General features: G+C 42.7%; 2 protein-coding genes across 9 annotated transcripts; both read left to right on the top strand.

Annotated features, from left to right (window-relative positions):
* Positions 1-27,110: 27,110 nt before the first annotated feature.
* XPO4 (exportin 4) lies at positions 27,111-191,650 on the top strand. Of its 2 annotated transcripts, XM_005304383.4 has the most exons (23): positions 27,111-27,432; positions 73,041-73,146; positions 79,128-79,269; positions 79,553-79,691; positions 110,182-110,298; positions 111,111-111,264; positions 124,567-124,679; positions 127,158-127,315; positions 127,591-127,765; positions 135,369-135,545; positions 138,595-138,737; positions 138,885-139,030; positions 140,498-140,675; positions 142,949-143,108; positions 151,790-151,959; positions 155,768-155,942; positions 158,073-158,366; positions 159,691-159,871; positions 160,809-160,927; positions 161,964-162,094; positions 162,949-163,066; positions 165,060-165,152; positions 183,299-191,650. In XM_005304383.4, the coding sequence occupies exons 1-23, from the start codon at positions 27,355-27,357 to the stop codon at positions 183,494-183,496; spliced, it is 3,465 nt and encodes a 1,154-aa protein (XP_005304440.1). In that variant the 5' UTR covers positions 27,111-27,354; the 3' UTR covers positions 183,497-191,650. The 2 variants fall into 2 exon arrangements, with proteins under 2 accessions (XP_005304440.1, XP_042698834.1); XM_042842900.2 differs by lacking the exons at positions 79,128-79,269; positions 79,553-79,691 and having other exon boundaries at positions 27,407-27,432.
* A 4,331-nt stretch (positions 191,651-195,981) lies between these two features.
* Positions 195,982-221,754, top strand: EEF1AKMT1 (EEF1A lysine methyltransferase 1). Of its 7 annotated transcripts, XR_010601032.1 has the most exons (7): positions 195,993-196,152; positions 203,257-203,415; positions 204,629-204,711; positions 208,708-208,988; positions 210,979-211,225; positions 211,329-211,451; positions 216,308-221,754. XR_010601032.1 is itself a non-coding variant. In XM_005304384.4 (5 exons), the coding sequence occupies exons 2-5, from the start codon at positions 203,260-203,262 to the stop codon at positions 211,131-211,133; spliced, it is 675 nt and encodes a 224-aa protein (XP_005304441.2). In that variant the 5' UTR covers positions 195,982-196,152; positions 203,257-203,259; the 3' UTR covers positions 211,134-221,754. The 7 variants fall into 7 exon arrangements, 2 of the variants coding, with proteins under 2 accessions (XP_005304441.2, XP_005304442.2); XR_010601029.1 differs by having other exon boundaries at positions 210,979-211,451; XR_010601030.1 differs by having other exon boundaries at positions 211,329-221,754.
* The last annotated feature ends 241 nt before the right edge of the window (positions 221,755-221,995 follow it).

Below are 221,995 nucleotides of genomic sequence, written 5' to 3' on the forward strand. Positions count from 1 at the left end.
CCCATGGGGGGGAGCGCCCCCTCGACTCCTGGAGTGGCGCCTGCCTGGCGTGGTATAAGGGGAGCCGGGTGCTCCCCCCACCCTCAGTTCCTTCTTGCTGCCAGTGAAGGTGCATCAGAACTGCTCTGCTCCAGCTTCGCTGTTGCTTGTCCCCAGAACTGTTCGTTCATTTAGTACCTGTAGTTAGTTAGCTAAATAGTTGGTTTTAGTTAGTCAGCGAGCCCAGGCCGGGGCATGCCCTGAGCCCTGGGATTTAGGTTGTGCGGTTCTTGTCAGCGTTCTATGCCAAGAAGTGACCCGCACACAGACTGTTTGTGCTGTTTGGGAGAAACCCACATCAGCAAAAGGTGCAAAATTTGCAAATCGTTTAAGCCCCAGACTAAAAGGGAAAGAGACATTAGGCTCCGGGCCATTCTGATGGAATCAGCGCTGAACCCGGCATGCCGCTCCGAGCCGGTACCGGGCACCGCGGTGTCGGTACGCGGCGATCAGCCAGTGCCATCAACCAGTCGGCACCACTCCCCATCCATGGGACATGCCAAGAGGACTAAGACTTCCCCTCACAACAGCACCAAGGGATGTCTGGGAAAGAGGCTAGGCCCATGTCGGGCAGTCCTCAATCCCCATCAAGCCCCAGGCCTCCGACTCATGTAGAGCGGAGTAGCCCGGCCCCTTCGGAACAGGCCTCTCTGGATGTCCGGATGCCTTTCAAACCCAAAGCCCTCTAGGAGGCCCAGGACGTCATGTCCATGCCGGTGCCCGGAGCTCCGCCGATGTCAGCCCCGCACTCCAGAGGTAAGCCACCGTTGGGATCTCCGCAGTTGCCTCCGGCTCGGTACCGGTCTCGGTCAAGGGAACATTCCGGACACCAATCACTGCTCAGCGTCTGCTCAGGGCAGAGTCCACATGGATCGCCCCCAATGCCAACTAGACTGTCGGGCTGGGTTCCATCCAGCTGGGACTCGCGGCACCGGTCCTTCTCAGAGAGCGGATATCGATGGGACCGCGGCGGACATCGTCGTTGGTCCTCGTCCCGGAGGGGGTACCGCAGTCGGTCACGGCACGGTCATCGACGACATTCCTGCTCGGACTCCCACTCCGAGTCTCTGCCAAGACATCGCAGCCTCAGGCATCGATCGCCTGCATCTCGCCGTTGCGGGTCCACCTGTCAAGGCCGTTCGCGGAGCAGCTATTACCATTGGTACTGGTCCTTTACGTCAAGATCGCGGTCTCGTGACTGTCGCAGATCCCAGCACCACCACTCCTCTCGGTCGAGAGACAGCAATGGATCCTATGCCAGCCAGGTCTCCGTTTGTGGCCAACTGGCCAACACAAACAGCGGCCCTGCCAGTGCCACAGCAAGTGCAGTGGCACCGAGCATTGTGGCCGGCCCAGTGGTACCAGTGGGCACTGTGGCTTCCAGCACAGTCCCCGGTGGGAGCTCGCTCGGTGGCCGGAGTTTCGGAGGCTCCGTCTGTCTCTATCTCCAGGCCCCTGACGAAGGAGTCGGTGGGACACACGTCCTCGGCACCGTGCCCGGAGTGTGACCAGGTGGTGGATCCTCCAGTGCCAGCCGACATCCTGAGCACTGCGCCGGCCTCTTCACTCTGCCCGGCTGAGGAGATTGCAGCCCCGCCCCCTTCATCCCGCAGGAGGACATCAGGGCCCACCAAGTCCTCTTAAAGAGGGTGGCAGCAAACCTCCATCTCCAGGCAGAGGAGATGGAAGAGCCTGCGGACTCCCTGTTCAACTTGCAGTCCCCATCGGCACTGGGTAGGGTGGCCTTGCCACTCCATGAAGGGGTGACTAAGATTTCGAATGCCCTGTGGCAAATAACGGCCTCATTGACCCCTATATCAAAGAAGGCTGAGCGAAAGTACTTCGTACCCGCTAAGGGGCATGAGTACCTATATACCCACTTGGCGCTCAACTCCCTGGTAGTCGAGTCGGTCAACCACAGGGAACGACAAGGTCAGCCAGCCCTGACCCCAAAGAACAAAGACTCTTGGAGACTGGACTCTTTCGGTAGGAAAATGTATTCGTCTTCGAGCTTCCAGTTACGGGTGGCGAACCATCAGGCTCTCATGGGCCGGTACAAATTCAATCTGTGGGGCTTCCTGCCCAAGTTTGAGGACTCCCTTCAGGAGTGTGATAAGAAGGGGTTCAGGGTGCTCATGGAGAAAGGGACATCGGCAGCTCGAGCTTCCCTGCAGGCTGCCTCGGATGCTGTGGACACGGCCGCGCGATCAATGGCCTCAGCAGTGTCCATAAGACGGGCGACAAAGCTACTGCTCTCTGGGCTGTCCAGCGAGGCCCAGTCTTCCTTGCAGGACCTCCCGTTTGATTGGAAAGCTCTGTTTGCAGAGGAAACAGATACAAGGCTGCATGGCATGAAGGACTCCCACACGACCCTCCAGATGCTGGGTCTATATGTCCCGGCTCCGGCAAAACCTAAATGTAAGCCACAGCAGACGTCTGCCCCGGCTGCCCTCCTGAAATACAAGGCCACCCATAAGAAGCAGCGGGACTACAAGAGACGCCCTCATAGGCAGTCTCGACCTGCCCCCCAGCCTGGACCCTCTAAGGAAGGGGTCAACAAACATGTGGACAAGGGGGATCCAGTGGACATAGTGTACTTAGATTTCCAGAAAGCCTTTGACAAGGTCCCTCACCAAAGGCTCTTATGTAAATTAAGCTGCCATGGGATAAAAGGGAAGGTCCTTTCATGGATTGAGAACTGGTTAAAAGACAGGGAACAAAGGGTAGGAATAAATGGTAAATTCTCAGAATGGAGAGGGGTAACTAGTGGTGTTCCCCAAGGGTCAGTCCTCGGACCGATCCTATTCAACTTATTCATAAATGATCTGGAGAAAGGGGTAAACAGTGAGGTGGCAAAGTTTGCAGATGATACTAAACTGCTAAAGATAGTTAAGTCCAAAGCAGACTGTGAAGAACTTCAAAAAGATCTCACAAAACTAAGTGATTGGGCAACAAAATTAAGTCCATTAATGGCTATTAGCCAGGACGGGTAAGGAATGGTGTCCCTAGCCTCTCTCTGTCAGAGGATGGAGATGGATGGCAGGAGAGAGATCACTTGATCATTGCCTGTTAGGTTCACTCCCTCTGGGGCACCTGGCATTGGCCACTGTCGGTGGACAGGATACTGGGCTAGATGGACCTTTGGTCTGACCCGGTACGGCCTTTCTTATGTTATGTTCTTATGACAAACAGGCAGGGAAAAGGTGTTTTTGACGGGATGCTCAGGGGCATCCCACCAGTCCTCATCAGGGATCCAACGCCAATAAAGCTTCCCTTCTCCAACCGGTTGTGTGCTTTCCTCCCAGAATGGTCGCGGATCCTCGGACTAATGGGTCCTCAGCACTATCTCCCGGGGTTACTCCCTCCAGTTTACCTCCTCCCCACCCAGCCACCCCCCACCCCCATCCCTCCTGAGGCACCCCTTGCATGAAGCCCTGCTCGAGCAGGAGGTGGGACAGCTCCTAGAATTAGGAGCGATAGAGGCAGTGGCTGAGGAGTTCACGGGCAAGGGGTACTACTCCCGTTACTTCCTTATCCCGAAGGCCAAAGCGGGGCTCAGACCCATACTGGACCTACGGGGCCTAAACCAGCTCATGGTGAAGCTCAAATTCCACATGGTCTCCCTGGTCAGGCCTCCATCATTCCCTCCCTGGATCCTGGGGACTGGTACGCTGCCTTCGATCTACAGGATGCGTACTTCCACATCCACATATTCGAGGGGCACAGGCGCTTCTGTGGTGGGACACAATCATTACCAATTTACGGTCCTCCCATTTGGACTGTTCACTGCCCCCAGAATGTTTACAAAATGCATGTCAGTGGTAGCGGCCTACCTCAGATGGTGAGCAGTCCAGATCTTTCCTTGTCTGGACGATTGGCTAGCCAAGGGCACCTCCCAGTCGCAGGTGAGGAATCACGTGGCACTCCTCCTGTCCACGTGCATCGCCTTGGGCATGCTGGTAAACAACACCAAGTCCACGTTAGTCCCAGTCCAATGCATAGAGTTTATCGGGGCTCTCCTGGACTCAGTGTCGGCCAAGGCCTCACTCCTGCCAGACAGTTTTGAGACCCTGAAGGGTCTCATCGACTCGGTCACAAGGTTCCCGGTTACAACAGGGTTTGCCTGGAGCTCTTGGGTCATATGTCGGCATGCACGTACGTCATGCCAGACTCAGGATGAGACCCCTCCAGCTCTGGCTGGCCTCAAATTTTTCCCAGGCCACGGATGGATGGACAAGGTCCTCACAGTGCCACACTCGGTGATCACCTCCCTGAGGTGGTGATTCACCCCAAGCAGCATGTTCCAAGGGGTCCCATTCAGGGACGAGGCCCCATCGTTGGAGCTGGTGTCCAATGCATTAGACCTGGGTTGGGGTGCCCATGTGGGGAGCATTCAGACCCAAGGCCTGTGGTCGGCTCAAGACCTGACCTTACACATAAATGTCAAAGAACTCAGGGCGGTGCAGCTGGCGTGTATGGCCCTCCGCTCCCTCCTGGCAGGCAAGAAAGTCAAGGTCCTCACGGACAACACGGCCTCCATGTTCAATATCAACAGGCAAGGCGGGGCCCGATCCTCTGCCCTCTGCCAAGAAGCCCTCGGGCTGTGGGACTTCTGTGTAGCCCACAATATCCACCTGAAGGCCTTCCACTTACCAGGTGTCCGGAATGAGAAGGCGGGTCGCCTAAGCAGGGACTTCTCCTCGCAACACGAGTGGTCCCTCCACCAGGAAATGGCCAACCGGCTCTTCGGAAGGTGGGGAACTCCCCAGGTGGACCTGTTAGTGACTCGACAGAACCGGCGATGCCCCCAGTTCTGCTCCAGGGAGGGCCTGGGGAGGGGGTGCTATCTCTGATGCCTTTCTCCTGTCCTGGTCAAGCAGGCTTCTCTATGCCTTTCCCCCATTCCCTCTAATCAGCAGGGTCTTGGAAAAGATAAAGTTGGACAAGGCTCGGGTCCTCCTGATCACCCCGGCGTGGCCCAGGCAGTACTGGTACGGGACCCTCATGAGCCTGGCGGTAGCTCTGCCGTGGCTGTTACCACTCCGCTTGGACCTGCTCTCACAGGCAAGAAGTCACCCTTGGATTTCAATTTAAAAAAAGTACACCAGGTAAAATAGTCACTAAGTACATCAGGTAAAATAGTCACTAAGTTTCCAGTCTTTGTCCTGGAAGACCTAAATAATTTGGAAGGTAGTCTAGCACTGAACAGTGTATGTGATAGTGTGTTACTACAGAGTGGCAAATCTATAACACAGCAGTAACAGTATTGTAGGAACAAAAGGGGTCTTCATAACCTCCCTTTGTACCTATATTGCCTGATGTGGAGTTTTGCAATAAGAAGTAGCAATAATTTATTAGAGGCAATTTTATTCCTGGTTTCTCAGTGGAAAAGAATTACAGGTAGAATTTATAAAAGTGTATATAATTTGAACAACATTAAAGGTAAATGAGGAAGAAAAGCATTTGACTCTCAAATGACTGAGGAAGAATAGAATTAACTGCACAAGAAGTAGTGCTATTGCCTGTAATTTGATGGAAACTCTCTGTAATAACTTTACATAGATTCTGTTTTACTCCCTACAGATTGGGCTATGATACAATTGCTTCATATAGTGCTGGAGAAACTCAAGTGGAGAAGGGAGCTTAGAATATATAATTTGGTTCTGTCCCAACTACAGAAATATTGGCAGAAAATAGTAACAGCTACCAAAAATATTGTTGGAATTAGAAGTATTGAATTCTTCCTGCAGGAAATAATCTCAGGAATAGATAATGCAGGAATAGCAACTGCTAACACACAAAAACTTGTAAAAATGTTTTTCCTGGAAAAGAAATGTGCTATTGTAAGAACATGGAAGCAGTGCCTTCCTCTAGTGGCTTTTAAGCAGCGTATGGCATGTGGTGAAAATTGAAAGCTGAACTTGTTCATATCAAGATAAACCAAAGAACTTAAAAAATGTCTGGTCTCCTTTCTTAAATTATGCAGCAATAGCCTCAAGCCCTGCAGAACAAAAGAGAAAGTGGACAAATGAACAATTTAACTTGAAACTGGACTAATACTCTGCCTTGTAAATGCTTAATCTTTTAGGGTGCTTTTAAATCAGTTCAATAAAGGTGAAAAGGTACTTGTGTGCAGATAATGAGTTTTAGGTGTATTGGTCTGCCAACTATTTCAATTATTTGCTTTTTGGTTCAATGTTTCAGATACATGTTTTTGTTTTAGCTCTATTGTATGGTTAAGGAACAAATGTTAGGCTGTCAAATTTTTCTTAAGTCTGTTGATTATGATAATTCTAAAACTTTACAAAGTAAGGTTTTAATCTGATGTATTGATAAGACTGCAATAAAAAGCTACATTTTTTGTAAAGTTTGAGGTTAGTGGAGTAGAAAGCAGGGAGGCAATGGAGGAGGTTCAAAGAGCGCAGTTGACGACATGATAGAGCAATGGACAGGAAGGTGATTGTTGCATTTCCTTTGTTTCAGAAGGGAGTGACGTGCGTGTTGGGTCAGCTGAAGAGTAAGGAGTGACAATCATCAAGACATGACATTATGAGGGCCTGAATGAGAGGTTTAGCTATGTGGACAGTGCTGCTATTATTTATTTGTATTGGGATCTCACCCAAATGTCTCAATCAAGATCAGGAATTGTGCTAGGAACTGTACAAATACATAAGAAGACACACAGCCCCTACCCCGAGGGCTGTGAAAAAAGAAATACTGAATATTTTGTTGCATGATAGATATGAAGTTGCTGCGGTATCAGCCCACAGATCCATCTCTGATGCTTCTAATAGTGTGGCAATTTTCCAACATATCATTTTTGTTGGACAGATTGAGGATTGTGTTGGTAATTCATGATGTCCTCCATGTAAAACCCAGATTCTTAAATTAACTAAAGGCGGAAAAAGGATTATTTTTAGAACAGCAGTTGAATTCGCATCATCCGAGATAAATGGTCTATCTGTTTAATTGGGGTGATTGCCAAAGAACAGATTCTTTTAAATGCATGAAATGGATGGAAAATACTGAATTGATGGCATGCTAATAGCTCTGAAAAATCTGCTTCAGTGTTTGCATCCTATTCATAGTGTTTTACTGTTCAAGTAATGCTTTTTGCTAGATTCAACTTCTTGCTGTGTGGCTTGTCATGGCTGCTAAACAATTACATTCATGTGATTTATTGCTTTGCCTAAAGTGCTTATTATTAACATAATGTATTGAATAAAAGCAAATATCTCCCAGCAAAATTCACTCCTTCGGTCCCCTGGCTTAAAAACTAATTTTCCATTGGGAAGGTTGTGTGTGTATGTCCCAAATGAGAAAAAAACTGATGCATCCAGTTTGTTTTGATCTGAATTGCATCCCACCTTAACCAAATGCTGCTGCCCTGGGAGTAGGGGGATTTGCTTGGCCTTTCTTGCTGGACTGCACCTTGAATCCAGTGGTCTGAGGGACATGGTTTCATCGGTTGGGAGTCGTGGGACTGAGGAAGAGATGATAGTTGGAGCTGGTCAGAAATTTCCTGATGGAATAGTCTTCCATCAGAAAGTGTTGATTTGCCAAAAGTGAAACATTTCATGGGAATGCATTGATTTGTGTCAAAATTTTCCTTGAAAAAAATATCAAAATGTTTTAGTTTTGATAAGGGCAAAGTTCTTCACTTTGACAGTCATCTCAACTTTTATATTATATAATTATATACAATTTTATATGTTTTATTTCTTAATAAAATTATAGTTGAAGTGAACCACTTCGATAAGGTCATTTTGATATTTCTAAAATGATTTTTTTTCAACTTTTCATTCCAATCGATGACTAAAGGAAATTTTGAATGTCAGAATTTCCCACAAAACACAAATTCTGAGTTTTGACTCGCTCTAATGATGATGGAAGCAGCAGACAGCAAACTGACGTGAATAATATCTGAAATGTAACTGAATCTAATAGATCACATTCATCCCCAGTGTAATTCCATTGATAACAATCACCTGATGGTCTCTTTAGTCACATCATCTGCTCTCCATGTCTTGGCAATTCTGATTTCATATGATACTTAGTTGTGGAATTTTTAACACTGCCGTGTGCCCAATCTGCTTTATTTTACTGAAATTGTGCGGGTTGCTGATTTACATGACTACATTTTCTCTTATGACTATGCCTGGTTGATGGTGGCTACACAAATGGTATGTATGAAGTAATAGAATAACATTTTATTTTCTTCCTTGTTTTCCATGGAGACAGTAGCCCAAAACTGAGTGACAGGGTTTGACAATACAAGACAACAGGCTAGATTACAGGAAATAGTGATGTAAATATATTGTATGCTTGGTAAGTTTTAAGGCCGGGGGCAGGGTGCAGGGGGGAAACAGTGAGCGTAATGCAAGGGAGTAAGGCCTCCACCTGGGAAAAGCAGGAAGAGATTTCAGGGAGGGAACTAGGCCCTGAACTAACTACATGCAAAGGTGCAGATGGGGAAGACAGAGCCTTTCAGACCTTACAAAACCTAGAGGTACTTGACCCACAATCTTCACCCCTCTTATTCCGCAGCTTGGGTGAACTTTCGCAAGCTACAACCAGCATCATCACCTAACGCTGAAAGTTGGATTCAAGACTTTTCTCTTTTGCCGTATTACCATTAGGGGAGCTGGTGGGGCTGAAGTGCCAGCAACACAAGGATGTAACTCAGCTCTACGTCTCCCGAATACCACAGGCAAACAATACAATGCCTAGCTGAGATCAGCAGATTCATTAAAGCTAACTGGCTGAAGCTGAACCCAAGCAAGTCTAGTGATGCTGGTAGGAAATGAAACGCTTTGAGGAACTCACCTCCTTCATAACACCCCATAGATTGCTGTCTGTTCACAGTGTTGGGTCCTATTGGACTCTCCATTGCAACTGGATGCCAAGTAGCCACAGCAGCCAAAATCACCCACTTCCACATATAGACAGACAGAAAACTATGCCCTGGCTTTTCAGGCTTGAACCTGACACTTGTGACTCACGCACTCATGACCTCAAGCCTGAATTACTGCAACTCATAACATCTAGGAATGAAACCAGACAGCCTGGAATCGCTCCAGCTGGTGCAGTCTGCAGCAGCCAGTCAGACCATGTAGTTCCAGTGCGCCACTTTCTGCACTGGCTCTCCATCAAACAGAGTCTAATTCAAGGCCTCTGTCCTGATGTGCAAAGTTCATCATGGGCTTAGCCCTAGCTACCTGAGAGAGCAGTTTTCTTCTCATGATCAGAACTTCCCACAACCACTTTACACTGGAATTAGGCAACTATTGTCCTGTAGGAGAAAATCATGGATGTAAGAGACAGAACCTGGACTAAGGCTTGGTCTACACTTAAAAGTTAGGTTGACATAGCTATGTTGGTCAGAGGTATGAAAAAAAGCCCATCCCGACTGACATAGCTCTGCCGACATAACCCCCAGTGTAGACACAACTATGTGGATGGACTAATGCTTCCATTGATGTATCTACCATCTGTCGGGGAGGTGATGTTCCTACACCAATGGAAAAACCGCTTCTGTTGCTGTTGGCTATGTCTACACTCTGGGGTTATGCCAGCACTGATACAATGACCTAGCTATGCTGGTATAGTCTCTATATTGTACTGTAGATATACCCCAAGGCTATGGAACTGACTACATGAAGAGTAGTGAAGAAGAGTGAAAAATGACCACCAACCTCAGTGGATTCAGAAATAAAAGCAAAACTGATTTATTTCAGGTTGACTTTGTCAATAAGAATGTTTCTCTTCCCTTTCCCCCCAATGCATTATAGGCAAAATCTCTATGATTAACTCAGGCTTTTATTCCTAGAATTGGAAAAGAAAAAGTGAGAGAGTCTGCGTTTATTGTTATTTTTTAATACTTGGGGGGTACACAGGTGCTGCCAGGACCAAGGTCATTTAAGTGGAAACATAAATTAAGATTTTAGCAGACATGAAGTCAAAGAGATGCAAATGAGAGAAATGTTTTAAAAATAGTAATACACAGATTTACAGAGCTTTGAGAGGAGAAGAAAAGCTAAAGGATTCAAAAGAACACTAAAATTATCAAGAGGAGAGGCGGCTAGGTGGACTGAGCTGCGGAATGAGATGGAATTATGTTTGAGGATTAACTTCTTGCCCCAGAAATGCTCTTCTGCCTTCAAGACATTTAGCAAAAGGAAGCTGAGAGAGAGCCACAAGTCTACTTCGTCAGGTCAGGCACTGTGAGCAGGGAAGAGCCATTAAAGATGTCAAATGATATGTACAAATTAGAATCACCAGTGTGCATATTAGTCTAAGACAGAGGGAGGATCCCTGTTCCAGGGTGCCCCTTAAGAGAAGTTGAAATCCCAGGAAGTGGTGAGACTGAAGTGGACTACTGGAGGCCTGAGTGGATGGCTGCCTCGCACTGTTTAGGGCCTTGGGATTGCCTTGATCGGAGGAGGAGGCCATGGGCTACCCTACACCTCATTTGTGAGCTACTTGATGCAATGAACTTGTTCCTCCTGTGCCCAAGGGCTTAAAAGGGCTGTTGTAAGCCACTGAGACTGTAGGATGAAAGTCACACAGACCTAAAGAGGGATTTGTGGCCTGCAGAAGATGAAAAACAATTTGTCTGGACTCTGGAGAGCTAAACTAAAGCTGAGCGATGGATGGCTAACAGGGAAAATGAGACATAGCTGCAACCTGACAGCAGGAGATATGTGACTTTTGCTCAACCACCAAGAGGGTGAAAATAGACAAGATCAGAGGACTAAGAACATAACCGTGTAGGTCCTGATTGAGGCAGATTCTTGGCACAAAGAAGGAGCCATCACCAGAGCGTGAGTGCATAGAGACTGCAGCACAGGAGAGTGCAAGAGGCAGGCAGGAGCCTTTCTAAGAACATTTCTTTAGAACTTTTTTATTGATGAAAGTTAACTGTATGATTTAAATTATTTAAAAACATTTACTTAAAGAAACTCTGAAAGGCTCCTTTACCGTGCTTATGAATTTAGCTGCCGAGCTGCATTTTCTGTGTCTCGCACTACATAATGAGAGTTGGTTTCCTGTTGAGCATTACCAGTAAAATACCAGTTTGCATTGTCAGACACTGGCTATAGTTGTCATAGTTATTGAGCTAGTGCACTAATGGTGGCCATTTCTAACAGTTGTTTTGTAAAATATGGTAATGAAATGGGTAGTGTGTGTTTAATTGTTGCCCTCTGCTGGATAGAATCAGCACTGCTCAACTGTGTGTCATGGACTCCATACTGCTAATAGCATTCTTTAGCTCAAGTTGCAGGGGCCTGTACTTATGAAACAGGGGAATCTTGCTCTGTCCACACTGTTGCAATGAAGTGAATGTCCATGATACGCAGCATAGTGACAACTATAGTGTCTTAAATTGCCAGTGCTTTCTTAAAATCTTTAGCAAAGTTAAAATAACTCATCATTAAGATCTTTAAGCAACTGAAAATTTCCATCAGTCACTTGTGCTAGTTTAAATGTTTACAGGGAAGAGGAGAGAATAGCATGTTCTCATTCTGTTTCCGTAGTTTGAGTTTCCCCTGCAATGAGAAGAACAGATTATATTGTACTTTAATCTTTTTTTCCTAATCTTTGTGTTTGCTTTTCAAGCAAACAATAACAGTTTATAGGTCACAAAAGGGATACCAGCAAGTGACAAACAGCATATCTTGATAAATATTTATTGTCAAAACTCGAACACTTCCAAGTTCTACAGCCTCCAAGACATGCAGTACAAATAGACAGTAATGGTAGGAACGTTCAAAGTCATAGGGAGTTAGTCACTTAACTGTCATTTGTGCCATTGAAAATCAGCCCCAGGAGTTTATTTTAAATACCAGGTTATGAGTAGAACAGGGCAAAAATTTTCCGCCAAAACTTTTTTCACTGAAAAATGCACATTCGGGTTGTCTGAAACATTTTGGGGGTTTCTGTCTAATTTGCCAAATTGTTTTAGGCAAAAAAAAAAAAAAAAAAAAAAAAAGTGAAAAAAATGAAAATGTTTCATTTCAACAAGGTCAAACCGCAACATTTCAATATCTTTATTCAAAATTGCTTTGTTTTGAAAGTTTCTTCCATTTTATTAGAGTTAAATATGTTAAAGCTCAACTGAAGAAAAACATCTCATTTCAGAGCAAACAAGATATTTTGTTTGACCTGAAACAATTCTTTTTTCCAATTTTTTGGAAAGAGCCAGTGAACTGAAAAAGCAGGTATTTGCACAGCTTTAGCTAGATATGAGCCCACACCACTCCTGACCCTATACAAGGGATGCCTAGTTAACCTGACCCACTTAGCAGCCTTCACGAAGAAGCCAAGAGAAGGGCAATATAGTTCTGTGGAGGTATGTTTGGAGTGCTCGAGATACTGGTTTGGAAACTTTGTTTTCTTCTCTCTCTTCATGGGTGGACTCCCCTGGAGACTGGAAAGCAATAACTCCATAATTAGAAGAACGGAAGGAACCCTGATTTAAATTGAGAGCAAAAGCATACATTAGTATTTTGCTAAGGTTACACATAGAGGGAACATTCCACTCCCACCTCCTCAGGTGGATATAGAAGGGCACAGTCTACCCCGCCTCTTCAGGTGTGGAATGCCCCTGTTAGCAACACCTGCTTGTTTTGCAAAGGAGAGGTTGAATTGGGGTGGTGATGCCATGGTTCTCTAGTCTCACTTGGCTTGGACTCCAAATAAACTGGGCTGCATGCTGTGGGGTAGAAGTAATTTGAGGGGAGTGGTGCGAGTGCTATCACTTCAGCAGTGTGGAAGGAATGAAGTTCTGGAAGTTTGATTTGTTTTCCTAGAGTACTGTCTGTACACTCCACTGCATCTTCCAAACTCCTCCTACAAAGTTCTGCTGGATTCTGCCTCCTAACTGAATAGCTCATCTGTCCTCTTTTTCTTTTCTTTTATATACATACACACACACACATTCACAATTTATCTTAGAGCTGATTTTTTAAAGTAATCTATTCCTCACATACTTTAAACATTTTATTTGGTGGTGGTTATGTTCAAAATGCGTATGTCACATCACCTCATACATTTTTTAGACAGCTAGCAGAGTTAGGAATAAATCATTCTGAGAACCCAAGGATTTAACACACAGGTTTGCTTTGTTAGAATGTTTCAACAGAGAGATGCAGTAAATTATTGTACTTTATATTTGCTATGAAATGAATAGAGCCATGATACAAAGAGCAGAGCAATTTAAGTGTCAACATCCACATATATCAGCTATGGTTGGTAGGGGCCATCTTGTGGTAATATTGTTGAATACTTCTTTAAAAAAGGCTGCTTTAAATGGATACTGTTACATTTAAAATCTTAACTGAAAAAAATATCATTATCTTGTGTTGCTGCTAATACCTTAGATTGTTAAAAGAGAAAATGTACTACTTGACCCCCCCTTTTAATTCAGATCAGAATGAGTCTGTGGGTTGAAAATGCTGCATGGTAATGTTTAAATTCCATCAAAACTACTTTCATTGAGCTGAAAAAGAAAAAGAAAACAAGACATTTCTATTCATATAAGTTTTATAAAACTTATATTTTTAATATTTCAAATTTGGGATCTAATTTGCCTAACCATGTCCTTTTAAGAATGGCATGCATGATTAACGTATTTTATAAAAGATACGGTTATCTATAAGAATTCCATGGAAATGAGAAACTAATATCTGATTACTTACCAAACGTTTTGATTGTTTGTTTGGACCATGGTCCACACATTGGATGATATCCCAGCTCTGTTGGAAGTAATGCCACTAACTTCATTTGGGGCCAGAATTTGTTTGTTATTGTAGTGTGGCCATTTGAAGGAATGAAAATGGAGGCCTTAAATCTGAATGAATCATTGATGTGATGATGGTAGTTCCAGTGTTGCTCCCTCTGGCAGAGCTAAGACATCTGCAGCTCAGCTTCCTTTGAATCAGAGTAAGTTAATTGTATTATAAGGTGTGTTTGGAGAAAGGACAGGAACCCAAGCAAGTATTCTCATACTCTCTCTCGCTGGACCTATGAATATTTAGTTTTACAACATGGAACAGTTTCAACAGGAGAGATTGAGAGAGTTCCATAGCCCAGTGGTTAAAGCACTCACTTGGGCTATGGGACAGACTATCTCAGGTCCCAACTCTGCCTGATTCACTGCAGGGAACTTGGGTCTCATCCTAGGGCTATAGGGTATAAAGAGAGTGGTGGTGGTTTGCAGCACTGCTACCAGTGGTGTCTTGTGAATGACATTTCTAAATATCATTTGCTTTTAGTGAAAAAGCAATTAAATGCCTGAAATCAAAATGAAATGAAAAAAAAAACTGGGTTTGCCAAGAAAACTAAAAAATGTTTGCCTTGGGTTGATCTGAAACAATATTTGAAGAAAAAATATTGGTTTGGACAGAGTAATTAAAAGTCGATTATTTGCACAGCTCTACCTGTAACTCATATCTACCATTCAAATATATTGTCCTCAGCCTTTTAAAGACTGGTTCGCTATTTGAAATCTGTCCAGCATTAGCAATTTAAAGATGATACTTTAAAAATATCAGATTTAATATCCAACTTTTTGGAAAGTATCCTTTTTCAGAGCAGATCTTCTAAGTAAAATTAATCCTCTACCTAAAATAACTGAGCAATAAAATGTTTCAAGAGTGGCTCGAAAAACAAGCCAAGAAATAAGGAAAAGCTACTTATGAAGAACATCTTACCCTCATGCTAAGAAAAATGATTAGGAAAGTCAATGGATGACTTTGGAGACTGGTAATGGGAGACAGATGTCCACACAATTAAAAAGTTTGAGAAGCCCCAGCATAAGAAAGATTGTTTTGTAGCCACTCCCCTTCTGTTCATGATTGTACAGTGGTTAAAGTAGATTGAAACAGGAGGAGCAACTCTCATTGCAGTGGGGAGGAGGAGTTTATAAGGGAGCACTTCGCAACCAAGACTGAGAGAGGAAGAGGAGCTCTCCCTTTGCTTTTAGCAGATGAAGAGCTGTGCTCCCCTCCCGCACCCTATTCCCCCCTTGGTGTAATAGCTGCAATCACATAACATCCCTTTGTGGTGATGTCATGTTTATAGACTCATAGACTTTAAGGTCAGAAGGGACTATTATGATAATCTAGTCTGACCTCCTGCACAACGCAAGCCACAGAATCTCACCCACCCACTCCTGTAACAATCCCCTAACCTATGCGTGAGTTATTGAAGTCCTCAAATCGTGGTTTAAAGACCTCAAGGTGCAGAGAATCCTCCAGCAAGTGACCCGTGCCCCACGCTGCAAAGGAAGGTGAAAAACCTCCAGAGCCTCTGCCAATCTGCCCTGGAGGACAATTCCTTCCCAACCCCAAATATGGCGATCAGTTAAACCCTGAGCACGTGGGCAAGACTCACCAGCCAGCACCCAGGAAAGAAATCTCTGTAGTAACTCAGATCCCACCCCATCTAACATCCCATCACAGACCATTGAGCATATTTACCTGCTAATAATCAAAGATCAATTAATTGCCAAAATTAGGCTATCCCATCATACCATCCCCTCCATAACTTATCAAGCTTAGTCTTGAAGCCAGATATGTCTTTTGCCCCCACTACTCCCCTTGGAAGGCTGTTCCAGAACTTCACTCCTCTAATGGTTAGAAACCTTTATCTAATTTCAAGTCTAAACTTCCTAATGTCCAGTTTAGATCCATTTGTTCTTGTGTCCACATTGGTACTAAGCTTAAATAATTCTCCCTGATATTTATCCCTCTGATATATTTATAAAGAGCAATCATATCTCCCCTCAGCCTTCTCTTGGTTAGGCTAAACAAGCCAAGCTCTTTGAGTCTCCTTTCATAAGACAGGTTTTCCATTCCTCGGATCATCCTAGTAGCCCTTCTCTGTACCTGTTCCAGTTTGAATTCATCCTTCTTAAACATGGGAGACCAGAACTGCACACAATATTCCAGATGAGGTCTCACCAGTGCTTTGTATAAGGGTACTAACACCTCCTTATCTTTACTGGAAATACGTCGCCTGATGCATCCCAAGACCGCATTAGCCTTTTTAACGGCCATATGACATTGGCAGCTCATAGTCATCCTGTGATCAACCAATACTCTGAGGTCCTTCTCCTCCTCCTCTGTTACTTCCAACTGATGTGTCCCCAATTTATAACTAAAATTCTTATTATTAATCCCTAAATGCATGACCTTGCACTTTTCATTATTAAATTTCATCCTATTACTATTACTCCAGTTTACAAGGTCATCCAGATCTTCCTGTATGATATCCCGATCCTTCTCTGTATTAGCAATACCTCCCAGCTTTGTGTCATCTGCAAACTTTATTAGCACATTCCCACTTTTTGTGCCAAGGTCAGTAATAAAAAGATTAAATAAGATTGGTCCCAAAACTGATCCCTGAGGAACTCCACTAGTAACCTCCTTCCAGAGTGACCGTTCACCTTTCAGTATGACCCATTGTAGTCTCCCCTTTAACCAGTTCCTTATCCACCTTTAAATTTTCATATTGATCCCCATCTTTTCCAATTTAGCTAATAATTCCCCATGTGGAACCGTATCAAATGCCTTATTGAAATCGAGGTAAATTAGATCCACTGCGTTTCCTTTGTCTAAAAAATCCGTTACCTTCTCAAAGAAGATCAGGTTGGTTTGGCACGATCTACCTTTTGTAAAACCATGTTGTATTTTGTCCCTATTACCATTGACCTCAATGTCCTTAACTACTTTCTCCTTCAAAAATTTTTCCAAGACCTTGCATACTACAGATGTCAAACTAACAGGCCTATAGTTACTTGTATCACTTTTTTTTCCTTTCTTAAAAATAGGAACTATGTTAGCAATTCTCCAGTCGTATGGTACAACCCCTGAGTTTACTGATTCATTAAAAATTCTTGCTAATGTGCTTGCAATTTCATGTGCCAGTTCCTTGAATATTCTTGGATGAAGATTATCTGGGCCCCCGATTTAGTCCCATTAAGCTGTTCGAGTTTGGCTTCTATCTCGGATGCGGTAATCTCTACCTCCATATCCTCATTTCCATTTGTCATCCTACCATTATCCCTAAGCTTCTCATTAGCCTCATTAAAGACTGAGGCAAAGTATTTGTTTAGATATTGGGCCATGCCTAGATCATCCTTAACCTTCACTCCATCCTCAGTGTTTAGCGGTCCCACTTTTTCTTTCTTTGTTTTCTTCTTATTTATATGGCTATAGAACATTTTACTATTGGTTTTAATTTCCTTTGCAAGGTCCAACTCTACATGGCTTTTGGCCTTTCTCACTTTATCCCTACATGTTCTGACCTCAATAAGGTAGCTTTCCTTGCTAATCCCTCCCATCTTCCACTCCTTGTAGGCTTTCTGCTTTTTCTTAATCACCTCTCTGAGATGCTTGCTCATCCAGCTTGGTCTATGACGCCTGCCTATGAATTTTTTCCCCTTTCTTGGGGTGCAGGCTTCTGATAGTTTCTGCAACTTTGACTTGAAGTAATTCCAGGCCTTCTCCGCCTTTAGATCCATGAGTTCTTCAGTCCAATCCACTTCCCTAACTAATTTCCTTAATTCTTTAAAGTTAGCCCTTTTAAAATAAAAAAACCCTAGTCCCAGATCTATTTTTGTTTATCCTTCCATCTAGTTTGAACTGAATTAGCTCATGATCACTCGAACCAAGGTTGTCCCCTACAACCATTTCTTCTATGAGGTCCTCACTACTCACCAAAACCAAATCTAAAATGGCATCCCCTCTTGTTGGTTCTTCAACTACTTGGTGAAGGAATCCATCAGCTATCGCATCCAGGAAAATCTGAGCCCTATTATTATTACTAGCACTTGTCCTCCAGTCTATATCTGGGAAGTTAAAGTCTCCCATGATCACACAATTCCCATTAGTGTTTAGTTCATTAAAAAGATGAAAGAGGTCGCTATCCATATCCAAATCGGATCCCGGCAGTCTGTAGCATACCCCAAGCACTATCTCAGGGGAGGCTCTAGTAGCTTTCTTTCCCAATGTGATTTTTGCCCAGACAGACTCTGTCTTATCCATTCCATCACTTCTTATTTCTTTACAGCCTACCTCATCATTGATATACAATGCTACTCCACCACCTTTGCCTTTATTTCCATCTTTCCTAAACAGCACATAGGAACTACAGCATTTACTTACATGGGAAAAATAATATTAGGAAAGTAAACATATTTTTACATCTCTTGATGCAATTTAGCAGCTGGAAACAAGAAGGGCTGGCACAATGTGACCAGCCTGCTCTCCATGGACCATCAGCAATTGCTCCAAGAAACCCCAGTGGTCCATGGACCAGAACTGCTAATACAGAACTTTTCTGTTCTAGGCTCAGGGCTGGCTCCAGACACCAGCGAAGGAAGCAGGTGCCTGGGGCGGCCAATAGAAAGGGGAGGCAGTCCGTCCACTGTTGGGGCGGCACGTCCGAGGCGACACGTCCGAGGTGGCGGTGGCGGTACTTCAGCGGCAGCTCAATCGGTCTGCTGCAGTCTTCGGCGGCAATTCGGCGGCGGGTCCTTCACTCCCTATCTTCCTCTTCAGCGGCACTTCGGCGGCAGCTCAATCGGGTTTTTCTTTTTCTTTTTTTTCCCCCGCCGCTTGGGGCAGCAAAAAAGCTGGAGCTGGCCCTGTCTAGACTGATAACTTGTATCCAGCACAGGTAAGAAGTAAACAAAACATATGTTAAGGGATTAACTGATTACAGTTTATAAGTACCTATATGGGGAACAAATATTTGATAATGGGCTCTTCAATCTAGCAGAGAAAAGAATATCATGGTCATGGCTGGAAGTTGAAGCTAGACAAATTTTTAACTGTAAGACTAATTAACCACTGAAACAGTTTACCATACGTTGTGGTGGATTCTCCATCACTGGCAATTTTTAAATCAAGACTGGATGTTTTTCTAAAAGATGAGGTAGGAATTATTTTGGGGAAGTTCTATGGCCTGTGTTATATAAAAGGTCAGCCTTGATGATCAAGTGGTCCTTTCCGGCCTTGGAATCTATGAATGTGATGTCTACTGGTCCATGTGAAATGAGATGGTGATCTCAGTCTAGTTCCCAGTGGATAGGTGTTTAAATCAAGAACAGCACTACAGCTAGCAATAAATTGCAAGTTTATTAACAGTGTCTGCAGAGGGTCAAGGATTAAATGGACCATGGAGACTGAACTGTCCTGTCACTCCTAGAAGGGTCCTGTCAAGTCAGGGTTAGAGCTGATTAACTTGGAAGCTTGTATTGTTGCTATCAGTGAGAAGTTTTGGGATCTCCTTGTCAAAAACTCTCTGGGATTTTACCCCTCCCAATATTGCTAATTCATCCTTACCAGATATGATTTATCCCTGAGGCTTATTATATTTTTAGCCTTTAAACTGGACAATGTTACACCAAATAGCAAGTATTTAAAAATAAATTCTCAGGAAGAACACCCAGGATCACGCAGTCCATCACCTTTCCTTCTTGTGAGCACAGGTAACACTTATCCATGGGCCTTGTCACAGACTAAAGGGAAGTATTTATTAAGCTATTGCTAGCTTTTTGTGGCTGTTCTGCAAACGGATAGGCAACTTCAGACTCTAGAAGTGTAATTCCAACAACTTTTACCAGTGCTATATTGACAAACAATAATTAGAAAGGAAGCAAAGCAACTGAGTATATCCCCACCAAATAAGGGGGGGAAAATACTGCAGGATTAGCTGAAGGGGAAAAAAGTGACTGTTCACACATACACAAAATCTAAACACTTGGCACCAGTCCTCAAAGATGTCAATGCCACTGTGAAAATCACTGAGTGATCTATACAACTGTGAAGAGCGAGTCAGTACACCAGCCTTCAGTGTGCTTCCTACCCCTTTGGTGGTAATCACTGTAAGTGATAGATGGGAGATCTGGGAAGTAAGGAAACTTCAAAGACTATTATGTTGAGCTGTGACACATATTACAGACAAATGCAATATCTCTGAGAGTCTTGTATCTATTTTATAAATGTTATATGTATCTTTGTGAGCCAAGGGTTGTATTCTGGCTCCATGGGGGAGAGTTACAGAGCTTCTTGCAGGAACTAAAATCGCTGCAGGGTAATTATTGCAAAACCCTGTATAGGTAAACAGGTCTGGGAAGGACCACCCCCCTGGGGCGGGGATTTGCATATACTTGGTTTGACGAGGTTCAGGAGGCCCAGCAGACAATGAATGAAGAATTGGAAAGGGGCAGTCCAAACTAATTCAGGACAGACTCATGCTGGAACAAAGAATTGACAAACTTGTGTACAGCTCTACTGTGTCTAATGCAGTATAATAGCTTTGTGTGTGTGATATTACTCCCTCCCTTGTCCACCCCAGATGCGTGGGAATTCTTGAAAGCATAGCAAGCTTAATGTGCATGTAGACAGTTTATTGTTTTATTATATGTTTTCTCTGTAATGATTTTGTCCTAAATAAATATACTGTGATTTGTGAAGACTGGCTGGTCACTAGTAAACTGTGTCATTGTCTCTGGGAGATATAAGGGCTGCAAGTGCTCAGGTAACCTCAAATTTGCTAAGGTTATCACAGTGAAGCATAGAAGTAATTGCAGCCTAAATCCCCAGTCTGGGGGAAAAATGTGAATTCTCAACCCAAGAAAGGTCATGACTAGAGGCTTCAGATGTAGGTGGGGCTGCCTTCAAAGGGGCTGTGAAGGGGTGAGAGGTGCAGTTACCCCAGAACTGTGACAAACACATTCTGGCTAATAAACTCCTCAGCCTCAGAGCTCCTTTGCCTTAATAATTTCTGCTTTCTGCTCCAGAAATCAGTTAGCCCTGAGAATTATTTTGTAAAAAGAAAACACCCTCAAGTTAGAACTGCAGCAAGTAGAAGAAATTGAATCAAGACTATAAATGTATCACATTAGTGGATCTCACCAGATGGTGCTATTGCTAATAGCTGTGTTGAGTCTCAGAAGACGTGTGTACCTAAGCGACTCCTTGTCAGCTTGCTCACTTTTGTGAATCCCATTCTTAGATATCTAGCTCTCTCCATTCATTGTACAAGGAGTCTAGATGCTTAACACAGGCTTTGTGAATCACAGTGTGTTCCAGTGATTTTCTAGCAATCAGGCCCAAGATCACATAGGAAGACTGTGGCAGAGCAAGGACTTAAACCTGAGTCTCCCAAGTCTTAGGCTAGCACTGTAACCACTGGGAAAGCCTTCCTCTCTTACTAACCAATAACTGGGTGGTGGATCTCAGTTTTTCCTTTTTTCTCCTCTCCTCATCTGAATGGGATGATGGTATGGGAGATGAGAGATATCATACAGAACCAGGTGACCTACTATCCTGCTTTTCCTGGGCATCCCACAGCCTAGCAGATAAGCAGGCAATGAAGCAATCCAGAGATACCCTACAGTGTATCAAGCTGTCAGTGAGGGAACACCAGTGAGCAGCTGCTCAGAGTGCTCTTAGCTCACATCAGACCTACTCCTGGGGTTCTAACAAGACATGATCTTCCAATGCTTCACATCTCCTCCCTGTACCAACAGGGCTAATAAAAACATTATGTTTCATTCATACTTTTTCCTGGGTTGGTGAGAGAACCTTCCAGATTACAACCCTATCATTTTAGCTTTTGTGTTCTCCTGAAGGAAGTTTTTTGAAATTCTGAGTTGGCATTGTGCAAATTTGAGAGGAAAGTAAACTACTGTACAAAAGGGTTTTTAAAAATGTGTCATTCAAACTTGTCAGTGATAACTCACCAGCCTATTGTGTAGCATATTAGCAAAACTTTTTGGAATACCCCAGAATTCACTTTGCAGCCAATAGAAACGTTATGTGAAGCGAAAGCAAGAGCATGTTGTCCAAATACTTACTGAAAGGTATTGCTGATAAATTTCTCTATAAGCAGTCTGTACTAGTTAACCACATGCAAATCCTAAAGATAAGATTGAAGGTCAAAATGGCTAAGCCTAGTGATGATGATGTGCTTCCTTCAAGCTCCCTCTGCCAATACATACAAGCCCATGCTAGGTCAGAGCCCATTGGTAAAGCAGAGTGACAAGAGAATGAGCATATTTGAAATACAAGAATGAAGGTGGCAAACTTACCATAAAGTAACAAGGTAATGTGTTAAATAATCAACACAGCTGAATAAAAACATACAATAAGTATTTATTATTTATGGCCCAGTGAGAGAGCTGGGATTAGAAGTCTGTCATGAGATTCCAGAAGTCTGATTCTAGCCGCATTACTGCTATCCACCTCTGTCTTTGTGCTCTGTCCACCAGTGTTTTAAACTGACTTTTTTTCTTCTGGAGTAATCTACATCTACCCCTGCATCTACATCAGGATGCTCTTTGATGCTTTTCTCATACATGAGAAGAGAGCCACTGGATGGCCTAAGAGAAATCACCTGTGATTCAAGATCCTTAAGTTGAATATTACTGCAATAGACACTGCAATGTTGTTATGTCTGAAGACTCAGCCTGCCTTAGAAAACTGTGGGTGCTCAACACATTCTTGAACTCCCCCTTCCACAGAGTCTCTGAGAGAAAGATGGGTCTTAGCACATCCTCCCCCGCCTTCATCAAGAAACAGTTATGGCAGTTTAACTGCCACTCAGTGAGCATTCCCTGGTCCCTCTCAGCCAGCTCTGCTGTATAGTGCCACATTGACAGAGGTTCTTCTTCCTAGAGAAATAGAGGAGCTGGGCAGCCATCTCATGTGTTGGCCTGCACCCATCTCCTGTCAGGATGCCTGAAGGAATTGTGCTGTTCAATAAAGGGATCTGCTGCCGCCTCCTCCACTGACCTAGGAACTGCTGCTGCCGCTGTCAGTGGGAGCTGCTTCATGGGGTGACTGGTGCCAGGCTACTGGGACAGGATCAGCTACCACTGGAGCTGCCATCCTAAAGCCATTGCTACTGAAGGACTGACTGCAGGAGCAGACACTGCAGAGGGAGCAGCATGATGAGGCATTCAGGAAGAGAGGTACTGAGGAAGCCACCACTAGAAGGTATTTCAGGGAAAGTTAGGCTGGAGGAAGAAGGAGCTGGGAAGTGGCAGATGTGAGGGGGAAACAATAAGGCCAGAGCAGGAACCCTGCCTAGGAGAGGAGGCCAAAATGCTTGCCTGGGGACCGCAGCCCCCTATTTATATGAGGGGAGGCTCCTAAAAGAGCCCTAGAGTTGGGTAAAGGAGAAGCTAAGCAGAGGAGGGGAATTAGTGGGTACTCACCAGGAGCAGGGAAGGGAAATGACTATGCTTGGGATACTAATAGCAAGGCATCAGGGACTGGCTGGGTAGCTGTGGGAGGTGTGCGTGGAAGCAGTCTGGGATAGAAAGTTTACTTGAAGTGACCTGTCTTCACTGCCCTCCCATCCCTGCAGTTGCCTTTCTTACTCCCCCATCCCACTCCTTTTATCAGCTTCCTCAAGAGCACTTTTCCGAGCCCCTCTTTCTCCCTGCTGCTTCCTACTGCCTGTACAAATAGGAGGCCTCCAATTTGTAGCAGCTCATTCATGATTCTGTGTCTTATCATGAATTGTTGGTCACAGTCTGGCAGCTTGAGCCAAAGTGCCAAGGAGAAAGAACCAACCAAGACAGAGCCTAGTATTAGCTATGACAAGGTTGTGACAGACTGACAATATCCTGTAATATCCCAAACAAACCTTAGGGAATTAAGATAGACCTTATTGAATTAAATTAATCCATATTGACTTAGGGTTAATGGCTTTGGGGTAAATTGTATTAAAAATCCAATTGTGTGTGTGTTACTGTGGCACTGAACATCTTTAGTAGGAGGGGAATGTTATTGTACTTCTTTTATCATCTCTTTGAAGCCTCTCCCCTGGAGAGGTTCACATATACTAGTTCAAACTGGATTCTCCAGGGACCAACAGACAAAGAAAGTATTTTTGGATAAATGGCCTGATTTTAAACTGGCTAAGGGCCTCATTCCTGATCCAGCAAACAGACAGGACCCCTGGTCCATGGAAGGAAGGGTTGGAAAGACTGGACCTATTGAGGCCCCATAAGACTGGTATGCATTCGGAGCTGAAGCTGTGATGAATTTGCAACTATGAGGAATGCTCTTCAGTTGGGATTTGGACTGCTCCTGCAGTGCCAAAGCCCATGTTAGGGAATCCCAGTAAGCTTATTAGCAGGTTCCTTTGTTGATTTTAAGGTGTTTTTTTCTGTAATGTTTTCTCCTTAAGAATAAAATAGGCTAGTATAGAAAGAACTGTGTGGTAACATATAACTGTAGCAATTATACCTGTTAACCATCTCTGAAGAGAAAGCAAGCAGGTGTGCTTGGGTAGCCTGTCTGTGATGGAAATAATAGTGAAAGCAGAGAACTGTGCAGCCTGGAAATACCCTGGTCAGAAGGGAGCCAGATGTGGTGACAGCTGGAAGCCTGAGAGTGCCTTTGCTAGACCAATGAGGGGAAATACAGATGCAGTTGCCCTGAACTGTGACAGCAGTGTACTCAGTGTGGGAGGAAAAGGAACTAAGAGAAGGACTGTCAGAAAGTAGGACGGCAAATACATGGAAATGAGCCATATGTGGACTATATCTAGAGGAGTATCACACCAAAATTATTTGCTGTGAAGTGTTGGACACTGAAAACCTCACCCCAATCCCTCCAGTTAATTTGAGACCAAACATTCTTACTTGAAAAACAAGCATGTGATTTTTTTTTTCTGCACAAGTTTACAGAGCAACATAGCCAGAAAAAAAAGTGCATCCAGTGTCCACAAGCTTTGAAGACATCTCGTCTTGTGAGTCTTTACATCACAAAAGGAGGGAAATATCATTATAGGGAAGAGTTTCTTTTTTCTAGCAGCAGAAGCGGCATCATTGGTGTCTGATGTCAAGACAAGCAAACAGTTGGCCATATTAACATTGTTAGACAATACAGAATTAACAAGACTCTCCAGCATTGCTGAAAATATGAAAGAACGTGCTCTCTCAAGTTTGGAGTAGTCATTTAATTGTAATACAGCTTGACTAAACATTGATTTGCTTTCCAGTGAAAACCTTTCCACCTATGTGAGATATGCATCTGATGGCAAAGTGCATTATTTTCTTTTTTGTCAATCTTTTCCAATCTACACAACTAAAAAATAAATGTTTTCAAATATTGGATGAATATGTGAAGGAAAGTGAGCTTAAATAACAAAATAGTATCAGGATCTTCATGGATGAGGCACGAGCAGTCATTGGGAAGCATAGTGGTCTAGTTGCATGTACTATTCTGCTCCATAGTGGTCTAGTTGCATGCACTGGCCACTAGCCAGAGACAGGATACTGGGCTAGATGGGGCATTGGCCTGATCCAGAATGGCCATTCTTATGTTCTGCCTTGGTAAAAGGCACCACCTCAGGTAACCAGCACTGCCCCTGGTGGTGTGCGGAAAGATTGAATCTCCAGACTGGGGAGGGGGAGGGGGAGGGGGGGCAAACTACAGCCTGTGCACCACGTGGCTCGGCCCTGGGTCAGGTGTCGCACCAGCAGCTTGGTCCTGCTCTGGCTGATGTGCTGGGCCAGGGCCGCACCACGCGACTCCCGGAATCCGTGGCATGGCCCCGCTCTGGCTCCTATGCGCTCCAATGGGAGCTGCAGGGGCAGTGCCTGCAGATGGGGCAGCATGCAGAACTGCCTGGCTGCGCCGCTGTGTAGGAGCTGGAGAAGGGACACACCACTACTTGAGGAGCCGCTTGAGGTAAGCGCTGCCCCAGCCCCTGATCCCCCCCTGCTCTCCAAACCCCTCGATCCCAGCCCCACCCCAGAGCCTGCACTCCCAGCTGGAACCTGCATCCCTACCCCAACCTTGATTCCCCTCCCACCCTCTGAACCCCTTGGTCCCAGCCCAGAGCACCCTCCTGCACCCCAAACCTCTCATCCCCAGCCCCACTCCAGAACACGCACTCCCAGTTGGAACCTGCACCACTTCCAGCACCCATGATCCCCTCCACCCTCCAAACCCCTCAGTCTCAGTCCAGAGCATCCTCCTACACCCCAAACTCGTCATCCCTAGCCCCACCCCAGAGCCCGCACTCCAATTTTGTAAGCATTCATGGCCTGCCATACAATTTCTGTTTCCCGATGTGGCCCTTGGGCCAAAAAGTTTGTCCCACCCCCCCTATAAGGGATGAAGAAAGCTAAGGCCCTGCTGATGTAACTAGGCAGCTGCTGCCTCACTGTTGGAGGCATGGAAGAAAGCTGAACTCCAAGTTCCCTCTTGCAGAGGTTCTCACCCTTTTCCATTCCAGGGCCACCTTCTCTAGTTGGGACTTCCCCTACCCCATTTAGAAACAAGGGAGGGTGCTCACCCTCCTCCACTTGTTTGTGGGTCTCCTGTTGAGCACTCCTGGCCCGCTGGCCAACAGGAGGAGGAAGCCAGGCTGCTGGCTGGAGTGTGCGTGGGGAAGCTGAGTTTACTGGAGGAGGAGAGCGGTAGCTGAAAAGCGTGGAAAATCGAGCTCCACACCCCCATTGGGTGCGTCGAGGGAGCCGCAATAACTGCCCCCTCGGGCCGGACCAAGCTAGGGGTGCGCGTGCAGGGAGCCGAGTCTCCCCCCACCCCCCTGTTCCAGCAGACTGAGGGGTGCGCGTGCAGGGAGCCGAGTCTCCCCCCATCCCCCCGTTCCAGCAGACTGAGGGGTGCGCGTGCCGGGAGCCGAGTCTCCCCCCTGTTCCAGCAGACTGAGGGGTGCGCGTGCAGGGAGCCGAGTCTCCCCCCATCCCCCCGTTCCAGCAGACTGAGGGGTGCGCGTGCCGGGAGCCGAGTCTCCCCCCACGCCCCGTTCCAGCAGACTGAGGGGTGCGCGTGCAGGGAGCCGAGTCTCCCCCCACGCCCCGTTCCAGCAGACTGAGGGGTGCGCGTGCAGGGAGCCGAGTCTCTCCCCACCCCGTAAGCGCCCCTCCCCCCGGTGTAGCAAGTGTCAGAGGGGAGCTGCAGCCGGCCCCCAGCGAAGTTAAGCAGAAACCGCAACTGAGCCCCCGAGGCGATGCGACCCCTCTCACCCTGGGCGGTGCTGCAACAGGCGAACTCAGTATTGGGCCTGCATTAGTCCCGCCCCCCCGGTCTGTGGCCGCGTGCCCTGGGCCCGCCCCGGGGGAGAGCGCGGAGAGGTGGCTCTTGCTGCAGTCACGCCTGGTGCTTCCGCCTCTCCCCCTGCTGCTCTGGCCGGTCACGCTGCTGCAGGTCGGCGCCGATACTCTCGGTCCGGGCGCTTCCCCGCCGGGCCGGGGGATTGGCTCTGCGACCGCTTCGTCCCAGAATGCAGCGCATGGCGCGTCATTGAAGAGAGACCATGATGGCGGCGGCCGTGGCTGCGGGGGGGGCTCCTGAGGTGATCGCCCAGCTGGAGAACGCGGCCAAAGTGCTCATGGTGAGGGCGCCCCCCTGGGCCGGGGAGGTGGGGGGCAGGCAGCGCCGGGTCCGCGGGCCCATCTTGCCGCCTGCACCGACCCTCTCCCGTCTGCCGTCTTCAGAGCCACCCTAGATGCCCCCCGATGCTTCTGTGCCCCCCCCCCCCCCACGAGCTGTTTCCGTGCATAGTTCTCCGGGATACCTTCCCCTGCCTCCTTTATATTACCTTGGCTAGTCTGCCGCCGTCCCCTCAGTACCTTTTTCCTTTTAGGTAGTTGCCCCCTCTAACGCTCTTAGCTTCCCTAGGCTCCTTTTTCCCTTCTGACCCCTTCAAAGCACAACCCTCCCCATCCAGGAGCCTGCCACTCTCTAAAGTCTCACTGGGGGGGGGGCTTACATGCCTTTATCCCCATGTGCTCCAACCCATCTCCAGCAACCAACATTCTCCACTCTATTGGTCCCTTGTTGCCCTTTTCCCCCTGGGAGATCCTTCTTTGTTGGTCCCCTTTACTTGCTCCCCCCCCCCCACTGCCCTCCTGTCACCATCAGTGTTTCCACCACTCCACGGGAAACTAGCAGAGAAATCCCTGCTCCCCCACCTATCTCCTCCTCTCTCACTGCTTGCACAAACTAGTGTGTGTGGGTTACATAAAACATAGCTATAACTGCCTGTTTCAGCTTTCCCTCCTTTGCAGTAATGGGAACCGGGAAACCCCAGGGGTGAATTGCAAATATGTCATAAACAACAAGGAATGTCATATGAGCGGTGTCTGATTTTTAGTAGTGGGTGAAGTGGTCCCTGAACAGTTTGTAATGTGTTCTGTGGTTATAAAGGCTGCATAAAGGTATTGTGTGTGAGATGTATGGAACTAAGACCTTATGAGTGTGACTCTATCTGCCCTGTGTTGTGAAATACACTCAAGGAGTCAAGGGCTTTGTAATGAACAAACAAAAGTACTCCACTTAAAGTACCGGCAGCACTACAACAAAGCTAGTATTTAGTATTTTGATTTTTATATAGTGATGGACTGTATAAAAAATCTCTCAGCATAAAACGTTTTGTGAGCTATTGTCTGAGCAGTGGTGTGTTTTTTTGTTTTTTTTTTTCCAGAGGTGTTTTTGTTACTTCAATTAATGTGGAGTTCGTGAAGGGTAAAAATCCTAAAAGGATTATTAAATATTTATGAAACAAAGCTGGATTAGAACTATGCAGTTATTTAACTGACTTTATTTGTGGTGGTCTGACTTTTTTTCACCATCACTTAACTGAAAATTGCTTTGGTTTTTGGAATTGAATGCTGTGTAATATGGAGGAGAGAATTTCTGTATATGGAGAAACTTAACTATTTTTTCTAAAACAGAAATAAATACATACAACAATCTTTAGGTGTTAGACATTTAAACATCATGTAAAACTGATGAGTGCCTTTTGATTTTTTTCTTCTGTATGAAAAATTGTACATAAATAGTTTTAAACATAAACCTATTTTAATAATGCTTATCTGTGAAGATTTTCCTTCAGTGTTATTTTCTGATTACCATTAAAATTCTGACCTTATTGATAATTTGAATGACTTTGACAATTTGGTGGGAATTCAGTGGAGCTGAACACAATTTAATTAAGAGTCTGGCTGAAATATTTAATATTTATACTAAAGTAGTGCCCAGAGGCTGCATGGTATGAGGTATTGTGCTCATACTCAGACTGTCTCTACACCAATTACAGTAGTTAATCTAATCTCTTGTAAATTAAACTAACCTGAATTAAAACCACTTTAATTCTGAATAAAATAGTCCACACAGGGATTGAATGTGATGAAACAAATCTGTTTTAAATTCACACCTTTAGTTAATTTTGGATTAATTTTCCTGAGTGTTCCCTTTAAGTTAAACCCTGAGAACTTAATCCCATAAACTCACATCTTTATGCATGTGAGTAATCCCTTTGAATTACTCATCTGTATAACTGTTTGAAGCATCATGGACTAAAAAAGTTAAATGTGTATTCCCAGACAAAAAACTGCAAATTTAATTAAAATGGCCAAACAAAGCTCTTGTCTTTGGAAATGTATCAAAATAGCTATTCTGGAATAATTATTCCAGAATAACTCCTCATGTGGGCACTCTTAGGCCTGGTCTACACTGGGGGGGGGGGGCGGGGATCGATTTTAGTTGTGCAACTTTGGTTACGTGAATAATGTAGCTGAAGTTGACGTACTTAGATAGATTTACCATGGTGTCTTCACCGCGGTGAGTCAACTGCTGCCATTCCCCCGTCGACTCCGCCTGCGCCTCTCGCTGACCTGGAGTACAGGAATTGACGGGAGAGTGCTCGGGGGTCGATTTATTTCGTCTAGCCTAGACGTGATAAATCGACCACCGCTGGATTGATCGCTGCCCGCCGATCCGGCGGTAGTGAAGACATACCCTTAGTGTGGAGTAAGTGTGTCCACATGGACTTATTTTGGGACACTCTTATTCCAGACTGACTGTCCACATGGGGAAGTTCTTCAAGAATAACTCTTCTGGAGTAGTTATTTTGGTAAATTTCCAAGTGTAGACAAGTCCTTAATAGGAAACATTACAAAAAATAAATACCAAGAATTATAGATAAAATATAACAATTAGAAGTATGCAAATAGTAGTAAATTAAGGCAATGTATATTAAGATTTGAATTATGTTACATCTCATACACGTGCTTGTGAAACTCATGAGTAATATTAGACATTCAGCTACCAATCTTAGACTCCTTTTTTGAGCATATCTGATTATGGTGGTAGAAGGACTCAGTTGTATAAGGGCAGTTTAATAATAGAAGTGTATTGTTATTATGTTAGATGTTACAGGCAGGACTGGGGCAGGGGAGAGAGATGATTAGGAGGCTTTTTTTTAGGTGAGTACCATTAACTTTTGCAGCTTAAAAACAAGTCTCTAGTTGCATGTTGTAGAATATAACCTTCCAAATGTTTACCTGAATTTACACTAGCAAATGTAGTATCTGATTGTCAGTATCATGTAGTTTCCCTGTGCTAGTGGTAGTGTAAATGTTAGTGTAGACTGGCTGAGGCACTTTCATATGAAGCTTTCATTAAAGTGGTGGTAAAAATACGTGAGTCCTGTTTATGGTAGTGCTTACACAGATATAGAAAAATGGGCAATACATTCACTCTTGAATATACAGCTTTAGTACCTCTGCTGCTACTCAGCATTTTCAAGATGTAGTAGAATGAAAACTGATCAGACTTTTATCTGTTTTCACTTCTGTTACTGGAAACCTTGTGGAAAAGATTTAAACTGACAAGAATTAGGTCCATTTTATTCTGCTGCAGAAGGCTAGGGTAGGAGACACAGAGGCGCCCAGGCACTAAAGCTATTCATGGGGGATTTGGAGGTTGGAGGGAGGGGTAAATTAGCAGACACCACCATCACAGCAGCCAGGAGGCTCTCTAATGCTCCTTTCCCGCTCCAGTAACCAGAGGGTATTTTAGGTGATGGAGGGGAGAATTCAAATTGTTCAGACAACTCTGATTTGAAAGATAGGATCCCAAAGCTGGGCCCAGGGACAGCATGATGAAAGGAATCCCAGAAATTGTGGAAGCGCAGTTTGTATCTCTCCAGGAAATTACTCCTCGTCAGTGAGGTAAATTTTTCAAGTCATTTGCGTATAAAGGGCATGATGAATGAGGGCGGGAGTCTGTGTGAATGGATTGTCCACATCCACAGCTTCACACGCATGGAAGAAACAAGTGGAGAGCCATTGATGGAGGCGGGGTGGGGGGGAGTAGGAAGAAAAAGTATTGAAATGTTTGTATGAGAAGCTAATGAACAGGAGGTGAAACTGGCATTATTAGTGGAGATAAGCAGGTGGGACCCTGCAATAAGAGATGAATGGGCAAACAAGGAGGAGATGAGTTATGAACAACCTTGTAGGTGAGGGCAAGAAGGTTGAACTTATCTGCCTCGTAACTTGCGGGGGGGGGGGTGATTGGATAGGTAGCAATGGAGAGATTTAGAAGTGTTGTGATGTGTTCAGTGTGTCAGACAAGGAAGATGGTCTTAGCAGCTGTATTTTATATGGATTAGAAGGGGGCGAAATGGATGTCAAAGAGATTCAAGTATTCATAATGGGAGATTTATGTGCTGAAATTAGTATTTTAAATATCTTTTGACTTTATCCTTTAAAAAGTGGAAGTTAAATCCTGTTGAGGAAAATAGAAAGGAGCACAAACTTTGGCAAGCAAGTGTAAAAATATAATTAGGAAGGCCAAAAAAGAATTTAAAGAACAGCTAGCCAAAGGCTCAAAAAGTAATAGCAAAATTTTTTTTAAGTACATCAGAAGCAGGAAGCCTGCGAAACAACCAGTGGGCCCACTGGACAATCGAGATGCTAAAGGAGCACTCAAGGATGATAAGGCCCTTGCAAAGAATTCATTTAGTTTCTCTTCATCGGTCTTCACTGTTGAGGATGTGAGGGAGATTCCCAAACCTGAGCCATTCTTTTTAGGTGACAAATCTGAGGAACTGTCCCAGATTGAGATGGCGTTAGAGGAGGTTTTGGAACAAATTGATAAACTAAACAGTAATAAGTCAGCAGAACCAGATGGCATTCACCCATGAGTTCTGAAAGAACTCAAATGTGAAATTGCAGAACTACTAACTGTGGTATGTAATATCATTTAAACCAGCTTCTGTACCAGATGACTGGAGGATAGATAATGTGACACTAATTTTTAAAAAAGGCTCCAGAGGTGATCCTGGCAATTACAGCCCGGGAAGCCTGATTTCAGTACGAGGCAAACTGGTTGAAACTATAGTAAAGAACAGAATTATTAGACACATAGATGACCATGATTTACTAGAATTCTTTGAGGGGGTCAACGAGCATGTGGACAAGGGTGATCCAGTTGATATAGTGTAGTTAGATTTTCAAAAAGCTTTTGACAAAGTCCCTCGCCAAAGGCTCTTAAGCAAAGTAAGCTGTCATGGGATAAGAGGGAAGGTCCTCTAATGGATTGGTAACTGGTTAGAAGTTAGGAAACAAAGGGTAGGAATAAATGGTCAGTTTTGAGAATGGAGAGAGGTAAATAGTGGTGATCTGGAAAAAGGAATAAACAGTGAGGTGGCAAAATTTGCAGATGATACAAAACTACTCAAGATAGCGAAGTCCAAAGCAGACTGTGGAGAGTAACAAAGGGATCTCACTAAACTGGGTGAGTGGGCAACAAAATGGCAGATGAAATTCAATGTTGATAAATGCAAAGTAATGCACATTAGAAAACATAATCCCAACTATACAAATAAAATGATGGGCTAACTTAGCTGTTACCTCTCAAGAAAGAGATCTTGGAGTCATTGTGGATAGTTATCTGAAAACATCCACTCCATGTGTAGTGGCAGTCAAAAAAGCCAATCATTAAGAAAACGGATAGTCAAAAGACAGAAAATATCATATTGCCTCTATATAAATCAATGGTACGCCCACATCTTGAATACTGCGTGAAGATGTGGTCATCCGATCTCAAAAAAGATATATTGGAATTGGAAAAAATTCAGAAAAGGGCAATAAAAATGATCAAGGGTATGGAACAGCTTCCATGTGAGGAGAGATTAATCAGACTAGAACTTTTCAGCTTGGAAAAGATGACGACTAAGGAGGGGATGTGATAGATGTCTATAAAATCATGACTGGTGTGGAGAAAATAAATAAGGAAGTGTTATTAACTCCTTCTCATAACACAAGAATTAGGGGTCACCAAATGAAATTAATAAGCAGCAGGTTTAAAACAAATAAAAGGAAGTATTTCTTCACACAACTCAGTCAACCTGTGGAACTCCTTGCCAGAGAATGTTGTGAAGGCCAAAACTATAACAGGGTTCAAAAAAGAACTAGATACATTCATGGAGGATTGGTCCATCAATGGCTGTTATCCAGGATGGGCAGGGATGGTGTCCCTAGCCTCTGTTTGCCAGAAGCTGAGAATGGGCGACGGGGTGGATCACTTGATGATTACCTGTTCTGTTCATTCCCTCTGGGGCACCTGGCATTGGCCACAGTCGGAAGATAGGATACTGAGCTAAATGGACCTCTGATCTGACCCAGTATGGCTGTTCTTATGTTCATATTTAAATCTGCAGGGCAGAGTTTAGACATTCTGATAAGTTTATTAATTTTTATACTTGTAGATCTTTCTTGAGAGAATGTATAAACTGTAAAGAAATTCAAATAGTTTAGTAGATTACAGGAATCTCTCTACTTTTTAAATGTTTTTTTAAAAATTAGCATTCTTGATATTTATTGTTACTTTAAGTTAATGAAGTGTTTTTTTTTTGTGGGGATTTCCTTTTTTTCTTTGGTTTGTTTTAAATTAACATAAGGTATATTAAGAGTATTAATTAGGCATCTGCACTACTTAAAAACTCCCCATGAACTCCTGCAAACACTGCAGCCCATAAAAAATTGATGAGATTCCCGTCTTTTCTCTTGCTAAGTTCCTCTTTCTGTCCCTATATATTAAAATAAATCTGGCTGCTCTTATATCAATAAACTCTATTCTGGTGGTGCTTTTAAACCAGGAGTGGGCAAACTATGGCCCGCAGGCCGGATCTGGCCCCTCGGGGCTTTGGATCCAGCCCACGGGATTGCCCCCCGTGGCACTGCTGGCCTGGCGCTGCTCTCGGAAGCAGTCCCTGGGCTGGGGGGCAGAGGGCTGCGTGTGCGTTGCCCTTGCCTCCAGGCACTGCCCCCTCCTTCCCCCCCGCAGCTCCCATTGGCTGGGAATGGGGAACTGCGGCCAATGGGAGCTTCGGGGGAGGTACCTGGAGGCGCGGCAAGGGCAGTGCATGGAGAGCCCTCTGCCCCCTCATCCCCCAGGGGCCGCAGCGCTTCCTGGAGCGGCATGGGGCTGGGGACAGGGCAGGCAGGCAGGGAGCCTGCCCTGGCTCTGATGTGCGCCACTGCTATCCCGGAGCCACTTTAGGTAAGCGGCACCGGGCCGGAGCTTGAACCCCTCCTGCACCCTGCCCCTCAACTCCCTGCCCTGAGCCCCCTGCCACACCTCGCACTCCGCCTGCACCCCAACTCCCTGCCCTGAGCCCCCTCATATCCTGACCCCTCCTGCACCCAACCTCCTGCCCTGAGCTCCCTGCTGCACACCTGTGCACCCCAGCCTCTGCCCTGAGCCCCCTCCCGCAGTCCGCATCCCTCCTGCACCCTAACCCCCTGCCTGGAGCCCCCTCATACACTCCACACCCCTCTTCTGCCCCAATCCCTTGCCCTGAGCCCCTTCCTGCACACTGCACCCGCTCCCACACCCTCTCCCGCACCCCAACCCCCTGCCCCGGCCCTGCATGCAATTTCCCCACCCAGATGTGGCCCTCGGCCCAAAAAGTTTGTCCACCCCTGTTTTAAACAGTGTCTTTGTTCAAGGGATATAGCATAGAAACTCATCAGTCTATTGGTATAAGTTGCAGTATCAGTACTCAGACATGACTACAGCTTGAAAAGTCAGAAGGCTGAAGAGAATTTAGGATCAGTGTTCACTTTTGTGTCCAACAGTGCTCATACTTTTGTTTCCATTGTATGCATAAGCTATGTTCTAAAATATTTTCATCATATAAAGTATGTACAGTTTTTATTATTTATATTGTGGTAGTACCCAAAGACCCCATTGTGCTAGGTGCTGCATGAATACGTAGGAAGACATTCCCTGCTCCAAAGAGTTCAAAAGCTAAAATTCTATGATGCTTTTTAGGGTATAGTTTAAAGGTATGTAACAACTTATACGATTATACATAACTAGCATACACCAAAAGCTTGATGAACTGAATTAACCCTGATCTTCCTTCCCTTCCAGATGATACAGGCCTCCCCATGTAAATGTATATGTTGTTTTCTGGATCCACACTCTTCCCCCTCCAAGCCCATGTGCTTGAGTGCTGACCATTAATTGACATTGATCAAGCACTAACTTCATTAATTGGCTATGAGGATCTGAGAAGCAATACGTATTCTGGGTCACCTGGGATGGAATATAAACCTGATTATTGTGGGGGAGAGGTGTGTGGGAGAATGGGGACTGCTTGTAAGTGGCAGTTCATAACAGTGGAAGAGCAGCTTTGCTATAGTTAAGGTTCAGATTCACTGTTCAGTGAGTAGATGACTTTTCTAAATGGTCTAAAATCCAGATGCTGACTCAGGTTGCCTTGAAAATTGTTATGCCGTGTGGCGGTGGTGGTGGGGTCCTGGGTAGGATAAGTGAACCAAATTTGGGATTATTTGAGCAAGGTGTTCTCCAAATAAAGCCCTTCTAAAAATCCTATCAGATTCCTTTGGTAGTTATGATGCTTTTTTGCACACACATGGGGCTCAAACTATTCCTCTAATCCTCCTGAAATTTATATCACCTGCTCAGGATTTATCTCAGCTATGGCACGGCACCCACTATCCCTCTGGAGAAGCAATATTTCAAAAATTATTGAGGGTAAAGTTGGGAACTCCAGCATGGATTGACTCAAACTGATGCACCAAAGAGAATGAAATAATTATGTGCAGTAAAAGTAGGACTCTGTTGCAGGCCAGGAGGTTTGCAGGCAGCCTGACATTAAAGTAAACAGGTGGCTCAAAGTGACATGCTATAGTCATTGAACTTGAGCAGCATACATGCACTGTGAGTTTAAGGCCTTGGCTACACTCGCAGATTCACAGTGCTGCCGCGGCAGCGCTTTGAAGCGCAAGTGTAGTCGCGCTGCACAGAGCTCTCTTGCAGCGCTGCAAGTACTCCACCTCTCCGAGGGGAATAGCTTGCAGCGCTGCGAGCGAGCGCTGCAGGTGCCGATTACACTGGCGCTTTACAGCGCTGCACTCACTGCGCTCGGGGGGGGTGTTTTTTCACACCCCTGAGCGCAGCAAGTGCAGCGCTGTGAATTGCCAGCGTAGCCAAGGCCTGAGTTCTACCTTTGGCAGATTCTTGAGAATGTGTTGTGCACATTACTTGCTTTTTACTTGGATTCTCCAGCATCTCCTTTTGAAAGTTTTGCCCTGAGACAAAGATGTTTAAAACTGTTCTAAAATCCACATACATACTCCAGTTTTATGTAGAGGTATTGTAAAGAAAAAATAGCATTAATTAAATAGAGGGAAGATGGAAAAACTCTTGTGAGCTGTTAGGATAATGAAATCATGACTCCTGCTCCTCAACCTTTCCCTGAACAACGGTACTCTGTGATCGAAGAAAAGCAAGTTACTGAGTCATTTTGTCTAGTGGTTCCTGATATGTTCCCTACTTAGCGAGAGCTGTTTAAAACGTTTTCAGGTTCTTACTACTTACAGTATTTCTAGGGGAAATCTACGACTCTGTCCTTCAAGAAATTTATAGCATGGACTGCCATTGCGATCAGTTATTGGGTGGTACAGTTTAGAAATATTTCAAAAGCTATCGTGTTACAAAAGCTTCAGTACCTCTTCTTAGAGACAATAAGCATCTGTGTGCGCTATTGCTTCATCAAAAGCTGTTTGGAGTGACACACACTGAGCAATTTACTCGGTGGTTTAAGGGAACAATTGCTGTCCCTAGAACCCAAGCACAATGAGTTAAACTCTTTTGCTCAGGTCAGAGGCACTGACTTCCCGAGTTCCTGGGACGTGCTCGACCCCCGCTCTGCTCCAGGCCTCGACCCCACTCCACCCCTTCCCCCAAGAACCAACCCTGCCTCTTCCTGCCCTGCCCCGTTCCGCCCCCTCCCCTGCCCTCACTCTGCCTCTGCCCTGCCTCTTCCTGTTCCTTTCTGCCCTCACTCCTCTCCCTCCCATCCAGCACCTCCTGCACACAGCTGAACAGCTGATCACCGGTGGCTGGGAAGTGCTGGGAGGAGGGGGAGGAGCTGATCAGTGGGGCTGCTGGTAGGTGTTGAGCACCCACTATTTTTTTTTCCATGGGTGCTCCAGCCCCGGAGCACCCACTGAGTCAGCACCTATGGCTCAAGTGATTTGTTTGCTGTGCATATTAGTGTTCTCAGCCTGCCTTTCTGCTTGGTGTCTAGGACCACAATCAAGCTCCTTCAGCTTTCTACAAATGCACCCTCAGTGCAATCCACATGAGTCCCTCCTTGGGACAACTTGTTGGGCTGTACTGTGTCCAGGAGACAAAGCCAGCTGATGCCTCCCTTCCATGGGTTGGAGGGCTGGGGAGGAAGCATCGAGCTGATCTGGACAGACACAGACTAGAGACAAGGAGATAATGCAGGGGCAGGGAAGGAACCAACCTACAGTCACTATCTTTTGTGCCTGGGGTAATCATTGCCAAGGAGCCAGAAGCAGTGGATGCGGAGAACTGGGCTGTAGTTCGTAGGGATGCTGAGAGAATTTCTTTGTATTATATATTTTTAAATAATTTAACACCCTGTAAACTTAACACAGAGTTAAGATTGCTCAGTGCTGCCTATGCCCTTCCAGAATGTGAAGAATGACTAAACCTATGCCTCTGAAACCCAGAAATTACAAAGTTAAGGTAAAAGCTAACCATGCAATGCAACCTTAACTTTGCCCCCCAGAGATGGCAATAGCCACTTGAAATGGTTCAGTAAGGATGGTGCAAAGGTTGAACTACCTAAGGAAGTGGTGGACTCTCTGTTCCTTGAAGTCTTCAAATCAAGACTGGATGCCTTTCTGAAAAATATGCTTTTGTCAAACACATGTTGTTAGGCTCAGAAAAGAAGTAACTGGATTAAATTATTTGGCCTGTGTTGTGCAAGAGGTCAGATGAGATAATCTAATGATACCTTCTGGGGTCTTAAAAATCTATTAATCTATAATAAGTGGACTTAAGTAAGAACTAAAAATATGACACTGTTTTGAGTTCTACAGGATTGAATTCCAGTATTTGTCAGCATGCACTCCAGCATGCTCACAGTGTTAGGTGCAGCTGTATTGATTAGTCGAGGGTTAGCTGGAGCAGGTTGGCAGAATTATCCCTGTAATATGACAGTAGGTGCACATATACCTTGAGAGATCAAGTAAGAGCTCTCCCGTCGGCCTAAAAAACCCCAACTCTGCAAGCAGCATAAGCTACATTGTAAGGAGAAACTCTCCCGCCAACATAGCGCTGTGCAAACGAGCGCTTATGTCAGTGTAATTTATGTTGCTCGGAGGAGTGTGTGGAATATTCATACCCCCCACCCCCAAGTGACATAAGTTTTGCTGACATAGGCTGTAGTGTAAACATAGCCTTAGCCAAATCCCAGAGACTACTCCATTCTCATTCTCGATGTCTCGGTGCCTTTTCACGCTAGTGATGGTTCTTTGTCTTTAAAATCTGTTGGCTGTTGGCTTTTATGGCACTGTTTACTCATTGCTTTTTCCGTACCTCTTCAGTTACTTCTTCACTGTCTTATTTGGTGGGTCTTCCATTTTCCCTCTCTTTCAGTAGACATCCCCCAAAACTCTGCCCTTGGGCCCCCTACACTTCTTTCATCCACAAGCAGGGATTAAAATGCCATCTTTAAGCTGATGTTACTCTTTCTGCTCTTAAGGCCAGTCGTCATTTTGCTCTGTCCTATCTGTCAGATCTATTAATTACTGAGTCAATGCCTCCCACCTTTTGCTCTGCCAATGTCAGCCTTGATTGCCCCTTCTTTTCTTCTCCTTCAAGCTCTGTCACGTTCCCTTTTGATAGCTTCCTATATTACAAAATAGTTTTGCATCATTGTCAAGGAAATGTACCAGCCAAGTACAAAATCTGTTGGTTCAGCTTTTACTGTAATGACTGATAATAAACAACTAAAGATACATTGCTCAGTATGTCTACAAACAAACAAATTCTTCCCAAGGGAGATAGAGAGGCTTAATTCTAAAGCCTTTATTTTGCTAGGCTGTTTTAAGTGGGATTAATAACAGGTGTTCGGTAACTTGACTACAATGAATTGTACATCAGGGGAGAATGTGTTGAAATGAGAGGAGACAATAGTTGCTATTTTGGAGCTATCCTAATGCTCAAATTACAACCATTTTCTCTGGATACCAAAAAAAAAAAAAAGTCTGGTGAAGAAATGTAATATTAAACTGTGGCCAAGATTTTTTTTTTTTTTAAAGTGTCAAGTATCAGAGGGGTAGCCGTGTTAGTCTGAATCTGTAAAAAGCAACAGAGGGTCCTGTGGCACCTTTGAGACTAACAGAAGTATTGGGAGCATAAGCTTTCGTGGGCATCTGAAGAAGTGAGGTTCTTACCCACAAAAGCTTATGCTCCCAATACTTCTGTTAGTCTCAAAGGTGCCACAGGACCCTCTGTTGCTTTTTTTAAAGTGGGTGCCTAAATCCTAATTTCAGTACCTAAATAAGTGTTCCGATTTTCTACAATGCTGAACACCTGGAAACTTGCATCAGGGGAACTGTTGAGCGTTCAAAACTTCTGAGTCAAAAAAAGCTTTTTAAAAAGTGAACTTCAGGTGATTTTTCAAACTTTAAAACTCCTTTTCTGGCTTTTATCAAACTTCCTTAAATTCTATTGTGAGATGAAATGATGCCTGTGAAATTTCAGAAAGATTGGTGAGGGAAGGGTTGAAAAGTGGGATTATAATGGGAAGTTAGCTTCAGCCTTAACTGTGGAGCACCTATTGTTGCTCCATAATTTGGTAAACAAAAATACTTTCAGCTTCAGACACTGTATATCAAGCTTCCCTCTGGAGAGCATATTTAAAATTTTAGATTAAATATGCTGGCAGTTGTGGTCTAGCTGAAGTGAAAGGTAGGGTGACCAGACAGCAAGTGTGAAAAATTGGGATGGGGGTTGGGGGTAATAGGATCCTATATGAGAAAAAGACCCCAAAATTAGGACTGTCCCTATAAAATCGGGACATCTGGTCACCCTAGTGAAAGGCTCAGGTCTCTGCACCACCTGCACACTATGCGTGTGTCTGCACTGGCCCTACAAAGGTTGGTTTAGAGGATGTCAGGGGGGAGGTGCGTTGAATCCACAATGACATGAATCTAGTGGCCCTCAGTATTGAAATTAATGTTGCAGTAATACCCAGACCTAGATACTGCACAAACAGACATGTTGCTACCCTGTAGAGCTTAAAATTTAAGAAGATAAGTGACATACAGAGTGGTTTGGAGATGGATATAATTGTGTACATACAACTTTTGCATTTAAAACTTTGCTTTTTATAGCTCAACTGTCTCCTGCCCCTCAATCCTGACCATCATGAATTGGTTTTGCAAATGGTTCTGCAGAACTGTGGCTGCTATTCCAACCCTTAGACTCCTATACCCTCATGCCTTACCTTCAGGCTAAGGTGATGGATTTTCTCCCTGCAACCTCCCACTCACTTCACCTGCAAAAAGCTTGCTTTCTAAGACAGACTTCATAGGATGAAAATGTCACCTTTGCAGAATTTAGTCTGTTCTGCCTAAACTTAGTTTTTGTGTTAAGCTATGTTTGTACATTATGGTAATTGCACAACTGCTACCTTAAATATATATCGGTCCTAACTTTGTGTGATGATAACTTTATTTTAGACAGAAAAGCACCATTTAAAATAACTTCCATAACCTCTCAACAATTTACAGCAGGGGTTCCCAAACTAGCTTATGGGGCTGCTTGTGGTCCTTGCGGGTGAATGAAGTACCTAGACAGAAATTGGAAGTCTCCCGCTGATTCATCTGGGATGGATTACATTACTAGTACACAGGAGTAACTAATATGGAGGTCACAAATAACCTCAAGTCTAACCTATCAACCTCTATCTTCTACCTATCCACAAACTGACCACTACAGAGTGCATGTACACTAAGATTTCCACCCCCATGATTAGTCTAGTACCAATGCAGCTCTACTGATGGTAGCTTCCAGTGAATCAGCAATACAGACAGGATGAGAGGGAGCACAGGTGTTATTTAACTTTGTGTCTTCTAACCCCTGTGCCCTAACTATACTAGTGCTTTCACTGGTGGAGTTGTACAGGTGCTGGTAAAGCATATACAGAAAGAGAGTGAGGGCTTTACCCCACCTCACCCTCATTCCCAGATAAAATTGCTTACTAAGGGTATGTCTTCACTACCCGCCGAATCGGCGGGTAGTAATCGATCTATCGGGGATCGATATATTGTGTCTCGTCTAGATGCGAAATATCAATCCCCGAACACGCTCCCGTCGACTCCGGAGCTCCACCAGGGCGAGCGGCGGTAGCGGAGTTGACAGGGGAGCCGGGGCCGTCGATCCCGCGCCGTGAGGACCCGAGGTAAATTGAAATAAGATCTGTTGACTTCAGCTACGCTATTCCGGTAGCTGAAGTGGCGTATCTTACATCGACACCCTCCCCGCCCCCCCCCCCCCCCCAGTGTAGACCAACCCTTAGAAGGAATTGAATCTTGGTGCTGTTTATCTCAAAACCTGGAACCATTTTGGCATCCATTTTGTTAGAGGAACGCTTAGAACAGTGGTTCTCAAACTGGGGCTGCCGCTTGTGTAGGGAAAGCCCCTGGCGGGCCGGGCCAGTTTGTTTACCTGCCGGGTCCACAGGTTCGGCAGGTCGCGGCTCCTACTGGCCACGGTTCGCCGCTCTAGGCCAATGGGGGCTGCGGGAAGCGACAGCCAGCAAATCCCTTGTCCCGCGTCGCTTCCCGCAGCCCCCATTGGCCTGGAGCGGCGAACCTCGGCCAGTGGGAGCCGCGATTGGCCAAACCTGCGGACCTGGCAGGTAAACAAACTGGCCTGGCTCGCCAGCGCTTTCCCTACACAAGCGGCGGGCCCAGTTTGAGAACCACTGGCTTAGCAGGATAAGAATGTTGCCTCACACTCTAAAAGTTGCAATACGGAAGCTCTGCCTGTTCTGGGTCTTGCAGTTATTATTATTGCTTATTTGTATTGCTGTATATAGAGCAGGGGTCGGCAACCTTTCAGAAGTGGTGTGCCGAGTCTTCATTTATTCACTCTAATTTAAGGTTTCGCGTGCCAGTAATACATTTTAACGTTTTTAGAAGGTCTCTTTCTATAAGTCTATAATATATAACTAACCTATTGTTGTATGTAAAGTAAATAAGGTTTTTAAAATGTTTAAGAAGCTTCATTTAAAATTAAATTAAAATGCAGAACCCCCCCGGACCGGTGGCCAGGACCCGGGCAGTGTGAGTGCCACTGAAAATCAGCTTGTGTGCCGCCTTCGGCACGCGTGCTATAGGTTGCCTACCCCTGGTATAGAGGCTCCAGTTGGGGATCTTGGCTGGATTGTGCTAGACACTGAATGTGCACATAATGAAGAGGCTGTGCCTGCCCAAAAGAGTGTACAATTGGTGATTCTCAAACTGTGATCCATGAGCCACTGGTGACTTGCAGAGAACTTGCCCTGGAGAGGTAGCTGGTCACATGGTGTCATCTTGTTTCCAGTTGTTGAATCACATTAAGACAGCTAAAAGATGTTAAATATGTTTTCTAATATTGGTTTAACATGTAAGTAGTTGCAGGTCATGAATAGGAAGGAAGCTGGTCCCTGAGATTGCTTTTATTTGTGATGTGTGCAGTACAAAAATTGAAAACCCCTGCAGTAATGAATTTCACAGCTAAGGGCCCCTTACTGAAAATGCCCTACGTTGGGTGTGTTTGAATCTGGGTTCAGTCAGCTTTACCTTTCTTGTCTAATGCAGCTACCATGCTGGGTCTGGAGCAAGAGGTGGCCTTTCAGATACCTACGCTCTAGTGTTCAAAGATGTGGAACAGAATCTTGAAATACATCTGCGGAATAATATTGGGGACAAAAGTTTGGTGTGAATTTATCTAAGGGAGTGTCTACACATGGAGTTAGTAAATTCCTGAATAACTCTGTGTGGATAAGCCCTTATCATATAATTTACTTTTCACCATTTATGTTTTTTACTATTTCATTGTCCAAGTTGAGAGGAAATACAAAACTAACTAGTCAGCTTTACTTTCAGATTCTCATACTAGCAGTATACAGCAGTGTTTCAGTTGCAGGGGTTGTCAATTTGACTTTTTAAAGTTTCCATTGGAATCTCTAGAAATTATTGAAAAGTTTGTTGGCTGTAAGTTTATAAAAACATTTTTAATAAAAGTTCTAAACCTACACTGAATGTGTCACTTGAATCTTAGGCCCGCAACACTTTGTATTTTGACACAAAAACTGTAGCTATGTATATACATCTGCAATGGTGTACGCTGTGTGTGGGCTGTCTGAATCTGGTTCAGCATTGACAAGTTAAAGTAATGAATGTTGGAGGAGGATTTAATTCTTGTCGGAATACTGCATTTTTTCCAAATTCTCTTGGAGTAGTCTTCCGTGGAGTGGATGGAATCTGGACTGCTTGTGTTCTAATAGTACTTGCCAAGAGGCTGGCAAAAGAAGTATCTAAAGAAACTGGTGCAATTTTAGCTTGTTCTGCTCTGTGGACTCTTGCCCAGCAGTATTATGCACTGATGGTCTGGACCGAAAATCAGAGATTCATAAAATTGGGGAATGTGAGGAGACTGACAGTAAAGGTCAGAGTAGCTACACTGGTGATCTTGTGGCAGTATGAATTATTTTTGTAGCACTAAACTTGGTGTTCTTGACTTCTATGCTAATAAATATACTGTAGAACCTCAGAGTTACGAACACCAGAGTTACCAACTGACTGGTCAACCGCACACCTCATTTGAAACTGGAAGTACGCAATCAGGCAGCAGCAGAGACACAAAAAAGCAAATACAGTACAGTACTGTGTTAAATGTAAACTACCAAAAATAGGGAAAGTTTTTTTACAAAAAGATTTGACAAGGTAAAGAAACTGTTTCTGTGCTTGTTTCATTTAAAGTAAGATGGTTAAAAGCAGAATTTTTCTTCTGCATCTAATGAATGTAGAGTTGAATCAGGCAGAGCAGGGACATGAACCTGTGTGTCTCACATCCCAGGCCAGTGTCCTAACCAGGTAGGTAGACATGCAAACTCACCTGCCTATGTGCCTGAATCAGAAAGCTCAGGTTTCAGGCAAAAACCAGATATTTTGACACAATTCTGTTTTTGCAGAAACATTAGGAAGGTCTTGGTTTTGTTCCAGTGCAGAATGAAAACAAATTTTGAAAGCTCAAAAGTCGCTGCCTACCATGAAATGGAATTGATTTCTTCTGGTCAGCGCCAATGCTTAACCAAAGCAACAGTTTCTGCGATTTAGGGCTTTGAGGATGGGGCGTCCTGAAAACCCTCCTATCACTTTCTTTAAGGCAAAACCAAAAAAGGAGGTAGAGGTTGCAATGGATTTGGGAAGAGAGAAAACGTATAGGAATAAGAAGTGAGTGAATGTGGCAAAGGTGGTGAGAAGCACCTCAGTGCTAAAAAGTGGCATGGGAAGGAGGTGCAGGTTTATATTGCTTTTATATGTATTAAATGAAAATATTATATAGAAAGAATGAAAGCAACTGCTGTTCAGAATAAAATTTAGCACATACTTCAACTTGCAAAGGACTTAATTAAAAGACTACTCTAGTAAAAGCAGAAGGTGAAGAAGGCAAATTTTGTTTAAAGTTAAAAATCATCATGATGGCAAGAGATGAGATAGTAAATGTGTAGGAGGTAGTTCCTCTGACAGTCATGCGTGGGTTCCAAATATAAATTGAAAAATGCTTGGCAATGGGGAGCATTGGTTGTATAATAGGTTGTATCATAATTCATTTTGGAAAACTTTCAGAAAATGAAAGTCTTTTGTACTTTTAGAAAATCTTAGGTTCCCTTACATTGTCTTTTGCAGATCTAATGTATAGCCTTTGCTCAAATCTTAGACTTCAGCTCAAATCGAAATTCTTTTATGGACATGCTGATTCAGCTTGGCTAGCTTCGCCTTGTTTTTGCCTGTTACAGGCTTCCAGGCTCTTCTTCATAGCAGTGTCTAGATACCATTTTGAAATCTATGGAATTGAGGCAGACAGGCCCCTACCATGTGGTCAACTGTCTCTCTGCAAACCACTAGCGATCCACAGAACTCAGGGAATAACTGTGTTGTTTGACTTGACTGCGAGGAAAGGCAAGGCTTTTTACAGTATTTAAGCAGGATCAGTTTGGAGATTATGCAATGTAAATTTCATTAAATCACACTTTCATTAGAGATATGAAGGATTTTTTTATTACTACTCTTGACAAGTTTGCAATTCACTTCACTTTCAGGCATAAACATTGCCTTTGGCAAGACAGTTCCTCCTGGCTTGAATAGTAGCAAGTGGGAGAAATTTGATCAGTTTCTTTCAAGAAAGTCCTCTGGTAGGCATATTTGCCTTCCGTTAGTACTGTGTTTAGGCTACACTGTTCATATGAGACATTTTCTGTAGGTGGAAAGACTGAGTACTAGTCTAAAGCACTGCAATACACCATCCGTGTCATTCTTTTTAAAACTAGTAAGGAAGAATGCTTAATTATTCTGCTGTGTAGCCAACTAATTTTTAGAGTTCCCTCCTAGTAATTATAGAAAGAGACATTTCTTAAATAATTAAATACAGCCATGATTTGATGTATTCTTGCATTACATAAGGGGTGTGAAAATGCACAACCCTTAGAGCTAGTATAGTAAATCTTTCTACAAAGAATGAAAACATCCGGTGCCTGCTTACTGTTACGCCAGATATTTTTAACAAAAACTTGCAGCTTTGAGATAATGCTACAAACTGGTTAAATAAAACATGCTTTAATAGAAAACTTAGTCAAGTGATTATTAAAATATGTAATGGAATAATTTTGAGATACCTTGTATGTAACTGGTCAACAGGTGCTGGTAGCAATGAGCTGTAATTCATGTAAAAACACAAGAGGCGTGTATTGTTTTTGTTTAATATATATAGTCCAAAAGTGTGTTGGGCACTTCAGATATGGAAAGAAAACAAATTTCTGTCCCAGGGTTACTTGTTTGTTCGGACAGCAAACGGATGGGGTAGAAGATGTGCTTAGGTTATTTATTTGTGAGCATGTGGGCTACATATGCAGATTTGGGTGTTCAAAAAAATCTTTTCCTCCTTTTAAATACATTCTTTTTCTGCTCTCGAGTTCTCTGTGTTTGACCTATTGGCCTTTTTAGATTTTTACCATGTGCCCACTTGACTGCTGATTATCAGGTTATCCAGCCTTTGTCCATTTTTGTTTAACTCTTTCCCTGTTTTAAGTTTCAATCTTGTAGACTGATAGATAGGGCCCTACCAAATTCACAGCCATGAAAAATGCATCACGGACTGTGAAATCTGGTCTTTTGTGTGCTTTTACCCTGGCCTATACTATACAGATTTCATGGGGGGAGACCAGTGTTTCTCAAATTGGGGGTCCTGACCCAAAAGGGAGTTGCGGGGGTGGGGGTCACAGGGTTATTGTGTGGAGGGGTCGCGGTATTGCCACCCTTACTTCTGTGCTGACTTCAGAGCTGAGTGGCCGGAGAGCAGCCGCTGTTGGCTGGACGAGCAGCTCTGAAGGCAGTGCCCTGCCAGCAGCAGCGCAGAAGTGAGGGTGAAAGTGTACCATACCATGCCATCCTTACTTCTGCGCTGCTGCTTGCGGCAGCTCTGTCTTCAGAGCTGGGCTCCTGGCCAGCAGCCACCGCTCTCCAGTTTCCCAGCTCTGAAGGCAGTGCCACTGCCACCAGCAGCAGCGCAGAAGTAAGGGTAGCAGTACTGCAGTCCTCTCTCCACACCCCCCCCATACAATAACCTTGCAACCCTCCCACAACTCCTTTTTGGGTCAGGAGCCTTACAATTATAACACCATGAAATTTCAGATTTAAATAGCTGAAATCATGAAATTTACAAATTTTAAAATCCTATGACTGTGAAATTGACCAAAATGGACCGTGAATTTGGTAAGGCCCTACTCATAGACTTTAAGGCCAGAAGGAACCATTCTTGTCATCTAGTCTGACCTCCTGCACATTGCAGGCCACAGAACCTCACCCATCCACTCCTGTACTAGATCCATAATCTATGGCTGAATTATTGAAGTCCTCAAACCATGATGTAAAGATTTCAAATTACAGAGAATCCGCCATTTTATTCTAGTTCAAACCAGCGAGTGTTCTGTACCCCGTGCTGCAGTGGAAGAGGAAAAAAACCCAGGGTCTCTGCCAATCTGACCTTGGGGGAAATTCCTTCCTGACCCCAAATATGGCTGTCAGTTAGACTCTGAGCATGTGGGCAACACACACGAGCCAGACACTTGGGAAAGAATTCGCTGTATTAACTGAGAGCCCTCCTTATCTAGTGCCCCATCTTTAGCTGTTGGAGATATTTGGTAATAGCAGTCACAGATAGGCCACATTCCCTGGTAGGCATGCTCATCCCACCATCCCCTCTGTGAATTTACGAAGCTCAGACTTGAAACAAGTTAGGTTTTTTGCCTTCACTGCTTCTGTGGGGAGGCTGTTCCAGAACTTCACTCCTCTGATGACTAGAAATCTTCATCTAATTTCAAACCTAACTTGTTAATGGCCAGTTTATATCTGTTTGTTCTTGTGCCAACATTGGCTCTTAACTTAAATAACTCCTCTCTCTCCCTAGTGTTTAACCCTCTAATGTATTTATAGAGAGCAATCATATCTCCCCTCACCCTTCATTTGGTTAGGCTAAACAAGTATATAAGAATGGCCATACTGGGTCAGACCAAAGGTCCATCAAGCCCAGTATCCTGTCCTCTGACAGTGGCCAATGGCAGGTGCCCCAAAGGGAATGAACAGACAGGTTATCATCAAGTGATCTATGCCCTGTCACCCAATCCCAGCTTGTGGCAAACATTCCTGCCTATCCTGGCTAGTAGCCATTGATGGACCTATCTTCCATGAATCTATCTAGCTCCCTTTTGAACCCCGTTATAGTATTGGCCTTCACAACAAGGAAGGCCTCTGGCAAGGATTTCCAGAGGTTGACCGTGCATTGCATGAAAAAATACGTTCTTGTGTTTGTTTTAAACCTGCTACCTATTAATTTCATTTGGTGCTCCCTTGTTCTTGTATTATGAGAAGGAGTAAACAACACTTCCTTATTTACTTTCTCTATACCACTCTTGATTTTATAGACCTCTATCATATCCCCCCTTAGGTGCCTCTTTTCCAGCTGAAAAGTGCCAGTCTTATTAATCTCTCCTCATACGGAAGCCGTTCTATACCCCTAATAATTTTTGTTGCCCTTTTCTGAACCTTTTCCAATTCCAATGTATCTTTTTTGAGATGGGGTGACCACATCTGCACGCTGTATTCAAAGTGTGGGAGTACCATGGATTTATATAGAGGCAATATGATATTTTCTGTCTTATTATCTATCCCTTTCTTGATGATTCCCAGCATTCTGTTCACTTTTTTGACTGCTGTTGCACATTGAGTGGATGATTTCAGAGAACTATCCACAGTGACTCCAAGATCTCTTTCTTGAGTGGTAACAGCTAATTTAGACCCCATCACTGTATATGTATAGTTAGGATTATGTTTTCCAATGTGCATTACCTTGCATTTATCAACATTGAATTTCATCTGCCATTTTGTTTACCAGTCACCCAGTTTTGTGAGATCCTTTTGTAGCTCTGGGTCTGAACTATCTTGAGTAGTTTTGTATCATCTGCAAATTTTGCCACCTCACTGTTTACCCCTTTTTCCAGACCGTTTATGAATATGTTAAATAGGACTGGGACCAGTACAGATCCCTGGGGGACACCACTATTTACCTCTCTCCATTCTGAAAACTGACCATTTATTCCTACCCCTTGTTTCCTATCTTTTAACCAGTTACCAATCCATGAGAGAACCTTCCCTCTTATCCCATGACTGCTTATTTTGCTTAAGAGCCTTTGGTGAGGGACCTTGTCAAAGGCTTTCGGAAAATCTAAATACACTATATCCATTGGATCTCCATTGTCCACATGCTTGTTGACCCCCTCAAAGAATTCTAGTAGACTGGTGTGGCATGATTTCCCTTTACAAAAACCGTGTTGACTATTTCCCAACAAATTATGTTCATCTATGTGTCTGACAGTTTTGTTCTTTACGATAGTTTCAACCAATTTGCCCGGTACTGAAGTGAGGCTTACTGGCCTGTAGTTGCCAAGGGTTACCTCTGGCGCCCTTTTTAAGAATTGGCATCACATTAGCTATCTTCCAGTCATTTGGTACAGAAGCTGATTTAAATGATAGGTTACAGATGACAGTTAGTAGTCCTGCAATTTCACATTTGAGTTCCTTCAGAACTCTTGGGTGAATACCATCAGGTCCTGGAGACTTGTTACTGTTTAGTTTATCAATTTGTTCCAAACCCTCCTCTGACACCTCAATTTGGGACAGTTCCTCAGATCTGTCACCCAAAAAGAATGGCTCAGGTTTGGGAATCTCACTCACATCTTCAACAGTGAAGACCGATTCAAAGAATTCATTTAGTTTCTCCACAATGGCCTTATGGTCTTTGAGTGCTCCTTTAGCATCTCGATCATCCAGTGGCCCCTTTGGTTGTTTAGCAGGCTTTCTGCTTCTGATGTATTTAAAACATTTTTTGCTATTACTTTTGGAGTCTTTGGCTAGCTGTTCTTCAAATTCTTTTTGGTCTTTCTAATTATATTTTTACACTTCATTTGCCAGAGTTCATGCTCTTTTCTATTTTCTTTAAGTCTCCTCTTGTAAGGTAGCTTCTTTATTCTTCTGATCATCCTAGTAGCCCTTCTCTACACCTGTTCCAGTTGGAATTCATCTTTCTTAAACACAGGAGACAAAAATTGCACACCGTATTCCAGGTGAGGTCTCACTAGTGCCTTTTCGTAATGGTGCTAACATTTCCCTATCTCAGATTGCATTCACCTTTTACATGGCTTCATCACATGGGTGGCTCATAGTCATCCTGTGACTGACCAATATACCCAGGTCTTTCTCCTCCTCTGTCGCTTCCAACTGATACATCCCCAGCTTATAGCAACAGTTTTTGTTGTTAATCCCTAAGTGCATGACTTTGCACTATTAAACTTGATCACATTTCTATTACTCCAGTTTTCAAGGTCATCCAGATTTCTCTTTATTGGCAATACCTCCCAATTTTGTGTAATCTGCTAATTTTATTAGCACGCTCCCACTTTTTGTGCCAGGTTCATTAATGAAAATGTTAAATAAGATTGGTCCCAAGACTGATTCCTGAGGAACTTCCCTCCAGCCTGACAGTTCACCTTTCAGTATGACCTTTGTCTCCCTTTAAACAGTTTCTTACTGACCTTTTTGATTCTTCTTATAATCCCCAGGTTCTCCAATTTAACTAATTTTCCATGTGGAATTATATCAAATGCATTACTGAAATCCAGGTAGATGAGATCTACTGCATTTGCTTTGTCTAGAAAATTGGTTACCTTCTTAAAGAAAGAGATTGGGTTGGTCTTGTAGGATCTACCTTTGTAAAACCATGTTGTATTTTATCCCAATTACCATTTACCTCTGTATCCTTAACTACTTATTTGTTCCAAGACCTTGCATACAATTGAGGTCAAACTAAAGGACCTGTAGTTTCCTGGATCACTTTTTTTTCCTTTCTTAAAAATAGGTACTATATTAGCAATTCTCCAGTCATAGCGTCCGACCCCTGAGTTTACGGATTCTTTAAAAATCCCTGCTATTGGGCTTGCAATTTCGTGTGCCAGTTCCTTTAATATTCTTGGATGGAGATTATCCAGCCCCTATTATCCATTAAGCTGTTTGAGTTTGACTTCCATTTTGGATGTAGTAACTTCTGCTTGCATATCCTATTAGCCACCCTGCCACTACCCCTAAGTTTCTCGTTAACCTTATTAAAAACGGAGTCAAAGTATTTATTTAGGTGTTGGGCCATGCCTAGGTTGTCTTCAATCTCCACCCCATCCTCTGTGCTTAGTGGTCCTACTTCTTCTTTCCTTGTTTTCTTTTTATTTATATGGCTAAAGAACCCCTTTACTGTTGGTTTTAATTTCCTTTGCAAGTCCGACCCTGCTTGGTTTTTGGCAGTTCACTTTATACCTATAGTTTCTGACCTCCAAGAGGTAGCTTTCCTTTCTGATCTATGCCATCTTTCATTCCTTATTGACTTTCTGCTTTCTGTTAATGACCTGTCTGAGATATTTGTTCATCCAGTTTGGTCTGTAACCCTTCCCTATGAATTTTTCCCCTGTGCTTGGGATGCAGGCTTCAGATAGCTTTTGCAACTTTGACTTAAAATAATTCCAAGCCTCTTCCACGTTCATATCCTTGAGTTTTTCAGTATAGTTCCGTTCCTAACTACTTCCTTTAATTTTTTTAAAGTATGCCCTTTTGAAATCAAGGACTCTAATTGCAGACCTATTTTTGTGTATCCTTCCATTTAGTTTAAACTTAATTAGTTCATGGTCACTCAAACCAAGGATGTCCCCTACAGCCAGTTCTTCTATGAGGTCCTTGCTACTTATCAATATTAAATCTAAAATGGCATAATCTCTTGTTGGTTTAGTGACTATTTGGTGAAGAAATCTGTTAGCTATCATATCCAGGAATATCTGGGCCTTGCTGTTATTAGTTGCATTTGTGCTCCAGTCTATATCTGGGAAATTGAGGTCTCCCATAATCACTCAATTCTCAGTATTATTTATTTTGTTTAAAATACAGTATTAGAGGTATCTATCAATATCCAAATCGGATACAGGGGATCTGTAGCATACCCCTACACTATCCTAGTGGAGCCTCTGTTAGCTTTCTTCCCCAAAGTAATTTTGACCCAAACAGATTCCGTTTTATCCATTCCATCACTTCTAATTTATTTACAGTCTACCTCATCATTAATATACAATGCTGCTCCACTACCTTTACCTTTATTTCTGTCTTTCCTGGCCAGCACATACCCTTAAATACCTGTTCTCCAGTCATGACTACTATTCCACCATGTTTCTGTTATGGCTATAATATCTAGTTTCACTTCCTGCACCAGCAATTCTAGTTCTTCCATTTTGTGACTCAGGTTCCTTGGTGTAAACACATTTTAGTTGCTTCTACTTGGCTTTGCCCAGGTTCTTGCCCGATTAGTCATTCTACTGCCAACATCATCTACTGACTGTCAGTGTGATTAGTATTGGCAGTCTTTCCTCAGAATGTCCATTTTCCTGCCCTCTGTTGTTCCTTTCTCCATTGTTGTATACTCTTACTTGATTTTCCTCCTGCTCAATATTAGCATTGGGTGTAGAGATTACATGAGCATCTCCTAGCTGTCTCACCTGAATTCCTTGTTTAAAGCTCTTTTAATCAGTTGTACCAACCTCCATCACAGAAGTCTATTTCCCTCCCTACACAGCTGGAGTCTATTACATGAGACCAGTCCTCAGTCAAACATCCCAAATCCCTCTTTTTATAGCACTGCTGCCTAAGCCATCTGTTGATCATTGTAAACTTGTCTCATCTTCACTCTCCTCTAGGGACAGGTAGAATCCCATTGAAGATCACCTGAGCCTCATTTCTTCAAGTGTCTCCCTTATTGTGTTCCAATAAGAATCTTGCAGTATCATTTGTTCTCACATGAAGGACAATCAGTGAAGTCTGTTCTGATCCCATTAAAACCCTCTTCAGCCTCAGGTTCACACCCTGCTCCTGGCAGACTGCACACCCTTCTGGTTTCAGGATCAGGTCTGTCTATTCTTCTTAGTAGGGAGACCCCAATCACATAGATCTGCCTCTTCCTGGTATTAGTGCAATTACACTGCTCTACAGCCAAAATACTTCTGAAATAAATGTAGTCAAACTTTACTAATTCTGGGTCACTGAGAACGAAAATGATGCTTAAAATTGTTGTTTGGCTCTAGTTTTCAAGATATGCTATTGGGTCAGTATATACGACCCTTGACTTGGGAATGGCAGAGGATAAGTGAGTTATAAAGGGAAGGGATCTCAATTTAAACCAGAAATTACTAAAATACATCTATGACTGGGTTTGGACAGTACTTTCTTTTTAGGCAAAACAATGAATGATGCAATCTGAAGCTGGTATTGCGTCATACATGATATGAATTGCATCATGTTATTCCTAGAAGTCACGGATGATGCAATCATAACGAAGCTTACATCACTCTGCTGAACAAATTGCCCTATATCAGCTCTAGAAATCATACAGTGTCATGCTCTCTTATTTGTCAGGGTTTGATTTTGCAAAGGGACACATTTCTGTTTAGCCAAAGTGAGCAGAGATGCCTCGTACTTGTGTGAACAGTGCAGATAACTTCTGCTATGTTTGTGGTGAAGTGACTTTTGCATCACAAAAGCGCAGTATAACCACTGTGGTTAAGAAAGCCTATCACCTTTATTTTGGCTGCAAAATTGGAGATCAGGACAAGAGGTGGGCCCCACACATATGCTGCAACACTTGTGCAACAAATCTTCGCCAGTGGTTGAACAGGAAAAGGAAATCTATGCCTTTTGCAGTGCCAATGATTTGGAGAGAGCCAACAGATCATACCAGCAATTGTTATTTCTGCATGGTGTCTCCAATTGGGAAAGGTGTGTCAAAGAAGAAAAAGTGGACTGTGCATTATCCAAACATTCCATCAGCTATACGCCCAGTATCCCATGGAGAAGGACTGCCGGTTCCTGATGCACCAGAATCATTCTCACTTGAGTCAGACGAGGAAGAGGATGAAACTTCTGGTCCTGAACCATCAATGTCACAGGACCCACATTTTCTCCCATCCTCCTCCTCTGAACCACACCTCATAACACAAAGTGAACTGAATGACCTTGTCAGGGATTTGGAACTACCCAAGAGTAAGGCAGAGCTGTTGGGCTCCAGACTACAGCAGTGGAATCTCCTGGCAGGTGATGTTAGGGTTTCCATGTTCCGTGACTGTCAAAAGGATTTTGTCCCATTCTTCTTCATGGAAGGTGATCTTGTAGCCTGCAACAACCTCGATGGTGTGATGGCAGCCCTCAACATCGTTCACGATCCAGATGAGTGGAGACTGTTCATTGATTCATCGAAGACGAGTCTTAAAGCTGTTTTACTGCATAATGGCAATGTTTTGCCATCAATTCCAGTTAGTCATGCAGTCCATATGAAGGAAACCTATGACAACATGAAACAACTTTTTGAGGTGCATAAACGATGACCAACATCAGTGGCAGCTTTGTGGCAATTTGAAGGTTGTTGCTCTCTTGCTTGGTCTGCAGACTGGATACACAAAGTACTGCTGTTTTTCTCTGCGAATGGGATAGTCGTGCAAGAGATTCCCACTACATCAAGAAAGATTGGCCACTCCGACAGTCATTGGAGCCTGGGAGGAAAAGTGTTCAGCATCCACCACTTGTTGAATCAAGGAAGATTTTGTTACCACCCTTACACATCAAGCTGGGTCTGATGAAGAACTTTGTCAAGCCCATTGACAAAACACAAGCAGCTTTCAAGTACCTCCGTGGAAAATTTCCAAGGTTAAGTGAAGCTAAGATAAAGGAAGGTGTCTTTGTTGGTCCTCAGATTCGTGAACTTCTTTGAGATGATGCATTTGACCATGCACTGCGTGGCAAGGAAAAGACGGCATGGAAAGCCTTCCAGTTAGTGGCAATAAATTTTCTCGGAAACAACAAGGCAGACAACTACAGGTTGTTGGTGGAAAACCTCCTCAAGGCATACAAAAGCCTTGGTTGCAACATGTCACTAAAGATACATTTTTTGCACTCTCATCTAGATTTTTTTCCACCGAACTGCGGAGCAGTGAGCGACGAGCACAGCGAGCGATTTCATCAGGACATTGCAACAATGGAGAAACGTTATCAGGGCAAATGGAGCCCATCAATGCTTGCAGACTATTGCTGGACTGTGACAAGAGATGTTCCATTTAATGAATACAAGAGACAAGCCAAGAAGCGCTGAGTAGACACTGAATAGGACTAAACTATGTACATAATAGTTTTTTGCCTTTTGTTTCATAATAAATTTTATTTATATAACCCTTTTGCTGATTTATTTAAAGTGTTACATAAACAGGACAGGTGAAATATTATCATGTAAAGCAGCCATAAACACATGAAAAGACCTAGGTTTACAATTTACGATTCAAACTCTACTATCTACACAATATACATAGACATAAAATGTAAAAACTTAAATATCTTAGAAACAGTAGCCAATAAGTTGTTTTAATTGTCATATTTGAATTCAGCACATCAAAATACATAATAAATAGCACATTTTATCTCTGAAGCAGACGACCTCTCAAAAATTGTAGACCAGTGTTATTTGTCCTTTCCCCTTTCTGTTCTTTCTGGCTACAAGTTGTCTTGTCTTCTGTTTTCACTTGCATTCTGTTTATTTGTTTTAAAATACTTCCTATTTTAGTTTTTTGACTATAGCCTATGTAGCTAATCCTTGCTGAATTTATTGTCTTATTATTTTTCTCTGTTAGAGCTGTCCCTTTTTCTTATAATGATAGTACCGTATATACTCAATCATAAGCCGGTTCGTTTATAAGCTGACACCCCCTACCTCCCCCAAGATGGATAAGTAAAAATGGAAAATTTTTATGATCTGTTTGTAAGCCGACCCTATAATTCAGTGGTCAGCAAACTTTGGCTCCCGGGCCATCAGGATAAGCCGCTGGTGGGCCGAGATGGTTTGTTTACCTCACATCTGTAGGCACGGAGGTAAACCTAAGTAAATAAAGTGTCCCGGCGCGCCAGCTGCTTACCCTGACGGGCCGGGACAGCAACGGGTGGGGAAATTTTTGGCGGGGGGAGAAGCTGGGGGTCAGGGGAGTAACCCCTGTGACCACCCGCCATATGACCCCACCCCTAGCCTGGGACCCCCACACTCTCCCCATCCCATCCCATCCCTTCTCACCTTATCTGGGGAGGGCCAGGGGAGGATGTCTCTGGCCTGGCTGGAGCTGCTCTGGCAGGCTGGACAGCGCAGCCACAGCCTGCTCCACGGGCCAGACCGGGTGGCATGGCCGTAGTGTGCTCTGGCGGGCCAGGTGGCGTGGCCACAGCCCGCTCTGGGGGCGGGGCTGAGCGGCACAGCTGCAACCTGCCAGAGCTGCAGCTCCTTCGGAGGATAGGGGGAGAGCAGCATGGCCAGAAGCAGAGAGACTCTGGCCCCGCCTCTTCCCTTCTGGCTCTGCTGGCTGTGCTGCTTCTGTTGGCGGGAGGGGCTGTGTCCCACATCTCCCTCTCTATACCTGTTCATAAGCCGACCCACTTCTCTGGTGCTTCCATTTTTTACTAAAAAAATTCAGCTTATAAACGAGTATATACGGTATGTAAATTGTTGGTACACCTTCTCCTGGAAGTCCTGTGTTCAATGTTTCTCACACTCCATCTCTAAGAAGGTTATGTTAGAAACAGAAAGGGGTTCAGAGAAAGGTGAGTAAAATAAGTAGACATGGAAATTCTCTACTGTATGAGGAGAAAATGAAAAGATTAGGACTATTTATTTTAGAGAAAAACAAATAAGAGGGAACATGATAAAGATATACAAAATAATGAATCATATGGAGAAGTTAAATCAGGTACTTTTATTTGCCCTCCCTCAGTACAAAACGGGAGGGGCATAGTCAGTGAAATTAGAAAAATTAAAAACCTCAAAGGACTTGTTTTGTTTTTTTACATATGTAGTTAACCTATTGGACTCTCTACCCCTGTATTTGTCAGAACAAGAAATTGTTTTTGAAATCCTATTAATTAGACATTTTATATGAATAATGAAAACAACTAGAATTACTCTAGCTAGGGGAAATGTTTATAAGAAAAATATATATCCTTACATTTCAGGGCATAAGCTGCTACCTGTGGCTAGGAAGACACTTTCCTCATGAGCATGTTATTTTTACAACTGTCTTCTATAGGTCTTATTGATCTCCCCCTGGAGTATCTTGTACAGTAACTCCTCACTTAAAGTTGTCCCGGTTAACGTTGTTACGTTGCTGATCAATTAGAGAACATGCTCATTTAAAGTTGCGCAATGCTCCCTTATAATGTTGTTTGGCAGCCGCCTGCTTTGTCCACTGCTTGCAGAAAGAGCAGCCCATTGCAGCTAGTTGGTGGGGGCCTGGAACCAGGGTGGACGGGCAGCCCCCCATCAGCTCCCCGCTCCCCTAAGTTCTCTGTGTGGCAGCCGCCCAGCAGGCTATCAATTACCTGCAGTTTAGCTGTCCCTTCCCCCACTGCCATGTGCTGCTACTGCCCTCTACCTTGGAGTTGCTCCTGGGAGCCTCCTGCTTGCTGTGCCGGGGGTGGGGGGCTGGGGGCTAATGCCAATGTGTCCTCTTCCCCCCTGCTCCTGCCCCCCACTTACCCCATCTCTATAGAGCGGGGGGGGGGGACATGACAGGGCTCAAGATGGAGGGAGCTTGCTGGCAGCAGCTGCTCTCTCAACTTGCTGATCTACTTAGAAAGGCAATGTACTTACAGTGCAGTCAGCACACTTAAAGGGGCAATGCGCATCTCTCTCTCTCACACACGATGTGTGTCCCTGTTTCTGTCTGCCATGCTGTCTCCCTTCCCTCCATTTGTGCTGCCTTGTAGAATGTGAGGCTACATTAACAACCCTAACCTTCTAAAAACATTAAAATGTATTGTGGCACGCGAAACCTTAAATTAGAGTGATTAAACGAAGACTCAGCACACCACTTCTGAAAGGTTGCCAGCCCCTGTGCTAGTTCATCATTTAGCACTCAGGCATTCCCTGGGAAATATCCCACCCTCTGACTTCAGCACCTCAACCAAGCTTCACAATCATCGTTGCTGTGTACAGTATTAAATTGTTTGTTTAAAACTTGTACTGTGTGTATGTGTGTATATATGTGTGTGTATATATATATATATATATATATATATAGTCATATAGTCTCTTCTCTGGTGAAAAAATTTCCCTGGAACCTAACCCCCCCTATTTACATTAATTCTTATGGGGGCATCGTTTTGCTTAAAGGTGCATTTTCCAGGAACATAACTGCAGTGTTAAGCGAGGAGTTACTGTACTGACAACTGTGGGTGTGAGGACACCAGAATAGAATGACCATAGGTCTAATCTAGTATTGGAAGTCCGATGTTCTTATTAGGACCCAGTGTGACTTTGGCAACTTAAATGTCATTCCAGGGTCGTCTTTTTATTTCCTAAAAGAGAACTTCCCCTTCTCTTTGCACCACCTAGTCCCATAGCCAAGTGAAGATGTATAGCCCAAATCTGAAGTTCAATAAAGACTTGTCCTGATGATGTCATCTTGCTGCTGGTGCTATAAAGATCCACTCCATAGGCTACTTCCAGTGCTGGACTTATATTTTCCAAGAGAGCTGGGATCCTTTTTATGCCATTCTTGAGAGCTTGTCAATGGATCAGGTGCCCCATGTGGTGGTGCTGAGGGAATCATTGGGAGCACAATGCCCTGAAGCAGCTCTTTGTGCTGATCAGTATGCTAGTCGTGGGGAGAACAGGACTGTTGGGTTTTCTCTCTTCTCTGTTCCATGTGCTTCTGCATGATGCCTCTAAAGGGGTGATAAGGCCATTTATTGGAGATTGCTGATGGGACTACTACCCCATATGTTGGTGCTTGGGGATGGGGAGCTTCTGGGACTTGGACTGTAGCACAGTTCCTCTTACTAGTCCTGGTAAGAATGGGCAGAAGGGGAGAGATGCTGTAGCCATTACTGAATGGGGGTGATGTTAGTGGGATTCTGCAGGGGTGGGTTCTAGGCCTGTTCAATATTTTTTCAATCATCTTGAAGAAAATATTAAATTATTGCTGATGAACTTTGTGGTGAAACACAAAGATTGATAGTGTCAGTAATAATGGATGACAGGGCAGATATATGATCTGGATCACTTGGTATGCTGGGCCCATTCAAACAAAATGTGTTTTAATACACCCAAATGCAAGGTCATACGTCTAGCAACAAAGAATGCAGACCACACCTACAGAATGGAAGACTGGAGCCTGGAAAGCAGTGACTGATAAGAATGTGAGGGCCTAGTAAACAAAGAATTGAACAAGAACAGTTTGGCTTTAAGAAAGACCAAGGAACAGGTACCATGTTTGTACTTCAGCGAGGGATAGCGAAGCGGCTACAGTACTAATAGAATAGCTTCTGGGCTTTTATCGACATGGGAAAGGTATATGATAAAGTGGACAAAAGTATGCTCACACCAGTGCTGAGGAAACGTGGAGTGTCTTATTTATTAACTATGATGAATGTCCTATATAGATCACCTACCACAGTGATCCAAATATGTTTTGAAATATCAAGTCCCTTTGAAGTGAACGTTGGACTGCAACAGGGGTTGGCCCTAAATCCACTGCTGTTTATCATATTGATGGACTATGTCAGCAGGAAGATCCCAAGAGGAAAAGATGAGAAGCTGCTGTATGCAGATGACATAGCAATAAGAATAGCCTCAAAAGAAGACTAAGAGGAAATAGTAAACCAGTGGTATGACCAGCTAAGCTGCCATGGGATGAAAATGTGCATGACTAAGACCGAGGTCCTCTGGGTCAGTAGAGGTGCCACAGGGAAATTGGATGTAGAGATTAATGGAGTGAGACTAAACCAGTCTGACCAGTTCAAGTACCTTGACGTCTGGGTCATGGAAGACGGTGAGGTGGAACATGATACAGTATAGATAGGGGAGTGCTGCAAGAGTGTAGAATAATATTTCAGGGGTTGTGCATGACCAGTGTAAGCCACTGAGACTTAAAGCCCAACTGTATAGACCAGTGGGGAACCCTGTAATGCTGTACGGTGCAGAAACGTGGATGATAAAGAAATGGCAGGTTCAGTACCTACAGATATTTGAAATGAGATGTCTTCATGCTACAAGAGGAGTTACACAAAGAGGCACTTTCATTTCAGAATCTATTAGGATGGAAGTCAGTGTCTGATGTTGCTGACAAAAATCTATGAAGTGCGATTTTGCTGGTTTGGACACATGCAGAGGATGGATGAAGGGGACCTGGTGAAGATGACATGTCAGGAAAGGGTGGTAGAAAAGTGACCCCCAAGGAAAGCCAAGAAAGCAATGAATGGATTGCATCAAAGAAGCTGGTAAGCAGGTGGACCTTAGTGCCACCTCAGAAAGATGAAGATGGTGGATGCTTGCATGATGGCTCGACCCCATTTGATGGGCTAAGGGGAAGAGTAAGAGTAAGAGTAAGATTAATGTTAATATATGTTTGCTGCCAAGTTTTAAAGAAAATGAAGTCAATGGCTATGCATCTGGAACTAGTGTTTGATGAAGTGCTAAACCAGCTTTTGACAGGAGAAGCCTCTTCTGTGGGGGCAGAGAAAATATATTTCCTTCATTTCAATTCAGCTACTTAGTTCAGTTCAATTACTAGTTCATTCAAAGTTAAGAAACCAGTTGGGAGTTTGAAAAAGCAGGAAAGCTTGTTTTCCTCTTCCAATCTATGAATAAAAATCAGGTGTGAGAGGCTGAGATCTACTAGGTTTAAAATCTTGAAGGACGTCGTGACCAGAAAAAACTAGTTAAATTTACTAATTACATATATTTCCTTTGTTTAATAAATAAAATTTAAAAGCAAAATGTTTTTTAACTTTTTTATGTACCTAACATATCTAAGGTTATTTTATTTAATTACAATAATTAAAATGCTGTTTGTGCATTTGTAATTCTGAATTTTCATCCAAATAGAACTTGACACAAATCACAAGAAACAAATTAATCATCCAGTAAATAAGAAATGCACCATCCACCATTTTCTAACATCATAAAAATGTAAAAATTAAAAATCTGAATAAATGTAAATTAAACTATATAATTGCTTAAATAAATATATATAGAATCATAAAATATCAGGGTTGGAAGGGATGTTAGGAGGTCATCTAGTCCTACCCCCTGCTCAAAGCAGGACCAATCCTCAACTAAATCATCCCAACCAGGGTTTTGTCAAGCCTGACCTTAAAAACCTCTAAGGAAGGAGATTCCACCACCTCCCTAGGTAACCCATTCCAGTGCTTCACCAACCTCCTAGTGAAATTTTTTTCCCTAATATCCAACTTAAATCTCCCCCACTGCAACTTTAGACCATTACTCCTTGTTCTGTTATCTGGTATCACTGAGAACAGTCTAGATCCATCTTCTTTGGAACCCCCTTTCAGGTAGTTGAAAGCAGCTATCAAATCCCCCCTCATTCTTCTCTTCTGCAGACTAAACAATCCTAGTTCTCTCAGCGTCTCCTCATAAGTCATGTGCTCCAGCCCCCTAATCATTTTTGTTGGCCTCCGCTGGACTCTTTCCAATTTTTCCACATCCTTTTTGTAGTGTGGGGCCCAAAACTGGCACAGTACTCCACATGAGGCCTCACCATGTTGAATAGAGGGGAATGATCACGTCCCTCAATCTGCTGGCAATGCCCCTGCTTATACAGTCCATAATGCTGTTAGCCCTCTTGGCAACAAGGGCACACTGTTGACTCATATCCAGCTTCTCATTCACTGCAACCCCTAGGTCCTTTTCTGCAGAACTGCTGCCTTGCCACTCGGTCGCTATTATGTAGCAGTGCATGGGATTCTTCCGTCCTAAGTGCAGGACTCTGCACTTGTCCTTGTTGAACCTCATCAGCTTTCTTTTGGCCCAATCCTCTAATTTGTCTTGGTCCCTCTGTATCCTATCCCTACGCTCCAGCATATCTACCATGCCTCTCAGTTTAGTATCATCTGCAAACTTGCTGAGGGTGCAGACCACGCCATCCTCCAGATCATTAATGAAGATATTGAACAAAACTGGCCCCAGGACCGACCTTTGGGGCACTCCGCTTGATACTGGCTGCCTACTAGACATGGAGCCATTGATCACTACCCATTGAGCCCAACGAGCTAGCCAGCTTTCTATCCACCTTGTAGTCCATTCATCCAGCCCATACTTCTTTAACTTGCTGACAAGAATACGATGGGAGACCGTATCTAAAGCTTTGCTAAAGTCAAGGAATAACACGTCCACTGCTTTCCCCTCATCCACAGAGCCAGTTATCTCGTCATAGAAGGCAATTAGGTTAGTCAGGCATGACTTGCCCTTGGTGAATCCATGCTGACTGTTCCTGATCACTTTCCTCTCCTCTAAGTGCATCAAAATTGATTCCTGGAGGACCTGCTCCATGATTTTTCTGGGGACTGAGGTGAGGCTGACTGGCCTGTAGTTCCCCGGATCCTCCTCCTTCCCTTTTTTTAAAGAAGGGCACTACTTTAGCCTTTTTCCAGTCATCCGGGACCTCCCCCAATCGCCATGAGTTTTCAAAGATCATGGTCAATGGCTCTGCAATCACATCCGCTAACTCCTTTAGCACCCTCGGATGCAGAGCATCTGGCCCCATAGACTTGTGCTCGTCCAGCTTTTCTAAATAGTCCTGAACCACTTCTTTCTCCACAGAGGGCTGGTCACCTCCTCCCCATGCTGTGCTGCCCAGTTCAGTAGTCTGGGAGCTGACCTTGTTCGTGAAGACAGAGGCAAAAAAAGCATTGAGTACATGAGCTTTTTCCACATCCTCTGTCACTAGGCTGCCTCCCTCATTCAGTAAGGGGCCCACACTTTCCTTGACCACCTTTTTGTTGCTAGCATACCTGAAGAAACCCTTCTTGTTACTCTTAACATCTCTTGCTAACTGCAACGCCAAGTGTGATTTGGCCTTCCTGATTTCACTCCTGCATGCCTGAGCAATACTTTTATACTCCTCCCTGGTCATTTGTCAGATCTTCCACTTCTTGTAAGCTTCTTCTTTGTGTTTTAAGATCAGCAAGGATTTCACTGTTAAGCCAAGCTGGTCGCCTGCCATATTTACTATTCTTTCTACACATCGGGATGGTTTGTTCCTGCAACCTCAATGAGGATTCTTTAAAATACAGCCAGCTCTCCTGGACTCCTTTCCCCCTCATGTTATTCTCCCAGAGGATCCTGCCCATCAGTTCCCCGAGGGTGTCAAAGTCTGCTTTTCTGAAGTCCAGGGTCTGTATTTTGCTGCTCTCCTTTCTTCCTTGTGTCAGGGTCCTGAACTCAACCATCTCATGGTCATTGCCTCATATAGCTCAGTGGTTTGAGCATTGGCCTGCTAAACCCAAGGTTGTGAGTTCAATCCTTGAGGGGGCCACTGGGGAGTCTGGGGCAAAATCAGTACTTGGTCCTGCTAGTGAAGGCAGGGGGCTGGACTCGATGACCTTTCAAGGTCCCTTCCAGTTCTAGGAGATGGGATATCTCCATTAATTATTATAATTATAACTGAAGAATATTCTCTCTGATTAAAACTTTAGGAGAAATGTAGATAGGCACAATGCAGTTATTCAAATTGAAGTTTGCATATGACACCCAAGCTAGCAGCATTATTCCTGCAAATAAATAAATAAATTTCCTGACTGGAAACACTTCAAACAGCAGAGTGCCCTTAGTTCCATGTTGGGGCACAGACTAGGGGGAAAGTGCTATTTGTTGAACTGCTAACATCGCTTCCTGCAGAACTGTTTTTTGTTTGATCTTTTATACAAGAACTGACCTTGTTCAGTTTGAGGGGAGTACACAATAGCAGTCTGAGGTGACACATTTCCTATCTATTCATATATACTATAGATAAGTCTGACAATATATTTGTAAAGAAGCAGCAACATGGCAGGGTGTGTTAATGAGCATACACACAACCTGGATGTGATGAAGCACAATAGTAATCTTAAATCATAATACTTTTGTTAAAAATATGGAACTTAGCATTGCCTTTAAAATAGCTTTTTGGTTAGTTAGTAGGAGTTATTTCTGGTGTTAGGCCATGTACTAATTATGATTGAGTCATTAACTTTAGCTGTAGTGCTATCAGCAATTTGGAATCCATACCAAATCTATTTCAATATAAAAGTTACTATCTCTGTGCCTTTTGGGTGGTGGGTTTTTTAATCACATTTAAGTGCAGATGTGATAAAACATAGACTTTCTATGGAGCTACAACCAGTGACTCCATAATGTAATTTTTAAACTTGAGCTCATTGTTGTAACATTGTTATAGTCTTACATAGCCTACTTTTTGAGGAGATGCTTTACGTTATTTATTTGATTTTGGTTTTGTACAGAAGCTAAATGTCAAATGTAGGATAACATGAAAGTCTGTTAAATGGATCTAGTGGTAGGCTAATCAAGCAGATCTTCCATCTGAATAGGCCCCTCGCTTTTTCTTCTCACCTGATGGTCCTTCTTTTGAAATGTCTTTGGTGGTGTAGATGAGCATGAGGAACGTGTGCAGGTAATTAGCTTGAATATAAAAATTGACTTTGTGTCAAATGAAGTCATGTAGAGTAGCCACAGTACTCTATTGGTTAGCACCTGTAGTAATTTTCCATACATATTCAGGTTTCCTATGAAAATCTAAGCCAATTTGTACTGCCTAAAAATATATATGTGCTATACCTTGAGATGCCATGAGGGCAGGGGACTGGACCTAGATGACCACTTGAGGTCCCTTCCAGTCCTATGACTCTGATTATCAGAATTTCCTCTGGCTTTACCAGGCTGATCAACTGCTAAAAAACTCCAGTACTGTCCCTGTCCTAATGTGAAGAAGTTTTCTTGTTTTGAAGTTTGGTTTTTTTGATGGAGTAGGGGGACACAGGAGTTTCTGTCTGCACATATTCTGTGTCTTGTCACAAGATTCTTACGGTGTTTTTGTTGCTCTTCATAATCAGCATTTTTCATTATGCTGCCAGTTAAGCTCATCCATATGACATCTCCAGCAAAAGTACTTGTGATCTGTTAATGGAAGTTGGCAAATTGGAGAGGAAAGAAAAGACAGTTTCTTCCCTTTTCCTTCTTTTCTCACCCATTCAAATCCCTGAATAGTCCCAGCAGCCACCGCCAAGGATTGTCCCAGAAGAAGTGTGAAGATATTGCATTTCTACAAGCCTGTGTTGAATTTAAATCCTTCAACACATGCTACTCTGCTCTGCTGCTGTTTTCCCTCAAACGTTTGCACTCCATCTGTTCCTGCCCTCCATTCAGATTTTCCCCACCAGTGGTAGTTGGATATGACTGAGACGGAAGAATTAGTTTTTCTAGAAACTCTGGGATATAAAGGTGGGATGAAAGTGTTTTCTTTCTGATTACATGTCCAGGCTCATAGTTTAAAAAGTTAGTCTGTTAGTTACTAATCTGCCAAAGTGGCAGCTTTCACATGTCACCTCATTTATTTATTCATTGTTCTGTTGCTGTAAAACTTTTGAAAAGTTGAACAAATTGTAAAGAAAATTAATGGTCACTGTCCTGCAATCCTCATGTGAATAATCTTTATTCACGGGTGTAGTCCTATGTCATCAATCAGATTGTGATTCCTGTGCTGCTGTTGATGTCTTAAGCAGTTCCAGTTTCTCTGTCCAAAAAAAGTTAACAGCAGTCAAATAAAGTGGCAAAATCTCAGACATAAGACAGTCTATATTCTTTTTAATACTGATGGAATTTGCATACACTGATTTTCTTCTTAGATTTGACATATAACTGAAACTTAATATTTTTTTATTTGTGTACCAGAAACCCTGTTATTTTCATATAGTAGCTTTCAGTCTAGAGTTACTTATCTTTAAGCTCCCTCTCGTGGTGATGCGGTGCAGAGCATACAAAAATAATATTATGAGTGATCTAAAATTTCTCAGCCATACAGTGAGGATTTAAAATAAATTAAAAAAAAAAGCAGCACCTTTAAAGTAGGCCAGATTTGAGAGCCTAATGAGATTAATGCATGTAATTACACTGTGCATTATAATTAACTGAGTAAAAACTTTGTTAATGCAGAGATAAGGTTGCTCAGTGGTGCTGTATTGAAGGGTGGAGGGATTATTTGGAGTAGATTGGTAGAGTTGTCACTGTGCTATCAGAAGAGGTCCATATCTGCCTTGAGGGATTAAGCATGCCTCATTTCAGCACTGAGGTCTGTAGGTTGCATCAGTATTAGCAGACAGGCAAGTCTTGTCATGGTGATTGTCAGCAGTGTAGTGGAATACATGACTGGTCTCCGGGGCTTAGTGAGGGGCTAGTGAAGGCATTGTGTTAGAAGAAGTCCGCAAGGAAAGGGTGAAGGGGTGGTAACATTTTGCATATCTGGGACGGTGAGCGTGGAGGAGGCTTAGTATTAGAGTGTAGGTTGGGTGCAGGTAGCTCCTGTTTGCTATGCCTGACCTAAACCAGAGTTTTGCCTTGGCATAGAGAAGGTGCTCATGTGCTCAGTTCTCAGAGTGTTCTGTAGCATCTGTAAGGGTAGAATGCTAGTATTTGTGTTATAGGTAGGACTAAAATTTTGTCACGGAAGTGACTTTCCAGAGACCTCCATGACTTGAGCCGTCAGCGCCTGGGAGCTGCAGGGTCCCCCCATCACCCGTGGTGGCTGGGAACTGCGGGGCCCTGTACTCGCCGGTGGGTGGGGTGCTCCGAGAGCTCGGAGCCACCACGGGCAGCCGGGGTGCCCTGGGAGCACTCTGGGGCGGAGTGGGAACCCCACAGCTCCCCATTTTGTCATGCATATTTTTAGTAAAAGTCATGAATCTGTCCATGATTTTTACTAAAAATACTTGTGACAAAATCTTAGCTTTAGTTACAGGCATATTGGGCCATCTCTCAGAGGGAAGAGTTAAGGTTGCATTGCAAGGATGGTGTGTACCTTAATTCTGTATTTCTGGTTTTCAGAAGTTTGCCTTACTGTAATTTTTCATTTCCTGTTTTTCAGAGATTTGAGTATAAAAGAACTCAACGTTCTGGAAGGGCACAAGACATTACTGGACACAACCTTACCTCTGCATTAACAAAGTTTTTGGGCAGTTTAATTTTCTTGGTTGTTTTTGGTTTTGTTCTTTGGTTCTTTTTAAACTTCTCTCAGTACCTCCATGTTCCCCCTCTGCTACCTCTGGGTTCTTGGCCTGATTAAGGTGGCCAGAGAAGACCCTGGGTCCATGTTTGTCCCTTCATTGCCTGTCCAGCACAGACTGATCCTCCTCCCACAGAGAAACAGACATTGATGAGGACCCCACAGATTGAGGATATGGGAATAGAAAGCAGTTACAGTACAGTGATTGATATAGTCAGTGGGCATATGTTTTGAAGGGGGGACAGAAATGGGGGAGTCTGGGGTGGTTTTTGGGACAGAGCTGAAGCCCCCACACCTCACACTACACATCTGTCCCCTGCACTGTTCCAGCACTCCCAGCTTTTCTCTCTTACTGGTTTGAGGTTCCCCTCCCAACTTTGCTGATTTCCCACCACTTGTGTAACTCCTCGAACATTCCCTCCATCCATGTCCATTCCTTTGACCATTCCCCCACATTCCTCCCTGCTCCTCTGAGACCACCCTTCTCACACACACACACGAGCTCCACCCTCCTCCTGGCCTCATAAGCTTGGAGAGGCCATGGGGAGGTGAGGAAGGGGTTATACATATCCATGTGCAGCATAAACAGTTCAGAGAGGTGATCTCCGTGAGATGTGCTTAGCTGAATGAGAATACCCTATGAAGATGAATACAGCCTGAAACAATAGCTCTGAGAAATGTGAACTGCTCCATTAATCTCAATGCGGTGTTCTCATTCCCTTCCCCCCCCCCCCAAAAAAGGTTTCATCACCTGTGCCATTCTCTGAGCATGCCTGTCCTTAACTGTCCACCCCCTCTCAGCACTGGGTACCTATTTCATGCACAAAGCTCATTCCCAGCCCCCATCCTGGTTTTAGCACTTTGGGGCATGTTTTGAAGGGGAGACAAACTGGGTATGTGTGGCTATGGGGAGGTTGGTTTGTGGGTATAGCTGAAATTTTCTAGATTCGTCCACTGCACAGCTGTGACCACCTCATTTTTTTCCTCCCCATGCTCCCTTGAACTGCTCTGACCTCCCCTTTTTCTCTAGAAGCCATAGCATCTGAAGGGAAGTCCCTTCCTCACTGATGGAGGCAGGAGGGGAATTCTGTTATTCCTCCTCTGACTGGAGACCAGTGGCAGAAAGAAGAACTCTGGAGTCACTCCCTCAGCCTAGTGAAATAGACATGGAGGAATTGTTGGGTGATGTGCAGTATGCATAGGGACAAGCTCTCAGTATTTGTAGAAGAGGAGGAAGAGAGGGGGAAGGCATAGATTGCTCCACTTCCCCTTCTCCCTGTTTATAGTTCTGTCTTGTCAGCCCTTCTGAATTCCCAGAGCACAAAGGTCCATTTTTAGGGCGATCCCTTATTTGTCAAGGTGTCATAGAAGAAAAACTACTTTTCTGGAAACCAAGGTCTTCATCAAAGCTCTAGCCATCCCATTGGGTTTTTAAAAACGTAACATTTTGAGTGATCCCTGGTACTAATAAGGGTCAATATCTAAGGACGTGCTGGCCCCTCAGTAGCTGTGCCAGAGCAGCCCTAAGGGGCAAAGGTTGGCAAAGGGGCAGAGCCCTCATGCTGTACCCTCCCAAATCCCTGGTCTCAGAGCAAGACTTCCCAAAAAATTCCCTGTAGAATGCAGGCAGAGAGCGAAGAACATGTCTAGCTCATTATTTGAAAGCTGCCAAGGGTAGAGCTCAAACTCACAGTGCATGGGTGTAGCTCAGGTTTTTCGAGAGCTTGTCCCTATGTGTAGTGCACTTTGGGTGTGCTTGCACCTGAGACCAAAGACTTCTTACTAGCTGCATCCACTTGGTTTGCGCATGCGCCCTTGCTCTTCTTGTGCACCATACTGAGGATACAAGGGATTGTGCCGGACTGCAACCATCTAAGTTCTTTCTCACTGCTTGTGGTCCTAGATGGAGCCCCAGTATTTGCTGTGCTCTCCTGAAGTTTACCTGTAGATAGTTAGAGATAGCTATTTCTGTTCAGTTCAGTTAGGCTTGCTTTTCGTTGCTCTTAAGGGTGCTTCCTCCACTGAGCCCCCTCGCCCCCCCATTTTTGGTGTGCATTTCTTCATCTACCCACCCCATTTGTTTCGTCCAGTGGGGAAGGGACAGCATGACAAAGAGCCCCAGTATTAAGAACTGTGTAGTCTGTCTGCACTGCTTCATGGTAAATGATGACCATGACTCCTGTTTGTACTGCCTGGGAGAAACCCATATTCCATCCAGATGCAGTATTTGCAGTTTATTTCCTTGAAGGACAAAGAAATTGCCGGAGATCAGCCTTAACATGTTCCTCGTGGACAAGTCTTTGAGAACATAGTTGGATTCTGAATAGGAAGAACCCGCCTGTACATCAACCTGAGAATGGTAAGAGCACCCCTTTGCCGTCTTCCGCTACTGAGGGTCCTGTGGAAGATCAAGCAGGACAAGGTATAGATCATTCTCATAGCTCCATGATGGCTGTGACATTTTTGGTCCTCCGTGATGCTTCAGCTGTTGGCCTGACCTCCAGTCAGCCGCCTCCTTGTATGGATCCCCTGACCCAGGACAAGAGAAAAGACTACCCATCTTGACCCATCCTTATGACAGCATGGTATTTGGATGGGTGTTAGATCTAGAGAGCTGTTACTTGGCAAGCATGCAGGCCATATGGAGTAGCAGCAGGAAAAACTCCACCAGGAAGTGCTACATCTCAAAGTCTGGCATGACCAGTGGGGAGTTTCCCCGTTGCTGACCGAGACCCGCTGATGTGGTGGATTTCCTGCAATCCCTGAAGTCCACAGGATTATCCCTTAACTCCCTTAGGGTGCTCTTAGCTGTTGTCAGCACATTTCATTCCTTAGTGGACAGCCATACTATCTTTTCACAAAAGGTTATGTTCTGGTTTCTGAGGGGGAATAGTGAGGGTTTTCCACCAGTGATGACGCCTGCACTGGTTTGGGACTTCATCTTGTCTTACTGGCTCTTATGGGGTGCCATTTGAACTATTGTCATCATCCTCCCTTCTGCACCTTTCCGTGAAGGTGGAGTTTCTGGTCATGATCTCATTAGGGGGCGCTTATGGTGGACACCCCTCCTCGCCTCGATCTTCCACAAGGACAAGGTGTCTGAGGTTGCACTCAAAGTTCCTCCCTAAGGTGGTATTGGACATTCAGAGCATTAACTTACCTGTGTCCTAGCCTAAGCCATGTGTCCTACACCTTGAATGTGTGTAGGACCCTGGCCATTTACCTTCAGAGGACTAGGCTGCTTTGGAAGTCATCAAAGCTATCTCATTTGTGGAAAGAAAGGGGAGGTGATTTCTGCTCCGCGAAGGTCAAAATGGATCTCTGACTGCAAAATACTCTGTCATGAGGTGAACAAGGTCTCTCGAGGGCAGCATGAGAGCACGCTCAACGAGAACAAGAACCCAGGCAACCTTGATAGCATCTTGCAAGAATGTTCCAATCATTGACATCTGCAGGGGGTGACATTGGGCTCGGTCCATGTCTTCACAAAGTCCACTATGTTTTGGTACAGGCAGCTGCCTTAGATGCCTCCCTAGGCAGAGAGCAGTCCTTCAATCAGCACTTGGGCAATGCTCTGGGCACCCATCTCCATAAGCGGGATCACTGCCTCTGAATCACCTGAAGTTTGCTATGAATAGGGACAACCACTTGAAGAATGAGCGGTTACCTTGTAGTAACTGGAGTTTTTCGAGGTGTGTTGTCCCTATTTTTAGTGTGCTGACTATCCTCTTTCCCCCTGCCTCAGATCCCAGTCTCAGGACTTTTGGTGATGGAGCTGAGATGGCAGTGGTCCAGTGCAGCCCCCCGTACACTCAGTGTGGAGCACAAGGAGAGCAAGAACACTTCCACAGAGTAAGTGGACACTGCTAGGAAGAATTCTTGGATCTCAAGTGTATGCACAACTTGAAGTGAACTAGTGCATAGGTACAATGCATCTAGAAGAACTCCAGTTACAACAAGGTGAATAACCTCTCCTGCAGTGACCACAGCATGGTGCCTCAAGCCACCCAGCTTCTCGGACTTCATGCAAACCCTCTACCTTTAACAGAGCCCTAGTCTTGCTGCACATGTGCACTTCATTTTTAGATGCATCAGTGTAGTTCATGCCAACCTGGAGTTAAGAACTTTACCCGTAACTTTTTCAATAATGTTTTTCCCTAAAAGGGTGCCATGCGCTAGCTGAGATAAATCCCAAGTGGTTGAGATCAGTTTGAGAAGTAATTTTGATGATTTTGTAAACATCTAATTTTTTGGAGGGACTGTATTTTAGAAATCCATTGCTCAAATAGCCCCAAATTTGCTCACTAACCCTACCCATCAGCAAATTTCATGAAACAGCAAATTTCAAGGCAGACTAAGCATGTAGATTTTAGAGGCTTAGAATAGTCAACTTTTGAGCAAAGTGACGCTCAACTCTAGAAGATCTTTTGCTCCACTATAATGGATATAGGAGGAATAAATACACTTTTTACAGAGGATAATTATTGAGGTGGGTTTGAGTTTTCAGTTAGAACAGCTGATACCTACTCCAATAGATAGTTTAGTAAGCAGATTCTGATTTAATTTTAAGGTGCTATTCCTGCTTGTAACAAAAAAATAAATATTTAAGTACTAATATTTTTTCTACTGAGATTTTAAAAGGGAAAAAAATACCCTAGAAATTTCTGTCATTTCTACAAATATGGATGTAATAAAATGACAAGAAAATATTATAATGTAGGTATGAAAATATGCCATGGCATGTCATCCTAAAGGAATAGAACCTTGAATTGAAATATTTGATAGAAAATTCCTTTTGCTAGATTAATTGATTAGGATAGCTTTAATATTTGTTAGAACCAAGTAAGGCTATTGGTACCAGTAAATCTCCGTACGTGATCACATGCAAACAGCAAAGCATTTTGATCATGCTGTTTTGTGTAACTCGGTATGGGATGATTATAAGTGCTCAGCACCAATTTAGTCTCTTTGTAATATGCTGACTCTAAACACTAGAGGGTAGCATATCACTAATAATGATTTCATTTCCTAAAAGAATCAGGTTACACATTCTTCAACCTTTCAGGATTACTATACCATTTAAGTATCAGAGGGGTAGCCGTGTTAGTCTGAATCTGTAAAAAGCAACAGAGGGTCCTGTGGCACCTTTGAGACTAACAGAAGTACTGGGAGCATAAGCTTTCGTGGGTAAGAACCTCACTTCTTCAGATGCGAGAAGTGAGGTTCTTACCCACGAAAGCTTATGCTCCCAGTACTTCTGTTAGTCTCAAAGGTGCCACAGGACCCTCTATACCATTTAAAATCTCTAATCTAAATTTAAACCTTCAGAAAAATGTAGTAGCACGATTAAAACTTTTTTTTTGGTGAATTTAGCTGTAATTTATCCCCTTTCTCTTGGTTTACATTTCAGTAGTCCATTATGTTTTAGGTGATGTTGGTGGGGTTTTATCTGTACTAAAGTGTGTGCTATTATTTGGTTTGGGCTTCGTCAGTCCAGTGCAAAAAGGATTGAGTAGAACCTTAATCTTCCTTTCCTTTCACCTTACCTTAAATGTGTTTTGGTATTAGTATTATTAGCAATGTAGAAGCATTTAGAATGATTTATTGTCTGCATGCCGTTTGAATATGCACATAGAGATATTTACACCCTGCAGTAGATGTATTTGTGTATAAGAAAGGCTATGTCAGACAAATAAGAGGCACCTTGCCTTAGCAGACTTATATTCCTGTTGTTTGGATTATTCACCAAGGCAAATATTTATCAGCTTATAAAATTTCTCATAAAATGCATATGCAGTAGGAATGCTACTTTGCAGATTACCTAAATGCAAGTAAACTTTGTTTTCTTGTAGGCACCACCTTCCATGGTCAATAATGAACAACGCCAGCATGCCGAGCACATATTCTTATCATTTAGAAAATCAAAATCACCATTTGCTGTTTGCAAGCATATTTTGGGTAAGTCTTCTTTTTTGAGATTTAACATGTCATCAAATTCACAACTAATAGAAAATACTAGTCTTTTGCATCTGGGAATGTGAACATTAGGTTAGATATTCTTTCATTGTTATTGTACGGTATTAAATTTGTTGGTGAACTGCAAAGCATTTAAAAAGTAAGTTAAATTGAACTCTTTAAGATCATGGATTACACATCTTAAATCCTTGATTTTTAGCTATAATTTTTGTGGTGTTTGCAGAGCTACTAGTATGTTTTTTTTTTTTTTTTTTAAATGGTCTGCTAAGGGGAAAAAAAAGTTTAGTGCCCCCTCAAAATTTCTCAGCTTTAGCGAAGGCCTTGGTACAACTTTCTTCAGTTGAAGAATTTCTAAATTTGATTTAGAAACTGATTTAGTTACGAAGTGCAACTCCTTTGCCAGGACACTCTTTTATTTTAGTTTGAGAATACTTTGTATGTGGAGCTGGTAATGCCACCTGTAGTTAAGGTTGCTTGTCACTTTCCATTGTAAGACCCTGTTTTCTATTGCTTATGATTTTGCCAGACTTTAACCATACAGGTGGAAATTTTCTATGCCAGTTTCTTAAATAAGTTTCAGCTAAAATGATCATGCCATTTCAGGGAATGAGATTATGGGGAAATATGCTGTTTTATCTGTGATTAAAATCTCCCACTTCCATCCATTTTGTTAAAAAAACTCTAGGGCCTCTAAGCTTTGGAGCAGGGCCTTGGAATTTGGCAGAAAGGTTCATGTTGCCCTGGTGTCAGGGCTGTATTTTTTGTAATGCCTGTGGAAAACTGATCACATTTGGGCAGATTCGGTAGAGACTAGATAGCTTGGTAGCAAAATTACCTCTACTGAGCACAAAACATCCCATCCCCACTCAGCTCCTATGTGCTGATCAGAGGAAGGTAGGTGTGTGTGTGTGTGTGTGTGTGTGTGTGTGTGTGTGTACACGTACCGTCATCACAGAGTGAGTGGACACGCTTCAGCTCAGGATTGCAGGGGCTGAGCAGGACATTCCTTGCAGTTGCTTCCCCTGGGGCTGCTGTGATGTTGGGTACAGGAACTGATGATAAACTCTTTCCTGTGCTCTGTGATCCCTCTGTCACCCAGGCAGTGTGGAGGGAAGGAGAAAGCAGCTGATTTGAACGCAGAGGAGTGAGAAATGAGGGACAGTGAGATGGGGTTGGAGGAGCCAGAGCGGGGGCAGTACTTGGGACATGGTGGGGGGACATGCATGCAGCAGGATGGAGACAGGAACAAGGGGGTAGAAGGATAAGCTCAAAGGGGGAGGAAAGCAGCAGCCAGGAGATGGAGTTGGGGGGGGGTTGTGTCAGAGCAGAAGGGTAAGGGGTAGAAGACAGGGTGGATGGTGATGAATAGGAGGAGAGGGGGACAGGTTGGGACAACAGGATAAGAACAGTCTTTAAGCACAAGAGAGCACTCCTTTCCAAAACTTGGAATAAAACTTAGGTGTCCTGAATCTTTCCATTCCACTGCTGATAAGTTCGTGAAGGGCAGGTCCATTAATGGCCATTAGACAAGATGGTCAGGGATGCAGCCCCGTGCTCTGGGTGACCCTAGGCCTCTGACCGCCAGATGCTGCTACTGGACGATGGGATGGATCACTTGATGATTGCCCTGTTCTATTAATTCCCTTTGAAGTATCTGGCATTGGCTACTGTCAGAAGACAGGATACTGGGCTAAATGGTACATTGGTCTGACCAAGTATGGCCGTTCTTACGTCAGGAAAAAACTCTGAAACCCACTGGCAAAGTGCATTTCTTGTCTCTCTCTAGTGGCTGGTCCACATATAGAATAACAACCTACTATTCCCACTAGTTATTCGGTTAGCTCAAGTGGTCCCAACCCAGCTGACGAGGGTTAGCTTAGTTAGCTCAAGTAAGGATTCAATATGATTTGACATGATCAAATTTAATTTTTCAGGTTTTTTTTAAAATTAGGAAATTTCATTTAAAAAATGTTAAGGTTGCAAAGTCAAGCATTCAAATTAGGAAATACCAGTATTAAGGTAGCTGATGTCACCTTAATTCAGCCTCCCAGTATGTATGCGTTATGATATTTTTAATTACATGATCACATACTATTTTTCCAAACTAAGCTACATTGATATAAGCCAGGTTTAAACCTATTTAAGTATCCACTTAAGGTTTTCTGCCAGTTTTGAATCCATTTAATAACCGATTCTAGCTAAATTGGTGCAACTTTGAATATAGAGAAGGCCTTTGTCATATATAAAGGAAACATGAATATTGTGGGCTCTTTCAAAAATATTTGTAAGTCTCCTTTCATAGCCACCTGCATTCCCTTTCAACAAGTAAGTGGTGATGCTTAAGACAAGCCAGCATGTCCCATTCTGATGGGGGTGCAGTCTGGACAAGTGAGGGGTTGTGTCATTGTCTGTCCTGTATGCTTTACTGTTGTAGCTTCCAACTTAGGTCACTCACAGCCAGCCTGCAGGTAACACCCGGAGTGTCTCTGTGTGCTAGACAGCCCTGGTTTAGCATCTCTTACCCCAGCAGCCTGTCTACAGTCCCACTCTGGCTTCCACCAGCCTTGGTTACTACTTGGAGGGTGACCACAATACACTTCCAGTCCCGAATTTTCCCAAAACTGTGTGTTCTACAATGTCCAGCCCTCGCCTGGGCAGTTCAGAGAAATAATATGGTTCATTTGTTCCTGTACAAACTCAGGAACACATCACAGCTTATTAACTTAACTGGGGGTAATAAACCCTTCCGTTTAAATACAGAACTGAGTTAGTTTTATGGTAAAAAGAAATGTATTGACAAATTATACATAGAGGTAAATGAATTCAGGTATAAGGAATGAAGATATATATGAATTCAAGTATAAGGAATAAATCTGTCTGGGGATTGGTCCTGCTTTGAGCAGGGGGTTGGACTAGATGACCTCCTGAGGTCCCTTCCAATCCTGATATTCTATGATTCTATGAAGATACAAAGTTACAAGTAAAACGAAACATGCTTCTAAAAGTCTAAAACTTAAATCTAGCAAGATACAGACTTTGTTGGAGATGGTTTCTCTTCCCAGTCATGGCTGACTTTCTTCTCATTCAGGACCTTCCACAAAAGTACAAGGTGCTGGCTTCCCTTGTTGTCTTTGCCTAAGCACGTTTCTCGCCTATATTCAGTTTCAGAGACTTGAGCAGCACTCCCCCTTGGTGGAAGGACTCATCTTTCTTAGCTTGCAGGAACTCTGGCCTCTTGTGTCTGTCTAGTGATGGATGCCAAAGCTGGCTTCTGTCTTTACTTGTATCTTCCAAAGTTCAATGACCTTGTTTCAAAAGGCAGGATCATAGAATCATAGAATATCAGGGTTGGAAGGGACCTCAGGAGGTCATCTAGTCCTACTCCCTGCTCAAAGCAGGACCAATTCCCAACTAAATCATCCCAGCCAGGGCTTTGTCAAGCCTGACCTTAAAAACCTCTAAGGAAGGAGATTCCACCACCTCCCTAGGTAACCCATTCCAGTCCTTCACGATCCTCCTAGTGAAAAAGTTTTTCCTAATATCCAACCTAAACCTCCCCCACTGCAACTTGAGACCGTTACTCCTTGTTCTGTTATCTGGTACCACTGAGAACAGTCTAGATCCATCTTCTTTGGAACCCCCTTTCAGGTAGTTGAAAGCAGCTATCAAATCCCCCCTCATTCTTCTCTTCTGCAGACTAAACAATCCCAGTTCTCTCAGCGTCTCCTCATAAGTCATGTGCTCCAGCCCCCTAATCATTTTTGTTGCCCTCCGTTGGACTCTTTCCAATTTTTCCACATCCTTCTTGTAGTGTGGGGCCCAAAACTGGCACAATACTCCAGATGAGGCCTCACCAATGTTGAATAGAGGGGAATGATCACGTCCCTCAATCTGCTGGCAATGCCCCTACTTATACAGCCCAAAATGCCCTTAGCCTTCATGACTTCATGCTATTCTTCCTTTCCTGTGTGCTCCCCTCCCCCAGATGGGGCTTCCATTGTTTGATTTCACCATGCTTAATTTACATAGGAGACTGGTAGATAGCTGTGCCATTCCCTCCTGTCTGGGCAGACTGTACAGCAGGGGTGGGCAAACTTTTTCGCCTGAGGGCCACATTTGGGTATAGAAACTGTATGGCAGGCCATGAATACTCACGAAATTGGGGATTGGGGTGTGGGAGGGGATGAGGGCTCTGGGGTGGGGCCAGAAATGAGGAGTTCAGGGTGTTGGAGGTTCCCGACCAATGGGAGCTGTGGGGAACAGCACTTGGGGTGGGGGCTGCATGTGGCGTCCCTGGCCCTGGCTGCCCCTACGCATAGGAGCCAGAGCGGGGACATGCTGCTACTTCCGGGAGCTGCGCGGAAAGCCCCCAACCCCACTCCCTGGCTGGAGCACGGAGTGGGGCAAGCCCCTGACCCCGCTCCCTGGCGGGACGGGAGTTTGAGGGCCAAATTAAAAGGCCCGACGGGCCATAATTTGCACACCCCCCCCGCTGTACAGCCTAATATCATTGAGTATCCATAATTCCTTACATAGTGTTAATATCGTTGTGAAATAAATGTATTGATCACTAGCATGTCATTTATTTTCAGAGGAGATCTTACTCTCTACACTTTTATAATACAGTAATATTGTGTGCAATCAGTGGATTCAGTTGCTTATCACTTGAGGTTCAGCCTCCCCCGCCCCCCCCCAGTTTTTTTACAGACAAGTAAACCTTTGAAATGGATTCTTCTGAAAAGTGGAACCCAGACCAAGCTGCATGGTGTAGACACCTCATGTCTTCTCCACCCATTTGTTAGTATGAAGTTTGCCTCCACTCCTTGTTAGCTTGATGGGTCTGTTTACTGCTTATATGTAAATTGAGTAATCACACATTCCTTTGTTTAAGATAAACTTGTTCAAGTCCCCCAACATACCTGGTTTCTTTCTCTCTCTCTCTCTCTCTCTCACACACACACTAATTCCAGCATAAATTCATAACTATTAATACACATTGAATGCATACATACATCTCAAAGAATATTAATGGTCAGTGAGTGACTAGTTTTCAAATGATACTTCACAAGGCATATTTTGTACAAAGATTATTACAATAGTTTGTAGTGTGAGTACAGGGGTGCTTAGTGTCTCTCAACATTTCTTGCCCTGCCAGCTAGCCCACCACAACCAAATGCCAGGTACAGCTCTTTATCCTCTTACCCTGCCCACTTCTGCCCTTTCTGCTCTATAGCCAAGTCCCCTGCATACTGCTCCTTCTATGCTTTTTTCACAATGCCCCCCAAATAAATTAAAAAAAAAAAAAAGTAGAAATTCAGAAGTCAGGAGTTGATGCTTTCAAATCTTTTTTTAAAGTTATCTGCAAACACCTGAATAGGTTTAAGGAAGGGGATGCTTATAAACGTAGGTTATAAAATACTAAAAAACAATGACATATATATTTATTATGCACCCACAAATTACATTAAAATAACATTAAGGTTGCAAAATCAAGCATCCAAAAGTTAGAAGATGAAAGAATTAAGGCTGACTGTGTAACATTAATTCCTGTTCCTTGTGCATAGGCATTATGATACAATCTTTAATAACATGGGTACATGCTATGTGTTAGTCAGTGACCAGTCTTTTCGTCGTCTTCCTTTCCTCTCCCCCCCACCCACGGTTCCTCATCCCAATCCTGTTTTCTTTGCCTAGCCAGTCAGTCTCCACTCCTTAGGCTTCTCATCCCAGTCTCCATCTCCTCCCAACTCCTCCTGCCATTCATAATAATATATGGTAATGTGATAATTCTGGCATTTTATCTCCTTGTCACATGTGAGAGGAACTAACCCCTGAAATAGCAAAACCAGTTAACAAAACTGCAGCTGACTATATTTTTTGAACGAAAAATATTTTTTCATTTTAACCAGCATGGGCAGTGAAAACAGCAGGTGATAATTGAATAATGTCTTTGGTCTTAACAGAAACTAGTAAAGTGGACTATGTCCTTTTTCAAGCTGCCACAGCAATAATGGAAGCAGTTGTGCGAGAATGGATTCTCTTGGAAAAAAGTAGCATCGAGTCACTGCGAACATTCCTTTTAACCTATGTCTTACAAAGGCCTAAGTAAGTATGGATGGAAGTACTTCCAAAATATTTACATAAATTCCTACATAAACCATGATTTACCTTTGTTTAATCTTCCTAGGCTAATAGGTAGAAACATTTAATGGTAGTAACACTTCTAATTCCTGAATGGATGGCTCTTGACATCTCTAGAATTGTCAGTTTTCATTTAAGCTTTCATTGTGTTCTTGAAAAAATAACCCAGATTTAAAATTCTGTTTTACAGAAGCCTTGTGCTGTTCAGCTTAATGGCAAGAACTTAATATTTGTATTATGTTTACAGCCTTCAAAAGTATGTTCGGGAGCAGATTCTATTAGCAGTAGCAGTAATAGTGAAACGAGGATCATTAGACAAATCGATTGACTGCAAAAGCATTTTCCATGAAGTCAGCCAGTTGATAAGCAGTGGTAACCCCACTGTGGTAAGTTCTTGTTTAAAATATTATATAATCATTATAAATTGTATATTAAGTATACTAGTTTGCTGGATTATTTTTATATCCAGAATATGAAATTAGGAAGCCTAATCAAAGAAAATAGTAAATGGCTGCTTGAATATCTGAATCTGGGATTTTTTTTGTGAGAAATGAGTTTTGAGGCAGTTTGTAATGCATGTTGTATTTACAGTGCTTTACCCTGTTGCACTATGACAGATATCTGTGTCCTATGGAAAAGTGTAGATTTGCATTTGGCATTCTAGAGACAAATGTTAATGAGCATTTTAAACTTGTATTTAATACTAGCGTGTTTGATCCATTAGTCTCACTCATATAGTATGGGGTAATCTTTACTAGAATTAAACCAGTGTACTTGTTTCCATTCTGAGTTGCTTCAAGAGCCATGACACTTGATATAAAAAAGGATTTTCCATTAGCTGGCAGTGGTTCTGTAAGGACTCTGTTCCACTTACATCTGTCCATTGCTGCACCCTGTTTTGGTTCAGCTGTTGGAATTGTCTACTGAGCAAGAGACATAGACCTTCTTCATTCTCCGGGAGTTGGGCCAGGTGGGGAGAAAGGGTTGCGAGGAAGTAAAAACTGGAATGGAAATATAAAACTTGTTCACTCTAGATTTAGAATCAGACCCGAGTAAGTGTTCCCTTCCTTATTGTGTTAAAGTGGAAACAAGGTGTCAATGTCTATCTTTGCATTTAGTTAAATTCCATTTACTATGCCAGGAGATAAGATTAGAATAGTTCGTAATGGAGGCTTTAGTGATAAACTTGATATCTAAATATATCTAAAAACTAAACTAACTTAACTACAAATTAAAGAAACTTGATAATTTGCCTCCCAAATGTAGATGTACGATTATGCAAAAAATTAGCATAAACTAAAACTACCCACATCCCATAAAAAGGGGCTTGACTTTTAGAATTGCTGAGCACTTAGGACTCCATTTGAGGTAGATGGGAGCTGGAAATTCTCAGCACCGCTGAAAATCACATCAAAGAAGTGCAGTCAGAGTAATGCAACTCCTGTCATGATCCTAAAAAGTGTTCCACTTCTAACAGATTTCCCTAACTCATAGAAATGGAAGTTCTAAGATTGTTTTTAAACTCAGATTTCCTGTTTGGCAGCACAGTATTCTAATGTCTGTACAAAGAACAACATCCTCACCCAATTAGCTGCTTAAAATGCATATTAGCCTATAATAGGCAGTTGTGTGGAGATTGATAATTGTGTGGAAGGAGAACTATACATATTAATCTTTTAATCATTCAAAATATAGTTTCCCCCCTGAAAAATATACTTGAGGTTTCCAAAAGTTTTCTATACACTCATGTGTATATGTATAGGAAGTTATTTGATTTTAACTAATGATACAGGAGTGGGACAAGTAGAAAGCTGCATATCAGAGGAATAGTCACTGGACCAGCTCTTGCAGTCAAATACAATACACAGATGCTAGATTATATGTCATTTAAGTTTGCTCTCTATATAATATACCTAGTACAAAACCTAAAAAGTAAGGAAATAAGTTAAGTCTACCAACAGTAAATACCTCTGCTTCCCGTCCATAGGCTCACCTTGCCACCAACACAGTCACCATACATTATTGATAATGTATCACAACCGTATCTCTGCCTTGTAGTAATGCTCCGGTTTTCCAGCACCTCCTTCCTCAATTTCCACCCACTTCCAATATAAACAGACCAGACTTCACCATCTGTTCCTCTTCCTCCTTTCCACTACCCACAAACATATTACCCCCTCTGCACAAGTTTTTTGGAGCTACACACACACACACACACAGGCTTAACGAAGGGGGTAATTACAAACTTAGATTATAAAATCCTTGATTAGAAAATGTCACTTTCTACTCAAGGGATTTCCATTTCCAATCCACTATAACCTATGCTACACTTTGCTACCAAAAACTAACATTTGTTGGTACATCTCTACCCCGATATAACGCTGTCCTCGGGAGCCAAAAAATCTTTCTGCATTATAAGTGAAACCGTGTTATATCGAACTTGCTTTGATCTGCCAGAGCGCGCAGTCCCCCCTATTTCCCCCCCCCCCCCCCGAACGCTGCTTTACCGCGTTATATCAGAATTCGTGTTATATCGGGGTAGAGGTGTATTTAAATATTTTTATTATATTGTGTGATACAAACTTGCCAGGCCTAAATACATGTGTATAAACCTACTGCACCATGCAATTAATATGCTTTATAACATGAAATAGATCATTGATTCCAGTTCTAGTAATAAAAATATCTACTACTCTGCCAACATACTACACCGAGTGGACCTCTAGAACTACATAGTTTAATGAGCCCTGGAACTTGATTCCTTTTGAAATCTTTACTGCACATTAATCAACAATACATAAATTCAACAGTAGACACCCAACAGTGTGTTTCCATTACAGAACAAGTCAGGAAGACTAAGTTAATGTTTGATGTGTGATATTGAGTTGGCCAGGAATCATATTGGCTTGTGGTTGTACAGCACCCAGCACAACAGAGCCTGTTCCTGACTGGGCCCTCAAGGAGCTATTGTATTATAAAATTTAATAAGACTGAAGGATTGTATGGCAGTGAGGAACTGGCTGGAACCATTAACTGTAACTTTTTTAAAAGTATGGAATCTTTGTTGTTCCATTTAAAACGAATTAACAAAGACTCAACAGAACTTATGAGACCCATTAAAGTGGGCTTCCTTTGGGTGGGGAGGGAGATATACTTGGCTGGGGTATGGGGGAGAGATGGTCTCTGCTTCACTGGTCCCTTTCACTTCATTTCACACCTTTCATGTCTCCCCAGGCTCCTCTACATACTCTCATCCAAAGCCTCCCGCATTCTGAGACTGGAGAGCACGGTTCTATCATCCCTTGATGGCCCCTAGCTCTCTCCTCTATCTAGTCCTCCTCCCTCTCCTCCACCTCTGTGTCCCCCTCCAGACTCCTGCTGCAGAACATTTTTCTCTGGTCAAGTACCTACCCTTCTGTGTCCTCCCATCTCTGGCTCAGCTCAGCAACTGCAGCAGCACAGTCAGGGGTCAGCAACAACTCAGCTTATATTTATAAGTGTTTAAACATTGCTCTATATACATCTGAAAACAGCTTTGTACAAGCGTAGGCTGGGGTCATATCTCTTGGGTAACAGGAATGGAATAGGAAAAATAAAGATAAAAATAAATCAAATATTGCCACTATAAGGTAAAGGCATCTCTGTGCATATTATTCCTCAGTCTGGCCCAGAAAAAGGAATATAATGGAAAATAAATAAATAAAAGAAGCTTGCTCCAGCTAGTGGAACAGTATTTTACTTATAAAGTCACTTGTAAGCAATCTGGTCCTTCTGTGGAAGCAAACTGGTATCTTCACAGTTCCTGCTTTCTTCCTTTCCTGTAGCTGGACTCAAAGCTACCTGACCTTTTTTCCCTCCTTGGGCTGAGAGGATGGTGAGTGTGCTTCATCTTTCCCACCAGGCCCCTCCTCAGCCTTCCATGGCTACTTTTTTTTATATCAGCGCTCTTTAAAATCAGTGGGACTACTTATGTGAATGTTGTTCTTGAGCTTGCTTGCAGAATCCGGTGTGCAGCCAGGATGATGACAAAAGTTGAACATTAAGAATATGTGGTTGACCATGAAGAATACATTAGGTCTGCACACTTCTCAAAGGTTCCATATATTTAACTTTTTTACATATTAATTAAAATTATTGATAGAAATTGGGTTATTCTGAGGCTGGAGCCTGAAGAGTAGCATTGAGTAAAGGTTGTGACAGGGAGGGGCATGTGCAAAACCGTGAGAAATGAGACAGCGATGAGATGGAACGGAGAAAGAGGATAGTGAGAGGTTGGATGGGAGGTAGGGTGACCAGAGAGCAAATGTGAAAATCGGGACGGTGGTGGAGGGTAATAGGAGCCTATATAAGAAAAAAAACCCAAAATCGGGATTGTCCCTATAAAATCTGGACATCTGGTTACCCTAATGGGAGCGTACGGGAATGTCAAGTGTATGGATAGGAAAGAGGGACAAGAGGATGAAGGACAGAAGGATATGAGATTGGTAAGATGAATTGTGGGCAGGTGTGAGTGAGTCTGGGCAGTGGAAAAGAGCATTCAAGTTAGGGAAACAGTAAGATGTTAGAGAAGAGTTTTATCACTCATTATAGAAATTCCATCAATGGGACTAGATGTTATGAACTGTTGGTGGTAGGGAAGGTGGTATAGTGTGGGCCAAGATTAGGACCTGGAATGCTGAGTTCTTCCTTCTGGCTCTTTTTGTTGCTTCTGTGACATCTGTACCTTTTAGGACCCCCTGGAAGAGTCCTGGGCTTGGTAGGGAGAGCCTTGTGGGTAGTAGGGTGGCTATTTGTTCCCAAAGTAACTTTGTAGCAATCAAATGAGAGGCAAGAAGGGGTCTTAGTGTGCCTGCTTTTTTTCTTTCAGGTCTTCTCTCTGGCAGTCAAGAAAAAGCACTCCTACCAGTAACTTCAACATTTCTTGCTCTGTAGCCTGCATTTCTGAGGGATAGAGTTTCTGGTAGAAGTCTCAGAGCACTTGGCTAATTTTAGCATGTGTAATATATGTTTTCACCACTGTTTTCTAGATGTTAGGGCAGGGATAGTCAATTATTTTTTGTCCAGGTCCAGATTTCTTGGTCAAGGTCCAGACTCCAGAGAAAATTATAATAAGTAAATAAAAAGATTTCCGGGTCCCTTCAAAAGCATCTGGTGGTCCAGATTTGGCCCATGGTCCGCCTATTGACTACCCTGTCCTACAGCCTGCAAAAGCAGGGCTCCACTTCTGCACATCTTAACAGCTGCCAGAGGGAAGGGAATTGAGGAGACCAAGGGGCTTGAAGGGGCCAAAAAGAGGGCATTCCCCCCCATGATGTGTGCAAGAAACCCACAGAGTGAACAGCCTCTCATCCTGCCTGTCTCCTCCTGCTTTCCAACCCTATCTTTGGGGCTGCAAGCAAGGCAGAATTAGCTCAGCATCTTCCAGTATTACCTTTTAAAATGTTATAAACTTCTAAAATTAGGTTTTAATCAACTGAACTTGATCTTGTGCACTAGGTCTCCACTAAGTCTGTACTATATGAATCTAGTAAACTGGATTTGATCTTTTGTTTTTGCTATAGTTTAATTGTGTCATTTTTAAGCAGTTTGTCACCGTTTATTGGTTAGAATTAATTCAGTTTAGGTATGTGTGACGGGATCCCTGGAGTGCAGCCTGGGACCGCTGTGCCCCCTGAACTCTCTCCTCTCTGGGCTGTCTCTCACAATGCCTTCCTAGTGACCAGCAGCAAACCCCTCCAGGTGCTGTTATCACTCAGCACAACCACATGTGGAGCCCTACACTCAGCTAGATTGCATGTATGCTCCCAGAGCCACTCATGAATCACACAGAGAAAGGCAAAGCCAAATCCCCCCCAATTCCAGCACTGTACCTCAGGAATATACCATCTTGCACAGCTCAAGATGAGCAATGCAGATTTATTGATTGGTTCACCACTTCATCAATGGAAAGTGGATATACACCAGCCTTTGCAAAACCTGAGCAGATTTGCCACACGCTTCACATAAACTCTCTGGTAAAGATAAACAGTAAAAGAAGTTTATTGACTACAAAAGAGAGATTTTAAGTGATATTAACTGATAGGCAGAAAGTCAGAGTTAGTTACCAAAAGAAAAGAAAATATAACCACACAGTCTAAACTCTCAACCCTATTAGACTGGCAACATCTAGATTAAGCATTTTTTCTCACCCCACTGGATATTGCAGTCCGTAGTACACAGATTTCACCCTTGAAATCTCGGCCAGTCCCCTCGGTTGGAGTCTTCTCAAGTCTTCTCAGTGTCCTTGTTGCTTGCAGCATAGGTGGGGGTAGGAAAAGGCCAAGCATGGGCCCCCTGTGTTTAGTTTTATACCCTCAGTCCATGTGCCTGGAAAACACGTCTGGGTGCATTGCTGAGTCTCCAGGGAAGGTTGAGCAATTCCCCTGGTCTGGCTTCATGCAGGTGAGTCATTGCATTGTAGCTCCCTTGCTGGACAGTGGTTGTTGATAGGTCGATTAACAAGTTACTTTCCTTGCTGTTGCCTCTGGGGAGCTAATATCTCGCTGATTCCCCAATTTACAGCATGTTTTAGTGACCACCATACAACACAATTCTCATAACTTCATGTGCATTAATGATACACATAAATGGATAGAGAAATGACTTTCAGCAGATCATAACCTTTCCAGATATCTTACAAGGCATGCTTTAGATGTAAGATCACGATTATATAAAAATGAGGAATATGGGGGTTCCAGGATGCTCCCCTAAGGTATAGAATGTCACAGTATGTTGGCCTGTTCTTTGACCCATTACACCCCCATGCCCCAACATTTACAAAGAATTATTACTAGGGTGGGGGTGCCAGTCAAATGAGACCATCTCCTCACCCTGCTCCAGGAGACAGCCCTAGGTAAATGGATGTAGGAGATTAAACTCTCATAAAGAACAGGAGTGCATCTTTTGGGGGTCAAGAACCACAAATCCAGTTACTGGTCTGTTCAGTCACTAATGGCAGATTCATTTTGAGCAAGTTGAATGACCAGAAGTCCTACTCATCAACAGTTTCCCCTCTTCCCCACATCAGATAACTTCTACAATTCTACAGTCTCACACCAAGCCTACAGGAGTTTGGATCTTTTAAAAATCCTTTCCCACATTCTGGCAGAAATGCAGACACAGTACATTCCCTATGGCAGGGAATTGCCCATTCCAGGGACTCTGACAGGTAACCTGCCTGGAATTGGTGCCTAAAGTTCACCTTTCTTGCCAGAAAGACAAGTACCCTGGCTACTGTATGGGACATAAATACATTTTTTTTCAAAGTACTCTAAAAAAAATGAATCCCCTTCAGTTGTGCTTCAGTTGTGATCAAGAGATCAGAGCATAAAGCTTGCTCAGCATGTTTAAAAAAAATACCTGACCTCGCTGAACAGATAACACAGTAAAACATATACACATGTAAAAAAGCAGCAGTGTGAAAATCTGCTGCTATGCAGACAGTTGCAGGAGAAAAAGAAAATTAGTTCTGCTCAGAGAGAGATCCTTGAGGCATGCAAAATAGAAGTATTCTACACAAACGTACAAGACCAAGAAATCACAAGCATTTGCAGTTGAAAGAAGCTTGGTCCATGTGTTTCCCTAGCATGGGGGTAATCAATAGGCGGACTGTTGGCCAAATCCGGACAGCCAGATGCTTTTGAATGGATCCTGAGATCTTTTTATTTACTTATTATCATTTTTTAAATTTTCTCTGGAGTCTGGACCTTAACTATACTTTGACCAAGAAATCTGGACCTTGACAAAAAATAATTGACTATCCCTGCTGTAGAAGGTCTGGGGATGGGGAGATTGCAGGCACTTACTTCTGTACAATTTCAGTTGAATAGGAGTCAGGGATCCCTCCCAAGCCGAAGGAGGCTGTTTAAGAACACTTACCCACCCCTTTCACCACAAAGTTTATGCTCATGAGTCCTCGGCCAACATATTTAGGATTCTTGGGTGCTGATAAGCCTATCTAGGCTTGTTCAGTCCCTTACAAACACCTAAGGTTCACGGGGAAGGGGACTGATGCACTTGGCCAGGCAGAGACGCATTGCTGCATGTCTTTAGGTCCACAAGAGTGGGGCTACTCACATATAGACTTCCAAGGTCCTTAAGAAGGGAGAAGTAATGGCTACTGATGTGCTGCATCTTCAGTGCTGCAGATCTCTGTGGGTCACCAGGAAGGGATCCCCCTGTCCTCCTCTGCACTTCCTAGGGTTCTCAAGAGAGTGGTGCTTCTGTCCTGCATATCTCAGAAGGCTGGTGAAAATGCCCTTTGCTCTTCTCCCACTTCTTTCTCCAATACCATTTTAGGATTATATAAAAAACTAAAGAAACTTCCAGGTAAAAAACTTTAAGGTGAAATTAAAAGGACACTTTTTAAAAAAAAAGATTTTTTAAAAATCAAATTAAAATAAATTCTATTTTCTAACAGAGCATTCTTTCACTTGTATGTCTTATGATATAAAAAAGAAAACATCTTTTAAAGAAAATGTTTATAAAGGGTTTACTGCTCCACTACTCTTTTCTTAAATGAATACTCTTGCCATCCTTCAAAGTTCTGTCTTTTGCTTTCATATTCGTCTGTCAGTACAAGAAACTCTGCTGTTTACTTACAGAAGTGTATGCACTTTGCTCAGTCTGAGTCTGTATTTTAGAAAGGTAGTGGCCTCTCACCATCAACACATTGTAAAGTGTACATGAAAATAAACTTTTAAACTTTATTAATGGGGGGGCTTCATACCTTCTGTAGGCCAAGCACACTGCACACACTAGTGGCTCCTTGCATTCCACTATCACCCCCTGTGTCCCACCCTCCCATCACTGTGTATTTCAGGGAGTCCCTGTAACCTTCATTCCTCCCTCCTCCCATTCCAGGAGCTCTGTATCTCCCTTTCTTCATGCCAGAGGCTCTGTGTACCCCCATCCCCTGTGTCACAGCTCTGGTGAAGCTCCATCTGCTGGACAGTCACTGAGCTTGGATCCCAACCCTGGACCCATATGTTCTTGGCTTGCTGAGACTGAGAATAGTCCAATAACTGCTTCTGGGCTTTGGATCTCTAGGCACACTAATGAAGTACAGATTACGTGTCTAGCGCCTCCTGCTGAGAGGTGGGACTTCTTAGGACATGTCTTCGCTTTAACGTGGCTGCGTAGTCATGGCACCAGCGCTGGGAGAGAGCTCTCCCAGTGCTGTAAAAAACCCACCTCCATGAGGGGAATAGCTACCAGCACTGGGAGCATGGCTCCCAGCGCTGTCTACACTGGCACTTTACAGCGCTGAAACTTGCAGCGTTCAGGGGGTGTTTTTTCACTCCCCAGAGCAAGAAAGTTGCAGCGCTGTAAAGTGCCAGTGTAGACAAGCCCTTAGCCTTCTGAGCTTTTAAATGCTAACACTATCACCTGGTTTCTTTGTTCTCCTTCTGGAGAAATTCCACTGCTCCAAAACTTTCTCCCTGCAAACCACCTGGAATAATTGGATTCTGTCAGCTCAGGCTCTCACCTTAGCATATCCATTGTCCTACTGGAGCATAATTAATAAAATGTTAATGAATTACTTTGTTCTGTAGCTTCTTCCAGATGGGGTGTGATATGTGACAGGGTCCTTGTCAGCCCATGGCTGATTTAGTGTGCACTGGGACTGAGAATTCAGAACTCTCTGTATAACATCAGTCAGATTTGATGAGGTGTACATCGACAGAGCCTCCAAATCATCACACCAGGGTCCCCCATTCTCTCCCCACATGGCAGGGCCACTGTTTGCCAATTCTTCCTCCCATTTTCTCTTTCCCTCAGCCATTTATTTTTTTTATTTCTGTGTAGGAGGTAAGTCACTCAGGGTGTTATCTTTTGAAACTGTATTGGGATGATTGGCAGAGTTGATATGAAAGGGGGTATTGTTATGATGGAGGATGTTAATGGCTGCTTTCAACTGGTTCTTTGTATTATAGACAGTTACAATGATGGCCAAAGCAGCTGACTGCTAACCAGATGCATGGGGCTCTTTGTGCCTCATAAGAATGGCCATACTGGGTCAGACCAATGGTCCATTTAGCCCATTATCCTGTCTTCCAACTGTAGCTGGTGCTAGATGCTTCAGAGGGAGTGAACAGAACAGGGCATTTTATCGAGTGGTCCACACTCTCGTGTCTAATCCCAGCTTCTAACCGTCAGATTTAGGGACACCTAGAGCATGGGGTTGCATCCCTGCCCATCTTGGCTAATAGTCATTGATGGACCTATTCTCTGCCGACCCCTGTCCTAACCTTTCAGAAATGGTGTGCCGAGTCTTCATATATTCATTTTAATTTAAGATTTCGCGTGCCGGTAATACATTTTAACATTTTTTAGAAGGTCTCTCTCTATAAGTCTATATATAATATAACTAAACTACTGTTGTATGTAAAGTAAACAAGGTTTTCAAAATGTTTAAGAAGTTTAATTTAAAATTAAATTAAAATGCTGATCTTAAGCCGCCGACCTGCTCAGCCCACTGCCAGCCTGGGGTTCCGTTCACCTAGGCCGGCAGTGGGCTGAGCAGGGCCTGCGGCTGGGTCCCCAGCTGGCAAGGGGCCGGCAGCCAGAACCCCAGACCGGCGGCGGGCTGAGCGGAGCCTGGGGCCGGGACCCCAGACCGGTGGCAGGCTGAGCGGGGCTGGCATCCCAGACCAGCAGCGGGCTGAGTGGCTCAGCCCGCTGCCCGTCTGGGGTTCCGTCTGCTGGCTCCTACCAGCCAAGGTCCTGGCTGCCGGCTCTGCTCAGCCCGCTGCTGGTCTGGGGTTCTGGCTGCCAGCCCCTTGCCAGCTGGGGTCCCAGCCGCCAGCCCCGCTCAGGCCGCTGCCAACCTGGGGTCCCAGCCGCCGGCCCCACTCAGCCTGCTGCTGCCCTGGTGCTCAGGGTGGGGGTGGGGATGTGGGGGGTGCAAGAGTCAGGGCATGGGATGTGGGGGGGCTGGGTATGTGTGGGGAGTGCAGGAGTCGGCAGGGGCTGTGGGGGGGGGCTGGGTATGTGTGGAGGGTGCAGGAATCAGGGATAGGATCATGGGGAGGGATGCAGGAGGCTGGGGTGCAAAGAGGGTGCAGGGGTCAGGGCAGAGGGCTGGGGGGGTGGGCTGGGATCAGGGGAGTGCTCCCAGCCCCCAGCCCCCTGAGCAGCTCACGGCAGGGGGCTGGAGAGATACGCCCCGCTCCTACCCTCCTTCCCCCTGCCTCTTCTCCGCCTCCTTACTGGTCTGAGCAGCGAGGGCACTGGGGCTGCTCTTCTCCCCTCCCTCGCAAGGGCCGTTGACAGCAGGGAGGTTGATGAGGCGGGGCTCGATGCAGCACGCTTGGGGAAGAGGCGAGGGAGGGGGAAGCTTGGCTGCCGGCGGTGCCTGCCCTACAGCAGCAGCGGGCAGGACCAAGCTTGCTTCTGCTCCCTGCCCCTGCCAGAGAGAGCGGTAGGCGGGGGGCGGAGAAGAGCGGGCTGGGTCAGGCAGGATTTTTAATGGCACGCTGCTGCCTGCCTGCCGGGGTCCCGCTCAGCCCATTGCCGGGGTTCGGCAGCGGGCTGAGTGGGACCCCGGCAGGCAGCAGCGTGCCATTAAAAATCGGCTCACATGCTGTCTTTGGCACGTGTGCCATAGGTTGCCGACCCCTGTTCTAGGAACTTATCTAATTCTTTTTAGAACCCAGTTATACTTTTGGTCTTCATCTCCTGTCAACAGGTTCCACAGGTTGACTCTTTGTGTGGAGAAGTACAGGGAAACCCCGCTATAACGCGCCCCGTGATAATGCGAATTCGGATATAACGCGATCATAAGGTGTCTCCCGCCCCCCCAAGCGTGCAACAAAAAAAAAAAAAAAACCACCGGCCGGAGGGCCGCCGAAGCGCGCGCGCGCACACACACACACAGAGCGGCTGGAGTGCCGCCGAAGCACCAAACAAAAAACCCGGCCAGAGCGCTGCCGAAGAAGAACAAAACAAGGAACGTGCCTTCCCCGCCCTTCCCCCCCCCCCCCACTTCTCCTTTTGGCAGGAAGAGCCATTCTCCTCCCCAACTGCTCTTCCCTCTTCCTCTGCCCCTTGCACATCTCCCCTGCTCAGTGCAAACAAACAAACAAAAAAGTGGCCGGAGCGCCGCCGAAGAAAAACAAAAAAACAAAACAAGGAACGTGCCTTCCCCATTGCCTCTTCTCCCCCTTACTCCTGCTTCTCCTTTTGGCGGGAAGAGCCATTCTCCTCCCCAGCTGCTTCTCACTCTTCCTCTGCCCCTTGCACATCTCCCCTGCTCTCTGCCCAAGAGAAATTGACTGGCTTGAAACTGATCGGCCTTAAATGGTAAAATTTTCATAACCCCGCTATACCGCGACCCGCATTTATCGCGATCGAATTTTTTTTACCCCAATCATCGCGTTATAGCAGGGTTTCACTGTACTTCCTTTTGATTGTTTTAAACCTGCTACCCTGGTTTGTGAGTTACATGAAGGAGTAAGTACAGTTCTTCACTTTCTAAACACCATTCATTATTTTATAGACCTCTGTCATACTCCCCCACCCTCCCAAGTCATCTCTTTTCCAAGCTGAACAGTCTGTCTTTTGAATCACTCATATGGAAGCTGGGCGATAGTCCTAATAATTTTTGTTACCCTTTTTTGTACTTTTTCCAGTTCTAATATATTTTTTGAGATGGGGCGACCACACCTGCACTCAGTACTTAAGGTGTGGACATACCATTGGCTTGTATAGTGGCATGATATTTTCTGCCTTATTATCTATCCCTTTATTAATCGTTCCTAACATTATCTTTTTTTGACTGCCACTGCACATTGCGCAGATGTTTTCAGAGAATGATTCCAAGATCTATCTAAAGTGGTATAGTTGGGATTATGTTTTCCAGTGTTCATGACTTTGCATTTATCAATACTGAATTTCATATGCCATTTTGTTGCCCAGTCACCCAGATTTGTGAGATCCCTTTGTAACTCTTCAGTCAGCTTTTGACTTCACTATCTTGAGTTATTTTGTATCATCTGCATATTTTGCCACCTCACTGTTTACCCCTTTTTCCAGATCATTTATGAATATGTTGAATAGGACTGGTCCCACTACAGATCCCTTGGAGACACAGCTGTTTACATCTCTCTATTGTGAAAACTGACCATTTATTCCTAGCCTTTGTTTCCTATCTTTTAACCAGTTTACTGATCCATGAGAGGACCTTCCCTCTTATCCGATGACTGCTTACTTTGCTTAAGAGCCTTTGGTGAGGGACTTTATCAAAGGCTTTCTGAAAGTCCAAGTACTGTATCCATTGTATCACCTTTGTCCATGTGTTTGTTAATTGCCTCAAAGGATTGTAATAGAGTGGTGAGGTATGATTTCCCTTTACAAAAGTCGTGTGGACTCTTCCCCAACACAAATTGTGTTCACCTCTGTGTCTAATAATTCTGTTCTTTACTATAGTTTCAAGTAATTTGCCTGGTACTGAAGTTAGGCTAAGTTAATTGTCAGGATTGCCTCTGGAGCCTTTTAAAAATCAGCATTGTATTAGTTATCCCCCAGACATGTGGTACAGAGGCTGATTTAAGTGATAGGTTACATATCCTGTTTAGTAGTTCTGCAATCTCATATTTGAGTTCCTTCAGAACACTTGGGTGAATACCGTTTAGTCCTGGTGATTCATTACTGTTTAATTTGTTAGTTTCTTCCAAAACCACCTCTACTGACGCCTCAATCTGGGATAGTTCCTCAGATTTGTCACCTAAAAAGAGTGTGGGAATCTCCCTCACCTCCTCTGCAGTGAAGATGGATGCAAAGAATTCATTTAGCTTCTCTGCAGTGGCCTTGTCTTCCTTGAGTGCTCCTTTAGGACCTCAGTCATACAGTGACCTCACTGATTGTTTGGCAGTCTTCCTGCTTCTGACATCCTTTAAAAAAAATTTGCTGTTAGTTTTTATTTGCTAGTTGCTCTTCAAAAAAAAAAAGTCTTTGGCCTGCTTAATTATACTTTTATTCTTGATTTACCAGTGTTTAGGCTCCTTTCTATTTTCCTCAGTAGAATCTGATTTTGATTTTTAAAAGTTGTCTCTAACCGCCTCTTTTACTCTGATTAGCCATGGTGGCTTTTATTTTATTTACTTTTTTTTTGGTTTTCTTACTGTTCTTTTTATTTGAGGTTTACATAATTTGAGCCTCAATTATGGTGTTTTTTAAGAAGATTCCATACAGTTCGCAGGCATTTCACTCTTGTGACTGTTCTTTTTAATTTCCATGTAACTAGTCTCCTCATTTTTGTGTAGTTTCCCTTTTTGAAGTTAAATGTTACTATGGTGGGTTTCTTTGGTATTTTTCTTCCTTAGAAAGATGTTAAGTTTAATTATGTTGTCGTCGCTTTTACCAAGCAATTCACTATATTCACCTCTTGGACCATATCCTGTGCACCATTTAGGACTAAATCAAGAATTGCTTCTCCCCTTATGGGTTCCATGACTACCTCTCTAAGAAGCAGTCATTGATGGTGTCTAAAAATTTTATCTCTGCATCCCATCCCGAGGTCACATGTTCCCAATCAGTATGCAGATAATTGAAGTCCCTCATTATTACTGGGTTTTCTGTTTTTGTAGCCTAATCTCCCTGAGCCTTTCACAATCACTGTGACCACCTTGGTCAGGTGGTTGGCAGTATATTCCTGCTGCCATGCTCATATTAGTCAAGCATGGAATTTCTATCCATACAGATTCTGTGGTATTCTTTGATTCATTTAAGACTTTTACTTAATTTGACTCCATGCTTTCTTTCACATATAGTGCCACTCCCCATCAGCGTGACCTGCTCTGTTATACCTATATATTTTGTACCCTGGTAATACTGTGTCGTGTTGATTTATCATCATTCCACTGAGTTTCTGTGATGCCTATTATATCCGTATCCTCACTTAATATCAGGCACTCAAGTTCACCCATCTTCACATTTAGACTTCTTGCATTTGTATATTAGCACTTATAAAATTTGTCAATATTTACTTGTCTGCCTTTATGTGATGTAATTATTTCACTGTTCCTCTTTATTTCCTACCTGCACTTGGTCAACTTATAGCCGCTCCTCTTTACTAGGATATAGAATATCCCCTTTAATAAATCTTTCCCTAAGGGAGGTGTCTGTCCAAACCATGTGCTCCTCTGCACCTGTCAGCTTTCCCTCAGCCTTTAGTTTAAGAACTCTTCTATGACCTTTTTAATTTTACATAGCAGCAATCTGGTTCCGTTTTTGGTTCCATGAGACCATCGGAGTGACCATTTCTTACTATTCCATCCTGGGCTTCCTGGTGTAGTTGAATTGGATGGCTGCAGAATGTAATTCATGTAGTAAAATTTTCATTGCCCTCGGAGTAGGAAATTGTTTGAGCTGTGCCAAGTTCCTCAAGAGAAACTCCAGGTGGCTTTTTTATTTCTTGTAAGCGTTGGTGAGGATAAAATAATCATAAAAATTTACAAGGCTTGTATAATCACTGATTAAACTGAAGGTCCATTCAGTTTGGTGAGGCATTGTATAATATAGTGCACAGTTTATTTAATTTCATATTTTTCATTATGAGTATAGAGATACTTGACCTGAGTTTTCCACAAGGATAATAAGTGAAAATCAGCTAAAGGGAAGGCATTGCCTAAATAAATGAATGTGCTTTGCCTTTAATTCATGTAGTTTTAGCAGACTTATAATTAAACCATCTGAGCAGGAGCTATGAAAGGTCTCTAGGTAAGCAATCAGTTCATCTTCATTCAGACCCACAGAGTGATATGTGACTCACTGTTCATCAGACAACGCAATAATGAAACACTCTGAAGACAGATAAATAACAGTGACTGAAGAGTTTCTTGGTTCTCGGTATTCAGAGTTTGCAATTAGATGTTAGGTGCTTAGATAACTGCAGTGATAGGAGTGGTATTAAAAACTAAGAGGCATGGATGTATAACAGTGAAGTAGTATATTAGATAGAATGGATGTATCGGCTGCAGCATACGTCCTCTGGGATGAGGAAGCAGGTTTGAGAAGTTAACAAATTAAGCACACGTGCCATGAGCGTGACCTGCCAAAACTAGAATTTGAGTGTATACAGCTGTTGGCCTCAAATGAATATCTGATACCAGTGACAAGCTGTGTGGTTTTGTTTTGTTACTTTGTTCCCTGATATAACTGTAGGGCTTCATTTTGTTTGCATAACTATTGAACATCAGAAGGTCCAACTGTAAACAGAGCGCTTTGGACAGAAACTGTTGAAGAAAGTCAATTCTGTTATACGTAGATGATCTGAAAATGATGTTAGTAAATGTAGTAGTTTGTCCGAGGAACGCTGGGGAGGGAGCGGGAACATTGTCCCTTCTCATTGTAGAACTGGCTTGCAAGAGAAGTCTCACTTTTGAAAGACTTGGTCTAGAACAACCTTTTTACTTGGCGTATGGCTACACTTGCAGCTGTACAGCGCTGTGAGTTAAACCCACCTCCCTACAACTGAGTAGGGAAAGCGCTGCAGTCTATCCACACTGACAGCTGACAGCGCACTGGCGTGGCCACGTTTGCAGCTGCATTGGGAGTGGTGCATTATGGGCAGCTATCCCAGCATTCATGTGGCTGCAACGTGCTTTTTAAAAGGGGGTGGGGTGGAGTGTGATAGGGTGTGTAGGGGGAGAGAGAGTGGGTTTTGAGGTGCTGAGAGTGTGTCAGCACGCTGCCTTGCAAGTTCCGATCCCTCTGCCCCCCCTGCTTCTCATTCACTCACTCAAAGCAAACAGCAAAATGTTCGCTTTTTGTCTCTGGTACGGAGCTTTGAAACGGCACTTCCGCATTCCTGGAGCTGATCACAACAATGAAAAGAGTGGCCACTTGATAAGGGGATTATCACATTGCAGCAAGTTAACTCCTCATTCACACTGACACCCGGGAGTTGTAGCCACTACGCTGCATCTCTTATTCCTCTCGGGAAGGTGGAGTACCTGCAGCGCTATAGTCAGGGAGACACAGTGTTGTACGTGCCTTGCCAGTGTGGACGGGGAGTGAGGTACAGCGCTGTGGGCAGCTTTATTGCGCTGTAACTCGCAAGTGTAGCCAAGGCCTTATACTCATGAAAGTTTATTAGCCAGGAACTACACAACTATTTCTGCCCCAATGCCCCTTTTCTACTCTATCAACTGCTTGCTTCTATACTAGTTAATATCCCTGAAGAATTACTTTTATCTTAAAATAAAAAAATAAATTTAAATTAATGGAGATATCCTATCTCCTAGAACTGGAAGGGACCTTGAAAGGTCATCGAGTCCAGCCCCCTGCCTTCACTAGCAGGACCAAGTACTGATTTTGCCCCAGATCCCCAAGTGGCCCCCTCAAGGATTGAACTCTCAACCCTGGGTTTAGCAGGCCAATGCTCAAACCACTGAGCTATCCCCCCCCCCAATAATTAATGGAGATATCCCCCCCCCCAATAATTAATGGAGATATCCCATCTCCTAGAACTGGAAGGGACCTTATTGCATATTTCCCGTGGCCCTGAAACATTGGCTACATTGACAATAGAGATTCCATTGTGGGAGGGGGGAAGAAAACTGGAGCCCTGTAAATCACTAATAAGAGTAACTGAAAATTATTTAAGATAACAGGATTAGTTTCATGTTCTAACTGTGAAGGGAATAAGCCCCTTGTGCTGTTAAATTCATTGAAGTTCAATTATCTAGAATACAAAAGGAAAAATAATAAGATATTGAGATTTCCCAAATGGGATTTCTTCTTTAGTTTGATGATTTAGAATTTGCAGTGAGATGAATGTGACTAACTTGAACCAAGCGTCTTTCAACATGAATGTGTCCACACACTGAAGTTCAAGACTGGGATACAACAGTTTTGCTGTGCAATTAATTCTGCTTTGTCTGGGTCAGCTTCTGTGATTTAGACAGTTGTGTGCTAACTCCTATGTTTCCCTAATCCATAATTGAACTGTTCTTCCTTTCATACATTTTGTAACCTAATTATCCTCAAATAAATCAGTTCACTTACTCAGTGAGCTGCCTAGATGAAAGTGAGAAATCCCACAAATGTTCATTATGGGTTTAACATTCGGTATAAGTGACATTCCTTTGGAAGGAGTGAGTCACATTTTATAGAGCATGCATATATCATGAAGATTACTCCACAAAAGTTGTTTTGCAAAATAAGGTTCAAATTGTGCATATTTTTCATATAATGGCTCTGTTTTAGTGTTGTGTATAGATTTAAAAAAAATCTTATTGTCTAAAGCCATGCTTTAGGGTTGTTTGATTGCTAAATTAATCTCTTATCACAAGTCTCATTGATCTTCTGTTCGAGCAGCTGAGTGTTTTATGTATGTCAACCTTTCAAAAATTTATTACTGGTAATAAAGCTAACTGGGGTAAGTGCCAGGCTATTCTAAGAGACAATCCATGCTCTGAAGTATTTTATTTTGTCAGATGGGGTTATTGTTTGGGTATGTTCTTGTGACAGAACTAATGAAATTGCTGCTGAGTGAGACAAGCTAGGTTCATGAGGTATACTCTTACTGGTATGAAGTTAATGACTCTATTGGGAAATTAGAACATTGAGGTTTGACTTTTAATATGATCAGAATTACTCACATTTTCTAGCCATTAATATGTGGCATTCTTGAATCTGATTATCTGTATTTTGTGCGATGTTACTAAAAGTGAAAAACCAAAAAACCTAAAGTGTGGTTACTTTAAAAGAATCTTGTAACTCTGATGTACAACTTTTTTTTTTTTTTACCAAGCACAGTGTGCGCTACTGGTTGATCTTAAATAACTTTGTTTTTCAAATTTTTATGAGGTTTTTCTTAGACTTAGTAATGCAGCTAGTGTGCATGTTAAGATATGCTTTGTAGATCCCTCTGTACAAAATACACTTGTAAGCTTACAATACTTAACTTTCAAAAGATTCAGAGGGGTAGCCGTGTTAGTCTGGATCTGTAAAAAGCAACAGAGAGTCCTGAGGCACCTTTAAGACTAACAGATGTATTGGAGCATAAGCTTTCGTGGGTGAATGCCCACTTTGTCGGGCATTCACCCACAAAAGCTTATGCTCCAATACATTTGTTAGTCTTAAAGGTGCCACAGGACTCTCTGTTGCTTTTTTCAAAAGATTGTGTCATTGTCGCTGTATATCAAGTGAACTCCTTTGAAGGGTCTTATAAATGTGATTGTTCCTCTTTCAGTGAGCTAAAAAGGTGACTATATGTAGCTCCCTTTAAAATTGTTGGACTGATTTCTCTCCCCCCCCCCCCCCACACACATTTGTGTGAAAAGGTAATATATCATGCATGAATATATTTAGTCTTTTATAGCATTATTATGTTTTGGAAAATAACAGTATATTTAGGGTATGTCTACACTGGGGGGGGGGAAAAGTGTGTTCTTAACGCAGGTTGTCTAACCCAGGTTAAGAAGAAACCTGGGTTAAGAACACAACTTTAAAAAAAGAATAGCTTTGTAGCTGGGGTAGCATGGGCTGCTTAGCCATCTCAGGGCTTGTCTACACTGGCAAGTATTGTCGCCAAAAACTGCCTTTTGGCGACACATCAGCAAGAGCATACAGAACTGGCTTCCACCAGTATCCCACAATGCCTGCCCTGATTGCTCAGTGTTTTGATCTTTGCTGCCCTGCAGGCATGCGCCCCCTCCCCTTTCAAAGCTCCAGGAAGTATCTGTGTGCTGCTCCATTTGGGGAACAAACAAAGAGCAAATCATTGGAATGCTGCTGTTCTGTGCTGCACTAGGAACACAGCAGCCGGCAGACTGCTGCTGCAGAGAGAGGGGGACAGACTGCTGTGCTGCTTTGCCATTCCTCAGCACGGAGAGCTCCCAGAGCTACTCATGATGCTGCTCTCTGCAGCTGAAGGGGCTGTGGGAGAACTCGGAGAGAATCCCAAGATGCGCAGCGGTCAGCTCTGCTTTCCCACAACACTGCACTGTGGGATACATACCCACGGTGCATTGCTCACCCTGTCAATGATCGTATCCCCAGTTTGGACATGGTCTGTCGACAGAGGGAGCAAGTGTGAAGATCCTTTGGCGATGTTTGTTTTGTCGTTTTTTGGGTGTCGATGTAAGTTTTTTGTCAACTAAACTTGGTAGTGTAGACAAGCCCTCAGTATGAACCCAGGGGCTCTAGGCATGTACATATTTGCAGACACTAGTCTGAGTTGCTGCTGTGCTACCATGGGTACGCTCATAGGCGTGTGCTGGGTGTGCCTGGGCACACCCTAATGCCCTCTCAGAAGTGGCCAGCAGGGCACCATGTCCCTGGGGCCAGGGGGGGTTGCTCCAGGCACCGCCCCCCGCAGCTCCCATTGGCTGGGATGGGGAACTGCAGCCAATGGGAGCTTTGGGGGAGGTACCTGGAGGCGTGGCAAGGGTAGCTTGCAGAGCCCTATGCTGCCTCTCCCTCCCCTGGGGCTGCGCGGGGACGTGGTGCGCGGCGCGGCATCAGGGCAGGCAGGGAGCACACCGCTGCGGGTAAGCGGTGCCGGGGGAGCCCGAATCCTTCCTGCACCCTGCTCGCCCCCCCCCCCCCCCCGCCTGCACCCTGTTGAACCGGGCTCCTCTTCCCCAGGGCCGGGCCCAGCTGCTTTAACAGCCCCACGTGCGCTGGCAGCCTCCCACCCGGCAGCACCAACACAGCCGCTGAGCCTGCCTGCCGGGACGGGGGGAGCCCAGATCCCCAGCCCAGGTCCCGCCTGCAAACAGCCTACCCTCCTGCACCACAACTCCTTGCCCCCTGCCCTCCTGCCCTGAGCCCCCCTGTCCTCCAACCCCCTGCCCCGAGCCCTCTGCCTGCACCTCTCCTGCCCACCAACTCCCTACCCTGAGCCCCCTGCCTGCCCTGAGCCCCCTCCTGCCGCCAACCCCCAGCCCTGAGCCCCGTGCCTGCACCTTGCCCCCAACCCCCTGCCCTGAACCCCCTGCTACACCCTGCACCCCAACCCCCTTCCCGGAGCCCCCTTATACACCCCACACCCCTCCTTTGCCCCAATCCCTTGCCCTGAGCCCCTTCCTGCACACCGCACCCCCTCCCACAGCCCAACCTTTATGATGTTGGCCTTTAAAAAAAAAAAATTCCCTGGGTGCACACCCTAATGAAATGTGCTGCGCACGCCTATGGGTATGCTGCTGTTTGTAGCGCACTGACACAGGGACGTCTATGCAAACTATGAATCATCTTCCCAGCTCTAAGTATAGACGTCGCCTAAGGCTACGTCTACAGTGGTGCAGCTGCACCTCTGCAGCACTTCAGTGCAGATACCACACCAACAGGAGGGCTTCTTCACCAGATATGCTGTTTCCTTTTTTATTTCTAAAGGCTTATCTACAGTGCACATGGAGTTATTTAGGAATGGCTATTCCCAAATAGCTCTGGGACACTTTTATTTTGGAATAATGCTGCCTTGTTCCTGTTTAGTGTGGTTTTAGCTAAACAGGAACAAGGCCGCCTTACTCTGGAAAAAGTGTCCACGCATGGAGTTATTCAAGAACAGTTTTCCCTGAATAACTCCATGTGTAGGCAAGCCCTAATGCTATGAATGGCAGTCCATAGTGATAGGATCTATTCAAGTTACATCTTTTAAAAACTAGTTTGTTTAAAGGGACAAACTTGAATATCCTAAAACTAACTTAAAATGTTTTTCTGATAAAGCCCCCTTAATTAGTAAGTCCTGACATTTCTTTATTTTTTTTAAATCAATTTTGTTTTGAAATAATTCTCTCTTCTCTTTGTTGCTGCTGCTTTTAGAAAGGGACTTTTGAGGTGGGTCTGAGTGTAATGCCAAACCTGCTCAAGACAACCAGTCAGCTTCCCCACCCCCTCATGTTTGACTGCTGCCATATCAGCTTCAGACTTACTGTTGCTGTTACTGGTACACAAGCCCTTGCATGAGCTCTATCCCAGAGCAGTATAGGAGAGTAGTGAATCATCATGCTGATGCAGTGTTTCCCAAACTTTAGAAAGCTGACTTCCCCCCTTCAGGAAGAGGAAACCAATCTCTCACACCTTGGAGACTCATCCTGTCCTTTGGGGAAACAGCATGCTACTGCATGAGATCAGGCATGCAACTGACAAACAAAACAATGAAACTGACAGTGCACAAAGTACTGTCAAATGCACAAAGTAAAACTGGGAAAAAAAGGAAGGAGAAAATAACTTTACTCTTTCAGTTAGAGTAATCTTGGAAGTTTTTTATTACCACAGTAGGTACCAAATCTCTCCCCCTCCTCCTTTCCTATTTCTTTACTCCCATTATACACTGTTGTATTTTGGTTTTGTAAATGGTGCCAACTTGTATCATTGTTTTAGTTGTCCTAGGTTGTTTTGTGTAGTAAATCTGTTGGGAGGGTTATCAGATCTTTGTATGATGAAGCAGAGAGGACTTAATTTGTATGCTGTTGTATCACAAAAATGATATAGCATGCTCATCATATATGGAATTAAAGTAATTGCCATTAAAGCTGTCTTTGCATCACTGCTTCCTAGAGCCTACAAGTATTTATGGAAGTCTGGAATAGGCATTATCAGTTGTGATAGACCCAGACCAGTTGGGAACAGCAGAGTAGCAGAAGGGAGATATACTGGCCACTGGATAAGTAGTTTTCTGTTCCCTGAGTGACCAGAGCAGGGGCTGCTCCAGGCTAATAGACCACCTGACTCCAATTAACTTGCTAAGAGTCAGGTGAGACAGTTAAGCACCTGATGCTAATTAAGGCCCCTCTGATGCTATAAAAGGGCTCACTCCAGTCAAGCCAGGGGAGAGGAAGTGTGTGAGAAGATCTGGGAGCAAGAGGTGTGCAAGAAGCTGAGAGTGAGTAGGCATGCTGCTGGAGGACTGAGGAGTACAAGCATTATCAGACATCAGGAGGAAGGTCCGGTGGTGAGGAAAAGAAGGTGTTGGGAGGAGGCCATGGGGAAGTAGCCCAGGGAGTTGTAGGTGTTGTGCAACTATACCAGGAGGCACTCTAAACAGCTGCAGTCCACAGGGCCCTGGGCTGGAACCTGGAGTAGAGGGCGGGCCCGGTTTCTCCCCATACCTCCCAACTCCTGATCAAACACAGGAGGAATTGACCTGGACTATAGCTTCTACCAGAGGGGAAGGCCTCTGGACTGTTTCCTGACCTACAAGATGAATCTGTGAAGTGAGCAAATCCGCCAATAAGCACAGGACCCGCCAAGGTAGAGGAGGAACTTTGTCACAACTGGTGTGAGAAGTGGGATTTGGGGTGCACAGCGCGGCGGAAGAAGGAGGGTGATTTAAAAAAAAAAGGGGGGGGAGGGTTTATTTATTTTTTCACCACAATGGATGATGTAGTGCAGGCACTAATACACGCTATGGCGGCCCAGAAGGAGGCTACCCGTGTCCAGGCAGCCGCCCAACAGGAGGCAGTGCGGCTGCAGCAAGAGACTAATCGCCTGCTGATGGACCAGGCTGCTCAAGACCGAGCTATGTTGCGAGAACTGATAAGCCAGGTAAAGACCCTTACAGAGCTGAACCGTGGCCATGATGGGATGCGGCTCATACGGGCCATCCATTGGCTGCAGAAAATGATGCGGGAGGATGATGTAGAGGCATACCTTCTGGCCTTTGAGAGGACAGCCTTACGGGAGGCCTGGCCTCGAGATCAGTGGTCTGGCATCCTTGCCCCATTCCTGTGTGGGGAGGCCCAGAAGGCCTACTATGATCTGCCTGAAGAGGCTGCATCAGACTACCCCCAGCTGAAAGCAGAGATCCTGGCCAGATCTGTGGTAACGACAGCAGTGCGGGCCCAGCGGTATCACGAGTGGAGGTACCAGGAAAACAAAACCCCGCGGTCCCAATTGTATGACCTCATCCATCTCGCACGAAAGTGGTTGCGAACTGAGTCCCGGAATCCGGAAGAGATACTAGAGGTTCTGGTAATTGACCAACACATGAGGGGACTACCGCCAGACCTTCGCGCCTGGGTAAGCCAGAACGAACCCTGCACCTACGACGAGGTCGTCGCATTGGTAGAGAGGTGAAGGACGGTGAGGGAGCTGACCCGACCAGTTAAAGAGGCACCCCAGGTTAAATTAGCAGCACCAAGCCCCAAAGGTCAGGTGACTGGGCCACCAAGAGGGCCCAGGTGGAAAAAGAGAGGGGCTGAAGGCCCACTAGAGGCCACAAAGAGTCGGCGCACTGAGGGAGAAGAGGATCGGGAGGTTAAACTGCCCAAACCAAGAGACCTGGGAATACCTAGGGCTCCATACAGATGTTATGCCTGCCGGGAGTGGGGACACATAGCTGCTGAGGAGCCTATGCAGTGTAACCTGGGGAACTGGGCAGACCCATGCTCCCTAATTCACCTTGTGGGGGTCTCACTAACCCCACATATGTATACCAGACCAGTGAAACTAAATGGGGTAGAGGCCACAGCACTGGTTGATTCGGGGAGTGCTATCACGCTTGTCTCGGGGAAGCTCGTGAAGCATAGTCAGCTGCTGTGAGCTAAGCATACGGGGATAACCTGTGTCCATGGGACAGTTGGTTGTTACCCTACCATCCCAGTAAAAATCGAGATTCAGGGGAACACTACTGAGGTAGCAGCAGGTGTAGTCCCTAAACTTCCATACCCGGTGCTCATAGGGAGGGACTTCCTAGGGTTTGGAGACTTACTCCCGGTAAGGGGATTGGAGAAAGGGGGAAACCCTGAAGTTAGTGAGGCATCCACAGTAGACTGTCAACCCCCAGTCTTCTCTGAAATATCCCCAGATTTGTTCTCCACTCCCAGACAGGGTAGAAAGACAAAAAGGGAAAGGAGGGCAGCTAAGGCCTTGGGAACCCGAATACTGACCTAAAGCCAGAGGGTCGCTCTCGTAGGTAGGCGGATCCGAGCAGCTGAAAAGGAGGCCACCCAGGAGGGAGAAGCACCCGAGTCTGACCCCCACTCAAACACTTCTGAACCAGCAGAGGCAACAGAGACTGGCGCCCTAGATCTCTGGCAGATTAGCCCCGGGAGAGGAAATTTTGATGGGACCAGGCAGAAGACCCAAGGTACGACAACATTAGGAAGGAGGTGACTGAAATAGATGGGGTCCCCGTGGAAGGGAAAACCCAGGGACCAGGACCCTACTTCATAATGAAGAAGGATCTCTTATACCGGGTTGCACCGGGTTGCCCTCTTATACAGGGGCAGAAGGTACAGCAGATCCTAGTACCTCAAAAACACCAGAATGCTGTATTAAGTCTTGCCCATAGTCATCTTTTTGGGGGATATTTGGGGGTAGAGAAGACCCTGGCCAGGGTCCTACGACGGTTCTTCTGGCCCGGAGTACATGAAGAAGTGTGGAGGTACTGTGCGTCCTGCCCGGAGTGTCAGGTGCACAGTCGCCATCCTCACGTGAGGGCACCTTTAGTACCTCTTCCCATCATAGAGGTCCCCTTCGAGCAAATAGCCATGGACCTAGTGGGACCCCTGGAGAAGACAGCCCGGGGCCACCAATATATACTTGTCATTCTGGATTATGCTACTCGCTACCCAGAAGCCGTCCCCCTGCGAAACACAGCCTCTAAAACAATAGCTAAGGATTTGGTGGGGATCTTTGCCCGAGTGGGGCTACCAAAGGAGATATTAACAGACCAAGGAACCCCATTTATGTCGAAGCTAATGAAGGACCTCTGTACTCTGCTCCATATACATATCCTGAGAACGTCAGTCTATCATCCGCAGACTGATGGGTTGGTAGAAAGGTTTAACCGAACCCTCAAGGCTATGATAAGGAAGGTGGTAAGTCGGGACGGGAAGGACTCGGACACCCTACTACCTTACCTTATGTTCGCTATCTGGGAGGTACCTCAGGCCCCAACTGGATTCTCCCCCTTTGAGCTATTATATGGGCGCAACCCCCGAGGCATCCTGGACATAGCCAAGGAAATTTGGGAGAAGGAACCCAGTGAGGGGAAGAACATAATAGAGCATGTGCTACAGATGAGGGACCGGATAGCCCGGGTCACTCCCATAGTGAAGGAGCACCTAGAAAAGGCCCAAGAGGCCCAGCAAACCTACTACAATCGTCAAGCCAAGGTTCGTCAGTTTCAGCCCGGTGACCGAGTAATGGTACTGGTACCCACGGCCGAAAGTAAGCTGTTGGCCCAGTGGCAAGGGCCCTATGAAATAGTTGAACCCGTAGGGGAAGTAAATTACAAGGTGCGACAACGGGGATGTCGAAAACTAGAACAGATATATCATGTCAACCTTCTGAAACCCTGGCATACCTGAGAGGCGTGCACGGTGGTTCGGGAAGACCTACACCCAGGGAACAAAAACCCTGGACAGGTGAGGGTGTCTCCCGATCTAACGACAGCCCAGAAGAGGTAACTGAGATGATCACCCAATATCAAGATGTATTCTCGACAAAGCCGGGTTGCACAACTGGGACATATCACATGGTCACAAACCCTGGGGCCAGAGTAACAATGAGGCCCTACCGGGTGCCAGCAGCCAAAAGGGAGGAAATAAAAGCGGAAGTCAGGAAAATGCTGGAGATGGGGATCATTGAAGAATCTCCCAGTCAGTGGTCCAGCCCAATAGTGTTGGTGCCCAAACCCAATGGCACCACGAGGATCTGCAATGACTTCTGGCGACTAAATGAGATAGCCCAGTTTGATGCCTACCCTATACCCCGCATAGACAAATTAGTAGACCGTCTGGGGAATGCCCGGTACTTAACGACCCTAGACTTGACAAAGGGGTCCTGGCAGATTCCCCTAGCTGAAGATGCAAAGGAGAAGATGTCATTCTGTACACCAGAGGGTCTTTTCCAGTGTACGGTCCTTCCTTTTGGACTACATGGGGCCCCAGGTACCTTTCAGCGCCTCATGGACAAGTTATTACGCCCCCATGCCCGCTATGCTGCGGCCTACTTGGATGACGTGGTGAGTCATACCCCAGACTGGGAAACCCACTTGAAGAAGGTGGGGGCGATCCTTGATACCTTCAGGCGAGCTGGCCTTACGGCAAACCCTGTTAAGTGTGCTGTGGGGTTCACAGAGGCCAAATATCTTGGCTACGTGGTAGGAAAAGGTCTGGTGAAACCTCAACTGAACAAGTTAGAGGCCATCCAAAATTGGCTACGACCAAGTAGTAAGAAGCAGGTCCGAGCAGTCCTCGGGGTGGTGGGGTATTACCGTCGTTTCATTCCCCATTTTGCCCCAAGGGCAAGTCCCCTAACGGACTTAGTGAAGGCCTGTGGTCCGGATCCAGTCAGATGGTCCGACACAGCAGAGAGGGCATTTGCAGACCTACGGACTGCCCTCTGCAGTAACCCCATATTGATAGCCCCAGATTTCACCAAGGAATTCATTCTTCAAACAGATGCATCCGAGGTGGGGCTAGGGGCTGTCCTGTCGCAGATGGCTGGGGAAGAGGAACACCCAATTCTCTACCTCAGCAGGAAACTCCTTCTGAGGGAACAAAAATACGCAGTGGTAGAGAGAGAATGCCTCGCAGTAAAATGGGCCATGGAAACGCTGCGTTACTACCTGCTGGGGCGCAGATTTGTCCTCGTGACCGACCATGCCCCTCTTCAATGGATGCAACGGAACAAGGAAAAGAACACAAGGGTAACCTGGTGGTTCTTATCCCTCCAACCTTTCCAGTTCCGCATACAGCACAGAGCAGGGAGTTGCCATGGCAACGCCGATGGCTTATCATGTGTACACAGTCTGGAGTCCCAAGCTGCCCAACCCCTTGGTGTTGAGCAGGGGGGAGAGATATGTGATAGACCCATACCAATTGGGAACAGCAGAGTAGCAGAAGGGAGATCTACTGGCCACTGGATAAGTAGTTTTCTGTTCCCTGAGTGACCAGAGCAGGGGCTGCTCCAGGCTAATAGACCACCTGACCCCTATTAACCTGCTAAGAGTCAGGTGAGGCAGTTAAGCACCTGACGCTAATTAAGGCCCCTCTGATGCTATAAAAGGGCTCACTCCAGTCAAGCCAGGGGAGAGGAAGTGTGTGAGAGGAACTGGGAGCAAGAGGTGTGCAAGAAGCTGAGAGTGAGTAGGCGTATTGTTGGAGGACTGAGGAGTACAAGCATTATCAGACATCAGGAGGAAGGTCCGGTGGTGAGGAAAAGAAGGTGTTGGGAGGAGGCCATGGGGAAGTAGCCCAGGGAGTTGTAGGTGTTGTGCAACTGTACCAGGAGGCACTCTAAACAGCTGCAGTCCACAGGGCCCTGGGCTGGAACCCGGAGTAGAGGGCGGGCCCGGTTTCTCCCCATACCTCCCAACTCCTGATCAAACACAGGAAGAATTGACCTGGACTATAGCTTCTACCAGAGGGGAAGGCCTCTGGACTGTTTCCTGACCTACAAGATGAATCTGTGAAGCGAGCAAATCCGCCAATAAGCGCAGGACCCACCAAAGTAGAGAAGGAACTTTGTCACACAGTATAGCATCCTCTGGCAACTTTGAATTATTCTTTAAAAAATATATCTTGCAAAGGCATGAAAAATCCTTGACTGTAGAACAGTGGCTCAGTCAAACTTTTAAATTTATTTTTAACTTTTTCAGAGAACTAGTTTTTATATGGTGTTCTCATAGTTTTGATGTTTGATTCAAAAGGAAGTGCTTGCCTTGATTAATTCTCATATTGATTCAATTCTGAATTAAAAAAAAAACACAGCCCACAGTCCCAACAGTAACTACACAGAGCCTTGAGATTTTTAAAACTGCTGAATCATTTAGGTGACAGCTGACTTATTGTATAATATAGGGTTGACAAGTAGAGAGACTACACTGCTATTCTAGCAATTGAAGGTTTTGATTTTTTGTTTTACACTGGCGAAGATACATCCTTCACAATTTAACAATAGTAAAAAAGAAATAGTCAAGTAGAATTGAAATTAAAATAATTACTTTGAACTGAAATAGAAATATTTGAATTTAGCAATTAATTGGAGTAAGCGGACATAAAGTAAATGTTTAATGTACTGTAGGCAATTGTCTGCAAAGATGCATGAAACAACCATGTTTCCTTGATCTGGCTGGGATTTATTTAGCAAGTAAGAATTTTAATTTAATGTGTACTGGCTAAGATAACTAGTTGTCTGTAGGGTCAAGGTACTGACATCAGAGGCATTTCTGAACAAAGATGTTGCAGTTGGTGGGTGGATGGCACTGCTTTCAGCTGTTGTATGAGCTTGCATAAATAGTATCTCAACTTTAATCTTTCGGGTGTTCAGAGGTAGTGTGCATATTTCCATTTAACCCCTGGACACTTGCCGGCATGTATGACCCTTTAACAATTCCTGTCCCTCTGTCCATCCTTGGCACCTTGGCTCCAAACAGTCTAGGAGTAAAGCCAGTAACTTTTTGAAGTTGTAACTGTGTTGGGTACATCTATTAAGCAAAAATATTTTCATTTAATTAATACAAGGTGTCTGTTATGTTTCCTGTGTAATATGTTGAACATTTGTGAAATGTAATTTACCTCCCCAGTACAAGATGTTTTCTTTCCTTTTGTGTGTGGTGATCAATCATGGTAAAATATAGGGGAAATGAGAACTGAAAAAGATGATTAATGGACTTCGGTATCAAGAGTAAAGCTTGTTTTTTGTTTTTTTGGGTTTTTTTTGCAAAAATCAATTGTTTTTGCAGCATATTTCAGCAAAGAAGAGTGTGGCCTTGACTTGTATTTTAGGATAACACATCTCTTGTAAGTCGCTTATCTATTAAAAACTTTTGAAGTATTGACTCTTACCTTACATTTTGTGAGTGAGAAAAGAACAACCAGGGCCCAATCTGATTAGAGCCTTTGGGAGCTACCTCAATATAATGACTGATATGTTTTCTGCAGTCCTACAAGCTTTCTGTGTTTCATGAACTGTAGTTGGCAAGGTACTTTATTGTGGCTTGAATATCTACTTCTGTCAGTAGGGAATCATCTGTCAATCTTCAAGCAGTGATACTTTCTGCTAATTCTGTCCCAGTTCTGGACTTTTTTTAGAGATGAGGGAGGGAGTTTGGACTTTGGAGGTGCTTTTTTGACTAGCTATATCTCATTCTCTGTCTCTTGGTATAAATTTAATTTACACCAACAGACACCAACATGGGAAAGTAACAAACACAAAGGAGGGTCAAAGCAAACTGCAAAGTGACCTGGATAAATTAGACAAATAGAGGCAACAGGAAGCTGAACCTTTGCTAGTGGTAGGCTTAGTACGTACTTAAAAGCTATGTTGGCATAGCTTGGAAATAAAAAGCAAAACACCCCATGCCAACAGAAACCTCAACGTAGATGGGCCTATGTTGATGGAAGAGGGCTTTTGTCGACATAACTAACGTCATTCAGGGAGGTGGTGGTGTTAAACCAACAAACTCCTGTATGTGTAGGCTGAGTCTACACTAGGGCTGTGCTGTCATAGCTAAGCCAGCATAGGCACCATAGGGTAGACATACCCCTAATGAACGTAAAGCCTTAAGCACAGGGAAGGAACTAAACAGCATATATGGAAAATGGGTTGAGCTAACCAAGCAGAAACATGATTGTCTGAAAGCAAATTTGTTTTCATCCTGTGTTAATACTCTAATATTACTTTTCATGTTACCCAAGTACTAAAGTTCCCTCGGAGAAGGTGTGGAATTTGTACAGGGAGAGATGGCGCATCCAAGGAGCTTTACTTTAAGCGCTCCAGAATCTGAGGAAAGCTTGAGCTACTGCTCTAGTTTGTGTCATAAGATGGCTGAAGTAACTGAAGTCCATAGAAATATTCTAATAAGATAACTTAAACTGCATCTTAAGCAGTATTACCTTATTGAACAACTTTTAATTTATATTATTTCTTATATAGCAAACTTTGGCCTGTTCCATTTTAACGGCTTTGTTGAGCGAGTTCTCAAGTTCAAGTAAAACCAGCAACATTGGACTAAGCATGGAGTTCCATGGTAACTGCAAACGAATATTTCAGGTAAAAAAAAAAAAAAAAAACTAACGTATGCTAACTATATTTCTGATAAATAGAAATGTTAATAAAGGAAAACTTTCATGCACCAACAAATGCATTAACAATTTTGGTATGTGCAAAAGACTCCTATATATTATAAATTAATACTAAATACATACAAAGTATGTATTAATTCCTTGTTTAGTGAACATTTTAGTAATTTTAGGAATATTTGTTTCAGAAAGTGTAATGCATTTTTTGTCCATTTTATGAATGTAGATCTATGAATCTATACACAGTAGGAATCTTAACTCCCTGTCTACCAATAGCAAATAAAACTAATACTCTTTGGAACGATGATAGTCTTAAATATAGCTTTGGTTAAAAGCCAAGGAAAGCCATGCATTTAAAAATATTATTGCAGATGGTGCGGTCTGGTTGTCTCAGATGTATTGTTTGGCTATGGATAAACGTTTTTGTGAAGGCATAGCTTTAAGTTCTGTGACTGTTGTGGAACAGCTTATCAACTTCTTCCATGCCAAAGACCAAATCCCTCCTCCTCTACCAGTTGTTAGAAAAATGTATTACCAGTTTTTTCTCTTAATGACTAATATTTATAATTAATAAGATTTAAGCTTTTTTTTTTTAAGTGTTACATTGTGTAGGTAAAGGCCTTGTTTCTGTAAAAATGTTAGAAATGTTCCAAGTTAATGCAAGAATCCCAGATTTTGTAAATAAAATTTAATTTTATTATTTCTTACTATTTGCCTGATCAAGAACTTCTTACTTCATGAATGGGAGACTCCATTAATAGTATGTATTCTTCCTAACACTAGGAGGATGACCTTCGGCAGATCTTCATGCTAACAGTAGAGGTACTACAGGAATTCAGCAGACGTGAAAACCTCAATGCTCAGATGTCTTCAGTGTTTCAGCGTTATCTTGCACTAGCCAATCAGGTCTTAAGCTGGAACTTTCTTCCTCCAAATTATATCCTTTTAATGTTTGAACCTTTGCTTCAGCTAATTAACTTCACCTGTACTTGATAATTGGAGCCTTTGAAAAATGTAACATTTAGAGAATTTTTTTTTCAAGTGGGGGTAATTTAGACCTTGCTATGTACTCTATTGGTCACTCCCATACTTGCTTATATTTACTATATATTCAAGTTGTTACTGCTGTTTTCTCTTTAAAGTTGTGAGTGTTTGTCACAAGGTTAAAATTAGCTCATAGAAGCAGCAGCTAGTTATGGGCTGCTGGACTGTCTAGCAGATGTCGGGATGGTGCAGAGTGGGAACTTTCATCTATTGCTTTAATATGAGACTAGGCAGAACCAGGAGGGATAGATCAGAGCTCTTGTTTTTCTTATAAAGCTTCTCACTGTGGATCTATCACCTCCTTCTCTCCACCAAGAAAAGGGGAGGGTGATGTAGAATTAACACCCTCCAAGAATTACCCCCTCTCTGGCTTCTTTGGGAGCTAGAAGAGAAGTTCTGTACTACTTTTTCCATGAGCAGTAGAAAAGCGTTTTAGGATCCCACCAAGAAAAGCATTTGCCAGAAGGCAGGGAGAACAGACTGCACCTGGTACACTACCCCTTCCTCCTGACAACCTACAGGTTGCCTTAGTCCCTCATTCCTGTGTGTGACAGGTTGCTGATCTTGGGATCCCAAAGAAGTGGGAAGAGAGTAAAGAAGAAGAGGGACTATAATGCAGGGAAGAGGCATGGAAGGAGGGGGAAGGAATGAGAGAAGAGAGGAATAGAGATGCCTATATATATATATATATATATCTCACACACACACACTAGAAGAAAATCAGTGTAGATATGGTAAACTGCATTTTGCATTTATCCAACAAAGAGTTAAATGACAAAGCTTCACTGCCAGGGGTGACTTTTATCCCTGACTCACAAAGCTGTTTTAAATCCTTTCAAATCCATTTGCATCGAATGACACACACTACAAAAAAACTCAGATGTTATACCTGAATCCTCTGTAAGGACTTTATTTCACTCCCAGAAATATTGTTGGTTGTGGGTGATCAAAACATGTTGTCGGGGTTGTTTTTGCCCTGATTTCTGGGAAGTTTGTACCTATCATACAATAGAAAGTAAAAGTGAGATTTCCATGCTTGAAAGTGGACATTCTTAAAGTCTTGTCTGGAAGGCTGAGTTCATATTATGAATTCTAAAGTTATAGGGGAAGTACCATGATTTAAAAGAAAACACCCATTTGCAGTTCTGTTGAAAACCACTGAATTCAGGCTAGATTAATGGGCCATATTCAGCCCTGGTGTAACTCAGCTAAAGTCAGCGAAGTTAATCCAGAGATGAGGTTGGTCCAAGGGCTTTGAAGACTGATTTTGGAGGCCAACTGCTGAATGGGCTGAGGTTGTGTAAGGAAAATTTGGGATTTGCAGAATATTGGATATCTTTTGGGATCACCTGTTGTAATTTGACAGTGTCCACAGAAGAGGTACACCTCTATGCTGTCTTGTGTTGAAGGTTTTCCCACTGGTGTAGCGTTACCTTAGTACAAGACCCTAGTGGAGATGAATACCACAGTTGGAAACTGGGGTATGCTGTACCAGTGCAAGTCATAATTTACATGAGTGCTGTGCATCTACACTGGGTTTGAAATGATGCAGTTACATTGGTGCAACTACACTGATGCAAAGAAAATTGGAGAATTAAATTAGTGACCTAGCTTACATTTTTAGCTGTATGTAATCAGAAAATGGCTTGTTCTGTGCCAGTAAATAGGTGTTAATTGAAACAGATAATCAAGCCTTATCACTGCATTAGTACTAGCAATATTTTCAGTCACTTGGATACTTTCAAGATACAGTAGCTAGTAAACTGTATTTTTATAATCAAAGGGAAGAGAGAATTGTCTTTTTTTCCCCCTCCTCTGCTGGGCATTAAATTTTTATATGAAAAGCATATTTAGTATCAGAATGAATTAAATGTAATTAAGAAAACATTAAATAATTCCACCAGTGTAATTTCTTAATCTTTAATTTAAAAAAATGTGACAGTTGGCCATAGGTCTTGGACATTTGGTTCCCAGTTGTTAGACCTGAATGTGAGTGCACTTTTAATACATCAACATTTTTGTAGCAGATGTTCTCTTCGTTCTCAGACAGTTAGCAAACCTCAGAAATGGACTTGTACAATCATCAGTTGTGTGTGGATTTTGCCATAATGTTTTGTACTTCCCTCGGCAAAATACACGGTTGGTTATTCTTGTGTTTGTCAATGACAGAGTGAAGTTAATTTGCAGTAGATATCTGTTCTCTCTAGTTAAATGATTATTGTATCTTTAAAAGAAGTGGCAAAAATGTGATGAACTCAGTACTAATCAAAGAGAATTTTAATCTTCAAGAGTCATATAATTTAGTGTAATCTCTTAAGAATTGTATTAAGACAAGTTACTTTTAGTCACTGCCAAGAGTGTTCATACTGTAATAGGATGCGCACTATTTTGCTTAGCTAAATGCAGTTTCTCACATTAAGCATCTGTATGTCACAGATGGCACATGACAGCATCATATTTAAACTGTAGTACTAGAGATGGCAAGAGCTGGTTTGAGAGATGCTGCTTCTTTCATCTCACTTTATAACATGTAGACAATCTATCAATTGTTATTTTTATCCATAACCTCCATGAATACTGTATACGCAGTAGTTCACCTGGTGTTTATGAATGCTTGAGACATTTCTTGGCAGTGCTAATTGTAAATTATGATAACATAGAATTCCTATTTTGCGCTAAGAATGTATGGCAGTCTGCAGTGGTATGTTGGCTTCTGTAGCATTGCTTTTTTTGGTACTGATACAGCATTGTTTTGTTTACTTGGATCAAGCTAGTTCTGATCACTTTTTTTTTTTCCTTTATTTTTAAATTGACCTTTGGGGAGACTGGATAACTCAGGACTAGTATTGTGCTGTATATCCATATTTTTCATAAATTTGCCTCTGCTGATTCCCACTCTGGGAGCCACATATTGTATCTAAAACATCCCATTTCAGAGCTATATACCATTGGCCCATGTGTACCTTGACATATGCAACTAAGCTGTTCTTCATGGTTCCCTCGTAACCCATCTCTCTCATGAAATTGCCTCTGCAGATCTTCCTGATTTCTCTACAGTAAGTCACATGCTTTTAGTTGCAAGTTATGAAACCACTGACAACAGTAAAATCATTAGGGGCCTGACTTTGTGACTTTCCACAGATCCAAAATTTTTGAACAGAGAGCGTAAGATTTTTGTCATCCTGTCTCCCCCCAAAATTGTATTAATTTCTTTGTTAGCAAATTCAGCCATGGAACTTCATAGATTCATAGATTATAGGACTGGAAGGGACCTCGAGAGGTCATCGAGTCCAGTCCCCTGCCCGCATGGCAGGACCAAATACTGTCTAGACCATCCCTGATAGACATTTATCTAACCTACTCTTAAATATCTCCAGAGACGGAGATTCCACAACCTCCCTAGGCAATTTGTTCCAGTGTTTAACCACCCTGACAGTTAGGAACGTTTTCCTAATGTCCAACCTAGACCTCCCTTGCTGCAGTTTAAACCCATTGTTTCTGGTTCTATCCTTAGAGGCTAAGGTGAACAAGTTCTCTCCCTCCTCCTTATGACACCCTTTTAGATACCTGTAAACTGCTATCATGTCCCCTCTCAGTCTTCTCTTTTCCAAACTAAACAAACCCAATTCTTTCAGCCTTCCTTCATAGGTCATGTTCTCAAGACCTTTAATCATTCTTGTTGCTCTTCTTTGGACCCTTTCCAATTTCTCCACATCTTTTTTAAAATGCGGCGCCCAGAACTGGACACAATACTCCAGCTGAGGTCTAACCAGAGCAGAGTAGAGCGGAAGAATGACTTCTCGTGTCTTGCTCACAACACACCTGTTAATACATCCCAGAATCATGTTTGCTTTTTTTGCAACAGCATCACACTGTTGACTCATATTTAGCTTGTGGTCCACTATAACCCCTAGATCCCTTTCTGCCGTACTCCTACCTAGACAGTCTTTTCCCATTCTGTATGTGTGAAATTGATTTTTCCTTCCTAAGTGGAGCACTTTGCATTTGTCTTTGTTAAACTTCATCCTGTTTAACTCAGACCATTTCTCCAATTTGTCCAGATCATTTTGAATTATGACCCTGTCCTCCAAAGTAGTTGCAATCCCTCCCAGTTTGGTATCATCCGCAAACTTAATAAGCGTACTTTCTATGCCAATATCTAAGTCGTTGATGAAGATATTGAACAGAGCCGGTCCCAAAACAGACCCCTGCGGTACCCCACTCGTTACGCCTTTCCAGCAGGATTGGGAACCATTAATAACAACTCTCTGAGTACGGTTATCCAGCCAGTTATGCACCCACCTTATAGTAGCCCCATCTAAATTGTATTTGCCTAGTTTATCGATAAGAATATCATGCGAGACCGTATCAAATGCCTTACTAAAGTCTAGGTATACCACATCCACCGCTTCACCCTTATCCACAAGGCTCGTTATCCTATCAAAGAAAGCTATCAGACTCATTAAGGTATAGATTTTTATAAGTTTTGGTTAATAGGTTTAGTTTAAAGTTTCAACAATAGTTTAGGTAGTAGTTTTATGGTAATGATTGCTTTAGTGCTAGTTTTTTTGTTTTGTTTTAAGTTAAAGGTCTGCACCTCTGGAGGGCTTGGGTCTCTTCCATAGTGAATGTTGAGGTGGGATCTGGGTTAAGACATCTGCTGCTTTTTAGTAGCATAATGGTGCACCTATTTAGCTGATGCAGATTGTCATAGTTGCCTTCAATGGAGCTATGTCAGTTTACACCAGCTGAGAATCTGCCTTATGATTTTAATGGTTCAGCATGCCTATTGCCTTAAATACACAAGGGAGGGGAATTCTCCTTGAATCTATTCAGTGGTTTTTATTTCTTGAGCCACGGTAAGACCTTTAAAGGAGGCTTTAGCACCCAAACAACTTAACCCAAGTTGGAAACATCTATCACTAGAGCAGTCAGAGAACCAAATGGAATGCTCTAGAGAACATTGTCCAGAAGAAACCACCATAAGAGTCCCTGACTACCAGAGGAAGAGAAGAGGCCATATGTGAATATAGCAATTGTATGTGGGCAAGACAAGAACTGCTTTTTGAGGGGCTAAGTACTTTTGAGTAAGGCATGTGGTCTGTGGTCCTGTGTTCAACTTAAGTGTTAATCCTATTAATAATGTCTTAAGAGATACTGAGCAGAGTGTGAGAAAGAGGGTTTGGATTTCATGAATTTTAAAGTTAACTAAACAAAACTTAAACACCATATTGAAACTGAACTCAACCATAATTAGTGCTTCATCACTTGGGTTTTTCTAGACATTTTGTTGCAAACTATATAAGACCTAAGACATAAGAATGGCCATACTGGGTCAGACCAATGGTCCATCTAGCCTAGTATCCTGTCTTCTGACTGTGGCCAATGGCAGGTGCTTCAGAGGGAATGAACAGAAGAGATAACCATCAAGTGATCCATCCCCAGCTTCTTGCAAACAGAAGCTAGGGTCACTTCAGTGTATGGTTTTGCATCCCTGCCCATCGTGACTAATAGCCATTGATGGACCTGTCCTCCATGGATTTATCTAATTCTTTTTTTAACCTTGTTATAGTCTTGGCCTTCACAACATCCTCTGGCAAAGAGTTCCACAGGTTGACTGCATTGTGTGAAGAAATATTTCCTTTTGTTAGTTTTAAACCTGCTGCCAATTAATTTCATTTGGTGACCCTTAGTTCTTGTGTAATGAGAAGGAGTAAGTAACACTTCCTTATTTACTTTCTCCACACCAGTCATGATTCTATAAACCTCTATCATATCTTCCCTCCCCTTAGTCGTCTCTTTTCCAGGATGAAAAGTTCCAGTCTTATTAATTGCTTGTCATATGGAAGCTGTTCCATACCCCTAATTATTTTTGTTCCCCTTTTCTGAACCTTTTCCAATTCCAATATATCTTTTTTGAAATGTGGCGACCACATCTGCACGCAGTATTCAAGATATGGGCATACCATGGATTTATATAGAGGCAATATGATATTTTCTCCTGTCTTACCTATCCCTTTCCTAATGATTCCCAACATTCTGTTAGCTTTTTTTGATTGCCTCTGCAGATTGAGTGGATGTTTTCAGAGAACTCTCCACAATGACTGCAAGATCTTTCTTGAATGGTAACAGCTAATTTAGATCCGATTGTTTTATATGTAAAGTTGTGATTTTGTTTTCCAATGGGCATCTGCCATTTTGTTGCTCAGTCACCCAGTTTAGTGAGATCCCTTTGTAACTCTTCACAGTGTGCTTTGGACTTAACTATCTTGAGTAGTTTTGTATCATCTGCAAATTTTGCCACCTCACTGTTAACCCCTTTTTCCAGAACATTTATATTGAACAGTACTAGTCCCAGTACAGATCTCTGGAGGTTGCCACTATTTACCTCTCTCCATTCCGAAAACTGACCATTTATTCCTACCCCAGTTACTGATCCATGAGGACCTTCCCTCTTATCTCATGATAGCTTACTTTGCTTGAGAGCCTTTGGTAAGGGACCTTGTCAAAGGCTTTCTGAAAATCTAGTACAGTATATCCACTGGATCCCTCTTGTCCACATGCTTTTGACCCCCTCAGAGAATTCTAGTAGATTTGTGAGGCATGGTTTCCCTTTACAAAAACCATGTTCACTCTTTGCCAACAAATCATGTTCATCAATGTGTCTGATAATTCTGTTCTTTACTACAGTTTGAACCAATTTGCCTGGTACTGAAGTTAGGCTTACTTGCCTGTAATTGCCAGGATCACCTCTGGAGCCTTTTTAAGAAATTGGCGTTGCAGTAGCTATCCTCTAGTCATCTGGTACAGAAGCTGATTTGAAATGATAGGTTACATATCACAGTTAGTAGTTCTGATTTGTAGTGTAGTATCTGAGCAACTTGCAAACCTTAATAGATTTTGCAGTGCCTCTAAGGAAGTAGTTTTATCCCCATTTAAAAAAAGAGGAAGTGAGACTGAGAGATTAAAGGCCTGACTTTTCAAGGTGCTGAGTGCACACAACTCCAGTTTTGGCATCTCTGAAAACTAGGCTGTAAGTGACTGGCACACAAGAAGTCTGGCAAAACTGGGAACAGAACCTAGGGTATTCTGAGTCTTAGTCCAGTGCCCCAACTGCAAGGTAATTTAGCCTTCCTCTTAACTGTTAATTATGCTGCCCTGGACAAAAGTTTAGTATTTAGAAGTGTAGGCTGTTTTTTTTTTTTTTTTTTTTTTTTAAGCAGAAGATGCTAAGCATTCAAGCATGGGCTTTCCTCATTTTATTACCCAAACCTCACCTCCCCAAAAAAGTCAGACATGAAAGGCTTATCCTGTAGGGACTTATGAGGGTTTGTAAGATCCCTTATAGACTGAGAGTCCCTTTCCCATAGGGACCAATTCCAGTCCATCTGTGTATCAGTGTTAGCCAGGATCTGAGAACAACTCACTATGTACTTGGCATAGATGCAAACCAGAAACAACAGTCTTTAAACTCTAAATATAATCAGTATACTGGCAATACAACGTTGTACTGCAGACTTCCAGCTGTTATATTTTATTTAAAGTTTTTAATTATTTGTAAAACATATGTATAGGAGTACTTCTATTGTACTTGAAATACTTTTTCTCCAAACAAGTCCTAAAGCTTGATTAAAACGACCTTTGAAGCAAATATCTCATAATGCGCCAGATCATCCTCTGCAGCAGAAACACCAGTGGGAGAAGTCTGTCAGAGGAAATCAAAGCATTGATTATGAACTACTCTCCTATTGTTCTGTTGGGAAGAGGCAGGGTTTGCTTTCACCTGGAACAGGCTGTGGGGGCCAACCACCAAACCTGGTGGATCTGCAGAAGGCCCTGAGCTACAACACTTGCTCTAATACCCAATGGCTGCCCTCAGACCCATGGAGAGGTTTTGTGGAAAAGATAATATAGCCCCACCTCTTGAGGGTCAGAGGGGCAGCAGTGCATATCCTGTCCATTCACTACTCATGGGCTCTGGACCCACAGAGTGCCTTTCACAGGGGAGTCATGGAAGTTGGCTATGCTGCAGAGAAGGCTGACCTATGTGTAGATCTGGAGGTTAACGCCACCTATTGTATGTTGTGCAGATATTCATTAATATGAATTAGTATGTCAATAAAAATGTGCGTAATTGTAAGTAATACTTAGAGCATATATAATTTGAAAATCATTTTAATTTCCCAGTGATTGCCCATGTTTGAAAACATGGTTTTATTTCTATAATCTGTAAAACTAAGCCCATCGTGAAGTTGGTGGGTGCATACATAAATTGGGATGAGGGGAACCAATGTAAGCTAAGCTTCTCTTGCATCTGAAGAAGTGAGGTTCTTACCCACGAAAGCTTATGCTCCCAGTACTTCTGTTAGTCTCAAAGGTGCCACAGGACCCTCTGTTGCTTTTTACAGATTCAGACTAACACGGCTACCCCTCTGATACTTGAATGTAAGCTAAATGAACCCTTCCAAAACAATACTTCAGTATGATCTGCAATTGTTCTCTTCCAGCAAAAGCACCAGTGAATACATTTGCCTTACTGTATGTCATGGCATGAATGACATTTCTACATTATTATACTTCTCAGCACAATTTGAGACTGTTCATTGAATAACACTGCTCTACAGCCAAAATGCTTCTGAAATAAATGTAGTCAAACTTTACTAATTCTGGGTCACTGAGAACGAAAATGATGCTTAAAATTGTTGATTGGCTCTAGTTTTCAAGATATGCTATTGGGTCAGTATATACGACCCTTGACTTGGGAATGGCGGAGGATAAGTGAGTTATAAAGGGAAGGGATCTCAATTTAAACCAGAAATTACTAAAATACATCTTTGACTGGATCTATGAATAAATCTGTGACTGGTTTTGGACAGTACCTTTTGCAGTGCCAATGATTTGGAGAGAGCCAACAGATCATACCAGCAATTGTTACTTCTGCATGGTGCCTCCAGTTGGGAAAGGTGTGTCAAAGAAGAAAAAGTGGACTGTGCATTATCCAAACATTCCATCAGCTATATCCCCAGTACCCCACAGAAAAGGACTGCCGGTTCCTGATGCACCAGAATCATTCTCACTTGAGTCAGACGAGGAAGAGGATGAAACTTCTGGTCCTGAACCATCAGTGTCACAGGACCCACATTTTTCTCCCATCCTCCTCCTCTGAACCACACCTCATAACACAAGGTGAACTGAATGACCTTGTCAGGGATTTGGAACTACCCAAGAGTAAGGCAGAGCTGTTAGGCTCCAGACTACAGCAGTGGAATCTCCTGGCAGGTGATGTTAGGGTTTCCATGTTCCGTGACCGTCAAAAGGATCTTGTCCCATTCTTCTTCATGGAAGGTGATCTTGTAGCCTGCAACAACCTCGATGGTGTGATGGCAGCCCTCAACATCGTTCACGATCCAGATGAGTGGAGACTGTTCATTGATTCATCGAAGACGAGTTTTAAAGCATGTTTTGCCATGAATTCCAGTTGGTCATGCAGTCCATATGAAGGAAACCTATGACAACATGAAACAACTTTTGAGGTGCATAAACAACATCAGTGGCAGCTTTGTGGCGATTTGAAGGTTGTTGCTCTCTTGCTTGGTCTGCAGACTGGATACACAAAGTACTGCTGTTTTCTCTGCGAATGGGATAGTCGTGCAAGAGATTCCCACTACATCAAGAAAGATTGGCCACTCCGACAGTCATTGGAGCCTGGGAGGAAAAGTGTTCGGCATCCACCACTTGTTGAATCAAGGAAGATTTTGTTACCACCCTTACACATCAAGCTGGGTCTGATGAAGAACTTTGTCAAGGCCATTGACAAAACACAAGCAGCTTTCAAGTACCTCCGTGGAAAATTTCCAAGGTTAAGTGAAGCTAAGATAAAGGAAGGTGTCTTTGTTGGTCCTCAGATTCGTGAACTTCTTCGAGATGATGCATTTGACCATGCACTGCGTGGCAAGGAAAAGACGGCATGGAAAGCCTTCCAGTTAGTGGCAATAAATTTTCTCGGAAACAACAAGGCAGACAACTACAGGTTGTTGGTGGAAAACCTCCTCAAGGCATACAAAAGCCTTGGTTGCAACATGTCACTAAAGAGACATTTTTTGCACTCTCATCTAGATTTTTTTTCCACCGAACTGCGGAGCAGTGAGCGACGAGCATGGCGAGCGATTTCACCAGGACATTGCAACAATGGAGAAACGCTATCAGGGCAAATGGAGCCCATCAATGCTTGCAGACTATTGCTGGACAGTGACAAGAGATGTTCCATTTAATGAATACAAGAGACAAGCCAAGAAGCACCGAATAGACACTGAATAGGACGAAACTATGTACATAATAGTTTTTTGCCTTTTTGTTTCATAATAAATGTTATTTGTATAACCCTTTTGCTGATTTTTAAAGTGTTACATAAACAGGACAGGTGAAATATTATCATGTAAAGCAGCCATAAACACATGAAAAGACCTAGGTTTACAATTTATGATTAAAACTCTACTATCTACACAATATACATAGACATAAAATGTAAAAACTTAAATATCTTAGAAACAGTAGCCAATCAGTTGTTTTAATTGTCATATTTGAATTCAGCACATCAAAATACATAAGAAATAGCACATTTTATCTCTGAAGCAGATGACTTCTCAAAAATCATAGACCAGTGTAATCTTTTTTTTTATTTTAAAAGACTTTCAGCTTCTGTAAGAATCTCTGTATTTTACATTTTATCATCTCAGTACAAAGTTGAATTTCCTATTGGTTGTTTTTAATGTGCATTTGTGTGGTATCACCAGTGAGCTGTTTTAATGATTTGCTCTGGGGGAAAAAAGATTAATTTAAAAAAATTAATTTAGTTTTCCTGTGACATTACAGAGTGGTGCAGTGGCATTTTTATTTTTAAACTATATTGCTGTCTGAACTCCTGGAAAAAGTATTGCACAAATTAGTCATATTTCTATTGCTTTAAAAGCATTGACAGTCTTCAAATTCATTTTTGATAACAATAGGTTACAAAACCAGCATTTATCATGGGTAGCATCAGAAGCTGCATGTGCACTATCAAATTTAGTATCCATTTTTCAGCCCTTCTGGACCAATGCTAATAACAGTGTAAACCATAGCATAGACCAGGAATTTCACTGTAGTGTCCCTGAAGCAAGTTTTTATGCCAGTGTGATAAGCATGCCTGAGCCCTATCTACACTAGCAGTTATATACATTTACTAGCACCAGTGCAATGACATGTTCTGGAAAATGGGCTCTAGGTTCTCTGATGTAGCTGCAGTCTCATTTTGGATTGTTTAGTGAACATATACATTATTTCACCTACAAATCTTCTATTGTCAGATGTCATCAGGCCATTAGTATGAGATTCAGTTCTAAAAATAACAGGATATGACTACTAAATACTGAGGCTTGTTAAAATAGTGACAGTAAACCAGCCCTTCTTTCATTCCAAATTAGGTGTGCATATGTAACTGGTCCCATTTGTAAATTAAACCTACTAATGAATAAATTGAATCTCTAATCCTCTTCTGGTACTTCTATCTTTCATATTCATTCGGTACAGAATTAAGGAGAAGAGCACTTTCACTAGTAAAGAATAATTTATCCTGCTGTATTTTCTTCATCAGATTACCATGGGTGGAGAAAATCGTTTATAACTTACTGTACAATTTCAACTACTACTAAGTGCTTTGAAATGCACCTGAGAGTAACTATAAAGTTTTGGTGAAGGATGGTTACTTCCTATAATAACTTAAACTAATATATTATTTTCATCCAAAAAACTGAAATACTTTCATCAAGTCACTTTATAGATATCTTAAACTTTTATTTATATTCTCAAATATAAATGAGACTTAAAAACTCCATTATCTTGTATTTCTGTATGAAATAATCTATTGTGTATCTCGGAGTCCATATTGTTCACATATACATTTGTAAATTTGTATGTAATGAAATTCATTTTATATTGAAGTAATATAAAAGTCCTGAATTGTTTCAGTTCATTATGTGTCGATTGCAGTTCTGGTTATAGTGAACCTCCCACTTACAATGAAATTGCTCTATGGAAAAAATTACTTCACTATAGGAGGGTTCAACTGTGTATGATGGTGGTGGGGTTCTATTTTGGTTGCTGCCATATGGTTGGAGTCACTGTGGTACTATGATGTCTCCCCAAACAAGTGGCAGTAAAAATGCTGCACCCTGCTTTATGCTCACACTTTTGTTTATGCCACTTATATTTGGGGTTTTTGTCTTTTTTAAATCCCCACTTGCTTACTCTTTTAAATAATGTGGTCAGTATGGGTAGAGCTTATTGACATCTATTAGTGTAGTATAAACTCTGATGTCTAGAACTTTACATATTTTGAGAAATCTGGAGTATATATGATGCCTTTAACCGCATATAGTATTACATGTAGTGTATTCTCAATGGCTCTCTAAATATTTATATACTTTAGTATAGTCATAGACTCACAGAGTGCAGTGGATTTACATGCTTAAGTGGTTTCTCGCATCTTTGGTCATCCAACACTAGACCATTTGCAGAGTTCCATGCTTGTAATTTAATGTTGAGCAATTAGATGGTTCTCTGCAATGAATTCATAGATGCAATGTGTGTATGTTCCTTGGTTTCTCTTTTAAGAACATATGCTTAATAGAACAATGACTTGTGGTGCCTTATGCTTTTATTCTTCCTAGCATGATAAAAAAATTAGAGTAATACAGGGGGAACATATTTTCATTCTGTGAAGCATATTTGGCTATTTAGAAAAATAGGATATATGTTTCAAAGAGCTATCTTTAGCAATCATAAGGCCTTTATAAAAGCTGCCAGGAAAATTTTTTAGAAAATGACTTCCTATTTTGCATAAATTTTAACACCTGTTAATTGCGGTTGCTTTTTTCCCTCTCCCCCTGTCACATTAGATATCCTGGTTATCAAAGTGATCATATCACTATGGTATGTCTCATAATTATGATCAAACTGTTATCTAACATTCCTGGAGCATTCTTTTTTTCAATACTTAATACCTTTTATTCCTTGGCCTCATGCATGAATTATGCTGTGTATGTGGAGAGGCTTAAAGATTGTTTCCATTACATTCTTTCTGAATGGATCCTGTTGTATCTAGGATTTTTTTTAAAGGCAAGTAGGAATGTTATTGTTGACCTTGACACCAGATAACTGGGCAGACATTATATAGCTATGTTTGAATCCTCACAAAATGTGATGCTAAAGCCAACAGAGTTGTGGCGTGAAACCCTCCTGGACATCAGAGTTATGGAGCTTTTCTTTACAGTAAGTCTCATTCTTCTTCAACTTTCATAATACAGGTCACAGAGAAGCAACTCCTTCCTCTTTTAAAACATTATTGTTGGATTCTTCCTGTTGTACCAGGTAAGACTAATTCTGTTAACATCAATTTTTACCCTAGCAAGTTTCTAAGGTGGTGGTGGACTATTGATTTTTTTCCCCTATCAGGTGATCAAGACATACTTTGCATATAAAGTGTCTTAAATTATTTTTATTTTAAAAATTATTCATGTATTCATTTAATATCTTGGACATATCTATTCGCCAGATGAAATTCTGAGCATAATGCGTTAGCCGTGTTATCAGATACCTTTTTAGCTAAGGTATTGCCGCTCTACAAATATCAGCTGAACAATAGGCTTTCACTGCTGCTGGAACACTGCTCAACAGAACAGTTGAAAACTAGCAATATCTTTGCATTTCTCCATCCAAGTTTAGCATAAAACTCCATTCGTTATAAACTGGATATAAACCAAAAAGGTCAATGATAGATCTGCTGATTGGAAAAAACTGAGCAACACATGGTTATTTTGTATTTTTTTTTAAACTGCTATTAAAGCTGGGTAAAAGTAATTTCCTACCACTAATTTTTGTTAATATTTGCTTAATTTGCAGTCAGCCCAGCCACAGTATTCAGATTATTTATGTAAACTGCTATGCTAATCTTATTTTATATCATATCCCATCTCTTGGGATCTTGAAGCTCAACATTCTTCAGGCTAGGGTTCCTTTTGCAAAGCAGAGAAATAATATACTCAAAACTCTGTTGGGGTGGGCACTATGTAGCATATATAAATCTCTAGAACCAAAAGTGATATGTCTGACCTGTGAGTTTGACTACACATCTATATTCAGTGTTTTATTAAAGGAGATTCATTTGTTTGATTGAAAATTTATCTTGCTCCAGCAGTTCTTGAAAAGGTGAAAAACTTCCTGGCAGAACTCTTAACAGCCACACACAATCTGAACAGCTGTCTAGACGATCTAGACAGTTGCTACTGTCAGCTGTGAACCTCCTAATGCAAATAACTTTTGGGTTTACAGGTTAACCCTTTCTAGTTTAACTGTACTCAGAAGTCCCTGAGTTAAATGTCTGACTTCTGATTTGTTCTTCAGTGTTAAATTTTGAGTAACTGCCTTATCCATCACATTCAGAAGATGAATGCTTCTGAATACTAAACATTTATTTTATTTAATGGAAACTAAAGAATCCATCAGTTTGTTAAATCATTTGTGAATGCACAAAAATCAAAACAGCACACTGTTACTTTTGTTTTAAGTAGCACGGCTTAAGTCGTATAACATTAATTTTGCATTTGAAGTAATGCAGCCTTTGCTTCTCTAGATATCAAATTCTTGTTCAAATACAAAAATTAAATGAACAGTGATAATTTACACACTTATTTGAACTAACAAATTTGAATACTTCTAAGTTTTGTAAAACTGCCATTTTAAAGGAGAAAAATCCTAATTTCTACATGGGGAAGAATTGTTTTAAATTTCAAAATTGTGTTTTCACGTGATTTGATCTTTCAGAAGTTAAAATAGTTGTAACTTGTCTTTCTGTATCATTTAGAGGTTCGTGTTAGTTGCACAATTATCACTTGGATAACATTTGAGATGGGCTAAATAGAGAAATGGTTATAAAGATTTAACTTTGCTTTTATATATATCAATTTAACAAGACTGTTTTTTTTTTTTTGAGAGGCCGACTATACTAGTATTTATTATACCATTATATTATACTATTTGCTTTGTCCTGTAGAAATAAAATGCTTGTCCTAATAAAAGCCTTAAAGTATTGCAAATATGTATTGCAATACATAATTGCAATAAATATGTAAAAATATGTTTTAAATCTATTGATATGTTAGATTTATTTTAATCCAGAATTGGTAACCACATAAGTAGTGATGTAACACTCCATTTGCAGAAATGAGAAAAGATTACTAGTGGTCTCAGAGATGTTGCCAAGGGTGAGGTGCACTTGTTTTGTGTGCCTTCAGTGTTTACCTCTGCTAAAGAAGCATCTATATAATCTTGATTGAATTTATCAACTAACTTTAGCAAGACGCTGTAGCTTAGGCATAGTTAGCATAATACAGATGACTGTCATTATTGCTGTTTTTAGAAGGAGCAGTATGTCTGACTGGCTGGCATCTGTTTCTCTCTTTAAGACATAACATGCACTAAACAGTTCAATTTCTAAAATGTAGGTAGGACCCAATTAAGTGTTAGTTTTGGTGAGTTAAGTCATGGCTCATGACGCTAATAAACTGAGGAGCAATCTTGACGTTTACTCTCGTTTAGGGCAATGCTATAGAAGCCATGTCATTTCAGATTGACTAGAAATTAGGGTAAGATTTTTTTGGTATCTGCTTTTTTGGATTGAGAGCCATATGATTGTTGTAAGAACACACATGTGTTTTCCATGTATTATTAATTCATTTCACTTTGTAAAAGGTACATCGAAAAATCAGAGAGGATACAGATATGGCACAAGACTCTCTACAGTGCCTAGCACAGCTAGCTTCTCTGCATGGGCCAGTCTTTCCTGATGAAGGTTCACAAGTTGATTATCTGGCACATTTCATTGAAGGATTACTGAATACTATCAATGGGTATGTACACTTGCCTTTTAAATTTAGATGGCATCTTTTAATATTTACTTTGGAGTGGAGGGAGAGAGCCAGTATGGCTTATTTCTTTGCATAATTTGTGTTTGGAGTTGAACTATTAAAATGGAATAACATTTTTTCGAAAAGGTATTTCCTGAAAAGAGTATAAAGTATATATTGGTTTGTTAAATGCAGAAAATTCATCCATAAAATGAACAATTTTAAGCTTTTTTCCTAATTTCTAAAAAAACCCCAAACCCTGCTGTTTCTATCTATAGAGTTGAAATAGAGGACTCTGAAGCAATGGGAATCTCCAGTGTTTTCAGCAACCTGATAACTGTGTTTCCTCGCAATGTTTTAACTGCCATTCCAAATGAACTTTTCTCTTCATTTGTTAACTGCCTCACACACCTCACCTGTTCTTTTGGGAGAAGTGCTGCACTGGAAGAAGTGGTGAGTACTGTTCTTGAACTGCAATTGATTCTTGAAAGAGTTGAGTTCTTTTTATTGCATTTATGATGAACATGAAATTAACAAGAGACATAAGAACATAATAGATTTGTAATGACTTAGTAATGTTTGGATGTCTTAGCCCCATTCTGTAATATATGTTTTCTGAGATTCATTAGTTCTGTTTGAGAGAAAGTTGCTGTTAACTTTTAGTTTATTTTTACATTACTGTAATCAGATGTAGAAGAGATATGTGTAGACCAATATAATTAATAATGAAGAACAATAGAAATAATTATGCACCTTTAAATACTTGTCTAACAAATTTAAACTTGAATTAAAATTTTGATTAAAATACCTGTTAAACGTCTTCATTTTAAATTGACAGCTTCATTAGCAAGTATAGTAGGCATTAAATATTGCTTAAGTGTTCAGGTAGAACTTCTGAGAAGTGCTTATAAATGGTTAACAATTTACAGATTTGAAAGCCTGGAATGGCTATGTGCACATATGGGCAAATTGAAACTTACCTGAAGCTTGAACCTCTGTTTAAGTGAATGCATCTGCTATGATATTCCCTGTTACTGCCCCCATTCTATGTCTTAGTGGCTGTTTTAAGTATCCCTTGACTGTTGACTCAGTTCAGATGACATTTTTACAAATTTAGATGGCCAGGTAATTCAGTGTTTTGTTGTTGTTATATCAAAGCTGTTGGCTGTAACATACATGAGCAATTACTATCCCTTTATCTCTCTGCCCAGGAGAGTAATATTAAAAATGAAACAATCCCAAGAGGAGCTATTTGAAGAAGAGACATAGTCAATAAGGCAGATAAACTGTGCAGCTCCTGTGTATGATAATGAGAACTAACATCTGTAAATTTGCTACACAGTGATGTAAAAATAGAACGTAAGAATATAAAACTGTCCTTATTTATTAGCAATGTTTAATAATTTTTTCTCTTAGATTATATGTTTATAAAAAGGTGGCTTTCTACCTATTTGGGCTTTACCAACAAAAAACTCCAGAAAGATCCTATATTGAAAAGCTTTTAAAATGAATTATGTGGAGGTTTTCTCATTGCCAGAAGGGCCTGAGTTCTCCAATCTTTGCTGTTGACTGACCTTTACAATTAGCACTTACATTATAAAATACTTTCCCACGATAGTTATGAATGTGACGGGTTTGAGCACAGAAACCCCTTTGGAAGCTGCCACCCAACGTGCCAAGACTACTTCTGCCCCTGCTTTCCCTGCCAAGCTTGGGACTCCAGCACCCTGTCTTGCTGAGCCAGACACGCCTGTCTGCTCCAACTCAGATGCAGGGTCTGAATTACTTGCCCCAAAGCTGCAGACTTAACTGAAAGCAGCTTATAGAAGTGTTCTTGTCTTTAACACTCAGATGCCCAACACCCAACGGGGTCTAAACCCAAATAAATCCGTTTTACCCTGTGTAAAGCTTATACAGGGTAAACTCATAAATTGTTCGCCCTCTATAACACTGATAGAGAGAGATGCACAGCTGTTCCCCTCCCTCCCCCCCCCAGTTATTAATACATACTTTGGGCTAATTAATAAGTAAAAAAAAAAAATACAGAAAGTAGGATTTAAGTGGTTCCAAGTAGTAACAGACAGAACAAAGTGAATTACCAAGTAAAATAAAATAAAACATGCAAGTCTATGTCTAATACAGTAAGAAACTGAATACAGATAAGATCTCACCCTCAGAGATGTTTCAATACATTTCTTTCACAGACTGGATGCCTTCCTAGTCTGGGCACAATCCTTTCCCCTGGTACAGCCCTTGTTCCAGCTCAGATGGTAGCTAGGGGATTCCTCATGATGGCTCTCACTTTTCTCTGTTCCACCCACTTATATATCTTTCACATAAGGCAGGAATCCTTTGTCCCTCTGGGTTCCTACCCCCACCCCCAATGGAAAAGTACCAGGTTAAAGATGAATTCCAGTTCAGGTGACGTGATCACATATCACTGTAAGACTTCATTACCCACTTGCCAGCACAAACGTATACAGAAAGACTTACAGGTAAAATAGAGCCATCTGCAGTCAATTGTCCTGGTTAATGGGAGTTATCAAGATTCCAAACCACCATTAATGGCCCACACTTTGCATAATTACAATAGGCCCTTAGCCCTATGTTTCATATTTCTAGTTTCAGATACAAGAGTGGTACATTTATACAAATAGGATGATCGCACTCAGTCGATTATAAGCTTTGTAATGATACCTTACAAGAGACCTTTTGCATGAAGCATATTCCAGTTACATTAGCATATTTTCATAAAATCATATAGAGTGCAACGTCACAATGAAGTAGGCAAATACGTCTCTTTGCATTTTACAGTTTGGGCAACTGAGGCTCAGATGTTAACTTGCCCAAGGTCAGAGAGCTACTCAGTACATTAGAACCCTTGTCTTGACCATTGTTAGACAAATGCTTATTCAACTAGACCACAGTGCTCTCCAGGCAAGTCACTTAACCTTTCTGAGGTTCCATTTCCTAATCTGTAAAATGGGGATAACACTTACATACCTCTTCGTGTGAATCTTAAATGCTGTATATTTTCAAACTTCATCTATGGTTAAGTTGCCCCATTTTACAGATTTGTAACAGACAAGGACGTTTACTGCAGTTATTTCTGGGACTGATTCTCTTTGGTTACATTTATAAGGCTTTCATACAGAGGTTGAGCAGAAGCATGAAGATATTTCATATGATGAATTTTTTGGAGAAAAGATGAAGACCTAGCCTTTAAAGCTAAAGGGAGGAAAGCCACCCATTGACCCTCAGCCACCCGCCTGTTCCTGAGGGACTAAGAAAAAGAAACCAGTCTCAGAGCCAGCCTACACATCTTAAATATGGTATCAGAAGTGATTAGTATACTCAGAGTTGGGGCACCCCATCTCTCAGTAAAATCATAAGCAGCAAAAACCTACTGCAAATTGCCAAACTGTAGAAGTATCTGCGTGGGAGGATCAGTCTTTTTGGAGGGCGACTAGCAATCTCTTATCCCTAATGGCTTGTGGTTACCTAGAGCACATGAATCCTCAGCATTGTCTAATGCAGTGGTTCCCAAACTGGAATTCGTGAACCCCTGGGGGTTTGCAAAATGTTACAGGGGGTTATCAGGAAAAAATTCCCTAATGGCAGACAGAGTTGTGCCTAGGAACCCTGGGCAGCATGGGGCCAGCAGCCCAGAGCCCCTGGACTCCCAAGAGCTAAGCAGATCATTTTTTGCTGTTTTTAAAATTAAATAGGCAGCTAGTCTAATGTGTGTTGTTTGCCCGGACTGCTCAAGGCCTGAATGCTTGTGTAAGAGGAACTCTTTGAGTTGGCTTCTTAAATACCTTCCTGCTGTTTCACATCTGATGCTCCTTGATGAAACATAGGAGCCTTGTCTTATAACAGGCTTATTCAAAGAGATACAAGCTACGAAAGTGAGATCTCAGAAGAGTGTTGCCGTTTTCATAATGAAATACAAATACTCTAATGATAAATAATAATTAATAGTGTGTAATAAGCATGTCATAAAAACAAATTTTATATTTCCCAGATCACTGCTTTTATAATTTCTACTCTGGTAAAGGAGAAAATCCCTGGAAATACTCATTTTTAGGAGGGGGTTCGCAAAACTTGACATTTTAGTGAAAGGGGTTCACAGGTTGTTAAAGTTTGGGAACCACTGGTCTAATGGGATACAGAATTGCTTTAGAGAAATTATATCAAAGTATTGTTCTTAAATATTCTCAGATTCAACAGCACGAGGAAGAGAGATTGCAAGAAATTAAATTACTCTTAGAATAGCATGCTGCCAGTTGAAAGAACAAAGCGGGTTTATTCCAGGGGTTTGCTGATGTTGATAACAGCCGGGTTCAAACCCACTCTGGATCTTGGAAACATAGCTGTTTTTTTTCATCTGTCAAAAGTAACATTAATAATGGTGTCACTAGGAAAAATTATACCTCTTTTGTATGCCCTGGATTTTACCATGCATGTATGGATACATTTCAACCATCTGATGTATCTCAGATTTTCAGTAGGGAAACAGCTCTACCAGTTCTGAGTTAGTGTCTTTTGGGTTTGTGTTGACACTGCATGTTTATAAACATGTTACATTTGTGGCCATGTACCTGACCGGTCCATAGGTGTGTGTGTTCTACAGAAACAATCTGGGAAAGGCAGGATTGTAATTAGAGAACTCTACAGGTGTGGAAATGGATGGTATCACCCAGGACATTTCTAATGACCAATTAGCTAGTAGGAAAGGAAGAAAAAACTAGTACAGCCAGGCAAAAACCTACTGCAAATGGGCCCTCACAAAAACAACTATACCTGTGGGCTTAAATTTCTTAGAGATCGCTTTCCTGTTGGTAGTGACATATTCAGTGTGCTGAAGTGAACTTCAGGCCCTAGTGATCAATAGACCTTTATTATAAAATATTTGAAGACTGGTAAAGTGACTTTACCAGAACATTGATATAATATTCCAGGAACTTTTCAGAACACCTGACAGTGTCCTAGCTTTTCATTTAATCAAGTCAGATGTTTTTGTTTTAATTCAAGACTTATTCCTGTATAGTGTTAAATTTACACTGTGTTCACCATGAACAAGCAGTCCAGCAGAATGAGTGTTCAGTGTGATCAGTGTTTGGAGTGAAAATTCAAATTAGCATAGATGCTTTTTTTGTTCAAATTAATGTTAATGACACCCGGTTGTGTTTCATGACTCATTCAGAACACTAAGTTACTGGAAAAAATCCTTCAGTTCAAGAGATATGCATGTCACTGAGTCAGATGTTGGCAGTAGTCACACCAACACATTCAAAAATGTCCACTCCTCAAGAGTTCAGAGGAGAAGAGCACTAGAAGGGAGAGTTGGGGAGAAATTGGAAACTTGGAAGAATATCTAACATATTTGGGGGGGGGCGGGGAAGATAGAGGGCGAGAGAGAGAACAGTTATTATGCAATGTAGAAAAATGATATTGAATGGAAAATAAAGACTGGGAAAAGATATTTGTATGTTAGAGGGAAGGAGGAGAAGAGCCAAGAGTAAGGATATGTCTTCACTAGCAATGTTAAAGCGCTGCCGCGGCAGTGCTTTAACATGGCTGTGTAGTCACGGCACCAGCACTGGGAGAGAGCTCTCCCAGCGCTATTAAAAAAACCACCACCCCCATGAGGGGAGTAGCTACTAGTGCTGGGAGTGTGGCTACCAGCGCTGGTGCACTGTCTGCACTGCCACTTTACAGCGCTGAAACTTGCAGTGCTCAGGGGAGTGTTTTTTCACACACCCCAGCGAGAAAGTTGCAGCGTTGTAAAGTGGCAGTGTAGACAAGGCCTAAATAAAAAGAACTAATGCAAGGGAAACATAGTAAATTTTAACAAGTTTTTACATAATAGAAACGGTAAATGCACAATGATGCAATAAGTAACCAGGTTTTAAAAATTACTTTAAAAGGAAAGGATATAATGTGCGATGAGGATAGAAATTTGTCTTGGGCCAGCCCTGGTTTACTATGCTGTCTGTCTCCCAATTTTGTCTTTTTTATGTTGAATAAAATTCTTCTCTCCCCCCTCTTCTTCCCCCAACCCCCCCTTTTATGGTTGCATCTATGAATGTCCTGGTTTTTGATTTCGAAAATACGATCACCTTAAAGATAGTATGGTGCTGAAAAAGTGTCTTAAAATGTTTCCATCTTGATTTGTCATCCCAACCTTTTTTTCCCTTTCCCCACATGTCCATCACAGTGAGGACTTTCACTACAAGCCTGCTGTTAAAAGGTCACTAAGCTTTTATCTGGAGCAGACTTAAGGCCATAGTCACTCACTTTTTATTTTATGAAGACATCAATTCATTATGTTCTACTGTACCAAATTATTATACCATGGTAGGCCTCCTGTTCAAAGGTCATGATAAGGACCATTTATTAAAAGGCAGGTCTTGCAGTAGTACACTTACAATGTTTTTTCAACTGGACTTTAGCAAGAAAGCTATGTGACATTTGGATATATTTACTAAAAATTGTTTAAATTCTGCCTCAGGATAGTCACTAATTGGTCAAATAGTGTTAAACTTTTCGGACAAGGGCTCCTCATCTGTCCTGCTGTGTAGTAACTTCATTTTGAGGCCCTTTATTCCCCTTCCATTCTGTGGCATCTTATTCTTTTGTGTGTATAATTGTAAACAGTAACCTCCGCTCAAGTATTTTGAATGTTACTCTCAAATATATGTTCATATTACCTGCACTTTCAGTTGTCTATTGTGTGTGTGGTTTTGTGGAATGATCCCTGCCATTTTTAGTCTCCAAGATTGATGACCTGTTTTGAATTATCATAAAAAAAATTGTTTACCTGTAATTGTGTACTGTGAAGATTCAAATCCTAATAGTGCTTCTCCCCAGAATAGAGGATTCTTTCACCTTCTTGTCTCTTTCTTTTTTTTTTTAAAAAAGAGTGATTTTATAAATTTTATGTATATATAAGGCTAAGATTTAGTCATGGATATTTTTAGTAAAAGTCATGGACAGATCATGGGCAATAAACAAAAATTCACGGCCCGTGACCTGTCCATGACTTTTTTACTATAAATATCCATGGTAATTAAATCTCTGCTCATGGGGCTCCGCTGCTCTAGGGGACCCCCTGCTCCAAGGCCCCTGGGAACCACTCCTTCAGCGGCATCCAGGGTCGCCGCTCCGGCTGCCCCCGGGACAGCTGCTGCTCAGGGGGTCCTTGGGGCCAGTTGCCCAGGGCTGTCCGAGCAGCGGCCATTGTGGCTGGCCACTGAGTGCCCGAGCAGCTGGCCCTGGGGTCAGATGCACCAGCTGCTGCAGACTTTCCGCTAAGTTTGTGGAAGTCACAAACGTAGCGGAAAGTCATGGAATCCACGACTTCCACGAGCCTTAAGTATATGTGTGTGATTATATTATATTTTATGTATTATAATATAATATTGGTATCAAGAGGAGCTGTGAGTGCACAGCGCCTTTGAAAATCAGGTTACTTATTTATGTGCCTATCTTTAGGCACCCAGGTTTGAACATTTTGATCTAAATCATAAGTATTTTAAAGTTGTAATTTGGGAAGCGGATTTTGGTGTTAAACTTTTAGGTGCAGGGAAGAATCTTCTTAACTTTATTTTTGTTTTTTAGAGTGCCAGTTTTTTAAAAAGTTTAACCAGCATGAAAACTTGCTGGCCCTTGTTATGTGATATCATTTCAGGGAATCCATTTGAATTCTTATGTGTATCTTTTATAGTACACCTCTACCCCGATATAACGCTGTCCTCAGGAGCCAAAAAATCTTACTGCGTTATAGGTGAAACCACCTTATATCGAACTTGCTTTGATCTGCCGGAATGCGCAGCCCCCCCCCGAGCGCTGCTTTACCGCGTTATATCCGAATTCGTGTTATATCGGGTCACGTTATATCGGAGTAGAGGTGTAGTTGTAACTGAATTCAGCTCAGATCTTTATATTAATTGTTTATAAAAATGTGTAGAATATCTGTTAAAGATTTATGATTACTAATGCAATTTTGGTTTGTTTTGCTTTGTTTATTTCGGTAATAATCTTTTTCTTACAGCTTGACAAAGATGACATGGTATACATGGAGGCATATGATAAATTGCTGGAATCCTGGCTTACCTTGGTACAAGATGACAAACATTTCCACAAAGGCTTCTTTACCCAACATGCTGTTCAGGTTTTTAATTCTTATATTCAGTGCCACCTAGCTGCTCCTGATGGTACAAGGAATTTGGTAAGTTCTTAATTTGAGGTTCTTGGGGTAATAATAAAGACTCTGTTAGTGTATAGAGCAGGGGTAAGCACCCTGGCGGGCCGGGCCAGTTTGTTTACCTGCCGCGTCTGCAGGTTTGGCCAATTGCGGCTCCCGCTGCCGCCAATTGCGGTTTGCCACTCCAGGCCAATGGGGGCTGCGGGCAGGGCCGGCGCAACCCATTAGGTGACCTATGCAGTCGCCTAGGGCGCTACAATTTGGGGGATGGCGACTGCAATGGTATTTTGGCGGCGGGACCTTCCGCCGCCTCTGTGGGGGGCGGCATTTTGGGGCGGGACCTTCCACCGCCTAGGGTGGCAGAAAAGCTGGAGGCGCTCCTGGCTGCGGGAAGCAGTGCGGGCCGAGGGATGTGCTGGCTGCCACTTCCCGCCGTCCCTATTGGCCTGGAGTGGCGAACCATGGCCAGTGGGAGCTGCGATCGGCCCAACCTGTGGATGCGGCAGGTAAACAAACAGGTCCGGCCCGCCAGAGTGCTTACCTTGGTGGGTCGCGTGCCAAAGGTTGCCGATCCCTGGTATAAAGTAATTAAACATTTCTTAGATATACACTACTTAAGTAACTATTAAAGGAGGTAACAGAAATTTTTTTAGATGGTCTGCAGTAGTGATGAAAAAACATGTTTAGCAGTTACACTGTGCTGAGTTTGACACAGGAGAGGGTTCTTCAACAGTCTTTTTCTCTCCTCTTAAAGAGAAAATAAGGGGAGAGCAGTGTTGGAGAATGCTTTTAAAACCTTGGCTCTATTAAATATATAAAATAGCCCCATAATTGAAAAATTTGCTTGCCTCCTAGCCTTCCATCTTTGGGTCTAGTGACAAAACAAACTACCTTTTAGGGGGAATTACGATTTAAACCAAAAACACTTCAGTGGAATTATAAACCTGATAGTGTATTTGTTAATTCTCTCTGTACTTAACCGCCAAATTCTTATTCAGTTGTCCCCCTGTATTTTATATGTGTAAACTTATTAGATACATAGTAGGACTGTGGGCTCAGACTAGGAGAAACTGCATTTGTAGAGAGACGGTCCTTTTGGATAAAATGGTAAACCAGGGTCCATACAGCCTTTCTAGGGTAGCTGTCCAGGAGGAAATTTTAAACATTCCATGGCATTTTCACAGGAAAAAGAAAATAACTGTTATCCATCCCAACATTCTGTCTCTTAAAACAGGTTCTGATGTAGACTGTTGAATGTAAATCTTGAGTATATTAATGATTGCCCAATTTTTATTCAGTAATTTTATCAATGGTATCGAACTTAGTGGTATTTAAAGGGCTTTGAGATACCTCACTTCCGAAAAATACCATATAAACCTACTTCGGTTCTCTTGATACATAACAGATGGTGGTAAGAGTGTCAGTATAGAGAAGAATATTTTACAAGAGACCTTGAATTCATAACAGACAGTCTTGACATAACTTGTATACACAGGTTAATTCATGTCCTTCTGTGAGATAAGTCGTTTATCCCATGAATAACCTTTTAAAAGCCACAGCTGGCATTTCAGAATGCTGCTTGTTCAATATCAAAGCAGTGGCTGGAACTTTCAAATAGGAAAGCACTCTTCAGTAAGCAGCTGCAACTTTGAAGTGGCCAAAAGAGAATTATTTGCCAGTTTAGATAAAGAAAAGAGGCATTTAAAAGCACTTTGGGAGGACTTAAGATTTGGATTCAGTTTCCCAGCTCCTTTCTAGAATGACAGCAAAAAGATATTTTTCTCTGACACACAATCTTCTCTCTTTCTTATCAACTACTGCAATTTCATACTTAACTTTCCAGTTAATGCTGAAATCAATTTTTCCCAGAAATGTAGTGTATTTGTTCTTGGAAATAAGTCATGATGTTACTCAAGGGGTCTTTGCAATATTGCCAACCCAAGTTTTCAAAAATAGAGATTTACTAAAAATCATGAGATTTAAAAAAAAAAAAAGGTGGTTCTTATTTCCCTTCTGATTTTTTGAGCTTTTAGTGTTCACTTTTTCAACCTTTACTCTGTAAACAATGAGGGCTGGAAACTTTTCTTTTCCTTAATGAAAGCTCTGATTTTTATGTAATAACAAGATTCCAGGAGCTAGGATTTTAAAACACCAAACATGGTAGGACTCACAGTAAAATCTCTAGAACTGGCAACGTTGTCTGTCATTACTTGTGTATGAAGTTGGCAAACAAAATATCCAGCTTCAGTGTTTTCATAGCTTAAAATATTAGTTCCTGGTCTCTTCTGTGTGTGTGTGATTCAAATAGCAAACGTAGTAATTCAGTCTTGATTAGTGTCTAAACTAGTGTATCTGCAAGCCAGTAGTGATGTGTTTGAATTTTAGAATCTTTTTGCTCAGTTTGTCTATTGCAAATTTTATTGGTATGTTGGTGACATATTTCAAGCTTAAAGCTAGTCCTTGAGAACAAACTGTATATTTTGCCTCTGTCCTTGATTGGCTGAGCCTGTTCTGTGTGATCAGTAGGGTCAGCCAAATGCACCTAAAGCCATTTTCACTTGGCCTATCATAGGTTGCATTTTGTTTGAGCTCCTGATTCAGATACAAAAGTTGGGGAGACAGGGTGGGATTTTTTTCCTCCTATTTTTTTTCTCCTTCTGTTTCTCCTATCATGTTTTGTCTGTCACTGGCATCCAGTGGCCAGTCTGTAATTCCTCCCATTTATTAGAAATAGTCTCATTTAATATCTGGATTTATATTATTGCATTCCTGTTTTATAAGAGATTTGAGTTCAGAGTTTGGTGATTGTTTCAGAGGTAAGACGTAGTCCCACTCCTAATTCTAGAAAACCATGGGCATTAAGTTACCAACTCCTTTCTTAATTCTTCTACATATATTTTATTAAACTTAAACTTACATTTCTGACTTTCCATCTGGAACACCAAAAAATTGAATAGCATGTAGAAAACTGCAAAGAAGAAAAAAAAATCATAGTGTGATATTCTTAACACAGTAGATATCTTGTATAATATACATTGATTGATGACTTTTAACTTATTTAAAATCACATCAGACTGCCAATGGTGTAGCCTCTCGGGAGGAAGAAGAAATAAGTGAACTGCAGGAAGATGATCGAGACCAGTTCTCTGACCAGCTGGCCAGTGTAGGCATGCTAGGAAGAATTGCTGCAGAACACTGTATACCTCTTCTTACAAGGTACAAGATATAATTATAAAAGTGTACTGTACTTTAGTCAGATGATTAAAACAAAAGAATCTCATGTTAAGCAGAATTTAATTCTTGAATATAATCTTAATTTATGTAATGACTACATAAAGTTATTTGCTTATTGTTTTTCTTCAGTTTATTAGAAGACAGAGTGACAAGGCTCCATGGTCAGTTACAAAGACATCAGCAGCAGTTACTTGCCTCACCAGGATCAGGGTCAATTGACAATAAAGTGCTTGATGATCTGTATGAGGATATTCATTGGCTTATTTTAGTCACAGGTTAGTGGAAAGTATTAAACACATAAAATATTGGTATACTGCATCTGAAACTGGAGCTCCTCAGCCAAAACTGCAATGCGTCTATAAGCCCATATGTCTCATCCTTGTAATTGATTTGTATGCGCTCATTATCTTTCATTTCATATAGACAATTCACAAACTAGAGGCAAACGTATCATTTGCCCTTCAACAATACTGGGTTACTTTGTCATTCTTTTTCTTATTTCCTTATGTTAATTTTGATAGAAATAATTTGTTTCTTATAAAGATGCTTAGAAAAATGTTAACAGAAGACATCTTACTTTTTGTGCTTGTACTGATTTTTGTCATACACTTTGACCTGTTTGTTCTTAAGTATAGTCAGTCACCATATTCAGGTAGCTTGCTAACAATGAAAGATCATAAGTAGAGAATATCTGACGTATGTAATGGCATAAAGAACTTACTGGCATGAGTTTATGATGGCCATGTTACTAAGGAGTGACTTGACTGAGGTATGCAGATCATCCCAAATAGAGTGTCAATAAAATATTGATGCAACCACACAGCACCATACAAATTTTGCTACATTTTAGGGCAATTTATTTTTGAAACATTTTTAAGTTTCAAACTTTTTATTGGTACTATCTTTTATATTGATTCATAAAACCAAATTGCCTTAGTTACTATGCCCATGCCACAGTGGCAGAAATATTGGAATAAACATGTACATCTTTTAAGATGTTTAATAAAACAGGGCTTTACGATTTTTGAATGTCTGATGTCTTAGTGATTACCAGATCTTGATGCAAATATGGTATACAGTTTACTAGCCATACCATTATCTCCTATGGGATAAAGTTTTATTTCTAGTTCTGGTGAGTTATGATACATCGGATATTACAGTTGTTACTAGACCAGAAATGAATATTGCCTGTCCTGGACATCAGACTATTGTACTTTTAAATAAATACTTCTACCCGAGCTAGACTTGCTATGGAAAGAAGGAAACCTTTTTTTGTGGTAAGTTTGTTTGGCATTCTTTTGAAAGCTGCTAAGAGGCTTGATTGTTAGCAATCTCAATTTAGATTGGTGAGTCAGAACTGTAAAATGAAGACATTTTATCACATGGCTGCAGAAAGAAAGCTAGTAGAAATGTCGTGTAAAAATGTATTATTCTACAGAGGCATCAGTTCTGGTATCTGCAGGTGAAGCAAGCATGTGTTCTGTATTTTGTTTATTCAGGGATTACTTTTCATCTTTAGCTTCCTGTTACAATTTTAGGATCTCTTCTCTCATCTATACACACAGAACTGAAATACATAATTGATGAAGAGATATATTTAGTATTGTTAGTCAGGATTGATTCCAGTGCCATTTAACATCTGTTGTAAAGCCAATAGACTTAAAAAGCAAAGTCCTAAAGTGCAAAAACTTAATCTAGGGCAAAAAACTTGTGGTCACTTTCTCTCTCTCTCTTAACTTTAGGCTACCTCTTAGCTAATGATACTCAGGGAGAGACTCCATTAATACCTCCAGAAGTAATGGAATATTCCATTAAGCATTCAACTGAGGTTGACATCAATACAACACTTCAGATCCTGGGATCTCCAGGAGAAAAGGCCTCTTCCATCCCAGGGTACAACAGAACTGATTCTGTCATTAGGTAAGAATACAACACAGTCTATAGCAACTTCCATGCATAGTATCTCAAACAAATTTATATAGGTAGATAGAAGATAAAACTTGAATATTGATGGTCTCATGCATGTGGGAAAAAGGGAAACAATGCATGAATGTTGAATATGGGAAAGGAAAAGAGATCTTTTAAGTAGATGTTCTGTCAGATTGGTTATAGTACAGGGATAATAAGGTAATGCTATAAAGGTAGGAAAGAAAAAGTAGGAAGGATTAAATCAATTGTAGGTTAAAGTAACAGTCTTAAGATGAAATTTTAAGCTAAAGGTGACTTAGTGGCATGGGAAAAGGTAGGATTGGAAAGTATTGAAGATGGGGCAAGACAAATAAAAGTGATTACTCCTCTAACTCCGAAATGTGAGAGACTCAGAAGAGACCCAAGAGTAGAGAGCTAGAGTAAGCAGACAGGTAAGTAGGGAGTCATCAGGGGAAGGTGGAGCAAGTTCCTGGAGAGAAATGCAGAATTTGATTTGCAGTAGAGACAGAGAAACATCTTTGTAGAAACAAATGTCTTTTGCCAGTAAATATCAAGAATCAAAATAAATGGTGTTTCTTTTTTGAACATATGAGACTAAATGTTTGAAACATCATTGAATTAAAATCTCTAGATAAGATTATATAGATGAATTTCATACTGCCTTCTACAGTGTGCATAAACAAAATGACCATTTGCCAAGCGTTCCAAAGTATTAAATGGGTCTGTCTGCTTCTGTCATGAACTGTTGGTCCCAGGGATTGCTCCAGAAGCAGCTCTGTTGGCCTTCAGTGGGGAAAGAATGCTGTCGCTCAGACACTCAGTTACTGGCCTATTTTAAGGACCAGTGTGAGGGGTTCAGAAGGGACTTCCATCCTTTTTGGGAAGAAGAGTGATGTGTATGGTGCTCAGTGTTGGACAACAAAGAAGAAACTTGAGCAAATGATCCGTTGTACAGAAATGCAGATGTTAAGATGGATGAGTGGAGTCAGAAGAAAGACCACACGAGGAATGTGTATGTTAAAGATATGCTCAAAGTAAGACCCATAAACAAAAAAATGAGGGAGTGCAGACTCCGATGGTTTGGTCGTGTAAAGTACTGTCCTGATAGGTATGAGGATAAGAGAATCCCAACAGATCAAGACTGAAGGAAAAAAGACAGAGGCCGGCCCAAGAAGAAGTAGTGAAATTTCATAAAGGAAGACATGTTAACATGTGTTGTGATAGAGGATATGGCATTGAACAGAGCACTTTGGAGGGAGAGGACTCAGCACTGACCCCGTTTGATGGGATTAATGCAGAAAGAAGGAAGAAGAAAGAAAAATGATGGCTCAGAGCAGAGTCTCAGAGTTTGAGGGTTCAAATTAAGGGGATCGTGGCACACTAATGGATGTGGAAGTTACTTCACCCAGGGTTAAAATTACGTTTTTGTGTCTGTCTCATGCCAGCCTTAATCTACTCTAGGAGGCTAGAGATGGCTTTTCATTCCCATTCATTTGGTCCCTGGATTGACAGGTCTAGAAATGGTGTAGAAGCATTATACTTTGTCCTTGAAAGGTAAAGGAGTACTTTTATGTTGCTCTTTGATGACCCCTCCCTCTAGCTGGCAAAAAAAAGAAGCAATACTGTCCAATTGTGTGTGTCCAGTGGAGTAGGGAATAAAATCTGTTCTAAATTAAGAGAGTCTCTAGGGTCTATCAGGGATATGGTTGAGGGGGAGGAAGTATATACACTGTACAGTAACACAAATAGTGAGATAATTTACAGTTTCAGTATTTGATTTAGTCTGCACATGCTCCAAAAGGCACTCCTGAGACTGTCCAAAGTTTATAGGTAATAATGCAAGGGAGTGGGGAAATACCGATGTCTCAATAAAAGCTTTTTAAGTCCTCTAGGCAGTGTTCCAATTAGAATATTTCCCATTTCCCCTGATGTCAGAGCACTGGAGAGAATTCTTCCAGCTGCAGTGATTTCAGAGTCCAATTTCAAATGCATTCTCTTGGACTTGACTAGGATATTCTAGCATCTCTGTCCCATCCCACCATCCATGTGTAAAGAGAGAATATCCTGAGGGTGCTTACACTCCATCAGTAGAGAGAGGAAATACTTGCTGATGTATTGCTTCTTCCACCCCATTCCAAGAAGAATGGAAATCTTTGGTGTGGCCAGGCCACCCTGCTTGGGTAATTGACCCTGCTAAAACCCCAAAAGATAAAAATCCACCAAAACCCAAAGTCAAATATCTTAATTATACTTCATATCTGCAGGTTATTATCTGCTATTCTAAGAGTTTCAGAAGTAGAATCTCGAGCAATAAGGGCGGATCTAACACACCTTCTGAGTCCACAAATGGGAAAAGATATTGTATGGTTTCTTAAGCGTTGGGCAAAGACCTATCTCCTAGTGGATGAAAAACTGTATGACCAGGTAAGACTTTAACTGCAATTTTGATTGCATTAATGGACTGTAGAGAATATAACGCTAACTCCACTTTATGAAAGTGGATGTTAGAGTTTTTAAACCTCCAGTTGCCGACGTTTATAACATTAGCTGTGGTTTGTTTTCGAATTTAGTGTATATAGTCATAGCCTGAAAAATGAGTGTGTTCTATTGAATTATTTTGCTAAGCAGAAATAGCAACACTCATAACTTACAAATACCTTTTTGATTTTTAAATGCCATTTTGTAGGCTTTGATATAGCAGATATACATCCTCTATGCTGTCACTTGGTGGAATATCTTCTCTGAATAAGCTATCTGAGCCAATACCGTCTTCAAATCTCTTCTTGAGATTAATCTCCACTGTAATAGTCATGGGACATGGCCTAATGATAATGGCTAGGCAGGTGGCCTGGTAGAGATTAATTAATATTTCTTCTTTAAAGTTGGATATTTATAAAAAGCAGAGATGGGGAGGGACCCCCAGAACCTAAGAAGAGTCCAAATTGTGTGAACTTGTGTTCCTGTTAATCATTTTTTCGCCCTCCCCACTCCATTATGTTCCATGCCCATGTCCACGTTGTTAGTATTTCAGAATGCATTGTAGTTGTAGCTGTGTTGGTTCCAGGATATTAGAGACACAAGGTGGGTGAGGTAATATCTTTTATTGGACCAACTTTTGTTGGTGAGAAAGACAAGCTTTCGAGCTTACACGGAGCTCTTTTTCAGGTCTCTCTTACCAGCAGAAGTTGGTTCAATAAAAGATATTACCTCATCCATTATTTCATTGGCAGTCCTTGTGGCATGGACAGTCTTATATGTTGTTTGAACAGGACAAACACAATGGACCTCTAATGCTGATTGGAGCCTGCCGACACAATTGAACTACAGATCAATAGTAGAAGACTCGCTGGCCTGCATTGACTAAGGAGGACATAGTGACTGCATTTTTATAGTTTCTATTGCTGAAATAATCAGGGATATTAAAATACTCAGAGGATCATCCTTAGTGTAATTTGGGATACTGAAGGCTCCTTCTTAGTCTTTAATAGTTTGTATTTTTTAGTTATTTTTGTAAAGAAAGACTGATTCTTCCCTGATTGATGAAGTGCATACGTGCTATGTGCTGGAGCTGGAAGGTTTTCGGAGCAATGTCCATTGACCTGTACATGCGCAGTGCGCTTCCTCATGCTCCTAGCACAAGTTATGATAGGCTGTTTTGGTTGACACCTCTTCAGTTCCCTCTTACTGCCGCATGGCTGGAGTCGGAATCCCTGGTCCTCTGCGATCTTCGTCTTTACACTAACATAGCCTTTACTCTTCCTGTATATAGTATTACTTTGTTGTTTTTGTAGTGTAGATAGTTTCCCATCGTTTTATATAGTTGTGATAGTTCATTAGTGATAGTTTTCCTGGTTGGGGTCCTACAGGGTCCCTCCTGGGGACTATGCCCCATAATCTGCAGTTTAAGAACTGTGTTTCCTGCCCTTGCTTGTTCTTTGTGAATGATGAGCACCAATGCTATCTTTTCTGTTTCGGGGAAGTCTGTATCGCTGTGCCATCAGTAAGGCTTTCCTGACATGGACTCGAGAGGCGTGACAACTTTGCCTAAGAAAGCACTTCATGGAGGAGGCCATGAAGCTGCATGCCCACTTGGATCTGGGACCATCCGAACCGGCGGAGAGCACCCATGCCAGCACTTCCCTTGCCTCGGACCTGACAGTTCCAGGCATGAGATTAGGAAGCACTCTCCTAGGCACAGAAGCAAGTCCTTGTCGAAGGCTGCCTCTAAGCACAGCCTTTCCTCCCCAAGCTGAGCCAGGTTGGGTGAGAAGTCGCGTGCCGACCCGACTGCACCGGCACCAAAGCTTTCCTGCCTTGAGGATAAGGCAAAGAAGAAAACTGATCCGGCGACACCATTAGTGGCCCACTCTGTGCCGTCTCCTGCACACTCACTGCCCACCCCCCCCAGTCGCTTCTATGACCTTCGGTGCAACTAGCTCTGCGGACTCCACCGCAGTCTTCCGCTGCCACCAGGGATCCTGCATGGACCCCTGGCTGTCTGGAGCCCCTTCTCTACTCGGAAGAGCTGGAACTGCCCAATCCACCTTCATCGCTGCTCTCTGGCCCATCACTCGTCTGTGCGGTCCCCACTGTGGTGGATGAGCCAGTGCTGCGCCTGCTGGAGAGGGCCAGTGCTGCACCGTGCCCAGGCCACACAGTCTGCTCCCCCATTTCCAGAGGCATCTTCAGATTCTGAGGGCTTTTCTGAACCAGAGCCAATCTTTTCTCTGATATCTAGGCGCAGGTCTGACTCTCACTACCGCCTGCCCACCTTAACCTCCTGCTTACGAACTGGCCTTGGTGGTGTGGCACCAATATCCCTCCTGCCCGCTGCACACCCAGCTCTCTACTCTTTGGCCCCATTGGCTACCCTGGTACCCATACCCCCTCGGTACCCTCTCTCCCAGGCCTCGTACCAATCTGCCCCGGCTCCTTTGCTGGTACCGTCGGGCTCCAAGGCGGAGATTGAGTCAGTATTGTTGTTCCCCACAACTGCTTCCTCCTCTCCAGAGGAAGCTGTATGCACCCTACTTGTCGTACTACCAGTGGCACCAGGAACCCCCATGCCGGCACCACCGGTCGCACCACCTCTGCTGCAACCGCTTCCTCAGTTCTCACCCCAAAACAACCCAGGGTATAGTTTTGATGTGTCGGTCAAGATCTGCAAACTCTCCCCATTGCCACCCGCGTCCGCACACCTCATCTTTGGAGCCTGCCTTGCCCTATTTGTCCACAATTGGGGCAAGATCACCATGGATCATTGGGTATTGGAGATTATCCACTAAGAATACGCCATAGAATTTTTCATTCCCCCTGCAGAACCCTCCCTATCAATGCCTTCTACAACACGAGGTCGATTCCCTTCTCCTGAAGGGTGCCATAGAGCCCATGGCACCTCCTTACTAGGCAGAGTCTTATACTCCCCATACATCCTTATTCCAAAAAGGACAGAGCGCTGCCCCATTCTCGACCTTCACCTACTAAATACCTTTATCCAAAAATCCTAGTTCCATATGGTGATGCTGGCTTCTATTATCCCCTCCCTTCCCCCCCGAGGCCTGGTTTGCAGCCCTTGACCTGAGTGATGCATACTTCCACATCGACGTCCACCTGGGCCACTGGATATTCCTTTGTTTCTAGATGGGGCAACACCACTATCAATTCTGAGTCCTCCCCTTTGGATTCGTGACAGCTATGTGAGTCTTCATGAAGGTCTTCGTGGTTGTGGTGGCTCACGTGTGCTGCCTTGGCTACTCGGTATGCCCCTACTTTGATGACTGGCTCCTTGTCATGCTCTCCCGACAGGAGCTTAGCTCTGCCATCTCCACTCTTCACGCTCTCCTGGCCTCTCTAGGCGTCTGCATCAATGAGGAGGAGTCCGTGCTCTTCCCTACGCAGACTATCAACTTTATGGGCACGCAGCTCGACTCAATTGTGGTTCGTGCCTTCCTTCCACCAGACCTCTTCAATGCTGACAGCCCTAGTGACGACCCTCCGCTGCGCCCCTTGCATCATAGTATGCCATTGCCTCTCCATCCTCTGCCATATGGTGGCCTGCACTTATGTGACACCACATGCAGATCTACACATGTGTTGTCTACAATTCTTGCTCCTCTCCATGTACAGACCCCACGGAGATCATGTGACGGCCAGGGTTGTGGTTTCTCGGACAGTTCTGGCCTCCCTCACCTAGTGGACCGACCCATCTAATGTCATAGTCAGTAGCCCCTTCACCACCCCCACCCCACCGGCCACCATCGCGACAGATGCGTCCCTTGCGGGCTGGGGGGAGCACCTCCTCCAACACACAGCCCAGGGTATTTGGACACCGCAAGAGGCCAGGCTCTACATCAACGTTCTGGAGCTCTGAGCAGCTTGCCTAGCCTTCCAGGCATTTCTTTCTCTGATCCAATCACAGCATATGCAGCTCCTCTCAGACAATATAGCATCTAGCCACCTACATCAACAAACAAGGGAGTGCCTGGTCTCCATCCCTCTGTGCAGAGTCAATACAGCTGTGGAACTAGTGCATCAACCATCATATCATTCTCCAGGCTATGTACCTGCCAGGCACCCAAAATTCCATGGGAGCTGCACGACCCTGCTCTCCGTTACCTATTCTGAATCTGGGGCACCTCTCGCTGGGATTTTTTTCGCCACTTGCAAGAATTGCAAGTTGCCTGTCTATTGCTTCAGGGGAGACCTGGGTTAGGACTCCCAAAGTGACACACTTCTCCTGTCCTGAACTGGAGACCTCTGCTACGCCTTTCCCCCTATTCCCCTCCTACTACAAGTCCTCTGCAAGATTCAACGAGACCATGCTACTGTCATCTGCATAGCCCCATATTGGCCACGCCAGGTTTGGTTCCCAGACGACCTCAGATTTTCCACCTCTCTGCCACCAAACTCTCTCAGACCTCCTCACCCAACATCAGGGGCGAGTCCGGCATCCCAGTCCGAACCCAACTAGTTTTTGGATGGAGCTTGAGGCTAGACAAAGCATGCTCTACCACAGTATGCCACATCCTTACTCCAAGCAGGAGGGCATCCACCATGGCACGCTACCAGGCTAAATAGAAATGTTTCACTACTTGGTGTTACTGCCATCACCACCATCTTGGTGAGATTTCCATTCCCATCATCCTCAATTACCTACTCAAGATAAAGATGCTGAGCCTCACCATCAACTCTCTCCGAGTCCATCTGGCAGCTCTTAGTGCCTTCCTCCCTCCAGTGGATGGCGCCTCAGTATTTATCCATCCTACCACCATCCGTTTGATCCATGGGATCTTAATCTAGTCCTATCTGCTCTCACAAAGCCCTCTTTCAACTGCTGGAAACATGCTGCCTCTCTCATCTCTCTATGAAGGTAATCTTCTTGGTTACCATTACCTTCGCTTGACAAGTCAGCATACTGGCAACCATGATGGCTGACAATCCCCCCTCCCTCCCCCCCCCACACACACTGTGTTTCAGGGCATATCTACACTACAGTGCTGCATCGGCGCAGCTGCAGTGTGTCTGGTGAAGATGCGCTATGCTGACAGGAGAGTGCTCTCTCATTGGCATAAATACTCCACCTCCAGTGAGAAGTGTAAGCTGCATCAGCGGGAGAGCATCTCCCGCTGACATAGCGCTGGTATGGACAGCGCAAAACTTGCATTGCTTGGGGCAGGGGGCTTTTTCCCACCCCTGAGCGACGTAAGTTAGATGACTTAACCAGTAAAATAGAATTGCCCTCAGAAGGACAGAGTCTCCATGCGACTGCACCCTAACTTCCTCACGAAGGTGGCGTTGGAGTTCCACTTCAATCAGTTCATTCACCTCCCTGTCTTCTGTCCGAAGCCATACGGCTCCAATGCAGACACTACCCTTCACTCCCTCACTATCCGCCATGTCTTAGCCTTTTATCTCCAGAGGACCCGCGCCTTTCGGGCATCACCGAAGCTGTTTGTACCAATTGCAGACCAGTCCAAGGGCCAAGCTGTCTCCTCCCAGTGACTCTTGAAATGGGTCTCCGGGTGCATCTAGACATGCTACATACACTCCAACGTATAGCCACTGGATACAATTACAGCACACTCTATGCAAACACGGGTTACCACTTTGGCATACCTAGCAGCCATTTCCTGTCAGGACATCTGTCAAGCAGCGACATGGCGATTCGTTCACTTTTTTTACCTCCTGCTATGCCAGTTGTCCCCAAACTGTGGGGCTCTCCCCCCTAGGGGGCTCAAAGGAACATTCACAGCAGGGCTTGGGCCAGCCCCCATGGGGTGCCGGGAGGGAGCACCACCCCATCCTGTTCCAGCCCCAGCTCTGCCCCAGTCCCAGCCGCAGTCCTGCATCCCATCCCGTCCCCAGCCTCAGTCCAGGGCTCTGCTCCCAGCCCCAGCCTTGGCTCCCTTACCCTTTTCTGCATCCCATAGCCCCACTCCCAGCCCCGCCTTCCATGGTGGAGGGCATGTACAGGAGTAAGGAGGGGCGTGACTCTGAAAAGTTTCGGGACCACTGCGCTAGGCCATCGCTGAAGGAGCGGCTGCGAACATGCTGTTCTATAGACTGCATTTCCATCTCCATGCTGATTACTACTTGCTACTCACCCACAATTGGAATACATATAGGGACCATCACTGGATGTTCTTTGAGATATGTAGTCCCTATTCCAATACCCGCTCTCCATCCCCTTTGTTGTGGGCTGGCATACTCGGTGGTAAGAGGGTCATTGAAGAGGCATTGCTGGGAGAACAAGGAGATACGATGCACGATGCGGATCAATGGACACTGCTACGAAAACCTTCCAGCTCCAGAACCTGGCACGCATGCGCAGCCATGATTGGAATACAGATAGGACCACGCATCTGGGAGAACATGTAGTTATAGGTAAGTAACCTCCTCTTCTTCTTAGTTGGGAACCATTAGAACATGTTGATTTGCAACTAAATATAGCCTTTACTAAAAAAAAAAATAAAATAAAATTGTGAACCAGGAGGATATAATATATCTATACACATTTATTTAAGCAATTGTATAGCTTAACTTACATTTATTCAGAATCTTAATTTTTACATTGTTTTTGATTATAAGAATGGTGAATGATGTATTTCTTTTTGACTAGATGGTTAATTTGTTTCTTGTGATTTCTGTCAAGCTGTACTTGGATGAAGAACAAAAACAGCATTTTAATTTTTTAAAATTAAATAAAATAACCTTAAATGTGCTAAGTACATAAGAAAAGTTATCAGAACATGTTTTGCATTTAAAACTGATTTATGAAACAAAGGAAATATTATCTGTAGGTTAGAAGAAGAAAACAAGCTTTCCTGTTTTTTCAGTCACTTTCTTAACTTTCTGAACTAGTCATTGGACTGAACTAGTTGAATAAACGGAAATGAAGAAAGTATTCTCTCTGTATCCACAGAAGAGCTGGTTTAGCACTTCATCAGACTCTGATTCCAGGTGCTTAGCCAGTAACTTCCATCAGTTCAGTGGTTTCACTTTCTTTAAGCCTTGGCAGCAAATATATATTGCTTAATGTTATTTTTGTGTACAAGCTTAGCCCTTAACATAGTGTGTCAAATTCAAATTTAATTTGAATAAATCTATATTTAATTTAAATTACAAATACTGATTTTCTTCTTTTAAAAAAAAATTTGTATCCATCTTAATTTGTGTGTAATAATATTGGTCTCTGAAGGTGATGAGAAAATTCTTTTACTGAAAACTAGTGCTGAAACGTGAAAATAGATGGGAATTTGAAATTGAACATGCTCACAAGACCAAGGGGTCCAGAGCCCCTTTGCAAAATTATCAAATTCCTGAGATTCAATTTTCAGAAACTTAATTCTTGCAGAGAACAGGAAATTTGAATACTTGGAATTTCAAGGGGGTCAGACATTATTGCACCAGAACTTGAATATGGAATCAGAATCGTAGGACTGGAAGGGACCTCAAGAAGTCATATAGTCTAGTCCCCTGCACTCATAGCAGAATTAAGTATTATCTATTCTAGACTATCCCTGACAGGTGTTTGTCTAACCTACCATGGAGATTCCACAACCTCCGTGGGCAATTTATTCCAGACCCAGTGCTTAACCACCGTGACAGGAAGTTTTTCCTAATGTCCAACCTAAACTGCCCTTGCTGCAATTTAAGCCCATTGCTTCTTGTCCTATCCTCAGAGGTGAAGGAGAACAATTTTTCTCCCTCCTCCTTGTAACAACCTTTTATATACTTAAATCCTCTTCCCTGCGCTCCCCCCCCCCCCCGATAAAAAGAAGCAAATGGAACAAATTCAGGGAGCAATTGCAGCTGCATTGCTGTAGCATGTCTGGTGAAGACATGCTATGCTGACAGAAGAGTGCTCTCCCATTGGCATAATTACTCCACCTCCGCGAGAGAGGTGGAAGCTATGTCGGCGGGAGAGCGTCTCCCGCCAACACAGCGCCAATATGGATAGCGCTTGGATTGACGTAACTTACGTCATTCAGGGGTGTGTCTTTTTTACACCCCTGAGCAACATAAGTTACATCGACCTAAGAGGTAGAGTAGGCCAGCCCTCAGTATTAGAATCTTCAGTTCTGAAAAACTGCAGGAATTCCTTCATGGCCACCTTAAACTGTGCATGGGAAATGTTAAAGACACAAGGTAGGTGAGATAATATCTTTTATTGGACCAACTTCTATTGGTGAGAGAGACAAGCTTTTGAGCTTATACAGAGCTCTTCTTCAGGTAAGAAGAGTGAGCTCAAAAGCTTGTCGCTCACCAACAGAAGGTGGTCCCAACCTTGTCTCTAATTCATGGGACCCACACAGCTATAACAACACTGCATACATGGGAAATCTTTCTTTTAAAAGGTGGTGTTGAAGGTTAGATGGAAGGATACTTAAAATAAGGTTTTATAACAAAATTGATGTTGTTTCCAGTTTTTTGGCATAGAGTGAGAGGTAAGTTTGGTTTCCTACCTATTTTTTCTTATACTTTTTCCTTTTTGTCAACATAACTTTTGTATGTTAAGTAAGCAAGGACTGTGAAAGTCTGAAAATGAGTTACTATTTTGACTTTTTATAAAATGCACTCATTTAATTGTTTTCTTTTTCTTATAGATAAGTCTACCATTTAATACAGCATTTGGTGCAGACACAGAGGGTTCCCAGTGGATTGTGGGTTACCTCTTAGAAAAAGTAATCAGTAACCTGGCAGTATGGAGTTCTGAGCAGGACCTTGCAAATGACACCGTACAGTTGCTAGTAACATTAGTGGAAAGGAGAGAGAGGTAAAGTGAAGGCTTATGCAAGTCAAATTTTTCTTTTGCATCTTTTAAAATTATATTGGGCCAAAAATAAAGCGAATACAGTGTATATTACCTATTAGAGTATTTGTACTGTTCTAAATGTTTTCCACAGCTAAGAGCACTTTCTGTTGAGAATTAAAGCATTCAAAATTGTTCAAACCCTAGCATAAAATATAAGGTATTTTATTAAAAATATGTACATACTTGCACACCAACTATATAACTTGCTGTTTTTCTCCTTTTATGAAATAATAACCATGTTCTGGACTACATAGACTCAAGACCTGATTCTTCACTCTTACACCAGTTTTATGCTTCTGTAACTCCAGTGGAGTGTCACCAAACATAAAACTTGTATAATGGAGAGGAGAATCAGCCCATCAGTGCTTGTCAGCCCAGTTAAGTGAACCCTTCAAGTTTATATTGTACTGAAATGTGCTCTCCTTCCCCTATGCCTCTCAACCACCAGGTAGTTAGGAAGAATTAACTCTGCCTTTCCCCCCACCTTCCCAATCCTATAATGAGGATTTCTACATTGCTATTTACTTTTGAAGAATTAACTGTTTAGGCTTGAAAAATCAAATGCCAACATAGTTATGTTGTAAAAGAATATTAAAATGGTGTAATTTTAAATATCTAAAAGCATGTAGAATTTGGAGAAAGTGATACATTTCAAAGGTTTGCTTGGAGCTAGAAGCTGTAAAGCAGCAAATTCTTGAAAGTTTTATCCTTTTGTAGACTGACACAAAATAGTTTTTTGTGTGTAATACATATGTACTGTGTTAAAAGAACATTATTACGGTTGCTAAGTCAAGCACGCACATTTAAAAATGCCAGAATTAAAGTTGCATGTGCAACTGTAATCCACCCCCTTTGTGCGTATGCATTATGGTGCATTATTTAATTACGTGATTTTTTTCACACAGAATCCTTGCCTCATTCAGTGCACAAAATGAACAGTGCTCACTTAACAAACAACTATTCAGTATTTTGTTTTCTGCTTGATGTTCGGTGTGTGGCCCTATGGCTTATTACTACACACTGTTCAAACTCTGCTCTGAAGACAGAATTATTAACTTCCTCATTGGCTTTTCTGTGGTGCTCATCATTATAGTATGTGAAGTGCTTCACAAATATTAGTGAATTTATTTTCACAATACCGCTCTAAAATTAAGGGGTATTATTCCCATTTTATAGATGGGGAACTGAGGCACAGGGAGAGTAAGGTTAAAAGTATATACTAAACTTTGGGTGCTAAATTTGAGGTTCCTCAGCCTTGATTTTTTAGAATACTCAGCATTACACAGCACTTCATAATTACACTCAAAGCAGAGCTCCCATTGACTTCAGTTACAGTTGTGAGTGCTCAGCACTTCTGCAAATCAGATACCAGGGTTTCAAAGTCAGGCATGAGAAACACACAATGAGTGAGTGATTGTAAAAGGCTTGGTTGAAGTGACTTGACCAGTATTACATAGGAACTCTGGCAAAGGAAGGAGTAGAATCCAGTTCTTTTACAGCAGCATTCATCTGCCTTAACCATGAGACCATTCTTTCTCAATGTAGGAAAAGCATTCAAGTGCCAAAGTCAGTTCTGAACTCCTTAGTGTTATCTGGGAGCTGACACTGTTCAGTACTCTCTACAGGGTTCCCATAACCCTGCCTCTCTCATTTCTGCTCCCAAACCACAGTGGCGCTCCCTCAGAGGAAGCTTGATAATGGTGTGGGCTTTTTAGTTAAGGTTGGCAGGGGATTGAGTCCTGTCTGGGAGTCAGGTCTAGAATCCAGGATTAAAGCATGTGTTCTGAGCCTAGAGGGGAATTTTAAGGGGATTACAACCACCCTCCATTTCTTTGACTACATGGGACGGTGTCCCTGGGTTCCAAAGTTTGTTTTTTTTCCCTGTGTAAAATGGAATCGCGGTATTGACAGTTGAGAACCATTGGATTATGACATAGGCACTACAGAGCCATGTTGGGGCCCTAGCTCTTGGAATCACATGATGCGGTCAGAATCTCCACTTTGATTTACCAAAAACAAACAAACAAATAAATAAATAAATAAATAAAAGTTTATAGCCTCCCCGGTTTGTAAAGAAAATCTTGAAAACATTACCAGAGTGTAACTAACGCATTGCCTCACTGTATCTGCAGACAGCCACTCACAAGGGAAGGAGGTTTTCTGGCCCCACTCCCACCACCAGATGGGACTAGTCCTGTGCTGTTGCAGCTCTGGGATGGCCACTCTGCTGCTCTAGAGGAGAGGAGGCCCTGCCACTAGTCAAAGGAAAGGAAGGGTTTTCCCTGCTGTTCTCTGAGACCAGAGGAATCTGTGAGAGGTGCTCCCTACAAAGAAAGGGAGGGTCAGTCACTGGGTTTGGAGCACTCTGGGTAGACTGGGAAGAAAGAGAGCCCATGTTTTGCTGCTCGCAGCCTGTTGGGGAGTTGGGAGATCCTACAGCTCCCCCCTTTCCTTCTCACTCCTCTCCGCCCTCATTTTTTTGTTCGTTGAACAAAGACCATGAGAATACAAGCTTAACAAATGTGTGAGGTGAGAGAGAAGATAAAAGCAAAGGGAGGATGAGTGATGGAGTGGAAAGGAGAATATAGTGAATATGGGATCTGTAATGCATTGAGGAAGGGGAAGGAATGAATAAATGAAGGGATAGATGAAATGACAGAGGCAAAGGAATAGGAGTGGGAGAAGCTGCATTGATAGGTTTGAAACCTGAGCATAGGCAGGCATTTGTTCCCTACACAGGGGCCAAATATTGATAGAACATAGTTACCTACACAGAGGGGCCTCTCTGCTTCTACCCCATCATAAGTTGGCTGAGGTGGTAACAGTGAGTCCTGTTCTGAGGTGGATGCAGACCGACCCCTCCCTGGTTTTGGAGAGGGCCCAGCTCACCTGAAGGCAGGGAGTGGTGACCCAGAAATGAGAGAGGCCCAAATTTATGCAAAGAGGAGCAGGGCAACCAGCCTAGCAAAATTCACTCTTTGCTTTTATGTTGGTGGCCCATGCCACTGCTAGCCAAATCAGAGAGAGCGCCACAGTGCAGGAGGGGCCCCATGTGAGGGGGTGGCAAGGGCCCTGGTTTGTCTTAATCTGGTCCCGCTAGAAATGCCTCCTTGAGCAAAGGCAATCTCTGTGTGATGGAGTCTAGTTGGGTTTAGACCCTTAAAGGGACTGGCCTACTCTTGTGACCAGAAGGGACAGAAATTTGTTGCCCAGACACGAGCTGACGAGCTCTGGAAATACACAAGAGATGCCCTGTTTGTTGTTGTTTTGATGTGTACAGATTGATAAGCTGCAAGAAGGAACAGTGGCTAAAGACTTTGCTGGTTTGTGTTGTTTTGGTTAAACAGAACTCTGTGATAAAACAGATTTTCTTTTGCTTAATCTGAATCTCCTGTAAATTCTCTAAAACTTGAGTCTCTAGGCTCAGAGTTATAACAACAAAACTCAAAATAAACCGCTTGAGCTCAATACATGCAAGATGTCAAATAAAGGGTATTATGCAACTCTACAAAGTACTTTCCCATTTTTTCACTCATAAATTAAATGATTTATAAATTAAATTTTACAGAAATCTAGAAATGAAGCATAAATAAGATGAATGTCACAAAGAATAGAGACTAGGTATAAATCCTAGTTTAAATGAATACTTTAAAACTTTAACAAAATTCTAGTAAAAATACTTGGTAGAAGCAGTCAGATTGTATGTGTTTCTAAAGGATTTTCTATGAGTAAGCAATTTTTTTACTTTTATTTTTATTTTATTTTTTAGGGCAAATTTAGTAATTCAGTGTGAGAATTGGTGGAATTTAGCTAAGCAGTTTGCGAGGCGAAGCCCACCTCTTCACTTTTTGTCCAGTTCTGTGCAGAGAACACTAATGAAAGCTCTAGTTTTAGGAGGTTTTGCTCATATGGACACAGATACAAAACAGCAATACTGGACAGAGGTAAGAAATTTTAAATTTCTGTCACCTTCATTTCAGCAAGCAATGAAACTGAATTCAACACTACTGTTGCACACGGAACGTCTTTAAAGGCTTTTTTAATATTAAAATTTCATTGTGATTCTTATTTTACCTAGACATTTATAAGACACCAATTACAGGGTATGTAAGATACCAGTTATTTAAACATGACCAATTAATATTACATTGATGGTCATTTTATAATCGTATTTCATAAATGTGTTTTTAAAAAGTTCTGAAATGGTCAGATTAAAATGACTGATTATCAAAAAAGGAAAGAAGAGCGTTCCTTAAAACTGAAGTCTTGGAAGTCTCACTTCTTTCCCTGGTAACCTTTTAATTTATATGATCCTTGTAAGATTCCATGTATTTTGTCAGGCTTAACAAAGTGCAACAATACAGTAGAACCTCAGAGTTACGAACACCTCGGGAATGGAGGTTGTTCATAACTCTGAAATGTTCGTAACTCTGAACAAAACATTATGGTTCTTTCAAAAGTTTACAACTGAGTATTTGACTTAATACAGCTTTGAAACTTTACTATGCAGAAGAAAAATGCGGCTTTCCCTTTATTTATTTTTTTTAGTAGTTTACGTTTAACACAGTACTGTACTGTCTGTATGTGTGTGTGTGGTGGTGCTGCTGCTGCTGCCTGGTTTTGTACTTTTGTTTCCAAATGAGGTGTGTGGTTGACTGGTCAGTTCGTAACGCTAGTGTTCATAACTCTGAGGTTCTACTGTAAAATAATAAAATGAATATGGAGAGAAAATAATGAAGCATCTTGGCCCTAGAGGTAACTGAAACATGAGCAATAAGCACCATAGGTTTATAAAGAATAAATCTTGTGAAAAACTTGATTGCTTGTTTGATAAATTACAAAATTAATAACTGAAAGGGAACCTGATAGAGGAACTGGTTATATATTGGGGTTTTGTAAAGCGTATGACTGTCTGGAAAAACTAAACTCTGAAAAATTAGATCAAATTAGCTTAACTATCAACAGTATCATGCAGATTGAACATAGGTTGGAAGACTAAAAAATGTTTCTCTAAACAAAAGGTCAGTGTTGTAATGATTATTGTACTGGCTCTGGTGTTTACATGGCAAGGATTTTTAAACTTGTTAACTTCCTAAATAAATAGTTTTTTAAAATAATAATGATAGATGGCAGTATGTTGTGTGGTACCACAAAGATAATTATTAAGACTGATCTTATTTAACAGTTTTATTAATTAGCTAGAATAGAAAAGAAACTTTCAGATGATACAAAATTTGGAGGAGATTCATATACCAGAGAGGACAGAAAAAGGCACAGTAGAGAGGAATTTAAACACCATAAGTGGGCAGAAAATAAGTTGGCAAGAGATAATGCTGAAACAGACCCCTAATGGAGATGGTGCATGGCAAGATTAAGTTAAAATTCACTTAATGGGCCTGATTAATCACTGTGTTACCCCAGTTTTATGCCAGTTTTAATTCCATTGAAATCAATGGAATTGCACCAGTGTAAAACTGGAATAACAATGGTGAATTATCCCAGTGCTTTGTAGGTGGGGAGAGTGGGAAGGGTTGTATGCCATAAAGACTTGACTTTTTAATGAATTGATAGGAAACTGTGAGTACTACCAGGGCCGGCTCTGGCTTTTTGGCCGCCCCAAGCAAAAAAAAAAAAAAAAAAAAAAAAAAACCTGCGGCGTGGCCGGAGCGTGGGTGCAGGGGGACCGGCTGGGGTTGGGGGGGGGGGGGGGGAGAGCGGGCAGGAGAGAGAGAGAAGGGGGCGGCCAGGGCTACAGCAGGGGCGCTGCCATGCGGCCCCTCCCGCTGCACCGCCTCCTGCCGCGAGGGCTCCGTTCCGGTCGGCGGGGAGGGAAGGAAGAGGACTGCCCTGAAGGGCGCTCTGGTTCTCCGGGAGTGGAACAAGAACAAAACAAACAAACAAACAAAAAAAGCGGCCGTGCCGCCCTAGGATTGGGCAGAATGCCACCTCGAACAATCTGTCGCCCCAAGCACCAGCTTGCTCAGCTGGTGCCTGGAGCCGGCCCTGAGTACTACATGTATTAAACTGGAAGAATACATTTATCAGAAATGGATGTTTAATGTTTGATTCTGTAGGTTCTTCAGCCACTTCAGCAGCGATTCTTGAATGTGATAAATCAAGAAAACTTTCAACAGATCTGTCAAGAGGAGGAGGTGAAACAAGAAATCACTGCCACACTAGAAGCACTTTGTGGCATTGCTGAGGCTACCCAGATAGATAATGTAGCAATACTCTTTAACTTTCTGATGGACTTCCTTACCAATTGCATTGGATTAATGGAGGTGTACAAAAACACACCAGAGACTGTTAACCTCATAATAGAAGTTTTTGTTGAAGTTGCACATAAACAAATATGCTATCTCGGAGAGGTAAATGCAACCAAAAAGAGAGAGAGAGAGAGAGAGAGAGAGTGTGTGTGTGTGTGTGTGTGTGTGTGTGTGTGTGTGTTTGTTTGCGTGCATGCATGCACGCACATGCAAAATAAGATCCTAGTCTCTAAATCAAGTAAACCACAATGATTTTAAATGCTGAATAGGAAGAAATATTGTAGAGCTGAGCCCTCTTAAATGTATGCCTGTTAAAGGAGTGAACGTATTTAAAACGTAGACATCAAAAGGTCATTGATCTTTTAAAATCATGCATCTGCTAACTTATTTTTTATATAATCCATTAAAGAGCATAATTCACTGAAACAGATATGTTATTAAAAGGAAATAGACCTCTTTAAAGGAAAACAGATTTGATAAAACAAGCAAATCCATTTACAGGTTTCTGCTATAGTAAAACCCAAGCACACTGACTGGAGACTGGAAAAAGAGAGAGCATCCCACAGTTCTGCCTCTTATATCATTCAGAAAACTTTTGGATGTACTAAATAATCTTTCCTTGTCTATAAGTGAGAGTGCATATATTGTCTCTGAAAAGGTAACCCAAAAGTACAGCTAGAATATGCATACACTAACAAATTTACCTATAATTCATCATTAGTCCAGCTCAGGGTGTTTTTACCATGTTTAACTTTCTCTGAAGGTTTGTCTAGGGCAACTTGCCACTGGTGTAACTTCTGGTGCAAACTCTTAAGGTAGAGACACCACATTGGTGCTAAACAGGGCTTTCACTGGTGTGATTTACCTTAGTAAGTTAACCAGTGCAGTGTACCTACGTTAGGACTTTGCACTGGTGTAGTTATACCTATGCAAATTTCTCTAATCCAGACAAACCCTAGCTACCACCATTGGATCTGCCATAATGGTGGATTAAAGCTACAAAATGTGCTAGTGTGAACAAGACCCTAGAGATTCTGAATCTGCAATTCTGAACAATTTCATGAGTTTGGCAAGAAATGTCAGCCTGTCCAAAATCATTTTATATATAGACTCCTGATTTAAAATTTTCTTTTTAAGTTTGGGGTAACCTACCAAAAGTATGGTTATATTACTAAAGTATTGTAGTCACTGGTACGTGAGTAAATGGGCTAGCTAGTTACGTTATGTAAGGAATATCTATTTCCTTAACACTTTTATGTGTAGCTATTACACTAAATAGTAACAGATCATAGAAAAGAAATCAAAATCACTGGTGTATTGTCAGCCAAACAGCATCAAAAGCAGCACTAAAAAGTCAATATTAAATATGCTAGTGTATATATAGTATGTAACATATTTAACTTCCCTGTTTGTTTCTTTGTTGCAGTCCAAAGCCATGAATTTGTATGAGGCCTGCCTGACTCTACTTCAAGTATATTCCAAGAATAATTTAGGTCGGCAGCGAATAGATGTTACAGCAGAAGAGGACCAATACCAGGATCTTCTTCTTATTATGGAGCTTCTTACTAACCTTCTGTCAAAAGAATTTATAGATTTCAGTGATACAGGTATGAAGTAATTGGAGATGAAAAGCATCAAGTATTGGTGAACTACTCTGGGTGGTTTTGAGCAAAAATGATGGGCTGCAAAATAAGCTAATTTTCTTTTGAGGAATTCTCTTACATTGATTTTTTTTAAAAAACTAGCAAAAATATTGTGGAGAGAGAGAGAACTAATTATCCAAGTAATATAAGAGTGGAGATTAGAGAGTCTAGTTTCCACATTCCGAGATAGCATTTAATATTCAGACTCTGGTAGCTGAGGGAAGAATGCAAATAATTCATGGGCCATTGTTCTTATTGCATTGTTTGTATACTGAACAACTTGAAATCTGAACTAGAACAAGCTACTAATCTGGAAATAAAGCAATGGTAGTTATCAAAAACAAGGTCAATTAAATCAGAATTGGGATATAGTTTAAAACAGAGACATTTCAGCATGTGATAGAAGAGCTTGATTCTGAAATGTCTCTGTTTTAAACTATACCCTAATTCTGATTCTGCAGCACTTCAGGGGGATGTGTAGATGCTCAGCAATTCGCAGAGCAGGTGCTGTGGTATGTAGTTATGGTTTAGTTAAGTTTTCTCTTGTATATCCCAGTCTTCTTTTTTTCTTCATGATCTCTGCTATTTAAAATTGAATCAGTTGAAAACCTGATATGCCAGCTATAATTTAACTATATTGAACAGTTTTTTAGATAAGCTAAAAAATGTAAACCCAATGTTCAAGCTTTACCAAGTCCTAGAAAGTTCTGTGCAGAAGGTACAGAACAAAAGGAAATTGTATCTATCTATCCAGGTATTTACATTAATTATTATTGTTATTATATATTTATTATTAATTTATAAATCTGGCCTTTTGCATAAAAATGAGACACTTCAGTATGTCTGATCTCTCCTTTTACATTTCATATGTTAACAGTAAAGGTTTATATGTTTTCTACAGATGAAGTATTTAGAGGACATGAGCCAGGACAAGCTGCAAATAGATCGGTGTCAGCAGCAGATGTAGTCTTATATGGGGTTAATCTAGTTCTGCCATTAATGTCACAGGATCTGCTGAAAGTAAGTATATTTTAACATATATGTACAGTATATACGTGCACGCACATAATAAATGTGGAAACTTCTTATAAAGATATATAAGCTTTTACATGGTTTCTAAACTTTGAAGTTGTTAGAGCGGTTTATGTAGCCTGGCAGTTAAATACAATGCATTTTCTAGGGTTTATTTTACTGTATATGCAAGGAATTTTTCTCTGGCCCCTGAGAGCCTAAGAAGAGAGTTATACATGGAGGACCTAGACAAAGTTTGTCCTTTTTGAAAAAGTCAGTCCTGCCACAAGTCTTCTTATTTTGAATTGAGTTGAGATTTTATCATAGAATTCAAAAAAGGATTAAACATTTATATGGAGAATGAGAGTATTTACTGTAACATTAGATAGGATAAAAAAGGATCTAAATCTTCATGCTGCATGGCATAAATCAACAACTAATTGATGGGGGATAGGAAGAAACTTGCTCTGTAGGCAGGTTATTCCATAATTGCCTACTGTGTGGTTTCATGCACTTTCTTGGGCAATGCATTATGATCTAAAAAGTGTCTGCATTGCTGTTCATTCACTTGTCAGCTTTCTCTCCCGTCGTGGGTCCCTTCTCCTGTAGCTTTTCTTTTGTCATTTGCCTCGTGAAAGTTTGATTTATTACTTTGCTTTTATCCATATTTGACAGTTATTAAAACTATTCACATTTTGAAAAACACATAATATTCTATATTTTGCATTTGTGATCGATCGTTACTTTTATATTTCTTTACTAGGATAATGCTGATTTTTTTCGGGGGGGGGGGGGGGGCAGGGGGATGCTTTTTAAGGCTTTCATGTCATATGCATAGCTCTTGTATATGACCAGAAAAATCAAATGAATGGAATGGCAATATGCTGAAGACCGTAACATTGAAGTTTGTATCTGCTAATAATTACCTTTCTTTTCAACAGAGTGCATCAGTCTCAGTCCTGTCTCTTTGTTCCACAGAAATTTAGGAGCAGTATTAAAACAGAACTGTTTGAATCTAAAATTCCCAATATATTTCTTTTGACAGTTTCCATCTCTGTGTAATCAGTACTACAAATTAATCACCTTCATCTGTGAGATATTTCCTGAGAAAATTCCTCAGCTTCCAGAAGACCTTTTTAAGAGCCTAATGTACTCATTGGAGTTAGGGATGTCATCGTATCCTTTACAATGAATGGGTGTCCAACTTAAAAATGCGTGTGTGTGTGTGTGTGTGTGTGTGTGTGTGTGTGTGTGTGTGTGTGTGTGTGTGTGTGTGTGTGTGAAGAAATTTAGAAATTTTAACTTTCTTTACTTTTTTTCTATTTTTTCCTTCTGTTTATCTCTGCTTATATAATAGTAGTGTTATAGTTGTTTTCCTTTCTCAATTTTGCCCTTGCATTCTGTTTATTATTATTGGAGTTATTGGAATGTCAGCTGAGTTTCTAGCCTTAACTGAATTTAATTAGACCCATAACATTTCTTTTAATGTAGCGTTTAAGTGGTTTAATGTGTGTGTGTTCTTGCTGGCAACTTCTATTGCCTCCTCCCTACTATTTCATCTCACAGAGAATCTGACTTCATAAGCCTTCAGGTGGTATCCCAAAGCTATTCCTGAATTAGTTTTTCAGCTGGTAATGCAAAATATTACTGCTGTTCTACTGGGCTGGCTCCAGAGTATTTCTTGTCATATTGCCAGTGGGCTCTCCCTTTATAATAGGGAGTACCATTTTCACTAACCTACAGCAGGTGTCAAAAACAGATGAGAAGCTTGGCCATAAGGGACTGTTTCTGAAAATGTCAGGTCACAGATGACAGAATTATTTTACAGCGTACAAGCCAATAAAAGAGGACAACAAAGATGCAATAGATTCCTATCTTTTTGTTAAAGCACTCTAGTAAAAATAAATAAAGTCCTAGGACATGTACTCATTAAAACATTTTCTAATGATGCTGTTTAGAAATTTACCACAACTTAAAAAGAAAATCTGAGTTATTCTTTGATGCTTTTTCTTTGACACTTCGATTATCAGGATGAGTTCTGAGGTTTGCCAACTCTGTCTGGAAGCTTTAACACCATTAGCAGAACAGTGTGCAAAAGCACAGGAAACAGACTCATCACTATTTCTAGCAACAAGGCACTTTCTTAAGGTAAAATGTCTATTTGCAAATTACGCTGCCATATTTTGTTATTTGTATTACAATGGTTTCTAGAGGCCCAACTGAGATCAAGGCCCCATTAGACTAAGCACTGTACGAACACAATATAAGAGACTGTCCTTGCCCTAAAGAATTTAGTCTATTAAGACAAGACCGACAAAAGGTATAAGGGGAAGTAGAGGCACAGAGAAGAGAAACAACTTGCCCAAAGTCATGCCAAATCAGTGGCAGACCTGGGACTTTTCAGTCAGTAGCTCATGTTTTTGTGTTATGTGTCTGGGCTTCAAAATGAAACTTAAAAGACTTTAGTAAGAATTACTGTGAAGTCTGAGTAGATGACACAAAGAACTAAAACAGAATGGGCAAGGTTGCTTGTAAGCTGAAGGATGGATTGGACAAGAAGCAACAGGAATAGGTAGGGAAAATGGAATAGTTGATTACTAAAACAAGAAAAGAAGAGGATGCTGCTCTGGTTGGACTTCTATTTAAAGAAAATTACATAGGTTCTCAATCCAGTGTCATGTTAAGTGTCTACTGTTCTGGACTATCTGCTCCATCTTGTTTAGCTGGGTCTTAGTGTAAATTGGGAGCAGCCAATTGCCTCTAGCCATGAGCTGGCTGGTAGGAAAATCTGTGTGCTTAACCCCGGGTTAAATGTTTAACGAAAAATCTCTTACCTTACTCTTTCAGCACAGACTAAGTCTTGCTTGGGATCTTAATTTTCTCATAGCAGGCTCATTGACATCAGTCCGGTTGAGAGTGAACAACAAGCCTTAAATAAAGTTTGATAAAGCTGGACGTACTTGTTTTTTCAATCCCTTCTCTAAATTTCTACCTTAAATTCTCTGACTTCCACCCCCTTCTGTCATTCCCTCACCCACTTAGTTTTCATTGAACCTTAGGATTCTCCAAAGTCACAACATCTTTCACAGACCTGATGAATGGGTTCCCCATTTTATTCTGGAAGAGCAAAACCTTTCATTTATTCTTCTCCTTGTTTGTAGAATCATAAAAATGTAGGTCTAGAAGGGACCTTGTGAGGTCATCTAGTCCAGTTTGGTGTGCTGAGCTAGGACCAAATATACCTAGGCCATTCCTGGCATGTGTTTGTCTAACCTTTTCTTAAAAACCTCCAATGATGGGGATTCCACAACCCTCCCTTTGAATCCTGTTTCATGCTTAACTATTCTTATACTTAGGTTTTCCTAATATCTAACCTAAAACTCCCTTGCTGCACAGTAAGCCCATTGCTACTTGTCCTTCCATCAGGAGACACAGAGAACAATTGATCACTGTCCCCTTTATAACAGCCCATATATATTTGAAAACAGTTATTGGGTCCCCCCTCAGTCATTTTAAACATAGCCAGTTTTTTAATCTTTCCTCTCTTGTATCATAAAATTAACATATAAATAAAAGATCATTTATGACTGTTACAAATTAAGAGACTATTAAGAGTGTTTAATTTTTGTGAAGACAAGGACATGGTTATCCTACAGTTTGCACCTTTTAAGTGTTTGTTGGTGTGTCAGTATACCTCTTAATAGACAGTTAATTCACAATAGAATCTATACTCCTCTTTCTATTTGTTCAAGAAAATGTTGTGTTTCTCCCCTTTTCTAATAATCAAATCTTCTCCTCAGAAAATCCCCATTGTAAGCTAATGTAACAAAAAACATTTCTAAAGACAAACTTAGTAAATATGCCCTTTTCACTGTAAAGAAGTCACATTTAAATAACACAGTAATAGTCCCCCAATGTCTTCTAGCTCTAAAAGCATAAACTATAAATATTTCCAGAAATCCTTATTCAATAACTCATATTCTCCCCAGATCCATAAAGGACTTAGACTTGTTTCAGGAAGCAGTCTTCAATAGGTCTGCTCCTTTTAGCTTCCTAAACAAGATTTCCCCCTTCTACTTCGTTACATAGTGACAGCCTAACAGTCTGCATTTTAGATAATTAATTTGTTTTATCACTTCAGATGGTCTTTGATATGCTGGTACTACAAAAGCACAATACAGAGATGACAACTGCAGCAGGTGAAGCATTCTACACATTAGTGTGTTTGCATCAGGTATGGTGTTATTTTCCCATTTTTAAACAATGTTCAAAAGCTATTTTGCATGCAGAATAATGCTAAGGTTACTGGTATACCTAGTTGAAATGAAATAGTTATAGGACAGTATTTGGCAGTAATTAATTATTTTTCCTGTGCAAGTAAGACATAGGAAGAAACTTAAATAATATCAGAAGAGGTGGGATTTTCAGTTTATATGCCTTTCCCTCGGTACGTGGCTTCATTGTAGTCAATCTTTACTTGTTCCCTATTGATTTTTCATTAGCATTTTGACAGATCTATATTATTCCATGAATGTTCACCATGTCATCGAGCATCTTTGTAGAACCAAAATGAAATCAAATTTGCTGTTCAGATTTTTGCCAATACACGTTGTAGAGCTGTGAAGCAAATTTAACTCCAAAGGGACTTCCGTCCTGGCTTCCATAGTTGGAATGGTTGTTAAAATTAAATAAGGGTCTGATTAATTTTATTTCTAGATATGTATTAACTTAATGGTTCTACGAATACAATAACACATGTGCCTAGAGTGGTTATGTGGAAAATTTCTTATCTTCCAGACTATAAATTTGTCCCATATTAACTTTTTAAAATCACTATACAAAGACTTGTATTACTTAGGTTTTATGGCTCCCCCTGTGCTCACATTGACATAAATCCAGTTTTCTTGAAACACCTTTCTATGGAAAAAAAAAAGTTCTGCCATTCTCATGTTGTCTGTTTAGCCTGTTACTCCTTTCTTCTGCTCCCACCTTCCTTAAGGTCGGAAGTCTAGGTTTTTCTCTCATGAGTATCCAGCAGTGCTTGTCTCTTCAAACAGTTGCTAAATCAGTTTTGGAATCTTACAGCTGGGGTCTAATTGAGAGGGTGGGAAAAAAAGGTGATGGTTCTTCGAGTGGTTGCAGACGTAGTCCACTCAAGTGTGTTTACACTTAGCACACTAGGAGCTGGAGACTTTTCCCCTTGCAGCAGTACCCATTGGGGCAGTGTGCACATCCTGCACCTCCTTGTGGCCCTTCCAGAGGCTACATAAGGATGGCGGTGCACCAATCCCTACCCCATTCCTTCTTACCACCAGTGGCTTAAGTCTGAGCTCCCTCTGCAGTTCTCTCCTCACAATTTATTTCCTGTGTCACACCTACTTACTGAGAGTTTGTAGTGTAAATAGTTAGTAGCAGTTAGTACCAGTCGTGTAGTGTAGTGTAACATTAGTTTAGTTAGTTGTAGTAGGTTATGCAGCATTCTCCGAGTTTTAAGCACCAGGCATCATGTGGGGCCTCTGTTCCTTATAGTGACCTGCACACATGCTGCTTACTGTGTCTTGGTGAGGAACACATTATGGTAAGGAGCAGTATCTAATGTTCATTGGAAAAGTTAACACTGATTTCCAGAGACCTTCAGTTGGAACAGCACCTGATGGAACAGGCTACAAAGCCTGTCTTGGCACCAGGGTATTCGTTGGATCGTTCGGCCAGCTATTCTCTGACACCGTCTACTTCTATGGTAGTTCCAGTGGACCCCTGGACTCTGATTCTACCCCAAGAATCATAGAATCATATAATATCGGGGTTGGAAGGGGCCTCAGGAGGTCATCTAGTCCAACCCCCTGCTCAAAGCAGGACCAATTCCCAACTAAATCATCCCAGCCAGGGCTTTGTCAAGCCGGGCCTTAAAAACCTCCAAGGAAGGAGATACCACCACCTCCCTAGGTAACGCATTCCAGTGCTTCACCACCCTCCTAGTGAAATAGTGTTTCCTAATATCCAACCTAGACCTTCCCCACTGCAACTTGAGACCATTGCTCCTTGTTCTGTCATCTTCCACCACTGAGAACAGCCGAGCTCCATCCTCTTTGGGACCCACCTTCAGGTAGTTGAAAGCAGCTAACAAATCCCACCTCATTCTTCTCTTCTGGAGACTAAACAATCCCAGTTCCCTCAGCCTCTCCTCATAAGTCATGTGCTTCAGACCCCTAATCATTTTTGTTGCCCTCCGCTGGACTCTTTCCAATTTTTCCACATCCTTTTTGTAGTGTGGGGCCCAAAACTGGACACAGTATTCCAGATGAGGCCTCACCAATGTCGAATAAAGGGGAATGATCACGTTCCTCGATCTGCTGGCAATGCCCCTACTTATACAGCCCAAAATGCTGTTAGTCTTCTTGGCAACAAGAGCACACTGTTGACTCATATCCAGCTTCTCGTCCACTGTGACCTCTGGGTCCTTTTCTGCAGAACTGCTACCTAGCCATTTGGTCCCTAGTCTGTAGCAGTACATAGGATTCTTCCATCCTAAGTGCAGGACTCTGCACTTGTCCTTGTTGAACCTCATCAGGTTTTTTTTTTTTGTTTTTTTTTTTTTTGGCCCAATCCTCTAATTTGTCTAGGTCCCTCTGTATCTGATCCCTATCCTCCAGTGTATCTACCATGCTCCCAGTTTAGTGTCATCTGCAAACTTGCTGAGAGTGCAGTCCACACCATCCTCCAGATCATTAATAAAGATATTAAACAAAACCGGCCCCAGGACAGACCCTTGGGGCACTCCACATGAAACCGGCTGCCAACTAGACATGGAGCCATTGATCACTACCCGTTGAGCCCGACGATCTAGCAAGCTTTCTATCTACCTTACAGTCCATTCATCCAGCCCATACTTCTTTAACTTGGCGGCAAGAATACTGTGGGAGACCGTGTCTTTAGCAAAGCTTTTGATAAGGAATAACACATCCACTGCTTTCCCCTCATCCACAGAGCCAGTTATCTCATCATAGAAGGCAATTATGTTAGTCAGGCACGACTTCCCCTTGGTGAATCCATACTGACTGTTCCTGATCACTTTCCTCTCCTCTAAGTGTTTTATAATTGATTCCTTGAGGACCTGCTCCATGATTTTTCCAGGGACTGAGGTGAGGCTGACTGGCCTGTAGTTCCCCGGATCCTCCTCCTTCCCTTTTTTAAAGATGGGCACTACATTAGCCTTTTTCCAGGCATCCAGGACCTCCCCCAATCGCACGTCCAGCTTTTCTAAATAGTCCCGAACCACTTCTTTCTCCACAGAGGGCTGGTCACCTCCTCCCTATGCTGTGCTGCCCAGTACAGCAGTCTGGGAGCTGACCTTGTTTGTGAAGACAGAGGCAAAAAAATCATTGAGTACATTAGCTTTTTCCACATCCTTGGTCACTAGGTTGCATCCCTCATTCAGTAAGGGGCCCACACTTTCCTTGATTTTCTTCTTGTTGCTAACATACCTGAAGAAACCCTTCTTGTTACTCTTAACATCTCTTGCTAGCTGCAACGCCAAGTGTGATTTGGCCTTCCTGATTTCACTCCTGCATGCCTGAGCAATATTTTTATACTCCTCCCTGGTTATTTGTCCAATCTTCCACTTCTTGTAAGCTTCTTTTTTGCGTTTAAGATCAGCAAGGATTTCACTGTTTAGCCAAGTTGGTCGCCTGCCATATTTACTATTTTTTCTACACATCGGGATGGTTTGTTCCTGCAACCGCAATAAGGATTCTTTAAAATACAGCCAGCTCTCCTGGACCCCTTTGCCCTTCACCTTATTCTCCCAGGGGATCCTGCCCATCTGTTCCCTGAGGGAGTCAAAGTCTGCTTTTCTGAAGTCCAGGGTCCATATTCTGCTGCTCTCCTTTCTTCCTGAAGAGAAGAGAAAGGGCTTGTTCACCTGCCCCAGAAGACCCATAAAACTAATCAGCGTCATCAGAAATCAAAGAGAAATTGATCATCCTCTTCGTCCAGAAAAGGCTGTCAGCGACATCAAGACCCATCAACCTATGTCTCCCCGGTAATGAGGTGGGAGGATCCTGGTACCGTACCGTTGACTCGAGAGAGAGAGAGCTATCCAGTCCATTACCTACGGATGTCACAGTATGCTGTCTGGCGCTGTTCCTTTTGGTACCTATCACCTCGCAAGCCTTTATGACAGCATCAGATTTATTCTTCTTAGAGTGCTTGCTCATATCGATTCCAATTAGGCGTGCGTGTGCTGCATGCACGATCGTCGGAAGATTTTTACCCTAGCAACACTTGGTGGGTCGGCTGAGGCGCCCCCTGGAGTGGCGCCCTTATGGCGCCAGATATATGCCCCTGCTGACCCAGTGCCCCCTCAGTTCCTTCTTACTGCCCGTGACAATCGTTGGAACTGTGGAGCGCGGCTTAGCTGATCTCCACTCCCCTAGCTCTTAGCTCGTTTATACTTGTAGATACTTGTTATAGAGTAGTTAGTAGTTTATAGTTGTAGTTAATAGTTGTTATTGTTGTTAGTGTACATAGTAATTGGGGTTTCTCCCCTTTCCTCCCTCCCGGTACCCGGGCTCATTTTCAAACCATGCTCGGCCTGCCTTAAATCGATGCCTATGGGAGACCCCCACGACTCCTGTTTGAAGTGCCTGGGGGAATCCCATCAATCAGATAAGTGCCACATTTGTAAGGCATTCAAGCCTCGGACTAAAAAGGAGCGGGACTTTCGCTTGAAGCAGCTCCTTGTGGAAGCGGCACTTAGCCCAATGTCTTCGGCTCCGTGCCGAGACCTGGCCCCGTCGGTCCAAAGCGCGCCTCCGGCACTGGAAACAACAGCTTCATGACCTGGCACCGGCGAAGACTCCCGGCACTGGACGTCTCCGGCACCGCTACCAGCGCGGCACCGCTCGCTGTCTCTGGGACCCAAGAAGCAGCACAAGCAACCTTCTGCTCCTGTACAGTTGCCGGCATTGCCTGTGCCCCTCTTGGAGCAGCGTCCCGTGCCAGACCGCCCCGCGAAGGCTCCAACTCCGGCACCGGCAATACCGGCAATTCCAGTGCCTCAAGCGCCGTTGAGTCCAGTGCACATAAGCTCCCCGATGCGTACTGCGGTTGAGCTTGGCCTACCTTCCACCCTGGAGACTTTCTCCACGCCATGCAACCTGATTGCGCTCACTGAGCCAGGACTGTCACAACCTTTGGTACCGCTGGTGCGGGCTGTTCCCTCAAAAGGGAAGCCCTCCATGATGCGCCCTCCGTCGCAGAGCGAGACGGGTCGGCACCGATCCCAGTCCAGGTCGTGGTCCTGATCCAGACATTGGTCTTGTCCACGGCACTGCTCGCAGTCCTGGCACCGATCACCATCTCTGCACCATTCGCACTCGCAGTGCCGCTTCGCCTCACAAAGATCTTCCCAGTATGGTCGGTACCGATCCTGGCGCCGATCTACTCGGAGTCGATTCCAGCACCGCCCAGCCTGTTGATCTTCGTCGAGATCCAGATCTGCCTCCCGGCACCGATACGACCACTGGTCCCGATCCAGGTCGCGGTACCGCTCAAGACCGCGGTGCCGATCTCCATCTGCGCGGTGCTAGACAACAAGGCAGGACAGTGCGACCCAGCATGAGCGAGCGGCTCCATCTTGGCCGTCCCGCCCTAACTTGAGGTCGTCCCAAGCGGAAAATGGCTACCATGTCCATGACCAAGACGCGGACGGCACTAGCCAATGCCACGACGAAGGGCAGGATCCTGTTCAGGGACCCCCACAATGGTCCTTTTGGACCCCTTGAGCATACCATCAAGCCCAAGGTGTCCCCTCGGGGGCCTCTTGCTCTGCCCACTCAGAACCCCAGGTCCCGGAGACCACTGTCAGTCGCGCTCGCCCCCCCCCCGCCCCCGCAGGGGGCTCAGAGGCGACGGCCCTACCCTCAATTCAGGCCCATGCCCCTAGCATGGTGGACCTAGGGCAGCCGGACCCCCCCCGCCACCCAGCAAGACTTGCCCCAGGGCCCATTAGTCGTGGGCGTATCCTCCTTGTCTTCGGCTGACGAGGCGGTGGTGGGTACGTCCTCTTCTGGCCTCCCACCTATAGATCTCCGTGCACACCAAGACTTGCTTCGCAGGGTGGCACAAAACATGAACCTCCAGGTGGAGGAGGTGGTGGAGGTCGAGGATTCGGTAATCGACATTTTATCTGCCGATACCCCGACCATGGACAGTGCCTGTTTCTTCATCAGTAACGTGGCAGTCAGCATTTGCAAACTGTGTCCTGTGTCCTAAAGTTGAAGGAGCTGATGGACCTGAAATTGTTGCGGGTACTGATGTACAGCGGACCTCCTGTGTTATCGGACATACCAGCACAGAGAAAAAGACGGTTACTCACCTTTGTAACTGTTGTTCTTCGAGATGTGTTGCTCATATATATATTCCAGTTAGGTGTGCGCGTGCCATGTGCACAATAGTCGGAAGATTTTTACCCTAGCAACACTCGGTGGGTCGGCTGAGGCGCTCCCTGGAGTGGTGCCTTTATGGCGCTGGATATATGCCCCTGCCGACCCAGCGCCCCCTCAGTTCCTTCTTGCTGGCTACTCCGACAGAGGGGAAGGAGGGCGGGTTTGGAATGGATATGAGCAACGCATCTCGAAGAACAACAGTTACAAAAGTGAGTAGCTGCCTTTTCTTCTTCGAGTGCTTGCTCATATCGATTCCAATTACGTGGACTCTCAAGCCTGTTCTGTAACTGTTCTTCAATATGTGGGTGCTGACGTGTATTCCACAACCCACCCCTCATCATTGGAGACTTAGTCTAGCTCCCTGGGATGTGAAGGAACTGATGGTAATCAGGGTTCCACCACCCTTATATAGCCTAGAGAGGGGCCATAAGGAGGTGCATGACATGCATGCCGTCCTTATGGACGCTGTTTCCAGCCCTTGGTTAGGGTTGCCAACACTTACCAATATTTGATATTTTCCTTAAAGCTTAGCTCCTGGAGACGAGTTGTTACATGAGAAATTTCAACCTTCATTAAAAACAGAACAGTACAATTCTAACTTCCGTGGTTGTGAAGAAAAACATTTGACAATGTGACCCAAGTGCACCCTAAAAGCTCAGAAACCCAAGGCAAACAAAATGAACCCCAAAATTTATAATCTCTTGATTTTAAGCCACTCATGATTTTGGGTGCCTCAGATTTTTTAATATCTAGGGTTAATACGTTATCACCAATTTATTTCTCTCCCAATCAAGAAGGAGCTAAACCCAAGGAGTCCAGCAGATCTCAGGGATATGTTCAGGCACCACCTAAGGAGCCCAGTGGTGCTCAGAGAGCACACACAATCATGTTTTAAACATCAGCATAATCTACCATGAGCCGTGGCTCATTCTGATGACTTGCATATGTGATAGAGAGAAAACAGTTACTTACCTGTTCTGTATCTGTCGTTCTTTGATATACGGGTGTAGGCGTATAATCCACTCAGGTGTGTTTGCGCATAGCATACCAAGGCTGGTACGCCATACTAGCTCAATGTGAGCCCTGCTTAAAGCCAAGTAGTGGGGAATAAAGAGAGAATAAAAACAGGCAGCTAACGTGCCTCAGACTGACTGTTAAAAATATCGCTGAGGGGAGCAATAACTTTTATAATACAAAAATAAACACAAAAAACCTTACATGGTGGATAGTCTGGTATTCACCCGTATGTGGGTGTGTCCCAGCAAAAAAATTTGTCACTGTACCAGGTTGTTCATTTAGTCCTCGTTTACATACACAGATTATACCACTTTAACTATACTAATAATGGGAACACCACCACCCCCAAGTGTTGACACAGTAAAACCAATATAAAAGTGCTTATTCTAATATAGTTTATTCCCATTTGGGAAGGGGAATAAGCTATACCAGTATAGGGATTGTACTGGTACAACTATATTTTATATAGATAGATAGATATAGATTATAGATATATCTCAGTACAGGCTATATCTACACTCCAGACTTCTGCTGGCATCACTGTCGGTCAGGGGCGTGAGGAGGTGTGATCCTGGACCCTGACTGGCAGAAGTCCCCAAGGTCGAAGCAGTTATATCTAGGGTGGGTGGGTTGGTTATTATTCTGATACAAAGCACAGTTTTGCAGGTATAGCTGTGTGCATATGAGCATTTGCTGGTAAAGTTTACCACGTTCCTGTACTGGTAAACTGCTGCTGGTCTGCATGTGGTCTGAGTGTCCAGTCTCAGCTCCTCAAGGTGTTTTGTGTCTGTTACAGCAATTCACTGCTTTTATAAGAAAAAGTGTTTTTCTTTGTGAGCCACCACTTCTCTGTTCAAGTCCAGTTCCATATTAACATTAGGGTATGACATCCTCCCTTCCAAAAAACAGCTGTGTTCTGATTGATTCAGTTGTTTTTACAATCTCCACTCTAAGTGGTATGCTGAATAAGCCTTTTTTCTGTGACTGACTAGTCCAGTCCTGCACATGTAGTTATTAGTCTTAATTCTCTTTCCATAATACTTTCAGGCTGGATTTTTATTCTCCCTAGTGATACCCATTATTTATTTGTAGATAGCCACGACTGGACATGACCCCACAGGCCATCCTTTGAGTTGTTCACCCTGAACAGAAATGCAGTTTACTCATATGGAAATAATGTAAAAGTTCAGAAGTGCAAGTCAAAATTCTAAATGAGATGTCCAGAGTCGTATGTTTTTCTTAGAGTGCTTGCTCATATCGATTCCAATAGGTGTGTGCGCGCTGCGTGCACGATCGTCGGAAAAATTTTTCTACCCTAGCAACACCCGGTGGGTCGGCTGTGGAGCCTCCTGGAGTGGCGCCTTCATGGTGCTGGTTATATACCCCAGCCGACCCAGCGCCCCCTCAGTTCCTTCTTACCACCCGTGACGGTCGTTGGAACTGTGGAGCGCGGCATAGCTGTTCTCCATTCTCCCTAGCTTTACCCGTTACCTCTTGTTGATAGTTGTTAATTGTGTTCTTTAGATTAGTAGCTGTTGTTAATAGTTTGAAGAGTAGTTATAGTTTTTCGTAGTTAGCGGGGGTTAAGGGGGCTCTTATTTCCCCCCCGGGCGCACAGCGGGGCTCATGCTCAAGGCTCCCGGCTTTAAGCCGTGCGCGACGTGCTAGGCCTATGCCAACGGGAGACCCCCATGACTCTTGTCTGAAGTGCTTAGGGGAGTCTCACCAGACGGACAAGTGCAAGATTTGCAAGGCTTTCAGGCCAAGGACGAAAAAGGAGCGGGACTTCAGGCTTAAGCAGCTCCTCATGGAGGCGGTACTTAGCCCAGATCCTCCTGCGGCGCGCCAGGTTCCGGCACCGAGCACCTCGGTGTGTAGCGCCCCAGCGGCACCTTCCAGCATGGCACCGCGAGCAGACGTGGAGAAGGCGCCACGGCACCGTCGTCCCTCGGCACCGCGTCCGCCGCAAGCCCCTCAGCATCAGTCCCTATCTCTGGGACATAAAAGGCTTCGCAAGACTCAGGACGCTGCCGTCCAACAGGCACCGGCTCCCCCCGCACCAGTGGTAGAGCCGCGCCCGGCTTCCGAACGCGAGAGGGTGCAAGTGTTATCAGCACCATTGACTCCGGCACCAGGTGTAGAGCCGTTGAGTCCGGTGTGGACTGGCTCACCGCCCCGCCAGGTGGTGGAGCCCTGTCTCCCCTCTACACCAGAGACGTGTGCCACGGCGAGAGACCTCATCGCCCTCACGGAGCCGGCGCCTTCTCAACCCGCGGCACCGCACGCCCTTTGTACGGTACAGTCCAGGTGCAAGCCGATCCTGATACGCCCGTCATCTCCGGGCGTGGACTCGCGGCACCGCTCCCGGTCTCGGAGCAGGTCTCGACGCCGCTCACAGTCCCGGCACCGATCTCCATCTCGGCGCCAGTCGTACTCGCGGCACAGATCTACCTCCCGGCACTGGTCTTCTTCTCGGCATCGACCCGAGCATCGGTACTGGTCGGAGTCCAGGCGCAGTTCTCGGCACCGGTACGAGCGCTGCTCCCATTCGCGAGGCCGCTCCCGGCACCGAGTTTACAGACAGTCTTCGTCGTCCCAATCCAGATCCGGATCCCGGTACCGACATGGACATCGGCACCGTTCTCGATCCTGGTACCATTCACCAGCACCGCAGAGAGACCGCTCACCGATGGATTGGCACCGCTCAGCACCGTACCAGGACGAATCCCTACACCCACGCTCAGCACCGCCCTGGCCCTCGAGATCAGCATCTCACTCGTCTGAAGGGGCTCCCCGTTCAGCTTACCCTGCTCAGGGTCAACCTGCAGACGACTTGGGTCATTGGCAGGAGGGGGCAGAAAACCTTCGACAAGACCCTGCGCATTGGTCTTTCTGGACCCCTTGGGCGTATCACCAGGCGCAAGGGGCTCCACCAGCGGCCTCTCACTCGATTCACTCTGAGCCCAGGGTTCCTGAGGCCACCATCTCCGGTCCTCCCCTGGGGGCATGGAGGCTCCGGCACCGATGCCCACGCAGGCACCAGACCCTGGTGCAGGGGATCCTGCACCTCCAAGTCCCTTGGAGCCGGACCCGCAAACAGATCCTTTACCCCCTGAGGCGGCGACCTCATCTTCCCCAGATGAGCAAGGGCGGGTACAACACCCTCAGGCCCACCTCCTATAGATCTTCGTGCCCACCAAGACTTGTTATGTAGGGTGGCACGAAGTATGGACCTACAGGCCGAGGAGATAGTGGAGGTGGACGACCCGGTGGTGAGCATCCTTTCATCTGATGCCCCAACCCGGGTGGCGTTGCCCATTATCCGTACAATTCAGGCTAACGCTACGTCCATATGGCAAGCCCCGGCATCCATCCCTCTCACTGCCAGGGGTAGAGAGGAAGTATTTTGTTCCCTCTAAAGACTGAGTACCTCTACACACATCCCCCACCGTGTTCACTGGTAGTCTCATCAGTGAACGCCAGAGAGCGCCATGGCTAGCAGGCGGCAGCGCCCAAATCAAAGGACGCTAAGCGCTTTGATTTGTTTGGACGCAAGGTTTATTCGGCGGGGGGTCTGCAGCTCAGGGCCGCAAACCAACAGGCGCTCTTAAGTTGGTACAATTATAACTCATGGAATTCCATGGGGAAATTTAAAGAGTTGGTCCCCCAGGACTCGAGGGAGGAGTTCGGGGCCCTGGTGGAGGAGGGCAAAAAGGTGGCCAGAACCTCCTTACAGGCCTCCCTCGACATTGCAGACTCGGCCGCCAGGACACTAGCGTCTGGGATAGCCATGCGACGTGTCTCCTGGCCCCAGTTTTCGGGGTTACCGCCAGAACCATCATGAACTCCCTGGGGATGCATGTCCCAGGACCCTCAACGCAGGCCCTTTAGGCCACAGCCACAAAGGTTCTACCCTCCTCGTCTGAGACAGGACTTCCCCAGAAGGCGGGGACGAGGTGGTAGACGGAGGTCGACCGGACCCCAACCCGGTCAGAGCCAGGGCCCTTCTAGGCCACCTTCTGGACCTAGACAAAACTTTTGAAGCTGCGCCCGAGGGCGGCGCACCAGCCACTACCCAGGATCCATTTCCTTTCTTTCGGGATCGCCTCTCCCGTTTCCACCGTGCTTGGTCCCTTATAACTTCGGACTGTTGGGTCCTTCGCACAGTGGAGAGGGGATACGCTCTCCAGTTTTCTTTGTACCCCCCCTCCCCGTCCCTCTTCAGGGACCCTTCTCACGAGCATCTCCTTATACAGGAGGTTTTTGGGCTCCTCTCTATGGGGGCCATAGAAGAGGTTCCCCCAGAGTTAAGGGGCAAGGGGTTTTACTCCCGCTACTTCCTGATCCCCAAAGCAAAAGGGGGTCTGCGACCCATTTTAGACTTACGCGGACTCAACAAATTCATAGTAAAGTTGAAGTTCCGCATGGTCTCCTTGGGACCATCATCCCTTCCCTGGATCCTGGGGACTGGTACGCCGCCCTCGACATGAAGGACGCATATTTTCATATAGCGATCTACCCCCCACACAGGCGCGTCCTTCGTTTTGTAGTAAACAAGGTACACTACCAATTTGCCGTCCTTCCCTTCGGACTGTCCGCGGCTCCGAGAGTGTTCACCAAATGTATGGCCGTCATTGCAGCATACCTTCGGCGACAAAGGATACAGGTGTTCCCGTAACTAGACGACTGGCTGGTCCGCGGCTGCACCAGGGAGCAAGTTCGGGCGCACGTCCAGATAATACTACAAACATTCCACGACTTAGGCATTCTACTCAACAAAGAGAAGTCCACTCTGGAGCCGACCCAGAGAATAGAGTTTATCGGGGCAGTCTTAGACTCCACACTCGCCCGAGCTCTTCTGCCAGACACTCGGTTTCGCACCATCGCGAACATCATTCACGGACTCCAGGTCTTCCCGATTACCACTGTAAGGATGTGCCTCGGTCTGTTGGGTCACATGACCTCTTGTACTTATGTAACCAGGCATGCCAGACTTCGGCTTCGTCAACTTCAGGCCTGGGTGTCCTCGGTGTACCGCCCTTCTCGGGACAGCCTGAACATGGTGGTCACGATTCCGAACTCGGTCTTGACCTCTCTCACCTGGTGGCTGGATCAGAAGGCGGTTTGTGCAGGAGTGCCGTTTCACGCCCCACAACCCTCCCTGCACCTGGTCACGGACGCCTCATCTCTAGGTTGGGGTGCTCACCTCGGGGAGCACCATACCCGAGGCCTGTGGACCGCATCCCAACTAGCTCTGCACATCAATGTTGGAGAGCTGATGGCGGTGCGCCTAGCCTGTCAGGCATTTCTCGGTCTCCTACATGGCCGCTGCGTGTTAGTCCTCACAGACAACACCACGGCCATGTTCTACATCAACAAGCAAGGAGGAGCCCGGTCGTCTCCCCTGTGCCAAGAAGCCATTCGCCTGTGGGAGTTCTGCATTGCCCACTCGATACATCTCATGGCATCGTTCCTCCCTGGAGTCCACAACACTCTGGCGGACCGTCTCAGCAGATCCTTCCAGACGCACGAGTGGTTGATTCGCCCTGACATCATCTATTCCATCTTCCAGAGGTGGGGATTTCCCCAGGTAGACCTGTTCGCATCACGAGCCAACAGGAAGTACCACGTGTTCTGCTCCCTACAAGGGCGATCTCTGGGCTCCCTGTCGGACACTTTCCTTCTAACGTGGAAAGACCAGCTGTTCTACGCTTTTCCTCCATTCCCACTGGTCCACAGGGTACTGCTCAAACTACGCAGAGACCAGGCACGTCTGATTCTAGTCGCTCCAGCTTGGCCAAGGCAGCACTGGTACACCACACTTCTGGAGCTATCGGTTCAAACTCCGATCACACTTCCCTTGTGCCCAGACTTGATCTCCCAGGACCACGGCCGACTCTGTCACCCCGACCTGCAATCGCTCCACCTTACAGCGTGGATGCTCCATGGTTGAATTGGACAGAGCTGCAATGCTCTCATCCTATGCAACAGATTCTGATGGGAAGTAGAAAGCCCTCTACATGGACCACTTACTTAGCCAAGTGGAAGCGGTTCTCCTGTTGGTGCCAGCAGCGGGCCACGCCCCCCTTGCAGGCGTCTATTCCTCTCATACTTGAGTATCTCCTGTCCCTGAGACAGCAGGGCTTGGCAATATCTTCAGTCAGGGTTCACCTGGCCGCTATATCGGCGTTCCACCCAAGAGAACACGCTTCCTCGGTCTTCTCTAACCCGATGGTTGTCAGATTCCTCAAGGGCTTAGACCGCCTCTACCCACAGCAACGCCAACCCGTTCTGGCGTGGGATCTTAACCTGGTTCTCTCCAAGCTCACAGGACCCCCGTTCAAGCCATTGGCTACCTGCACGCTCCTTTACCTATCTTGGAAGACAGCCTTCCTTGTAGCCATAACTTCAGCAAGGCGTGTTTTGGAATTCAAGGCCCTCACGTCTGAGCCTCCGTACACAGTCTTCCATAAAGACAAGGTGCAGCTTCGCCCCCACCCTGCCTTCCTTCCCAAGGTAGTATCAGCTTTTCATGTGAACCAGGATATATTTCTCCCGGTCTTCCATCCTAAGCCGCACGCCACGCGCCAAGACCAGCGTATGCACTCCTTGGACGTGCGCAGGGCCCTGGCTTTCTATATTGAGCGTACGAAACCATTTAGAAAGACGACGCAACTCTTCGTTGCAGTAGCCGACCGGATGAAAGGCCTACCGGTCTCCTCCCAATGTCTCTCCTCTTGGATCACGTCCTGCATTTGTGCTTGCTACGACCTGGCTGGTGTCCCAACCCCACGCCTCACCGCCCACTCCACGAGGGCTCAAGCCTCCTCGACTGCCTTCCTGGCTCAAGTCCCAATCCAGGACATTTGTAGAGCTGCAGTTTGGTCATCAGTCCACACCTTCGCCGCTCACTATGCGCTTGTACAGCAATCCAGAGATGATGCTGCATTTGGTTCAGCGGTTTTGCACACAGTGATGTCTCACTCCGACCCCACCGCCTAGGTAAGGCTTGGTAGTCACCAATTGGAATCGATATGAGCAAGCACTCGAAGAAGAAAAAACGATTACTCACCTTTGTAACTGTTGTTCTTCGAGATGTGTTGCTCATATCCATTCCAAACCTGCCCCCCTTCCCCACTGTCGGAGTAACCGGCAAGAAGGAACTGAGGGGGCGCTGGGTCGGCTGGGGTATATATCCAGCGCCATGAAGGCGCCACTCCAGGGGGCTCCACAGCCGACACACCGGGTGTTGCTAGGGTAGAAAATTTTCTCCAACGATCGTGCATGCGGCGCGCACACACCTATTGGAATGGATATGAGCAACACATCTCGAAGAACAACAGTTGCAAAGGTGAGTAATCGTTTTTTACACACAGACTTTCCATACTCCTCGGAGAAAAAATGAAGAAAATGTGGCAACCACAACATGCAATTCTGATCCTCCTCTTTCCCCACAATCCAGTCCCCCATGGGGCTGAAAGAAGATGGTGGATTTGATGAGCCTTCTGGGCACCAAACAAAAGAAAATTAAAAAGACCAAAATCTTCTCCCAGATAAAATTCCGTTCCTTCCCCCAATTCAACCTTCCCTATTAGCCTAGAGATAGTCAGAAGTGTAATTTTCACTTCCTAGCAGTCATTTGGGCTGTCTTCAGTGTTCCATAGTTTTTGTTTAATGCCTCTCCACTGAAAGGAGGGCATTTTTTCCCACAAGTGTCTTTTTGGGCCCAGACCATCATTAGTTTTTTGTTTGTTTTGTTTTGGTTGGTTGGTTTGGTGATTTGATTTTAAGGCAAAAACAGCATTTACAAATCTTTTTTTGAAGATTTGAAGTGTTAGTCTCTCGTGATAACTCTTCTAGGATTTTCAGCTGTTTCTTACTTGGGAAATATGGATTACCTGGATAACTGAGGAAATGGCCTGTATAGGAAAAAGAATGATGTGAGTTGTAGTAGGGGTCTCATACGCCCAGGGCTCCGGCGATCAGTGAGTGAGTTTGAATCTCGTAGCCCTGGCTCTCAGAGAATACACCTCTGGCTGACACCTTGAGAGCTAGGGGCTACAAGGTTCAAACTCATGCGCTGATCGTCAGAGGCCTGGGCGCATGGGATCCCAGTAACGAGTGAGTGTTGAGAGAATGTGGAGCTATGCTCGGCTGATGTGGCGACTTATGGTGTCAGACGCCATCAGGTGGTTGAGAGACATCTACCTAGAACACATCACCGGACATAGGCAGAGTCAGAAGAGATGAGCTGCAGTGCTGATGAGAAGCACAGACAGGAAGGTAACTCAGATACTTCCCTGATGGATTGTATATTTTAGCAGACAACCTACCCTAAATTCTCAATTACTGAGACAATCTTCACTTGTTGATATATTTGCTTTTCACAACCAACTCTCTGTATAACTTTTTATGAGTAATGTACCCAAATATTTGGATGCTAATATCTAAACTGTATTGTTACATTTATTCATCTAAATTTGGGTTATTGCTGATTATGTATTATATGTATCTTATGACTTTTAAAACAAACTTTGTATTTGTGGATAATCTAAACACTATACCCAGATATACAGACACTCTTTTCTTAACCTGTATATTATATAATTTTTTAACATTAGCTTTAATAAAATGTTTAAGTCTGTTCTCTGCAAAACACTATATGGAGTTTTAGCCAAGGAGTTTGCACCTCTCATACAAAATTGTATACATATAGTTGGGAGTTTGGACAAAGCTAGCTTATATTTTTGTAGCACAGCAGGAATGCTTTCTATCAAACTGTTTCATTGCTGTTACTTTACCATTGGTGAGAAATGTTATTTATATCTTCGCCCACCTTCATGTTTGATCTGTGCTGGTGAAAATGGCAGTTATTTTTCATGCAGCTTACAAAGGTGTGGTATGCACTTTGCAGAGAGTGTGTAGGATGCTCGTTATCTACTTAGGCATGATGTGACAAATGAAGATTTAAAAAAAAAGAGGGAATAGGGAATGGAGAACACGAAGACTCCAAATGTAAGGTCACGCATTTCCTTATAGGTTACTGCACATTTCATGTTGCCATTTTTTGTTACTTTATTCAAAAATTAAGGTTTCTTTTTACAGGTGTGGGTAGAGAAATATGTATGTAGAGGAGATGAATGAGCATGAGACTAGGAGGGAAAGGAAAAGGGTGCAGGGTGGGGTTGGAGGATGCCAAAGATACTGGATGGAGGATGAGTTTGGGTGAAAGAAAAGTGGTGGGGAGGCAGTGAAAGACTTTGAGAGAGAAGCAGTTTGTGGGGATGAGTCTGACAGAAATGGGAATCAGGAAGCAGTCTAGTGTGAGGGGACTCATTACAAGCAGGAAGAGCAATGGCCCTGCACTCATCTCAGTTGCAATGTTGTTAATGGTGATTGTGACCAGTGTTCTCTTGAATTTTTCCCACGCATGTGCAGAATGAATTTTGTTATGTGCACTGATATGGAGGTGATGTGTGACACATCACCTCCATATTGGTGCACCTAACAAAATTCATGTAGTGGGTGTGGAGAGGGGTCTCAGGGCTGGGGCAGAGAGTTGGAGTGCAGGGGGGTGAGGACTCCAGCTGAGGGTGCAGGCTCTGGGGTGGGGCCGGGGATAAAGGGTTTGGGGTGCGTGAGGGGTTGGGGGGGGGGCTGAGGACTCCGGCTGAGGGTGCAGGCTCTGGGGTGGGGCCAGGGATGAGGGGCTTGGGGTGCAGGCTGCCCGGGGGCTACATCAGGGAGAGAGGACTCCCCCCCCATCTCTCTCTCCCTGCAGCAACACCTGGGCTGGTGGGGGGAGAGGCGCCTCTCTCTGCCGCAGCAAGTCCGGGGCTGGAGGAAAGGCATCACTCCCCACTGCAGCCCTGAGCGCCTGTGCGGCACTTAATAGGCTACTGCTTGACCGCGCAGCTTAGAGGGAATTTAAGTTGTGACAGATGTTGCAATATCTTTGCAGACTTTATTGTATTAAGTTTATGAATGGTTTATGCATCACTGTGGGCCAGGGCTTGTATTCAGCTCCAGGAGGCAGAATTACCACAACTCCTCCAGGAACCAAAAGCAGTGGGGGTTGATTAAGGTGAATCACTTAGGTTGTAAACACCTCCAGAGAGGTGGTACCCCTGGGGAGGCTTGCATATACTGGTTCAAACTAGGGTTTTCCACAGACCAACAGACACAAAGGGGTTTTTGATTCAAAAAGGCTGGGTTTAAAATGGGCAAAAACCTTCTGTTCAAAGGGAGCCCCCAACCCTTGCAGAAGGGTTGGAGAGACTTTGGCCTATTAGGGCCCCATAAGACTGCTGGGTGATTCTGGTAAGCTTTTATCATGCATTTAGGAACTTTTGTTGTTTTAATGTTTTCTCTGTAACACAGTTACTTTAAGAATACATGTGCTTGCTTAGAAAGAGCTGTGTGATAACTTGTAGTTGCCGGCCATACATTGTTCATAGCCCTTAGAGAGAAAGCAAAGCACAGGTGTTAGTCTTTAGGTAGACTGGCTTGGTGGGGATATCACAGTGTAAAGTAGGGAATTGTGCAGCCATAAAACCCCATCAGAAGGGAGTAGGATAATGGTCCTTGCCCAGAGACAGGTGGTGGCTGAAGACCTGACTGGGCACTCCTGGAGTGGACCACTGGGGGGAAAGAGGGAAATACAGGTGCAGTTACCTGGAAATTGTGACAGCAGTGACTGGAGCTGAAGGCTTTTAGAGCTTTATCAAGGCAGCCACTTGATCTGGCTGAAGGTCTTACCTAGTTCGTAACTCGGTATTCTTATCTAAATCTCTGGAAACAACTTATAACTTTCCACCACAAAGTTTGTGGGAATTTTTCCTCCTGACAAAGAAAGGTGTGTGGATATATTTGTATTCTATTTCCTGTGTAGTAATCACTGCTGTTTCTTCAACAGGCTGAATATTCAGAACTAGTTGAAACATTACTATCAAGTCAACAAGATCCAGTCATTTACCAGCGGTTAGCAGATGCATTCAACAAGCTTACTGCAAGCAGCACTCCTCCTTCACTGGACCGTAAGCAGAAGATGGCCTTCCTAAAGAGTTTAGAAGAATTTATGGCAAATGTTGGTGGACTCCTCTGTGTAAAATAAACAACAACAAAACTCTATGCCTAATTTAGACCCTTTCTGCAAAATGCACTGAGAAATGCTGAAAGCTGACTAAACCTTGTACCTGTTTCTGGGTTCTTTGCAGCCATCTCAGATTTTAGAGAGCCTGGAAGTTTGATATAACACAGTTGAATAGGAGAGGTCAACTTTGAATCAGCTTCTGCTATTGTGTTACTCACAATCTGTCATTACTTGTATGTTGTAGAGAATGAACAACAAATTGAAATTTAAAAGAAAATTCCATATATGTGCAAACAGATATGGGCACAGTGAAAAATAGTGCCTTTTCCCCATTAGCTTAAAACATAAGTGGCTGGACAAACTTTTAAAGATTTTTTTTCTTGAAAACAATATTAGAGTATGATGTAGACACATACAAAACTGTAAACAGTGTAGCTGATTGAAGCTTTATGTTTTCTCTCTGAAGATTGAGTTTATGATCGAAGGGAAAAACACCAAATGGTATTTTTTAACTTGTGTTTAGTTTTGTTTTTCTACATCACCTGATGTTGCATGTTTTATGTAATACAGGTTTCTACATTATATTCTGCTGCCTAAAGTTCAGAAGGAAAAAGGTGTATATTTTTGTTCCCCTAAAATGAACTTTAGGAACTGTAGCCATTTCATTGCCTTAATTTAAAACAAAACAAAAAAAAGTGATATACTTTAGACAAGAAATCTAAGGCAACATTTGAGTCTTCAGAGTTGGTTCAGGATGTTGGCATTAAGCTGCTGTGTACCTGTTGCAGCCCTTTGTTGACCTGTTATGTTGGGGTGTGACTCTAATGCAACATTCATGTGTAGTTTTACTTTCACTATCTGTTTTAATCCACATCCAAGTCGCGCACAGCTGCAACGTATTTCTACACTGAACTGTTTGCTTAAGCAATAACAATTCAAAGGGTGTAAATTATTGATTTATACAAACTGTTTTTAAGTTGGGGCATTAGATAAAATAATTATGCTAGACTAGGGGTTTCAAACTCTATTTTACCCAAGGGCCATATACATTTGATTCAAGGGTTGGAAAGATCATTAGGATTTGTGGTGATTTTTTTCCACCACCACCTCCAGATTTGTGGTGCTCTCCTCTGCTCTTACTCAGTTTTGTGTGTCAGCACTTGAGCAGTTAAGATGTACATACCTTTCATCCTGCCAACTGATAGACGGATATAGTGGAACAACAAGGGAGAGTAACACAAGAATACGGAAGCAAGGCATACTTTTGCCAGTAGTCATAAACCTGACAAAACTGAGGCAAACGCACATTCTGCATGCCATATAAAATTGCTTTTTGTGAGGGGTGTGGGTGGGGAAGAATTTGGCCCTTGGGCCTTGTGCTTGATACCTCTGCTAAATTGTGCTGTTGAATGTTTTCCATGTGGTTTTTACATTTATATAAAACGTACAGTATATACACCTTTACAGTGCTGTGTATAGCATCATGTTTGCAACTCTGTGCCATCCTTCAGCTGTTCATCTCAAAACCAATCATATTACCCAAAATGGCATAAGTCTGTAGCACTGTGCTAGTCATATTGATTCAAGACGTACTTTTTGAGTTAAATTCATGCATGTAACAATGTGACTGGAATACAAGGGCAGAAAGTGCCATCTTTTCAACAGAATTTTTTCACTTTTATTTTAATCCACTGTTAATATGAAAACTGGGCTGGAGCAAACATACACTTTAAAAGGTAACCATAAAATTTGTTGGACAACATCCCTTCACAGTTAATATTGTATATCGTCTATTTGAACATATTTTTAGTAATATTTGCAAGACAGGGAATTGTCTTCAAATTCATTCCTAGAAACCCTATCGCTTTCCTTAAGAGATTTCTTGTGTGTGCAAAAAACTACTCTTGCACTAGTGATGGGGAATTACCATTGTATCCTTCTGCATTATTCCATCTTTCTTCCAATTGTTCCAGCAAATGGATGACAAATTTATTGGAGCTGCTTTTAAAGTTCATGTCTGAGTTTTTACTTTTTATAAAAGTAAGTGTCTTCAAAACATAGGCCTTTGGCTGAAGGGCATTAAGTCCTAGAAACATGAGCAACAGTAATAATTGCTAATCTTCCTGGTAATACCAAGAGTTGAACCTCTGGGGCAGATTCTTCTAAGGGATAATGACAAATATTTTTATTTTTTCTGGTTCTTATTGATTAAGAGTAATAACCACTGTCATAACAAATGGCTCCAATATTTTCAGAACTACTTTATTTACCTCAATATGAACTTCTAAATTTTTATAAACTATGGAAATTTGGGAATTCCCTAGAATAATTAAGTCAGCAATAAATCAGCCTACTAATTTGTTAACATTCAAACAATATAGTACACCTACCAATTACCTCTTAGATGAATCTGGCCCATTGTGTGTTCGAGACAACTGACACAATGTAGCTGTTTTCGTAGCTACATTGATGTTCAAAAATTGTCAAAGATTACTTAAAATGTTATGTTTGTTTGCTCTTTCATTTTAAACATGTTTTATGTTAAAGGGACACTGTCCAGTGTTTTTAATTTGCAATTTTTTAACTTTGTCATATATATCTCATAAGCTTGACAACATATTTTTCCTATTTTTGTTCTTTTTTTTTCCTTTCATGTCAGAATGTTAAACATTGATCTTCCCATCCCATCTAGTGTTTCTTATAGAGCAAATGCAAAGATATTTCTGCATGCTTGTGTAACAACCTCATAGATGTCACTAAAGTTCTGGGAATACGTTTTTGTTAAGTTCTGGCCTTTCTGCTGGCCGTTTCAGTACCTAAACTACTTGATCACACACTCTTCTTAAAGACAGCCTTCAATGAGATTCTTTGAAACTCAGCCACTAAGAGCAAGATCCGAAGTCTATACAACAGACTCCCAATGACTTCAGGGGACTTTGAATCAGGTCCTAACCTTCTGTTTAGAGACACTGATGTGATTAACATCACTGCATTGAGTTTCCACTCACTGTACAAAGTGAATAATGCTTTTTAAAAATTGTCAAATTTAAAAAAAAAAGGCATAGAGAAATCAAATTGATTTAATTATAAACCATGTATCATAACTGTACTATATTTTTGTCAAAACTTAAGATGATTTTTTACCAAAATAGATTGCTTATCACAGTGTCTTAATTCTCAGGTTAGAGATCCAAATAATTTTTCTCTTCCCTGCACCTCCCCTTCTTTTTGGTTTAAACAATAATTTCTAGCTTCAGGGTTTCCCAACCCCACACAGCTACAGTTTAGCACTAACCTAACTACTTCCCTATGCTTCAACCCACTAGAGGCTAGAGTCCTGTAAACAAAGGGTATCTGGTTGGGTAATGAAATACAAGGACTGGGGGAACAGAGGTCCATGCGGATTAGGGAGGGATGGTGTTCACTGAACCTCCACTTCCAGGCCTCATTACATCTTAATTATCTCCTGTAAATCGCATAGGAAGTCTGTTTAATGTGGTACCTAATTGGCAAGAAGTTTTCTCCTTGAGTGATAAAGGACTTTGTTTTCCTCAGAATTTGGAAAAAACTGTTTCCTCTGTGCATCTAAATCCTGCTAATCAAGTATGTCCGAGATTTGAATTTGGGTCTTCTGCCCGATAGTGTGTAGCACTTACCTAAGCCACAATTTTTAAAACATGCCTTGTTTTAAACGTTTAGCTGGATATCACCCTATATGTTATTTAAACCATATGGTTTTAGAGAACAAGCTTGGTCCAAAATGTCGATTGCATTTCTTAAATCTAATTATAAAGAAATCATCTTAATTAAAATTAAAATAAATTTAGTACTTCTATTATAAAACATTTTATATAATTGAAACTGAAATGACTTAGTCACCTTTTAAAATAAAGGTGTGTTTTTTTTTTATGAGAATGGTCAAATGGACTGAGCACAAGAGAGGAAGACAAACTCCTAAATTCTAACACCAGATTTGCCACTAACTTTCCCTGTGGCCTTGGACATGTCATTTAAATTCTCTCTGTTTCCGCATCTGTACAACTAAGAATACTTACATACCTCATGGGGTGTTGTGAGGATTAGCTGAAATCTATAAAATGTTTTGAAGATCTAAAATGCTATCTAAGTGCTAAAAATTTTTCATTTTACTGCTTATGTAAGGTGGAAGATTGACCACACTGAAAATTGAAGTGCTTTGTACCCATAAGACAGATACAGCACAGGCAGCAGTAGTACTGCAGTATTTCACAGTAATAACACCTGCTGTAAAATTTAGTTGCTTGGATTGCTACTGTCAAATAGGGTCTTTTTTTTTTTTTTTTTAATTAAGGGAAGCTTCCCTACCAGTGTGCCTCTCAGTTCTGTTCTAAAGAGTGAGATGGTGGTAGTTTCTGTGCTAACTCAGTCTTTGGTGTCTCTACTGAAATTGCCAGCAATGGTGCCAATTACAGTAGTATTTGCTTTTTGGGGGGAGGAGGGGCAGTATGACCATGAACAACTAGCTTGATTAGGAACTAAAATTACTGGCTCAATTTTACAAGGTCCCTGTCTGTGCTGGTGAGAGAAACAGTGGTCAGTGTACCATGTGATTTAATGAATCAGCTTCTAGCATGTTTAGATCCTGTCTGCTGTGGTTGGGAAAAACAAGATAGTGTTTTCTAACAAGCACAATGTGGTTTATTAGTGAAGTGTTAACATGATTTCCCTGGCCAGGATAAACACAGTCATAAGTTATCAGTTAATTGTTAGAATCTTTCTCACTAGAGTTTTTTGTGGTTGTGCCCTAGGAATCAAGGCATGAGCCTTCCATTCTGCTCAATGGACCAAGATTCTACTTTTCCACCACCACCCCTTTTTTTTCTCTCCATTTTTTATAACTTCTGTCACACCACACTCTTTTGAAAAGTTTAGAATATATTGGTAGATGACCCTCATCTCTTCAAATGATAGATGTTACCTCCACTATATTCCCATCCACTGTGCCTGATGGTGGCTAAAATCGTTCCTGAGCCCAGTTTTCATGACACTGCAATCTGCCATTGGATTATTCTGGATTTTACAACTAGGAAAATATAAAATATCTTATTTAGTTGATCCCTTTGTACAAAATAAGGAACCTCTATGCAGTGAACTTGCAGTTTTATGGTGACAAATGTCAGTCAGTCTCTGTGTAAATATTGTAATTTTTAAGAAGACTGTTTCAAGTTTAAATACAGGGATTGAAGTGCTAGTTAATTTCAAGTATAATTTTACCTGGACATAGTTGAACTTTACTGTTGAAGGTATGAAGTTGCATAATACTACTTCACATATTGCAGCAATAAGAACTTAGGAAACAAATGGCTATGTAATCAAGCCTTGTCACAAACTAATTTCCAATTTTAAAATGAACACTTTATGTATTTTTTAACATCCGTAAATGGGGGAGGGTAACATTTTCCACTAAAGATTTTTGTTACATTTTGTTTTGGCCATGTGTGATTTGTGTGTATTCTTGTTTGATATTTTTTCTAGTATTTAACTTGCATTCAAGCCCTCAAATAGGTGTTTGTTGTACAGTCATATAATAGAAACAGAATATTATGAAATCACAAACCAAATTTTGCTCTTGATTACATCAGTGCAAATTGGGGGTAAATCAACTGAAGTTAATGGAATAACTCTAGATTTACGTCAACATAACTTGGAGCAGGAATTTGGTCCTAAATATCCAAAAATGCAAATAGGATAGATGGTACACAGTAAAACAAGTATTCAGTATCTTCATCAAGAGGGGGAAGGGACAAATGTAAAATACAGTTGCCCCCCAAAAGCATGTAATGAATTTTCAGTTACATACTGCATATGAACAGAAATTGGTGATCTAGAAATCTGTATTCATCCTGAACATCTAAACAGTTTATTTCACTTCTTGGCACTGAAATGTTTTCCAAACTTTATCCTTCTGCTGTGGCACATAAAGTTACATCTACATATATGTTACAGATGCCTTTCAGAAATGTTCAGTTAGCGGCTTTGGTTTCTCATGTGCTGTAAGCTAATTGTATTTGGGTTAATCAATAGCTACTCTGAATCTTTCCCCTTTCTCCTCTGCTCATTTAAATGTTCCAAAGAACCGCTTCACAAACCCTGAAAGTAAAATTACACTACAGCTTGCTATATCTTGACTATGTATCACTTTAAACTTACTGGCTTCAGAAGTACAATTATGACCACAATAGCTATATATTGGCCTGTTTTAGTCCAGTGAAAGCCTGGGTAAAAGAGAGAAGCGTTTTAAGTAGTTTAGAGCAAATCTCAGAGAGCAACTGACAATTTTAAAGCAGCAGCGTATCAAAGAGCCTTTCATGTAGATATTGAGTTAATCTGCTTTACGTTAACAAATGAGGTCTGGAATAAACTTGAATGATTTGGGTACAAAGCCTTTATTCACACTTATTTGTGTAAGTGTATGCACAAAAAATTTCTTTTGCCTTTATGTACTACTTGCCTTGACTGTGCATTGTAGATTTCTTAAATTCAATAGCTTCCCTCCGGCCCCCCAGTTGCCATTTGTTGTAAACAAAAATGTTTGAAACAGTCTTCCCAGTGAAATGATTTTATCAGCTATGTTTTAAAGATCAGCAAGACAAAGCTGAAATTAGCTAGTGAGAACAAACAAAAATCTGCAATCGTGATTTGAAAAAATATTAAGTTAATCTTTAAAAATAAATAAGTCACTGAATTTGTTATCCAATTTCATCTTGGTGGGATAAGGAAACATTGGAATTTAAATTAAGCACATTTTTTAAAAACACAAAAGACACGTTTTGGAATTGCAATGGAGATCGGCATTCAAAAATAGCATCATAGGAAGGCTGATACTGCCAAAACAATTATCATTAAGTAAATATTTCTAGTTAATAGTAGTAAAACCTATTTCTGGGTAATACAGTAGTCAAATTATTCTCAGATAATACTGCAACTATAAATTGTGATTTGTTACTAATCACAAAGCTTACTTCCATTCACATATTTAAGCCTCATGAAACAACTGTTTTCAACTTAAAATCTGTTAATGCAGTCAAATTATTTTTAATTGCCTTTACAAATTAGCAGGGTAATATAGTAGCTTTGCATATCATGTGTCTTTTCCCCCCCAGCAACTGGCCTTCGGGGTTACTAGTTATTGTTGCAAACGAGTAGACATTACAAACTTTATTAGCTTTATCTCAGTCGTTGGTATTATTGGTAATAGATACCAGTTGGGACTATGCTATGTCCCACCACATATCTGTTGCTGAATTTGGTATTTACTGCATGGAAAGAAGTCATCACAATAAACCCAGCAAAAGCTTATTGATTTGAAAGCTACCTTCAGATCTGTTGTTCTAATAAGTTGCCAGGACACTCAATATTTTTAGTACTGTATCCACGTTCCTTAATTCTTGGTTTATGCCAATGCTCTTTAGTGGCATTTTGTTACTTCAAACCATTGTTGTAATTGCTAAAAACACCATTTGAAGTCTTTGGAAGATCACTGATGTCCTCTCACAAGATCAACACTATACTGGGAAGGCTTACATTCTTCTGCCATTCGAAAGAAAGACTGTTCTTCTAAAGTACTTTTTGCCTGCCTTCAGGCTTTTATGCACTTTCATGATTTCTTAAAAACTGCTGTTGAAAATGTACTGTATCTTGCATATGGATTTTGATAAGTGCACATGTATTTAAATATTAACTCACTCAGACTCAGGAAAACAAGAAAAATTAGATACCTGTTTTGTATCTTGGTTAAAATGTTTGTTACCTACATCCTTTAAGGTGGCCAGATCATGTCTAGATCCCATGAGTGTAATTGTATTTAATTACTAGTGTAATCTGTAAAAGAAGGGCAGTGTAGTTGGAATTTATGGAAACTTCTGTCTGTCTTACTTTTGTTAGACCTATAGTCTGAATTGGAGTTTTTTAAAAAAAATCCCATTTTCAGAAAAATATCTATTTTTTCCATAACATTAGTTTATTTCTATTTGCTTCCTCCTCTTAAAAAGAAAGTATGAAATAAGTGCAGAGGTATCTGTAGGAAAACTTGTGTAAAATGTGCTGCTGTACAAAATGTTTGCTACTTGACTGCATTTTTGTTCCACTTTAATTTTACTGGTTTTGCTAAATATATTTTATATATTTTTCTTTCTGCTTCTTGTGATGGCAGAGTGTGATTACATCTTTGTTTGAAAAAGGCCAGTTGAAGACCCTTTTGTCAGCCTCTCAAAGGCCAACAAAATCTGCATGTTACAATAGTATACATGTTGTGGTAAGACTGGGAGGACCTTGAATAGCTTATACTGGGCTTTCAGAGAAAACAGGATGATCCCACATTTATGCCACATAGCACAGTCCATTGATATGGGAAATGTTCTATTAGCTCATTTAGATATTGGAAATTCTATATTGTTTCCATTTATAACGAGAATTTTTTAATTAGTCCTCTGGTTGCTGTTAAAAAATCAAGTTTCCACACAATTTTCTCCCGTACTTGGAATGGGAGATCTGTGGTAATGGCTGGCAAAGGTGGACTTATGAATGGCGTCTATGGTAGTCTGACCACAATCACCAACACAGCCATCATGGTAGGCTCTAATTTACACCTTAATCTGCATTCTCAGCAGATGTTCAGCTCTCCCCTGAGGGGAACAAAGGAATATACATCTAGGGTGGTTGTGTAGCCTGGGGATTGCCAGTGTTGTCATTCTGCTACTTTTCACAAACTTTCCAATGAGATTCTAGTCTTAAGTGACTCTCAAAATGGTTGCGTGGAGGTGCATATTTGTGGTTCAGTGGCTTCCAGGTGAAAGTCACTGTTTGCAAATGAAAAGTATTTTGTTAATCTCTCGCTCCCCAACTAGCAGCCTTGAAAATTCACCTAGAATATGAAAATCAAGCTCTGTTCTTTCTGGCTTACACATCACTAACAATAAAGATTCAGCAATTGTAATTTAATTTTATTGATGTGCCAGTCAGAATAGAATACCACTTATTCTTTCATAAAGCTGTGGTCACTTTTCAGAGTAGAACTGCATTGTTTAAAATTCATTATTTTTCCTAACAAAGCAAAGAACTTCTTTCCCTTATGATCTCTACTAAGATCATCAAAAATAAGCAGAATTGGCATTTGCTTGCAAGCAGAAATTCTCTGTTGCATCAAATTAGTTTTTAGCATAGCTATCCAATTTTAAAGATAGCAATGTCAGAGGAAAGAAATTGAATTCTGTTGAATAAGTTAGTAAGAGTCAGTGATGCATCTATAAAGAAAGGACCCAGATCTGTTTTTGTGAGAGTGCAATAAGTGATTTACCTAGAAGTGAGTTTACTCACAAAGAGAGAGTAGGAAACTGACTAAATGATCCTTAATCAGATGCTGCTTTTGGCAGCACACAGTACCACAGACACTCCTTTTGTTTCTTACAAGGGCTTTTGAGTTTGACCCTACAGCCATATAGAAAGGACCCAGCAACTCATGGTTCCTAGTCATCAAGTTTGATCTCTGGTTTTGTCTGCTACCAGATAATGTCCAAACCCATAATCAATGATTGCCTGCCAAATCCACACATCTTTAATTCCTTCCAGCTTCCAGTAACTTTTTTGGGAGGGAAGAGGAAACTTTTAGACATAGGGAAACCATGTTTCAGAGAAATCTGGATCAGAAGTGGAGCTCCTCCCTCTGTCCTGTACCTTATGCTTGAGCCTTATAGCCCTTTCTGTAGAGCTTTACATCTTAAATACTTTTCATTAAATCTTCATGGCATCCCAGGGAGAGAGGTAAATAATTTATTAAATTGGGAGCCGATCCCTAATATGCAATATTCTGTACCACTAATGGAGGTAGAAAGTTACCTCATTTAAAATGTCAGCTATTTTTGATTATTCAGCAACCCAAAGGAAGTTTTGGAATTGAAATAACCAATGCCATAGTAGCAGTGGACTTCCCCCTGGCTAATTGGTGCCATGTGGCAGAATTCTCCACAGTGGGATGAAGTTCCTCTTTTGCTGGATTTTAAGTAAAGGCAAGAGACAGACAACACATTATATTGGAAGTATGGGACTGGTGAAGGGTGTAAGAGCCTTCAACGCAAGAGCTTTTAGTTCTCTCAGGGAGATATGCAATCTCCAGGAAATAGCCATAGAGAATAAAGTGTGGTTCTATAGCTACTAGATGAGAAGGAGGATTAATGAATTGTTGTTTGATAGCTTATATTTATCTTCTTCTCAAAATATTTTGAGTAGCTTAATGTTTCTTTAAATTTGTTAAAAACACATTCCAGGCTACTAGTTCTCTCGTACTACTTGCCTCCTGAGCTGGAAAATGGCACTGAATGTAAACAAGGTAAGGGAACTTAAAATCATCATCAACTACACATAGTCTACTAAAGACTGTTGTACAAGCCCCTGACTACGGTTGATGGTGTCACACTGCGTGTTGTGTAGTAAAGTTCCCAGATCTGATGAAGCGGTGTCCACACCAATACTTTTCGTTGTTAAAACTTTTGTTTCTCAGAGGTGTGAAAAAACACACACACCCCGAGCAACACAAGTTTTAACGCCAAAAGTGTCAGTGTAGGCAAAACCTTATTCTTGAAAACCTCTGATGCCTGAGAATTCACAACCTCCCTAGGTACTTGTTCCCATGCTTAACTATCCTTGTAGAGTTAGAAAGCTTTTCCTAACACCTAACCTGAATCTCCCTTGCTACAGATTAAGCTGATTACATTTTATCCTCCCTCCTCCCCTCAATGGATGTGGAGAACAACTGATCACAGTTCTCTTTATAACAACCTTTGACAGAGTTGAAGACTGCCCAGTTGTTTAACCTTTCCTCAGAGATTAGGTTTGCTGAACCTTTTATCACTGTTTTTGCTCTAGTCTGGATTCTCTCGTTTGTTCATTTTTTTTAAGAAAAAAAAAGTGTGGTGCCTCACCACCACTGTGTAGAGAGTGTAATTTGTCTCACTCTTACATATTCTACTCCTGTTAACACAGAGAATTTTCCTTTTTACAATGCATTACATTAACTCACAGTAGTGATCCACTGGAACTCCTCAATCCTCGTTGACAATATCCTTTATTCTCTATTTTGTATTTGGTTTTTTCTTTTTAAGTGTAGTACTCTGCACTTGTCTATTGAATTTCATCTTGTTGAATTCAAACCAATCCTCCCAATGTATCAACATAATTATGAATTCTAATTTTGTTCTCTAAAGTGCTTATAACCCCTTCTAGCTTGGTGGCAGGGGGTTGGGGTGTGGGCTCTGGGCTGGGCCTGAGAGGTTTGGAGTGTGGGAGGGGGCTCTGGGTTGAGCCTGGAGCAGGGGTTGGGTTGCAGGCTCTGAGAGGGAATTTGGGTGTGGGAGGGGGCTCAGGGATGGGAGTGTAGGGTGTGGGTTCTGGGAAGGAGTTTGGGTACAGGAGGGCACTCAAGGCTGGGGCAGGTGGTTAGGGCGTGGGCTCCAGCCAGGCAGCATTTACCTCAGGTGGCTCCTGGGAAGCGGCCGGCATACCCAGCTCCTAGGTAGCCAGGTGACTCTGTGTACTGTCCCTGCCTGCAGGCGCTGCCCCCGCAGCTCCCCCATTGGCTGCGGTTCCCGGCCAATGGGAGCTGTGGAGTTGGTGCTCAGGGCAGGGTGCAGAGACCCCCTGAGCCTAGGAGCCAGATGTGCCGGTCACTTCTGGGAGCCGTGCAGAGCTAGGGCAGGTAGGGAGGAATCTGCCTTAGCCCTGCTTTGCCGCTGGACTTTTAGTGACCTAAAATCTACTGGTTTGGCTTCAGTAGCCTCCGGGAGATCAAACCCGATTTTGGGAGACTCCTGGCCAATCTGGAAGGGTTGGCAACCCTACCTGTCAGAGAAGGAAATTAGATGGGTTTGGCATAAATTGTCCCTATGTTGGCTATTACTTTTATGACCTTATTATCCTCCAGGTTTTAATAAACTGATTAATAATTTGTATTTTACCCTGTATTTTGGGGGGTATTGAAGTTAGGCTGGCCTATAATTCACTCCAGAGCTTCCTTTTGCCCTGTTCTGAAGACAAGTACCCTGACAGCACTGTGAGACCAACCTTTAGCAGGGAGGATTTAAGTAAAAGCCCGAGAACAAGAGAAAGCGACTCAAAAAGGCCCAAAGTCAAAACTAAAACAATCCAACCCCTGGGGTTGCAGGTGGGGCCAGGCAGGCAGGGCTGCCGCCGGAGCAGACCCCAGGTCCAGCACGGACAGCAGGATCCCCCTGGCTGCAGCAGTGGCTATAGCGGGGCCGTCGTCCCCTTCCACCCGGGGCGCGTAGGCAGCCCTGGCCAAGGCAGCGTGCGGGGCTGACGGTGCCCTGGGCCGAGCACCGCCCCCCAGGGCTGCAGTTACTGAGCGAGGCCGGCGCGCGGCCCCGCACGAGGCTCAGGGAACGGGCCGCGTGCGACGGGAGCGTCGGGCTCTCAGCCACAGGGCGAGACCCGCCCACTGTGACGTGCCCAGGGGGCGGGAGCGATGGGTCGCTAGACTCACCAGAACCGGGCGCAGCCGGCATCGCGTGCGCGCCCCCGCTGGCAGGGTCGTGCACGTACAGCGGGAGTGCGCCTGGTCGCTCGCGTAGGTCTCAGTCTCTAGTGTCGGGGTGTCGGGCCCGCGCCCGGAGCGAGCAGTGTCCGCGGTGAGTGAAGTGATGAGGCCGCTTCGCCTTCGGGCTGGGGGTGGATGGGATGAAGGCTCCAGGAACAGGAGTGTGGGGTGTGGTTGGGCGGGCGGAGCATTGGGGTCGGGTTCGGAGGGGTAGTTTTTGGGGGGAGCATTGGCGGCGGGTTGGGAGGAGGGGTGGTTTTGGGGGGAGCATTGGGATCAGGTTGGGGGGGAGCATTGGGGTTGGGTTCGGAGGGGTGGGTTTTGGGGGTAGCATTGGGGTCGGGTTGGGAAGGAGTGGGTTTTGGGGGGAGCTTTGGGGTCAGGTTGGGGGGGAGCATTGGGGTTGGGTTCGGAGGGGTGGGTTTTGGGGGGAGGCTGGGGGGAGGGGGAGCATTGGGGTTGGGTTGGGGGGAGGGGTGGTTTTGGTGGAGGTGTTGAGTTGCGGGGGCGGAGCGTTGGACTTCTGTTGTGTTAATTTTGATGGATTATATGGGCCTAAAAAGTTAACGTGACCCAGTCACCGTCCAGCATCAAACTCGATGTTAAAGAAGGTTCAGAGTCGGTATACAGACCTTAGGCTGTTTAATACCAGGGCAATTGGCAAACACATTATAAATCCTCTTTAAGTTTTCAATAAAGGTACAGGAAATGAAGGGGGGGAAACAATTCAGCATTTGAAATGTAAAGTATTTAAATAAGGCTTTCTTTTTAACAACATCCCTTGTTCACTTTTGTGTTAGCTATAGAGAGTCTGTAGAAGGAAAAGCCTCCTTGTTAGTTGAGATGAGCTGGTGATGGTGTTAAAATCCAATCCAATTTTCTAGAAGAAAAACAAGACAAATACAAGAGAGCAGAGGAAAAAAATAGCAAAGAAGGAAAATGCAGTTTTTGTCTCCAGTGTTGAGTCGCTTACTGGAGAAACACAGACCTAGTACGTGGTCTTGTTGGCCACTCCAAGTACTGGCAACTTATACCAGCATCAGGCTATCTACGGCCATGGTTCTCAACCTTTCCAGACTACTGTAGCCCTTTCTTACATACTCTACATGTCACCTCATTTAAAAACTACTTGTTTACAAAATCAGTCATAAGTATCACAGCACACTATTACTGAAAAATTGCTTACTTTCTGATTTTTACCCTATAATTATAAAATAAATGGATCGGAATATAAATATTGTACATACGTTTCAGTGTGATACTTGAGCCTGTTTTTCACTTGTGAGCCTTATCTGAAGCCTGAGCAAGCCCCAGCAGCAGGGCTGAAGCATGTAACTTAGCTTTGCAGGGCCCCCTGTGGCACGGGGCCCTGGGCAGTTGTCCTGCTTGCCACCCCCTAATGCTGACTCTGCACTTATGATCCCCTGAACCCATCCTGTGATCCCCCCTTGGGTCTGCAACCCCCCAGTTTGAGAAACACTGATCTAGATGAGTTGAGTTACCCCCTGGAAGATCTTTATATACCCCCAGGGGTACGTGTAACCCTGGCTGAGAACTACTGATCTGCAATGATGTCATTTTTATCCTGATTCTGATCTGGGCTTCGGAATGATTTGCGCTAGATAGAATTGGTCAAATTCAGAGCCAATAGCAAGAGTATAAATTAATGGTGATATCCTATCTCCTAGAACTGGAAGGGACCTCAAAAGGTCATCCAGTCCAGCCCCCTGCCTTCACTAGCAGGACCAAGTACTGATTTTGCCCCAGATCCCTAAGTGGCCCCCTCAAGGATTGAACTCACAACCCTGGGTTTAGCAGGCCAATGGTCAAACCACTGAGCTATCCCTTCACCCCGCATTATATTAGTAATAATTTTATAGGTGTTTATGCTAGGCAATTTAACAGACTACTAAGAACAAAATTAGTCTTAAAAAGATGTATTTGTGTTGGGTAGCTTGACTGCAGAATTTTCTGCTTGTGTGAAAGCAGTGAGCCAGGCGTCTTTACACTCTAAAGCACAGGGTTTAGCCTTTAGGCCCTGTAAAACTGAATCAATTTTTTTTTTTTTTGATGGGGTGGAGAAGAGGACATAAAAAAGCCAGTTTTTGGAACCCATTTTTTGAACTTATTTCTACATTCAAATTGATAATAAATATGTCCCCTTTCTGCCAAACCAGTCTGAAAACCAAATTAACTACTATATGATATTCTGAAAAGGCCTGTGTGTGTTCGGTCAGGGCTCTGATCTATAGAGACAAACACTTCCATTGAGTCTGTGGAGTGACAGACTAAACATTCCCAATGAGCACTGTTCAGTTGACTATCTCACAGTTGAGGATTAATGAACATTCCATGTTAAATATAACCTCTTAGCAAGTGGTCAGATGGCACGTGCAATCTTAGCAAATCAAGTTTAGAATGCATGTTTTGATCAGAGTGCTGCAAAGAGAGAGAAGCCTGGGCAAAGAATTATGGGAGGTGAACATAGTTGTAACTAGGATATTGAGAATTAAGGGTGGGAAAAGAAAAGGGTAGATCTTTATATTTAAAAACATCTATATTTATGGCTAATTATCATAAAGAATTATACAATTTGTAGGGCTGTCAAGCGATTAAAAAATTAATCGCGTGATTAATTGCACTGTTTAAATAAATGGTATTCTATTATTGTTTAATATTTTGGATGTTTTCTACATTTTCAAATAAATTGATTTCAGTTATAACACAGAATGCAAAGTGTACAGTGCTCACTTTATATGTATTTTTTATTACAAATATTTGCACTGTAAAAACAAAAGAAATAGTATTTTATTATTCACCTAATAGAAGTATTGTAGTGCAATCTCTTTATCATGACAGTTGAATTTACAAATGTAGAATTATGTAAAAAAACCAAACTGCATTCAAAAATAAAACAATATAAAACTTTAGAGCCTACAAGTCCATTCAGTCCTATTTCTTGTTCAGCTAGTCGCTCAGACAAACAAGTTTGTTTACGTTTGCAGGTGATAATGCTGTCCACTTCTTGTTCACAATGTCACCAGAAAGTGAGAAACAGGTGTTCTCGTGGCACTGTTGTAACTGGCGTCGCAAGATATTTATGTGCCAGATGCACTAAAGATTCCCTTCATGCTTCAACCACCATTCCAGAGGACATGCGTCCATGCTGATGACAATGCAAAGCAGTGTGGACCGACACATGTTCATTTTCATCATCTGAGTCAGATGCCACCAGCAGAAGGTTGATTTTCTTTTTTGGTGGTTTGGGTTCTGTAATTTCTGCATCGGAGTGTTGCTTTTTTAAGACTTCTGAAACCATGCTCCACACCTTGTCCCTCTCAGATTTTGGAAGGCACTTCAGATTCTTAAACCTTGGATTGAGTGGTGTAGCTATCTTTAGAAATCTCACATTGGTACTTTCTTTGCATTTTGTGAAATCTGCAGTGACAGCGTTCTTAAAATGAACAACCTGTGCTGTGTCATCATCTAAGACTGCTATAACATTTAATATATGGCAGAATGCAGGTAAAACAGAGCAGGGGACATACAATTCTTCCCCAACCAGTTCAGTCACAAATGTAATTAACACTTTTTTTTTTTGGATGAGTGTCATCAGCATGGAAGCATGTCCTCTGGAACGGTGGCCGAAGCATGAAGGTGCATATGAATGTTTAGCATATCTGGCATGTAAATACCTTGCAATGTGAGCTACAAAAGTGCCATGCAAATGCCTGTTCTCACTTTCTGGTGACATTGTAAATAAGAAGAGGGCAGCACTATCTCCCTTAAATGTAAACAAACTTGTTTGTGTTAGCAATTGGCTGAACAAGAAGTAGGACTGAGTGGACTTGTAGGCGCTGAAGTTTTGCATTGTTTTGTTTTTGAGTGCAGTTATGTAACAAAAAAAAATCTACATTTGTAAGCTACACTTTCATGATAAAGAGATTGCACTACAGTATTTGTATGAGGTGAATTGAAAAATACTAGTTCTTTTATTGTTTTTACAGTGCAAATATTTGTAATAAAAATAATATAAAGTGAACAGTGTACACTTTGTATTCTGTGTTGTAATTGAAATCAATATATTTGAAAATGTAGAAAAGCAATCAAAAATATTTAATAAATTTCAATTGGTATTCTATTGTTTAACAATGCGATTAAAATTGCGGTTAATCGTGATTAATTTTTTTGAGTTAATCACGTGAGTTAACTGCGATTAATTGACAGCCCTAATTTTTAGATTATATAATAATAAAGGATAGTTTCCATTGATGCTTATGCACAACTTCCATGAACAGTCATTTCTGCATGGAGAAGAGGCTATATTCCTCAATTTACAGTCTTGTATTACATTCAGATTACATATACTATTGTGTTCTTTAATATTAAATATTAGTATTTCATTATTTTGTTGAATCCTTCGATCAGAAGTAGGTGAAACACATTTGTTGAAAGAATAAACTTCTTTATCACTTCTTCCTAGTAATTATCAGGTGTCTAATGATTTCTATTTGACCTATTACTCCACCAGGTGGCACTGTTTCCAGTGAGAGAATGATTGTATTTAACTTTCACAAAAAAATAGTATGGTTCTTCCAACAAATTCATAGAGTTTAAGGACAGAAGGGACCACTAAATCATCAAGTGTGACCTTCTGTATATCACAGGCCATAAAACTTCATCCAGTTACTCCTGCACGTGTTTGAGTAATGCATAATTTGTGTTTGGCTAAAGCGTAACTTCCAGAAAGGCAACCAGTTTTGATTTGAAGACATCAAGAAATGGAGAATCCACCACTTCCCTCAGTACCCTGTTCATCACAATTACACAATCTTCCGCTTTCAGCAAGGGCTGTCCTTGTAAACCTACCTGCTTACCATGTTGTGTGAATAATATCTGTAATGTGTTACAGAAGAGACACTGAGCACATCTATGAAGGAAGAGACTTGTCCATTCAGTATAGCATTCGGCAGAGAAAAGAAGAACGTAAACAGATTTGCAAGAGATTACCTACAAACAGAAGTATCAATGGCCAAGGAGTTCCACTTTGAACCTGCCAGTTTATTCAACCATGTTTTAGTACGAAACATCATCATATATGTTTAAAATAATTCTTTGGCACAAAAATAAAAATGCATCTCAGGTTTTAAGATTTTCAGCCAAAGAATCCAATCCAATCCAAAATGGGCATTAAGGTATTGGGGAATTGTATATCTTTTGGAGTAGGCACAACGGTGCTATCTATATAAAGTAAAGAAATAATATTTGAATACACATACTGCTTACAGGTTTCAGAGTAGCAGCTGTGTTAGTCTGTATCTTTTTGCGGATACAGACTAACACGGCTGTCCCTCCTGTTCTTCTTTATACTGCTTACAGAGCACCAAAGTACAGCGGTATGTTTCTCTCAGGTTGTTTTGGTTGGATAGACATTTATTAAGCATATTAATGCTTACTGCTTAATTAACCTGTGTCCCAGACAACTACAACTTGGCCAGTCATGCTTCCAAATATTAAGAAGAGAAAGACAGGTTCTGCAGCACACAGCAGGATCTCTTTCTTTCTCACATCATTACTCTCAGCATTTCCAACAAGGTACCAAGTTTGCTGCATTTTGTCCAAGGGAAGCATGGCAGTGTTATGAATGTTTGTATTACCTAAACACCACCATTTCTAAAAATAATGGTGGGGAAGGTGTAACAAATGCCTTTTAGTTATGCAGAGGGTAAGGACTGGAGTTAAAGGAAGCGGTACAAGATGAGATAACTCGGTTGAAGGATTCAGACGTCATTTATAAAAATGCCAGAACTTCTCAATTGATGTACAGTGTGCCTGTTCATCCAGCTGTGGCCCCCATTCATATATGTAAATATACAAATTTCTAGTCATGCAGTGACATTTGGGAGAGATGTCTTCATGAGCCTCCCGTCTGCTTTGTTTTGGCTTATGGAGGACTCTCCAGCATTTAGGGACATATTTGTATAATGTGATATTCGAGTGAGGTGAGGGCAATATTGATCCTAGGACACAAGTTTATTTCTTGATGACTCCGGAGCATCACTTATCAAACTGACTGCTGTGCAGTTTTGTGCTTAGTTTGTTAACATCGAAGTGGCCAGTAGTACTTCCAAAGAGTTTGTTGACATTTTCATTTTATAGTTAGGGCCTTTTATTTTACTTGCTCTGTTTAATGGGGTTAAATGCTACCATTCTGATTTAGTGGCATTTTACACTCAGATTTCGCTGCTGGAAATGACTACACAAGGTGTAGGGCAACAGAGTCCGGCCCCTAAATTTGTAAAGGGCTTATAATTAATAAATTCAATTTATACATTTTAATACACTTTTTATTGAAAAGGATATTTAAAAATAAATCTACATAATATGATCATTTTACAATATGTTCTTAATAGTAGTTTGTAGCATTATCTCTGTACTGGATGGCTGCTTTCTGCAGTTAGCTTGTTAACACTGAAAGAAATCCCATGTAATGTGGTATGTTAAGTGACTGAATTTTCATTATGAAAATGATAAACACAGATGAGAGTCTGCTTTCCCCACCCCCTTTCACTCCTGGTAATGCAGATCTTTCGTGTCAGTTATTATTCCTGCAGGCAATTGATCATTTTCCGCCTGATTAATAACCATGAGCCTGTTCCAACAAGTTAACAGGAGAACATGCTTTATATTGGTGAGCTGACCATATGAAATGTGTTCTAGTTCTTGCTAATTATTTAGCACTAATTGCATCACACTTTTTAGGTGGAAAGGCAGGATCAGAATTCTACAGGACTTGAAAAGTACACAAAAGGCCTAATTAGTTAGAGGCTGATAGTAAAAAAATGGTGAGTGGTCCTGGAAGAATAACACACCAGTAAGATCAGTCAGCCCTCAGCTGTAAAGAAAGGGAATGGTTCTGGGACTCTGCCCTGGACTGGGCTTGGAGACAGACTATTTCATATCTGCCGATGGGTGGTAGGTATTTGATACATTTAAATATTACCCATCCAATCCAACCTCCATTTTACACTGCAAGAGAGAATGTGCTTTATTTTATTGGCTCCTGGCTTCAGGAAGTTTAGTTTTCTGGTTAGTAGGTGTTTCACTGTTTGCTGTTTTATCTCAAATGAGCTGGTCTTTACTAAATGCTATTGTCATTGAGAAAAGCTGAGTTTAAACACTTCTTAACATCTAGAGAATGGGTGATGATGATGATGACGACGACATCCCTCAGCTTTCATCCCATACGCTGGCTGCCCTGCAGGAGTTCTATATAGATCAGCGACAGAGAGAGGACACAAAGATCTCCCAAGGGTTTAAACAGTATTCCGTTGGCTCAATAGAGGAGGACTGGGTAAGAAACTAAACTTCAGAGACTGCAATTCAATTACTTGTAGTGCCCAGTTACAGAGGAGCAGAAATGTGAGGCTTCTTTTGGGAAGTGAAGAGGAAGGGGGAATGAAAAAGGGCATTTTCAAGAGTGGGGGAATCTAATGATGCTGCTTCCACACTATAAAAGTCAAAGTCTGCTTGACTTGTTATTGAAGCTGGATGTGGTGTTTTTTGTTTGCTTGTTTGTTTGGTTTGTTCTATCTGGCACTAATTGAAATTGACACGGGCGGGGGGGAAGGGAGAAAAGATGCCAAGACAAGTAGCTGCCCTCTCTAGAAATTTTAGTTCCAGACTGGGAGGGTGGAGGAAGTACAGATTTTTCCTCTGGTGCGTGTGTGAAAGAGATGCAATCGCGACATTGTAATAATGTGGAAATAGCACACTCTTCCCTCTCTTCTCCCATCATGCCTCTCTGTTTTTTACCTACCTTACCTGGACAGGTGACTTGTCCCTTCTTACCTGTGACTGATGATTCTGGCCATGAGGTTTTCTGGCTCTCCTTTTCCTGTTCCCCGCCCCCCCCCCCTTTTTTTTTTTTTCTGATTGCTGTCATCCCTGACTTTCTCCTTCCTACCCTCTGCTATCTCATTTTTCCTTTTCTTCACTGCTACCACTTTCTTGACTTTTCCCATCTCTCCACCCTGGCTATCTCTTTGCCTTTCACAATCCTGAGCTGGTATAAACTGTTCCCAACCTCAAAATAAATGAATGACTTCTTAATAACACAATTTTAAACTACTTAAAGACTGGGAGTTAAAATATCTGCATACTGCAGGTAAACAATATATTTGGATTTGGATTCAGCATTGGTAACAGGGCAAAGGTACTAAATAAAGGAATAATCTAAATAGTCTGGTATAGCTTGGTTTTGTTGAAATAGTAATAGATTTTTATAAAACTCTGGCAACATGTAAGTGTGAAGTAGCTACTATTTATCAGCTTGAAATACTAGTTTATAGAGGAAATAACAAAACTGTCAGTAAAGAAATCTCTTTTCCAGCTCAGTTAGTAAGAGTTGTTCAGATGTGCAGGATTGCAATTTATGATACAAAAAAGTTGTTGTGGATTTTGGTTTTCCTAGAATGGGGCTGATCTTGGTTAACAAAAAGTGTCATATACTGCCCAGTCAGAAAGACTGATCCTGTCAGTAATTGTTTGTGCATGATTTTCCCCAGCAGTTGAGCCAGTTTTGGTACGATGATGAAACTGCATTGTGCCTGGCTAATGAAGCTGTTCTGGCAGCTGGAAGAGGTGGCAGGTAGGTTTTCTTAATTATTTTATAAATTAAACATTTTGTGCTTCTTCTTACTTAAAATGTTCTAGGTAGGCTACTTTCAACCATGTTTCTCTAGATAGTACAGAAAAATCAGAATTTTGGTAGTAAGAAGTAGAAATCCAGATTAGACAAACACCTGTCAGGGATGGTCTAGATAATACTTAGTCCTGCCGTGAGTGCAGGGGACTGGACTAGATGATCTCTCAAGGTCCCTTCCAGTTCTATGATTAGCAGTCACTTCATGGTTAGACCACAGGACTGGGAGTTGGAAGGCCTGGATTTTAATCCTGCCTGTGACTGATTCCCTATGTGGCTCTGAGCAACTCATTAACCAGCCTAGTTGATCACACTTACCATATCTACCTCATGGAGTGTTTTGCAGCTTAATATTTGTAAAGTGCTTTATGGTCCTTGAGTAGAGGTGCTGTACAAATGTTTATCTTTCATTTTATTAATAACTAACAACACCACACCAGTCAGCATGTCCGTTATTTTAAACTTCTGCTCTTAGGATAGGTCTACATTACTGCTTGAGTCGATCTAACTTGCGTCACGTAGGGGTGTGAAAAAGATACCCCCATGAGCAACGCAAGTTACAGCGACCTAAGCACTGTCCACACTGGCGCTGTATCAGCAGGAGATGCTCTCCTACCTACATAGCTTCCGCCTCTCGCGGAGGTGAAGTAATTATGGCGACAGGAGAGGTCTCTCTCCTCAGCATAGAGCGTCTTCACCAGACATGCCACAGAGGTGCAGCTGCACTGATGTAGCGTTCCTAGTGTAAACCTGCCCTTAGGCATGTTTGTAGGGAGAGAGACTGGAAGCTTCACTCCGGATTGCTTTCTTCACACAATAAAAACCACAGACTAGAGTCCTTTTTTATGTTTTGTTTTGGGGTTCTGTTTGTTTTTATTTTTTAAATTGTGACTTAGTTTCCCCCTTTCTTATCCCCCTCTGTCCATTAAAATAACATAACAGGAAATCTTGTTTTTTCCCAAAAATTCGTCTTTGAAAAAAATTATTTTGAACTTTATTATTAAAATTTCAATTCTGTTTGCATATTGCTATAAAACAAGCTTTGCTCAGTAAGTAGTGCTTATGTACCCAGTGCAGCAAGGTACTAAAGCATACATTTAAGCATATTCTGAATCAGGGCCTAAAAACCTACCGTATATACTCGTTCATAAGCCGAATATTTTTGGTTTGGTAAAAAAGTGATGCATCAGAGCGGGTGTCGGCTTATAAACGGGTCTACACCAAAATTTGATGATTTTAAACTCTATGGAATAATTGAATTGAATATCTGATACATTGTCATTTTGTTTACTTGGAGTGTCTGCAGGCATGGAGCCCCTCAGCTCCGTGTGGCCGCGGTTCGCTGTTCCCAGCCAATGGGAGCTGCGGGAAGTGGCGCCGCTTTCCGCAGTTCCCATTGTCTGGGAACAGCAAACCGCGGCCTCTGGGAGCTGAGGGGCTCCGTGCCTGTGAACGCTCCAGGTAAACAAAAAGCCAAAGTTTTCCAACCCCTGAAATATAGGGTCGGCTTATGAAAGGGTCATACAGTTTTTGCTATTTTTGCCTACCCATTTTGGGGGGTCAGCTTATAAACGAATGGGCTAATGAAGAGTATATACGGTAATATATTTATAATATATTAAACCTATATTAATTATTGTAATTACATTTGTTTTGAGAATGTGTATGGGCTTGTTATCTGTCTGCTGAGAGCTTTTTTTTTTTTTAAGCTAAGCTAAATACTGGTTCTGAGCTTTTTTGTTACAAATCTGCTTCCAAATCCTAATTTTTTTAAAATTGTTAAACATTGGTGTCTAGCTGTAAGATGTTCATGCAGACTTTCTGCATGTTCCTAATGATGGTTTCTTGTGAACTGAACACAGATCTTACTACTTAGTTAAATTGAATTGCAAAGAAGAAATATCATTGCAATTCCTTTGGTTTTAAGATAGCTTTGCTGATTAACTTGGCAGTCTGATTCAGAAAGAAACGCAGAAAGGTTATTTTTAGAACTGTAGAAACTTTTGCCAGACTACGCAGTCTAAACCTGAAGTTATCACTATTTGAGTGTCAGAACTATTTATTCCATCATTCTGCTCCTTAGAATACTTGGTATACAAAACTGAATACAGATAGTATGAAGACAGTATCCCATACAATGTTTTTTTTCAATGTAACTGATTATCCAGTATCTTGATTGATAGGTTGGTATTTCAAGACCAAAAATATAGCAAGTGTATTTTTTATAGTTATGGTTAAATATATTATTCTTACAGATTATTTGCTTGTTGCTGCTACCAGCTAATGTTCTGTTGTGAACAAATTCAACCAAAGGGCTGTAATTACACTAGCACCTGTATTTTATGACTAATTGAGGATTTAAGAGTTCATTAAATCAAAGTTTCATAAAATGGAACATTTCAAAATTAAAGTAGATATGGCCCATAGAGTGCAGTATGATACACTGCATCATGTTCTTCTTGTTCTTCAAACCACTGCAAAATGATTTCCAGTGCACTGACGGCATTGGACTGTAAAGGGATGTTGACTTGTTCTTCCTAAACATAATTTTCATTGTGATTTTTTTCTCCCCACCCCGCCTCAGTCAGGAAAAGTGGTTTGTTGAACGTAAGATTGGTCTTTATAAAATCAAGGTTCTACTGTAATTTTAAAGGACATGTCCAGGCAGGTAGGCCTTGAAGAAACCAGAGCTATCAGGTTTGTTTTGTTCACGGATATACACATTCATGTTGCTCTGCCTCTCTTTGTTCTTGTGTGTTGGCAGAGTATTGCAGTTAGAGCGAGGTGGGAAATGGTTTTCCCGTCCTGTGAACATTTTTGAGATTTAAAATTTTTTCTCATTCTGTATCAAGATGAAACCAAGACCTTTTGAGGTCTTTTGAAAAAAACATACAGACACTCCCCACTCCCTTGCCCCTGGAATAACCTGGTGGTCAGGGCACTCGCCTTGGATGTGAGAGTTCCTGGTTTAAGTCCCTGTTTAGCCTGATTCAGACCAGGGACTTGAGCTGGGTCTCCCACATCTCAGGTGAGTGCTCTAACTACCACACTGTTCTAGAGTGAAGTTAGTTTGCTGAATCACCATTTTCTGACCCAAAACAATTTAATTGAAAAAATCCTGACCAGCTCTAATTGCAATCTCAGGAGCCTTGTTAATTACAATACCCTGTTTGCTGGAAAGAGCAAAGGGAATAAACAAAGCAAAGGGATGAGGCAACATACATTCTTATATTTGGATTGCATGTACATGAAATTGGCACTCTCTATAGAAGGATCACTCAGATGAGAAACTGGGAATAAATCTGTAATGCAATCTAGATTTAATTTTAGAAGGTTCTTCCTGTGCAAATAGATTGGTGTAGCATTTTATTTGTCCTTGTTGAGTTTAAACGCAACCATGATGAAATCCACATAGTTTAATAGACTTTTCTGAGGTTAGTCAGCTTGGTGCTACAAGCAGCCATACCATTGATTATCTATGCTGCTAGTACTCTATTATCATTAGCATGATTAGCATGATGTTAACCTTCATAACTGTCTGCATGTAAATCCTGTCATTTTTAATACAAAGAGGCAGGCCTTGATCCCTGCTGGGGGACAGCAGATTCTGCTCAAATGAATGCATCATTATGGCTTTTATACTGAGAGGCTTGTTGTGGTTGATTGGTTTGTTCAATGCAAAATTATAGTGAATGTATTAAAAGCAGAAATCCAAGTAAAAGCAAAAGGTTATAACTTAAAAGTGAGGTCCAATTCAAAACCCAGGATCCAAGTACCTCAGAACTTTTGGGGCTTCAAAGAGAGGTCAAAATCCAGATCTAATTTTGCAAATAGACCTGACTTTGGGGTGTTAGAAATCTAAATCTTATGGTCTGCGCCCAATTCTAATATAATCTTTGTCTGTTAAAAAGAAGGTTCTGAATTATTTCTTTTTCTTTTCAGGATAGCCTGTGTTAGTGCTCCAAGTGTTTACCAGAAACTGAAAGAACAGGATGGCAAAGATTTTTCAGTGTGTATACTGGAATATGACAAAAGATTTTCTGTATATGGAGAGGAATTTATCTTTTATGATTACAACAACCCATTGAATTTACCTGGAAATCTCATACCACACAGTTTTGACATAGTATTAGCGGATCCACCCTATCTGTCTGAAGAGTGTCTCAGAAAAACAGCAGAGACAATCAAATACTTAACAAAAGGAAAGATTCTGCTCTGTACAGGTACAGCATCTGTGTTTTTTGAGAGAGGAAAAAATATACTCGATGTTGTTGCTCTAAATATTTTTATTATCTATTTTGGTGATGTTCCAGTGGAACCCAGGCAGGGGTCCAACAGAACCCTGTCTGCCAGGCAGGTTTATTTCCGGCTTGCCTGCCAAGCTCCTGCCTGCCAGGCCACCCTGCAGTCCGGGACTCCAGAGTCTTCAGGGTCCCTGGCTCTGGGACAGCCCACCAGGCAGACTGGCCTGGAGCAGGGCTCCATTCCCTTTCATGGAGAACTTCAAAAATTCTGGGTTTTGTTCTGAATCAGAACTAACAAGTACTGTTACTATGCTGTAGGTTCTTTAACTATTCACGTATGTTCCCTAACATTTTAACTGCCCCGAGGGCTGAGATTTTAAACAGTGGCAGAATCCTTCTACATTACCTTTAGCAATAAATGGGTCTATCAATACACTTGTGCTCATCGATGAAACGGAATTGCCTTTCTTAGTACAGCTCTAGTTGTATCCTAATTAGGACAAAATGCATTGTTTTTAGGAAATCCTGACCACTGAGCTGTACAGTTTTATAGCCTGTGTATGCCTAATGCCCCTAGTACACATAGGGAATGTGTATTCAATGCCTGGGAATCCCTATATATTTCTGGAGCTGAACACCATTGAGAGTCTGTTCTGTTTATAGAGAGCGATTTGTCTAGTGCTTAGAGCAGCAGTTCTCAAACTGTGGGTCAGGACCACAAAGTGGTGACTCCGTTTTAATGGGGTCGCCAGAGCTGACTTAGATTTGTTGGGGTCCGGGGATGAAGCCCGAGCCCCACCGCTCAGGGCCAAAGCCCAAGGACTTCAGCCCTGCGTGGAGGGGCTCAGGTTACAGGCCCCCTGCGTTGGGCTGATGCCCTTGTGCTTTGGCTTTTCCTCTCCCCTCCCCCCGCCTGGGGCAATGGCCCCTTCACCCAGAGCAGCGGGCTCAGGCTTCGGTCCCCCCTCATGGGGTCATGTAGTAATTGTTGTTGTCAGAAGAGAGTCACAGTGCAGTGCAATGAAGTTTGAGAAACCCTGGCTTAGAGCAAAAAACTGAAACTTGGGACTCTTGAGTTTTCTTCCCACTTGTGTCACTGACTGCTGTGTGAAGTTGAGCACACACTCGAGCTCTGTGCCTCAGGTTAGCTAACTGTTAATACCCCTGTGAAGTAGGTATTGTTTTTTATGAGCTTATTTGTTGTTTGTAAACTGCTTTGAGATCATCTAAGAGAAGAATAGTGTTGTTCTAATCAAATAAGAATTCTCTGACAGGAACACACACTGTAATTAAGGGGGTTATTTAAGTTTAGTTACACTAACATGAATACCACTTTCAAGGGTGATTTTTTTTTAAACAAATAGTTTTAAATTTATTTGAACTCATTGAAAATAAGTGAAAAATGCTGCTGCCTTTAGGAATTTGCAAGTTCCTAAATTCTGCAGCTGCTGGCTGAGGTTTAAGCTGCCACATAGCTCTTCCCTGAGTTTTTTTAAGAAGGTTGTACTTGAAAAGTAAAGGTTGGGAGCCTCTGCTCTAGTGCTCTAGTGTGTTACTTCCCTAGAGCAACTCTGGTTTTGAACTGGGTAGCTTTAAATATGACACTCTGGAGCTACTCACTCATCAAATGGCAGCAGTGTGAAATTTGAGTCTGTGTCTCATTTGGCTCTTGATCTACAGTCGAGCACGTTCAAGGGAGAACAATCAGCCCCAGGGGAAGGGGATAGCCGAGAAGGCACCTAAAACCATTCTCAGACCTTTTCCCTCCTTTCTCTCCTTCCTTTTCCCTCCCTTGGGACTCCAACCCGCTCTGTGGCCCAAGAGTGCTTGATGCCACAGAGCTTTACAGAGGATTGTGGAAGGGAAGTAAAAATAGGGGGATGCTAGAGGGACAATTTAAAGAAAAAAACATAGAATGTGCTGTTACCTTTCTTTGTCATCAAATCCTTTTTTTTTTTTTCTGCTTCAGGTGCAGTCATGGAGGAGCAGGCAGCGAAGCATCTTGGTGTGAAGATGTGCAATTTTACTCCAAAACATACACAAAACTTAGCCAATGAATTTCGATGTTATGTGAATTATGATTCTGGACTAGACTGTGATTCTAGCTGTTCAGAGTGTACATAAAATAAGCGAAACAGTCTATCAATCAAGTCCATTTATTCCTTCTTTCAGTGATGTCTGCAATCCTCATTGCTTTGTTAAAGGTGTTGCTCCAGGTAATGGTTTCTGGGCTAGCTTTAGACATCTAAATATGACCAACTCTGTAATCTGTTAAATCTGCCAACATTTATAACTGATTTCTTTTGTTACCCTACTTAGGGCTTGTCTTCACATACAGCGAGAGCTCCTGAGGCACAGTTGCAGCTGTAGCACTTTAGTGAAGGTGCTTTGATGCCGACAGGGGAGCTTCTCCCATCAACATAGCACTGTCTACAGGGTTAGGTTAGTATAACTACATCACTCAGGGCTGTGGAATTTTTCACACCCCTGAGCAACATAGTTATACCAATATAGGTCTGTAGTGTAGACCTGGCCCTAAGTAGATGAATGGGAACTGGTTGGTTCAGATGACTTGGTAGTGGGAGCTTTTCTATTCTAACTCACCAGTTAGACCTGATCGGTGGCCTTTCCCATATGAGGGCTGTTCCATGGGTGCAATGAACGGGGGCGGGGTCCAGGTGGCCTGGTCCAGCTGCCCCTCCCCCCCAGCCATAGATTAATGCTACTACAAATTCACAGTCCCAGTCTCTCCAATTGGGGAGAGGTTCAAGCCAATTCTGGTATCTTTGTGGGGGAAGGGAGAGATCCTGAGCTGTCCAGGAGGGGGGTTTCCTGGACGTGGCTCCCTGCTTCCCAGAACCCTAGGCCACTATCTCCTCATGCTTCCTCCTCCTCCTCCTCCACTTTTGCTTCCAGGCTCACTCCAGAAGGAGAGATGGCAGCTCAGTGAGGGCATGCACAACAGCGTGACAGGGAACCTTACGCGTGCCCATGCACACAGGGCTGGATGAATGCATTGGCAAACCAGGCACATGCCACATTTGTTGGAGGGGGGGTGGTGTCCCAAAATGTTTTGGTTTTGTGTTTGTTTAACCATGCAGATTCGCACGCAAACTGAAGGAACTTCACTCACTTGAGGAAGTGGTCATGTGCCCTGGCACACACAGTCACATTCGCAGTGTCACTCAAATTTTACTCAACTGCCCCTGTCATAATGAGGGGTGGCCAGGCCATATTTCAGTGGGGTTACGACCCCATGTGCCAGGCCACAGCACCACTCACTCAAGTGAGTGAAATTCTTTCAGTTTAGACACAAATCCTAGAATCCTAGAATATTAGGGTTTGAAGAGACCTCAGGAGGTCATCTAGTCCAACCCCCTGCTCAAAGCAGGACCTATCCCAACTAAATCATCCCAGCCAGGGCTTTGTCAAGCCGGGCCTTAAAAACCTCTAAGGATGGAGCACCAGTGGAGGAGTGGGCAGAGACAGGCCTTGCACACAGCTGAGATTCACTTTCTCCTTGGTTCTGTTGGGAATAGCAGAGGACAGCACTGGGTAAAGAAATGGCTTCCTTCTCAAACAGCAGTAAGTGAACAGGCTGGGATGGGAACTTACTGCAGTAATATGTATGGGATAAAACAGCACAGAAGTGTATTTTTTCCCTTCCCATATATCAGCTGTTTGTTATTCACATTAGAAGGTAGGGACCCAGAAGTGGGTGTTTGCCTAGGGCCAGTGATGGTTAATTCGGCCCTGCCTCTCAGAATACAATGCATGCATAAAGCGGGGTCCCACTGACAAAGAAATTGTGAACATAGCACATGTATAGTGAGCTCTGCTTCTTAGCAGGTAATCTGGGTCGCCTTCTTAGGAAAATTCTGGTTGTGCCTCATAGCTGTTCAATGAGCTTGATGGAACGAGTTTGTGGACGCAGTCCAGTTTCTGATCCACAGGTGTCTGTCTCACAGGAAATCACCATCACAATTTGTACTAATTAGTCTCAGCAGCCACCCCAGCTAGGCACAAAGACTGATTAATTTTTTTTTCACCCCTAGATATGGTCCCTCCAGAACAGGGGTGAGAGCTGTCTGCACTGTACTTGTTGTGTTTGGTCCCCCTGGTTTTCAACCTGGCACCTTTCACAAGCAATAACTATTTGAGTGGAGGGGAAATAGTGATGTCATTGATATATTGTTAAAAGCAGAGAGAGGCCTCTTCAGAAGCAGAACTAGCTAAGGTTTATCAATTACTTTACACCTAACCAGTATTGGGCATAAGTGAAAAGGGATTAATTTGGAATTTGCAGCTGTTACTTTTTAAGGAAATCATTTCATTTTGACATAACACATGCCTGTCAGCTATTGATTCACAGTTTTAAAATTTTAGTTATTTTTCAACTTTTCTGAATAGTTAAAACAAATCCACACTTTCTTTTATTAGCAAGATGTGTAAATTTTCATTATTGCTTCCCACCTTGTAAGCTGCTCTATGATGAACATCTGCTATTCTGGGGAAAAATGAAAAATAAAAAAAAAAGTTTTATTAACTAGTAAACAACTCTCTGCAGAAATGAAGTGCATACATTTGGAATGTTCTGTATTAGATTTTTTTTTAAAGAGCCCATTTTGGGTTCTTAAGTCAGGCATATTACTGTTCCAGGGGAACTGTAAACCTGACATTTTAGTGGGAAAAAAAACTAAAATACTTATTTCCCCATTAGGGGGAGCTTGACCTTCATTAAAAATTCTACACAAATGAGGCAATAGCATTTTTGTTTACTGCGGAACCAACCAATATTCACTTTACTGCTTCATACTGTGTTCATATGTTTTCAGTTTGAGCTAGTGTAATAGCTGGGCATAAGTTATCTATGCACTGCACTAATGCTCACAGTGCACCCTGGGGTGTTAAATCACACACAGCAACTAATCTGGGTAAAGAGATCTGCCAAAACGCTGGCATTATGATTTTTAAAATCAAGGTGAAGACAATTTATAGGGTGAGTCAAGTGTGTAGCTTCAAGAACTTGCTGCTCTATTTCCAAAGTCCCATTTTTTTATATTTTTGCTTCTTATTCCACAAACACGTGCACCTTAGAGATTTTTGAGAGGTAGTTGGAACTTATAAAGTTACTGAGGCATAATGGAACCTATTGATAAACTTATACCATGAAATAGATGTAACGTTTTATATTTGTGGAGTTTGGCTGTATTTTCAAAAGTTAAAACAGATAGTAATTAAAAAGATTTCTCTTTTAGAATACCAGACATTTTTGGTAATCTGGGAAACCTGAAAAGACAATTTTATCTAGCTCTTTGGCTACACTTATGTAGTAGTCTTCACCCCAAAATCCCAAAGCAGTCAATAATTTTATAAGCTATATATGTACATATCTTCCTGCAGACACATTATATATAGGGATTACATTACAAAAACTACAGTAAAAGAAATGCTAAGATTGAATCAAGCACTCAAAAGTTAGAAAATGTCAGAATTAAAGTTGCCTGGGCAAACTTAATTCAGCCCACTTGTACATGGGTATGCATATGATAGTCTTCAATTACATTATCACATATTTCCTTTTTTCACAGGACCCCGGCCTCATTCACACACTTTATATATTTTTGCAATATGTGAGCATTTGGTATATGCCAGATAGAAACTAAAAGGCGCATATTGAAGGAGAGTGCTGCATGATGTTAAGTTTGAGCTGAGCTCCTGTGCTACTCCTCAAAGCAGTTATCTTCCCCCTTTGTGACAGAGGGACAACATTATTGAGCCCAGCTACGTTCTTTGAATAATGTTATTGTAACACTTTTTCCTTTGTAGATACAGTAGTTCTTCCTATATCAAATGATAGCTCTAGGGTATCTAAATTGGATATTTTTACAACAGTGGTACAAGTGTAAACTAATACTGTAGTAAATTGCCACTTTGCACTCTATCAGCATTAATGCTCTTGTAAAAAGATATAGTATGTATATACCAAATCTCAGTCTTTAGCTATTCTTATGTTACAATGGTAATACAGCAAAACACAGAATGTCCACTAAGTTCTTGCAATGTATTGGGGACAACTTCTTGTTTCAGAAGGTGGAGGAAGTAACCAGGAGGACAGCTATTTTGAGTCTGACCAACAGGGAGGAATTGGTTGCATGTCTGAAGATGGAAGGCAATTTGGGTGAAAGTGGTCATGAAAATATAGATTTCATGGTTCTAAGGGAAAGGAAGGCGTGAAAGCAGCAGAATAAGGAGAATGGACTTTAAAAAAGCAAACTTTAACAAACTCAGAGCACTGGCAGGGAAGAAAATCTAAGAAAGGAGTTCAAGAGAGCTGGTAGTTTCTCAAGGTGACTATTAAATGCACAATTGCCAACTATTGTGATTCTCAGGAAAGATAGGAAGAATAGTAAGAGACCAATATGGCTCCATCACAAGCGCTTTACTTATCTCTCCAGGTGTGGGAGCTTCTCTGGAGATGTTATAAACTGAGTGAATTTGCTTAAGCACCCACTGCTCTTCTCCTATTTACCCTTTCCATTAAATTCATACAATTCCACAATACACACACACAATTGCATTTTTAATGCAATGTACCCAAAATGTATTGAATGTATTCAATAAGGTTTAATTTAATTCAGGATATTGTCTGTCACATGGAGTACAAAAAAATAGCATAAGCAGGTAGGGACAAAATCAGAAAGGCTAAGGCACAAAAAAGGGTTAAAAAAAGAACTAGATAAGTTCATGGAGGACAGATCCATCAATGGCTACTAGCCGGGATGGGCAGGGATGGTGTCCCTCACCTCCGTTTGCCAGAAGCTGGGAATGGACGACGGGATGGTTCACTTGATGATTACCTGTTCTGTTCATTCACTTTGGGGCACTTGGCATTGGCCACTGTCGGAAGACAGGATACTGGGCTAGATGGACCTTTGGTCTGACCCAGGATGGCCGTTCTTATGTTTTTACAAAATGAGTTACGCCTAGCAAGGGACATAAAAGGCGACAAGAAGAGGTTCTTTAAATGTATTAGGAATAAGAGAAAGATGAACTTAACTGTAGGCCCTCTATTTAGTGGGGAAGGAGAGCTAATAACTGATGATGTCAAGAAGGCTGAGGTGTTTAAACCTACAGTAAAACCTGTCTTAGCAACCACCTCTGAAGAGAGACCACCTGTCACGAGAGACTATTTACAGAGGCCACAGAACTTTTTCCCTATAATTTAACTGTGAAGAAATGGAAGAGCAGCTACCTGTCATCTGTGACCAGTGACTACATTTTCTTTCTCCCTTCAGAGGTGGGTGTCCAGCCAGCCGCCACCACTCTCCGCCCTGCCTTCAGAGCTGGGCAGCTGGAGAGCAGCGGCTGCTGCCCTTACTTCTGCACTGTTGCTGGCGGCGGCGCTACCATCAGAACTGGGTGCCCAGCCAACAGCTACTGCTCTCCACTCTGCCTTCAGTCTGTGTATGAATCAGAACTGGAAGTTGAACTTGAACAAACAGGAACTTGAAAGGAAGATGTGAACGTGTGGAAACGAAAGGTGTACTGTAAGTTACAATTTAAAGCTAAAAGAAGTCAACATGGAAGCAAAAAAGAAAAAATGCAAATGCAAAGTGTTTCTTACACTAGAGCAACATGTTAAAGCAATATCACAACTAGAAGCTGGTACCAGTTGCCGTTAAATTGCCAGACAGTTTGGAGTTGGAAAAACATAAATCCAAAATCTGTTACGATGGAAGGCAGAAATCCTCGCTGATTATGAGTTAAATGCAAATTCTTCAAAGAAAATTAAATGTGCCAAAACTGGAAATGAAGAAGTCAAATTTGTACGTATAGTTGGGATTTTTTCCCCCAATGTGCATTAGCTACATGTACGATGGCCACTGTCTGCTTCTCCAGCACTGCGTATAAATCTGTCTAGATGTCTTGGGAGACCTGCACCCTTTACACACAGCAGGTAATTCACCACATGGTTCTCCTGGTCATCACAAACCCAACTATATATTTCTAATAACTGAATCCTCCATACTATTACCTGTCTCTTCCTAATAACTGAGTTCCTGCCCCTGGAGGGTATTCTCAGCGCGAGAGGATACCACAATGTCAGCTGGAAGGAGGGTCCCAAGTAAATGATCATTCCCTCTACTCCAGTTTGATGTTCTCCTTCCCAAAGCCTTTCATCTACCTGAATAGCACAAAGGCTGTCAGAGTAGGGGTGGGACAGTTCTACTGTGTCCCAGAAAGTCTTGTCTATGTACTTCTCTGTCTGCCTTAGCTCCTCCGGTTCCGCCCCTTTTTTTTGGTCTCTGAGAGCCATGAACTGTTCGTACCAAATGTGCACACACATGCCACCTGCCCACAAGGCTGGTGATCATACATGCTGCATTCAGTGCAATAAACTGGATAGCCCAGCCCCCTCTTTGCTGCTGGACTTCTGCCTGCATTATTTTTACTTTTGCAACTTTTTGTTTAGTTTCTTTGGCAGGTGTTTATTGGCCTAAGTTTAAAAATATGTTTATTAGGTGTATCTGGCTTTCACGCTCCCTCTCTAAGCTCCCATGTTTGTGCTCCTGTTCGCTATCTCCTCTGGTTACTTAGGAACTGGCTTTTTAAACCCCTGTTCTCTCTGAGTAGTCCCGCCCCCTTGTCAAGGGACCCTAAATGGATCAGGAAACAAAGGATGGTAGACTAGAGCCTCATTAGGAAGCTCTCAGCCTTGCCTAGCAGGCTGCTAGGCTCAGCACACAGCCCCCCAAACAGACAACACTATAAACTTCAATCAAGCAGGCCTATGGCAAGCAGCAAGCACACAACAAACTAAAACTAACAGACCACAAACTCACCCCAGGGTTATAAGGAATAGTCAGGATGGATTTGTCAAGAACAAATCATGCCAGACCAACCTAATTTCATTCTTTGACAGGATAACCTGCCTAGTGGATAGGGAGGAAGCTGTAGACATAATGTATCTTTGTTTTAGCATGGCTTTTGACACAGTCCCACATAAGAACGGCCATACTGGGTCAGACCAATGGTCCATCTAGCCCAGTATCTTGTCTTCTGACCGTAACCAGTGCCAGATACTTTCTAGGGACTGAACAGAACAGGGCAATTTATCAAGTGATCCATCCTTGCTCATCCAGTCCCAGCTTCTAGCCCATGGCATTCTCATGAGCAAACTAGGGAAATGTGGTCTAGATGAAATTATTATAAGGTGAGTGTATAACTGGTTGGAAAACTGTAGTCAAAAAGGAGTTATCAATGGTTTGCTGTGAAACTGGGAGGGCGTATCTAGTGGCATCCTGCAGGGGTTAGTTCTGAGTCCAGTACTAGTCAATATTTTCATTACTGACTTGGATAAGGGAATGGAGAGTATTAATATAAAATTTGCAGATCATGACAAGCTAGTAGAGGTTGCAAGCACCTTGGATGACAGGGTAAGAATTCAAAACAATCTTGACAAATTAGAGAAATCGTCTGAAATCAACCAGATGAAATTCAATAAAAGCAAATGCAAAGTACTTTGCTTAGGAAGGAAAAATCAAATGCACAACTACAAAATATGAATAACTGACTAGGTGGTAGTTCTGCTGAAAAGGATCTGGGGTTTATAGTGGATCATAAATGTAATAGTAACAATGTGATGCATTTTTCTAAAAAGGTTGATATTCTGGGGTATATTAATAGGACAGTTGCATGTAAGACATGGGAGCTAATTTTCCCACTCTGCTTGGCCCTGATGAAACCTCAGCTGGAGTATTGTGTCCAATTCTCAGTGCTACGTTTTGGAAAAATTGGAGAGAGTCCAGAGGAGAGCTACAAAAGTGATAAAAGGTTTAGCAAACCTGACCTATGAGGAAAGGTTAAAAAAACTGGGCATGTTTAGTCTTGAGAAAAGAAGACTGAGGAGGAGACAAAATAAGTCTTCAAATATGTTAAGGTCTGTTATAATGTGGATGGTCATCAATTGTTTTCCATGTCCACTAAGAGTAGGACAAGAAGTAATGGGCTGAATCTGGAGAAAAGGAGATTTAAATTAGATATTAGGAAAAACTTTCTAACTATAAAGATAGATAAGTGCTGGAGTAGTCTTCCAAGGGAGGTTGTAGAATTCATGCCATTGGAGGTTTTTAAGGACAAGTTGGACAAACTTCTGTCAGGGGTGGTCTAGATTTACTTGGTCCTGCTTCAGCGCAGGGGGCTGGACTTGATGACCGCTCAAGGTCCCTTCCTGCCCTACATTTCTATGGTATTAGGCATAATCTTTGGTATAATATCTTTACTACTGGTAAAAGTTCACTGAGAAGAGAAGGAGTTAGAATTTTAGTCACATTATTTTGGTGAGGATGAGCTTAGCAAACCTTTTGAAGCTAGCACTAAAATGGTTAAAAAAATAATACTTTTGTCTTTGTAGGTAGCTTCTGGTTTGGTCCTATGACAGGACCCCAGTCCCCAATGAATGGGGGTAACCTAGACATGATGTAAACATCTTAGTGTCTGGAAATGGTTCCCCCTTAGGAGATGGATACTTGCCCATGAAGTTACTTCCTCAGTCCCCTACCTGTTCCTCACCACTTTCTGAAAGACTGCTCCTACTTCCGGAGTCCTGCCTGGTGAATGCCAGAAGAGCCCACCCTTTCCTCTCCTTCAGAGGGAGAACCTCTGATATGCTACCTCTGTTGGCCCCATCTGCCTGCATGGAGTATTTGTAGATTTGCTGCTGTTTGTTCCTCCCTCAACCCCCGTGCTGCTCTGTTCCAAAAGGGAGGGGTTGGAAATAATCATTTTTAGGGAGGGAAGGTGCACTAGGGGGCTGCCCAAAAGCAGAGTGGAGAGGCATGGTCATTAGCGAGTCACTGCGAGCATGTGTTCCAACACAGCCCTGCCTCTCAAAGACCAGAAACCCTCCTTGCCATAATATCCACCACTAGCCTGAATCCCCTAAAAATTAAAGTACCCAGGTGACATCCAGCTGGGGTTTAGTTATTTTGCAAAGGGTTATGCTCTTACTTCATTATGAAAATAGGAAAACAGAAAATTAAATACATATACGTTTGCACACAGATTTCTATCTCACTATTGCAGCATGGTTTAGATTCACTACCTCAGATCTCCAGACCACCAGACAGACAGACAATGTAGTACCTACTCACACACAGAAATCTTGTCCCCAGCTAGGTGACTAGCTACTCCTGCTTTAAATGGGACAGGTCTCCAGACCAGAAGCAATGGGTTTCCAATTAGAGAAGTTCTTCCTCCTCCTTAATCTGTTTGAGCAAACTGCTCCAATCACAAGATGCATCTAAATTGTTGCTTCACCATTTAGGTCCTTGATTAGTTTTAATCTCCATTTATGTCTGATTCTTAATATAAGGGCATCTTACTGGGCTCTATGTTGTATTCATATTTTAAAAAAACTACACTAGCATCTCCAAAGACCAGCTCAACATGCAATCTATTTTCCGGTGGTGGAACTCAATTTCATCCTGCCTTATTCACCCACCACCAAGAAAACAAAATTATCTCTTGATGTATAATGTACTTATTTATGCTTTAAAATTAGCACTCTGTTGACACATGATTATGAAGATGAGCATAAATTTAGATTTTTGTAGATGGATGCTCAACAGAGTAGGTCAGTTTCTACTGGCATCTGTCTTTTGAGTATGCTAAGCTTTATGAACTATTGCTTTGTCCTTGTGCTCTCAAAAAGTGTCTTTGTGGAGCAGGATTCTTCAGCTTTCACACTGTATCTTCTTAATATTGAAATGGTCTGGCTTTACTGGAGATTATACAGCAGCTTGGGTAACAGCATTCACAACTGGAGCTGGGGGAGCGGAATGGTTTTCTCATCTCTGAAAATGTTCCAGGTTTTGAAAATTTTCCTATTCTGTAGTGGGACAAAACCTAGACCTTTCAAAGTGTTTCACTGAAAAAAAGAGAGTGAGAGATGCCCACCTCAGAATATCCAATAGCCTGGGGATTAGGGCAAGTGGGTATGGGAGACTGTGACCGAATGCACCCCCATATTCACTCCCTAAACTATAATCTTTGTATAAAATATGACTTGTGGGGTATCATTTGAAAACTAATAACTCACTGGTCAATAATGTCATGGTGAAATGTATGTAGCAACAGTATATGTAAAGTTGTGAACATAAACTGAAATTATGACTGAAATGTGTTTACCTGACAAGTCTGGGGAGGAGGTAAATCTCAAAGACAAAGGACAACCGGATGCCTCTAGCCAGGTGCAATCAAAGTTGATTGGCAATCACCTGCCAAGTGGCCATTCTTTGCCAATGAAGGGGGGCAGGAAGAAGCAATCACATAGACCCGTTTCACCATGAGACTCCATATCTCCATCCTCACTGTGGGAAGGAACTTTATCTAGGGGTAACCCTCTGGAAGATTCATTTCAAAGGGTGGTTGGGCTATAACAGTGAGGGGCAAAAACACCCCAGGTTCTTTCTCCTTACCTTGCTCTCTCTTTCAGCAAAGGAGACAAAGGAACCAGCCCTTTGACTTCATGGGGGTGGATCCTGGCTGGAGAATTAGGTCAGCAATGTTGAACACATGATAAGGATTTTACCTTGAACCAAGTCTAGCTTGTTAAGTTTTAGTTACTAGAAAGTGTTTCGTCTTCATATGTTTTGTAACCATTTTGGACTTTAATACCTTGTATTTGTTCTCACTTAAAATCTTTGTAGTTAAATAAACTTGTTTTATTTTTTAATCAAAATGAATCCAGTGCTGTGTTTGAACTGAGTTGTGTGGATAACTCCAATTAAAGTAGCAAACTGTTGGATATTGACCCATTACAGGGGCAATGGTCCTCTAATATCTGAACTCTCCAGGAGAGGGCTGGACAGTGCAGAACACGGGTTTTGGGGAAAATTCGGGCCTGGGAGTGTGTTGGGGTCACCTTGCAAGTAGTAATCAAGGCTGCTGGAAGCCAGTGTGGTTAGTGTGTTGCTGACAGG

Source organism: Chrysemys picta, chromosome 1, assembly GCF_011386835.1.
Source record: "Chrysemys picta bellii isolate R12L10 chromosome 1, ASM1138683v2, whole genome shotgun sequence".
Taxonomy (NCBI): Eukaryota; Metazoa; Chordata; order Testudines; family Emydidae; genus Chrysemys; species Chrysemys picta.

Bases quoted from the DNA above. Each gene is read 5' to 3' on its own strand.
- XPO4 (XM_005304383.4), top strand. From the start codon at position 27,355: ATGATGGCGGCGGCCGTGGCTGCGGGGGGGGCTCCTGAGGTGATCGCC. The intron at 79,270-79,552 runs GTAAGTATGGAT...TTATGTTTACAG, and splicing joins TATGTCTTACAAAGGCCTAA to CCTTCAAAAGTATGTTCGGG. The intron at 159,872-160,808 runs GTATGAAGTAAT...TGTTTTCTACAG, and splicing joins TATAGATTTCAGTGATACAG to ATGAAGTATTTAGAGGACAT.
- EEF1AKMT1 (XM_005304384.4), top strand. From the start codon at position 203,260: ATGGGTGATGATGATGATGACGACGACATCCCTCAGCTTTCATCCCAT. The intron at 203,416-204,628 runs GTAAGAAACTAA...GATTTTCCCCAG, and splicing joins GCTCAATAGAGGAGGACTGG to CAGTTGAGCCAGTTTTGGTA. The intron at 208,989-210,978 runs GTACAGCATCTG...TTTCTGCTTCAG, and splicing joins AAAGATTCTGCTCTGTACAG to GTGCAGTCATGGAGGAGCAG.